Source organism: Rissa tridactyla, chromosome Z (assembly GCF_028500815.1).
Source record: "Rissa tridactyla isolate bRisTri1 chromosome Z, bRisTri1.patW.cur.20221130, whole genome shotgun sequence".
In the NCBI taxonomy this organism is placed as follows: Eukaryota; Metazoa; Chordata; class Aves; order Charadriiformes; family Laridae; genus Rissa; species Rissa tridactyla.
In genome coordinates, this window is record NC_071497.1 from 32,354,266 (window position 1) to 32,642,623 (window position 288,358).

A 288,358-nucleotide genomic window follows, 5' to 3' on the forward strand; every position below is an offset into this window, starting at 1 on the left:
TTGCTGAAGTACTAATTCCTTTTGACAGAATCCCTGTAAGTCAACTGCAAACAATTACCTCTGGAACTTCCCAAAAGACAGACTTCAACCACGGCAAATTTTATATACATACAGGAAGGGACAGAGAAGGTGACTGTTACTTGTATAATATTACCAGTTTCAGGGATGCACAATGGCTACTGGAGACAGGCCTTCACAAGGCCATTTTCACGTCCAGATACCCATAGTCAAGAAGAGACTTGTTCTGAAAATGTGCTAGAGGAGGTTGTTCCAAAGACCTAACACTTGTCCTCTAGAACATCTCTGATCTCTGGCTATGCTTCAGCTAGTTCTGATAGCGCAGATTTCTATCCTCCCTCAAATTCAGTGAAAGAAACAGAGCTTTTGCATGCATATGTGGTTGGAGACAAGTGGACCATATTTTAGCTAGCAAGGCAGGTATATGAAAGATAAATCGTAGTTCATAAGCAACTTAAATTATATGCAATTTACGTGCAATTTAAATTATACATAAGTCTCCGTTCTAATGCAAACCTCTTCCTTGGAAGTAACAGTTAAACAGACATGTAAATCAACTACCAGATCTGCATTACTGTTGATGGCTTTCACCTTGCCTATTTTGCACTGATGTAACAAAGAAATGCAAGAGGTCAAATGCAAGACTTTTGTTTCTTGACACAGGACCTCCATGCTGTTTGGGCATCATATTTTCCTAGGTTTGGAAAAGGAAATGAAAATCTGACAGCTTCTGGACTAGGTCATCAGCCAATATGAAATAGCACAGCTCCTTCAAAAGCAAATACTGTTTCTTTATTTTTGGAAAAGAAATAAAAATCAGTCCCTACTTTTACCAAAAGAAATGGTAGCTTCTTTGACTCTTTCAGATGGGTCAAGAAGCAGATTTTAATTGCGTAAACATGAGCCTGAACATGCTGTAGACTCTATGTACCTGTTTCCTTTCAAACCAGGGCAGCAGTATTTACACAATTAGACAATTGGTTACATTGGACTAGTTATCTATCTTTGTAGTTACTGATTTTCTGTTAAACTTTTAGTCCCTGAATTGCTTGACATGTGTGGTATTCCTGCCATCTCTGTCATTACTGTCTAGACTGCCTGCGTTTCAAATTCGGTATTCATGCAAAATGCTACAATAGCTTTCACCAGCAGATGTCTCTCAGGCTGTGCAGAACTGCAGTCTGAAAGCATGTGTGGTAAGACAGTGAGGAAACTGAACAGCTACAAACCCTGTTATAATTCCAGGATGTGACATATGGAAATTTTAATGAATGTGCTTCAGCAGCACAACTGCTGCATATAAAAAGTACTGGGGCAAAGCCTAGTTCAATGCGTCTTATGCTCTGCACTAAGTCTTGAATCCCTCTCACTGTTCCTTTGCTGGTTCCTTTGCTACATGAACAGCCACGCATACTCCATGATTGCTTGTGGCCAGACAAGTTAAAAAGTTGAACTGAGTCCTCTGATCCTGTTTTCAGGGCTGACAGGGGTACCTCAATGTTGCTCAGAGAGCAATGCTCTATCAATACTACGTAGGCCAGAGAAGGCTGGAAATGGCTGGACTATACAGGTATTTCCAGAGCCATGGGAACACTCTAGGAAGACCCCAGATGGTGTCAGGAAACACAGTAATAGGGCAGAACAGATGACAGTCCAGAAACGTTCCAGACTTTGGGAGGGTTCCTATTTTCAAAGCTAAAAGACATCATCAAGGCTGTGTGTGCAGAGAGCATAGCAATGCAGACATAGAATCATAGAATTGTTAGGGTTGGAAGGGACCTTAAAAACCCCCTGCCACGAGCAGGGACATCTCCCACTAGATCAGGTTGCTCAGAGCCCCATCCAGTCTGGCCTTAAAAACTTCCAGGGATGGGGCTTTCACCACCTCTCTGGGCAACCTGTTCCAGTGTCTCACCACCCTCATGGCGAAGAACTTCTTCCTAACATCCAGTCTGAATTGTCCCATCTCTAGTTTTAATCCATTCCCTCTAGTCCTACCATTATCCGGCATCCTAAAAAGTCCCTCACCAGCTTTCTTGTAGGCCCCCTTAAGATACTGGTAGGCCACTATAACGTCTCCCCAGAGCCTTCTTTTCTCCAGACTGAACAACCCCAACTCTCTCAGTCTGTCCTCATAGGAGAGGTGCTCCAGCCTGATCATCCTCATGGCCCTTCTCTGGACACGTTCCAGCACATCCATATCTCTCTTTTAGTAGGGGCTCCAGAATTGGATGCAGTACGCCAGGTGGGGTCTTATGAGAGTAGAGTAGAGGAGGAGAGTCACCTCCCTCGACCTGCTGGCCACGCTTCTCCTGATGCAGCCCAGGATACAATTGGCTTTGTGAGCTGCTAGTGCACACTGACGGCTCATGTTGAGCCTCTCGTCCACCAGAACCCCCAAGTCCTTTTCTTCAGGGCTGCTCTCAAGCCAGTCACTGCCCAGCCTATATCAGTGCTTGGGATTGCCCCGACCCAGATGGAGGACCTTCCACTTGGTCTTGTTGAACTTCCTGAGGTTGGCATGGGTCCACCTCTCCAGGCTGTCAGGGTCCCTCTGGATGGCATCTCTTCCCTCCAGCATGTCAGACACCCCACACAGCTTGGCGTCTTCGGCAAACTTGCTGAGGGTGCACTCTATGCCACTGTCCATGTCGCTGACGAAGATGTTAAACAAGACGGGTCCCAGCAGTGATCCTTGAGGGACTCCACTTGTCACTGGCCTCCACTTGGACATGGACCCATTGACAGCCACTCTTTGGGTGCAGCCTTCAAGCCAGTTCTTTATCCACTGAATTGTCAGTCCATCAATCCCATATTTTACCAGCTTGGGGACCGGGATGTCATGCGGGACAGTGTCAAAGGCTTTGCTCAGGTCCAGGTAAATGACGTCAGTTGCTCTCCCCTTGTCTATTGATGTTGTGACCTTCTCCTAGAAGGCCACCAGGTTTGTCAGGCATGATTTGCGCTTGGTGAAGTCGTGTTGATTGTACCCAATCACCTCTTTCTTATTCTTCTGCCTCAGCAGTGCCTCCAGGAGGATCTGCTCCATAATCTTACCAGGCACGGAGGTGAGACTGAGTGGCCTATAGTTCCCAGGTTCATCCTTCTTTCCCTTTTTGAAAATGGGGATTAAGTTTCCCCTTTTCCAGTCAGTGGGGACTTCACCAGACTGCCATGACTACATCACAAGTAGAAACGCTCTCTCTTCGCTCAGACAACAAACCAAGTTGCAGACTCTTCCTCCTTTTGAGGTATGGGGTGCTAAGAGCACCAGAACCGCAAAAACAAGAATAATGGTCACCTCCCTGAAGGAAGAGAGCGGCTTAGGGGCATACTGCACCACCTCAACCTCAGCCTCTCCCTTGCACAGATCTTACATAGTTCAGAGCACACGTGTACTACCACCTCTGATTCTTCTCAGCAAAATCCATACCTTGGCAATCATAACTTTAGCTTCTGAGGGGAGGGAATGTTTGACTGTGGAGGTGAGCACTGGAAGACTTTTGGAAGATATTTCCAGAATTACTCCCTGGATAACAGTTCCCACATTCTGTCCTAATTAAGGACTACAAGTGTATCTGTGCTAGTGTAATACCTTCTGTGCTGGGTAATTGGCTTGGTCTCTTTCATCAAAACCTTAGCCATGACACACCAGACCTATACACTCCTACTCTATATACTGATCTTCAGGTTCACAGCTGTCTCCACTGACATCAAGATGACCCCTCCCTACTTAAATCAAGCATGTTGTGTGTTTACGGGCTCGTGGCTTTACTTTCACATTCCTTTTGCACCTTTCTCCCACATTTTGCAGGATAACGCTATCGCTTACCACCCAACAACGTTTTATGTTGTTAGAGCTCCTAAGGTGGAACATCTCACAGGCAAAGTCATTTCATTCTTTTAAAAAATAATTACCATATTGTTACATTGTAATATGAATGTCAAGGGAAATCAAGGAAAATAACCATGGGAAGGTGGAAAGAACAGTTTAATTTATCAAACAAGTAAAAATCCACCAGTCATGGTGTGGACAATGGGTTGCCACGGCTCTTAAGCAACAGCTCATCAACTGAAACAGGTTTTACTAGGCAAGCTGCAAGTACAAAACTGAACAGGTTAGTTTAATCTATTTTTGTTAAAGACTGCCTTAGATGATACAGTGGGCAGAGAGAGAGTGTAAAATGAGAATGGTATGTATGTGCTGATGGAAGTAGCATAGCTTTATTACCAGCAGAGAAAATATTAAGAATGTCCATTCCACAGAAAGAGGAAGACTCTCTAAAGGACACACGGGCATCCAGCTTTGGTCCATGCCACTGGGAATTGTGGATGTCATTTCCCACTGTGCCCTTCCCCTCTCCAAATCCCCATGAGTAGCAAGATGTTCACAATAAAGTGGAGCCAGGAATTGCTACAGGAAGGCCTATTCTCCAGCTGGATCCTCAGCACATCCATATGGGCTTGTAAATACATGTTGGAAAAGCCCTAAATAGACCGCTTACAAGACAGAATGCAACCACTCAAAGAAGATTTCATAGCTGAGGAAAGAAAAGCTTTAAAATTTGCCCAAACATGCATGTATAGAAGAGATTGTAATGGCTCCAGAAAACTGTCCTTTCCCTTTCCCAAATTATTTCTAAAAGCAGAGGCACATGCAAACCCAGAACCCAGCACCCCTTTGCACCTGACTGTGAGCCAAGGACACTCAGTCCTTCAGAAAATATCCTCAGTGCTGGATCTCCAGGCCAAGATTATCAAAGCCGCTTTGGAAATTTGCACACCCAAGGGAAATAAAACATTAAATGCTTTCAGCATCTTTCCAAGCGTCCTCTGTTAAGTGTTCAGGCTAAAGCTTTAAATGAGCATAGATGTATCGAGACCTTTCAATGGACTGCCAATGCCTAATTACACAGAGCTGGAAACAGCATTTGTATTTTTTGATCCTACTAGTTGAAACACATCTTAAATGTTTTTGGGGCACATGGGGACAATTTTTTTGCTATGGCAATACCGTCACTGTTGGCGATGGTCATACCAAAGGAAATTTCGACCCAGCCTTTCTCATGGTTTATCTGTAATTCCTTTGGCAAAGAGCTTTGGGAATAAGGACAAAACTATTCACATCAGTCTCTCTAGACAATTGAACAACAGCATTCAGGCTATTCCACAGGTTACATTGGAAGTGCCTGACCCACCCGTTGCATGGTGAACAATCCTGCATTTACTGGCTATATGAAAGAGCATACTTTTGTGTGAAATGGAGCACACTAAGCAGCAAAACTACTGCACACCCACTAAGCAGTCATAATAATATGAGGCAAAATAACACCAGGCAAGTAAAGGAGAGTTTTGTAGCACTCTTCATAGTTCAGATTTGGTAAACGCTGTAAGATAACAAGAGGTAAGGTAGTCTAATTAGATCCAAGAGAACCACGGAGGGTGACCCACAGATTTTTACTGTTATATCCAGGCCGACCTTCATGTTTAGCTAATGCTAGGCACAGCACACTGGCTCCCAGCCCTGACTCCTTTGGGAGATTCTTCCCAGGCTTTAGAGCTGTTCAGATCACACAAGCCACGGTCCTGACAACCATCAAGTAATACCCTTGAGAGGGGCACCACAGACCAAAGAATAAGACTCACCTTCCTTTGCTGCAGATGTTGCCTCTGGTTGCTGCGCTTAGCACTCCACCCATGCCTGTTTCAACACTTTTCCCATATTGCTTTGTCTTTCAAGAGTGTTTATGTTTCCATAACACCAACCACAAGGCACGTATGCAGATGCTTTTCCCACTTGCTTGAGATGCTCTCTTGTCATAAAATGAGAAGTAGAATGGCATAAGTTCCTACAAGTTAAAAAAAAATCAATACTAAGTGATAGGCTTAAACAGGTATTTTTAGCATCAGCTTAACATTTGAAGGGAAAAGGGACAGGACTGCTGTTAGTAAGACTAAACCATTCTCCTCTCCTCTCCTCTCCCATTTTTCCAGCCTGAAAATTTTTGAGGCCTTCCAATGTGAGAATAATGCTTATTTTAATGTAGCTTACATCAGAAACAAAGCCTCTTTTATGACCAGACTAGTGAAATAAAATACTTATCTGTAACCTAAACAGTTAGGGTAAATCATCACTAATATTACCACATGACTGCAACCTGAAAAGGTGAGAATTTTTCTCCCCACTACCCAAGATTTCAAAATAATGTATTATCACAGAAAATTCCCAGCTGCAGTTTGATGGTTCTTTCAAAGATACATTTGAACTGAAAATTAAAAAATAAAAAGGGATATATTTTATGCACAGAGCAGATATTTGCTGAGAATTTTCATTCATCTCAAAGTCTGCTTTCTCAATGAGATGACAGCTACAAAGAAAATTTTCTGCAATACCTAAGGAAATAGATAGAATGCAATTGAGGAAATTACTTTTTCCCCAAAACTATTAATTTTGTTTTACAATTTTCCTATAATGAACTAAACATCAGTTTTCCACTTAAAAAATAATTATTTTAATTAGAACAAAGGGAAAAATAATTTTCCCAAAACAAAATCCAGTTTTTTAAAGAAAAATAACTTTACTTGCTTTCTTTGCTACTCAGTGTGAAAAACAATTTCCGGCAATACAGTTTTCTTGCAGAAAGGTATTTCCTTTCAGTCAAACCCACTTTCAGCTAGAAAAAAAGGTCTCCACAAAACAACCATGCTTAACACTAATACTAATAATTCCTGCGTCTAGAATACCCTTTCGTCTGGGCTCCTGAAAGCATTCTACAAATAATAGACTGAACTGCAAAGAGGCAAAAGAATGATTTGTATTTTACAGGAGAGGAAACACTAACAAAGCAAGGGCCCAGTTTCCAGATGCAAATATAAACATGACTACTGCAATACAGTATCAGCCCAATGGCCTCTCTAGCCCAATAACCATTATTTTGCCTGGTAGGGGAGACACTGTGGTCGCGGAAGGTGGGTTTTCTAGGGTGAAGCCAATCCTTCGCACTCCAGATGTGCTGATCCCTGTAATTTCCCAGGAACCTCAGATGAATAATTTTTGGTAGCAAGAAACTTTCCGCACCTTTCTGTGGATAACAGGGTCTGCCAAGAATAGATGCCTGGAGAAAATCTGAGAATAGGTCAGGCAGGTACTATATAATGTACCCTTAATACTCTTCCGCCGTCTAACAGAACACTGCAAGGCCTGCCTGAGCCAGAACTGGTATCTAATTGCTTTCCATGTCTAGCATTTCTACCTGAGGCAATGAGTTCCACAGCTAAATTATACATTGTGCAACTTAAGTGGTAGCTTTCTTTTCATTCAATCAGGGCCCATCACATAGCAGTTTCACTTGAAGTTGCTGTATTGTGTGAAAATCAGGGCATCAGGTTTGATTTTTATTTTACAGACCTTTGTGATAGCTGGTGTTCTCCTCTCTCTTCTTTAGCAGTCTTCATTTACTGAGTCAGTCACACTCTGTGATGAAGACAACTCATAATTTTTATAAGTTTCATTACTCTTTCCTTTCACCATAAACGAGATCTGGTAGCCACACCAGCCTGATGCCTCTGGAGGAGCAATGAGAAGCTCCATATTGCCCACAATAGAAGTGGTTGAATTCTATGTTGCCTGACATGACTACTTGACTGTGTTTTACTAGGAGTGTCTTGTTCAGTGCACTCATTTATTTTTTTTTTCTGACATTAATGAACTGCTCGAACATAATTCCACTCTCCTCCACATCACTTCAGCCTGGTTCTTAACACCACTGGGTTAAAAAAAAATCAGCACTGTTTAAAGATATCAGAAGCATATCTCATTAATAACTTGAAATGCCTGATCGCATTCTTGTAGTTCATGCTGCAAACATATCCCCAGGGGGCTTACCCAGCTTGACCTTCTTAATCATTGCTTTTCCTTCCAGCATTGATGCTCTAATTTCATAGACATCCATATAGACCAGCTACAGACTCAGAAACATAGCATGTCACCTCTTAGGTCAGCAACAATAAGGCCGTACTAGCGTTAGAACCATATTCCTAGTTCATTTCTGACAGCAGTGTGGGTTTCCTCCCCTTGCTATGGTAATAGCAGACTGTATAGCATTCCCAGGAATTACTCCATTTTGTCCTGAGTCCTTGTGTGCTTGCTTCAGCTTGGCCTGAAGCTCACTAACGCTATGCTCCATTCAGTTTGCATGTGAGGGCAAGAACTTATACATAGCAATGCACAATTTGGAAACTTGTTTCTTGTGTCTATATATAGTGACTTCTCTCAAGAGCAGCACATGGGTTTGCTTTCTGAAATTTCTCTGCTTAAGTATAGGCTTTTAGCACTTAATTTTTGTTGTCTTATGGTAAACTCTCTAGCATTTGGCATCTGCATCTTCTTACTTAAGAGATATTAGCATTGAAACATTTTTTTTACAACCCCTGTGTTTCAGCTTCTTCTAAAATCAATTATGATCCAGTTCCTGCCAAACTTGTATAAAGGTTCAGTCTGAAATAAGCAGAATGTCTAGGTAAAGATAAAGGAATGAAAAAGTCAACACATTTGATTCCTAAGGAACTGTTCTTTCAGCAAGACAGTTCTAAACGAAAGCCAGCTACAAGACATCTGAATTATGCTTTGGAGAGATGGATTCAGAATAATCCAACCTAATCTTTAACTTTTTTAATCCAGAAGGTCCTATATAAAAATAAAGCGTATGTGTACTAGTTACAGAGGAGGATACCCAAATTATCGGAATGCAAATCTTTGGAAGCATGAAATGTTGTTTCAAAACTCGTATTCGGGTTTGGTGATGAGGTCACTCTCTCTCCTTTGCGTATTATCAGACTTTAAAGTCTAAATTGATTTAAAAAAGCCACAAACCCTATAGAAGGTGCTATTGTTGAAGGGGCAATTCACTGCTGATACTTACTCCTTGCATGCTGGTTGTCAGTGCTGTTGGTGGGGCTACACATATGAGCTAAACATATCACATGAGCTACCTCTCCTTTTTTTCAGCTGCTATACTGAATTAAAGGGCCTTAAAAATATATTGGATGATTGGATTGAAGCCAAAGAACACACCCCAACAAACACAAAGGCAGCTGCTCAGAAAGACGTGTCTCTCTCCCATGCTCCATTCTTCCCCTTGGCTCAACTTGAAAATACCAAGCACTAAGCCTCTCTCCTACTTTTTTAACTTTTCATGTGCTAGAAGGGAAACACCAAAGAAAAATAACTTGCTTTATGGGACAACAGCTGCACTTTGGGAGAGTCAGAACCAAGCTTTGGTGCATGATGGCAGGCTGGTAAGGTAAGACAGCAAATTTTTCATACATTTGAACTACAGAAGTCACTCCTGTGAGAGACAAGTTGCCATGAAACTGTCCTCTCTTCAAGAAAAAAATCATTTCTCCACCTTGGATTTTTCTGACATTATGCTATGGTAACAGAAGAACCAATATAAATTCATGTCTTCAACTTCCTCAGCATAATCTTTTTGTTAAGTGCCTTAGAGGTATACTCAAATTCCACTGACAGCCACTCAAAAATACTTCCTTATAATTCCATTAATACCCCAGGACCATAAATGGATGCAATTTTCAGAAAACAGAATGTCTGACAAAGAGCTTTGGATCAAAAAATCTTTTACTGTTTTTATTTCAAATTTGGCCCAAAAAAAAAAGTCCAACCAAAAAAAAAAAGGTCTGCTTTACCAGAACAGATCAGTCAAAAGGATTTCTTCCCAATCTCACACGGAGAAGTTTATCAGAGATATAGAACGATCGGCATGAAAGCTAGGAAGTAATTGTTCATTTAAGGCATGCGGGACAGACTGTATTAAAGTCTATAGAATTCAAGCTTAACCCTATGCAACTGGTTATCTTTTTTGTACTATGGAAAAATAGTTGCCAGAACACTTGCATGTAACTATTCAGTGTTGAGTTCTTTTGAAGACCCATCCTTCAGAAGCTTGTGAGATCTTTAAATATGAAGGTTTGCTTTCATGGTGCTTACCACGGGATTTCTTTCAGCATAACTTATGTTCTATCACACAGTGTCCTGGTTTGATGTAAAAGAGAATCAACGTTCTTTTCAGTAATTTTACCTTTCAGTTAAGCCTCTTCTAACTCTTTGCAATTAATGGCGTATTTTTCCACTTCCAGAGCAATAAGACCTGATGTTTATAGTTAATACCAAGGAATGGTATGCAGAGAAGTTCTTGTTTATACTTACTGCTGTAACAACCAAGGTCAGCTAACTCTGTCATATGCCCTGCTGGAGGATCAGAAGCAGAACTGCGTTAACAGGGTATTCCATCCCATCTGCACCGTGCTCAGCATAAAAGCTGAGGGATCAAAGGGTTAGTCTCTTTCTTCAATGGCTAGTGTCCAAGGAGGACCCTGTCCTTTGATCCTGATCTGTTGTGCATTCCTGACTCCAGATCCAGAATCCAGTTCCCATCTGTCACCAAGTCCAGTCTGGGACTTTCCCAGGGCCTGCTGGTGACGTGATCATCATCCTGGGAGCTTGATACTGGTTTTGTATATATTGTATATATTTCATTATTTTCTTATTAATATTATATTTTATTTTTATTATTTATATTTCATTAAAGTAGTTCAGTTTCTTTTCAACTCATAAGTCTCTCTCTATCTCATTTTTCTTTCCTCTCCTCTGAAGGGAGATGTGTCTCTTCTCTGAAGGGGAGAGAAGTAAAAGAGAGCATCTGTCATTGGTTTTGGTAGTCAGCCCAGCCCAAAACACAACACACAGCAATACACGTTTTTAGTATGATCTGTATTTCTCTTAAGGTGTTCAGTCAAGAAAAACAACTTTTTTTTTTTTTTAATACTGTAGTTTTTAAGTCCAAAAGGAATACAAAACCATATATTTTCTTTCAAATTGTAAACTTGTTAAAGAATTAGTCTATCTTCACATTTATTTGGGCTAAAAGCAGCCATTTATCAGCCAGCATTTCACAGTTGCGCAACATAGTTCCATACCACAATCCAATGCCTTATGTTTCTTATGATCTAGTATACACAATTGCACCTTTTAAAAAAAACACCCAGAAGTTTTAAAAACTGTGGACATACAACTTTTGCTGTTGTTGCTGAATAACTAGTTGATTATTAACTAGTTAGTCAGTTGGCAGCTTCAAGTTCATCCATACACCCATGACACCAAGTTACAAAAAACTGAGAGAGCCTGCAGATGAATACTCCAACCATATATAACTGGACATTTCAGTGTAAAATGTCAGGAACATAACTGCTATTTTTTTTGTACAAAGAGTTGGGTGTTCTTTTTTTTTTTTTTTAGTTGTTCTGTGTTGAAGAAAATACTCATTTTAGCTTTCAAGGTTTTATTTGCTATAAAGTTGGATTCCAAACTGAGGAGCTCAATGCTTTTGGTCACTACCCTGGAAATGTGACTAGGCAGGCACAAGAAATTTCTTGGGTACTTTTTTCTTTTTGTTTTCTCTGAGCACAGCACTGGTGACAGTTTTTCTAAATTTAGATATGAACCTGGAACCAGAACCTTGTCTTTTCAAATCAGATCTCCCTCCACGTTCTCCTTGGCATCCCTGCACAAAAATTAACCTACCTCCTTGTGCTGAAGAATACTCTTTGGAAGACAAATCACCTAATTCTGTAAAAATAGTTTAATTTATTCTAGGAATTGGCACATCAATGAAAGATTCCTCTGAGGATTCTATTCTTATGAAATGTAATGTCAAAAGTTCTGAAGTGTATGCCACTTACAACTGCTTCACATCACGTGCAAAAAAGATGCAATGAGCAGGAAGCAGCAGATTTCAGCAAGCACTAATAAATAGTTTCAGTGCTTCTGATGTTAATAGTTCTTCCCCAGTAGCACCAGAGGTAATTGCTACAAACTAGTGCTGGTATTTATTAATGGAGGCATAACAGGGCTAAACTCATTAAAAACAAGGTAAATGTACTGTCTAGTATTCTTTTTTAAAAGAAAGTTAAGCTTTGAAGAGAAAAAAAAAAAGTGTATGCTTGGATAGTCCCAGTCAAACTGAAAGATACCACAAACCACATGTAAATTACCTATGTAACATGAAAAAAGCTATATATCGAATGCTTGCAAATAAAGTGTTGAAGCCAACAACAAAAATATTGAAGTGTTCCTACATGCTAACTGTAAAGATTTTTAAAAGTGCCAGTAATTCACTATTATTTTAAAAAATAGAAAAATATCAAAAACATTTACCTTAGTAAATGAAGAAAATCTATACCAGTGCACTGTGAATTACTGAACAGTAATTCAGTGTTTTTTCTAGTTAAAGGCATTAGTTCAGTACATTTTCATGGTTTTACAGTGCAATGGGATTAAGCCTTACTCAATGATGACTTTCTTACTTGGGACATGCTACTGTGAACACCTGGCAGTGCAAGTCCATGCTATCCCAATGAAACATAAGAATTGAGGGGAAAGAAGAAAAAAAAAAAAAAAAAAAAGAAAAAGAGAGAGGTGGAACAAGTGGTATACCAGGAAAAAAAAAACAAAGCTGATTGTCACATTTTGAAACTATCTTTTTAGCACGTAAGCATTTATTCATAAATACGAAATTTAGTAAACTTATAACCACTATAAAAATCTGTAGTTTTTAACTTACAAATCCAACACGTGCATATAGACATCTGAAGAGTAGCTTATAAAACACATTCTGAAGGCAAACAACACAGCAGTATACAACCTTACTCTCTCCTCATACACATTTTTCAAACAAATTTCTCAGCCAGCCTAATCTGAAATACAAACATCTTAAACAGTTATGACCATCAAGGATTTTAAGTCACTTATTCTGTTTTCTTTGCCTGTCTTTTCTTAACACTATCACGGTGCTGTTCAGAAGAAGACCGGTCACAGACTGAAGAGCCATTGGAAGAGGTGGTACCTTCACCCTTCACTTTGGATGGTGTCTTTTGCAAGCCAAAGAACATATGGCCTAATGCAGCCTCAATAGGAGCAAATGGAGAAGCTGCGGATCTTGTTAACATCATTGTTACCTATGGAGAACAAGAATCAAGTTACAAGAAGAGTTTTCATGACTTCACAACTACTGAAAACAAAGTTCACAGCTGAATTGATGTATGGCATTTCTAACCTTCTACACAAGCATGAGGCCATGCCACCAAGAACAGAAACATGTTCATTTTAGCTTGAATTGATCAAAGAATGTTTTTCTTTCTGACCTACACTCTTCACACTGCTATACACAAACAATAAGCACAAAAAACTTTCTATGTAAGTTTACTAAAATCATCCTATGAGTAAACCGCATTTAATGTCATACAACTAAGGTGATGAGCAACACTTATTTTGTTTTTTACCTTGTTCAAACTGAAAAACTGTAAACAGAGCAGCTACTTCCATTTAACCTGAAAGAATGCCATGTGTAAGCACCTAAATATATATGCACATACAGACCTTAGGTAGAATTCCAGACAGCTATACTCATTCAATAAAGCTGAGATTGGCAACACAGATATAGGTGGAAATTCCTCAGAATACATTACTTGGAATCAGGATAGAAAAAGCTGGTTTGTAGACCCAGGTACTGGACAAGTTTATATTGCAACAGTTTCTACAGTTTTCAGAGACGTGAAAGGTTTCTAAAACAAGACAGTACTACAGGACTATGCCAGACCCACAACTGTTGTTTCATTAGTTAAGTGGACACTCAAGCTTCGATTGTCAGGATGATCATCAGTTTCAGAACTTATTCACTTCAGTGCAACCTAAGAGCCAGCTTCTGAAAACAGCTGTAATTTCTCACTTCCAGAATAACATTCCTTTCCTTCTCCATGCCCAACATCCCCAGTTCAACAATGCCTTTATTGGTTTAGGTGGAGAACTGTGAGCATCAGCTTTAAGTCTTGGCTCCCTAAAGCAACTTCTCTGGAATTAAACTTGTCAGCTACTTCACACTACTGGCAACCACCACTTTAAGACATTCTCCAATCTGTTGAACAGCAGCTCTGAAGCTCTTAAAATTGCCAGACTTCTGCTAACACAGTGACTACGCTTTCTTATTAGCTAATAATCCTGAAGACAGGCATCATCCTGGAAATGAACAAGACTGGAGGGATTAAAGGATTCAACAGAGAAGTAGTATCTATTTTATTATAAAAGCAGTTACAGCTACTTCAAAATGGTTTTGACACACTTTCACTTCCCACCTGAACATTCATGTTGCCAACACTCGAAGCTAGATGAGAACCTAGCTGGCTTGTTTTGCACACTCACAGATGACTGCACAGGTACAAGGAAGGTATTAAGTAGCTAGCAAAAGGCAGAGCACAGGAGAGTTTCTTCCTACAAACATAAGTTTTGTCTGAGATTATGGACATACAAGCCTGACATATCAACTGCTGGGTGCCAAAATTCCTCATTTTTTATTTTTATTTCCATATATCGAACAGTATCAGTAACAGAATAGGTCTTCTGTTCTGCTCATGGATAGAAAACAGGTTTAAGACTTCAATTAGAGCTGGCCTTCCTATCCAGAAGCACACGTTCAAACTTGTTGTAGAATATTTGAGGGCATATTTTTTGCTCTGAAATAATGAAATAAAATATTTTCTGTTATTCAGTTGCTTGTAACACCTTCACATTCTTACCTTGGAGACCACAAGAAAGATGGTGTATAAAAACACAAGGTTGTGTCTTGCTATTGGCAAGTATTGGCTGTGTTGCAGGGTGAAAAGAACTGCTCCTATCAAAGTTACCTTCACAGGGCTGGAAATCAAACAAACAACGTTAACTTCTCTTCTCTACTCCATAGTGAAAGCTGCAATGGCCTGCAAAGCAATAAATGTTCTTAGCATGCAAAAGAATTATTTTGTAATAGAACTAATGAAAACTTGTGCTAACAGGTACAACATCCAAAATCTAGCTATTATTAAACTAACATTTTCACTTTATATAGTATTACTATATTTTCTGTCTGTAGTATGAATAAGTATCCAGTTTAGCACTATTTTACACACCCAGCAAACCCATGTGTAACAAATCCTTCTCAAATCAACACCTCTATTCAGACTCTATACACCAGCTTGCTTCCCTTCTTCCTCTCCCAATATATCTTACTGAAGAGTTTAATCGCAAAGCTTGCACTGCTCAGAATGCACTTAAGAATAGGTTCCTCTCCTATCCGCCAGGTGGCAATTACTCCAAGGAGTTGCTTAAGATGTTGAAGAACAACTCAGTCCAAGTCTCAGTCCACTGTGACACTCCACCAGTTCTAGGGTTGTAGTCAGTTTATACTTGATTTGAGCCAGACCTGTATGGCCAGGTTTTTCCAACATAGCTGTGTTGACTTTGGCATGCAAAGACTTACATCTTCTAGCTATCTTCATTGCGGTGGTAAATCCCTCACTAGGTATGCAGTCAGAAAACAAGAGAACTTTGGTCAGTTATCTCAAGTCATCTGAAAAGACAGCACTAATATACCAGCAGAAAAATTCTCTGCATTTTTTAATCTGCATCTGCATGTGACATACAGATGACATTCCTGTTATCACAGAGCATCTAGCGTAGACAAATTCTTCACTGTCTTTTCAGTTACTCCAAGATTTACTGCATCAACTTCCTACTTAGGAAGTCCAAAAAACAACTCTGTATACATGCATCTCATCCACTTGCAGAATGTTTTATCCGTTTATCTTTGTAACCTACTTCATATTTTTAAATTTTATATATTAAACAGAATTTTAAAAATACTTTTTATTTTGAGCCACATCCACTGTGGAAAAGGAGAATATATGCAAGCGCTGCCACAGTCAGTAAGCAGTGCTCTAGTGTTGCACCTGTAAGTACAGTGTTATTTGGGTTTACCATGCTATTATTGACAGTGGCATCTTCCTTCTGTAAATTTGCTTTCAAGACTGCAGCCACTTGGGCACTGACTGAGGGAAGGAAATTCTAAATACCTGGAAAAAGCCAACAACTAACGTAAGCCATAAAAAGTTGAAATATTTCCAAAGAGAAGGATACAAATTTCTCTTCTGTTATTCTCTCTGCTGCTAAGTGTGGCTGCAGAAAAGCAAAGCAACTTTAAAAATAAATAAATATTATTTCTAAAGATTTGAGAGTAACATGGGAAAGACCAAACAGATTTTAGGAAATTACCACAGTGAGCTTATCTTGACTTACAACAATAGCTTATGACTTTCTAGCCTGTCTTAATTCTCCTTTTACTGTACAGACTAAACTGGGAGCCATGTAGTATTCCCATTCTCTGCTTCTGCAAGAGAAGTAACATTTCCTATCTTGCAGTAGATTTTTGCTATATTGAATAACTGATTTGCACCTTCTCAAACAATTGGTATCTATGGAGGAAAGCAGTACTCGCAGAGAAAGAACGATGGACAACACTCAAAGGAAGCCATCTTAGTGATGCTCAGAACACACACCAAAATGCAGACTTCACTTGGATGCTTCTGGTACCACTGTCCTTTCATTTTGGATAGACGACCATGTTCCTGTAAGACAAATTGACTAAACACTGCTTTCCAGGAACTTCCTGCTGACTCAATGCTGCATTCTGCCAAATAATTTTTGATTACTTGTCTTCCCATTTGGTGTTCTTGTGCTGTGAACCTAAAATGATTAAAACTAATCTTCCACAAGATACACACCAAAGCATTAATTACCAACATTATTTTTTTTAAAATCTGAACCACTAACAGTGAGTGTCAACACAAGGAGTTAGCAAAACAACAGTTAATATGTTGCAGTCTTTTTTTTAAAAAACAAACAAACAAACAAAGAAAACTTACTAGGACATCTTCAATAGCTCATTGGTTTCAGGTTTCCACACTCCTCTCACCAGCTGCTCAAAGTTGGAAATTAGGCCACCACCAGCTCCTGAAATTGCAGAGATTTATGATAAGCCCCCACTGACTGCTACCACCACTGCACAACCTATTATTGCTCCCAGCAAAACTCATTACACCAGGTGCCAAATGTGGCACCCAAAGCTCAGACTTAAAGAGATTAATCCATTTTTTTTATATGTGCACGACTCGAGCAACTGGCATGAAACCTCTGAGGTTTAGTTACTTAGCAAGAACCTCAGGTTCACCTTTATGTGATAGCATCGGAACTGATTCACTCATCACCACAAACAAATGCCTGAATTGCCGAAGTAAATCTCCAGAGAGGCTTATATCATTCCTTCCTTCATGTTGTCATGTAAGTACAGTGTCTCTCTAAAGTACAAGGAGCCTCTGCGAGAAAAGGTGGATATATATTTTTGCATTAAAAGAAGGCAAGACACTGTTATACACTCTGGCCAATGAGATTAATTGGTATCATAACCTGGGAAGTGAATACATTAGACCATCACATTAACACGTGTTGTTTCCCAAGGGAGAACAGAATCAACTGATAGAAACAAGAGCTGCACTAATACTTTCTGAAGTGGTTCTAAATTTGTGACTACAGATACAGTTCCTAGGAAGGTGGCTTCCAGAGTCATACTCCAAAGAACAGGCAGGCGAGAAGGTTCATTCCTGTCTTTAAAATCATAGAATCATAGGGTTGGAAGGGACCTCTGGAGATCATCTAGTCCAACCCCCCTGCCAGAGCAGGGTCACCTAGAGCAGGTTGCACAGGAACGCATCCAGGCGGGTTTTGAATGTCTCCGGAGACGGAGATTCCACCACCTCTCTGGGCAGCCTGTTCCAGTGCTCTGCCACTCTCAAAGTAAAGAAGTTCCTCTTCATGTTTAGGTGGAACTTCCTATGCTCAAGTTTGTGCCCATTACCTCTTGGTAATCAGCTAATGATTGCAACCCAAAATGCTAACAAAACAAGTTCTCTTCTTCAGCCACATGCAAGGAAAACAGCTCTGAGGAAATATGCTGTTGGGAAGTTTAGTAATAGCACTGAAGCTACACGGGATATCTATTTCTTTATTGCCATCAACTGCCCATTCTACGAGTACTCTCAAGACCTTCTGAAGGGGTATGATGAACTTCCCTCAAAGTCACTCAATGTCACCTTTAATCCACATAGAAAAACTACTGCACAGGCTTTTCCCTTGAGGGGATAACAGACTGTATTAGGACTATCATATCCAGCACAGCAAGTAATAGTACTACAGTTGTGCTGAAGGGTTAGCCATTTAAATACCACTCCAAAACATCACAATCTATCAGAACAAGATGTTATGCCTGTTACCTCTGGCCCAGCCCACAGCTACCATGACAAGCCAGGCATCTTTGAAGTGACTGTCTGCATGTGCAACGCCAGCCGTTATCTTCCAAGTCCGAGTCACTTCTTTCATTCCTGCGACCAGAAGCCGAAGAGGCAGAAAGGCAAAGCACCGGTAGAATATGTCTTGTGGGCAGTAAAACACAAGATACCTGAATATCATGAGAAGACCCATTAGCACCAGTCAAAAGTTTTTACTAAGGAATTCACTTTCTAATAACCTTTAAAGATATTTTTGGTATATGACTAGCAAGATATGATATACTACAGATAACTCACTGTCTTACATGGTAGATATATTGGAATAAATCTGAAATGCTTTGGGTTGTGCTTGAGCTCTTGCACCTAGATCATCAAACTTTATTTGTCATTGTTCTTACTGTCTCATTGTCCCAGGGAAGAATCCACTGACGTACATGAAAAACAGCTTTAAATTTTACCAACTTTTCTACAGCTTACATATCATGTTTTTATAATTCAAATTATTAAATTAGTGTCTGACTGATTTTCTGTGGTTTTGGTTCTTGTGGGTTATTTTTTGATTGGTTGATGTTTTTTTGGTTTTGGGGTTTTTTTTATACCATTACAACAGGGTGCTAAGTTACTTGCTGACACCACGCTTTCATACTGATAGGTACGTGGAATTACGTAACTTCAGCAAGAATGCCTTCACTAGTTAGTGTCATGCCAGATGAAATGCACAGCTATATTCAAACACATTTCACATCTTAGTAACCACCAATTCTAGCTTTTCCAGCTTGGCAATTACAAGCACGCTTCTTTTTTCAAAGTGTTGAAAGCACAGTACTCAAAATTTAACATCTTTTATCAACTTGTTTTTAAAAGAAAGTAAAGTTAAAAATGGCTAACAATGAAATCCCATACTGACATTAAATTTTAAAAGATTAGATTATGTGGTGTTGTATTGTATTTCTTCAATCCTAAACAAAATTCAGTTCTTACAGAGAAATTCACGGTCTCAAAAAAATAATATTCAAGATTAAGTATCTAGATTATTTCAGCACAGGAGTAAGAGAGTAACGATTAAATAAAAAACAGAGAAAGCCTTTAAAATAGGAGAAGGGCATTTTTTCATTTTATTAAAAGAAAAAAAAAAAAAGATACTTGCCTGTTGGTTTAGGCTTCTGAGCTCAATCCTGTCTACCAAGGATTTCTAAAGGCTCTATCCTTCTCCTGTTTACTCAGGCTGCAAGGCAGAGACCTCTCGCATCTATTTTACTTCATTAGAACTACTAGTAGGCAACACAACTAGGAAGAGTCACGCTTCGTGGTTAGAGATTAGAAATCAGGACAGCACTCACTGGGGTTTTTTTGGTTTCATCGTGTGTCCCTGTCCCCCCTGCCTCCCCTGAAAAAAAAGCCTATCCTCTAAAGCAGAATGTCAGGAAGCTTCCTCCACAAAAAGGCAAAGTTTAGCTGAAGTCCTGTCGTAGTTATACATTTGCTTTTGATGCAGTGGATATAGTACCTTGCCGCTGCAAACTTCTAAAGCTTCTTCTCTTCAAGACCTCCCAGAATGGAGCATGCAATAACCTATTTCTCACATACAAGGAAGTTATTGGAATTCACGTTAATAGCTAAGTACTGGTCCAGTGTTCAGTTTTAGCTCTACTTATATTCCTTCCATTTTCTCCTGTTGCAAATTTCATTGCCTTTGTATGCAACCAAGCTTCAGTTTATATGAATTCAAAGATGTATACAAAGCATGTATTTCACTGGCTACTGCAAATAGCCATTTAAGCTATGTACTCAACAGACAACGCTACCCAGAATTAATTTACAATTGCAGAATGTGGGTTTAGGACACCGAGGAACTGGATTGGACCTTGCATTGCGACCCGTCACGGCATTTTTGCCTGTAATTCCTGCTAGCAGCACTTGCTAACAGTAGATGTCGCTGCCCTACAGACTATTTACGAGCATTTCTCAAGCATAGCACAACCCCTATTGTTTTCCAGTTTTATGCATGGCTTGGGGAATTTCGTTTCACGTGATTTGAGACCGAGAATTAAAGTCATTGTACTCATGAAGAGAGACCTTTGTAAAACTAGAAGCTTAAAAGGTTTCATAACATTCACAGTTCCTCATTAAAACCTGATTTTATTTGTGCACAGCAAATCGTATTTGACCACGTTAAGTTCAACAGAAAGCATGTCCTGTTTACATGTACTCTTAAGTCTCGTAATTTGTTAAAACAAGCAGTCATGTTGCCCGCATCAGACTAATATGAACCATAAGCAGATTCTATAAGCTTTGTTAGTACTGCACTATTTATCACACATTATTCATTTCACTGATTTGCCTAAATGAAATCTTTCTGCAACTTACATTGCAACATGAAGACCACAAGACTAATATATAGATACACACAGATAGATACTTACTTTCATTTTAATGAATTTGCATTTATAAAACCTAATGGGCTACAAGGAACAGATGCTAAAGGATTTCAAGCAGGTAACACTCTTCTAAGAGAGAAATTGAGATTTTTAAATTCAAAACCCCACTGCTCCTCACAAATTTTTTAAACTTTGAGGGTGTCTTCAAAGATCACTTTCTGTAACAAATGAACTCTACTGGAAGGTCACATTTATATGAAAATAACGCCACCGGGTTTTTTTGAATTCCAAAACGGGCCAAATTGCTGCCTTGTTCACATACCCAACATCCCATTCAGCTCTCTACTGTCTTTCACTACAACACCCATCCATTTGGGAAAGCACAAAATAGAGAAAAAAAATTATGTCAGGAAGCAAAAACTAGAGGACACAAAAGAAGATCCGTGTCCTAGATCCCCAATTACAGAAAGGTTAAAATCTCTTACATCAGTCAGGTTCTGGTCTTCAAGAGCACTGCTGAAAAGCTGGACTACTTTTATGACTTCCATATGTCCAGAAAAGCAGTAATTGAAGTCCACTTTATCCCAAAATACTATTTTCAGCTGTTTGACCAGGAATAGACTAGTGACTGAGAATCATCATATAACAAAAGTTGCTCTTACAAGTATTTTATTCCTATAGAAAAGGATCATTTTTTTTTTACTATTTTGACTATTTGCTATAAAAAACTATTTTCCTGCAGTGACTTGCGGGCTGAAGAGACAGCATCCAAATCCATAACATTTTTAAATTAAGTTTCTGATTTACACGGAAGTTTGATGATATAATCTCAGTTTACAAAAAAAAGTATAGCTTCCTCAGAACCAATACTATTCACCTAACTCAGCTGTGGCTACTTACCAGACTGAAGATGCCAGTAGAATATTTGTGCCCTTTGCCAGAAATGCTATGGGTGGTTCTGCAAGCATCAACGAAGACAAAACCGAACCACCAAAGCAATAAAGCATAGCACTAAACCAGCAGGCAATTGGACTTCGGACTGACACTTCCACAGCTCCTGAAACAAATTGAAAAGATGCATAAATAGAAATAAACATTTGAGAAGCGCATCATGTTTTACCAGTCACTGATTTTCAAGTCATGCAGTCCCACATTGTTCCTTTAAGTATCCTGCAGAAATTTTTAGGCTTTCATAGGAAAAGTCTTCAGAAATCCAAACTTCAGAGTACCTTGAATGAGGCATATGCTATCTAAATAAAAGTGAAAGACTGACGTCGTGTTCTCTGAATATCTTTTGTGGGTTGGTTTAGTGTAACGAAAAAGCTTTCAGAGCATGTCTGAGAATTGTCATTGTTAATAATCTGGCATAGATATACAGTTGCTTTCAAATTTGTATTAAAAATACACAAGTAACTTCGTTGACCTAGACAGGAATGGTATTGGTAACTTTTGGTGGGTTATTCTACAAATTCCATTTCTGCTTTTGAGCATTCATGAATTCAAGGTCATTCTTTTTGTTTTTCCTCCCAACGCGCTGCTAACTGTGTTTGCTGACCAAAATTAAAGCAGTATCCAGAACAATTATTAAATAGTTTCACCTGCAATCCTTAATAGAGAAAAAAGGTTACCTGAATCCATAACAAATATAAGCTTCCCTTCTTATTAAAAGGTTCACAGTTTGATTTATTTTGTTATCTTTAAAATGAACTATCCCTTTTAAATTGCAATTGAACTATGCCAAAAGACTATTCCATATCAAAAGATTATATTGGAGGTAATGGGAAGCCTTAACCAGTTTCACGGAAAGATGACATTTTATCAAAGCCAGAAATATCCTCAAGTAGTTGTTTTACCTATTTCCTTCCACTTCAAAAGTCCAATGTTGACAAAGTTTCCCCTTTACACAGGTGCAGAGCTCTGTCTGCCTTAACTAGTTTAACTTTCCATAGTCCAAAGGCTGAAGTTCACAAAAGCAAAGATGAAACCTAGCGTCTACCCCAAAATGAAATTCGGCATGTTCACAATTCAGAGGAGAAGCTTTTGGTGTTTCAGGCACTTCTGTGGGAAAAGAAGCTTCTTACTGAAGATGAGAAGCTCAAATGTATCAAAAAGAATATAGCACTCTCAATATAATTTACTTTATACAACAGTATTAACAACATTGTTCCAGTTTTAGTGTTGGTACAGCTATCACATATCCCAGCACTATCTACATTCCCATGTAACAGCCAATTTATAAAAATGAGCACTCCTAAGTATTACAGAATGTCGGAATATAAAATAAAATACATTTTTTAACTATTGCATAACTTATTTTCCATACTGCAATAGCTGGTGTTCCAAGTCTGTTATGCTCTACTTTGTTATTGCATATTAACAATTCTCCAAAGTAACTATCAATTAATGTTCATGTGCATAAAATTAACAGTAGAAAAATCCTAAAACCTGATAATATTACTTAAGAGCAAAAGTAAAAATATAAACTGGGCCATTACATCGAGATCCCATGTTTTCACCAATATATTTGAAAAGGGTAAGACACTTGCAGAATATTAATGGTTTGTGCTTACTACATTGAGGTTTCCTCATTAAAAAAGTTATCTAAAAATGCTGACAACCATTGCATTCAGAAAAAAAATGCAAAATCGTAGTAAGTAGACACTCACTGGTCCAAAAGAATTATAGAAGCTTCCTTCCCACATATCATTGTTCTCTTGTTTGATTGCATAACCTCATTAAAAGTACTACCATATACCTACCTTAGCATTAAAGGACTGAATTCCTTTTCTTGCAACAAGATAATATCCTACCCCCGCATTTGGCAGCAGTCTCTCTGTTGAGTAACTCCACTAAATGCTGCTGTGGCATTATAGCACAAAGTGACCGTATAGAGAAAAAACATCCCAAACTTTACAGGACAACGAGAAAACCCAGCTAATGAAGGTAGCCAGTGTAAGTCACAAATCACACTGGAACTGGGGAGTACTGCTTAACAGATCAGCTGTTGCATTATGCACAAACTTTAACTCCTGGACAGATCTAATACAGAATGTAATCTGCACAGTAATCTGGTTTTGGAGTGAGACCAGCAACCAGATCACGACAGGAGGTCCCACATCCAAGAACTGTCAGCCTCGAGACCAGGTTTGAAAAAAAAAAAAAACCAAACCAAAATCTTACATCATCAGGTAGGTGTGCACCAACCCCTCTTTCATTAGCTTGAAGCTTCTCATGAATACTGAACTACCTCCTCCCTCCCCACAAAATGCAGCATGACTGAGAGCTGGCTAGCTGAAACTCAGCTGCTTCTTCACTTCAGCAAGTGTTCAGTCAGATTAATAACATAATGAAAGGAAACTATTCCAGGTGCTGTTTTTCATGCACACAGACATTGACTGCAGTCAATGAAACACGGCTAGTAATGACCAGTTTTAAGGAAAAAAATGGAAGATTCTCATGTATCAGGTTTGAAAAGGCTTAAATTGATTTCTGTTGTACATTTGAAGCAATGTTGTACATTGCTTCTAGTTCTACTTGCCTTCTCTCCTTTGTGAAAATATTTTCATGAATTTTCACTTCCTATACTAAAGGCCAGATAAAAAAAACCAAACACTTTTAAACATAAAATGTAATGAAATGTTGGAGTTGTTTTAAAATTATTTTGGTATCTGTTCTCTTTTCAAATCCATTCCCCTGCCTTTCAGCGATCACCGCTTCTCCATTCTTCCCTTCCTCCACAGCTAACAAGAAGTAGATTCCAGTTTTGAGGACACATATAGGAATCACTATTATTATTACCAGATAAACCTCTGTAAGCAAGCTGCAAAACAAAGCATTTAAATTTCTTCATTAAGCGACTAGGACTTCAGGATTTTTAATTTGGGCAACATTAGAATTTTCTTGGCTCAAATACCAGTAATTAACAATTCATACCCACTTTCCAACAAGGAATATACCCAACATAGAAGATAATGAGGTAAAAATTGCTGATATTAATTTAAAGCACATCTTGGCCTTGCTACCTAAATTACAAATGGGACATAACCTTTCAGAAAACAAACTCAATTTTAAGTGGGTCACATGTTTTCAAACAAGTGGTCGTTTATATTTGTCCTCTGATGCATCCTGTAAAACTAATGAGGCACCATACAACCATGCAGAATATGATCTGCCAAAAGGCCACCAGTCCTGCAGATGGTATATTCTAGAAAGTAAAGATAAGGTTTCAAAATGCACTGTTGTTGAATACAGTTTTAAATGTTGTTTCTAGACAACAGTAATAAAAAACCTCGCCAGCAAACTATTTCTGTCAGTTTGATAAGATCTGCTTTAACCTTTCCAGCATGTTCCAAATGGAAACATCAGGAACACATACCCCACACACCTCTAAAGAGCAAACCAGAAGGACTTGTAGAAGTTTTTCTAGCACCTCTATTCAACTATATATGCAATGAATTCAGCTAAAGGATTTAAAGAGTCAGATTTAATTTAGTAAAACTATATCAAAAAACTTAGTTCTCTTCAAATCATCAGAATCATGTCACAGAAAACTTGCAAGAAGTAAACCAGCACAGTCATCCAAATATGACGCATTCTCAGTCCTCAACAACTTTTGCTGTCCCTGCATCCCAGGAAAAGAAAATTGCCAGTTCTACAACTGACTAGAGTTAAAAATGAGCAATCCTTAAGCAACCCCAAACACATTAACCAAGAAGTCTGAGTTTAACACATATGGAAAGCAACACATTGGTTGTCACTGCTGTAGTTCATCAGCAGTCACAAGAGCGCAAGAAAATCTAGTTAGAAGGACTGGAAAGTCCCAGCTGGTGTGCGCCCATCCATGATGCAAATACCCACACTGAATCTTATTTTAAGCAGTGCAGCAGGGTGGTATTTTCATGAGACAGTAACCTGGGATAAAACAAATGTGTCTCCTACCTGACCACAAACTTCCTGTATCATCAGCCAGCTGAGGTTACCCAGTTATTTCCCTGTGATATGTCACTACGGCTTAAGTTTCCAGAAAGAATACATAGTAATGCCTGCAGAATATTAATCGATGAGAATATATCTATCCTGAGTAGTTAATAATAACTGCTATTTCAGCTATGATTTAATATTCAGTTCAAACTGCTTGCAAGCAAGCAACAGCCTAGCATGCCTATAGCCTGAACTCCAGTTATTAATTCAAAGCATCAGAGGATATTCGAGTTCTGAATTTTCCATCTATTACGCCAAGAGGAAAAAAATTACCAGTGCAGATCTGACCAGACTTCTGACAGCACTACCGTTGTCCAGCAGTGCTTTCTCACTAAAGCTACGTTAATGCTAGCAAAGCAGAGAGATTCCTTTCATCCTGGTGTTTAAATCTGCGTCCATTCCAGAAAAAGTTCAAACGTAGTGCATGACAGTGTCAGATACCTTTAGGCAGAAAGTCCCTTTTTGAATGGAACAGTGCCACAAATCTGCACTCAGAAACAATTTTAGCAGTAGTAGAAAAATTTGGAGAAGACACTAGCATAGGTAAGCATTTTATATCAGTCTTCACAGTTTGCTTAGTGCACTTACTCAGCAGAAGTAAAAATTCACCTTGACACCTTTAGGAAGGGACTAAGGAACAGCTCTCACTAAACAAACAGTGCAGAGCCTTAAAAATCTGAAGCAAGCAGAAACTCCTAAATCTGCACTATAATCCCAAAGGCCAGTTTAGTTTCCTACACAGTTATCAGGTGTGATGCACAGTTACTCTTAATGTCCAAAGTTAGTCCACAAGTAGCTATTGTAAATATTAAAACAAGGCTAGTCTCTACATTTGTGACAACTGAAAACTAAGCTTGGGGTTAACAGCCATAGTGTAAAACATTTTCTAGACAACAGCATGTAGAGATTGAAGTGTCATCACGCACACAAAATCCAAAATCCTGTTACCAGGAGTGAAAAGTTTCCCTGATTTAATTTTACTATCTACGGGTACAACATGAAAAGTCACTAACTCACACACAACCTGCCCATTAGATTCCCAAGCTATGTTTCTTACCAGCCAGAATTACCGTAAGAGCTTCCTGCGTAACCAGGGCATGTGAAGGATATAAACTCCTGAGTTGAGCAGCTCTTCTCTAGCACTTCTCAGATCTAACACCTGACAGCAAGTCCTTGGCCTATGATCTGCACTCCTTCTCCACATAAAGTCATAGAATGGTTTGGGTTGGAAGGGACCTTTAAAGACCAAGTCCAACCATAAACTTAACTTTGGGGTGGGGGGAAGAGGTGTCAGCCCTTTTATTCTTTGCACTTTTAAAATCTTAAAATTGCAGAAAGGTTTTCAACAAAACTCCCGGCTGATTTCACCAGTGCCTGTAGTTCTGAGAAGGCAAGAAAAGTTTGTCTGGGCGCTTCCTATGTGGTTTCTGCAGCCAAACAGACATTATTTATTGCCAGACGGCCCAATGAAGGCTGCAGATGATCTTATTTGCACACTTAGGGACTAGCAAAGACCATGTGGGTTTTGATGGAAGCGGAGCAGGTGGCAGGGGCAGAGCCGGGGGAGGCGCAGGGCTGCCAGCGGAGCCCCCAGCTGCACCTGTGCCACGCTTCGGTGTAAAACCTCAAACTTCTGCCTTACAGGGCTGCTGCTTTTCAGAGGCCTGGAGCAGCGCAGACAAACCTATCGCTGCCCCAAAGCACACACCAACCACCTGAGACTTTGTAGGAGTATGCACGGGAACAGAGGTTCGGCCACTCGTCGTCATTAAAAACGAATAAAATCCAAAAGTAGCGTGGAAGGGGGGGAACCCCAACAACTCTCTAACGTTTTGCAAGCTGAGCAGACCTCGACACAAAAGACCCCCAGGTGCTCTAACACCTTAGCCCGGGCGGGACACTTGCAGCTCCCGCTGAGACCCAGCGGCAAAGCCCAGGCGAACCCCCGCCGGCACCCCGGCTCCCCTCAGGCACCCCGGCTCCCCTCAGGCACCCCCGCCATCTTGCGCGGCGGCCACCCTTGCCCATCCGAGGCTAGGGCGACCGGCGGCAGGGGGCTGCCCGGCCCCCGCCTCAGGCTTGGCCCGGCTGGGGGACGCGGCGGAGGGCCGGGGAAACACGGAGAGGGGAAAAAAAGAGCGGGCTCCGCCCCGCCCCGCTAACCGTCCCTGCGGCCGCTCACCCCGCTGCTCCTTCAGCGCCATGACGGAGGCCACATAGTGCGCCAGGTCGAAGAAGGGGAACATGGGCAGCCGCGAGAAGAGCACCGGCACCTGCCACAGCTCCATGGCCGGGCGGACGGCGGCGGGACGGAGAACCGATAAACGGCTGCCCAGCGGGCGGGTGTCGGCAGTTTGTCCCCTGCCGGCCGCCGTCAGCGGCGGGGCGGGGCGGGGCGGGGCGGGGCGGCCGGCTCCCTGCAGGCGGTGCCGGCACCCTGTAGCCGGTCTCCCCCGCGGCCGTGGCGCGCTGTCCGGCCGGACCCTCCTCAGGTCCTGAGGGGTGTTCCCGCTGCCGTACCTGCTCGGGGGCGGTTCTGGGTAACGCCGGGCAGGAGCGGGTTGTGCTTGCGGACCGGCAGGAGCGGGGGTCGGTGCCCTCCCGGCGGGCCAGGCCCGGTCCCGGCGAGGTGTTTCCCTGAGGGCATAGAATCATAGAATTGTTAGGGTTGGAAGTGACCTCAAAGATCATCTAGTTCCAAACCCCCTGCTATGGGCAAGGACATCTCCCAGTAGATCAGGTTGCTCAGAGCCCCATCCAGCCTGGCCTTAAAAACTTCCAGGATTCGGGCTTCCACCACCTCTCTGGGCAACCTGTTCCAGTGTCTCACCACCCTCATGGTGAAGAAGCATCTCCCTTCTCCGTGCCTCACCAGTCGTTCCCTTCCCCTCCGAGGTCGCATTTTGCCTGTCGGGACATTTACCATCTCTAGCGGGTCTTTTGTTGGCCTTTTTATAAGAAAAAGCACCCAGCTATTCCTGGTTCCTGGTAAGCTTGAGGTTGGTTGTGGCCCCCAGAGCCTTTTCTACATTTGTGCTTATTCCCTGTGATACCTGCCTGCAGCTGGCTGTTCTTACACACAGGTCAGTGCACTTAACCAGGTATAGGTGTGAGACCTTTTTCCCTTTTTTTTTCTTTTTTTTTTTTTCCTCTCCTGCAGAACATTTTTTCAGTTCATCAAGAGTTTTTAGGATTACAGTCCTATCCTCCAGCATGTGGTCTTTCCCAGGTTGATGTCATCTCTTCATCACCTGCCTAATAATTGCTGGGGGTCTTCATGTACACTATGTCCCAGACAGACCTCAGCAGGAACCCATTTAATACACCTTTACATCCAATTTTTTTAGCAAAGGCCATTGTTAGCTGTTTTGTCTTCTTAAAGTAGATCTCTAACCAGTTTTCCATCAATCCTACAGTATTTTCAACAAAGCTAGCTTGATCATGAGCCTCACAAGTGAAATGTTATCAAAGACGTACTAACTCCAAGATACACAACATCTGCATCTTCTTTGTCCACCAGACTGGCTAACTTGCGATAGAAGGAAATTACATTGATGTGACACTGGTCTTGATCGATTTATGTTAGAGGTTGTTGGTCTACCAACTTTTTCAGCATACTTTTTTTTTTTCCCTGCTGGGTGTGGAAGTTAAGTTTACTGGTTTGTGATTCTTCAGCTGTTTTTCCTAGTGAAGAAACGCACCATTTTTACCTTACCATTCAATTTCCACAAGCTGGTGAAGAGAACTGTTAGTGGCTCTAAGATCTGCACACTGTGTGGTGAAGTTAAGCTAAGCAATCTGAAACGACACAATTTCTTCAGATGCTCTTAAACTTGGTTTTTGCCTACTAAGTTCAGGAAATAGCTGGAATAACTGTAGGATAATTTTTTGAAAAAGGTTGATGCAGGGAAAGATAGCAAACACCTGGGCTTTTCACAGAATAACTTTCCCTCGCCGTGAATAATGAGCCATTCTTTTCATTGATTGTACTCTTTATGAGTAGCATATTCACAGAATAAGTTCTCCTTTTTCTCAATACCTCTTCCTTTCTGCTTGTCCAGTGACTCATTTTCTCTCTCATGATTCTGCCTGGTTTCTATTTTCTGGACATATCCATCCTGCATTTCATCTACATGATTTAGCCAAAGTATCTCTTACTAGTCTTATTATCAACATTTCTAATTCTTATTTCCTCTTGTGCTTATGTGCAACATGAAAACCACATGTTGTTTTCTTAGAGCAGAATATCACTTTGCCACAATTGATAGGTGGTATGACATAATAAATTAGTAAATTGCATTATCTGGCAGAAATCAGTATCATTCTATTTCCCACTGAACAGCAATATGTGTCTATGCAGCTGCAACAACAGAGGAGTTACTGACAGGGCTTTATGCCATGTAGGGATCCTCTACCCACAAATTTAGAAATACTAGACTACTCCTTGCAGTACTGTTTTATTCCCACTGAGTGGCATCATGTTCATTGCTAGAAAGTAAAAACTATTCAGACTATCTATCTTGCGTGTGATCATAGGAGAGGGAGAGAAATAAAAATGGCAAATGACCACAACAAATCTATAGTGACACGAAAGAGAACCTTAATTTGGGCCAGCAATGTGTCATGCCTGATGGCACTGTCTGCAGCGCAGCTACCGCTGTGCCTACAGCTCATGTAGATATACCCAAATTCTCTAAAGTGCCAGCAATGGTACCACTACCGGTGCTATCAGGTAGCAGATTGGCAATAGCTACCTGAATCTCTAGTCACGTCCTCAAATATGTACAATATCCTCTTTCAGGGAGTCTTCACCTGAAGCATTGCTTTCCAAAGCAGAGCTAGCTAGTGTGAAGGTGGATCTCCACAAGCCACTGTTGCAGCAATTAAGTGGGAAATGTGTGTTAATCAACACAGCTAAACTAGAGAGAGGTTTTGGTGGGTTTTCTACCTCCAGCACCAGTGGGAAATAAGAACAGCAGTTACTCTAAGTTTGGTGATAACCAAGGAGAGATTAGTGAGATTTCTGTGCATTCAGGGTAGCGCCTTGGCAGAGCATAGGACAGAGGAACCCACCAAAGAGAAATCAGACCAAGGAACACAGTCTGTGGAATAAAAGTACAGTAACAAATAAGAAAACTTAAAATTGGTCATTGATTTTCCAGCTGCCCTGGATATTTCAGAAACAATTTAAAGATAACAGAGGATAAGCACCTCTGAAATAATCCTGTTCATCCTTGGACCAAATATGCTGATGCTGAGAGAACTGTGGCAGTGTGAAAAGATAGTATTATTGTGTAAGCTAGATATGTTTTTATGTGTCTGTGTTACACAATTTTTTGTATTTTACTGATTTTGAACAGGAGGAACAGATACACCTTCATTTCTTGTGGGTAGGCTAATAAAAATAGCTGAGCACGCTAAGCATATAGGAAATTTTAAAATGAGGTGTTTAGTATTCTGCACTGTTGCAAGACTGTAAAGCTCAACGTGAAAATAAAGCAGAAGCCTGAACTGACTCTCTTGCCCAAGGAATGTTGGCATGACCTTAAACACACTCTAGACACCTGCTGATTAGCTATTCAGCTTCCACATGTGCCACAGTACTTTTCAGCAGGGTTAGTTGTCCTTTCCCAGAGGACACTGATAAATCAATGCCAACATTTTCTGTATTTGCTTCAGAAAACATTCCAGCTGTTCACGAAATTGCCACAGTTTTACTTGTGAGACATCTGTGAAAGCTGGGGATGTTACATGCCTGTCAGCTACTCCTGATGGCTGCCTTGCTGCATGTCATAATTGATCCTGGATAGAGAGGTGGTCTTGGTCCATTCCAGGCAAAGCTGAAATCCCTACATAACACTCATCAGTAACAAAGAGAGAAGTAACAAAGAGAGGTGGTTTCAAAGTGAGTGTGTGTCCACATCTTTAATGTCTACAGAGCATGACATCAGTAACCCATTGCTCCCTAGATCTTAGGGACGGAAGCTGTAGATAACGTGAACTGGAGCTGTCATATCTGATTAATTTCTTGTGTCCATTTTTTATGGCAGTTATGCTAATTTGGTATTTGAAGAGAAGGTCTGTGTACCTAGGATGCAAGCACGGCTGGTGAAGTTGCTGCTAAATGTGGGATATGTTTATTTAGTGTTTTATTTCGTAATGTCTGGGATTCTACAGACTTTGACCTGGAATTCAAAAATGGTGCGTTAGGAAAAAAACAACAAGGAGGACTTTCTTTAGTCATTAGTATGCCTCAAAACTCGTATGTCTGTAACCTACTTCCCAAAATGAGGAAATTAGAAATATTCCTATTTTATGTATTATTAGATTAATTTATCTCTCTTAGAAGATCTCTCAAACTCAAGTCTATGTATCAGAATCAAGTCAGGTTAAAGTAGTTATCTTTGCCACATATGAAAATGGACATTCCCATTGTCTGCACTCATCCTGCTGTGTTTGTGATTTGTAGTCATCAGCCACACTGCTATCTATCTTCTTCCAATTCAGTTCCAGCCCTGCTCCATAGTTTTCTGCCCCATTCTTATTTCCTCCCCATTTTCAACAGTCTTTTATCCCCCTCAAGCTGCTTAGTTCGATCTTCTAGTACACTTTCCTCTTTTTCCTCTCTAACACCATATATTCACCAACCTTGCCTATTTCTTGTCACTCCTCCCAGTTATTATCACATTCCCAGTTTGCCTGATTTTCTTGCTTTCTCCATGCCATCCTCAGCATTTAGTCATGGCTCAGTACACCTCTCAGTCTCCTGTCTCTCTCTGAGAATCTGCCTGTTTGTCTCATCTTTGTCACCTTACTCTCGTGGATGCTTTCAATGAACACTCATGTAATCAGGCCTCACCTTTACCACTGCGTACCTTCCAACTTTGTGCTTCACTATTGTTACCCTCCTTCTTTTCCACGCTCTTCCTCCAGCAGGCCGCCTTCTTCTGTCTCCTTTAAGTTTTTTCTATGAACTTGTTTGCTAAAGTGACAATTTGAAAAAATTAGCTGAGAAAATAAATCACAGGAAGATCACACAGCCATTTATCGCCTAACACAATTTTTTTTGTGTGTATTTTCCTTATCTGATAGTTGATACCAGTCTAGATTGCAAGGTGGAGAAATGGAAGTTTTTTTTAAACTGAGCAGTAGCATTGTTTAGACTTACATCGCCTCAGATCAGATTAGATTCTCACAAATATTTAAGAATCCATTTAACATTTCTTTTCTCCTACAGCCTTTAAAGCAGCAGCACTCTGTTGATTCCTAGGTGAAGCCTGATACTGGGGACTGGAGCAACTTCTAGCCAGTGCTGCTGGCTCGATCCAGGAGGTCTCTAGCATATACCCTTGGGTTATGTCCACACAATTAGGCAAAGCATGTGATTCAGGCTCTTGAGTTACATACTCCATGTATTTTACCTCTTTATTACAGCAGTAAACTCAGTTATGAATCAGGGCATTAGAGGTATCCCATACAAAAGTTATCTTGGCTGAAGGGATGTAGCTCTTCTAGAAAAGGGCTAGAAATGAGTGCCCAGTACTTTTCATCTCTGCTTAGGTTTCGGTTTTGGGCCAAGCCTCTTTTTAGCACATCTTGTTCCTTAACAAGATGAACTTATTGAACTTACTGAACTTCTAGAGTGGGCTTGAACTCATACTTGCCTTCCTTATCTCCCTATTGCACCGTTAGATGTATCACTAGATGCTTAGTGCACAGGGCTGAAGCAGGTTCCACCACTCTTTTGATGCATTCAAGATTCAAAGATGTCTTTCCTTACAGTCATGACTCGCCTTCAGCAGGTACATGGGCTGAGGCAATGGCACGCAGGACTACTGCAGTGTTACTCTCCCATAATGTTCCCTGCTTGAACTTTTAGCCTTTGTATTGACTTATGGTTCAGCACTGACAAGCGCTGAGCAGCCTCTTTCTCCTCTCATTATATACATGATTCCTGAGAACATCTGCTTAATATCCTTCATTGTCTTTCATCTTTACACGACTGTCATTGTAGTTAATTGACCAGTCCCACTCTGTACTCCAGAATATGAGAGTCTGTTCTCAATCTGAAAGTTGTGGTCCTATTTCACAGAATTGTATCACAGAATTGTAGGGGTTAGAAGGGACCTTGGGAGATCATCTAGTCCAACCCCCCCTGCCAAAGCAGGTTCATCTAGAGCAGGTTACAGAGGACTGCATCCAGGCAGGTTTTGAATATCTCCAGAGAAGGGGACTCCACAGCCTCTCTGGGCAGCCTGTTCCAGTGCTCTGCCACCCTCAAGTAAAGAAGTTTTTCCTCATCTTGAGATGGAATTTCCTGTGTTTCAGATTGTGCCCATTGCCTCTTTTCCTGTCACCGGCACCACTGAGAAGAATCTGACCTCATCCTCTTGACACCAGCCCTTTAGATATTTATAAGCATTGACAAGATCCCCTCTCAGTCTTCTCCAGGCTAAACAGACCCAGGTCTCTCAGCGTTTCCTCATAACAGAGATGCTCCATTCCCTTGATCATTTCCACCAACTTCACTTTTTTTTTCTGGAAAAATTCATGCCGTTAATAATCACTGCTAGCTCGTTTTAAGGTTATTGCCAATAACAATTTGCAATACATTTCTTATATATTCCTGTTAACATAACTGTTATTGCACTAGTATTATACGTTGCAATATTATTTAGGAGTTTCAAATGAGGTCAAAGCCTGTTGCATTAAACTCCCTATATATATATGCAGCAAAAGAAATATCCTTGCTTAGTACAACTCACTATCTTTATAAACAAAACGTTAGGAAAAGCAGTGGTCTGGGCAAGGTCATCCCTCAAGTCAGGAGAAAGCCAAGGTGGCAAAGCAGGTCCTTCTCTGGATTATGCCACATACTTTGTTTATCTCTGTTGTCAAGTCCTCGCCAGTCTGATCTCACTCAAGATGGGCGGTAGAAGGGAATAAAAGGATACAGTAAAACTTCATACAGTACAAGTCACCATGCCTCAGACTACTCTTGTGCAGTAAGCCATGCTGCATGCAGTGCCTTTTTTTTGTGTTAGATCCGTCATTAGGGCAAAAGCCCAGCTCTGTAAAGTTCACTAGTTGAACTTTTATTTTAGGTGTTCCAATACCTTCAAGAATCTGGCCTTGAAGGAGCATAGGATCTGGTATTACTGATTGTCTCAGCTTTCAAGCGATTTGTTTAATCAGATGTATTTATGTGTAATACAGCACAGCTCATAAAAATGCTGTTTGGTTTGGCTCACATCTGATAAGCTTCCCTGCTTCCCAGGGAAAAGGAAAAAAGCAAAGGATGTTTCTGCGCATATTATGAACATAGAGGCCCCAATCAGCGTGTGATAATTTCAAAAAGCATAGTCTTTATATTTGAATTTAACCTGTTAATCTTACGTTTCCGATATTTTTTCTGCTCCTTTGCTTAGTCGCTCCACTGACAGTGTTGTTTAGAGCTAGTTTTGTTAAATACAGATATATACACTGTAATGCACTACACATTCAGCAAGTGAGATCTCAGATATAAAAGAACAATGCCAGCAAGATACTACATATTTTCTACCCTATCAAATAGACTACATGTAATCCCCTCTCTGAAATATAATGCAAATGCAGCTGGACCTGAGACGACAGCTTTAAGACAGTCATTTTTCCTCCATTTGCTTTCATAAAATGGTGTCCCGAAAAAATTCTGCTGAGGACTGCAGGACTGAATAGTCTGCTCTGCATGAGAAAGGGGAGCTGCCCTATTTAAGGTGGAGTGCAGAGCAAATGTCTTTCTTCCATCTCCCCTTTTTCCTCTCAATAGCGCATGGTTTATCTTCAGCAAAGGCAGGAATTGTCTCTTAGAAACCAACCTTCTGAATTTCCACCTGAGAGGAGCTCAGAACAAAAAACAGACATTAAGGAAATAGTTAATATTTGCCCATATGCCCTTTGGCTTGTAAAGAACGTTCACCAGAGTTTGACAGCAAGTTCAGGCCCATTTCTTGCTGGAAGTGTTGCAATGCCCCCTTCCCTCTCTTGTCACCTCTGCAGGCATATACATATAGATAGATACTGCTTTCATTATGTGTGGAAACAAGGTGCCTCCTTCCAACAACTTCCAGTTTGGAAGACAAAATATACTTCTGGTTTTTGGCAAGTATACTCAGCAGAGGCAGTGGTAGAGTTGTGCTTGCTCACACCATCCTGGGAAACAACTCAGAGCAACACTCTGTCTTGATCCTGCACAAATGACAGTACCCTGAGGAGTAATCATGGTCCTCCAAGCAGGTCAAGGGAGGTGGTCCTTCCCCTCTCTTCAGCACTGGTGAGGCCACATCTGGAGTGCTGTGTCCAGTTCTGGGCTTCCCAGTACAAGAAAGACATAGACTTACTGGAGCGAGTCCAGTGGAGGACCACAAGGATGATTGAGGGACTGGAACATCTTTCATAGGAAGAGAGACTGTTCAGCCTGGAGAAGAGATGGCTGAAGGGAAGCTGCTCAATGTGTACCAATATGTGCTGGGAGGGAACGACGTACAGGGAGTCAGACTTTTCCCAGTGGTGCCTGCTGAGAGGACAAATGGTCATAAATTAAAGAACAGGAAAATCCATCTGAACACAATAAAAAACTTTTTAATACGTGGGTGGGCAAACACAAGAATGGTTTTCCCAGGGAGTTTGTGCACTCTCCATCTGTGGAGATACTCAAAATATGACTGGACACGATCCTGGGCTGCCACCTCTAGGTGACACAGCTTGAGCAGGGGTTTTAAACCAGATGATCCCAGGAGATTCCTGCCAACATGAACAATTCTGCGGTTGCTGAAACTCTACCATAGGGTTGCTTTAATCTTGAAAACTATTTTTTCCATACCCTTTATGTTTCCTCTCAGGACAATTCCAGCTGTAGCAGAGGCAATGTTGGTAACACCAGGTTGGGGTCACTGTCAGCTCCTACAGAGAGGGAGTCCATATTTAGAGTTGTGAGTGTGTGCCTGCAAAGCCACTGCCCATTATTCAATAAATTTCAAGTGCAGTGTCAGTCTAGTTGGACAGAAGAGGTTGTATGTGCTCAGAAGCCGTCTAGTGCCATAGCTACCACCCGATGAACAATTTGTGGACCATACTTCAACTACTAGATTCTGGGAAGGATTAGTTAAGGAGAAAGAAAAGCAACGTTCAACAGGAAACAGACTTCTCATTGTGCCCCTTCATTGTATATTCTCTGTGCTCCCTTTTCTGCTCAGTAGCACAGGCTAGTTTGGGACACTCTAAATTGTCAAGAGCAGCAAGGGGTTACCCGGAGTGTGCTTTGTTTGGCAATACAGACGGCTTTTTTTGTTAACTGACTTGAACCCATTGTCTGTGCTCCCCCTTCCCATACCCTCTCTCCTGTACTCACCACCCTCATCCCCAGCCCAGCTCACCCTCCGCAGATCCCGTTACAGTCTTTGGGTTCATGAAGTACAAATTAGCATAATCAGATTAGCTGCATGGGGTTGTTCAGCATGGAGCTGAAAAGGAAGAAAAAGAAAAAGTGGTTCACAAAGAGAAGCCCTGAGGAGGGCAGAAGGGGGTGGTATTGCTGTTGTGCTGTGGTGCTGAAAACTTGCACCTGCACAGCAAGCAGATCCTCTTCTCACTAAGGACTCTTAGATGGTATTAAAGCATAGAAATTAATTGGGGGGAGGGTAAGGAGGCAGAGAAAGGAAGACAGGAGGGCTGGGATGGAGGGGAGGGGATAGAAGGGAAGAGGAGAGGAAAGGAGGGGAGAGGAAGACAGGGGAGGGAAGGGGAGGGGGAGAGGAGAGATTCTATTAATTGAATTGTCTGGACTGGGAATGTATGGTTTGGTGACAGTGGAAAACATTGTTTGATTCCTATTCATCATGGTAATGTGGCCTATCAAAATAAGAGTGTTAGAGTCTCTGCAGGAGATTCATAAGGAACATGGTAAGGAAAAAGCAAACTGTCCATGGAGGGGGCTGGGGGGGAGGGTGTTCTTGGGCATTTTCTGTGGTGGGCTTGCGTAGCTAACACTAGTAAACAATCTGATTGATTGCCTTAGTGCCCGCCCTAATTTTCTCCTCTCTGCCCTCACTGGGAGAAGAACCCTTCCAGAAGACTCAAGACTCAAATCCATAGCCACAGATTTTAAAAGCAGCTGGGGGCTTTATATGCTTTTGTATTCAGAAACACGAGATGAAATGACTTGAAAGCTTTTAAAAAAATTTTCGGATACCTTCCAAGGCTGCTCCCACAGCACCAGGTCTTCCAGCTCAATTCCTTGACCAGTCACCCTTGTCTTTCTGAGGTATCTTAAAAGCATGCATGGACAGACATTGCAAGAAAAGCACTCCAAAAAGTAGTCATGACAACCCTAAAATCTTTTAAGTTGAGCCCTCAAGATCAAGAGTCTTACTGACAGCCTTAACCCTAGACTTTTTCAGTACTTCACAGAGTCAGGATAAAAACAAACATAAATGTCAGGGTAAGTCCAGCTTTAAGGCAATATTTATGACAAGCCCCTAGCTGACTCAAAACCTGCAGTTTTTGAGAAGAAATACTGCGTTTGCTTCCATTTACCTTAAAAGCACATGGCAGAGAACTGCTGGAAGTATTTAACTGATGAAGTTGTGATAAAAAGAAAAGAAACCTTTTTACTATTATTTTAACAGCATTTTCATTTATTTGACTTCAGAAATAAGCAATTCACCAACATATTGTTAAGGGAAATATAAAATGTATTTAGATAATCAAAACCATGTGATCAATGTTTGTCTTGTTGGTTCAGAAGCATATACTCTTGAGAAATGTTTGAAATTAATAGGAGTCACTATATCAGGGCTTTCAGAATTACCTAATTGGCAGTTTGACTTACTTGTTAGATGTAACATAAACAAGGTTTTGTTGTTCTGTTTTCTGTAGATCATATAATGCAGATGATATGTAGAGAAGTAATATAGAAGCAGTCCTCTCTCCTAGAAGAAGAGTAGTGTCCATCCAGGTATCTCAGACGTGGAATAACCATCCTGCATGCTTTCTCCCACTTTCACTGACATTTTGTCCTATTTTTGTTTTTGTCATTTTTCTTTTTCCTCAGTCTCACTCATTTGGATTTTAAAGGCAAAATTTGTGGGTTTCCCCCTTTGCATGTGACCTTAAGTGAACTTCAACGTGGACTTCAAGGAGATGATAAGGGGAATATAGATAGATAGATAGATATACAGGCAGGCAGGCAGACGTATAGATATATATATACGTGTTCTAATCTGTTCAGCTATTCAGTTCAAAATTGACAGGTAAAATTGTTCTGCTGAAGTTACCTGCCATGAATTTCTCTCCTCTCTTCCAAATCTGAGAGCTGGGGAACACTCACTGGCATTCCACATGTCTATGCAGAAATGTGGCCTTTGAGACTGGGCTGTCCTGTGCCAAACACAGTGGCTGCGCATGTTCACCAGACGGCAGCTGGCTGCTCTTCTGCGCCTGAAAACTTAGGGAAAATGTTTGCAGCATGGCTCAGGAGGACGAGCCAGAGAGGGCAGCTCCCTTCAGCATTGAGTTATTTTAGTTCCCATTCAAATGGTGGGAAAGTTTCCCACCCAAGCGGGCTGTGCCAGAGCTGATTGCTTTTGGCAAGTCCAACCTGCCAGGCTCACTCGCTCTGTCAGGGAATCTCAACTGGCAAACAACTTTTTGCCATTCAGCCCAATAGAGATGACTGTAGAGCCTCTTAACAGGGCCAGATACTTCCTTCTGAAAAAACCTTTTAACCCACAGGCAGTAAAACACTTCAGGTCACAGTCCGCTGGCCTGAGCATCTGTGGTTAGCAAGGTCTAATAACCTCCACTCAAAATGCTTTTAGGCATTGTAGTTTCCTCTTGAGAGTCTTCAGGTCTTTCCAGTGAGTGTAAAGCCTTTTAAAGCTTGAATTTAATACTGCGTAGTCCTGAACTGGGGGAAGCTACAGGTTATGTTTTGGTTGGTTGTACATCTACATATCAGAACACAGTAATTCTGATGTAATTTGAGGGAGATTTAATACTGGCTGTCTTAGCCTTTCTAAGGCTCCAGGACTGAGCACTGCTGTCTGCCAGGGTTTGCCAAATACAGTCACCAGGAGAAAAATAAATGCTAAATGTTGTCTACATCAAGGGCTGGAGGCAGAACACCTTCCTGAAGTCTTGCTGGCTCTGGGTCGTCATCCTTTAGCTTTCCATTGAGGTTCTAGGCTACCTAAGAAAGAAAGGTGCAGAGTAAGGGATTTCAAAGAAAGTGAGGGATCTTCCGCAGGTCTGAGGTATTCGTTGTTGTTCACAGTGCCCCTGGCCAGCTGTAATGGTGGGTGTATGGGGAACCTCTCCTGCCCTGTACGTGTGAATACCTCTCTGCATTGCTTACCAGCATAACAGTCCAATGCGGGCCATGCTGAGATCCACAGGAGTCTCTACTGACTTCTTCCCACCCTTCGTCCTGAGCTGCCCCTGTGCTATTTTGTGGCATTGATGCTCAGCAGTGGCGATGTACCCACAGAAAGGATGGTTGCTCTTTGACTCTCTTTTTGGCTCTCAGTGCCTGGGGGGGTCCCTTTTCCAAAAGGTGCTCCCAAACAGGGGCTTATCACAGGGTCCTCGGTTGGGCACTGTTGGGTTTGCAGTCTGTGGAAGAGAAATAGACCGTGAAGGGATGGGATGTGCATTGGTTTGCATGTATGGGAAGGGGATAGGGGGAGAATACAATGGCATGAGACGTAACGCTGTTTCTCACAGAAGAGAACTGGACCAACCCAGAGTACAATGAAAATGCTATCCATAGCTTACTGACAGAACAAAAATGAAAATTCAACCAGATACATATATCGACCAGATAGAGAGCAATCTCTGCCTCCTGCAACCCAAATACTTGTTTGAGCTGTTTCCTCCACCCCACCTTCTCCCTCTGATTCTCTCAGCACCTGCTGTATTAAAAATACAATTACACCCCTGAAAAGCGATGGATTTAGACTCTGTCACTTTGTCGATGACCTTTAGATTTAAGACTGGCTCCCAAGTGACCCCTGCCCCACAGGTCAGTAGTTAAGTCGCCCATTCTCTCCACCTCCTTTCATCACCCAGCCTTCAAAGAACAAAAGTCAGATCTGCCTTGCTCACACTACTTTAGCCATGGTCACTGCATATCATTCCCTAGCAGCAAAGAAATTTGTGGGAGCCAGTTAGATACTGGAAGATAAATTACTAAACAATTCATGAATCGTATGCCTCTGAAACACAGTGGTCCTGCAGCCTCCGCTTCTTGCTCAGACCAAGATGCTAGGATGAGTCTTGGTGTCCTAAAACAACTTTTGTTTTGTTATTTAATTTGGCTGACTCAGGAATCGTGTAAGTCTCCCTCTGCTATGCGCATCGTACCCTCCTCCCTGATTTAGATGCAGTACAACTAGCAAGGCTGCGGAGTACATGCCTCACCACAAAGTTTTCCTCGGCATGGGCAACACTCCAGAAAAAGAGGCACCATGCAGATGTAGATTTTCACTATGCAATGTCCAGTGCTAGGCACAGTGTGGTCACATTGGCCAGGATTTGAATCCACTGAATGCCAGGCCAAAACCCCGATTGCAGACCTGCCTTTCCTCTAACCACAGCCTGGCCATCACTAGGATTCATGCACAAGACTACAGCATTCTGGTAAGACACAGTTGCAACATATTTCTTTCGTTACCCAGCCCAAATATGCAACTTCAATCACACTCCATAGCCATAAGGGAGATACTGAGAAAATGGACATCATGAAGCTGTCTGCACAGCAGGCTTGTTCCTGGTGATGTGTGGGCTACTTTTAAGGACAGTGTACATTGCACCTCTCCTGGCATAGGTTCTATTAGGTTCCACGATAGCTGAAGAGTGGCGCTTCTCTGCTAGCACGCAGCCTTTGATGAAAGTAATTTTCATTTGACCTGAAATGTGGATCTTTATTCTTCCATTGATCATGATGCAAATTCCAAATAAAGGAATGTCTCACTGGAATTTCTGTTTCACAAAGGCAGAACCCTCTGTGCAGGTTAGGCAGTACCATGGGTTGGAAGGAGCCATGAATCTTTTAGCTTTGCATCATGCCTTTTTGTATCAGGAGATACCAAAGATGCTTCTAGAAGATACCACCTTATCTGGTCTTCCTTGTGATATTGACAGCCATACCCACACACAAAAAAAAAAAAAAAATTAAAAAAGGAAAAAACTCCAGCACTGATATTTACAACTAGAAAACTCAGTAAGGGCCTTAAGACTAGGGACATTCTTGTCATTTATACTAAGGTTTTGCTACTGCTGCAACATATGTGAGACATTTTCAGCCAGCTCTAAATGACTTGGTATGTCTCCATGCCACAGGTCCCATTTTCTCACAGCACAGCACCATGTTAACAAGCCTATACCATGCCCACTTCCAGAGGAGGCGTTGCCACATGATCCTGAGCACACTAATTTGACATTACCTGCTGTAAGCAGAGGGTCCTTTCTAACGTGGCATTGCCTTGCTTAGTATAGTTACATATTTTGCTGATTTCATTACTTTTGTGTATAATCTCTTGAGACAATACCTTTCTCAGGCACATATTGTGCAGAAATCCCTCTCTTGGTTTCTCACCGAGCAGCCTCAGAGCTGTGAGACGTCCAGTTGAGCACGAAACTGAAATTGGCCCTATGTCCCAGTGTTTTCCCATCTTTGCCTCGCAACTTCTGCATCTATCATCCTAGTGCTTCCTGTCCCTCTCCCAGCCTCGTATTCAACTGGGGATTAGGGTGTTCCCAACAGGTGTTCGCCAGAAAGAGCAGCTTTACATCCTAAGCTCCCCTCAACTTTGGAGGAGTTTTTATATCCGAACCTCAACTCCGGTTCGAACGTGTAGGTTTTGCCTATCTGAACATCCCCAGATTACAACAGACACAAGTCAGAGTCCAAATTAATTCTTTAGGGTGATTTCTGCTTTTTAAAATGGAGTTGGTTAAAATCTTTCGAACTGTGAATATTTGGAAGACAAACACAACAGTGTTGCACAATGAAATTTTATTTATCTGTCTTTTTCAACAGCTGGTCAAAATCTTCTCAGCGTGTAGCTTGGAAAACAATTCAACCAAAAAGTGTAAGAAATCATAATAAAGAAAAAATTCCTGTCATTCTTCATCATCTGATAGCGTTGTTTCTTACATCAAGAATCTTGCGTAAGTGCTGAACAGTAGAACAATTCTCTACTGGAAATTACATTGTGATGGTTTTAGTATCCTCTACCAAGTGGTATGCAAATGTAAAATGAAATTTTAGAGAAGTTTAAAAAGACAAAGATTAGTTTCTTAAATAATTTATTTGGAATATATTGGATGTTAAATAACATCACATAGCACAAAATGTGGTCAGTTATACCATATTTGCCCATGATCATACAGATTAGAAATACACAAAACACAAAGAAAAAACCTGACGAGAAAGAAGTATCTTTGGTACATAGATCTAGTCAAATACATGCTGAACGTGAGAGTAAGGAGCTCCTAAATGGAAAGGAGAATAAAAAAAGAGCTAATATGAACCAAAGCAATAACAAAAAGGGAAGCTTTTTATAGTAGAAACTATAACAAGCATGTTACACTACAGAATTGCCAGGTTTTCTTTCCTCTTTCCTGGGCAATAACTATGCTCACAAGATGTTTTGGCTTGCCTTGGTGACGTGCGTTTCGTAGAATAACGAGTGGCTGATAGACCAAATAGCACAGCCACACCTCGCCCTTAAGTGCTCTTATTTACTTGCACTAATTTATCCTTCTGTAACTCCCAGCAAGTCAACAGAAAGCTAGGAGGAGGACTTGGCTCATTACCTTTGAGGCACTGTGCGGAAGAGGCTGTGACTCCGTTCAGTAACATTAAAGTGGGCAGAGGCGGGGAGAAAGCAGTACCAATTTCACAGACCATGCAAAAAGACTCTTAGTGCGTTTCCACTCAGCTGCTCTCCAGTGCAGTACTCAGCCCTGATGGCTCAGAAATGCAGGGATAAGCAAAATGAAGATTAACAGTGTTCAGAAACAAAATGAAATCACCATGAAGCCTTACAGCTTTCTCCCCCCCCGCTTTCTCTTTTGGTCAAAAGCTGTCCACTGGCACCCGTGTACCCTACAGCACCAGCCCTGGGTGGGGTGAACTGTGTTCTTGTCAGACCTTGGTCTTTGTTAACGCCCAGGACAGCCCAGTACATGCTTAGCAGGAGCAAGCCCTGGATTTTTGGTGCAGCTGGTTGTTAGTGAGGCTTTAAAAGGCAGCACAGCTTTGGGGACCAAATCTCCTTGTGCAGAAGGGCTGCACATATTACATGCACAAACCCTATATCTGCTTCCTGAAAGTAGCTCATTGTCTCTTGAATACACAGAAACAGCCTAGGGACGTGCCTTGGCACATGGGAGCTCCATTTCTTCACCAGTAGTGAATAGTTTTCTTTTCTAAGCTTCTAAATGAAGTGTACCTTGGTCCACATGGAAATCAAAAGGACCGGTGTCAGGGGGAGGAGGATCTGACCAGGAAGCAGTTTTACTTAAACCCAGTGTCATTTTTTCTCTTTCTCTAGGCAGCTTTATAACTTGCATGAGCAGTCCCGACCTTTGCTGACACAGGTTACAGCTCAGTCATGAAATTAAATTGACTTGTGGGCAGCAACCCACAATGGTCATTTTCATGAAACTTCTTGTCATCCTGCTTATCATCTAAACACCTACAGCACGGTGGCTGGCGTTCCCTAGAGGGAACTGACGCACTGAATCCAGTGGAAGACATTTACACCAATTTCTTTGTCCTTCCTCCATCAGCCTATTGGGGATGGCGTCCAGATGGAGGTCCCTCACCTACAGCAGGCAAAAGCAGGGGGTTTAGAGTTAATTGGGTTCATAGGCAGCATGCCCCTAGTCTTGTCCACAGTATTGGTACCCGGCCTGGGGCAGACATCAACCCAACTTCATGCAGCCCAGAGTCACAGCACCAGGGTCTTGCAGGTGACAGCAAGGATGTGTGCGGCCTGATAGTGTCTCCCACAGCAGGGTGTTAGGGCTGGTTCAGGAACTTGATGCCCGAGACCTGCAGCATGCAGCCCTGTGCCAAAGGGGCAGCTCAGAGCACCAGTGGTGCCTGCCTAGCACAAGCTCCAGCTGCTTCTGCACCCCGGCACAGAAAGGGGCAGTGCTCACTGACGTTTCCATGAAGGTTTTCACAGTGCATCCCTGAGGCCTTTCTTCTGGGACTTCCCTCCCAAAACAGGACCTCCCCCATTGCTACAGCTGTCGAACAAAGATGCTTAGCCAACAACTTGTTTGATGGGCTTTTAAGGCAGCTGGAGTGTAGCTGACCGGCTTCCTTCACATGCACACTGTCCCTGCTGTGGAGGAGGTTTACTCTGACTATTGAACACACTGATACTCATCTTTGACTACGTCTTCTTTTATTTTAAATTGTCCTTTTTACTTTAACCTAATGTTTAATTTTGTTTAATAACGTTTTCCTCTGTCTCTAGGGATCCCTCTAATCTGATGGAGGAAGATGTAGCCAGGTTCAAGGGCTAGGACTTCTGTTTTCAAAGAAAAAGAATCAAGCTGGAAATAAGATTCACAGGCTCAAGAGTGAGTGCAATTAGCCCCTAGAAACACTGGTGGACAACTGTGGCAAATATCACGTCTCTCAAAATCTTTCACTACCAAGGCCAGATGTCTGTCTTTGACAAATTTTGTAGTGGAGTCATCATTCTTGAGCTCAGTAGTGTTTCCTCCAAATAGCATGGGAGAACAATCTCTTTCCCTGCCAGAAACACTGGATGAATTTCTATGGCCTGATTTATGGAGGAGATCAGAGCAGAAGGCCCTTCTGGCTTGGACTCTGCTGTGACAGCAGTGAGTCCTTCCAAGTTCCCAGAGGCTGCGAGTTCTGTCTGGTCTTACAGGTTGTTGGCTGACCAAGGATTTCCTTTCCTATTAAATAAAAATCTGTACCAAATAAACCAGTAATAAATATAAATAAATAATCGCAGTACACAGAGGAGCAACCCACAGATTCTGCAAAAAGAGGGTGACTATCAGACTAAAAACAAGACTGCATGTCTCTGTCTGCTAGGGGGATGATGTCTCAGACCAGCACTCTACTATATTGCTGCTCATGCCAGGAGAGGAGACACCACAGTTTTCAATCAAAGTCAGCTCCTCTATACTTTGCAAGTGTGGGGCTTGCTGTAAGAACCCCAGGATGCTGCCCCGTGCTGCCACTGCTGTCTGCTGCAGGCCTGGCTCTCCCAGGACCTTGACTAGGAAGTTGATGTATCTCATAGCTAACCGGAGTGTCTCATTCTTGCTCAGTTTTTTGTCTGGCGGGTGGGTGGGAATGAGCTTCCTCAGCTTGGCAAAGGCACTGTTGACATTTTGCTGCCTCCATCGCTCCCTGGTGTTGGTGAAGATCTTTCTTGTCATTCTCAAGGTGCTGCAAAGCAAAGGAGATGGGAGTGAATGCTAGATACCCCTGGCTTTCACACAGGCTGCTGCTCTGGGGGCACCATAACTTCTGGGCCAGCTGCAAGCACATAGTGATGGTGCTAGGCATTTCTAATTTTTGCCACCTGTGGCTGATGCCCTTGTCCTGTGTGTTCTGCATGGATTCACCCCAATCTCTAAAGTCATGGCCCCATTCGCAGCCACGATCATAAGCATTGCACCTGCAACCAGATGCCACAGTTCAGTAAGCACTTCACAAAGGAGTAAATTCATTTCCTCACACAACCCTTTGGTGCTGCTAAGAGCCCAGCCTGTCCAAGCTTCTGAGAGTTCCCATGCAGCAGAATTCCCAAAAGCTAATGCATTAGTGTCCCGCCAGGCTGCATGAAGGACACCTGGGCACTTTTTGCAGTGGAAGGCAGGCAGAGAGGCAGGCCCAGGGCAGAACACGTCCATGCTTTCACACCCCTAGTTCACACCTTCTTGGGGGCTACTCCCCCAAGCTTCGTGACTCGTGGCTGGAGCTAAGCCAGGTGGACCTTCATCGTGGGCCTTCAGTGAGCCACTACAGGCGCACATGTCTACGGTTATTTCAGGAGGCTTCTCCAGGGAAGCAACCATCTGGTTCCCTGCCCAGCCCACACTGACTGCTCACTGCTGGTGGCAGAGAGTCTTCAGTCTGTTCCATTCAGGCTTCTGCTTTAGCCTCTGAGAGCTGCCAAGACTAAGCCACAAGTGCCATGAGTGCAGGCTGCAGAGGGAAAGTGTGATTCCTACAAAACGTGCAGGCATCCCAGCCAAAACATCCACGTAGGTGTTCCCTGCCTCACAGGGCAGCAAAGGGAACACAGTGCCCAGAGCAGACCTGGCAACAGAAGAGCACTGTGCAAGGGGCACAGGGTAATTTTAAATCCGATTTACTGGAAAGGTAATCAAAAGCTGTTGGGGTTGCCCTAACCCTGCTCCCACCGCCATTGGAGAGGGTCTTCCCTTCCCTCCCACAGCCCTGCAGGAGACACTAATTTCTCCATTTCTGAAGCTGCTTTTTGTGCCAATGGCACACAGACAGTTGGAGCAGGGAAAAACTATCTGCAGCCAAGAGACTAAAGGACAAATGTTTCCACTTACCCTCCCATGCATGTGAAAACCTCGGCTTTTTACATTCATTGGCAAACCCAACGCTACAGCAGTCCCACAGGGGACTGGGGAGCAGGGGGTGATAGCACCCTTCACCCTCAGAAAGGGGAAAGTTTGGGGTGACAGCCCAGTTGTGATCCCATCTCTGTATGAAGCAGCCTCATACCATGCAAGACACCCAGGGTTCACCAAACTATGTGGTAACAGTGCGGGTGAATAAAGAAATCCCGCTGTGAGTTGGAGGTTAATTGGGGTGCCCTGGCAATGAGACAAGACGTGCATAGCAGACAGGGAAGTTCCCTCCCAGCTCCTTCAAGCCCCAGTCCAGCAGTGACTACAAGTCATGAGGGAAACACAGTTACAGGCTCATAAATTATGTCAGAGCCGTGTTTGGAGACCTCGGTCAGAGATGCAGCTAATAAAGATGCACCCATGTGTACTATATATGGCTACCTTCATGCCGCCTGTACCTCCCGGGCTCCTCTCGGTCATAGCCTTTACAGAGCTAACACATTTCTATTTTGGTAGAAGCCTGAAATTACTGTCAGGCCCAGTTGTCTACTCTGCCTTCAAGGGACGAGAAAGTTGTCTCATCAAAATGTCCTTGTTTCATGGGAGTCTAATTTAAAAAACAAACTCTCATATTTTGAGGGGCTGAGGGGTTTTCGTATTTTTTGTAGACTTACATTGAGTCACATTTCTTGATCTGAAAGGGGACTGTAGCACTCTTTTTTTATTATTCTCCTACCATTACTTTTGCATTGTGCTATGGGAACAAATCTACTTGGCACTTTGCACCTACCTGAAACAGCTAGCATGTACCTTTTTGGCAAGAACTCCAGAACTTCGCCACATCAGTGATATGGATTTTAAACATTGTCTTCCCGTGCTCCTCTATACTGCGGCACATTCACTCCCCAAAGGCAAAACTTTTGCCTTTACAGTTTTATTCTTCCAAGCAGCTGCTTGGATCCATGTGAAGTTCAGAGTACCACCTGCTTCTGTCTTTCTCCCTTCTGTTTTTGGTGTTTGGTCTTTTTTGGGGGGTTTTATTTTGTTGTTGTTGGGGGTTTTTTTGAGACAAATTTATCCATGTACAAAGGCAGTTGTTTTTTGTAATGTAGGGAAAGCTATTTGAGCTTCCTCGTTTCTTCTAATGGGCCGGGGTGGATTGTATTTTGCCAGGCCTCTCAGTCTGCACTGTAATTCTGGCAAGCGGGTCTGGGTTTGCCATGTGCCTGCTTACACCTCAGCTACAAATACCAACAGAGGATCTGCTCTTCCTCTTCCCCCTGCTGCAGACAGCCCCCAGCAAAGGAAAGCAGGTTAGCATCCAGCCCTGGCGCTGTGAACATGTCAGCTCGTCCTGTTAGCAGTATTATTAGTGGAAAAATAACCCCAGCCCACTCCTTCATGCTATGCTTTCTTTGTCTGTCTTCTCTTGCCTTTGGAAAGGACAACACTACGTTTGTGGTCACAAGCCTTGTCAGCAAACAGATGCCTTTGTGAGATCAGCTCCTGCTTTACACTTCAAAAACGTGTGTTTGCATTTCTGACATTTATTCAAGATCAGCAAATAACAGCTCCTCCCCTCCCCCAGCGCCTCCTCCTGCACTGACAGCTCTACTGGGATCTTCATTTCAGGTGTTATCCACCTCCGTACATCTCTCCACCTTAAATTCCTCTCTCCTTTCTCCCATTACTGTTGCGGTTTTCCAGTTGTTGTGCTCAGAGTTTCGGCTAGAAACGTGAGAGAAAAACAAGCCTGGTCCAATCCTGCATTAACTGTAATATTTCAGCACAGATTCTTTTCTCATATCATCACCTACACATCCCTCTCGTTCTCTGTAACCACAGCACCTTCCAGTTAAAATGCAGTGAGTTTGCTGACAAGGGATCTGATTTCCATTAGTTTTGTCTCATTCCCTTCCTCCTGTTCCCTCCTTCTGCCCAACCCTCCCCACCAAGCTTGGCTTTCAATATGCTATTACTTGCAGCTTCAGGTCTTAGCTAATGTTGCACATCTGATCAATGTATTCTCTATCTTTCTGTGGTGTACTGTATAAAATATGTATTGTGTGTGGCGTATATCCCACTGGTCCATTTTAAATCTGTGCAGAAACCACCCATTTGTACATATCACGGTCAGATAAATTGCATTAACCTGCAAGGCTGGATTTTGTGCATTCTGGTCATCTCCCGTAACCACATGTTAACAGCGCCACATTTAGCTGACGATAAAGAAACCCAGGAAGACATCAGCTTAAATTCAAGAGGATTAATTCTGCTCTCAGGAATGTAAATCTGGAAAGTTACACCATTTCCACTGGAGGAATTACTCTGAAGGGCAAAATGTCGTCACTGAGGACAGGATTTAACTCAGATCAAGAAGACAAATCCAGCAGCGGTGGGTAAGCACAGTTTCATGAGCTAAGATCCACATCTGCAGTGTGTAAAGAGAATTGTGCAAAGAAATAACCCCAGCCCAGCAGTGAATCTGCTCCAACAGCCAGGAAGAGAGAAAACAGAACCCTGTCACCCACCAAACGGATAACTGAAGCTCTTTCCACACGCACACCCCTGCCTACCCGTTTGAAAAATACAAAAATGGGAGGGGGGGAAAATACTGTCTGTGGTTAGTGCAGCCGCAAGTGTCACCAGACAAAAGGCTAAACAATGGGAAAGATGAAGATCTCTCCCTGGGTAGTAGCAGTTCTCACTGCCTCTCTATGCAAAAGCCATTCCGGCAGCAGCAGAGCAGCTCAGGCACAAAGCACCGTCTCTGCTAGGACATCCCTGGCAAATGGCCCCTGAGCCAGCGGTTAATGTCTGAGGGCTGGCAGGGGACTCGCCGGGAGCCCAGCACTCAGTCATAATTAGCAGGCTGCTATTAAATAAAGATCTTGGATGAGAAAGTTCCTCCCTCAAGTTATACCTTTGACCTCGGTGAAGCTAAATCCGTGTTAAAACTGGCCACTGGAGACCTACTCCTGCAAATCTTAATCAGACAGCAGATGCCTGCTGCCAGCAAGAATTGGCGTGCTTCTAGTAAACCTGCAGTGCCACGCTGTTACTCCACCGGGGAAACCCAGTGCCTGCTAAAATTGGTTATTTAACACAGTGCATTGGATTCTGTGAAGTCCCCTCAGCCCTTAAGTAAATGGCAACAGAAGAGCAGATGGTGCCTGTTCCCTGTACCAGGCAGGTGCTTGTGAGCCTGATCTACCACAGGGAGCAAAGATTCCCCAGCTATCACTCCTCACTGCCACGCTTTGTTCACTTCGCATCAGTGCGATCTGGCGAAGAGGAGAAAGAGGAAGCTCATTGTTTCCCTCTTCAGTTCCATGTGAGCCTCGGAGCGTGGGACTCAGCTCCATGCAGAGGGGAAGACTGAGCACGGATGTCACAAGACATTACACTGCCCATCCATAACGTGTGACCTTTTTCCCCCACCCCCCACCCCCTAGGAGGAATAAGCTCAAACTCTTTGCAGCTGAACCATGCTCTGTTTGCTGCACGGTTATTCGGACTGCCATGACTTCCCTTGGACTGGGAGGGGAAGGAAGAGGAGAGGGGTCAATGCTTGTAAGAGCATTGCTTAGTGCAGGGGGGTTGGACTAGGTGACCTTTAAAGGTCTCTTCCAACCCAACACATTCTATGATTCTATGATCACATCTGGGTGCAGGCCCTTCCCTCCCAGCTTTCCTCAGACCCCTGTCTCCATCGCCGCCTCCCTGTATCTCGGCACTATGCCCCCACGCAAGTGTGTCCCACCTGGAATCCCACAGGTATGCTGGTGGACAAGGACACGAGGAGGGAGCGCAGTGCAGTGAGATGAACGCTGGGCTGGCAATCAGGGAGTTGAGCTTCTGTCCTCATATCTGCTTCTGTCTTCATATCCTTTGCCTCAGGAAAATTCCTCTTTCTTTTTTTTTTTTTTGCTGCACCTCTGTGTCCTTCCTGCCTGTAATTTTTTTGTCTCAGCTGCAAGGTTTGTGGAAAGGAAAGCATTTTTGGGTGTGGGTGTGGGTGTTTTAGAGTATCCACCAGCACATGGTGGCCCAGCCTTGCGCAGCATTGGTGGGTGCTGCGTTCGTGTAATGACAGAGGAGAGCCTCTCCCAGCCCTCGCAGGACAATTCCTAACACCTGCAGGGAAACTTCATTTTATTTCAAATAAGATGTGGGAAGAGCAGCTACTTCAGGAGTAAGCATGGGCTCCCTTCACGGCCTCGTGCCTCTGTTGGGAGTGGTACCTAACAACCATACCACGGTACAAAGCGCAGCGGAGCAGCAAAAGCGCTATAAAAAATCAGTCAGCGCCGACAGAGTGATTTACCTTTTTTAGAGTCTGTAAATCTGGGACAAAACACACGCAGTGAAATCTCTGGTTCTGGGAGCCCTCCTGTCTTAAGGGCAGCGTTTACAGCTACACTGTGCTCTCGTTGAGCCTTAAAAAAAAAAGGAAATTGCTGCAGTCTTCAAAAGCAACTGTGTAAAGATCTCAAGCTCAAGTCAACCTTCACATTTGGGGATACTAGTATACACATGACCACGTTTTTCAAAAGGCAAGTTTTCCACCTGAACCAGTGTTGCCCCTGCGTTGCCTAGCTTTGTAATCCGGTTGCCCTCCTAGAGGGGGCAGATCCAGAGCGAGGGACAGAGGTTGCTGCTTTCTGAGAAATCAGCCTAGCCTGCAGACTTCATAACCTGGGCACCCTGGCGTCACGTCCCCTAAGGCTGCCTCAGGAAAGGTAGGTCTGTAAAGCAACAGGCTGCCACCCAGCAGGCATTTGGGAGTGCACAAAATGTGGAGCTAAGGACTCACCATAGCGATCAAGAGGTTTACTCAAGGAAGCCCTGCACATGGGAGTGGTTTTGGTGTGGTTTTTTTTTTTTTTTTCCGTGGCTCCCCTCTTGTCAATGTTTTTAATGTTCCTTTGCAGTAAAGTTGAATTATCCACGGGTCTGTGCAAAACAAAGAACCTGCTCATGGGCTGCGACAGATTTTGCTAAATGGAGGTCTGGTGTATCGGCATGGACATGACAGCTTGCAAAGCTGAGAAAGGAGCACTCTGCCAGGAGGTTTAGCTTTGGTTCACTAAACTTGCACTTGCGCTATTTTCTGTACAAGATCTGAGAGTCTTTCTTGGAATTGTGCTTCTCTGTCCTCGTGGTCCCATTTCCAGTAAGGCCCTCTTGTGTCAAAGTCTGAACTACAGTTCCAGTGGGTTTTCTTTAAAAACAGCCTCTGCCCAATTACCTTCCTGAATATTACATACAGACACTATCCCTGTACTTCAGGGTTGACACGGAGAAGAAAAGCAGCTTGGCGGTCTTCTGGAAGCTCTTCAGGGACTCTTTTTACCAGACTTAGCGTGCAAAACCCTGTTCTACACAGATATTTTCTCCCACCTCATAAGAGCACATATTCCCGCATGCCTCTCTCTGCACCTGCCACTACGAGGCAGTAAGGTAACTGTTAATAGCAAAAACGTGTCCATTTGCTTTAATTTCCTTGCCTTGCCTGCATGTGTAGGAAAGTCCACATCCTCCTGACTGAAGATCTGTTGTGTAAAGAATGGGGGGGGGTCAGATGCTGCACGTCCCACAACTCAGCAAAGACTTGTTGTTAGGAGCAAAGGGAAAAGCCAGTGCTGTAAGGGACATTTGCATCAGATCTTGTATTATTTTTGGATACGACCCCCAGATAGTATTTGCTTTTGCATTTTATCCAGGCGAGCCCTCTGATAGCAAATCTCTCTGACTTCAGCAAAAGCAAGACTGAAAGTTTGACAGCATCCTGATAGTGGCATGCAGTGCCCTCTCTTCCTACCAAAAACAAGGTAAAACCAGTCTACCAACCACCATGGCATCACCCCAGGAATTAACTGGGGTGTGCTTAAGACTAGAGGTCACCGCAAGCACTGAGAAATGTAACCACCACAGCAAGTCATGACTTCCGAAAGTGCGATACAAACCACCGCAAGACAAGGACCGCAATCCTGTTTTTCCTTAGATGTCATCCCAGTGGCGCTATGCCTGATAGAAAGATGAGCACGGAGATCACCCCTGCCTCAACCGCTGCATTTAGTCCCCATGCCTCCCACCTGGCATGCTGATCCTCTGAACACTTAGTTCCTTGGATCAGCTGCTCATATCACAACTACTTTAATGATTTATGTAAGTAAATGTAGTTTGTAAGTTATGTAAGCAGCAGTAAAACCAAGATGCATTTATTTTAGCTGTTTTTTGGGAAATGATATAGAAACTCGTGGTGGAAAAAGGTTCTAAAAATTAGGTATCGTCCTACACTGTTATATGGAAATCAGGAAAGATAGAGAGAGCTACTTCAGAAAAATGCTTGGTTTATTGTTTATTAACTTTCTCAGGCAAATACAGCTTTATGCAATAGGGTAGCCCTGGAAATACAAACATCTTCTAGATTGGCAGTTTCCAAAATTTTTTTCAAATCTAAGAATTATGACTATTTACTGGCAGAACTGAAATTAATAAAATTGCTAAGCGTTTTCTCCTAAGTCAACTATTGAACTGAGCAAAATTCAAATGCCTATGTATTTTACATATGCATCAGCTGTAAGACAGACGACCAATAAAACAGTAGTGATATATTTAAATATGTGAGGACTGGAATTTAAAACTGTTTCTTTACATCTTTACCTGTTGACACAGTCATAGGATTTCCACAGTCCTATGCATAAGCATTCGGTAAAGTCTAATGAATGCATGATTATCTGTGCTTTTGCAAATAATTTGTTTTAAATATCAAACACCATTGGAGAATTCTGTTCAGTTTTAGTTCTAAACTCAGAAAGTCTGAGATGCTCTGTGTAATCATTTTGCATTGGTGCAATAACTCTGATTTACAGCACTTTGCAGTGGCATAAATGAGTTTGCTTAATGTGTAATTGTACAGTTATGAAGTAAGAAAATCTAGGAATAGCAGGAACAGTGATTTTAAAATCACCTTAGTTTGCTTCTCATCTAAGCATCAACATTTCTTTCAAAAGTAGTATAGCCAATTAATGATTTCTCCTGACATGAGGTCTTATTTACCGAGTCCCTGTGGATACCAAGAGTTTGAAAAGTCCAGGCACAAAAATTGAAAAATAGGGCAACACGGTTCCTTTGCTTGATTAAACGCAGCCACCTGCAAGTGGCCGTTTCTGTAAGTGTTCTGCTTGTCAGATCAGATGCCTTACTCAACTTTTTGGTGAGAAGGTTCAGAGGTGCTATGATAAGAAATAAAAGTGCAGTGGGTGGCAAAAGGCTGTTGCAGAAATTCCTTGCTTTAAGAGTGTTCCCTGCTCTGAGAGGAAACTTTGGCATTCCTAAGAAAGTTGCAAGATAAACCCAAAAGAGGAGAGGCAACGACGTAGAAGAGGCCGTTGTCACTTACTTTTCTGGTCACAGGTGCTTGTGGCTTTTGAAAGCCGGTCAGCGGGTGGACGGACAGGAGAATCGGATGCTTTCTATTTTTCTGTCCCGACTGCCCTCGCAGAGCCTGGCTGCAGAGCTTGCTCTCGCTGGAGTCAGCCCCGCGCCCGTCCTGGCTGCCTCATTTATAGAGTAGCAGGTCCTTTGTCTGACGCGTGTCACCACTAGTCCCAGCAATCCAGGGAGCTTGTTTTGCATCTCCCAGGAGATTCTCTCTATCCTGCCTTTTCTCTTCTCACCACTCGCCCTCTGCCCTTTTCTGTGGCTGGTACAGGGCGGTAGCTGAGACCGTGTCTTAGGGGGAATCCGGCTAGGTCCAGTGCACTTTGCCGGAAAGGATGGAAACTGCTTGTGGCAAGAATTTAATTTTTCTCTTTTTTTTCTTTTCTTTCTTCTTTTTGGAGGGATATTTTTTTAAATTTATTTAGTCAGCCCTGAGCTTGTAAATGTTTCCAGAGAGAGAGAGATGCAGTGCTCATTCAAAAGCCGCCTTTAAGACAACTCAGTACTGACGCACAGGCTGGTGTATTTATTGTATTCCTCAGCAGTACATTCCCTTTCTGCTCTGACAGTAAGTGCGGTGAGGCTGTGGGGCTGAACACGTGCAGGCAAATTGATCCTGCACTACCTCTTTTTGGGGAAAGCCCTCTGTCATTTAGCACCTTCTTCAGCCTGGAGGAGAGCTACAGCTGCTGCGGTCTCAGGGCTGCCCCAAGCCCTGCCCTGGCCCTCTGCCTGAGTCCGCCTGACAACAGGAGGCTGCAGGTGTGAATTCACACACCTACCAGCTTGCCCTTCACTTCAGGGTCCACTCAGTGCACTAAAGGTAGGTTTAATTCATGCTTTTACAGCAAAGATGAGCCAACTCCATACCCCTGTGGCTAGGACACAGGGTCAGTGAAAGAGAGACTTCTTTCTCTGCTGATGGGGTGGCCCCAAAACTTCCTCTTAGCTCAGGGACAACTGGCAAGCAAGCTCACATCTGACTGCAAAAAACAAAAATTGAGGACTAACACCATCTCCATCACTGGAGCACATGCTTCTGTGTCCACGACAGAGACTGGTCTGTCCAGCCTCACCCTCCCCCTGAGCAGCAGCTCTCTTCATAGGAAAATAGTCACAAAATTGCCCCGGGCAGACGCCAACAAGGGTGTAACCTTGTTACAAACATACAAAGCCTTTGGGACCCATACAACCTCGTCTGCGCCTGCATCCACTTCTCCATTGGGTGCTGGGAGTTTGCTTTGGGTGGAAACCAGAATAACCAGGGAGAAAAGGAGCAAGGCACCTACTCATGCACTGGGAGTGACAAGGTACTAAATGGGAACAGGGGATGGGGAAGGAGGAGCCCCAGCTAATCACCTCACTATGGGCACGGGGTAGGAGAACTTCTGCATCCAGGGTAGGGCAGCTTTGAGCACAACTCTACGGCTTTCCTCTGCCAAGCCCCAAGAAAGCTCAGCTCTTACCCAGACCACCTCACCCGAAACAGCAAGCTGGCTAGGTAGGGCTCACCTACCGGGTTTTTAAAAGCACTGCAAATGTTTCAGTTAGCAGGATTGACCCCATAAATATCATCATCAACCCAGCGGTGGAATGATGCAGTTGCTCTCTGGGGAGAAGGAGCCCCAGGTCCCCGCCGGGGCAAGTCATTCCCCGCAGAGCTCGACTGGAGGTTCAGGCCTTTCACACGGTAAATTAACAGCGGCACTACAGCCTGAAAGCTGTGTCAACCGCTTCATTTAGCACAAGTGTTATGTTAACTAAAGGCCCTATTCCGGAGGGGCCTTTGGCCTCACAGAAGCCTAATTTCCATGTAATTTACATTGGAAAGTTGCAGAGTGCCCCTCCTCTCTGTTACTTCCTCCAACCCATTATTTACCCTCAATCTGCCCTGAGAAGCTCTAGCCAGCACAGCGGGAAGGGGGCATGCCGGTCCAGAAAGGGGAGGGAGCTGGAACTCTTTATCCCTGACTGCTTGGATACAGCCTAGGGCTTTCAAAACCTGGCCAGACGAAGCACCATAAAATATACAGCCAGGAAAGTGTCTGTCCTTGCAGGGAGAAGGGCTGGATGGGCTGCTATTCTGTCTCATGCACATATCCATGCAAGAGAGCTGGATCCTGCTCCTGTTGCTGTCAGATACAGCTTTTTCCCGTGCCCTCTCCAGAGACAGGCTCATGGCGAGAAATCTGCCTTACTGCAGAAACATGAGAAGAAACAGGGACATCCTAGCCCCCTAGCCTCCCACGTACTTCGGAAAAGCCACCAGCACATCTCTTTAGTGTTTCAGGCACACCCCAAGGCCTCCTCATCTCCCTCTGTTGTTCAAGGGAATCGCTTGTCCTGAACACCTCTGTGGCAGCCCAGCTGAGGCTGTGCAACCTGCAGCACCCAGCAGCACCACACCTTCCCCTCACTCCCCTGCTTCCCACCATCCCCCAGCACCCTGCAGCCCCACCTTCTTTCCTCCTCTGAGAAGCCACCACAGCAAAGCTCTGAGTCTGCTGAAAGCACAGCGACAATTTCTCCTGCCCTGTTGGGACACGTGGCCACCCATTGTCAGGCCCTGGAGGGACATCCTGGGTGCTGAGCCAGCACTGGTGTCAAGTCATTGGGAATGCTGTTGAGATAGCACGGGCGTGCTTACTTTTACACCAACTTTAACGGTCTTTTCCATACCCTGTCAGATTGCTTTGAAGGAGTTGTCCATGAGGGTCTGCTTCACTGCCTCTTTATTAAGCTGCCCATTAAACTGTGATTACTTGGCATCGATGAACCGCAGTGGTCTCATCCAGCTTCCTCCCATACTCGGCAGTGACATAGCAGCAGGGGGAATACGTTATCAATATATCCCTGCAGTCCTGGGATTACTTTTCCCTAGAACAATCCATAATTGCCAGGATAGTGTAGGTCAGCCAGCGGCAAGAGGGGACCAAGAGCGGTGAAAACAATATTGCACCCTGGGCATGCTTTTCCTCACAAAAATTTCTGCTGGGATCCATCCTGACAGTTTCCTTGGAGTCTGGGGCAGTTCCTTACCTGCAACAGGTCTGGTTTATTATCAGTTCATGAAAAGTCAAGGGGAAGCAATATATTTCTTGAAGTTGCACTCAAGAACTCAAGAACCCTCCAGACTGCAGTTGACGTTGCACATGTAATGGCCACATTTTCCCTCCTCAGATAACTTCTCTCAGAATGTAGAGTCCCAGTGCCTTTACAGCACCAAAGAGGGGAGGAAGATGGGGAAACTGCGTGTGCAAACAGGGTGACTAAGGGTGTAGAGCCGTTGTGCCTGCAGATGCAGAAACCACCGTTTTGTTGCAGCAGTGCTGGCGGGCCCTCGCTGCGGTGCAGACCCTCTCTGCCAGCAGGTATACATTCGTCCCAGCAGAGAGACATTCCTCAGCACGTTTGATGAAACGAAAGCAGAGAAAAGAAAATGTAGCCTCAGCCCTCTCATGAGTAAGAACTGAGGCTGAAGGTAGGATGGGTACGCACCTCCTCCCGAGGACGCTGTCTTTCCGCTTTTCCGCTGTCATGCCCAGTGGGACAAGAGGCAGGGCTGAACTCACATTTAGTGCACCCGCTTTCTGAGGAGCCACACTCTGGTCAGCTCGTCAGCTTGCCCCAGCACCACAGATACCAGGAGCAGACCTGGATGAAGGAGCAGACTGCTTGCGTTGTCACTCGTTCGTGCAACAGCATTTACATGTGTGGCTCGGCAAAGTGGAAGGTGTTAGAGTTGGCCACCTTGAAGAAGTCAAGAACATGTGGGTGGCTGCAAAGTGTGAACATCCTCAAAACCAGGTTTCTCATGTTCCTTATTGAAATTTGGCATGCCAGTATTTAAATTGCAGCCCCTAAAACATCCTAGGCTACTAACCCTAGTTATTCCTCTTCCTAAAAGGAAGAAAAAGCTGATTCTGCCCTATGTGATGGTGCAGTATGCAAGCAGGAGCAAAAGGCTTTATCCTGCTGCTACACATCTTCCAAGGCCGACAGAAGACCCTCCAAGAAATAGTAATGGTCAGATGGAAAAAAATATCATTTGTGTTTCAACACTGGGACAGACCTCAAACCCTGTCTTTCTCCGGCAAATCTCTGAGAGCAGATGAGCAGGAAATCAAAGAGAATCCTGCCTAAACATGGGGAGAGGCTTCAGAAGATGGGCCTGGGTTCAAATTATTTTCCCCCTTCGTGGGATGACCGCCTTCAGTCTGATGAAAGCAGCACACAGAAAGTGATGGACACAAAAAGGACGACAAGAGAGCACAAGCACACAGCCACGTTATTGATGTGAGTTCAGAGCCATGCACTACAGATGGGAACAATAAGAAGCAATTATACACATCTGGGCTCCTGCCCTTTAAAATCAAAATTTAGATCAATAGATTTTGAATATAGCGAGCTGGAGGAGGCTTCTTGGGGTTCAGAACAGCAGCTGCATGCAGACTGCTGAAATATTAAACTTCCATCATCTGAAGCTTTTTGTAACGTATTGAATCTCTTATTAATGTTAACAAAACACTCACATCAGGGGGTGCTTTGAATTCTGGCCACACTTTTCAGCTTAATTCCAGAAGCCAAAAATCCTCTCCTTTTAAATGCTGAAACTTGCTGATAGCCTTGAAGAAAATGTTTAGCCACAGAAGAAAGAGACAACCTAATGTTTCTCTAAACCTTACACTGGAAGCAAGAGGCAAGAGGCAAGCAGCTTGTTTTCCCTTTGACACAGACATACGTAGACATTAAAAGTTCTTTGGAAATCACCTAAAATAGAGAAAAACAAGGCAGTCGTCTCAGAGGATCAGCAGCTGCCGTTTTCACCGGCGGGCACTGCTGAGCTCAGCCAGGCTGCATGCAGCAATAAGGCCACCACATGATCACCACTCAAAGCAGGGATTCAAAGAAACGTGGAGTTGAATGTAAGGAAACCTTCCTGGCTGGATTATAAACGCTGAAGTGTCTTTGCCGTAGATACGTCCATTTCCCACCTGACCACGAGCACCGTTCTTGCACAGCTGGCATCCCATCCTCTTGTGTAACAGCACAGGGAAGCAGCTCCGTTAACACCAATAAAGTCTTTCATGTACACATCAGCATGTTTTCACCCTAGCTGTGTCACCTGAGCCCATGAAACCAAGACATGCCCTGTGATTATCTTGACCCATCAAACCAGCAGGGTCCGATCTTTGTATGTGCGATATTCTTAGTAGCCCTTCGTAGCCAGCTTTGCCTACCCACTGCGAACAAGATGTAAGGATCAGGATGCGTGTTCAGCAGCGCGGAGAAGGACTGGGGAACAAATTTCTCCTGCTCATCTGTGAGCACCAAAAGCCCAGTGAAAAACCCTGCATGGGGTGGAACACCTCGTCTCCAGTGTGTTGCATCCGCCATGGGAGAGGCAGCCTCATCTTTGTCACAAACAAAAGGAATTGCTTTCAGACAGGAGCATTATACAGCAAATGTGGGTCAGCTCAGCTTTCTTGGAGGCTTTTAGTGGCTGCACAAGGAATAAATAAGCTCTTGATCCTCTGTTTTAGTTGTAACTGACCTCTCTTGCCTTCCTCAGCTTTCTACTCCAGTTAGTAAAAAAAAAACCCTACCAATCCTACCTGGATGAAAATGTGACAGCCTCAGGGACCAAGTAAGTGCCATAAGCCACATTTTGAGTACTGGTGAAACTTGAGTAAGATGCTGTTCTGATTGCCCGGGCTCCTGATAAGTGTTTCAGGAAGACATAATCCTATGTGAAGCCCAGAGCCAGAGGATGTGATTACCTTGCATGCAGTAAAGCACAAGTGCGGGTTGTAGGTGATACAGTGCCTGCATGTCCAGGCTTTGCAGACACAGGTTCCATGGCCATTTTTGATAATCTGTCCCTTCATTCAGTTTGGTAGCTGTGTTCAGTGACTAAGTCCGGACTGCTGACAGCATGTCCCCCACAAACCCTGTTTGAGGTGCTGCCCTTTGCAACACTACAAACTAGCAAACGCATAACACATCATGAATGCAAAAGACAGGGCAGGAAGTCACTGTGTTCCAAGGAGGTCAGGGATGCTCCTTCCGTGCACCAAAAGTAACATCCCGGGGCAAAGAGCTGGTCTCCAGGAATGCACCGGCATTGCCCACCTCAACCTGGCACTGAGACACTGACGATACACTCCTGACCTTCGATTTGCTGGTGTCTCCCGCTGCTCTGCCCAGCAGGAACCCCCGTCTGCACAGAAACAAAGCCCTGCTCCGCCGCTCCTCCTCCTGGCACCCTCTGCCCACCCCTTTCAGCAGCGCTGCCTTTTTGCAGTTTAAATGTTTCTTTTTAGAGTGCCTTTTATTTCCAGCTTGGAGAGCAGGGGGACGAGAGATGGGATAGGGATGCTGAAGTAGGAATTTACATAATCTGATTAACGGAGGATTATCCAATGGCTGCTGAACAGCCTTAGTGTGCTTGAGCTAAAAATCTTACTATTCATTGCTCTCACCACCCTGCAGGACGGCTGCACCTGCAGCACCAGCTAATTCTCTCCTGGGGACTTCAAGGAAGGAGAAAAGCGGTGGCATATTTTTATTATTATCTAGGGGAGGGTTGAGGAGCTGCAGCTTCTTGTGTGCAAGTCCCTAATTGATCTGTCTGCATTAGTCTTCAGGAAGCTGAAATGAAAGCTGAGCCAGTTGGCATTATCAGGAACAGCCATCACCTCTGAAAAGGACCAGCTTGTGTGGCTCATCCCCGTTTCCCTGTGAGTAGTTCAGTGGGGCCCATCCAGACCCGCCGCAGAAAGGAGCTGGGCAGAAGGGTCCTGCACATGCGAGAACAAAATACACGGTTTCCCCAGTGCTCACCTGGGAGCAAACCAGACTCGACCCTTGCTCTAACATCACCAGAGAGCTTCTCAGGCAGTAGCCCACACCTCTCCCCGCCAGGAACAATGCGGTGACATGGGGACGAGGGCTTCCAAAGCATCACACCCAACATGTTATCTTTTTATTGCCCACGAGCTGCCACAGGGTCCAGTTATCCAGGGACTTGGCAGAGGTCACAGCTGTGGGAAGGGCAACAGGACCCCCCAGACAACCCAGCTGTACGCTCAGGAGAGAAGGAATAAGCCTGCAGACCTGCTCTCCCGCAAGCACAGTCCAAGGACTCCCATAGAGGAGAGCAGCTCACTCCTGTAGCAACTCAGCAGGCAGGCTGAAAAAATACTGAAGAGAAGAGGAAGCGCATGCCATAACTCCTTGGACACAATACAAAACTCAGCAGCACATAAGGGCAACGACTAAGGCTGAGTCAAGCTCTCCCAGACGGAGATGGTGAGATGGATGAAGTTCAGGTCCTGGCAAGACGAGTTCAGCTCCTGGTTTCAACAGAACCGGTCTGCACCCCAAGCGTCCACCCGTGGTGAAGGGGTGAAATTGCAAGCTGAGAATCGTGTTAACTGTAGAATGGAAAGAACTGGGGACAGAGGTCTCCAGATGAGGAGAAATAGCAGTTAGGATGAGCTGGACCCTCCCCCACACATTCACATGAAAGCCAAGGGAAAGAGGAAGAATTTGGACATTTTTCCATTGTACAGAGGGACGTCTGTAAGGCCAGGCAACCGTAAAAGTTTATTGAGCTTTCCAAGGAAACAAAAACTGGACTTTCTAGAAGGAAAGAGACACAAATAAATTTAATACTCCAATAGTAATGCTGCAGTATAATCACTGAGGACTAATTGTGAGTCTTTGTTTCCAGGAGCACACTCCATCCTCACAGCTAGGTCTGGAGATGCGGGTGTTGCTTTACGTATTCACTGATGCCTGCTGTATTTGTCTGGGAACCTCTGAAGACCTGCGTGACAGCTGCCATTCACAGACACCACCTAAACAGATTTGCGGTGCCATGTGTCCTTCTTTCTCCTACCAACAGCAGCGTGAGTGAATAATGCTACACAGTGGTCTAGTTAGGGAGATCGCAAAGCGTCATGAAGTCATCCTGCCTGCTTGTTTCTCCAATTCCTCCTCCTCTTCTGAAGCAAGAAGGGGAAACCACTTCTGACTTTTGGGTGAAAAGCACCAGGACAAAAGCTGGGAAGCACCTGCCAGACAAGACTTTGTGTGTGCCAGCTGCACGTGCATCCTCATCTCCACCGAGCGGATTCTTTCGAGGAGCTGCAGCACTGAGGGCTGCCCTTTCGCTGCATGTTGCACAGAGACCAGGGATCAAACCCTAGTGCTACCTGGAAACAGCTGCTGGCTGATGTGATTTGGCTTGCATAATGTGCAGCAATTGCAGCTGTGGGATGTAGCATGTCGTGCAATGTTGTGTCCAGTACGCCATACGCTAGCAATATCTCCATGCTCTGTGGTAGACGTATTGACAAGATATTTCCATGCTTTGATATAATTCATATTCCTGGATTTACCAGTTAATTAATATCAATACAAGGGGACAAACAGCATCCTGGGGTAAAAAAGCACTCTTGCTTTGAGGAAGTTCATCTCTATTGCTAAACTCATTGTAGATGCTGGCATCTGCCCAGATGCCAAGAGGAATGAGGAACTGACAGCGTTTCTCCATGCCGTGTGCTGTTGCAAACCTGCTTCCTACAGAGCCTTATTTCTCTGTACAGCGGTAGCCTAATGATGTCCCCTTGCACCAGATGCTGAGTCTAGACCCTTGCCTCTTGAGCAGAAACATTCAAAATGGATAGAGGCAAAACAGAGGTGAGGGAACTTGCACATGTTGGTGCATAAAATTCAGGCCTCTTCTTCACTAGGTCTTGTCACTTCAGTACAGGCCTGTTTTGTATTTTGGAATAAGAGGGCAAGGACCTAGTACATCCAGCATCTCACGGTGTCCCAGGAAGGGAGAACTTCACAGATCACAGACACACAGAGACAACAGCAACACCTGTTTTCTCCATCGTCTGTTCCCAGGGATGGACTTTTATATATATTCTCCAGAGCTCAGCAGCCAGAACAATAAACCTTCCTCACAGCTGCTATTACTTTTTTTCCATGCCTCTGTCCCCAGAAAAGGCAGCAGAGCTGTTTAGCTGCCATCCGTTCCCCAGGTACACAAAGTTGACCCATGGGAGGTGTAGAAAATACATATACAGCATGAACAGAATGAAGAAAAAACCTTCTCCTGAGCAGCAAACACGTTTCTCACCATAAATCTTCAACCTACGAATAGCAGCAGCTTCTCCCCAGCACGCAGCGGGCAAAGCTACGGAGCAAAAAGCACACGGAGGAAACATATTCAAATGTTAGGGTCCGGGTCCACTGGCAAATGCTAGAGGAAGGGATGCATCTGTGCATGTGAGGAGATCGCTCTAGCGCTAAAAGTCAGCTTAAACATAGACTTCTTCTCAGAAAGGTGCAACAAACCAGGGACTTCTTCCTTTTTTTCCTTTTCCATCCCTGCCCCCGTGCCCCTCCCGGCCGACTCAGGCTCCCTGCACAGCTGAACAACTGTTCCAAAACACAGGACAGCTCAGCTCTGAAGCCCTGCGTTATTTATGAGTTTGGAAATCAGAGCCTTTCGGTTCACTGCCAGTAAATGGCAATGATTGGAGGGAGGGAGGGGTAGGCTTGTGTGCAGCTCTTCATTCTCTATTCATTGTGAAAAGGGGATCACTCCAGCTAACTGGCCCATGGAGATAAGGATTTCAGACAATCTGCATTAGCCTGATAAGCCAGGTTTGCATTGCATAAAGATTATTTGTTAAGAACCTCAGTAAAATAAAATACAGTCAGAAGGCTTATCAGCACAGCCCATTTCCACTCACACCCCTCTGCCCGCCCCGCTGACATTTTTTTTCCCCTATAAATAAAGCTCCCTGCTTGTGTCCCAGCTCTCTGGGATGGAGCATAGACCCAGGATGAGACGGAGTGGGGGGAGGGCTGGGTGGGACAAGGAAGAATAGCCTGAAACCTGCCAGCTGCGACTGGTCACTGCTAGAGCCGTGGTCCCGACCCACACCACGTGGGAGGGCAGCAGTGCCCACCTGGTGGGTGGTTTGGATTTGCCCCTTCTGGTGTAAACCAGAGCAGCTGGGCTGGCATCAGCAGCCTTCCCTCTTTTTACCAGCTAACGATCAGATCGGGAAGGAGGAGTTTATACCTTTTTCCCCTCTACTTCATGTTTCCCCCTTCCTTCAAATATAAGAAAAATGGCCCCTAACAAGCAAAGTACTGGGGACTCCCAAACCCCTGACAGTCTTCTCTCTTCTCTCCATAAACGGGCCTTAATCAGGCATTTTGCTGTTAATTAGCGTTGCTGAATAATGGAAAACTATTAGAACAGCCCCCTGTGCTCCCCTTTTCCCCTTTTTCTTCTCAGCACCTTCAGCATTATCTGGGAATGTACCAGCCCCAGGACTGTTGTGTTTGGACGGTGCCACCACCAGGTAGATGCCCATCTGCCCAGACCCTGGGCATTATTCAGGTATCACACAATGGTTCAGATTAAGTCCCTCTCCACTCCACCCTGGATCGCGAGTCACACAAATACAAACTATTAACAACACAAGCTCTTCCACCTTATGACAGCCAGCGCACTTACGAACTCACTTAACACGTGTAATCTGTTGTTTCCAACTGCCATCGCTGCGTACATTTTTATGAGGGTTTGTCGGCAGAAAGACCTTAGCAAGAAAAAGTACTCTGGCAGGGATTAGCATTTCTACCTTTGTACTTGCTAACATAGTGGAGTAACGCACCAATTAGTACTACGAGTAGGGACAACCCTGTCTTACTCACACCTTTAGTTTAAGGATGCCAACCCTCTGCTTGAGCACCAGTGACCACACACAAATGTTGCCTTAGTCCCGTGTCAAACACAGGTTCCTCCATATCAGGTCCATATGTAGGTGAAATCTGGGCTTGTGTGGCCCCTGGGCCAAAGCCTTGTATCTCTTCAGTGGAAGTTCTGCTGAAACCCCTTATTTCAAGAAGTGAAATGGGAGATGTGGAAATCTGGTCACCACTCTGGACCACAATCAAAAGCATCCAGCTCCTGGTTTCAACCAGCTCTGTGTCAGTCCGCCAGATAAGATATTAGTAAAAAAGTGATACTGGGCAGGGCTTGGAAGATGGGGCAGTGAAAACAAGAACAGGTCATGCTATTTCTGGGCTCTTCCTTGGCGTGCTTGCAGGAGATATTGTGGACCATTGCTCCTAGGTCAGAACAGTTTTACTGTACAACAGGGAAAGGCAGGTCTGAGGAGGGCGGAGGGGCAGCAGATTGATTGGCTGACTTGATTAGCTGCTTGTAATGAAGTGGCCATAAAAGAACCAGTAATGAAGATGCTAATGATGGTCTTTGCACATTGTCCCTGAGCAACAGTTTGATCTCATCAGGAAAAAGCAGGTACTTTTCCTGAACAAACAATGCATGCATTGCAGAGGCATTGTTAACCCAGAGAAGTTGCTACAGCAAGCAGCCACAGGATGCTGAAGGCATCAGCAGTGCAGGAAAGTCATCGCGGATGGCTACAGGCAGCATGTGCCAAGGTCTCTGCTGGAGGTGGGGGCCAAGCTCCTTCACTGGTGGTGTTCCTGTGTTCCCAGGTATGTTGCATGTCGTTATTAGGCTCACAGAACAAAATGCCTACACCCAAGAACACTACAAAGTCACCTAAAACTCCCAGCCAAAAGCCTTATTAACATCCTTTTCCCTGCCTGTCCTAGGAATATGAGTCACAGAAATTCTTTCCAAGTGCAGGGTGGGAAGCCATGTCCTTTGGCCGCAGAGGGGTAGAGGACACATTACACTGCTGCAGAAGAAGTCAGCCCCTGGAGCTGAGAAAGCATGAAGCAATAAAATTGCCTCCTTTTCTTCCAAATAATGCACCAGAACCCAATGCATCCCCTTACCTCGGGGGATACGGGAGTATGATCTGTACTGGTGCAAGTCCTCCTTGGTGGACCAGAATGGGAGTTCAGATTGCAGGTGTGTGCTTGGTTTACTCCCTTCTCCTGCTAAAGTGCGGAATGTGCTTCCAGTGCTAAAGCTCTGGAATAAATGCCTGCGTGCCAGTATAACTGCAGTCATAACGGGTGTGCTTGGGAATACCGTCACTTATTTCAAGCAGTGTCTTTTCACACATAGACAAGACCTTGGGATCTCTGTGTGTTTCCTCTATGAATATGGCTGGAAAGGAACACGTAAAAATAAGTTTGGGAGGCATCCATGTGTACAGATAAACAGTTCCCCCAGGGTATAAGGCACCATATGTCTGGTCAGTCACAGAGGGCCCCCTCCCCCATGCCACAAATGTATCTTGGCTTCCCAAAATAAAATAATTAATTAAAAACCCCCAGGCTCTGGCCTGGCTCCTGTCTTTACCGGCTGTCACCTATTTAATCTTGTCTCCCGTTCTGTGTTTGTTCAGAAATCCCTCTCTTTCAGTGCAGCTGGAAAGGTTGTTACTAACAGGCAACCAAGCCTGAATGCTGACAATATGAGATGATTACAAGCGCCCAACGAGCAAACACGCAGACTTTTCAACAGAAGATGCTCCTGCTGCCCCAGCGGGCTTCTGAGATACGGCTCCGGACAGCGGCAGCGATAAACAAGGGCTAGTGTCAACTCAAGAGGGGAGGCCACAGAGTTCAACAGTAGCTCTGTGTGGAAGCTGCTGTACTCAAGAGTTTTGACTTTTCTGACAGGAGGCGACTGGGTAAAAGATGCAATAATTAGTTGCTTTATGTCAAGGAGGGCCACTCGGTTTATCTTGGTTTTGAAGTGGTAGGAACAGAAATGGCCGAGCTGGTAAATAGCGAAGAGACTGAAGCATCACAATCATTCAAAGGGTGTAATTTTGGTGCTCCAGGTTATCAGTCCACTCTTGAGGACTCATACACAACAAAGCATCACAAAGCAACACAACAAAGTCATCATAAAACTTCCTTGAACTGGTTTTGGTACAGAACGACAACCCATGGCACATGCCCTGCCACATGGGAGCCCCTGCTGGAATTTCAAGTTTGCACATGACACCAAACGGGGAGGACTGAGTGATTCATGCTGCCATCCAGAGGGACCTCAGCAGGCTGGAGAAATGGGCTGACCGGAACCTCATGAAATGCAACAAGGGAGGGACAACCCCAGGCACCAGCACATGCTGGGGACTGCCCAGATGGAAAGCACCACGGCAGAAAAGGACCTGGGAGTCCTGATGGACACCAGACACAGGTCCCGTGAGAAAAATCCCTGAGAGCTCCCTGTAACCCCCCACGGGAGGAAGCAGCAGAGCCCAGAGGGCAGTATGGCACTGCCGACATAAGTCCTTTTCTTGCAAGTTTGCAGTGTATCCTTTCTGTCCAGCATCCCAGCTTTTGTACATAGAGCCTGGAGCTACATGCTCTCCAGCCTGGAGAGCAACATGTTTTCTGTCCCTTCCCAGTGCTTACCAATTCACCCCAAAACTGGGCAGAATCTGCTCTTCCCAAGGCATGACAATTAGTTTACAGGCTGCTGCCGTAACCACCGCCCCAGCAGCCTGCTCAAGTTTTCCCCAACGCAACACAGCTCTTCTTCACTGCACTTTAAACATTATTTGCAACAAGGCTTCAGCTTTCCATGAAACCCCCAGCTTTTCTTCTTGCTCCAAACAGACCAATTTCTTAGTCTGTCTTCAAAGGTCTTTCAGCAAATGCCCCTTCCTAGACACTTTACAGGCAGGTTCATTAATGCAAGACAGTGGGCAGCAAGTTCAGGAATAACTGATTTTTCCCAGTTGCTCCCTGCCAGCTCGCACTGACAGCTTCCCTGTGAAAGACGGCAGTATTGCAGAAAAAGGCACCTGTAGGCTGAGCATGGCAACTAGAGGCTGCTGGTGGGCTCAGGGCCACTGAGTTCAAGGAGTCTAGGGCCTAGTCCTCAGGACAGTGATGTAGTGGCAGACAGCATCCTGGAAATGGATATAGTCAAGGCTAAGGGACCCGTGCATTAGATAAAAGGGTGCATTAGATGCAGAAGAGCACAGATTGTTCACGGGGATCCCAGCTGCATCTGCTGCCTCTTCCCTCCAGCTGCTGGAGCAAATCTTTCACGCACAGATGAAGACTATGTAAAGCCACATGTAAAGCCATGGCCAACACTTGAGATCCACATTATTAACTTCAGAGTGCCCCGATACCCATTTCAAGCCTCTGTCCTCCAAAATGTTCTGTGCTTGTTGGGCTTTTTAATCAATGCCAGCTAAGACTCAAGTCCGATTATAAAACTTCTCTCACTTCGCTGTGCCCGTCAACACAAAAGGTGGCCCAAGGAACACACAGCAAACAGCACTAATCCTATGACAGTCAAGTAGTCCTCCAGGAACCAGCTATTTTAAGTTCATTTTGTACAGATCTATACAGTAAAAGCACATATACAGCATTTCTGTCAGCTTTATTTCTTACTGGAAGAAGGAAAAATTTGGTAACAGTTAGAAAACGAAAAATCCAAAACAAAATGTGAGCTTAGAGAGCATCCCATTAGATTTCATTTCACCTTACCCAGCTGCAAGATGGCAATGTCTTACTCTGTAAAGCCATCCTCAGTGGTCCATTTTCTTCATAGCTGTGTATTTCCTTCATACTTGGCAGCCCAGCAAGCCAAATTTTCATTCATGCCGAATCCTGTTTCACTCTGGCAGCACTCCAAGGGATCTTCAATACCAAGCACCACTTAAGTATGCTGTCCTCCTCTAGTACCTTAGCTTAGTGTTAAGGCCAACAGAATGTTTATGTCAGCCGTGCTTTCTTCTCTACCTGTAAGGCTCAGTCTACTTTCAGTCTGCCCGCCAGGTCTGGCAGTGACTTCTACAGACTCTGCCAAAAGTCATTCCTGTCAGCCATATTCCAGCTGTGAATTTTTTAAACGAGATCCATCACCATGGGAAGATTTGCTCCAGGACCCAAGCTCTTGGCTGTCAGGAAGACACTGCTCCCAGAGAAATCCCTTCCCTTCCCTTCTCTTACGTTCAAGATCACTCCAAGAACCTTGGGTGGAGTCTGGTACCGCATTCATAGAACCACATCATCATAGAATCACAAAATCATAGAATGGGTGTGGGTTGGAAGGCACCTTTAAAGACAATCTAGTTCAACCCTGCTGTCATGGGCAGGGATCTTTTTCACTAGACCAGGTTGCTTAAAACCCCATCCAATCTGACAAACACTTCCAGGGATGGGGCATCCATAACATCTCTGGACAACTCATTCCAGTTTCTCACCACTTGCATAGTAAAGATTTTCTTCCTTGTATCTAATCTGAATCTACTCTCTCCTAGATTAAATACAGACCCTCAGTCTGTATTGCTGTTGGGGATTGCCCCCACTCTGGTGCAGAACTTTGCACTTGGCCTCGTGAACCCACATGAGGTTCACTTTGGCCCACTTCTCAAACCTGTCAAGGTCCCTGTGGATGGCATGCGTTTCCTCAAGCGAGCAGCTGTCCCACTCAGCTGAAGGTCCACTCAATCCCACTGTCAATGTCCTTAATTAGGATATAGTCCCAATACAGACCTCTGAGGGACAGCGTTTGTTACTGATTTCTATTTGGACATTGAGCTGTTGACTGCAGCTTTCTGGATGTGTCCATCCATCCAGCCAATTCATTATTCTTCTCACAGTCCACCTGTCAAACCTACAGCTCTCCAATTCTTCAAAGCCCCTTGCAAACCAAATCATTCTAGGGTTCTATGATTCTACGATTTATTGGGGGGGTTAATTTTCTTTAACCTTCCTTTTCTGACCAAAGCCTCATGGGGGATTTCATCAATGCATACAAGTACATGAAGGGAGGGTGCAAACAGGAAGGAGCAAGGTTCTTTCCATTGGTGCCCACTGACAGGACAAGAGGCAACAAGCAAAAACTGAAACACAGGAGGTTCCTCCTGAACATCAGGAAACACTTTTTCATTGCAAGCATGACCAGGCACTGGCACAGGTTGCCCAAAGAGGCTGTGGAGTCTCCATCCCTGGAAATATTCAAAAGCCATCTGGAAATGGTCCTGGGCAACCAGCTGTATGTGGCCCTGCTGGAGCAAGGAGGTTGGACCAGACAACCTCCAGAGGTACCATCGAACCTATACCACTCTGTGATTCTGGAATTTTGTCTCAAATTAGACATCCATACCTACCTCTAACCTTTTACCCTAATGATACCTAGCGAACATGGACTTCCTGAAATAAGCACTTCTAATCACTCTTAGGACAGCAAACTAAACTTCTGAGAATAGCATCTGCTAACACTATCCATAGCTCATGAGATAAAGATGTTCCACTACGTCTCTCAGCAGGCTTAATTGTGCAGGTCAGATGCTGTTTAGATGCCACAAAAACAAAACAATGCACACGGAAGTAAGAAAATGAAGAAATCAAAAGAAAAAAAAGAATTAAGAAAATAATTTCCTAAACCCAGTCAGGCCCTCTTCCAGGTAACGTCAAGAATACATGCAATCACATTGTTTCTTCCAGACATTTACTGACCAACCATATTCTTGAAGGCCTCCAAGGGCAGAGATACTATGCCCTTCCTGAAACTATTACCCTCTCCTTAAATTCCAGAAACTTTCCCCACAGTCCATAGAATCATAATGTGTTGGGTTAGAAGGGACCTTTAAAGGTCACCTAGTCCAACTCCCCTGCAGGAAGCAGGGACATCTTCAACTCGATCAGGTTGCTCAGAGCCTCATCAAGCCTGGCCTTGAATGTCTCCAGGGATGGGGCCTCCACCCCTTCTCTGGGCAACCTGTTCCAGTGTCTCACCACCCTCATTGTAAAGAACTTCTTCCTAATGTCTAACCTAAACCTACCCTGCTCTAGTTTAAAACCATTGCCCCTCCTCCTATCGCTAGAAGTCCAGTCCAATCTTCCTTGCTGGAATTTAAGCTGCTTCTTGCTTGCATTATTAACCAAGTGGACAGGATGGAGAACCTGCCACATCCTGCTCAACCTAAACAACGCCTGTTCTTTCAACATTTCCTTGTAGGTGGTTTCCTATAACCTACTATTTTCCTCTTGACGCTCCCCAACTGGCCCACCACTGTAACAGGTGAGTGCCTGCACTGATCCCTACACATCAACTGAAATGCTGAACATAGTAACAAAAGTTTAATTTCAATCCTCCTGCAGATACCAGCGCTCTTTCTACATCCCACCTGATTTCCTTTGGTCACAACATCATCCTATGTTACTACGTATTCAGCTTGTTATCAGCCATAGCTCTAAACTGCTCTCTGTTTCACAACTAACCTGAGCATCTTTGCACAGCATGGTCCAGGCATATTACTGCCCTGAGTGATACCAATATGCCCCTGCAGTCTGAAATACGGGTACATTGTACCAACTAACATTCAAGCTAATTACTGTGGTGACAAAAGAAGTTATTCAGAAGTTTTAGGGCCAGCAGAGGAACTTTATGAGCACGCAGTACGATCTTCAAAGCACTAGGCGTGACATTTCACCTAGTAAATTCTGGATAAAACATCAGACTTCTCTTTTAAGCTGCAGGAAAGATTTATTTCAGGAAAACAGGCACAAACACAACAATGTTCATTTCCCTCCTTTAAGAACAAAACTTTCATTGTGCCTTCCTTTTTTCAAGGGGAAAGTTCTCACCCACACCCCTTACTTACAGCAGCGGAGTGGATTTGATGAGACTCATTCAGCTCATAACTCATGTGCTCTGCTGCAGTCTCCATCAATAGGACATTTATGAATAAAACTACCCTCAGTGGACAAGTCATCATTAGGCAATCTAATGCTATTAAGCAAGTTCATCAGCTGATGTAAATCGGCTGCTGGTGCCCATTTATCAAAACAGAGGATGTAGATCATTAAATACAAGTGCTAGGTAGTCTTTTATGTGCCAGCATGCAGTTTCCCGAGTTCATGCATTTTGTTCTGCAATACATAGTGTGATAGAATTACACAAAGAGAAAAAATCCAAGCCTAAACAGTGAGGTAGCTGCCCCTGAATTTCTTGAACTGCTGTGCAAACTCAGAGAATTCTGCCAATGGGCAATAAAGGACAGAACTCAGTTCCTGAAAGTCATTGAACTGTGACAAGCCAGTCCTTGGAAAGAAGGAAGGTATCCATACCATTAAACAGATGCTACTCGTTTAACATCTCATTCACCTGTGCAAAACAAAAAATTCCAACTGACAGTACAAAGCTGAAACTGTTTCTCTCTTGCGTTGACAGACTTTAAGACTTATGAAGAGGGGAGAGAATTCTAAAGGATGCAAACTGCTTAACACTGGGAGCCAGCACCTCCAAGACTGTTTCAAGGGAGCAGGCACAACAAAATCAGCTACTACTTTTTCATTTGGACAGCAGAGAAAGACTCAACCATACTTTCAGGACTCTCTCCTACCTGTATCATTGCAGTTTTGTCTACCTTCCATTTCTGACTTTAAAAGAAGAGTGAGGTGGAATACAGGCCCTTCTTCTATCAGAAGATTCTTTACGGAGAGATCAAAAGCGTCTCCCTCGGATGCTCACTGCTCTGCACGGCCAAGCATCATCTGTTCTGTGCAGGAATTACAAGATTGTTCTACAGGCTGTTTGGCTCAGACCTATCCTCTGGAAGAGCTGCACTGCGCTCCTGTTGTAAATGAGCACGTTTTTCAAGTGTTCAAGATGCTGCAGTTTCCAATCATTTCCACAGTGGGGTGGCAATTCACCACCACTCCCAGTATGAGCTCTCGTACCTGATTCTAGAAATACAACCTTTCTTAAGCTCATACACAAATGCTGATTCCAATTTTCATTTTGTAAAAGCAGAAAGTTATTGAACAGAATCATGAAAATAGGAACTCCCTCCAGCTGGAAGACAGGATTAACTACAGTCAATCCTTAACTACAGTCAGTGTTGGCTGACATTTGTCTGATGTGTTCTCAGAGACCCCCGAAGTCAGAGGCTTCACACATTTCCAGAGGTAAAACACTCCAGTACTCTGTGCAGCTGATCTCAAATTGTGTTCCTCCCATTTACTTCTATTTCCTACCAACCGTGGAAAGGGAGCACATATATCCCTTCCTTTTTGTAACCACTTTTTACAGCTTTTGAAAATGGCTCTTTGTGGTCCCTTCTCTTCAGCCAACCCCATTTCTTCAATCTTTCCTTGCAGTTACTCCAGAGCTTTCAACATCCTGCTACCCTTTTAGCTCGTGGGCATTCCTTGAATAGGCTCTGCTATCTTTAACAGTTACATATATGTAACTTGCTTTGTTTGCTTTATAAAGTCAAGGCACTTCACATATTGTTGCTTAACACCTTAAATGCGTGCCATTAAGAGAATTTAGGAATTCTCTAAGTTGCCCTCCTCCCTTTCAAATTGAAGGTAGGTAGTAAGATAGGAAGGTAACACAGAACTAAAAGTAAGCTTCCATTTCAGATGAGGCAATTCAGGAGAAGATAACAGGAAACAAATGCATAAACCTGGGTGTTTCCATGGGGAATGGTCATGCTTCAGCCCCACGGCAAGCCTTCAAAAAGCACCAATTCTGCGATGTTTACACCACTCCTTGGGACACAATCCTACAAGCAGGAAATCTGTGGTGAGGGCACTGCACAAAGTATGACTGGAAACATGTGTTTGCGCAATTGCATGATCCTTTTTTCTACATATGGGCTCCTGCGTTATTCCAAGTATCTTTGTTGTGTCCAAGTATCTTTATTAAAAACTAAAAGCTCAAGCAGACAGTCAATAAGCAGTGTAAGAAACAGTTTAAAATTTTTCTCTGTGCGTTTTGTCACAGTAATGCAATGCAATGAAATGTGTTAAATGCTGCCCAAGATGACAAAACAAAGGATGAAACAACATCTTGAGTTGCAAATTAGAGACTCCTTTTAATCGGTGTTAAATATACATTTGTATCTTCTGAAGAGAAAACATTTTAACCTGAAGAATAACTTACAGGTATAATCAACTATTGAAAACATCCTCCCCTTCAGCGACATGCGTTTTTTTCCATTAGTCTTTCCATCTACAAATACAAAGTCAAAAATTTGACAGGATTATAGTTTTCTGATAGTATCTTTTCATTCACTCAAACATCTATCACATTTAAAGTTCACAACAACAGAATTCTGAACACAAAAGACACAAGGACATTGGCTTTTTTCATTTTAAGGAAAAAATACAAAAAATTCTACCTGAGAAATTATCCCTTATGACGTAACGTTTACTTTATGGAGTAAATGGCATTAGCAGGATTTTACATCTCTCTCTTCTTAATTAAGCAAAGCTAACAAAGTTACTATACCAGTTGAAAAGCCAGCATGACGATTGCCAGAAGCTGAATAATTTACTCCAGTGCTTCGGTGGCAGGAGACCACTGGAACCGAGAGGACTGGCAGGAAGAAGCATGCAGCACACTCCAGGACAAAAAGAGCAGGGAAGCCCCAGACTGCACCTGGAATGATACAGTAGTAAAACGGCTGCACAGCAGTAGCTACTTCATCTCTCCAGAACTGTACCCATTTGAATACACAGCTGAAAACTGCAGATCCACAGAACGCCAAACACAGACTCAACCTACCTCTACCCAGAGAAAGATGGCAAAGCCATGACCCGTAGACAGCCCTTCTGCTTTAGCAAGGGAAGAATGGATACAGGTTTGTTGCCAGTAAGGACGAGCTCCGTTCAGTACCTTGACACTGGCTCACAAGAACTCCTGGGTCTGTACCGTATATTATAGTCATAACTCACTATAGCAGCTCTACTGTCCTTGTCTGCCCTGCACAGCAGGACTGGAACAAATTTGGACACACATGCTGATATGAAAGCTATTATCCTTCTCCGAAGTACCAAAGAAGAAAGCTTACCTCACCGACCAAAAAGCACAATCCAAAGTCCAATGTTACACTAACACTTCACTTGCAATTATGCTACTGCAAATTCAATGGAAAAATTGGTATTTGTACACACTTCTGCTGACACTTAGAGAAGAGAGCTGCAATTGTCTGAGATGTCTGTTCTGTGAGCCCATGTTAAATGGAAAACTATCAATAACCCCATTTCTATCTACCTGTAAAAAAACAGGGATAGCTATAATTTTCTAAAATCTGGTCAAAACATGGAGAACATGCTAATTGGGACATCAAAACCCAGATTCTTTATTTTTTATGGGAAAGACATCCCCATGGCATACACCTTCATATTCTTACAAGAGGAAAAAAAAGAAGCAGAAAAAAGCAGATAACATTCCCTGTCATAACTGCATGCAGTGGTTAGCTCACAAAAAATGGAAGTGTTATTGGAAGGAGTGTGATGTGCATAGTTTCTCCTTCCATTCATTTAGTATTACACCGTTACCCTGTGTCTCCTACATGTAAAGCAGGTGGGTCACACGGGTTCTGTGTGACAGAAACATTCCACTGCCAAGAGCAACCTGTTGCATATTGTACAGATATATCGGTCTCAAATCAAGCATATTTGAGGTACCCATGACTCTGGTGTTTAACAGCTGAATATTCACAGACTCTCCTCTGAAAAAAGAGGAACTTCTCTATGGGATTCTCCCACCCTATCCCTCTCTTAAGCTTGAGAAGTGAACAGTCCCAAGATTTTGATGATCCCAGGAAAGTCTAAGCCACCTGGCCACTGTTCACATTTAAACAGTCAACTGCCCATAAGTTTACTGCAACATTTCTTCCCTATTCTCTTTGTGCAGCTTTTCTTTCGGATTCTGTTCTCTTCAGTTGTCTTTAACCTTTTCCTTTAACAACCTGGAAAATGCACGAAGGTGAAAAAAAAATACCTGTTAAGGAAAAAAAAAGTAAATGTCTCCTTAGGAAACAGATGAGAAGTTACAAAAGGAACGGATCTTGATGCCTTCAGGAAACAGGAAGTTACAAACCAACAGTTTCAAAGATGGCAGGCATGCTCTATTAGCAGTCAGGTGGTCAGTAGATTTGAATGACATCATCCCACTCATCGACGGGCCAGACACCGTTGTACTGCACATTGGACGGTGAGCTTTTCCAGTCCCATGTCTTCACAGGAACCTTCCAGTCCGGGCCATAGTTGGCTTCAACATACTGAAGGGTTTCACAGGGCACGTGTACCTTGAGTTCTACAAATTCAGTCCAACACAGAGTGAACTTTGGAAAGAGATACCTGTGTCATAACAAAAGAACACGGTCACTGGCAGAAGACTGAAATACACCTCTAAATAAGTTCATGGAGAGAGCAAACAACTGCAGCAAGTGGCCATGCTACATTTATAATTGTTTTTTTTCTTATTTTGTAATTTTCTATCCGCGAAATATTATTAACATACAGGCCAGGGGTGCTATTATCAACAGTAATTGGTTAACATTTGCCACATGTTCTTAGGAAAGAGCATTTCTAATTCTTTTGCTGTTTATTCCCATATTGGGAAAAATTCTACCTATATTCTTCCCAATATGGGTAGAATTTCCATATTCTACCACCTATAGGAAATCACTTAGTCCCTGTCTCAACTTTTCCACTTAGAAACTGGATTTAATAGTTACCTCATTTAGAAGGGTGTCAAGAGGATGATAAACTTTATTTTTTGGGGGAGATTTTGATAAAAGCAGCATTGAGTATTTTATTATGAGTCAGGCCTTTTTTAAAAACACGTTTTTACCTTTCTTCAATCTTAACAAACAAAGCATGCAATTTCCCTTCAGTAGTCATGTTTAAACATGGTGCCAGACTTGGAGAAGCTACAAAAAATTAAGATGCAGCTGCCACCCTGTACTTTCTGAAACCTTCTTGGCCCATTCAGACTTTAAAAATAATTTATTCTACCAAACTGACCTTCTTCTTTACCTGTTGCTTTCTGCAGAAGGTCAAACATAAGCCCTACCTATAAGTATGCTTACAGCAGCAAAGTTTACAGGTAAATTTCACAGTTTGGTCAGAATGACATCCTACAGAAGCACAGTGTCAAAGTCCATGTGTTAAATAAGTAAATACCAAAGCATATGTACTACTCCTGCAGAGGATCATTCCCACTTCTGAAGCTGTGAATTCTTCCACAGCAAAAAAGTGATCTTGAATTTCCTTTTCGCAGCTTAAAATGAAACCATAAGCATTAAACCTTTTGAAAAGGAAGGTTAAAAGATTTGTACGTTTGCATGAATTAGAAACCCCACATGTTCCTCTAAGCATAAAGGTAATTTTATTTCTAAGCACCGAGCAAACAGTTTCAGAAAATAAAACCTTGCTTTTATGCCTTAAATGGAGGGAGAGAAAAAAAGTGATCAATCACTTTTGAATATATATCCGGAGACTACTCATTAGCTCTAAACTAAAATAAAAACCCAAAAAACCCCACATCAAGCAAGGGGAAAAACAAGGTAAACAAACTTTATTAGTGGATCTATAACCATCAAACAGCTATTTAGCTGTTATTAACCCAGGAAATTGTTCATCCATCAGAATTGCAGTGGGCGTGCATACAGAAAAGCTATCAGCAACCCACTGAAATAATATATCCTCCAGCGAGTGAACTCTAAGTAATAATTCTAAGGAGAACAAACAGGTAATTTAAATAAACTAATCCACAAATTAAAAAGTCAGTTGGAAATTTCACTGAAGTAATTGTTTAACTATTATTAAAACCAAATGTTTACATTCACTGATGAAAGATGTAGCTTTCAGTGATGCTTCACAGTACTGGAATCCTTGTTCATCATTTGCTCATTCCAAGTGGCTGGAATAAGGCTACGTACTCTTGCACATATACACTGCTCACCATTTTTTCTTACAATTTCAGTCTCATCAGTCTCTGTACTGGAAAGATTCTATGCTTACACAAATTCCTCTATCTTAAGAGCCTATTTGAAGATTAAAGCATACAGTATAGATTTGATTCCCAGATTCAGTTTTTGTAAATACTTGTTCTCTCCTGAAGAACGCAACTGTCCAGCACTAATTTTGTAAACAAACAGGAAGTCTCAACTGCCATAACTCCAAGCCAAGATAAGGAGGACGTACATGCTTGCTCGTGTCTGCAGTGTTGAGGAAGTATTTGTGTACATGAAAACGCAAACCATACAGCCATACTTGTAAGGTTTACAACAGAGACTAAATATAACTAATGAAAAATATTTTAGAGACTGAGAAATACTTTCATTCCTCATACTTTTATTTATCAAGATATATAGAAAGTATGCCAATGCAAATATTTAGCTTTCTGAAGAAAATGTCTTTTACCTTTCATTTTTAAAACATAAATACCTTACAGTAGAACTCTCACCCTATCTGTGATGATCTAGTAGCAACCAGTATCTCTTCTGATACCACATAAACAGCTGATGAGTTTCCTTTAAAATTGTTAAAGCGGATTTAGGATTCAGCATGATTAAACAATCCCTTGTCTTTTGACTGACCACCTCACTTTACCTTCCCCCAAAATTTTGAAAGGGACGAAGACTAAGCAAAGCTGAGGGTCATTCTGGTGTTGCAGGCATTTAGATCAAGCATGCTAAATCATCACTTCTCACAGCTACAAAGCTGTGATATTTTCTCTCTTTCTGAGAAGGTATTTGGAATAATACATGTCTGGAATTATTTGGCTAAACATTCTGAACAGCCATCTTCTGTCAGGGCTCGAGGCCTTTGTAATGGTAAACAAGCAGTTTTCTTGCTCCTTTTCGGTATGGATTAATTACAGTAAGATATGCCTTAGAAACACCAGTTCAGAATGACAGGCTTCCTTACACTACTATGTTTAAGCAAATTAGTTCTTATTGAACTAAAAAGCCATGTTTGTAAACTTTGAAAAAAATTACCACCAAAAATAAGTACTAGGCTACAAGGAAAGGAAAAGTGTTTTATGAAAGCTGGAGTTCCGAAAGAGCTGTAATATCCTAGGGTACAGGAGGTGGACCATAGCACGCCTACTTTCTATTAGCACATAGCACATCTACCTCCTATTCTCATGCATGGCACCAGTCAAATCAAAGTCATATACTTTAATCTATTTCTAAGTGTGCCTTTTGACTCTAGTCATCAAAGTAACTTCCCCGATCTTTGTTTATCATTTCAAAAGAAAGATAACTAAGACAAGGACTCAGACATTATCACCATTTGGATGGCAGTGTTCACTGAGCTCCCATTAGCTAAAGATAAGCAAATACTGTTCAGGCAAAATATGAAAGATAATAAATCCTGTCGAAGTCAACAAGGTTTTCAACTAGTTTGCAACTGTCTCTTTCTGAGCTAAAGTGCGTGATGGAAAGAAACAAATCTAATGATCAAAACCTATATTCAGTTTGCTGAGTAGATGAGGGAGCTGTTGTACTTATTTGCTGATTTAATACTGAAACGTATGAAATGTGGGATCTTATTTAAAATTCCATTTTCAAACATGAACAACAAGGTCTGCAGTAGTCATCTGCATTGCTGTCAAAACATTACAGTCAATAAAGTTTCCAAAGTTACCACCAAATCCAAAACTTTGTTTACTTTGCAAGGACAGTTCAGGCTTTCTGCCATAACGCTCCATCATCAAGATGGATACCTAAGGATTCACCTTTTCCTGTGAGATTAGTTTGTGCTACAAACATAGTTTTACAGATTTCTTTCTCATCTTAGCTGTTTATTTAACTCAGAGCTTGTCACAGTCCAGATAAGATCTGCTTGATATGTGACATGCCAGCATTGCTTTGAGTTTCACAAGAGAATCGACATTTTACAAGTCCAGCATCCCTCTAGTAAGGCATAGTGCTGTTCTCTTTCTACTTACCTGGTCTCAAAGTGCAAAATCCCCACTGTTTCTCCTCTGATAACTGATCCACAAAGAGCACAGACTTTGCTAGGCAACAACACACAACATGCCAACACCATACACTAACTTGTTTAATTTCTTTCCTACTAGAGGTACGAATCCAGTTCATACTTAAATTTCTTGCCCGATTTGGCCTGAGTTCCACCATTCCATATGTGGTCATCCTCTTCATAGAAGAAAAAAATATCAAGTTTTATATCACCTTCTCCCTGGAAAGAGAGTTCCAAGCTGTCTTCTACCTGCAAGACAAAAATACACACTGTATATACTCATAAAAATACAAAGCTACTTATATCAGCAGGTTTGATCAGGTAGGCAGGGTGACTCCTCTGCCTGAAGGAAATACACTAACTCCGCAATTTCTTTTTTTTTTTTCATGCCTTGAGAACATTGGAAATTTTCTGCACCTCAGTGGGACTACCTTGTCTTTCCTCCCTCTAGCCCCAAAGGCTTCAGCACTATCCCTTTGTCCTCTGGCACAAGCAAAACAATCTCAGTGAATAAATACGTGATTAGTAGGCAACTTCACTCAACGTATTTCCTCTATGATAAAACACTCAATAGCATCAATAATAATGTATCACTTGTACTGTGTCTCAACCTTCATATTCCTGTAACTTTGTTTCTCTCTACCATTCTGCAGCCTACACTCTGAAAAAGCTAAATAAAGATCCACATAAACTAATAATGAACAAGACCGGTGCCCCCTTAAGCCATCCTTCCTTTCTGCTAGTTTTACATACAGGGCTACAGATAACCTCAGAGCTACCACCAATCCTCCCATACGATGAGGCCCATCCACTCTCAAAAACTAGGTTCTACCTTGACTCTTAAATTTCCCTAGCACCACCAACACAGATTAGACCCCTTTAAAACTTATTAAAAACTTCTTCTGTGGTGGAATTCAGATTCTCCAAACAGGGCTGAAGCTAGTAAGAAGGGTATTTTCTCACACGCTGTCCAACAGAACACACAAAAAGCATCAAGATTATATGTTTAGGTAAAACCCTAATACTAAATGGCTGCTGAAGAGACTTCAGATACCCACGTGTACATAAGTGATCTGCAGCTGTACTCAAATTTACAAATCTACATAAAGACACATGAAGCAAACTGTTCATTATATATGTACCTTGCCAAATTTGTGCTTCAGTGGTAACCCTGCTTTCTGAAAGGCTGGAATGATATCTGCTTTGTAGTCCCTTATGAAGACTCCCAAATCCACATCTTTGCTGTGAGGAATGACATTGCACTGTCTATACCAGCCTGAGGAGAAAAAAAAGAGGAAAAAAAAAGGAAAAAACCAAACTATTTAATTCAGGAACGTGAGAAATATATCAACAGAACAAAAGCAACATAAAAATGAACTGCCATAAGGTCACCCGGCAGAGATCTTTGAATGAGGCTATAAACAAGACTTCTGCCTTTCTCTAGTATGAAAGGAACCACGTGGAAGAAAACAAATGTTACTCACTTATAGCCAGCTCTTTTCTCCAGAAAGCCAAGAATGAGAGAGAAAACACTATCTCTTTCAAAGATAAAATATCTTCAGTTTTGTAATCTAAATGTCTTTAAAAAAAAAAAAATTCTTTATCTGGGCCCAAATCTAATCAGCAATGAACAGGCACAAGGCTAGAGCTCCGCTTTTAATTTGAGACTATTACTTTAAATAATATCTGAGATGTTAATCATCTTTCAATCACCACTGCAAAACAGTAAGCCAAGAAATGGGACATCCTTTTATCTGTTTCATTAAAGCAGCTTTTAGTAACTGTTCATTCTGAAAATTATATACCCTAGGACTAAACAAATACAAGTCAAATATGCACACACATGAGCGCTCACTACCTATTCCAGTAATAAAAGAATCTTCACCAGTGATAAGGTACTACTACTTCCATCTTCAGCAGAATTGAAAACTTCCAGTACCTACTCCACTATACTGATATTTTATTAAAAGGATGCATTTTAAAATAAATAAATAAATAAATGTAAACTATATTTTAAAAGTCAGTGATAAGCACCAAATTGCATGGGAAGAAAAACCAGGTGAGAGTCTACCCATCACTGTGTTGTCCAACTAGCATTTAAGTAAATTCCAACTCACACAATTTAAAGAACTGCTGATTACTCTCTAAGCAGTGATCAACCCAACACAGATAATTGCTAACAACATTAAATGCTTCACTGGAAATTTGCTCAGCATCTCCAAGGCTCAAGTTTCTAAGAAAAAGCATTTTGTCAGGTGCAAACACATCTATTTCAATACAGCTTATGCCATGTATTACTTTCCAACCTGGTACATTTAACCTCAGCTGACATCACAAGCAACAGAGGATGAAATGTTTAAAATTTCAGACGAGTTTAAAAATGAAACATAACACAAATGTTTTACCAAGGCATGTTCCACTGCTCAGCCAGAACTTTACTCCTAAGTTATTCAGTGTCAGGGCAGCCAGATGGAGCAAGGATTTTGCTTTTTTTCTGAACTCTACTGCATCAAGAGAGGCATCATCAGGATAGAGCTGGAAGGCAAAGGAAGACTATGCAACTTATTGTCAGGGAACAAACTTGTCTCTTCATTTTTCAGTGTCCCAAGACAAAAATCCCTTTAAAAATTTACTTAACTAATATCCGGGCAGTATCTGTTTTCACATACACAGCCCAGTTTGAGAACATGCACTGGAATGACAAGTTAAAATTTAAACTCTAAAACATCAATCTTCGGTTTTTTCAAACTAGTAGAATGTAAAGTCACAGTAAAATAGAACAAGAATATATGTATTAGACGCTGATTATCAGCACTTGGGAACACCACAGATGAACTCTAGTTCTGCCCAGGCTGAAGTCGATACTCAGAGTCCTGGGGGAGAACAGGCACGGAATCAGTTACTTCCAGCACAGTAGTTTATTTGGCGCCACCAAGTGTTACAAGCGGATGTTGGCAACTTCTGCCATAGAGCAGAAACAACGTGAACAGAAAATCATGCCTGTCTTCCAGTTACAACTGTGGCAAGATTCTCTGTTAATGCAAAGCCAAAAGCAACAACTCAGCCTGGGCAAACGTTACTAAATCAAATACAGGAACAATGTACCACTCACCACTCAGCTTCATGACTGATTTCAGTAAGAGCTCTTGGGCAACAGTTGAAATGAACACTTACTTTTCAAAACAGATGCCTGCTGCTTGCTTATTTCAATATTAAAGCTCCAGAAAAATTCAATATACCTTCTGAGGTACATTTGCTCTGCCTGAGGCAATTACTGCCTGGAGGTTTTACAGCTGCAGTGCAGCATGCTTACAATTTCTGTCCTCTACAGGGGCAGTGACAACACACAGGTGCCCTTGCGTTCAGTAACCCTCCTGCTACACATATGGGGAACTACAGCCTGCTAGACTAGACAAAGATGGTCTTCCCTTCCCTCCCCATACTGCAGCAGAAAGTGTTCTACTATCTGCTAAATCAGGTAGCAATACTCTAAAAATACTGTTCTAAGTAGTGGTGAAAACATTAGTTTACATGGTCAAAAAGCAACGAAATAAGTCGTTACAGCAGGAATATACCATTTCAAACAAACTGAACTAGGAATATGGAACTGCAGTGCACAGTTCAAAAGAATATAAAATGAAGTATTACTCAGAACTTTGGGAATTTCCATAAGGAAAATTTTCTTAGTCTTATTTACATGAAATCTATTTAATCATGAGAACTGTGGACGTGTTGGTCACTTCTTCTCTTTGAAGTTTTGGAAAGTGGAAAAAAATGCACTCACAAGTGAAAAAGACAGACCATGACTTTCAGTTAAAGTTTTAGTTTTATTACCATTTACTAAACTCTGTAGATTGACTCTCGGGGGCTGTATTTAGCTTTATGTATGTGAACAGTCCCATCTAGGTAAAAAGCAGTGAACCGTTTGTAAGCTTGGGTCAATCAGTGAAAAAATACATTATATCTCAGAGACGTTACCACTAACCTGAAAGAAAGCCCGAGCTTCTCTGTACCTACATTCAAGAAATCTAGAGTGTGACATCTCCTCTAGGAAATTGGACGGATTTTTTGGAATTTGGACTTTTAAGTCATCAATGGAAACAAGCAGAAGTTCTGGCCTGTAAGGAAAGAAATATGGGTTAATGTATCCATTCAATTCATTTACAAATCACAAGCCATTTTTTCTACTAGCTCAGGTTAAAAATCTTAATGCATGCTACTGGCAGTGATTCCTCTGTCCAAATACACACAAAACCAATTACAAAAGAGGAGCAACAAGAGCTTCAACAATTTCTCCATACACTTCAAAATTTTGTTTAAAAAGAAATTCTACGCTTATAAGCCCACAGTTAGTTTGTCAGATCACTGATTCTTTACTAACTCACGGCTCGCACTGAATTTGTCCAGAGTTTTGTTCAGCGCGTTTGAAAACGCAGGCTATTTATTTAGTTGTCTAAGTATACACACTTAAGAACCAAATTTTACCCTGTACCTTGAGGCTATTTGGATTTAAAAACTCTTTAGTCTTCACAATGAATGAAATGTGCTATTTAACAGAGTCAACTTCAGATGTTTAGGCACATAACTGGTACAGACTCCATATTTTAAAAAGAAGAAAGAATGGTGTCATTTTTAAAGGAAAAGTTAAACAGATTTATTTGGACCTGTTTGGCTGGTTTTCTCTAATCTATGGCGTATACACATACCCTATAGGAACACTGTTCACAAAGCCTAGTGGTATGTGCTTGTCTTTGAAAATAGTGACAAGATTTGCCATGATCTGTATTTCCTGAAACACTGCTATTGAAAGCATTGTAAGAAAAGGCAGACATTTACATTAACTTTACCAATGTACCGCAAAGTTTAAGACTAGGGACAAATAACACCACCAATTCAAATGTTTATGAAAGAAAGGAGTCCACTCAGCACGTTAAGGGAACGAGTTAGATGCAATGCACGTGTCTTTGGGGTACAAATGTCACCTCTCTTTATTCATGTTCTTTAACATTGATTGTTTGGACTGTTACTGAATGTTTCTGTTGCTTCCCCTTTTCATTTAATGTTCCGTAACTGGATTCAACTTTTGGATACATATTGTTATAGCAAGAACACCAAGTATCTATCAGCTAGTACTAAATCTCTTGACACTTCTACTTTACCCCTGTGTTGATAGTACAGATGCCTATCAACAGATTTCAAACTTTTAAGTATATTAACGGTAAACTACTGACTCCAGCAGAAGATCCTCTGGACATGACTTCTTTGACTTCTCTCATCGTTCTGCCTGCTTCAACTTGGCTACACAGCAACTTCCTCTTAAATTCTTAATTTATAAATGGTGGGAAGCTCTTGTTTCCAGGTAAACAGAATTGGGTTTACCGTCATACTGTAATTTACCTGCATTTTGAGGGCTGAACCATACATGAGCTAAATTTTACCACCTGACTTTAGCAAAGAGAGTAATTTCATACACAGGAAAAAGGAGTTATTTTGGAAATGTCATTATGGCTTTTTCCCTCCTCTGTTTTGAACTCACTTTTCATATGCCCCAGGGTAGCGACCGAAGTGGAGTTTCCGGAAAGGCACAAACTTCCTGTCCATATGTTGCTTGAGTCTCAGGGGGCCATGCCAGAGATAATTACCGCTCCTCTCATAGAAGACCACCAGGTGAATAGCATGAGATGCCAGTTTAAATATGTAGTGCAAGGGAATTTCAATCCCAGACAGGTCATTCATCCCGTCCAAGCGGGGGTCCTTGTTTATAATCTTTAGCCATTGGAACCCCATTTTCTCAGCAGTTCTAAAAAGGCCCATCTAAAAATGAGGGGTGGTGGGAAGGAAGGGAAAGAGAGAGAAGCTAAAGATTAGAAAAACCAAAATTGAATGCTAAATGCTTATTATTAACTGTCATTATTGCCCATTTTCATTTCATAATCAGACCTAAGCATAAACTACTCAAAAAATTCCAAGACCTTAAAGATCGGCAACCACAAGCAATTCCAACCACTACATTTCCTTGTCTTAAATTTTGTCCCTCAAACTATTCAGTAAAACAACAAATAAATGTTGTAAGCCATGCTTGGGCTAGGTTTGCTCCTTGACATAGCACCCTTCTCTGCATCCTCAAACTGTTCTCTAAAGTTATTCTTGTGCTGAACTTGGCATTTTTAAGTCCTTCAATAATGATACCACTAATACAGGAACAATTACTCCAAAATCTTCTTTTATGATGTACACAAATACTTGTTTAAATCTCACCAAACACCGAACATTGCATTAAGTAACAAGCTTTCATGTTTCCATAGAAAAAGGCAATGAAATTCTGGGTGATAAAAAACCAACTCATTAGCATCTGAAGACCCTTTAAATGAACCCCCCATTAACCCCTGTTTTACACAGGCATATCGGCTTCTCCTTTGGATGCTACAGATATTATCAATGAGCCACAAAGAATGGGGAGATGGATTTATATTAGTGTGCTGCCACACAACCTTATTCTCAGTTACTTTAATTCCTTTACAGCTATGGGTAAAACAACCGCCTGATCAGATCCAGAGTGCCATCACTCTTCACTTGAGTGGTCACAGACTATTTTAACGTCTCCTGCTTTTTCTTAAAAAAAAAAAAAGAAAGCTGTTTGTCATTGGTGTAAATGGTGTTGAGTACAAGGATGTACTAAAAGAAACGTAAACCAGCAGACTATGATAGTCTTTCCAGCCTTGTCACATCAATACCTGCTTTTTGGCCTTGGTAGATCCCCAAACTCGAGATTTATTACAGCTATACCTACATTACAGTCTTACAGTTTTCATTCTTTCTTTCTAACAGACCACCTTCTTTTATCTTTTTGGTGTGGTGTCTTACTACAAGCAGACAGCTTCTAAAAACTTTTAGTTATCTATAAATGACTCTTAATGTACCCAGGCTAGTGCCTGGATACCTTTTATTTTTTTTTAAAAAAGTCTCCTCTGCCAATACCTTTACAAGATTTCCACACAGTAAATTCAGAGGCCTTAATACAAACATGAAAGCATTATGTCACAAAATCATAGAACAGTTGAATGCACTGTACTGAACTGAAGAAAAGATACTTACTTCATGTCTCCATGTTTTGTCCAGGAGTGCAAACGTAGTGAAGTCCCTTGGAGCACAAAAGTACTTGCATTCTGGACTAGGGCCATCAGGAGAACTTTTGATCTGTTCAATGTCTTTATCAACCAGTCCCAGAATCAAAGGATCGATCAAGTACACCGGTATATTGTGACTGGCTATTAAGCCTAGGAACTTCCTAACCACGTGCTGTTTGACAGAGGATAAAATTAGAAGTTAGAAACACCATCTTTAAGCATACAAATGTTAATACATTAAAACTCTTTGACAGAAGGAAAAAAAAACAACAGCCCACTGACAGAAGGAAATCTTATCTCCCAATACATTTTCTGAGTGTACACTTTACTTCCATGAACAACTGTAGAAATGGAAATTTCTTCTTTCAGAAGAACAGGCTGCTCTCAGGCTTTCCAGGTCTCTAAGACTAGAGTAAAAACCTTTCAGCTTCAATTAGAACTTTCTACAAGTTAAAGCAGTCTAGCTCTAGGGTGTTAGACTTGAGAATGGACTCCAGGCTAAACTCTAGATTCTTTGCAGCTCTAGATTGAGTTGGAAAGCACTTGAATAAACCAGAGATTATAGGGTGAGATGTGATGCACAGGTTGGTGCTGAGGGAGCTGGTGTCATTCTGAGGCTGCTCTGCAACAGCTTGAAAAGTGATAGTGGCCAGGAGCTGTTCCTCAGGTCTGAGAAAAGGCAAATCTCATGCCATCTTCAAATAGGAGGACCAGGGAACTCTAGTCACCTCAATCTCAGTCCCTAGGAAGCTTCTGGAGCAAAAACCCCTGGGAAGTCACATCCAAGCACACGAAGGACAATGATGTGATTGGGAAACCCAGCCAAAGGCAAACTGCACCTAACCACACCGATTGCATCTGAAGAAATCTGTAGGCAAACTGAGAGCAATGGACACTGTTCATGCTCGACTTTAGCAAGGCTTTTGACACACTCCCAAACAGTATCCCCGAATCTCAGGCATGACGCCCACTGTATATGAAGGGTGATTCATTGAGAAGGTAGAAGCAAGTCCTACCCAGTCTTTGGATACTAGTGTACCAGGGCACTCAACCATAGCAACACTGCATAAGGGGTGAAAAGCTGTAGCAAGAAGGTCCCATGCCTGATGAGAGGATTTATTAGCTTGACTCTGGAGAATTTTAATCGAGTACTTTTAAATGTCCGTGGCACACAGAAGATTTACAGCAATCACAGCCACCCTGCTATTCAAAATGTAGCTCTTGTATTTAACCATAACAGTTAAGTTTCATGACTTAAAGTACCATTCTAACCAGAAAAAAATACTTGCCTAGAACAGCACTGTCAGGCTTTATGTCTGTTACATCTGAAAGTTTCTAGAAGATGTGTAATAAGGGAAAACAACAGCCTACGACCCAAGCTACCTGCTCAGTAAGCTGACTCTGGCTTTCTAACTGAAGCTTAAACCTTCCTCCTGTCCAGCTGCTGAGTCAGTTCAGTCAGACTCCACAGGTCAACCTCCAATTCTGGCATGGGGCTTTGGCTTCAGAGAGATGTAAAAACGTGAAGACAGAATGTGGATCAACAAACAGAATTTAGGCAGCAGCATTACATGTTCTGTACAGGCAGAAGCAAGGCTACCCTCTACAATAATTTCAGCTATATGGAGCTGAAAGGTAAGCGATGTGCTAGTATAATTTCTGTGACTAAAACTAGCAGATCGGAGTGCAACAGGTCCCGTGCAGGACCATGGAGCATTACGCTTTGTTACTAATGATCTTGTAAGATCAAGTTAAAACATAATGAGAACTCTGTCCACAGACTGGGAGGTTGGAAGCCCACTGTGACCATGTCAACCTAACGCCTAGTAGGTAGTTCCAAGGGTTGCCACCTCCAAGAATAGTGAGACATTCCTGGTGCAAGCAAGCAGTCCACAAAACAGCTGGTTTGGATTATTCCCAAGAACAGCTCTTAATCAGAGCACCTTTCCTCTTGCTCAGCAGAAACAAGGAATTTAAATGGATATTTTGCTAACTAGCAACGTATCATATTGCATCCAAAGCGAAAGGCAGCCAGCTCCCAGCGCATCGTACTCTTTAACCATCTGTGCTGTCTTTCCACTGGGAGATCTGTTAACAAAAGACTTCTGTAAAAGTGTTTCCAAACAAATGCTAACTCAAATACCATAACTGAGCTTCTGATTCCCTGAGGCCAACGTGATGTTTTGGTTGCACTCAATCCTGCCAACCTCAAGTAAGACACAACAAAAAAATATCCTATTTCAAGTACCTAATAGCACTCCTAACACTGCTCCTGAACACTGAAAATACAGCAACCGGTGAGTGCTGAAATGCAACAGCTTCCTTCTTGTGAAGAACTTTATAACCCAGCATAAGCACGTAACACAACACTGAGCAGCAGGTTAAACAAATAGAGTAAGCAAAAGAGTATTCTGTGACTTAAGAGCTGCAGCCAATTCTTTTACCATGCTACCAACTACCAAACAAGCTGCATGCCAAATAAGCCGATCCTTTAAATACTCAGTCTGAAAGAACGCAAAAGCCTGGATCAAAACTTGTAAATCAGAAAGAACATGTTTTGCTTCTTAAAACATCAACAACACTACTATGGACTGCACAGGCAAAGGCTGCTCAGCTGCTAAGCTGTAACTGTTTCTCAACTTCATTTTAAACTGATGTTTTGAAACACTTCATAACTTTGCTCAGTGAAGGAGTCCTTCATACTACAAAATCCCCAGTGAAGAGGAAAGAGAACTGGACCCCGAGTTTGCAATTCCATGTGAGTTCTCTGAGACTTGCAGAAGAACTGTATGAACCAATGACACCGTACATACCCATCTAGTGCTGTCTTGGCCTGACTGGCTTCCTCTGACTTTGGAAAAAACTGCTCCATTCTATCAAAACCAAAGAAGGGGAGGGGGAAGGAGAAAGAAAAGAAAAAAAGTAAGTTTCAGTCAAATCCCTGCTTAGGATTTCTAAACTAGACATTCAGGGGCATTTATCCACTTAGCACTTTTATAATTATGGCTGTGGTTATGTCTCTGGTCACTTAAATACAGTATTGAATGTGAAATCATAACCAACTGGTCTGGCTTAGTGTATTTGGAAGGACAACACAAGCCTTTGAGACTTCCAGACACACAGGGATAGTGTGATCGGGCCTCAGGTTTCTAAGTCAATATGCCAGTAAGCGTAAAACGGGAAGGTGACACACACTGTTAGGCAAATAAATACCACTGGGGGAAAGACAGCAGGACTATGCCTCAGTCTTTCCAAACGTAATCCTAGAGAATTAAATTTGAAAGAAAGTATATTCATGTGATAGAGCCCAGGCAGTTAGTGGCTCAGCTTTTAGCTTTTTAAAAGTATGAAAAATTTCTCATTCAGTCTTGCTCTTTACAGTAAAAACTATAACAAACAGGACTAAGGTAGCACTAAATTGCCTGCACTTATTAAGAATGTCCTCATCAAAAGAAAACAAACTCAGGAAATATGATACCTATGTAGTTCTTCTGTAAAAATAAAATTAGTTCCTTTTTGAACCTGCATTGCAACTGTAAACTATGAAACCACAAAAAAAAAAAATATTTTATTTATAGTAACATTTACCTCTTTTCTGTTCAGAAAATCACACTCAGCTAAACACAGGTGGTATAAAAGCAGAATTTAATTGATAACATCTAGAAAATTAGGAACACTGAATCACAAAGCACTAAGACAACTGCAGAAAAAGCTGGGTTTTCTTTTAAAAACATCACTGTTGAAAAACCTACAACCCATAAATGCTGCCTTCCTTGTTTCTTCAGAAACGCCTTAAGGTAGTGCTCAGTTTAACTTCACTTTCAATAAAAGTCACTTAACAACAAGAGCAGGAAGGCTTGTAAAGATTAGAAGCCTTGGTGGCCCAAACCTGCGCCTAAGAACCCCGAAGAGCATCCCGTTTTCAAATGAATGGGATGCCTCCGGCGGACATAATGACTTGTGTACCAGGCCGACAACTGACACCTGGATGTACCCCCGCCACCAGAAGCTTGCTCGGGCTACCTAGTCGCTTCGTGTCAACGCTACAGGAATTGCTAGCCATGCGGGGGAAGTCTGAGGGTGGCATTACTGCTGCCAAAGGGCTCTGAAGAGAGCAGGCACTATACGGGGTTATTCCACAGCAGCAGGCCCGTGCGGGACGGCTCTCTCTTACCTTCTGTGACAGGTAGAACTTGTAATAGTACAACTGGAAGAGGAGGAAAACCAGGCTGGTCAGAGAGAGGAGCGCCAGCACCACGTTCTTATTGATTTTCTGCATTAGTCTTCGGGGCGCTCTCGATCACCGCCTGGAACCCGCGGGGCCTCGCTCATCTTCTCCGCTTTCCCGGCTCCTCCCTGCGGGCCGGCCGAGGAACGCGGGGCGCGGCGCAGGCCGCACCGCCGGCTGCAGGCCCGAGTCGGCCGCCGCGGCGGCCCACGGCAGCCCTGCGACAGGGGAGGCTGCTGCGGGGCCCTCGGGGACCGTCAGCCGCACCGTACCGCTTCGCCCGGCCCTCCCCTCCGCTCCCAGCCGGCGGGACAGCGCGCCGTGCTCCGCAAGCTCCGCCGGTCCGGCCGCCCTCACCCGCCGCGAAGCACCGCCCGCCGCCCTGCGCGCATGCGCGGCGCGGGCCGGGGCCCACCAGCAACAGTGGGTGCCCCGGCCTCCCCCCCCGACCCCCCCCCCCCCGCCCAAGACCAAAGGAGGAAAACTCAGGCACGTCAGGTTTGAAATGTCTGTATTAATACAAAAAGTTGGCATCACACACACCGGTCACAGACATCAGAGTAGCCCGCGGGCTCGGTGGCGCTGACAGACACCTGAGGGAGGGGCAGGCAGCCGGGCCAGGCCCGCAGGGAAACCACGGCCTGGCTTCCCCCCCTCAGACCGTTCCCGTTCAAGTGAGGCTGGGAGGTGGAGGGGGCCGGGGAGCAAATCGGAATAAAGATTAGTTAGTTCCAGTTAGTTCCCTCAGTCTTACTATGAAAGAGCAGTAACGTGGGAGGGTGCAAGGAGGCGGGGAAGAAACAGGATTGGTACATCAGCCTCTGCTTTTTCTACTTGGAGGATGGCTAAAGAAATAAACCTGCCACCCTCTGCCATCCGTATTTGGTATTTGGAGAAGCACCTATCACCTGGATGTCTTTAAATCACTCTTTCTGAAATAAACATCCCCTTACTGCAGTTCATACAGCTTTCCACAGGAACAGTGAAAGCTACAGTTTCGTAATGTATTCAGAACTCAAGGAAAACCTTCATCTCCTCACAAGTTATTCTGAAGTTACTTTAGCAGACTACCAGTAATCAGTATTAAAAAAATAATAAATTAAAAAAACCCTCATTTTGGTCATACAGAAGAAAGTTCCTGTCTAGCCACCGAACACCATCATCTTCAGTTGTCACCAGGTGTATTATTATATTTAACACTACAGAGGGAAACGACAGACCTTCAAAAGGTCTAATCCAATGCCAAAGAACCACCCCTCCAATCCCTGAAGCGGATTCCCCCTAGGAAAAAGTAACTTCACAGGCTGCAGGCATCCCTCTCCAGCTGCAGGTACAAGCAGTGTGCACCAACTGCCACAAAGTATCACCAATATATTGGTACTGGACAGAAGACACTAGCTCAGAAAAAAAAAAGTGTCTAAAAAAAAAATCTAAAGTGCTTAAGGCAATTCTTCATATCCCCATTTACTAAGAACAACTGGACTAGTGTTAGCAGCAAAAATTTGACATCTGTGCAAACTATTATATAACAAATTCATCCTTTAAGGGTAAAAAGTCACATGTTAAGTTCATCTAGGACATCAGTTAAAATAAAACTTGCAAGTCACAAGTCACAGTATGAAACAGTTCAAGCTTTCTCCTAACTAAATGTTAAAGAAAAATTACATTTTTACATTGTGCATATCAAATTTACCTTGTAGGTTGCACAACATCTTGCCAAAAAACTTCATAATTTAAATGCTTTTACGTAGGGCTGGCGATGACTCATGGTTCTTTCTCACTACACATTAACTTACTGTAAACATTCCCTTTTTTTCCAAAAAAGGGAAATTTAAATAGGAACTGTAGCTGAACACCCCAAGATTAAGCCGATGATTGGGCAGCGTAACCAGGTAGTAGTCTATTTTGATGTCTGTTTACCACAGTCCTTCAATAGAACAAGTCTCAAAACACAAAGCATCCATCTTAACCCTTCTCTCTCTGAACAGCACCAGGGCCCAAACATGCAAGTATCACTCCCTCACGTACCACTGAATTCGTAGCAGCTGAGCCCCTAGAACTCCCAGTCAGGTGTTCATTGCAGTAAAAAGGGAAGAAACAAGGAAGAAATATTTAAGATTACTACACAGACTATTTGGATAGTAACAACATCTGTAGATAATGTGTGAAAGTTTCAGACACGGTTCATTTAAGAACCATGTCACCTTCCAGTAGCTTTGCTTCAAGACCCTGAACAGCAGATTGGCAGAGGAAGGTACATTTAAGCTGGGAATTGTTTTGGACTTTCCTCTGCAAAAGACATTACAGCTAACTTTGATCACAATGCAAATATTCAGAGATGCTCAAGTTCCAGACATGAAATGAACATTAGAGGGCTCAACCGTCCTGCCAACTTCATGATTTCTCAAGAGAAACAAAACTTTCTAGAGCAGGTAAACTTAAATGTTGTTCTTAAGTTTTCCACTGAACATCACAACCAATTTATTATGAGTTGTTTCAAGGAATTTCCTCCTCTTGAGAAATCTTGATTGACAAAAAGGACCCACTGATACTAACAAGATTTAACATGATTAGATGGTTATGTTTTTACAGACTAGAAGATACACAGAAAAAAAAAAAAAGTACTTGGGTGCTGTAGGAAAGGAGTCAATTCATTATGGACCCTATCAGCATGAATTTGAAACAGTTTTCAGACGATACTAAGAAAAAAAACTTCAGTTAGGAAACTGTTGATTCAAGTGTGTATCTCAAAATTTTTTCAAGGCTCCTGGACTTGTTTAGAAGGAAGAAAGCACATTTAAACAGTCTATAATACACAAGTAACTCTCATTGAAGAGTTGAGATTTTCCATGAAGAATATGACATGACTTTTTCTTAGCTCCTCCACTATTATGAATCATTTAACTATGATTACTAAGCTTCCAACTAGGAGTTGATATAATAGAACATCCAGGCTCAACATTTCACTTGATTCATGAAAGAAATGTATAACCACAGATCAGTAAGTAGATCATATGTTAGCTAGCAAAGCATTTGCTCACTTTCCACTTTTTCCTTGCCCTTAAAAAAGGGGAAGGCATTAAGTCGGAAGTTATAAAGACATCCTCTAGAACACGGTCCTCTGAAAGCCAGTCTCATAGGCACATATACATGGCATATGGTACAAGCTTGCACATTAAGAGTGGGAAGCTACATATATAAGCTCCATTTCTGCTGGATAAAGAAATCTTGCAATTTTTGGACTTCTCTGGTTATCCAGAAAGTTCCATGAATCCTCACTAGGCAGTCAAAATGGGTAGCAAAAGTGTGTGCCTGGCCTCAGAGGGTACTACCCTATCACCAGGAATCACGGAATCACGGAATCTTCAGAGTTGGAAGGGACCTCTAGAGATCATCTAGTCCAACTCCCCTGCTAGAGCAGGGTTGCCTAAAGCACATCCCTCAGGGCTGCATCCAGGCGGGTCTTGAAAATCTCCAGAGAAGGGGACTCCACAACCTCCCTGGGCAGCCTGTTCCAGTGCTCTGTCACCCTCACTGTAAAGAAGTTTTTCCGTGTATTTGAACGGAACTTCCTATGTTCTAGCTTGTGCCCATTGCCCCTTGTCCTGTCGCTGGGAACCATTGAAAAGAGCCTGGCTCCGTCCTCCTTAAACCCACCCTTTAGGTACTTGTAAACATTAATCAGGTCCCCCCTCAACCTTCTCTTCTCCAGGCTAAAGAGTCCCAGCTCTTTCAGCCTTTCCTCATAAGGGAGGTGCTCCAGTCCCACAATCATCTTGGTTGCCCTTCGCTGGACTCGCTCCAGTAGTTCCCTGTCCCTCTTGAACTGGGGAGCCCAGAACTGGACACAGTACTCCAGTTGTGGCCTCACCAGTGCAGAGTAGAGGGGGAGAATGACCTCCCTCGACCTACTGGCCACAGTCTTCCCTATGCAGCCCAGGATGCCATTGGCCTTCTTGGCGACAAGGGCACACTGCTGGCTCATGGATAATTTGCTGTCTACCAGGACCCCCAGGTCCTTCTCCTCAGAGCTGCTTCCCAGCATGTCCGCCCCTAACCTATACTGGTGTTTGGCATTCTTCCTTCCCAGGTGCAGGACCCTACACTTGCTTTTGTTGAACCTCATTAGGTTCTTCTCTGCCCAGCTCTCCAGCCTGTCCAGGTCACGCTGGATGGCAGCACGGCCCTCCGGAGTGTCGGCCACCCCTCCCAGCTTGGTATCATCAGCAAACTTGCTGAGGATACACTCTGTCCCCTCATCTAGGTCATTAATGAATATATTGAACAAAATTGGTCCAAGTATTGACCCCTGAGGGACACCACTCGTTACAGGCCTCCAACTGGACTCTGTGCCGCTGATCACAACCCTCTGGGTTGTGTCACTCAGCCAGCTCTCGATCCACCTCACTGTCACCTCGTCTAGCCCATACTTCCTCAGCTTCCTAATGAGGATGTTATGGGAGACAGTGTCAAAAGCCTTGCTAAGGTCAAGGTAGATGACATCTACGGCTCTCCCCTCATCCAGCCAACCCATTATAACATCATAGAAAGCTATCAGATTGGTCAGGCATGATTTGCCCTTGGTAAATCCATGCTGACCACTTCCAATAACTTCCTGTTCCTCTATGTGTTTGGAGACGACATCCAGAATGAGTCGCTCCATTACCTTCCCAGGGACAGAGCTGAGACTAACAGGCCTGTAGTTCCCTGGGTCCTCCTTCTTGCCTTTTTTGAAGATTGGAGTGATGTCAGCCTTCCTCCAGTCCTCAGGCACCTCTCCTGTTCCCCATGACCTTGCAAAGACAATGGAGAGTGGTCTAGCGATAACATCTGCCAGCTCTCTCAGCACTCGCGGGTGCATCCCGTCAGGGCCCATGGACTTATGAATGTCCAGCTTGGCCAAGTGGTCTCTGACCCAGTCCTCCTCAACTAAGGGAAAATCTTCCTCTCTCCAGACCTTCCCCCTTGCCTCCAGGGTATGGGATGTGTGAGGGACGGCTTTATCAGTGAAGACCAGTGCTGCTTCCGCTCAAAGCCAGCTTTGATATTGACACAGCTGTTTGAGAAGTCTTAGCCAGTCTTGAAGCTGGCTTGAGAAAAAGCTGAAAGATGTTTTAGCAATAGCCCTACCTCCCCATCTTCTCCAGGGAGACAGATTTAAACTGAAGCTCTCACACCTTTGCTCCCAGCCTCAGCTGCACTGCAGCTTTGCTACTGGCAGACAAGATTTCATTTGTCATTCACATCTGATGAACAATGTTAACTATTGATTATCAGAATCCAATCAGAATAATGCCACAAAACTGGAAAGGCAAGAGATGACCCAAAATTAAGAGCTGCTGAGACAGCAGTACTATGCTGTAGTTTTTAAAAAGCTCTGGACGTCTGGTTCTAAACCTCTTACCTGAAATACTTCCTAGCTCAATGGCTGGCTATCAGAATGCATCTTCACTGAGGACTTAAGAATGTTTTTAAATGCCTTTAAATTTTTATATTTTCTGTAACTTGTGATAAATAGGAGCCAAACTTTAAGTATATGATAGTTAAACATGTTAGTCGTGGAAAATAGAAGGATTTATTTCTTCATATCAGGCCTACAACTTCTTACAGTATTCTTATAATATTCTTTTGAAATCATACTGACATGATATTTTGCCAGGCTAGGCTAACAAATCAATACTCTTTTGAAACACGTTTGACATCACAGGTTCTAATGGGAAGCCCAGTAATAATAAAATATACTGTCAAGTAAGTCATGTTAGGAGAGCTAAGAAAGTGGTATCTGTTATATTCTTCATAGAAAAATAATATTCATAACAGAATTAATACTAAAATCCATAACAAAACGCTTTAATACAGTGATAGAAAAGTCCATAGTTACAGTTCTTGATTTCTCTGCTTCTTTTTCAAATAGGCAACAGTTTAGTTTTCTGTCTGGATTCACAGTAGGTTCCTAACACTTTAGCCCCAAACCTTTGCACTGTCAGTACCCAGGCCTTAAACAGCAGTAGGTGGCAAACCCAGTTTAATCCAATGCTCACAAGCTTCTGTGAGTAGCAGCTACAGAAAAAAAAAACATTCAGTAACAGAAGTGTTTGACAGACATTACTAGGCAGTATTGTTCAGGCTGCCTGTTGAGCCACTCAATACATTTTCACCTTTCTGGAGCGTTTTCACAGCACTTGGGACCTGCAATCCAGTACTCACTGTAAGCCCACCACACCAGATCTATGGGAGAAACAAAAACAATTAATATTCTGAACATTATGAAGCATCTACATCTCTCTTCTCCCATCCCACAATGGAACTAACATAAAACTTATCCTGCAGCTGCATTTGTCTTCTATCTTGCTCTCTAGTCATAGCACTCTAAAACTTTCTAATCACACAGAAGCTAATTTTTAAGACCATAAAGTAGGAGTTGCTTCACATACTATGCTTTATAAGTTTATACCCAAATCTAAGATCTAATACTAACAGACTTGCTCCTAATAGCAAAACTTCAAGACCAATGTGCTAGTAGTAAGTACTTGAAATTACAATGAAAAGCACTATTCTCACTATGCTCCAGTGTCTGAAAGCAGCACTTAGTTTTAACATGACATAGCAGAACTACGTCAATGTAAACGTAGTATGAAAAATTAAGTTTTGAGAAGCTCCAGGGGCACAGGTGCCAATGACCTCTAGTCTACAACTGAGTTACATGAAAGAATGTATCTCCATGTTTATGAATAAATTTGAGAGCTGTATTTAAGTAGCTTGCAATTTTTATTTTAACTGCTCAGACAAACCCAAGTAGCGTCTGTAAAGACTGCTATCACCAAGCACCAGGAGCTGTGTGAAATGCAGACTAACAGGCTGAATCATGGTAAGCAAGTGTTTTCTTGGATGCCTTAGGAACTGAATTAATGAGTCAGCCTCAGCAACGCTATACGTGTCCCAACAGTTCTGCAGCTATTCTGTTCCCCATATGTTGAAAGGGATCAGTACAGCAACTTGTTAGTCACCTCGAAATAAATAGCTAATCAAGACTCCTATTGTCAGTACATCTAGCCAACAGCAGAAATTGTGAAAGGAATTCTGCCCGATTCAGTTGTTCGGAGATGCTAGATGTAAGGCTGCCTGGGAAAGTTACTACTTTTCCATTCCTCCTCCACACCTAAATAACTTTATTAATTGGCCTATTCACACTTTAAAATTACCATGCTATGTTTTCTATGGGCTGAATTACAAGAGGCTAGACATCAGTGCCTGGACAGTTGAGCTGTTAGTATGAACTAGCCTCCTCCAGATTCCTAAGATTTCCCAGACCTATGCACTGCTCCCAAAGTATGCTGCACTTGGTAGCATCTTATAACACAGCTAAGGCCTCCAAATTTCCTTAAACCAATTACTTACATTACTAAAGGAAAATCAATATACAGTAACTAATCCTTCTCCTGTGCATTTTTCACAAGATACGAGTTTTTAGAATCGCATGAAGTTTTCATTGACTAGCTTAGAGCAAAAAAAAAGTTACCAGTGAAGGGGTAACCAGTGAAGTGACTGTCAAGAAAATCCCACTGGGCTTTTAAGGAATTGAAAGATAGAGTCTTAAATCTCAGAGGGAAGCATCTGGTGTTCTGTCTCATGACACTTGCTCTCATGGCTCACAGCATCTTGGGCTCCCATCTGCATCAGTTCAGGGCAATTATTGTAGCAGGCTCATCTGCTACTGCAATGTGCTGTTAATTTACCCTACAAAAATTTAATGACTTTTATTTACGTAGCTGAGACATCCAGGTACAGAGTTCTCCTATTAGAGTGCTATCATAAGCACCACATGAAATCAAAAAGAAAGCAAATAAGCATTTATAAAAATTATTAGTTAGTCAAAACCAGTCCTCCCAGTTTCCTCCTTAATAAAACAAGTCTTCAATAGACTGAATTCAGTGCTAGAAACTGAACAAAATTTATAGATACTGACCATAAAGCCTGGTAATAACGGTTGAGTAAACTTTGTTCTGAAGGTGTATAACAGCTCCTTTGAGTTTGCATTATAAAATGTGAGCTGACCTACAAGAGGCAGAAAACAAGATAAGATACATGTTTAAATGCTACTGCTATGTAACTTTTTGTAAAATTGATTCTTTTCCAGGGAAAAGAATCCAGTGTTTCCAGAACACACTTAATACAGTCCACATGACTGAAAAATTCTCAGTTAGTAGCTCTGTCACACAAATGAACCCCAGTCATTTGGCATTACAAGAGCACTATTACACAAACAGCTCTGGGTCTCATTTTTCTAAGAGACTATATCAATCTGGAAGTAATGTACTACTTTAGCCTTGTACTGCTTCAACGTGATGCAGATAGCTAACGAAGTTTTTAGCTAAATCTCATAAAACTGCCATTTACCTCCATCGAAGTCGCAGTATACTCCTATTCTGTCTGGAACAGTTATATCTAGAGTTTTGGTTTTATTATTATGTTTTGCTGAAATTGTGGTTTGCAGCCAGTTGTTGATATGGATGCACCAGCTTGAATTAGTCTTTCCCAGCTGGTCAAATTTCCCCAGGTTTCTATATGTCACTCCCACGCTGTAGGATTTGCAGTCCTTCTGGGCTCTCACCTCCCAGTAATGCTGTCCACTTTCAACAGCAGAGTCTCCTACCAAAAAAACCAAACATTTAGTTGCTATAATTAAGCGTATCTTACAATGTTGATTCCTCATAGGGAGCAGTGATGTCTTCCCTGTTTCATTTTAAGGTGAGGCCTTAGAAATACAAAAATCTGAACTATAATGAACAAAAAAATTAATGTACAAGAAAATAGAATAAAAATATAAAATAGAATAAGATGGTTTTTACTTAGACTTATTGAAACAAGATACATTTGACATCAATTCACATTTAATAGCAGTGAATGTCAGTCACTAAGAGCTTTGTTACAAAGAGCTTCCACAGACTTAAAGCCACTTGCTGAGACACAAAATCCTGGTGTTATATAGGCAAAGCTACCTCTGTGCAGAACAGCATCAAGTACACAGCCTTGAGCAATTGCCAAGTTTTTCCTCAAACTCTTATTTTCCACAGCATTACACCTCTAACAAAAGTAAAAAAGCTCACCTTACCTAACACAGTATATGATTCACCAGTAAAACGATCTCTGCTGCCCCTCACTGAGGATCTTGTGTTAACAGGTGTCCTCTTTGGAGATGGTCCACCACTTCTAATAGATGAACTGTTCAAGATTTGGATGCAATTAGAAATGCACACTCAAGCAAGTTTTCACGAGACAATGAGGGTTCAATAAACATACATAAGCTACTGAAACAACACATTAGTTCAGCCACTTAACACCTCGAACAGTATGCATGCACAAGAACTAAAGGAGATGACAGCCAGAAAAAATACAAAACATTGTAACAAACAAGTTCAGAGGCAGCTGAGAAAAGAAACAGGAGGGGATAAAAAAGCAGATGTATGGCACGTGGTTTGAATGAAAGCCTGTATAAAACACTGTATTGCCTGTACTATGCAGAACCTCAGAAAAGTCATGTTTCTGGTTTTCTGCATAGGATTTCTAATAAGCCTTGTAGATGAGCTAAAAGAATCAGATAAGTACGAAGACACTGCTGATATTGAATGCCAAAATGCTTAACTTTCACTGGTATTTAAATATCAGTAAGAGGAAAATAACACCACTTGTGTTAAAGATAATGTTTTCAGCACATGTATGGCTTGTATAAGTAATGACTGAAATCCCAGGAAAAATGTCTAACCCAATGAAGAATGAAAGGAAAGAAATGTGATAATTTTACTTCAAAATGCACACGCTGAAGATGCTGCAAAACCCAAGAGTGTCAAATCTAATACCCAATTTATATTAAAAAAAGAGGAAGTGAAACTTCCAGAGTTTAATGCATCACAACTCCCATCAAAAAAACCAACCCCAAAACAAAAACAAACGCAAAAAGTGTATTGAAGGGTGTGGGATTTTATTTGATTCTATTAACTCTATCGAAGACTAGAGAAAAGAAAATTGTGTCACAACACACTGTTCTGAGAAGCACACTGCAACCCCTCTAGAGTCATAAAATTTAAGAGTCTAATCTCAATCAAGAAAGGCTTAGATTTTCTAGTCATACTTTTGAAAAGCATTCTCAGGAAGCAGTTGCAAAATAAACGAAGACACTTCGCTCTGGAGAATATTCTAATGAGTAATCAATTGCGTAAAACAATAATTTTAACCTACTGAGATTTTAAATTATTTATTTTGCCTCGGTTATGCCCTCAAAAATAATTCCTATCAACATGACTATTAAACAAAATGAAGGCTACTTGCAAATTACAGTGAGTATTAAAACTCAGTAGCCAGGGAATCAGGTCTGGTTATTATTTTAAAAGCAATCAGTAGCAAAGAATGTTAACTTCTCAGAAATAGCTATGCAGTTTACAGTTTAATTTCATTGACAAAAGTTTACAAAGTACAAAATAAGTCTCTGAAACACATGTGAGAATTCATTTAATTCTCGTCCTCTCTAGTCTATCATACATTAGCCTCAGAAGAGTTACCACATACAAAAGAAAGTTTTCTCTCCAACTTTTCCTTCAACTACAATTTGGTAAAGGTAATTGCTACTTAAATGCCCACTGGTACAGTGAAGTTCAGCTTGTTTCCTTTCTGATTGATTCTTCACTGATTTCAAGTTTTCTGCAACTGTTCTCAAATACCATTTCATAAAGGATTAGAAAGTATTCCTTCTGATCGATATATTCATTAAAATAAAGTTACATGTGAATCAAAAGCTGAGTGGTATTAAGCTGTCATACATAAGTATGTTAGAATTTCTGGTTCATCTTCATCACTAAGTTTGTTTTATTCCAGTTACAGAAGTCTACAAGAAATCACTGATGAAAAGGCTGTATACATTAGCACCACCATTTATCATACAAATTTTACAGTGCTTATCAGAAGACAGTTAAGCTTCTAAATTGCTTGCAAGAGTTATATGGAGGGGGTAAGTGTATACTGTGCAGGTGCACCACATCAAATGCTTTTGAATTTTGTTAACACGGAGCAAGCTGTAGTTTACTTACCAAGGAAAAAGGTAACAAGCGATAGCATGAAAAAAAGGCAAAGCCAATAATTAAAGCAAAGTTTCAGGAGGAACTACCAGTCTTTGTAGATTCCATCCTGCTTCAACTGCATCAGAGATCATTCACTCACACTTTCAACAAAAGCTGCTGAAATCCTTCAATCAGGTTCAGTATAAATGAGTTATGCAGAAAGCAACGTGGCCATTTACAGAATCACCATAAGAAAAATGCAGGCGCTTTGCTAGTATTTTCTCAGAGTTAGGAAGACATTAAGACGTCCTCAATATCATATATTTCATTCAAGTAAATGGCCACTGCATGTGCTTTGTCCACTCAAAATCTAACAGCCTTTAACAGTTCAGACAATGACATTAAATATTTGGCATAAAAGTCTGAAAAAACAGCTAGATTCCCCTCCCCCCAAGTGCTTAAGTGCTCCTTCCAATAGGGAAAGGCAGGAAATTTTATAGCAGAAAGTCAGTTTAGTGCCCATTTTCCAATACAGCACCGTCTTCATTAGCTAGTATAGTAACTGATGCATTTCTTCTACCACATAGTCTCATCTTATGGTGAGGATTATTGCCTACAGCACTGCAGTTAGTCTCAGTTTTCTTAACCACTTCAGCAAATAAAACATATTCCAAGCAATGTGTGTTCTCTTTTGGAGAAGAAAGGCCGAGGAGGGATAACAGTAGTTATCCATGGAGGGACATCATAAGTTACCCAGAGGCTTTCTTCTAGCCTAAAAGATATTACAGGTCATTCAGCATTTTATTGCCACTGTATCTTTCCAACCCTTGAAAGCTGCACTTCTAATGTTTAAAACAATTATACTGCAACTTTTTACACCAACTATGAAGCTAGCTTCAACTTTTCCCTCTAATGCAGGGAACATTGCAGATAAATCTTAGCAGGGAAAAAAGCCTCCTGCAGGAATCAAAGCTCATCTAAGTCTCCTGCTAGAAAAGGTCAGCCTGACACGCAAAGTTGAACATGTGACCATGTCCTTCTACCAAAGCAAAGGCCAGAACGAGGGAAGTTCTTTATGGATGACTACAAAAAGACCAAGGTATAAGACTCCCAGAGTTTGTTGAGCAAGTAGCAGTATATCCAAGATAGTTTTAAAACTTAGCTTAGCAGAAATTTATAAGCCTTGTGTAGTAGAACTATCAACTCATCAAGAGCTTGTTTCACTGACACAAACTTAACTTTACTGCTGACCTCAAGCCAAAGGTATATCCACCTGATGGATGAATACAGAGGAATAAAACCTACGAGAAATTAGGAACCTGGGCATTTGTTTTGGTCCCACAATTTCTAAACCAGTGAAAGAGAGCAAGAAGGAATAATTTCTTAAACAGGAGTTTTATTAAGAAAAATAATGAAAAAAATGTACACTAAAAATATGATTGTACGAGGAATAGGAGACTACTTTAGCTGCCTTTACATATCAAAAAAGAGGCGCTGTCGTTTGAACAATTCGGTCTGCAAGTAGAATCGCCATGAAGCTTCTTACATATGGTATCAGACTAAACTTCATCCTCTTTGAAAGTGTAAAAATATTTATTTATTTTCCTCAGATACCTAGTAAAAGCTATAGCACAAGTTTAGAGGCAAAAAGGTTTTCAGAGTCAAAAATAAGAACTAAAAAAATACTTTAACGTTCTCAGAAAGGAAATCTTTACTGCATTTGTAAAAAAATTTAGTGTGCCATCATGTGCCAGAAGGTTAATAAGCATCAATATATCTGTAAATAACAGGGATCTTTGTATCAACACTAGAATACGTAATTCTCATCCAGCTATTGGAAGTCATGTCTCCCACACACTATGACACACCCTTTCAGGAAGACTGTTTTCTAGCCACTGGAAAAATATATACATAATCTCTGAATCCAAATTAAACTTCAAAATATTTTTTTAAAGCATGTGTACTTTTACTGATAAAGGCTATTAGATTTATTTCTCTCTACATCAAGCAAAGGAAAGCAGCATAAGGCTCCCAACAAAACTAGGTGCTAAAACCTAGGAATAAAAGGTATATTACCACCTTCTATTGCTCTTCAGCAAAGGATTCTGGCCACTGTCGACAGAAATAAGTCATCATTAAAGAACTGTTCTATTATTACAGTAAATTATCCCCATTTCTAAGATGCCATTAAAACTTACTCTACCATGCTTCTGGTAGTATATGCCTACAGGGAAGGTATTTATTCATAAATTATCTCAGGCAGTGCTCTTTATTCTGAAAAGCACACACTGAAAGTCAATTAATTGTCTTTGAGTAAGAAGTAGCCAGTCTTGTGGACAAGGCAAGAGCGATGGACACTTTTCACACCTTGACTTCAGCAAAGCTTTTGACCCATTCCCACACAGTATCCCTAAACTGAGATGAGATGTAGACTGGGCAGTGGGCCATAGCTGTGTACAGAACCAGTTGAACATCAGGCTCACAGCTATGGATATGTATTCTCCAGACGAGAGAAACCCATACAAAAGAACAGGCTGGGGGACAACTGAGGGAAGAGCAATGCTGCAGAAAAGCAGCTGGGATTCTTGGTGGACAACAGGAGTTGACAACAGTGGACACCACACTGTGCTGTGCCCTTGTGACAGAGGTGGCCAACCACATCCTAGGCTGTATCAGTAAGACAGCAACCAGGAGGCAAAGGCAAGCAACTGTTCCTCTCTATTTGGCATTTGTCAGATGAGCCTGAAGTCCTGTTTCCAGGTCTGGGCTCTTCGGGACTATACACTGACATACTAGAACAAGTCCAGTGGATGGCCAACAACACAATTAAGGGACTGGAGCACAGTAAGACAACTGGGTTTGCTCAGCCTCAGGAAGACTTTAATTTATGTCTTTAATGACATAACAGAATGGTACAGAGAAGATCAAGCCAGGTTTTTCTCAGAGGGGTGCACACTGATAGCAAAGAGGCACCTGGTACTCATTGCACCACCAGAAATTCCAGTCAGGTATCAAGATATTTCTCCCCCTCCCATGAAGGTGGCCTGAAACAGAGGCCCAGCAAGTGAACACATTCTTCATCCTTAGACATATTCAAGGCTTACTCAGAGTAGACTTATATAGTGATGTTCTTCCAACTGTATTTCTTCAGTGATCTGAATCACTGAATGATTTGAGTTGGAAGGGACCTTAAAGATTATCTAGTGCCAACCCCCCTGCCAACTAGACCAGGTTACCCAAAGCTCCATCCAACCTCCCCCTCTGCCCTCGTCCCTTAATTGCCAGATGAGACATCCCAGACAACATAAACATTTACAAAACAGACCTCTTACCCGCTTTTATTTTCCTTCCCTTTTACTTTTTCTTGGCCTTTGCCTCCAGTAGGATCCCATTCAACATAGGTATCTTCAACTTTCAAGTTGAGATGAGATGAAGTACTGTCCAAACTGAACACAAATGCTGGTCAAGACAAAATGCAAAATAGTGAAATGGTATAATGTTCTCCCAAGAGTGGCTATTCATAGAAAATTATAGAAGCAGTAGTAAAATTGTAGCAGAACACTTTTTAACTTAATAGAAACATCAGCTTTTTAGTCTGATGCTTGTAATCAAGGTAAGGATCCCTTTAAATGAAGCCCAACTGTCTACCCTCAGTGCACAGGTTACAAAGTAAGTTTTCTCATACTTACAGTGCTGCAGCATCAGCAATTAAATTCAGCTAGTGATTTCTGCTAGTTAGAGACTACTCCTTAGATTCTTACAGTCATGAATGATTTAAAAAGGAATGCTTATTTTCCATGCTTTGCAGCACTGATTCTCCAACAAGGTGTTTATGATTAATAAGGACTGCAAAATTGGAGAATAGTAAATTGACAGGATAGCACACACAGGCAGAGTTGAACTCTGAAGTCAACTGCAGATACAACACCACAGAGGATACACGCTACTAGAAGAGACTTGGTATTTGTTGCAGCCAAGTCCTTCATCCAAGAAAACAAAACTAATACAACGTGCCAAGTTCCTTAAAGAGGTTCATTTACAGACTATTCTGTAAGTGTCCTAATACCATCTGATATTAGTCTGATTCTAGAAGAAAGTATACTTGACATTTTAAGAGTTTATAGCTCAATAGCATACAAGCATAAAAGATAGTAAGATAAGCATGCGGATGAGGATACTGAGTTTTTATAGGCTGATTAATAAGAAAGTGAACTAAATGTTCACATAGAAATAACAAAAATGAATATGGGAAACATGATAACTGCCCAAACAATCAAAATCAGAATTATTTTCCTCATACTGGAGTGAGGAATGTAAGTGACTATTAAATGGATACTATGTATTTGACAATGACTGTGGCTTAAGAGTACTAAAACGACGTCAGGAAAGTTACCAGAATGAAATTGCATATAGCTTTGTTTTTATGAAGTAACATTCACAGGTAAGAAAATTTATATTTCTATTATCCAGTTCATATCGGTCATTTGCCCTTCACACTACAGACTTGTCTGTAATTAAAGCTACAGGATCATTATCTCCACTATACTAGTTAAGATTTGTGTTCTGTGAAAAGACATCCCTTCCAATAAATTTTTCTTCTAGTTTATGTACAAAACTATGTTAGGAAGCCACCATCCTCAGATCAACTGATTTCTAACACAACGATTTAAGTCCAGAGGAGGGCCATGAGGATGATGAGAGGGCTGGAGCACCTCTCCTGTGAAGACAGGCTGAGAGAGTTGGGGTTGTGCAGCCTGGAGCAGAGAAGGCTCCGGGGAGACCTCGCAGCAGCGTTCTAGTATCTGAAGGGGACCTACAGGAAAGCTGGGCAGGGGCTGTTTGCAAGGGCATGTGGCGATAGGAGGAGGGGCAATGGTTTTAAACTAGAGCAGGGTAGGTTTAGATTAGACATTAGGAAGAAGTTCTTTACAATGAGGGCCGTGAGACACTGGAACAGGATGCCCAAAGAAGGGGTGGAGGCCCCATCCCTGGAGACATTCAAGGCCAGGCTTGATGAGGCTCTGAGCAACCTGATCAAGTTGAAGATGTCCCTGCTTCCTGCAGGGGGATTGGACTAGATGACCTTTAAAGGTCCCTTCCAACCCAACACATTCTACGATTCTAATAACTTTAGCAATTTAGAGCTCCCTTTTTATTTTGAATATTGATAGTGATTAGAACCTACAGCTACAAAGTAAAAAAAATACTTTTCAGCACCTTCTATTTACAGAAAGCTATTACTTGTCACATGCTAAGTACCAATGACCAGCCAACTGCGCCAACTGTTTACATGCCCTAAGAGTCCTAGCAATGCTCAGCCACAACGTTCATCTTATTTCACTGTATGTTGGCATGATGCAGCAGCACATAATACCGTCAATCCACAGTTCAAAACAACCAATGTCAAGCTCTACTGGAGAAAGTTACATCACTACCTCATTTTTTGTGTCTGAATGCTAAAAGGCCAGCTTTGTGCCAATAAGCTTCTTAATCCTTTACAGAAATGGTTGTTTTCCTTTTCACTTAGCGCACACGTTTCAGCAGTGCTCATGAAGAAACAGACTTAACATACAAGTTCATTTATGAAGCCAGAACACACAGTTTTCACTACATCCAAGGTTAGAGTCCTTCAAATTTTACCTTTGGTTTCCAGAGTCACAGGATCGGAGTATTCCCCAGCCACAGCTTTGTTGCAAGCTTGTACTCTAAGGTTCATGTATTTTGTATCAAATTTTAGACCTAAAAAGTGAATGTTCAGAAACTTGAGTTGACATTAGTTACTGACAATTTTTACAAGACTATATTCCATGTAGCGCTCTTCCTTTTATCTCAATCTGGCAAGAAAAGCTTAAATCAGCGTAAACTTCATTTAAGAAATGATTTTTTATAAAACCTCAAGGTCAAATTAAAAAGGCAGAGCCATTATCATATAAAGCACCCAAGGCTAATGTGAAACAATGGAAGCTTCGTTGCATTCCTGAAGTTTTCCTGCATACAGGAAAATGGGTATTTCACAAAAAACTTCCAAGCGTAAAGAGTTGTATCAATATTCTTGGTTTGAGCATAAATAAAACAACCTTTACCTGATAATGTATATTCAGTGGCTTTGATGTAGTCTATCAGTTCCCAAGGCTGTTCATCTTTTACTCGAGGAAGCCCAAAATTGGTTTTCCTATACTCTAGTACAAAATGATCAATTCTGCCATCATCTTCAGGCATTCTCCATGATACTGTTATGCAGTTATCTGCAACCAGACATGCTGCTAGATCTATCTCTGGAGCTTTAGGGACTGCAGAAAGACAAACATACAGATCAGTTTAAAGAGAATGGACTGAATATTAATTTGTTCTCTATGGATTTATAGAGTTCAGAAGTTGCCCTTGGCCTTGTAACAGTCATTCTTTTTTGAGGATCTATTCCATTAGCAAGGCACAATAGGAGACTAGGCATATTACTTTGACTTAACATGCATTTTACAAAACAAGAAATATGCATTATCTCTGAAGCAAACATTTGCATCGCATTTTCCTGTTTTGTCAGTAAGTTGGGCTGATTTCCTTCTGAAAGCAATGAGAAGGGCATGTTAGAGTGGAGTGGACTTACAATTATAACCCTACATTCAGAGGAACGCTACACAAGAACATTAAACAGCAAACTTTTACTTACGAGTTTTTGGAAGGTAAGTACAGCTGCAGCCCTCAAGCAATATCACTTAAGTTTATGTCCACCACTACAGACAACTATCAGCGTAATAGTTTCCACTAGCCAGTCGGCAGTTACCTAGTTTTCTTTCCTTTTCATCCTTTGTCTCTTGAAAGAAGGGGAAAGAAGTCCTAAGATTCACTGAAGAAAATACTGACATTTTGTTTCAAGACCAAAGTAGTCTATTTCTATGAAATCAAAGAACACTTAAGTCACTGGAAAATATTTTTCAAAAGAAGGCATTTACACACTCTTCATAGTGTCCAAAGTACATTAAAGGAAGACTTTTGCTGGAGGAAGTGAAAAAGATGTTTTATTGTTTGCATGTTTTGTAGGAAGGATCTGGAAGAGCTCTTCATTTGTTTCAGCATTCACAAAAGCTTGAAATAGATAGAAGTGGCCTGCAAGTCAATATATCAATCAGGAACATCAAAAAACATACAATACTGATGCATCTGTGGAATTGACAGACCCGCAGATTTTGTTTGTCAAAAATCATACCTTCTCACAACACTCAAACCCTTAACTGTGTTGTTTGGTAACGTGACCAAGTCCTAAGTACACACAGGTTGCCTTTATGCAGTTAAAACAACTATTTCTTGAACAGATTGTTAGCCATGATTCCCCTCCACAATGACTGATGACAATAAGCACCACATTAATTATGGCTGAGGCACATTTAGAGATGTGCAATTTTACCATCTAGATACAAACACCTCCTAGCTATAGCTAGCTAGAAGCAGTAGGCCTAGTTTGCTTTATGCACACTACTTCACACCTTCCCTTCATGATCTCATCAAATATTTCAACCTAGCACTACTGAAATGCAGCCTTTTATGTAAGCCAAGCAGGAATTACACTGAATCTGGTGGTATAGGTTTAAAATGCTTAGGAACAAATAAGCAGCACAGAAGAGACTGAGAGCAAAAGTATTCAAGTCTGTACTAGTTTTGGTTGGGACAGAGTTACATTTCTTCATAGAGGCTTGTGCAGTGCTAAACTTTGGATTTGCGATGAAAACAGTTCCAATAACACTGGGGTTTTAGTTATTGCTCAACAGCATCAAGCACTTTCCTGCTTCTCACGCTGCCCCATCAGCGAGTAGGCTATGGGTGCACAAGAAGTTGGGAGGGGCAGCTGACGCCAGCTGACGAAGGGATATCCCATAGCATATGGCATAGTGGTCATCAATAAAAGCTGGGGGAAGAAAGAGAGAGGAACCTTCAAAGTGATGGCATTTTGACTTCCCAAGTAACCACTACTCATGATGGAGCCCTGCTTTCCTGGAAGTGGATAAACATCTGCCTGCCAATGGAAAGTAGCAAATAAATTAACTTACAGCACACAGCTTTTGCTTTACCTATTAAAGTGTCTTTACCTCAAGCCACAAGTTTTTTCAGTTTTACTCTTCTGATTCTCTTCCCACCCCACCACAACAGGGGGGAGTGAGCAAGCAGCTGTGTGGTGCCTAGCTGCCTGCCAGGGTTAAACCACAACAAATTCTCAAGAGTTAACCACATGCATTTGCCATCAAATTTCAAAAGTCATGCAACAATAATTTGAGAATAGTATCAGTAAGATCCCTTCTTAGGCAAAAGAAAAATTAAGATGAGGCAAGTATTTCAGAATATACCTGTAAATCCCTTCTTAGACAAAATTAAGAGGAAGACAAGTATTTCAGAACATATACCTCCAAGTTTAGCTACCTGTCCCAATTATTTTTGGCATGGTATAAGATACCAGATAGAGTGTCTTCCATGTGTTTGGAGTGACCAAGTCTTCAGCATAATTCTGGCAAGCAGCATTCAAATTGTTTATATTACCACAACACCAAACCTGTTTTCAAGTTCCCATGCTAGAACATTAGTATTTCTTGATATATAAAGGTCAATCAATGCTCAGTACAATTTTGCCTGCAACAGTTTGAGCTATCAGGATTTGGTGTCAAGTGTAATTTTATAGCTTGACACTAGAGTAGAGGAAAGTAAAACTGATATCCAGACAGTTAATTTTTCCTGTTTACAAATCAAAGCCCCAAACAATTTAAATTCCCGTGTATTTGATAACGAAGACACACATATAAGAAGGGTCATACTAAATACTATCTTCATTTAGATACAAAACCTTGTTCACACTTGCTGTTAGATCTTTAAGATCCCATTCCTGTTAAACAGGTACACTATGATTAGCTTACCTACCTCGTTCCCTTATCTATGAAATACACAGCAATGACTGCTACCCAGAATCTAAGACTAAAAGGTGAATTCCCACCTAGACACTGCTAGCTGACCACTAGAAATAATGTTGGTAATTTACTACACCTGCTAAGACATACTGCATCTGCAGCATACAAGATAAATGGGCAGAAATGTAAACCGACGCTGCCAAGTCCTTAATGGATTTGGATTAGTGACCTAGAGAAGAAACAATTTCCATCCCTGCCAGCACTATTCTTGTCAATACATTCTTGGTACCAGTCAAGGGCAAAGTGGTTTAAATATGAAAGCAGTAAGAATAAAGAGACATGAAAGATATATACCGGAATACTGCAACTAAGTTTACTTTCAAACAGGAACAAATAGATGCATCAATACACATTTTATATTATGGTAATATCATTGCCTTAGTAGACTGCTCTCTTGCATTTCAGACCATATCACCAGTCTTGTAAGTGACATATTAGCTTACAGTTCCATGCATAACACTACTGCAGAGGACTAGGGCTTCGGAGTGTCACCGAGGATCAAGTTAGCAGGTACAGTCTTGAGAAACACAAGACAAGTTCAAGAAGTACAGAGGAACTGACAACTCAAGAAAAAACATGGTCTCGAAGACTCATTCTCACTTCTGAGATCAATGTTATTTTCTGAAATGCTGTATTATGTAGAAATTAACACAATAAAATCAGAAAACCTTTTTACCCTCAAGGTATTCAGCTTAAAATACAATGAATAAGAACAACTTTAGATACTCTGAAAAAACTGCGCATTAGGGTGCAAGAGGTGTGGTTTTGTTTTGTTTGTTTTAAATATAGAACGTTATTAATGTAGTAACAAATTAAACTCACTGCATACAATTTTTACCTGGCAAAAAATTTACAGCCTGGAGAATGCGCCTTTCCAGAGCGAAGTCCACCATCAAATGAGTCATACTATCACTGACCGTTGGTTTCAGAGAGATGCGGAACGCTGAAGCCATTGTGACTCTAAAGTCAAGAAAGCAGCATTAGCAAAAATGTATTTTGCATTGTTTCAGTCCTATAGCCATTTTCCAAAACAGCAATCAGATAACCTGTGTCATTAATGTCAAGCTGTTAGCCAAAATAGTGATCAAAGACCAGAACGCTTTTCTAACAGATAACTGTTTACCATGTAGCACAGACTCCAAAATAGCAAGTTTTGCTAATGTGACTGTCTCAAAGACAAAATGGTGCGAGGTCTCAGTTGTTCCATATTACTAGGCAAAGAAATACTAAAAGTGACTAGAAGCTTAAAACTTCTTTTACTTGTCAAAAAGCTTGGATAAGAGACAAAACAAAACTCGCACAACACAAAATCAGGAAGTATGAAGTATCTAAAGCACTGCAGAATCAGCATCATATATGTTTTATATACTTAGAAATTTGAAACATAAACCTTTAGTTTAAAAAGGTCCAAAGACTTTTCTGCTTGACAAGATTGACTCATCACCTCCAAAATGCATTTTCACATGCTAAATAGAAGGCATTTATAAATAGTGAACAGGCTGAATACCCCAATTTCCTATCTACCTCTGATCGTATCCGGGGCTGAAGAAGCATTTAAGTTGGAACATGCAAGTTCAGTCTTACAGGACTAAAGCACAGCTCCCATTTCCACTTCTGAAATCTTAGCTCAGTCCTTATTCTGAATACTCCTAAGGCACTGCTGTACTCCATCAACTAGACCACAAAAAAAAGGAGGACAAGTCTCTTGCATCGTTCTGTAACTCTGAAGACATCACACCACGCAGCAGAATTTGAACAACATTAATTCAGATAGCACACAGGTCCTAACTTCTGCTTTAAAAAGAGATTCTTAATTGGGAAGTTGTATACACACTACAAAAGCAAGTCAACTGCAAAAAGTTGTATCTAATTTACACCCACAGATCTGTGTCAGCTCTAGAACACCTAATAGTTCACAGGAAGTGATACACATTAAGTATTCCTCTAGCATGTAAGAGAGATTGTGTGCTAACTAAGTGTACATTAAAGAATGGCAAAAACCAAAAAGTTCAGGTAGTGAAGAAGGGGGAAGAAATATGAAACGGAGTATAACGCTCAAGCGTTACAATTATGGGATATAAGACAATTATGTCACTGAACATCACAAGAGAGTCAGGTTAATTCATTTCCTAAGACAGAGTTGCCCTTCTGAAATTCATTATGGGCTGCCTAGCAGATGCCACTGCTCAGCCAGGCAGGTAAGTCTCTCCTTAAGGAAGAATAATTCTCTGATTAGCAGTAAGAGAATACTCAGTAGTCAGCTTCAGACAGCTTTTTAACTTCTGTTTAGGCACCAATCTTAGTGAGATCTCTCAGAGAGAGAACCAGCCACATTTGCTTCAAAAGGATTAGATCACACAGCATTTCAAGAAACTAGAAGACTAAGAGAATGCTTATTACAGATAAAAAGTATTAATATTCCTATCACTGCCACTATCCCTCTGATTTGTTAAGGACACTAAAACTTCACCCTTGGAAAAGCAAAGATTAATTACTTTTAAATTAATTAATTTTTTAAAATTAATACATTTAATTAATTATTAATTAATTTATGAGAAATTAATTAATTACTCATTTTACACAAAACTTCAGAGAATTTAGACAATCAGACCCTTCCTGGAAAACCCATAAATTGAAACCCAACGTACTTGCTCTATAAGAGCAATATATGGTGGAAACACCCTGTGAGCTGTCTTTTACTGTGATGTGCATAATATCTTCAGTTTTCTGAACCAGGTCAGACTCTCAGAACATAGTTATCCTTCTTCCAAGTAAAGAAAAATAACCTTAGCATTTATTTTGAAACCTTAACATTTTGCTTTCTAAACAATAATTTGAAGACACAGTTCAAAGAAGAGCTACAAGAAATAGCAGTTTCACTGACATCAGTCAGAGTGATGTCACCAGGAATATTTCAACACCTACAAGACTTTTTACATTCAAAAGGAAAAGCAGCTAGCAAAAGTCTGTAAGTACTTTAAAAAAAAAAACCACACCAAAATTTTCTCATAAATTAAAGGGACCAAGTCAGCTTGAAACATTATTAAATTTCAGCCATCTGGCATTAATAATAAATCAACAGTTTATTAGTAATAATAATTAATTATATACTTACATATACTTAAAGAAATAATAACAATAGCTGTTGCAGAGGTCCACTTCCCTGCATTAAAAACACCTTTCTCTTATATTAAGTCATGGAAGGCCAACAGCCATCAAGGAAGCATAGAAGTTCTTAGCTCTCTCTCAGAAGTTGCGATGTCAGAACAAACACTTAGGAAAGAGTCAATTAATTTAATTTAAGCTGACTATGACCCTTTCAAAATAAATGCATTTTCAAGGATAAGATTAATTCAAAGACATAAGAGCAGTAGACTTTTTACTGTACCTCTCTTTGATCTGTCTGGCAGCCTTGAGGCATGTCAAGGAGAAAAGAGAGAAAGTAGGTTAATAGTATTGGTTAGAACTGCAATAAGGTATCACCTGTGAAAAACTGATCAACACCTCCACCAAACTAATTCCAAATTACTCAGCTTCCTGGGCATGACTTTTTCTCTTCCCAAGTCAGTAAAATTTAACTACCATGGTATTTTCTGTGAAACTATAGCTTGTTAGTGGCACATAACCATACCTGACCTGTTTGGCTATACATCATATGATGTATACTCTGACAAACAAGGAAAAAAAAAAATAGGACTTGCTTCAACTTTTCCTCTGAAAGTTATTATACTATCACAATACTCCCTACAAGGCTCTCTCCATATGTCACTATTCGAAACCATAGAATACAGTTCTTTCCAGCATTTAAATAATACCACTGAAGCAGATGCAGAAGTGGTGATGGCATATTTCAAAGATAAACATTAACTGCAATTTGGAAAGGCAAAATCCCCGTCCTTCACCAAGAAGAACTGCAAATTGTTGAAGCAGTGATGGCTGAGTTAAGCCTGCTGAATTCATGCCTGGAGTTAACCTTGCTACTTGATCTAGTTGCCATTCAGCTGAACTACTTTCGCTTCCGAAGAGGGGATAAAAAACATCAGGTAGTTTCTCAGTTTAAAGTTAAACAAAAGTGGAGGACTTCCAAATTTTTCACTAAATACAAAGCACGCTCAATGAAAAAATAACAAAAGTCAGTTGTACATAAAACCAATTTTATATTCCCAAAGTGGGAAGCAGAAAAAACCCAGAAGTGTTTAGAAATAAATTAGTTTACGAGGTAGCTTTGTTTTACCTCAAACCAAAGTTATTCTAAGAACTACTGACTGATTTTCCTACATGACAGCTGTAGACAGAACCAAAAGCATTCTTCATAACCTCTATACCTTATAGAGCATGTGGTAGCCAGGATTCAATGAACAGTCTTCTGCAAGACAGTCCTGGCTTAACCCCTTTGAATTCAGTTTGTTTCCAGGCTACTGGCAAAGAAGGGTATCAGCCCATCTCAGATGAACTGCCCAGTAGTGTCAAACCACATCCTGTCTAATCACTGAACCCTCCTGTATGCTAGCATTCATGTTCTTTTGACTTCCAGGTAAGCCAATTCAGCAAATAAAGCCACCAGAAACCTAACATAGAAAAAAATAAAAAAAATAATCATAGTTTAGTCTTACAATAGTTTCTCATGAACTGATTTCCTAGAGGATCCGAACAAAATTTGTGCTGATAAAAAAGTCAAGGATGGAGCTGCTGTTTCAGGAACACTTGGTATTCCTACCAGAAGAGCAATAGATTTAGCTAGCTAATAGCCAAGGCAACACTATCTTAAAATGCCATATCCAAAGGCACATTTACAAGTGCAAGCTAGTGTAATACAAGTTTCAAATCCTAGATATTAGAGTTGACTAAATTAGATTTCTGTATCTTAAGCCTCAGAATCCAAATTTAAAGAGATTTTCCCCCCAAACACTCAAATAACTTTCCTTAGTGCATTTGATTGAAAAAAGCATTAGAGACATCTGAAAAGAAACAACTTACAACAAATTCAAAGTTACATTCTGCACTCTGCTTAAGAGCTAACTTAAATCTTTACACATTGCTATGACAAGACAGAAAAAACAATTCCAACTGAAGTGCTAAGAAAAATACTCAGTTTAGGAATTGTCACTCTTCAAGGCAAATAAATCAAAGCTGACACTCAGGAAGCGTGACAGCACACAAACATGTTGCCAAAAGGTATAACTGACACAGTAAGACAGCTTTCCTGTCCACTCTTTTAGAATAATTTGTGTCCTTGTTCCTGCTAAAACACAGAAGGCAAAAGTAATTGGGTCTTGAATTTGTCATGGCTGACCCCACTACTAACACAAGGATTATAATAGCAAGCCTAGTATACCACATAAGTGTATATGTAGAACTGTTTTATTAATTTGTAAGTAGATTCTTTCAGTTAGATACATGTTGCCTTATTTACAAGTCTGCTGTTGTAAAGTACATGTTATTTGTATTGGAATCACCACGCGAGGCCCAAATCAGGCTCCTGCCTGCACAATATACAAATGCATTAGAAGGTTTTGGGGGAGTACAGGAACCATTGCCCTGAATTCAGTTTCATAAGATCCTTCAGGACAAGTGTAGAGTTCATAGTGGCAAATTAAAGATTTACAGCTTGCATGAGGTTCTGCAAAACAAAGATCTTATCAAACACTGACGGCTGCAGCTTGAGTACACAAACTCTCTGCAAGTGTCACGTAACAGCACTGGGCAACTGACAAAGTCACTTGCCACTGCTTTGACTGCTTGCCATCAAACATTTTGTAAGTCTTGGTTCAGTTTCATAGAGATTTATTTCACCCTCACTTTCTGGGTTCGCTTACCTAACATCAGTGCAGGTTGGCTTAACACTGACAGTTGTCCAGGAGAAGGTATTCCTTTCCGTCCCCCCTCACTCTAAATAAGAAAAACCTTATTTTATTAGAGATTGCATAAAAACCCAAGACTATAGTGCTTGACTTGGCCTCCTCAACAGAACATTAACTGTACTTTCATAGGCCTCTCTACTCTTACTCTCAGTGCTCCTGGTAAGTTTGCAGGATCCACTACAGTACTGCAAAAGATATTTCAAATTGAGACAAATACCAACGTCTGCCTTATGCATATCTGTTCCAAGTTTTCTACCTTCAAGAATTCCACAGGGTCCTTTATGTCCAATGACTGCGCAGCAAGTTCCAGCAGCTCTTCAGAACTCTCTAGGGCATTACTACACTGGCTAAGCTGATCCTGAAGCAAAAACAAAGAGTAAGAATTTGATGCATTCACATTTAAAAAGTGGTTTACGAACTACCAGTACTAGAACTACATGGCTTTGCTATGCATTTGTAACAACTTATTACCTTACCCAATCAAGGCTATTACTTCTGACACATTGTGTGAACTAGAACTTCACTGTGCTTGAAAAGCACACAGTGACACATGGCATATCCTATAAATCCAAAGGGGAAACAGTTGGATAGATGGTGAAGTCTGATTTAAAAGCCAGATTTAATTTGAAGGCCTGTTTCTCTCAACATCAGGATTTCAGAAGCAAAGAAATGCTTACATCTGCATGCACTACAATTTCTATTTACAGAACTGCACTTCACCAATGAACTGATATCGTTTAATGTAGCATTAGCCTTGAAAAAGGCAGTTATTTTATCTCCAACCAGCTCTAGAATTGTCACAAGACAATCCTGAAAGTCAGTACTGCTGTACAACAAATGGGAATAGTAGAGGAAGGGGAACAGAGGAAGAAAGGCAGAAGAGCCATTTCTTTCATGATTATCTAAAACGATACCTAAACTACCATTGCCAGTACACAAAACAGCCCACAGAGAACACCTGGTATTACATATACGGGTATATGCCTAAACAGATTAGTTTTGAATCCACTGCAGGATCCTAAACGTACCACAGGTTAAACAAGAGGTGCACTTTAAACCTTCCAACAGCTTTTGCATCACCACTGAATCTACAGCTGTTTTTCTCTTCATGTGGTATTTACTGTAATATCTCAGAACAACTCAAACAGAAAGTAATTATTTTTCTTTAAAACACTTCAGAAAAGACAGCTTGGTCTAAAGAAGTCACTGTCTCAGAAGCAACCAACACTTGCATCAACTTTGAGAACAGACTGGTCTGAAGCACTTCAGAAGTGTAACTGGTTTTGTCAAGTGTGGTGAGTTGACCTGGGCCAGCTGTTCCTCAGATTTACTGTGCAAGGATAAAATAGCAGTAAGGAAACAGTCCAACAGCTAGAAGTTTGTATGCAGTTTCCAGATAACTTCTGAACCATGCCATTAACACAAGTTGTCATTCATCTAATACAGCTGCTCTCCTCTTTGGAGGATATCCAATGCTGACAAATTCAGATATACCATGATAGTGCCAAAATGTCCCAGGAAAACACCTCAAAAGAGAGAAGTTAATGCCAGAGGCATTTTCAAACAGCTCTGCAGAAGTGACACAGTAACTGGATGCTTCCATTAGCATCTTACGGAGATGCATCTGCATTTGGGAGTTAAAAATAAATACTTTAGTGTCATTAAAATACACTGCCCCAAAATGAAGCAATGTATTTTCAAAGCAAAGGTTTAAGGAGAATTTCTAATTTTCAGCCTTAACTTCCAAGGAAATTATTTGGGAGGGATCAGCCTAAATACTAAATCCTCACCCTCTTCCACCATTATGTAGCCCCAGTATTTTAAGTTACAGCTCATTCTCAACAAGAGCATTTAGTCAACTCAGAAGACTAAATATAGCACAAGCACTTTAAGAGGACATAAATTAAGCAAGTCCATTCCTTTCAACTGGATGTTTAGACCTCACTGAAGTTCCTTGGTTTCCTCATACAAAGTTTCAGTTCCAGCCAAAGATAATGGCTTGCATTAATACATTCAATGCAACAGTTTTCATCTGTTAGTTTGGTTTGGTAGATTGACTGTTGGGAAACGCCTTCTTGGACTGCCTGTTACAGAGGAAGCTTGGTCTGTCATCAAGTAAAGAGAATGTTCTTTGGGCCTGTAGTTAGAGAGGAGCCTCAGCTGAAAGACAAGTAGGGCACTTAGCAACTATGTCAGTGATCTGTAACATTCCACTTGTCTTCATCCCCTTCAGACTAAGTAGCAGATCAGCTGTTCGACACAGATATCGAGCAGCAATTCTTGGTACAGCTGTAACACACTGACAAGCTTTCTGAAGAACTTCGTTCAACCACACCTGAGCTTGATCAAATTAGCTTATCTATCAGAAAATTAACAGACAGTACCAGAATTAACAGAAAATGTCAACAGTCAAACTGCCAGATGAGTAACTATCAAAACAGTTTTCAGTTCCAGAATCATTTTTTGCAAGATCAACTTTAGTTGATCAACTCCACTAGAAGGTAGAATAATTGATACATGCCACAGCTGAATTTCTCCTGTGAGCTGTTCATTGAGAAGCACTTATTTTTTAAGCATTTAAGTCCTAAGTGTCCATGGATGTAGGTAGACCTCTGTCTGTTGAGAAACTTCAGAAGAACTTAAAACAGACATATGGAGAGAAATAAGTCCACTCTTCCATCTCCAATTTTAAGTGCTTAACTCAAATTGTGCACTCAGAAGTTCTGGAGTGTTTTACACCCAGAGTAAAAAACAGACCTTGTAAGAAAGCCTGTGGAAGTTGTTTCAGGAATTTAAACTGACTAGACACAAGAAGATGAAGTTTTTCAGAAACAAACACCTTCCTTATTGCTTTTCATAAGCAAAAAGAGCTAGGCAGAAGAGTGCTGCAACTAAGATCATTTAAAGAAAAAAGACAGAGAAACAGCTTCTGCTTAAAAGATTTAACTGTGCTTTGACCCCATGCAACCAGACTTTCTGAAAACTAGAGCCGACCTGCTACACACTACTGGAAAAACATAGACTTATACATGTTTCAGAAAGCTATGTTTTTGTTTCTGTTCTCTGAGACTCACTGGAAACATTCTCCTGCATGAAATTATACAACTACAAGCTGGTGAAGTTCATATAGCAGGTTTAGTAGCAGGCACCAGTGTAACCTGTTCCCAGACAATTCCCATATGTATTCCAGTGTGCATATACAATTTGCTTGATGTTAACAAATGGAAGATGGCTAGGTCTGTCAATAGGAGATCAGCCTCCGTGCTTCGGATACCTGACGTGATTCTCAACTAAGTTCAAGTCTGAACAAATCACTGAGGCATGTCTACAGGTTCAGATGCTTATATTCCAAAGAAACCAATTTCAGTCCACAAGCTGTTCATTAGTTTGAAGGAAGCAAACATATCTAAGTCCTGCTCCGACGCAGCAAATCCCCACCTGTAAGCTCTACAAGTACTACTACATCCTTTCTACATAACAACGTTGAGAACATAAATATGCTAGACACCATTAACTACCCTAGAAGAAGGTTCCAGAGAAGTACTTATAACAAAGAAAACATCTACCTTACACTTACTGCATTTCTTGCAACACTACCAAAATCACTCAGTTGAGATTTAAAATAGCAGTTTAAAAATGCTTTGACCCAGCTGTAAAAATTTACAGATTTAGTTATATAGTTACCTGCAGAGCTTGAACTTTACGGGCCTCTTCTTGCTGAATAGTGCTGGCCATACTCCCCTTCATCTCATCCAGTATAGAATACAGACCATCAAATTCTTCATCCAACTCACTGATTGCATTAGAAGAGTTTACCTAAGAAGAGAATTAAAACTGCTGCAATTTGTACTGGAAACAATGCAGACTAGTCTTTTAGACTGAAAGTCACATTGTTTGCCCAAAAGAGCTTTGCTATGACCACTGAATACCTTGTCACTGCTCCTCATCTTATCAAAAGTGATGGACACCTCTTAAGCAGACTTTACATTAAAACACCGAAGACTGAAATCCATGAAAATTCCGTAATACTCAAACTTGCACAGAACCAACATAATTGTTAACTTTGTTCCATGCCAAAAGGCCTTGAGTTCTCTCTCACAATTATATATTTATTGTCAGATGTTTGTAAGGAGGTAGTTATCCAGCTCCATATAAAACAGCTTAATTTGATACTAAAAACTGCACTCAAGAAGACAGCTTAAAGATCTGCCGGATAATTTTTATTTCTGCAGGTAAATTTGCTGAGCTTTAACATGAAAAAAAGAGCTTAGCGTTCATTGATAGGCTAAAGAAACCTAAACCTCATCCTAGTGTAGATGCTCTAAAAATTAGGTCCAACTATTAACTTAAGCCCAACAAATAGCAACTACTAAAAAAGAGAAAGAGCAAATAATTTTATCTCCAGTATCAGAATGGTCTCATTTTTAACTCTGCCAAGCAGACTAGAAGTCTAGAAAAGACACACTACTTCCAGTTAACAGGAGTTTGAGATCTTGCATCACAATTCAGATTCTCTTCCACACAAACCCCACAATAATTTTTTTTTTTTCATGAAAAGCAAAACCACCATACCTTTCAACTAGAGACAGACTTAAAAAATAAAATGTTTTTCTACCTGGTTCCAACATGAAGATATATTTAAAATTTGACTCTTTCATCCCATCCCTTACACGCTACCCAAACAGTTTGAAATTGACAAAACTGAAAAGTTGCTCCCCTCTCAGCTACAATCTATGAGACTTAATATATATACCTGAACATTTTTTATTGTATGGTTCAGCATGTCAATGAAGTTGTGAATTTCACCATTTTTGTTCGCTAGATTAGAGACAATCCTTTGCAGAGCCTCCTAGAATTACAAAAACAAGTGAGTTAAGTTGTAAAAGAATCTTGTAATTTTTTTTAACCATGACCATTTCAACATACATGGAAATTCATCATATACATTTCAGTTCTGGTGAATTCAATTTCTATTCTGATGAGATCAGGAAATAAATTTTCTTAGAAAAGAGAAAGATTATCAAAGGTCTAAGAAGCATTCCACCAAACTAAAGATCTCCAGCTGTTAGTCTAAGAGAAATCAAGAATCTGTTTTATGATACACCACTCTTTCACATGTTTTGCTACCCATGTTTGTGCAACTCCCAAGTCCTCTAAACCAGACTACCTACTGGCACCACACTCCGCCATATACAGCTTCTCCAGATGAGAAAGCTAGTGCAAAAACAACCGAACAGTGAACCAATAAAGGAAAAAAAAAAAAGCTGGTAAAAGTTAACCCAGAAGAAAAATAGCATTTTCTATTGTCAAAAGAAGCTAGTGTTAAATAATTAAACTGACAGTTTATCATATACACAGAAAAAAAACCTGTAACAGTGATTTGTAAACTTATTCTACAAGTGGTAAAATATTTTGGCAAATAAACTATATATTCGAATTAAAAGTTACCTCAAAGAATAAAGCTTACCAATAGCTGAAAAAGAGAATCAAGGTTATTTCTCTGGTGTACTACTCCAGCTATTAAAAAGGATTAGATTCAGCTTACAAAACACATACTAAGAGGGCAAAACTGTTAAGCACAACAAAATGATTTTTAAATTAAATAAGACTACCAAGTTTAGTTTTGTTGAGTAGTCAAATGCATATTCTAAGAATTTGACAAAAACACATCAACAGTTAGTACTTAAAATTGAGTCGCATAATTAAAGCACAGAGCACATCAGCATATTTAAGTAAAAATAAAGGACAAGGTGAGGAGGTAACTAAGAATTTTCTGTTATGTAATTCAGGCTGGTTAATAATAAGTTTTAGAAACAAATCTGAATCTAAAATGCTAGATTTGGCTTTTTTTAAAAAGTAGAACATTCTTAATCAGTTGGACTCAAGAGTTTCACGTTGTTCAGCTTAATATTATTGACAACAGTGAGGAAATCAAGGCATGGAGAGCTAATAAGCACAACTTAAGAACAGCCTGACCACCAAAAAGACATTGCAATTTCTTAATTTACTACTTATATCACATTTGTTTGCCAAAAAGCAATAAAAATATTTTGTCTTTTCAGAACATCCACAGTGAACTTCAACACTATGTCCTGCTTAAGGAATCTCTCCACTAGACCTAAGCCACAGAATGGTTTGGGTTGGAAGGGACCTTAAAGATCAGCTAGTTCCAACGCCCTGCCATGGCCAGGGACACCTCCCACTAGACCAGGCTGCTCAAAGCCTCATCCAGGCTGGTCATGAACACTGCCAGGGATGGGGCATCCACAACCTCCCTGGGCAACCTCTTCCAGTGTCTCACTACTCTCACAGGAAAGAGCTTCTTCCTAACAGCCAATCTAAACCCACCCTCTTTCAGTTTGAAACCATCACCCCTTGTCCTATCATTACACTCCCTGATAAAGAGTCCCTCCCCATTTCTCCTGTAGGCCCCCTTTAGGTACTGGAAGGCTGCTATAAGGTCTCTCTGGCGCCTCCTCTTCTCCAGGCTGAACAACCCCAACTCTCTCAACCTGTCCTCATAGCATAGGTGCTCCAGCCCTCTGATCATCTTCGTGGCCCTCCTCTGGACCCACTACAACAGGTCCATGTCCTTCTTATGTTGGGGGCCCCAGAGTGGATGCAATACCTGTTTCTTCTGACCCATTCCTGAACAGTTTTCAATGAATCTACAATGATGTTGCAGTATTGGTAGTCCAACCCATTGCCTGTTTGCACAGCGTCATGCTCATAAAGTTAAACCACTAGCAGAGGAAAATGAAATTTTACTGCTTTTACCACAGGCATTGTTATGCTGTTATATGAAGATAAAAAGGACCAGCTAGTAGTGACTGAAATTAGGACTCTGAAGAAAAGAAACAAGACCAGATCAGTTTCTTTCAGAAGCAGAGTACAGCAACTCTTGATCACTTCATTACAGAATATTTTCATTGTCTGGTTAAAACTGAACATGCTTAAAGACACATTAGAACGTCAAATGAAACGCCACTGTCCAACCAGCTGCTTCGGCATTCACTACTGACCAGAGGCAATTGTTTTTGCATGTCAGAAACATTAAGCCTTAGATCCTATAAACACAACTGTCAATTTGGATGAACAAGAAAACTCCCAATCCTCTTTCAGATAGGATATTAGGGCTTACTCGGTTGCACCACACGGAAAAAAAAAAATTAGTCTTCTTGCACATAGTACTGAACAATGTTTTTGGTTTTCATAGCTACACACTGATTAAAGGAAGAGATCTACATCTGAGGAATGCTTAGAAAGCCTTTACGCAGCCAAATACATGGCTGCAACTGGAAGATAACTGTCAAAGAAGGTTTTCCACTACATCTAAAGTTAAAGTCAACTGAACAAACAAGGATCAATATGGCTTTTTTTAAGTAAGCTACCAGTTTCTCCAAACAGAAACTCCACCACGTTTGGTCAAACTCGAATAAGTACAGACACCTTGTACAAGTGCAGTTGCAAGAGGCCTAAAAATACTGACCATCAGTAGACAGAATTTTTCTTAAACACCAATGCATAAACCACCAGAACAGAAAGTCAGCTTTTAGGAATCCCTAACATATAATATTTTCCATTGTAATTTTCTAATCCCTACTATGTAATAAATAGATTTTCTTCCAAACATGTCAAGACACAAGTAAAATTCAAAACAATGCACTGTTGTCATTTTTACCTTTTAATGGGAATTTCTGAATAGTCATTACAATTACGTGTAACAGAAAGGGCATCAGAAAAATTACCAACATAAGCAGCAGTTGAGGCTTATATTCTAAGTTACTTTATAAAAGAATTACAATGGCACCAAGCTCAGCAAATCTTCTTGGTATTTCTACACTGAAGGAAATTTAAATCTATTGCCCACAGACAAATGTTGCATTTCATAGAATGGTATTACAAACAATTTTCTTTTAGTTTTCTCTCTCAGAACAGAGTTTCTGAAGAAACATTGGGCCTAGGACAAAATCCTGTGTCATACTAACCTTCATGTGCAGATCAAATTTCAAACAAGAGGACATACTTACTTAGCCTCCATTAATTTAATCTTCTGCACTTTGAAGTCCACATGTTGAAGTTGCCAGTTTGAAGGTGTACTTAAGACAATACAGGTGACAACAGCAAATTAACAGACAAAGTATTGTAAAATATGGTATCAACTGCAATTTTACCACTTTATTCAGAACCTCTGAGCAGCACCAAAATTCAAAAATGATCAGTGACACCACTCAGGAACATCCACCTAGAGCACCCACAACAGCTGCAGCCCTTATTTACTCCTTCTCCAAGAGACTAATCTCACATAAAGCAGGCAAAGGCACACAGACTCAAATTCACGTAGTATCTACCAGGGGCACACTTTCTTGGCATTTCACATCTTACCTTCCAAAACACAGATGAGTACAAAATGGCAGTGCACAAGGACTTAATTAAAATAGCAAACATCTGTGATCTCTAAGTTTCAAGCCATCAGCAGTGCTAGTTATCCAGACCCTACTCATAAACTACCTTCCAAGGTAAGGAAAGCACAGCCTTCACAGAGACTAACAGAAGTCCTTTTGGAATGCCAGACTGAAAGCCAAAAGGCTGAGTCAGAACTTTCTGCAGAGAGTATCATTTTCAGAAAGCCCGGCCCTTGGCCAGGCACATCTCTGCTCCTCAGCCATGTGCCCCGGGGGGCAAACAGCAAGTAAGGGAAGGAGGGAATTATAGAGCAACAGCCATAGGAAAAATAACCCACGAAATCCTTTTATTAATTAGTTCCCTTCAACACAGGATTACATCAACGAGAAACAGAAGGGCCTATGTACGCACCATAATTACTTATGACAGGAATACACAACGTAGAAGAGCTCCACACCAGAACCGTACTTCATTAAGATGCACCAACCGCGGCGGTAAGTGCGGCCCCCGAGGCAGGCAGGAGGGGAGAAGCCCCCCTCGCTGGGCGCCCCTCCGCTCCCGAGCCTCTCCGCAGAAGCAGCCCCCCACCACCCTCCACAGCCGCCCGGGGGGAGCAGGGCCTCCCTCAGCGGGCGGATAACGTCTAACCGCCTGAGCCGCCGCCCATCTCCTCAGGCAGTCCGGCCGAGCTGGGGTAAAGCCGGGCTACCCGGGGGTAACGCCCCAGCGGCATTCGCCGGCCGCAGTCGCCGGCCACAGCCCCGGCGCCCGAGCCCAGCGGCACAGCGAGTTGAGGGAGGGCAGCCCACCCCCTCCATCCACCCCCGCCCAGCCCAGGCCGGCGCGGCCGCCCGCCAGCGCCCCGCGGGGAGGCCGGCTGCCGCCGCCGAGCACTCACTCTGTGCGGATCCATGATGAGGAGGGAGCGGCGCCAGCACCGCCGGCAGCGCCCGGCCCCGCGTAAACACGGCCACGGACCCCGCCGCCCCCCGGGCAGACCACCCCCCCGCCCCGCCCCGCCCCGCCCCGGCCCGGCCCGGCCCGGCCCGGAGCGGCGCGGCGCACGCGCGCCGGGCTGCGTCTGCGCGCATGCGCGCTGCTCTCCGCCCCATACCCTCCCTCCCCTTCATTTCCCCCTCGCGCACGCCGGCGGCACGTGCGCCTCGCCTCGCCGCCCCTCCCGGGAGAGGCCTGTGGGCATGCGCTAGTCGGAGCCGGCAGCCGAAGGCGGGGACAGGCTGCGAGCGGGCTGCGCTGGTTGCAGCGCGTTCGAGCCCCGGCACCGGGAGATGGAGCGCCCACGCCGCGGGTGTCAGGCAGCAGGAGAGAGCCGGGTCTCCCCACGCCGAGGCCTGGGGGAGGCAGGCGGGCAGGCACCCCAAAACTCTGGGTGGCGCCCGTGGGAAGTCTCCAGGCCGGCGCAGCCCCCCCGTGCTTGCCTCCCACTGTGGGTCGCGGGGCAGCGGTCCCGCCACAGGCAACAGAGCCCCCACCCCAGCCGCCATCTGTGATGGCAGCAGCGCCACAGCGGCAATAGTGTACCTTCAGTTGTGCTGTGTCGTGTTATCATGCTGTATCGGCTGTACGTATACTAGGTTAGATGTCCCGTCAGGCAGCTTTGCTTTACCTCAGAGCTCACTAATCCCATTTAAAAAAAAAAGGATCGTTTCACTGCAGTATTGGAAAGAAATAGTAATTTCACCTTACAGAAATACAGCCATAAAACAGCCGTGGGGCTGAAGCGTAGCCTTACGGTTTTATAGCTGCTTTGAGTGCTGCGCTGATACTAAAAAGCAATGCTTTCCACATTGGGTGCACAGCAGCAGGAGCCCACTGCTAGCGTGGAAGTTTATCACAGTTGGGACATTTTGCCACCTACCAGTGAAGGTATCTCTTTAAATGCATTTATGCCCCTGCGAGCCCTGTCTCACCATGGTTTTAACTTCTCCGTGGGCAGTGCCATACGAACGCAGGGCAGGAGGAACCGCAGAAGCACAAGGTGGTGTTGACCTGCCAAGAGGCGTAGCTCCAAGTCTTCCCTGCTCCGTCCAGAGGTCTCCTGCGGCTCCGTTACCAGGCACGGGCTGAGCCTTGGCTGAGGTTTGAACATTTGTTGTAGTTATTAGAGGTACCTGATATCTTATGTGTTCCGATTACCGCCCACAGCCTGTGCTAGTAGTTTCCACTTGAAACCTTTGAAAGAACAGGAAGAAAAATCATGTCTGGTTGCACCACAGCTCAGTCTGATAAGAGGCAAGGAGTCTTACACCCGCAGGAACAACACTACTGGGACCAGCACGTACCCCTTGGCTACCCACAGCAGAGGGTCTGGCCCTGCCTTGCACAGCTGCTGATTTTGCTGGTCCTGAATAGAAAACTCCAACTACCTTTCGCTTGAGGAGAGCACATAAATCTCTTGGAATGGTTTCGGACCATTTGGAGCTCAGGGCATGGCTGCTGCTACAGAAGTTGGCAGCCTGCAGCTGCTGGGGGACGTGGCTGGTGGTGGCAAATGGGAAAGCATTAGGACCGAATGATAACTGGGACTGCTCCATTGCAACCCACCTGGACATCCTCCCTTCATATGCATCCTTTCTGTTTCATCCCAGACGGGCAACAAGGGGTTTCAAAGTTGGGGAGTGGTTTCATCCTCTTAGTGATGACATCCATTCAGAACAGGACTTACCTATAGTATCTTCCTGAGGGTTAAAAACATGCTAAATCTTTTCAAGAAGACAGCTATTGCTCTTAAAATGAACTTAGTGCCTGCATAACTAAACACAACTTCTCAGGGAGACTGCAGACTTACCCTGTACGTAACTCCGTGAATCAAGGATCAAAAGGCATCGATGCTGTTTCCCCCAAACAGTTTAGCAACAAAATAGTAAAACTCAAAAGGATTTTTGATGTTTTGGCCTGGGAGAGAATTTGTCAGCTAGGTCAGAAGTAGTGCCTGTGGTCAGACACCCGGGGTGCCAGTAACGGGGCACACATGCCTCAGGAAGGGGCACATTTGACTCTGAAACCTTTTGCAGTGTGTTGGGGTGGGTGGTTAAATTCATGTCTGAAGTTGCTGGCCCACTTCTTAATTCCAGTTCTGGATTATGTGGAAAGATTCAACCACACATCTTCCTGTATGATTTCTCATTTCAAAACTGCAAATGCAAGGGAAGAGTCACCATCCAGAAATAATTCCACGGTTTTATGGGTTTCTTCAGCACTCTTGTGAACATAAATTGAGCAACAAAATATCTACTAAGAAGATTTTCTCTAGAGTTGTTCATGTTCATTTTTCATCCATGATGGGAGATTTTTAAAAAAGGAAGGACTGGTGAGAAGAAATATTCCAGATTATTAGAATAGGCCCTAAAGGAACCTGTAATGACATATTACTGCTTTATACACTGGGAAATAAGAGAACAAGGCAGGATCATGTGCAGATCCTTGGCAGCCTTTGAACCTGGGTCCTGGACAAAACCCCTGTTAGGTGGGGTGCCTGACAAGCAGATGGTCACTAAGCTAACATATGACCAGAAACACTGCTGGCAGGATACTAGAGAGGATAGAGAGTATCTTCTAAGTTAAGGCTCTTAGCTTATTTTAGGCCAAAAAGAGATGCCACAGGAAGAAGACTGAAAGGAAACAATGGCAAGAATTTGGAGGAGGAAGAAATACTTCAGCTCCCTAAAACAAGAATGGACCAGCTTGGGCAGTCAATACAGAATTGATACAATAAAAATACAACTAGAGGCTGGATTTAATCTGTCTCTACACAGGATGGTAAATTAGACACATCTATTTATCAAATTTGTCTTTAAAACAGAGATTAGAAATTTAAGGAAGGACTTTTCCCCAGAGGAAATGTCTTCTGGCACCAAACATGCTGTTTCCTTACAGTATAACACCTGAAGCATAATAGCCTTAGCTGGCCACCTCCTAGGAGCTCTTGCTATCTTGAAACTCATGAGAATTACAATATTAATATTCTTTTCTTCCAGCTCCAAGTATAAGATTATGCCCTTTTTGTATTTTCTTCAAACAATAGTCGGATGGCAGTACTTATATTTATTTACAGTGCCAGATACATCTATGTATCATGTGAGGAGGAGGCAGCAGGTTGCATTTCTGTATCGTAGAAGGCTTGGAAGTGGTTAAAACTGATACTAAAACTCTGTCTGAGAAACCAAGCTAGCAAAATAACAAGGTAGGAAGACAGCTGTTGATGGCCTTTAAAACACAGTATATTTGCTTTGTGCTGGCTTTGAGGAGGGCTGGACCCTGTGATGACTGCTACAGACATGAGAGTTGCTTATGTGCATTTCAGTGTGGCTCTGGCATCAACTAACCCCTCTCCTTGCGCCGCTCAAAGTCACCATGACCTGTTGTTTTGAAAAGGCCTTCTTTTCGTGTCTTAAAACAAGGCAGCTCACTCCCACCATTGACCTGGAGCCCTTTTGTTCTTTTGAGCGTAGGTGCAAGGGCATGTACCAAAGCAAGGGGCGAGTGCCAGAAAAATGCCCCAACAGGCTCCTCATTGATGCAGACTTTTCTTGCTGCATCAGTTTTTTCCTTTTTTTTTCTTTTTTTTTTGAGCAGGAGGTCAGAAACCACCAGCACCATCAGAGAGGAAGATTGGTGGAGCAGCAGAGAAGCCTGGATGCCTCGGTGTATGGGACCGAGTCTGCCCCAATAATCTAAGAGCACTAAAGGCTTCCCTGGCTTTCCTCCCAGCAAGCTCCCTGAAAACAGCAGGGCTGGGGAGGAGGGTTTTCATGGGTCGTGCCCAGAGCTTCCTGGGAGTCACTGTGGATGGGCTGAGATCGCGGCAATGCTGCTCCTTCAGTGCTTGATTATTACATCGATACCTTGATGAATACCAAAGCTTCGGAAGTCAGTCTGGTGATGGCTGATTATGTTAAATGTAATTACCGCAGTGTTTCCGTCTTGACTCAAGAAAATAAGATTTGTGCAATTTCCTTCTGAATGTCTTTTTTTTTTTTTTTTGAAACAAATTAAATATTAGCTGCAGTTAAAGAACAGAGAAATTTTGATTAAAATGCCCCCTGCTAGTCCCAAACTGGTAGAGGTGCGCCTGTCTCAGAGTGTTCTGCTTCATATCAAGAATGGAGGACAGCGGGCAGAGGGAAACAGGCTTTCTTTGAATCAGTTAGTCACTGCACTGAAGGAAACACAGTGAGGTTTTATTTAAGCGCATGCAGAGAAGGCTGTGGCTATCAAATCTCCTTTATTGTTTCAACAGGCTCTGCAACCACAGAATTAAAATGTGCACACAAACGTTGCTTTGAGAGAAGAAGTGTGCGTTATATATGTAGAGTGTAGTAGGGCTTTAATTTTTGATGAATTGTCTTAGTAGTTGTGGGAAAGTAGCAGAAAATCGGCGAGGACGATTGTAAACACGCTCAAGTGACTTGCTCCTGCCTTGTCAGAAAACACATATATCACACTAATTGTTCTTTAGTCTTGTGTGCTCCACAAGTAGAATACATGTGCTTAGATAACATAGGCCTGCTATGGAGTCAGAGGCACCTTATCGAACATGCTTGAGATGCCTGCCCTGCTGTCAGAGATCAAAACACAGTGGAAAACTATGCCTCCTGTCATCCCTAATATACAGGTGAGAACAGCCAGTTCGAACTCTCTGTCTTGCTAACATGGACCCTCCCGTTATCAAGGACTCTCTCGCTGTGCCTGTGTCCCCCACTTGCATGCCTCTGCCCGGGGGGTGCTTCAGAGATCCCCCAGTCCGCGAGGTATTGAGATTTAAATTTGTTCTTTGCCTTTCATCTGTGGTTTTGTGGTTGTTCCCATGTCCTGCCTTTGTCAGCTCACACAGCAGTCTTCCAATTAGAAAGGGAAGAGAGTAAAATGTGTTCTGAGACTTGAACAGTTGATTTTCCTCCCCTGGAATGCACATTAAAATCTACTGCATTGCTGGTTTTATACATACTAAGGCATTCTTTAAAAAAAAAATAAAACAAAACAACAACCTAGAATTGAAAACAAACAAACAAAAGAGAAGTGAGACTTGCATTGCTCTTCACTAATGATACTTTCATACCAGCGTAAATAAGGTGTCAAATGAGGTTTTGAAGCTTTTTAAATAATGTTTTCCTCATTTAAAGCACTGTAAGTCAGTAGTGAATCTGCCTTTAAAGGCATTGAATTGCGAGGAGGGAGGAGAGGAGTTTGGTGTGTGATTGGTGTAAAAACCATCATCACCACTTGGTACACAATAAATCAGGATAGGCAGGATGAAATCTTTTTCACCAGAGCTCCAACTTGACATCATCACTGTTACAGAAAAGCTTGGAGCCTGAATCCATTAAGGACACATCCTGCACCAGGTAGCAGAGTGCCTCCCTCTCCCTTGCTCCGTGCAGCCTGGAGTTCAAGCCTTGGATATTTCTGAGGAGGAGGGAAAATAAGAAAAAAAGAAGAAATGTGGCATGGAGCATCTCCTTGATCAGGCACAGCACTTGAATATGGAGGTTTTGCTGTTTGCCTGTGTAGAAACCTGACTTCTCTGAGCACAGTTTGCTGCGAAGGCAATGGATGTACAACAGGCTTCCCAGCAGCTGGTCCTGTAGGTCAGGGAGGGGAGTATTGCCGGCCTGCCATTGAACCACAGCCTCTTCCAGAAGACCTAAACATCCTGCCCCATGCAGATTAATTTTGTAGGTTTGGTGAAAGGGTCTGTACACACTCCAGGTGCTCCACATGTTATCTGCACGTGCCCCCAAACCTGCTTTAAAAAATTCCTGAAGACACAAGAGAAAATCATACCTACGCTAATGACTTAGACACCTTGTGTTCTTCTCCAGAGTTCCTTTTACTGTTAAGTTCCACATTTATTTTCTCTCACACTTCTTATTCCCATATCCATAGTTTCATACTCTCAATATTGCTACTGTGTGTGACCCTCCCACATATACCACATACCACTGTGCACCCGTATTTTAAGGTATCTTCTCCGTCCATCACTGTCAGAGCATATTTCCCTTGGGGCAGGGTCCTAAGCCCCTTGGCTCCCAGCCCATGCCGTGGTGCCAGAAGTATCACAGAGACGCTTGCAGCTGTGCCTTGGGTCACATTCTTGTTCAGATTGGTAGGGACATAGTAAAAACTGTATGTGGTTGCAGAGGAAACTGAAGAGAGATGAGTTGTGCACATTTTGGGTACACTTAAGCCTACAGAAAATACCCCTCCAGTGCCACAGATTGTGACAGAGCTCACGATAACTGGGACTGAAAGAAAATAGCTATCCTCCGTCCCAGGAAACTGGGCTTACATTAAAATACATGAGCTGTGGGAGTAATAAAAAGGAGCATCCAAGCTGAGTAAAACCAGACCATTGCCCAGTGCTGGTACCAGCTTGTTGGTAGCACATCAGTGCCTTAGCACAGCACCAAGCTTGTGCCATCTCTGGGAGCCAGCGCTGCTGTGAGTTTTGTTCTCCTGCTACCGACTCACTCTGTTGGGTGAGGTAAGTTTCAAAAGCACCCAGCTCATTTGAGTTTGGCCTTCAATTTCACTTAACTACTGTGGATTTCTGTCTTCCATCCCTGTCCCCCCTCCCCCAGAGAGAGAGAACTCTTCAGGATACAGGATGTATCTATATAGGGAGGACATACCCACATACACTACTCAAATAAAGCAGAGCCAAGGGAGTTCATGAGAGCTGCTGGAAAGAAACGAAAGACCCATTACGTGAAAACGAAGTATATTGCTCAGGAGTCACCCATCCATGAAGACGAGGGCTGAGTTCTTCAAATCACATCATTTTGTCAGTTCCTGAAGTTGCTCCTCTCATGCCGAAACGCCTGTTGGAATAAGCGTTGACCCATGTTGAAAAGCGGTGAATAAGTACATTTTCTTAGCCACCGCCTACGAAGGCTTGGTCCAGAGCCGCACAGTCCAGAAGTCACTTCACGTTTTAAAACCAGATTTTGAGAAGCCCTGCAGCCAGCCAGACAGGCAGAGGAGATAAACTGGGGAAGAGCAGAGGCAGCAGCAGGAGAAACAGCAGAGAAAGGCAGCTTTTCCACATGGCATGAAAGCAAGCACACCTGGGAAAAAGGGCCTGCTGCTGCCTGTGTTGCCAGTAGAGAGTGAGGGAGAGGAGGTAAGAGGAGATGAGGAAATAAGAGCTCTGACCTCCAGGGAGGGATGTGCTGGCATACTCCAGTGGAGAGACAAGTTGAAGTTTGGAAGAGAGAGAGCATAATTAATAAGGTTTTCAAGGCTGGCTGCACTTTGCTGGGCTGTACGGTCGGCTGCACTCATCTGGTCATTAAAAGTTCAGGAATACTTCTTTTCCAACATGCCGCCTGGACTTCCCCTCTTCTAATAAGATGTTCCCAAAGCAAATTGTGGGCAAAGGCTTTTGCCCCCGTGGCAGACTGCCACTAGTGCTGGGGCACCGCTGCCCTCAGGCAGCCAGTGAGTGCCAGTGGATGGTGGGGCGCACCATGGAGGAGGCAAGGCTCCCTAAAGCTGCTTCATAGCGAGGATTAGCCACTGTCCTCTTAATGGGCTCAAGACCTCCTAATCCTGTTTTTTGTGCTGCAGACTGGTTTGCCCTCCTCACCTAGGGCAGGCACAGGCCCTGTGTGCACTGTTGTCCACCGCAAGGAGCTTGCGGAGGACTAAAGGTGTGGCTATATGAAGCCCTTGCCCTCTGGTAGGAAAGTCGCCTGGGCTAGGTGACAGGCGGGTGGCTGCAAACGCCCAGCTGATGGCACTGTGTCTTCATCAGTCTGTCTGGCCGGAGGAGAGCAGGGGGTTACCTGCCCGTGATCTGTGTCTAGCAGGAATGCTGTAGCTCCTCTAGCAGGAACGCTGTAGCTCCAAACGTGGTGCATGGCCTGTCGTGTTTACCCTCTAGTTTGCTGAACAGGGTGGTGGGTCTGAAGGCTTTGCACAGGAGGAAGCTCTTGCACACACAGAGGCGGTAGCCTGGGCACAATGGAGCTGGAGGCTGTGGCGCGGAGGGCAATCCTGGCTCTCCTCTTGGGAGCTGCAGACCGTCTGAAAGCCAGAGCCAGACAGCCCCACACCTTCCTCCCAAGGACAGCCACCTCCAGCTCCACCCCAACATCACCAGCACCCTCCTGCAAAGGAAGAGATGCACCCAGTCCTCAGTTCACAACCTGTGGCCAAGCAGATGCATTTCCCCTCCCCGTGGTGCCTACCCGCTCTCTGGGGCAGGGTGAGCCATGATGCAACCAGTCAGAGACATCCCATGCCCTTCATGGCCTGCCGGCTCCCTCCACAGAGTGGCATGGCCACCCAGGTCAGCAAAGCTCCACAGTGAAGCTCCACAACATGCTCCTGTAGAAGGGTGCAGCTGTTGCCAGAGACCTGCAATGGAAAGCAGGCTGTTGTGGTCCTCGAGAAAATGTCTGTGCGTTGTGCATGCCTTTCTTCACAGAAACAGCTGCCTGCTGGTAATGCAATTTGGATGTGTCTGGCTTGAAGGCCCTGCCGTTTGCTGGCCAGCTGGCCAAATGGGTAGCTTGCTGGTCACTGACAGGCATTTATAGTTTATAATGTTTTTTTACTGGATCCTCCTGGGGCCATGTCCTCTTCTGAAGTGTCTGCAGTTTTGCTCAGGCAAATAGAGTTTACCGACGTTGTTGGGGACACGTGAAGAACTTCGTAAAAGATTTGAAGATCAAAGACAAGGCAGAGAGATGGGGGATTTGAATTTGCAAGCACTTTTGCTGGCAAGCGGCATTATCCCAGGGCTTGCACTGCATCTCCACAGGCACTCCCAGAGCTGGGTATCAGCAGCACCCATCGCTGCACTCCCTGTTCCCTCCTGTGTCCCAGGCTCCCTCAGTCTCCACAGCCCTCACCCACCAGGGGATGCCAGGGGTCTGTGCAGAAGAGGACACCATGAGCCTGCTGCAGGGACACACCTGACATTAGAAGAGCTTGCATGTGTGTTGGTCTGTGTGCCTGGGACCATGGGGGTCTGCCAGCCACCAGCTGCGATCTCTTGGAGGAGAGGTGGGTTACAACATGTGGCACCATGCTCTGCTAATGTCACTAGCTGGAGGAAGTTTTAATTTAAAAATTAAAAATTTTAAAAATGCCAGGTTCTGAAAACACTAGTCACTTAAGGGTGCTCTCGGGTGTCAGTTGAACAGTGCAGTGAAATCCTGCAGAAATCAATATGAGTCTCTCCGCGTTACCTGAACTGGAGCCGGTGTGGAGTGCCTGACTTACTCCTGGCTTCTCAAAGGGAGCACTTGAAATAAATTACAGTATTTAGCTTATAACTGGACCTAAGGCAAAACACACTTTAAAACAAAGCTTTAGGGTTGTTTAGATCTGAGTCCAGGCTCTATTTCTGAATAAAACGTAAACAGATTACCGCTTGCATTTATGGTTGTGTTGCCATGTGCCGAGTGCTGTGCTAATGAGGGACCCTGCACCTAGCACTTTCCCTTAAATGCTACTTGAAGAATGAAGTTGAAAACCACCACGCGTAAGGCCTTTGGGTCCTTGTTCAAACCATTTCAGGGCGAGATGTTTAAAAGCACTTGAACGTGCATTTCTGTTCTCCACTCTGCTTGTACTGCAATTAAGAGGAGGCAGAGTCAAGTGCAGTTGAAATTCTACCACTAATATTTTGTATTGGAGTGGGTCCCCTGGTTTACCAAGCGCTACACAATGACCGACCTGCACAGAGACAGGAATTGTAGCGCGGACGTCCAAGGATGTAGCGACACATCCCTGTTCTGTGTTGCCAGCATTTAGCTACAAAGCAAGGAGATTAAAGCTTAAAATAGTAGCAGAACTGCATGGTCATCAACTGATCTCGTAAAAGGCAGGGCAGAGATTTGAAGCTGTTGTCCGTCTGCCTACCTTCACTGAAGTTACCGGGGCAAGCCAGAGTTGCAGAATGGCGACAGCTTCCATTTTCTTTCCCTGAGGGATGCTGAAACTCTGAGACAGACAAATTTGATACCTAGCTTGCCAAACGACAGAGATAGCAAGGGAAAGACGAGAAACGTTGCAGGAGCAAGAGTGGGGGTGAGCAGCCATGGCAGTGGGACACCTCAGATGTGAGCTGGAAGAGCTGAGAGGTGTCGTGGAGGGAAGGTCTGTGTGGAGGAGAGGTGGGGATGACACATGGTGTTCAAGGCTGGGGCCAAGGGCTCGATCTGGGAAAAGCACAGAGGACAGCAGAGAACAAGAGGGAGGCACGATGCCCGGGTGAGAGTGTGGGGGAAGCAAAGCAGCGTAAGGCAGATGGGGAGAAGGAAAGTGGCTGAGCATACGGACAGCAGGAGCACAGACTGAGTTTTACCTGTGGCATGAAGATCTCCTGTCTGTCCAAAGAAAAGAAAAAAATAGGGCTGCAGCAATTGAGGTGAGGTAAAAGAGGTGATTCAGGGGGTGTGAACCTCAAGGACAAGAAGACAATTATAAAAGGGTTGAAAGTTACATTTCTGCACCTCTGTGGAGGCAGTGTTGCATTTGTTTGTGCACCCCCTTAGCAGAGCAGCAATGAATGATGGATCTGACCCCTTAAGTTCCCATATCTTGCAGGGAAGTGTGGCTGCACAGCAAAAGAAGATTGGCAGCAACAAAAAAAAACAAAACCCACAGTACGGTTGGGCATGATGAGCCATAACTCTCCTTAAGAACAAGAAACTGGCGAGCGTGAAACGGGTGTTCTGACGCTGTCCTACATTTACCGTAACTGCAGCACAAAGGGGGCGGATCACCTTCACCCCGAAGGGTAATTTCCTGCTGCCTCCTGGAGAGCAATAACCTCTGGCGCATCGCCTTGGGTGGCACTCTGATAAGCTAGCTGGAGGAGGCAAGGACGGGAGCCAGGGGTGGAGGTCAGGTACCGGGACAACGCCAGTGCCTTGTGCACCATCTCCTGACTCTGGGCTGGGCCAGTGGAGAGGCCAGCTTCTTATCTGTCCACGCGCCTCGCGCCGCTCATAGGCCGGCCACCGCCGGCACAGAAGTCACGCCAGGCGCTTGGACCGCAGGCTGCGGGTCAACCCCGCCTCGGAGGAGGGGGAGGGAGGTGGGACACACACCGGTAACCGCCAGAAGGTCATCGAGCTGGCAACAGCCAAGAGGGTAGCAAACCCCACAGCAGCGCTGGCACAGCCCAGAGCCCACCCTGGGGGCAGGCTCAGGAGGCAAGAGGGGGCACCGAGATAAGGGGTGGCAGGAAAGGGCCCTTTGAAGCCAGGCCGGACGGCTGCAGGACCTCAGCCCAGCTCACAACAGGGCGGTCCCCAAATGGGAGCTGCTCCGGGAGCTGCTCCAGGAGCTGCCTTTGAAGACTGGAGACTTCCTTGCCGCCGGATTATTTTTGTGGTGAAAGATTCCATGCCAGGGGCTCTCAGGAGGCGAGCTGCCCTTTGCTGGCTTGTTAGAGGCCAAGAATAGATACAAAAACGGAGCAGTTTGCTCTTACAGGAGAAACTAGAGGAGAAATAAAGAATTGCGGTTTCCTTTCAGAGTGCTGCACTCCATCAGGACAGTGAAAGCACCGCTGCTGGGGGGCTTCCAAGCCCAGGGAGCACCGTGCATCCATGCGCGCTGTGGGAAGCGGTTGCATATTGCCAGGGCATTAAATCAGATTCCCTAATGAGCTCTGAGCTGCTAGCGAGATCCGGCAACCCCAGCAACCTCCATTTTCTGGGAGCTCACTGAAATGGCCTGCAGTGAAGCCAGCACGGCCGGTGTGGTTTCCTGACCCTCATGCCCGGGGGAAAAAGCAGGCCTGTGCCGCCCCGGAGGAGTAAAGAGGGCTCAGTGCCCACCGAGTTGAACCAGACGGGGTTATTTACGGAGGACATTGCCAAGCCGAGCGTGCGGCTGGGCGGCCGCGGCCCCTCACTCCCAGCTGTGGCCCGTGAGGGGGAGCTGTGGGCAGCCAAACACCCGGGGCAGGGAGCGTGGTGTGCAATGACCACCCTCTCGTCCCGCGCTGTGCCCGGGGGAAGGGGAGGGCACAGAAAATTCGCTGGTCAGCACGGGCCCGGGCACAGCCTTTGGCAGGAAAAACCTCCTCCCGCTGGCAGCCCGCCATGAAAATCACTCGCTGGCTTCTCTGTAACGCCATTTAATTGAACACAGGAGGAGTTTCAGGGGATGTGCATTTCCTGCGATGCTATTTTGGTGTCAAAATTACTCTATCAGCAGCAAAATGGGGTTATGATGAAGCACCGATCTTATTAGCTAATTGTGCTTGCTCGTCTATGGTTGTTTATGTCATGGCCAAATTACAATGGTTGGCTGATGGGCTCTGGAGCCAGAATGCTTTTAATTCCCGCTGGATTTCATTATTGTGACTGCAAAGGAAGGAACAGAATAGCAGATGAAGCTGTTACTGTTTGGGCTCATGATCCTGCCTATGCCTTGTACTGAGCTGTGCCCTCAGGCTCGGCAAGTTGGCAGGACTCATCTGGAAGAGCAAAACCGCAACTTTTCTATTTGTCTCAGCTTTTTTAATACCAAAAAAAAATAAAAAAATTAACCCCTTGGCTCAGGAGCAGCTGCTCTTTTTTTCTAAAGAGTAGCCTAGTTCAGTGTGAAGTGCTTATCATGTATAACAGTTTCTACTGGGTAAACTGCACTAGCACACCACAGGTGTATCTTCATATAGACATGCTCAGCACCACTTGCCTGCTGTGTTACTGCTACCACAGCGAGATGCTGTGTGTTCTGGCCTGCAGTGGTGCATTGTTTCTTACCAGACCTTCTTCACAGGCTTTTCTCCCACAAGGACAGCTTTGCCTCCATGCAAAAGTAAGACACTCAAGGGAGGGTTTCTCCAGAAGCCCTTCTGCTGCAAATCCAATGATCCTCAGACTACAGGGACTCATCTGTCTTCATAGAGTTTTCCCAGATGCCTCCATGCAAATACTTAATTCTAGCCAAAGATGACCTAATTCTTTTTAATTGCCAGCAGCAGCGGTTGTATTCACCCAGGGTAGCTGTAATTGATAGAGGGAGCACAAATACGCACCCTGCAGAGAAACGCACTGCTGCCATCTCTCCAGTAAGTGAGCCAGGGGTAATGCTCTTGGATCCCCTCTGAGCTTTCCTGCAGCCCACTCCTGAGGAGGGTCTCCGTACTTTGGCATCTTATTTACTGCTTACTGCCTTTTCCATATTTATTGTCCTTTTCCCTACTTACTGCCATTCTAACCTGATCCTTCCAGAAGTGAAACATCAGCAAGAGCTCAGCAGGGGAGGACGTAGCTACAAGGTGCAAATGCAAGGTGCTCTGCAGCCTGGACACTGTGCAAGGCTTTGCCACTGCTGGCACTTAACTATCCCTCTTGACTTCCCGCCTCTGGCTCGGCAGGTCACCAGTCTGCTCCCTCCTTCCCACTTTCTTCACCATGTCACGGGTGGGGCCCTTGTGGAGCCCAAGCAGTTTGTGACCACATACCAAATGTTCACCTTGCTTTGAACAACAGTTTCCTCACCCCCATGTCTCAGAAACTTGATGGGCAAATTTTACTTGTCTTGTTATGTGCTATTCTTAAAGGAAATCCAAATGATTACGGGAAGGTTGGGGGCCCTGGCCTAAGAATACAATGATGTGGACATAAATGTCAGGTTTGTGTATAGTTCTCCTACATCCTTTATTCAAGCTTTGCTTTCTTATTATTTCTTTCTGAAGCTTAAAAGCTTTTCAAGCTGTGCATCTTCTGGGAAATTCAGACCTGCACACTTGTGTGCTAGGTTTTTTGGGGAGCAAATTCTTTTTTGATAAAGCTCTCAAGCTTCCTCTTCATCATAGGCAGCATGAACCTCAGATGCTCTTCTGGCGGGCTGGTCTCCTGTGGGGATGCAACATATGCCCTTCTGAGGTTTCTTGTTCTCATGTTATCTCACGATGAATGGATGCAGCACCAGAGATCTTTCAAAAGCAAGCTGTGGAGCTTCTCACCTGGAGGCAGCAGGACTTCTGTGCTTCAGGCTTTATGAAACAGGCAGCAAACTCATGCTTTGAAATCCCTTTACCTCCTCTAGCAATGTTCCAGTATTAGGTATTCAGGTCAAGTTTTGCTGTTGTCATTAGGGGTAGTGTAATTTGGGGAAGTTTGGAAGGGACCCAGCGGTGCCTTCCAACATGTGAATTTTCCTTCTTTCAGGCTCTTCCAGTGGTGTTCCTGGCCTGGGATTTGAGACATCTCGTTTCAGTCAGTTCTGTCACAGAGTGACTGGTGCGTGGTTCGCTTTCAGTTATCAGAGGCTTAAAAAACAAAGACCCTGGGTTCAAGATATTCTTCTGAGCCCTTCCCCTCCTCCCTCCCTGGGGTTGACATTGTTACTGTTCTTCCCGCTCCATCCTTCTGTTGAAGAGAAGTCAGGGCAATGAAGCCCAACACAGAAAAACAGGGGATATTGAATAACAGCCTGTGCCAGGAAAGCTTTCACTGAAACCAGAAATGTCGGAAACAAATCAGAAGACGACCTGTACTGAAAGGAAGTCAGGATGACTTCATGCATCTAACAAGCTACCAAGGCCCACTAAAGGACTGGAAGGGGTTTGCTAGTGGAGGATTGAGATATTTAAGCATCAGAAGAGGGATGAGTCTCGGCTGTCCGTATCTGTATCATTTCCCTGATCTGTCACAACCTGCTGGTCACCCTCCTGCAGGCTGCAGATCCCCAGAATTCCCTCTTCAGGAGCATGCTCAAGCGTTGCATTTACTGAATTATTTTTTTTTGCCACGGTTTGTATTTTTGTATTCCGCCGGGACTTAATATTTAAAGCTAGAATACAGCTAAGAGCTGTCAGAAAAGTAATTAAAATCAAGGGACATCTTATCAGTGTTTCTGGGACTGTGGCAGACTCTCACTCTTTTTTTTTTTTGGTTGGGCAGGGCACAGGGTTCAGGCCTGTGATTTCTTCTTCAAAGCACTGCAGTGTGAAATACCTGCTTGCCCATTTATTTGTCTCCCACTCCATTACTGTCAGCTGAGGCGGCTAGATAAAACAACTCGGTAGCTTGTGTCATAGGCTTTATTCCCAGCTTTGACTGCTCTCGCGAGGGTCTCAGAAAATCTGCCCTGGCGCTGGATTTTCTTCCGCTTTATTTTTAGTGTACCCAAGGTAAACAAGGACTGAGCAGTAGCTGTCAGAAAAACAGCTTTTTTAGGTGCTCTGTGTGCGGGAATGCAAGCTCCATGCATTTCACACATTAATAATTTAAATAGTAATTAGAAATTCTAAATAATCTCTCCCTGGGCACTAGCTAATCTTCATTAAACATCTAAATACCAGCGACTGAAAGTGGGTCAGCTCCTCAGTGGCCCCGGGTGGGAGGAAGGAGCCATGCCAGACTTCAGGAGGGCAGGATCTGGCCCTGCTGGCTCTGAGCGGGCTTGCTGCGTGCTGAGGGCTGCGTGCCCAGGTCCCCATCCCCTGCGTGAGGCAGGAGGCAGGGACCGGTGCTTGTCCTGCAAGCAAGGAGACTGGTCCTTCAGCTGTGGTGGGGGAGCAGGGATCCGAAGCTAGCCTCCAGAGGCACTGCTCACTGCCTGCAGCATCGGGGCAGCGGGGACCGCTGTGTGGCCGAAGGACAAATCCTGCTTTTTCAGCTCCAAGTCGTTCCTGTCTTTGCCTCTGTCTCCACTCCTCTCTCCTCTCCTTTGCAGCTCCAGGTCCCTGCTCTCCTGTCCGCTAATAGCTTCCTGGGTTTTCTTGCCCGCTCCCCTCCAGTGCCCTCAGGTTCTCCCCTTCCACTTAAAGTCCCATGTCCTGTTCTGTTCTCCCTGCATATCCTTCCCTCACCTAGCCCTCCCTGACTCACCTTCAGCCCCTTCCTTTTTTTAATATTTTCCCTGGAAGCCACAAAACCCTTAGAGCTGGGGGCATCATCGTTGCTCTCCCCAAGACAGTGCTTCAGCCCCTTATCGCTGGGGAGGTTCAGGAGAGCCAAAGAGCTCCTGTTCTGCAGTTCTGTCACAGGCAAAACCCAGTGGAAACCAGAGGGTGTTTTCATAAGCTGTATGTGACGTGCCTCCTGCCCCTTACACCTCTACTGATGAAGAGGGGCATCTCTGGAGTCTCTTTTGCTCCATGCTACTAAAGCTACCTAGGCAAGCAGCTTCACCCTTAATAAACCATGAAAAAGACATTTGGAGCCATGGGGACGCGCTTTCAGAGGAACTGCAGAACACCGAGACAGGCAGCAAAACACTTGGGACGCCAGCACGGGACCCTGCCTGTGGGCAGAGGTTCTGTCTGATGGGCTGGCTGGTCCTTTTCATCCTGACTATATTTAGTGATTTGACACACTGGCTTCAGTCTCGGGTTCAGAAGGGGCAGTGGTTCCCAGATAAAGTAAACCATCTTATACAAATGCAGTGCTGAAGCAAGCAAAAAAGACATTGTTCAGCTTGGCTTATTAGTACCTTAAAAAATTGTCAGTAAAGAAAGCAGGGAGAGGAAAAGGGAAGGAATCTTTGAGATTGAACTTGCCTCTGCTAGTACAATTATACAGATGCTGTTATCATTGCTTCTATTCACCATCCATCTTCAGCTATCCAGGCTTTTTAGAACATCTCTGCCGAACAGGGATCCTGCTTTGGGGACGAGGAGCATGAACAGGACCTTGCAGAGCAAGGAGGTGGCCGCACAGGAGGTGCTGCATTGGGATGTGCAGGTTGCATAGCTCTCATAATACATAACGAGATTTCCTTCATCCCTCCCTACTCTGCATTTCCCCTAAGCTGTCTGTATAAGGGACCACCTTTGTTCTAAAAACCCCATTCACCCCAACCAGCTCAACAAAGCACTCACATCACACCACTCCTCTTGGCACCAGGACAGCAAGAGAGCCAAGAACGCATGCCCTGCACTGCTGCAGCTCCTCTGCTGAAGGGCAGTCACAGAGTGAAGCAAAGCTTGAGCAAGGATCTGGATGGACTCTGCATGCTTTCAGGGCCGTGAGACAGTATTCCTAAGAGAAAAAGCAGGGCTTAGCACCCCATAGGGAAGACAAAGAAACATCCTTCTTACTTAAAAAGAAAAACTTTATTTCGATACATTAAAAAATCTATACATTTCTTAGACTAAAATACAGTTTTGCATCAGTATTCTGGCACAATGTCAGTTTACACAGAAAATCTAAGATTAGATCAGCACTGTTAATGTCCCTTCTCTTCCTGCATTCACAGCTTGCAGTATAAAACATTTCAAGTTCTCAAGACAACAATAAACAGTGTCACATTTACTTTTCCCATTCCCAAAGGAGGTGGCATTCCACTGGAAAAAGGAGCACTTTTTAGTTGATCTTGATTCAATGTAGATCACTAAACCAGTTCAGGGGTTTGACTGCCCCGTTAGAAGTATGAGTGAAAGAGGATGAAAAATTTGTTACCAGATGAAGCTCTGATGGACTATGACAATGCAAGTACTGTCAAGCCTTTAAAATCCGTTCAGAAGATTTTCCTTTTTCCTTAGGGTAGTTGCTATAATCAGCAACACAATCCACCATATAGAAATGAATAATTCCTTTCTATAGGTATATAGGATTCCACCTTCTTTCTTGCTCTGAAGAGCTCCAGAGCAAAATAAAAGCAGGGCACAGGGGATGTTGCTGTGAGATGTCTGTGAATGGGAATGTTAAATTTGTTTAACGACTGTAAAGATCCTGCAGAATATTTTCTACCTGTGAAACCCTGCTCTCCATGGCTCCACCTAACCTCTGGCAGCTGCTTTCTGGCCCACATTAGAAACAAAACCACCTTTCTGTTTTCTCCTGCCTCACTCCCCCAGGAGACACTACCCCACTGACAGTAGCACTGTTTTTCTAACGAGAGATATCCTCCCTTTCCAGTTTGAGCAGAGAGCAAGACCCAACCAATACTAACGCTGGAGCAGATGCAGTATTTATTTGAGAGTTAAAAGTCATGAGTTTCGTGGGAACTCCAAGTCAGCGCCCAACTTCTGATGGGTTTCAGGAGTAACCAGTTTCCTAATCTCACAAAACCTTTCCGATATACTCCCTAGCTGCCCCTATTTCACTCAAGCCGGAGGGGAGCGGTGGTGCACTTGAGGAACTGGCAGCCAGCTATGCTGCCAGCATCTTCCATCACATATTTAGAGACACCAGAGCTGTCTTTAAAGTTACTGAAAAATTTGGCTAGTTCTGCTAAAGTCAGCTGGTACTTTTGCTCTGAAGTCTTGCAACTTTGGTTCTAAGGAGAGTGCCATGTTTCTATAGATGTTTCTACATTTCTACAAATGCTTAAAACACCAAATTCTGCTCATCATATTCACACATCACTTGACCACTTCAGTGAGCACGGGAGTCGATTCTGATGGTGTTTGCTGGTTTTCTGCTAGTTCTGTTTTAACTGATCTCTGTCACATGAATGCCAGGTAGTTTAGCCTCCAAATGAGTATTTTTAGATGAATTCATGCTACCTATTTTCCCTAGAAATATTTTCATAATCCTAATGTCTCTGAAGAGCTTTGGCTTGATTGCATCAGCTTGCAAAACACTGCAAGACACATCACAGCTCCATCCCAGACCAGAAATTCTGCCTTTTATACATGACCCACATCACAAGAGACAAGTTTCATCTCTTCTCTCATCTCTCTAAATATAAAAGAAAAAAAATACCTTGAGAACAGTATTTGCTACAGAACACAAGAAATACGAATTTACTAGTCTCCACAGTCTCTTGTTATGTGATGAAATAACAGCAGAGATGAAATAGGTGAAAGAGCATTTAAAAATGAAGTATAATTTAGAGTAAACTTCCATCATCCCAGCAAACAAGCTGAGTGCAAGGAATGCTTCGAGTAAGTCTGTTGGGTTTTGTTTTGGGAAACACGAAGGTTTTTTTCCACAAAGATGAAATAGGATTTCTGTGGTGATGTGACACACAAACTGTTCAAGAAACAACGGACTTGTGATGTTTAGATTTAGTAAACAGTATCTGCACAGGCAAAGCCATGATTTAAAAAACAGGAATGCTCTTAGGTATCTACTTTTAAATCTCAAGAGCGTTTCTTAAAATGACAGTGCCATGTTCAATACAGCATGTAATATGCACTCATAACCAAATGTTCACTGGATGGTGCTGATGACTATATGTCTGCTACATGCATATAATTCTGACTCTATAACATACATTCATAGAATACATCATAACCACTCAGAGCAAACCACTAAAGTGCATGCCCTGAGGGCACATTAAGTATGTTGTCTCCAACACTGGCTGCTCAATTGCCAGAACACTGATACAGAAAGGGCTCATTTCTGCTTTATATCCCCATTTTGTGCTGAAAGAGTAAGAGCTAGCATCCCCTGCTCCCTCCATGAAAGGGAGCACTGTGGAGCAGGCTAATGGCCCGCTGCTGAAAAAGCCCTTTCAGAAAGAAGTAACCACCCTGAGAAGGTGCTGTACAGAAACGCAGGGAGCGAGTCTTGGATTAACTCTTGGGTAGGCGGACCTGTGTCCTGGGTTAGGCTGGGATGGAGTTAATTTTCTTCACAGCAGCCCGTATGGTGCCGTTTTTTAGATCTGTGACCGAAACAGTGTTGATAACACAACAGTGTTTTACCTGTTGCTGAGCAGTGCTTGTACAGGGTCAAGGCCTTCTCTGCTTCTCACTCTGCCACCCCAGCAGCGTAGGCAGGGGTTGGGCAAGAGGGTGGGAGGGCACACAGCCAGGACAGCTGACCTGAACAGACTGAAGAAATATTTCATACCATATAACATCATGCTTCGCAATAAAATTGGAAGGCGGGGGGGAGGAAGGAAGTTGAAGTTTTCCAAAGCGGCCACTGTGCAGAGACTGGCTGGGCATTGGCCTGCTGGTGGGAGGTGGTGAGTGATTGCCTTTGCATCACTTGGGTTTCTTTTCCTTTTTTTTTTTTTCCCCCCCTTTACTTAACAAACTAATGCGTCTTCATCTTGACACATGAGTTTTCTTGCCTTTGCCTTTCAAATGCTTTCTCCCATCCCGCTGCTGGGGAAAGTGAGCAAGCAACAGAGTAGGGGCTTACCTGCTAGCCAGGGTCAACCCTGACCACAACTTCAAACTGGGTCTTGCACTTAAGTTCTCCCTTCCAGGACATGCTTTCCTAATGCAGAAAGTCCTTGGGTTACCGTGCCAAGCTAAGGCCACAGGTAAAACCCAGTCCTGGTTTTGGCGGCTGGCAGTGTGAACACAAGCTACTGGAAGGCTGAAGATGCAATTCTAAACTTGCCATACCACATATTTACTCTAGCTGTGGAGCAGCACTGAAACTGTAGAAATGATGGGCTACACTCCTAACCACAGCAAGCACAGTGATGGAGTGGTATCACACGAAAAAACCCACCTCAGAACTTCAGCTCAGCACCTACTCACCCTCCCATTCAGTCCAGGTGATATCCTGATTCATTGCCTCGGGAAAGTGAGAAGGCATGTGCTAAGATCGGTGGGACAAAGGGGAGCTAACACTCTGCCACTTGGCACTCCTTTGCTGAAAGAGCAATACAAAAATGAGAGCTAAAAGAACCAAAAAAATTCCCTAGGGCTGGAAGAAGCCAAAAAGACAACGCACTGCTGCTCAGCTTCCAAACAGAACAGAGAGTAAAATGATGTGGAAAAAATTTAAACAATCTGAAGTATGGCATGCTTTTTTTTCCTTTGAAACCTAGCTGATCAAAGGCTATGATGCAGACCATCTGCAGAAACCAAATGCTGGGAACCAGTAATCCCACTGGCTTGGTTTTTAAACCCCATGTGTCCAACCTGAATCTCCACTCCTCAGGAGCACTGCTTGGTTCAGTGGACTTTCCATGAGGATGATTTCTCTATCCCAGCTGTCTCACCTGCTCCTCCTGCAGTGTTATTCCCAGTGCAGCATCACTCTAGTTAGTCTAGACTGCTTCCCACAAAGCAGTCCATATACTGGCTTTAATAACCATCTGGCAAAAAATAAAAAAAAAATTAATCCATCACAACTGGCAGACCCCAGCACCTCTACTACCAACTGGGGATTTACATGTCAAGTGTTCTCTTACTCTACTATCCCCACTAGGGAAGAAAAGCAGAGCCTAAATTTGTCCTGAAAAGTTCGTCTCTTCAGATGTTAGTCTTCTGCTTATCTCCTTGCACAAGACAGGGCTGGAAGAGGGCAGCTTGTAGTCTGATTGCAAATGAACTTCAAAGGACATTCAAAATGGCCACTGGAAAGCCTGCAGGTGGATGGAATGCCTCTTTGGCATGACTGAAAAAGCTTTGCATGCCAGATATACACTCAAGAATGGTGCACACAATTTTATTAAGAACTTTATAATGATAGAGATTTGTCACTTAAACATTACAGCTACCCATAGAAAAGTGTTGCCTGTATCTTTTAAACACCATGTAAATAAAACAAATTTCTTTTTAAAACAGGATAAAATGCTATAAAAATGGTGCACAGTCAAGTCATACAAAAATACAAAATTTGTTTCTAACTGCAGTCCTAGTTGCAATTGCAGAGAAAAGCCCCCACCCAGGACTTCCAGTGAGCAGAGAACACAAACTTGTGGAACTGGTCATGGCAGAAATTTGTTGTCAAAGTGTGGAGAATCCACGTCTTCAATCAAAGCACCTTCAGTAATTTCCAGACAAGATGGAAATTAATTTCTCTGGAAGCAACTGTGTACGTGGTAAGTCTCTCAGCCTTGGAACCCAGTTTCTAGCATTCATCTGAGCCAGTTTTTACATTTCTGTTGCTAAACCCCACTGATCTACACAAATATTGGTGTTCAGCGCTACTGCTGTCTTAGCCACTGGTACATCAGGAATGCCTCCTCTCCACAAACGCAAGGCTGCCCCAGTAGTTCTTCTAGATAGTCTAACTTGCACTAGGAGGCCTCGCCAGCGCTCCATTTGGGATCCCTAGGTTGAAGCTCTAGTGCAGTTAGCACTTACACCAATGTGTAACTTACAGCTTCCATAGAGAGCCCCCCTGATGTCAGTGGAGCTACTGATATGGTTCCCTTAAATGAGCGTCTAAGTGCTTGCAGGATTGGGTAGTCCTGTCTCCCTGCCTCCCCAGCAGCTATAATTTCTAAATGTATTTTTACTTTCACACGTTTCATACAGTTTGGGTTCTGTGATATGAAAAGAGTAAATCCTTTTAATTTGCTTTCGAAAGAAAACTAAACAAATTCAAGTTATCAAATTACTTCTAGAAGGAAAAGTGAAGTATTTCACTATTGCCAAAAGGTAAGGGCACTGGTTAGCTACATGATACTACTTTATTTATTTATTTATTTTTAAGACTTTTGTCAGCAATTTAAAAGCCCGATCCTCTGAAAGGAAGCACAGAGAACTGCTTACTTATTAAACCTTGATAACACGAGTTGTGCATGTCTTTACCTAGACATACCTCTCCGCTCGATCGCAAAGCTTCTGTAGAAGGACTTTTCTCTTTCAAAAGATTTTCTTGAATGGAGTGATCGAACAATTGAGGCATTACTTATTTGTACAGAGCTTGTATTTAGTGCAATAAGTTTAAAAATTCTGCTCTGAAATATTAACTTTACATTAACAAAAATAGTTTTCTTAAAAAAATTGTAACAAAAGGAGTTTATAGCATAGACATATCATGAATTCTTAGCAAATACACTTTTAAGCATTTACGATTACAATATACTGAAGAATTGAGTATTAGTATTCATATCTGGTGAACCTCCAGACTGAAAAGAAATGTAAATATCTAACAATAAAAACGTACGTTTCTTGTTGTTATTTGATAACTTTAGATAACTATCCTGGCAGTTACACTTCCAAAGAAATGTTTCTCTGCCCTTTCCTGTTTTAGCCACCCGCTACAGTACATACAAATATGGATGAAACAACAAGCAAGGAATGGTCCCTTCCACCTCCCAAAGCTCTCCAGCATTAAATAAAATTAAGCATACAGTACTTTTTTTTGTACGCCAGTACAGTTCATTTCTCTTCCCACCCTCAGCATCGTTACATCTAGTCATGAATTAATCATGAGTATGGCTAAGACTGAGCTTTAACAATCTGTTATTTCAATTGTTCACATGGAGCCTTCAAAGAAGCACTGCTGAAGTGTGAAGGAGGCTGCTGAACTCAAGGGGAGGATTGTGGGCAATGGGTAAGAGGGGTAAAACAGGAAGTTAATTGCATATAAAAATTATTTGTCCCCATTTTCTAGTTTCTGTTTAATAGGAGATGCAAGGGCTCCCACACACCTGAATACCTGAGGAGTTGGTTATTGTGATATCTGATACTGATAAACAAAACGGTGCCCCACCAGGGCTGTAAAGTAAAATGGCTGCTTATAAACCCATTCAAACTGAATGAACTCTCACTGAAACCACCTTTTGAAAAACTAAATTTGAAAAACTAAATTTGAAACTTTTCTTGATTTGAAGGTTTTCCTCACATGTAACTGTCCTGAATTTAATGCAAATTTAAACACACTAAGCAAGTAAAACTCTCAGCAGACTAGCAGTGTCATGGGAAATCTGTCTCTAAACCCAGTCATCATTTCAGATTATCTTTACAATGATACCTCCTCCAGATTTAAAATATCAAGCAGATAAGAATCAACTTTTCCATGACCACAATGAATAATTTAAAAAATGGAACAATGATAAAGCTGCTTGTAAAAGCCACCCGTATGAAAAGAGTACATGTTTCACAAAAATAATTGTTAAAAAAAGTATTAAATCCCTGTTCCTTTTCTCTGATTTTGGCTGTTTATTTATATATATATATATATGTATGTATATATGTATATATATACTGTTTTGGAATGTCAATGGGTTCCAATATGGCTGGCTAGTTTCAAGATGAACTTGCTCCAGAGGCCTAGAAAACAAAGTCATACAGCACAGTCTTAGACAAATGCCAAAAGACAAGGAGAAACTGAGTCAAAGGGGTCGCTGGAAACCATAAAGAAAGAAGTGTGAAAAGGTGTTGGGCTTTCTTCTTGTGCCTTGATACAAGAACAGGTGGTCCTAAATGTTTCCTCATCTCTGCTATTAATACCTATTTAAATTACAACGGCACTTAGGGCATTTCACTTTTAGAACCAATTATCATGTCTAAGAAATATCCACATTTCAAGGCAACTGAAACAAAACAGTAAAGTGTCTATTTTTTAAAAAAGAAGGAAAAAATAAAGCAAAATTAATTTAATTTTCAAATACCCGATTTTGGGACTACAGGTGCCACTAGTACAGAATAGACTTATGAATGATCCTATTCCAGATGTAACTGAAGCCTTTATGAATGTTTTGGGGGAAGATACCAGAAATTTCACAGAGGGAACTGCTGTGTCCTGTACTTGTCAAGAAGTGAGACCCTAATATTTCAGAACCTATTCAACTGGAGCTGAACGCCCCAAAACAAAAGACCACTTGAGAAAACAAGGCCCAGTCAGTTCCAAACAAGACTATCACATGAGCAGCAGAACTGGGAGTAATTCAGCAGGTGACACTCAGGCTGAGCCCCAGGTGCTCAGCATCTTCTGCAGCAGTCCTAGGAGGACTTTCAGACAGTTCTAGGCTCAAGTGCCTAGAGTCCAGTTGCTAAAAGAACAAGACCACCCTTGACTTGCAAGTACTTGGTTTGCCCTTTTACGAGGGGGAATGAATAAAGGTTTTAACATCCAAGCTGCAGGCAGTCAAGTACAAAAGCCTGAGTAGCGGTCTGTGCTAGCACTGATGAGAGCATAATTGGAAAACCACTTAACGTAAAACAGTTGTTTGAATTAGAAAGTAACATAATGCATTTTTGGACTGAGATTTCTTGTGCGTGTGACTATAGGGTTTGCAAACCCAATTCTCAATCATTTTAAGCACAGCTTTACATTTACAGTGTTTAGACCACTCTGAAAACCCCAACAGTAGTGTCTATTTGAACAGCTAGAATTACTCCCAGAAGAAAACAGTAAATGAGCATAGAATTAGTTTTTTAGATGTGTAAACATAGAAGCATTTAGGCATAAGCAAATCTAGAAACCAGTATGCTATAATGAAATAGCAAAACACTCAAGCTACACATCTATCCATTCTACAGCACGAACCCATTCCAGCTAGGTCAAAAAGTGCTCATGCAACATGGCTTCACATACATCATTAAATAAAAAAAAAAATTCTACTGTTAGCATACACTCATTTAGGTTCCATTAGGTTAAAAAATTGTCCTCACGGTAAGGAACTGCGTCAGGCCCCAGATACTCTTAAGAACTTTCAAAAATGCAAAAATATGTATTTCACAAAGTCATATCGCACGATGACAAGTCATACCTTGCCCAGCCTGGGTCTCCATCATACGCTCTCAGTTCTCCACCTTCCAAACTCATCCTCCTATCTGTTATCTGTACCATGTATAGCTGTTCCTTATTCCAGGCTACTCAGACATGCAATGCCTTCCTAACTGGCACACCATAAGTAAAACAGGCTGCAGAAGCATAAATGATGCATTGTTCACTGTCTGTATATCTGACAGTGTGAGATGGAAAGAGCACACAAGAGACAAGCAACATAAGTAGTTGGCAATAAAAACAAACAACTGGGAGAAATGTCATTTGAGCAGGTTGAAAGGAATCACTGTATTCAATTCTTTGGCACTATATAAAATAATTTGTTGAGAGCTTTAAATGCCTGGTCCTACTTTGCAACAATGGATGCGCTCAGTAGTGTTCTTCAGGCTTTTACCGTGAATGTAAGATGAACAAAAATTGTCCAGTTCAGGACTGAAAAGAGAATTTAAGTCAGAATAGCCCAATGAATTCCAATGTCATCTTACTTTGGGAGTACTCAGCAGCTGGGGCTGTCTGCGTATATCACATGGCATGCATACTCATCCTAATGAAATGATACTGCATTTTTTTCATATGACACAGTTCCTTTCATCTTACTTTTACAGGAGATGGTCTCAGCTGTGACAAAAACTCTGCCATCCAGGTGATAGGCAAGCTCACAAACAGAAAAAGCAGAACATCTTGAGTGATACAGAGAACAAAAACTTCTCCTGAAGAAGTGCAGTCAGTAAAGACAAAGAGGGAGAAGAAGTAAAAGTGAAACTCTTGGAGGATCGCCACCTCCTCATCTGCACCTACCATTGGTTTTAGCTCTCTGCCCTCAGCTCCACCTCCCCGGCCAGCTTCTTTCATAGATTTCCTACTATTCTCCACAAATTCCTAAAAAACAGTAACAAAGTGAAAAGTGCTTTCTTAGAGTAGACCCCAAACAATGAATTTCAATACAAAGCTTTAAGATGTAACTGCTCAAAATGTCAACACAACTTGGTCCTCCCACTGGTCTGGGTCAGACTCATCCACAAAGCACCAAAAAAGCCTGCCAAATAGCCTCATTTGGGTCTCCCTCATTTAATTCTGGAAGTCAGACAGGTATTTGCCTTGTGTGTTGTTACAACTTTCACATTTACCACACAATGCTCTCCTTTACAGGGAAGGAAGGTAGGAGGATGGCTGTCAAAAAAACCCCAGAGATCCTAGTTGTTAACTCCTATCCCGTGTACTGTGTGTAACGTTAGAACTCCATCCAACAGAGGCACTTGGAGATAATTACTTGCGAGGTCTTGTTGATTCCCCTAAATTCTCTCAATTCAAATTCTTAAATTTTCCACTGGATCAGAATCACCTACTCACAAAGATTAGCAAAGGTGCTAATTCAATTTTATGTAATTTTTTCTCTTGAAGGCAAGCATCCTGTAGTAAATTTCAGTAAACTTCAGCTGCTAGTGTTTTCTGATATTGACTGTTCACTGAAGAAACCACAATGCTTTTATGATTCATCTCTGCTGTCTTCTGAGACAGCATGCTGCATTTTACTCTTATTCTGTCCTAAAAAGCAACTCATCAGCTACTGTTTTATTTATTATATACTCTAGATTCCATAGAATTTTACGAAGAATTTAGCATTAAAATCTTGACATGTTTTTCCAACAAGTAATCAGGAAAAAAAATTATGCTAAGAAATTATGAGAGTCTTCCCCTAGCCAACCGTGGGGGTACATTTTACAGGGACATCTCCTACACTTAAAAACATTATCAAGAAAATTACCTACTCAACAACAAACTGAATGGCTTGAGGAGCAGAATTTTTACATCTTGGTCTCTAGCTATAGTGAACAGGGAATGAGATGGGACAAATAAGAACTGAATTATGTAAAGGGCCTTGATCTAGACTCCAGGACAGAACGTAATTTCTGTTGTTTCTGTGCATGACAGGCTGAGAAGCAAATTCTGGTTCCTGTCTATCTGAAGGAAGAGAGTGACCACACTGGAGTTTTTCTACGTGTGGGGTAAAATACTCCGATATTTTTTCTCTTCCATGGCCCAGGAGAGGTCCTTCTTAGGAAAGTACAAAAACCAAGCCTTTACCCCTTGTTTTGCTTCTTTCCACCCTGCGAGAGTATCATTTACAAGACACGATATCCAAAGGTATGATTCTGCAAGACAACTGGTCACCTCACAGCCAGCATACAGAAGCCAATACCAATTCCCTGCCTCAAGGGAGGGCAGAAGCATTACTTATCTGATGCTCATCAGATCACACTGTTTGCTGATCAAGCCACGAACAAGACAGTAAGGTAACGCAGGTAAAAAAAATTACAGTATTAAGCTCAGCTAGTGAGTTGAGTCCACTCTCAAAATACCCATCTTATGAAACCATATCCTTAGCCTTAGAGACCAAGGGGAAACTTACCATGAGAACTTTATCCATGTAGAATTCCTTCCCAGGGCTCCCATCATTGTATTTTGTATCGATGGCAAAACATAAGAAAAGGACATCAACAACCATTTCATAAATGGAAAGGAAGCAGTGAGCAACCAGGAATGCAAAGAGGCAGACAATGATGAGTGGCAGCACCCAGATGGTGTAATCTCGTTGGTAATTCAGCAACATAATCCCGGCCAAACCTGTACTGCAGACAATCAGAACCTGAGGGAGAAAACAGAAGACAACTCTCAGGGCAGAAGCCTTTTAATTTTTTTGTTTTGTTTCATTTTTTAACCTATGTGCTCCTTGCTCTGCCAGGGCTAGAACTAGGAGCTACAGATGCTAGTGGTAATCACATCTTTAACTCCTGGATTCCCCACATCCCTGAGTGTAAATGACATAAGGAAAGGGAGGAGGGAAGGCAGGTCTTGAGGGGATGGTACGCTTTTCATTTTGCTGGCGGAAACAACTTCAAAGCTTGTCTTATCTCTGTCCCCTCTCCATACAGGAAAAGTAGATGAGTATTCATGTAAGGCGTTTCCTGTAACACTGTCCACAGAACTACACTATGTGTGAGGCCCTAAAGATGTTTCACTGGGTACCAGTTTGGTCTTTGGGAATAACAAGTGGACTAAAATAATTTTTGTGGCCACTCAACATTTTAAACATTTCCGAATCTATTATTAGGAACTGTGGCTAAACATGAAATTGTAAAATAGGTCAGCTTTACACTATTATGAAAATACCAGGTTGCACTGATAGAGGAGACAGGATGGCAGCCCAGCAGTGTTTCAGCTGATAATATTTTTTTCATACGCTGCACTGTTCATTTCAACATTTCTGTCACCTGTGCATTTCTCTAATAATTTGAAAAACATCTTTTTAGGGAAATGTTTCCTAACACCTTTCAGACACCTCCATAAAGCCTATTATGTAATTTCATAGTCTCCTAAGCACCTATATCTTCATTATGTGTTTATTTCTTCTTACATCTTATTGACTTAATTTACTAGACTGAAAGTCCAGCCCGCTGTACTCTGACTTAATAAAAGTACAGGAATGTAATAAGCTGTCAGTTCCTCATAGCAGGCTCCTATACTACCTTCCAGTACAATTTTGTCATAAATGGTGAGCAATAATGTGCCAATTTTCAACATAAACCTGGAGAGCCCTTATTAAAAATAATTTAGAGCAAATGCTTCCTTTCCCTAAAATTCTAGGTTTTAACCACAAAAACAATCAAAAAGCCAGAACTTCCAATAATCACTTTTCTCTTTACTCCCTAAAAATAAATTCATGCAATAGGTGTCCTTATCTTCAGCTACTCCTTTCTGATCATTTTTACTTAAGTGGGTCATCTGTTTATCTTTGCTATCCTGGACAGTCCCTAGATGTAGCTAGATGTAATAAACTGCATTATAAGAAACAGGAATTTGAAGGCATTTTGTATCTGGGGTGCAAGCCATTGCTAGCAAAAGCTTGTTACTACATAGGTCAGTAACAACTGTATACAGCAGACATACCTTTCCTAGAAACAGCATAAAATCCCCAACTGTGTTTATGGCAGCCACTCGCAAAGCGTTTTCCACTAGAATAACAAAGGCATCCTTTGCTGAGGTGCAGAAGTTGGTGCTGTTGATAGCTGTGGCTGTATATGCGTTCTGGGAAAAGGAGGTTGAAAATTTACTCATGGAATGATTAGATATTCAGATGGAGGGGGGGAAGAACAGGGAGAAGATGCGGGTTCTGAATAAGTCACAGAAGTCATATGATGTTAATGAACAAAGATTCCCTTGAGAGTTGTTGAATCAAGCAGTGTGCACCAGCTGACAAAAGACTATATGAGGTAGAGAATCACTATTCTTCTCCTCCCTTGCTCATCATTTATGCACTAACAAGTTTATTCCAAAAAACTAATTAAACAGAATTTGCAATTTCTCTGCAGGAGGAGGTGAGCAGCGGCATAACTACAGCAATTAAGTAGTTAGATAAAATATTCTGCAAATACAACGGAGTTTGAGAGTCATACAAGTCCACCATGATAATTTCTAGATACATCACTAGACTGCATTTAAAGTGAGCCATGATAATTTTCAAGGATTATACTGGTGGGTTTTTTTAAATGCTGCCTTCTGCTTTTGTTTCTGTATTTTCACAAGCAAAAACATGAACAACAGTGAAAGGGATACTAGAGAGATACGTAGAGAGGTACTTAACAGAGGTGGAACCATGGGCCAATAAAATCTCTTTTACAAACAGGTCTGACCAGCCAGTGTGTCGCAACTTACAACTCTTTTTCCACTTTGTAGATGATGATGACAATTTGATGTTATGTACAGTTTTTCAATTGTGTGAACCTTAAATATTACACTTAGAAGAGCTTCACCTTTTCACAACAAACATATTTTGAAACTCAGATGTAGTTTGATAGAGTGGACATACAGAGGAACACCTCCAACAACCACATTCTCATAAAGTTGAGATACCATGTTCAGAAAGATGAACACCAGCTATTTTTCACCTTTACAAGGTAAACAAAGACTAATGTAGTGATTTGTAGTGTAATTTCAGTAATGGAGAAAAGACCAAAGTACCTTCATTGAAGTTCAGTTCCAAAGTATGATACCTTATGCGTCAGCCTCAGAGTGCATTCTGGGAACCACATATATTATCAGCCCTTACATAAAACTTGAATATTGAAAAATCTTACCTGATTTAAGTAGGTCAGGCACTTTTCTAGACACCAAAGGCAGCAGATGCAGGCTTTGAGCATACAGCGAGCACAAGCATTTTCCTAGGAAAGCACAGAATGTAGGAAAACAAAGGTAAAGATTAAAACCAACGGATTTAAGAAAACAATATTCCTTTGTATTTCAGTAACTGATACTTAGCTTGGTAACTTAAGCAGTCCCTCTCAGTCCCATGGTCCTTTAAAGACTAAATATTCCAAAACAAGACTTCTAGCCCCCACACAGATTAAATTAAATTAGCTGTAAACACATCAGGCATTGGGTTTCAGTAAGAGAATGGAATCTATTTCTCTTACTTTTCCTTTGAGTTGTGTATGAATATACATAAGAATCATTCGTGGTATCTTCACTAGTGTGATAATGAAAGACCCCTTTGCCACTGTTCCTAGGTGGTAACAAACAAGGCGATTAACAGATGCCAGAATAGGAGTAAATGGCAGATTCCTTTTCTCCCTGTTGAAAAGAAAAAAATAATAAAGTAGAATGATCAATATGTATTTAGTATCATCTAGAAGTACTACAAATTCTTAATGAACTAATGTGCAAAAGGAACGTATTATCCTTTTACTAGCTTTCAGTGTGTGTTTTTCACTCCACACTGACAGTCTGTGCAAGTCACAGTTTTGGCTCTAACGCTGTAACAGGAAAAGGATAAGGAATCAGTATGTCTTAAGGGTAGTCTCACCAGCAGTTGGCTGCATTACTGCTATCACCAACTGGAAGTTTCTACAAAACTAGATTTGATGGTGTGCAATTCAAAACCTTCCAAAAGAAGCGACAAACAAAGCTAACATTTTTTCAGTCGGACTGTGATAAACTTGCTTTCCCATCTCTTGTGGAGGTCTTTGTGGAGACTTTGGAGAGGATATCACTATCATTATTTATTAGGTAAATTCTTTTCTCAGATGTTTTGCATTTCTGATTTAGCTATTATATCCTCAAGGAACCCAATATTAAGCCTTAAAACAAGCTATTTTATTGCAACATAGCTAGAATATTTTTAAACTATGAGATGAATACTCAATTTCACAGTTTTGAAGCAATTCCCTCAAAGTTTTTATTTCCATTTCCTACCAATGAAGCCATTTCTATTTCTCTCTCAAGGAATAGCTTTATTCAACATTTAAAGAATGGCTCTTCTTCTTTATTAGAGTTATAATACTAAGCATATTAAAGGAACAAGTGCTAACATTCCAAACATAAAATATCTCCTCAGCTTGGGAGGAAGTTATTTTCATGTGACTTGCATTCAAAAGGATAAAAAAAGTAGAGTCTTCATTCCATGAAACTAACATCTGTGTAACTTAATCCTGAGATGTCAACGATTAAAATAGGTTTACCCTGTATTTTCTTACGATTAACCTTTAGAGCTCAGGTGGGGGAAGCCAAATTCTATTCCATTTTGGGCACAACCACATAAAAGGCCTGAGCCTTACACCCAAGCAACCCAATAACTTCCTCCTTTTGAGGTAAATGCAACAGAGGGCAGAGGCTGTAATGCAGAACACCTTGAGGTCTGTTATCGCCCAAGTTGAAAGGAATCCAGCTGGCTAAGGTGAATGAAGAGTGAATATATATAAAACATTTCTCCACAGATAGTTTCACCTCATTTGCTTTGGAAAGCTGCTAATATGCAAAATAATGGGTAAGTCCAAATTAATTCACTTTCCTTTCTTACTAAGTCGCTTTTCAGACTAGAATTGTACCTTAAAATGCAGAAAAGAAGAACAGTAGGGAGACATAGATACTTACTAACTGGGGTACAGTTAAAAGAAAAATCATTCACCCTCAGGTGATAGAAAATACATCAAGTTACAGATGAAGCATACACATTGCTAAGTGATCTATTTACATGCAAAGATACCCTCTCTCCTCTGCATTTTCCTAGTTCGTTACTCAACCTAGTTTAATTATTCACAAGATTACATCCCTGTAACATCTTGTAATAACTTCACAGATGTATTTCGCTGGTATATTGGAGGACTTCATCATTAATAAAGTAACAGAATTTCTGTCAGCATAGTAAATTAATTCCCTGCCTTTGATATTGCTTTAAAGACTAGGGCAGATAAGGAGTCCAATATAATTCAGATAACAGTCTCAATTAAAAAGACAAACCAATTAAACATTTGTGATCTGAATCATGCACTTGAAAAATTTCTGCATGCATTATTTAAAAACTGATTTTTAAAAAAACCAGACTCTTAAAAGCACATGGCAGGAACAGAGTGCGGCTTCTGGATATCATTCGAAATTTTTATATAGAATAGCCCTCACATGAAAGGCTAAAATCACATACTAAAACCCAATGGCTGAACTACATGTGTATTTAGGATACTTCTTGGGGATAGCATCACTCCAACATCTTGGTTTTCCTTTCCTAAGTAAACCAACATTGCTAAGTATCTTGTCGACGTCCTCTGCTCATTCTGCTCTTTACCCAAAGGAGTTGTATTTATATTGTTTGGAATAGACTTTGAGAATATCTGAAGTAAAATTACTCATCTAGTTCTTGAACAATGATGTGGTGGGTTTGGGGTTTGTTGGTTTGGGGTTTTTTTTTGGGGGGGGTATGGAGGGGTGGGGTGGGGTGTGTGAAAAAATTTATTATCAACTACTAGATCTAGGACGACATGTAGAGAAGCTTCATTAAACTATACTTTTATAAAACAGGTATTAGTGTACTTGCTTCTTTTCCTTATCAAAAATACTGCCATAGTTCCATTCTACATACCAAAAATGTAATGCTTCAGACCACTGAAGTACCATTTATTCTCATGAAATACTAACAAAGCACCTGATACCATTTTTTTAATTAAAAACCTGGGTCCTAAATTCTTGTGCTTGAAGGTTGGTAAAACCATTGCTTAATAATTAGTATTGCCGTCTTGAATAGCTAGCAGATACACGCGGAACAGCCAGCATAAAGCATGCCCTGATACACAACTTCGTACACAAATTAAATATGGAACCTTAACGCACACATATCACCTTGTATTTGAACATGATCTGTTCAGGATCTGTGTGCAAAGGATGACTCTAATAACATCTTAAGTAATCGTGTGTAAGAAAGATTAATGAAGCACTGTTAGTAAGTTGAACGGGACTGATTTGTAGTTAAAATAATAATCAAATGCTTTCAATATTTTTTTATCTCTACTGAGCTTATCAGCATTAATTATTATTAGCATTATAGATGATCTTCCAGGTGCACTCTGCTTTATAAACAGTCATCCGCATCTGTACAATGCGCACAGGTTACAAGGCAAACAAGACTTCAAGTCCAAAATATCAAGAACACCACCTACAATCGGCAAAACAGATTATTTTAGGACTTGACGTGATTTAAAGAGTCAATACAATTCAACTGCTCTCCAACTTTTAGGACGGAAGCAAGTATTCTCCTCAAAAGCTGTGTCCCTTATTACTTCTGTTAATTCCATTTCTAGGCTGCTCAAAGCAGAGCTGTTAAAGCTGTCCTTACCTTGTAAAATAGTATGTCACAACAGCCCCTGCTACCGTCATCTGCTGACAGGCTAGGATAAACTCGCTGATCCAGATCAGTCCCACTACGTGGTACCACCACATGTATTTCAAGGGGCCTGCCATCCGAAATTCAACAAATCCTTCTTCATTCGGGACAGGACTACCTAGAAATAAATGAAGGTAAAAAAGGAAATGGTGCTTAAATCAAGTCAGAAAGATGGAAGCACACAGTCTACAGCAGAACTCCTCTAGCTTCTACTAACACTACTACATGTCCTGTTTAGGAAGATTGTTCATAAGGAAGATACAGCTTTTGAGACAATCAGTACAATGGCATTTGAAAAAAGCACTAAAGAAATATTCTGAGTGCACTCAAAATCCTGCAACACTTCTTTTATTTTATAGCCACATGCTGAAAATTTCCCAAACTAACCACCAGCAAGTAGCAAAAATTCTGATAATTAAACATAATTAGAAGCCTGACTCAGTCATTCTTAATTTCAGCCTGCTGCTCTGTTGGTATTATTCGTAGAATCAGCATCAATATTAAACTTCATAGCTCCTTACATCTGGATGTCAACATTAAAAACCACTTTTTTCTTCCTTATGGTAAGCCTTTGTACATGTACTTGTCAGTTTTTGTCGTTTTACAGTTATTTGTCGTTTTAAAGTTATTTACAGACATAAGGAAGAGCTTTAGAGTTTCTAACCATGATTTCATACATTCAGAAATCCATTGACTCTGTGTCTCATCTGAATAGCAGTATCACGGGTTGAGACTGACAGTACATGTCAGAACCCCCCTAGGATAACCTCTTTTCCAGTGTGTCAACCCACATGGAGATGGTTCATCTTATACAACAGTTATGTGAACGTCTGATGAGATTCAGAAAAATACTGAAAATGACATCACGTGTATAAAATATTTACCTTGAAAACCACCCTTCAGACTTAGCATTGATAGCACCTTCTCCACCTTCTTAGCTACACTTTTATGCTTACATAAAAAAAAAAATCAGTATTTTCTTGTGAATAAATTGAACTATTGAAATAATTTTGGTTTTAGTGAACAAGCTCTTCATAAGCGTAGGCTTCTTCTCATACACAGATAACGTAGACTTTTATTGAAAAGATCTGTCCCTCTTTGCACAAAGATTTTGTTTATCCGATATCAGTTAAGATAGTGAGTGCATATGAAGTTAAACGCATAAATTAGTCTTTGCAGAATCAAGGCCAATGAAAGAGTTCTGTCAGAAAAATAAAACATCAGTCTAAATTCTGATACAAATCCAGTCTCTGTGCAGTGGTCTTAACTCGCAGTGAAGCATGTGACTGAGACTTAACTCACTTTCAGAGGTGAACGCTTTCTGCACATAGCGCATCATGCCACACAAACTAAAAATTCAACAGTGATGAGAACTAGAACAGGTGAATTCTATTACCTCCATCCCTTGCTAAGAATTCAGGCTATGAAATAAAAAATATTTATCTTGTATTATTGTGAAATAGCCCTGTGATCTGAAACACTGCTACTTTTCAATCAGTAGTAAAACAATAAATTTCAAAATTCTAAGGTTTTAATAATGAATGATTGTCTCTATTGTCTACAACTTACTGCAAAATAACACAGACATCTCCTATTTCAAAAAGCAGTTGCTAGGATTCTCTGCTGAGGTAACTAAGATTTGAACCTATAGGATCAACTAATTCTAGAAGCACTTGTCAGACCCTGAACACAAAGCTCTCCTTCTACGCACTTCACAGCAGGCAGAAATCGAGAGCACGCTGGCTGCTCTCAGAATCTGATGTATAAACAGCAGAAAAATCCCCCTAATAATCCTGGAAAATGCTGAAGTAATATTGGACACCTAAATTATGAACAACTGAACGCTACTTTGAGTATATTTACATTTTGGGAGACGGTAGATGTGTGGAACGGCCCTTTCATTACTATGTCTGCATCTGTGCAAGTGCTGGCTGTACAATAGTTTGTGAGATTAGCTGTAAGATTGGCTGGTTTTGACCTGTTTATGTAAAATTAGAGGTAATTATTGGAAAATTTGCTATAGCAGCCTTACTAATGGAGTCTTGTAGTTTCCAACATGCCAACTTGCATCAAATCAAAAGGCCTGCCTAAGGCACAAAATAACATACTGGGAATGCAGACTCAAATGCACAACAACTTTCTTGAAACAAGTGTTTTGAAGTCACTGAAGCAGACAACAGAAGCATAGCACGTGGGGTTTTGCTGCAGAGGTTCCCACATGCTTTTTAACCAATGCTGCCTGAAATCATATAAAAATGAAGCGGAATTTATTTAAAATAAGCCTGATAGCTGCTTACCTGTAGTACCAAGGAAAAGCAGGACTGTGATCCAGTATGTCCAGAAGAGGATAAGCACAAAGAATGTCCAAAATGGCTGGAAGACTAGCAGCGGCAAGTGAATGAAGACCTTGCCGGCCACGTGGAACAAGGCAATGGTGAGAGCTACTCGTTTGCGCATAATTAACATTATCAAGAACAAGATAACCTAGAGGAAGAAGTTTCCAAATGACATTTTAGAGAATGGAAAAATAAGCAAGCTATCGTCTTGCACAGCTAGGATATTCAAACACAGCAAATTAACACATGCTCTATTTAGAAGATCACAAGATCAAAACGAAAAAACCTCTATTAGCTGCTTCTAGTAACAAATTATTTTACAAATTATACTTTTGTGGAATTCCAGTATCATAATTATGTATTTGGAATCATCACCAGCCTCAGGCTTATGAAATTAGACCAGATTCTATCCTCAATTATGTTTCACAAACCAGTGAAATCAGCCAGATTTAACAAAGAATACAATTTAACAGCTACACTTGGGCATGGTGTCGTGAACTTGGCATTTAAGTTAGTCAAACATTGTCAATTTTTAGTAGTAAAGTCAGTAACTGAAACAAACAGCAAGGCCTGAAGAAGATAAATTGGTTCAGTAATAATTTTTAGTATTTTTTTTTCCACAATGATCCTTCTGTAGATGGAAAAATTTGGGGAACAACCAATTTTGGAAGCAGAAATAGTCTAAGGGCCTTCAAATAAACTGAAATTATGAAGTATCTCTGAAACAGGAACCTAAGAAAAATCTCGTAAGTGAAACTGGATTGGGAGTCCAATATTGTACCAATTCATGGAAGTCCCTGTGGACATTTTACAGTACAGGGAAGTAGCTGCAGGGTCAGGAACTCTCTTCTGACTGAAAAATAGGTATTACAGAACAACGCATAGAAGTAAAAATAAAAAAAAACTCAAAACACTGCAACAGAACTTGCAGTAGAAATAAACTCTTCCAAAATGTGTGCAATATAGAACTTTCACCTGAATAAAAAAATTGAGACAACCAGGAAGACAGAACAAGAAAATAATACAATCATTAGCAAAACATACCGTGAAGACTGTAGCTGAAATAGCATAGATCAGAAGAGCCTGAAGATTGTCTTTGGCTATTTGAGTCTCAACAGCACTGGCAGATATTCGTTGTTTAGCATACAGCCACCACAGGACTCCTGTACCACCTACGTTTTAGAGAGAAAAAAAAAAGGCTGAGAGATGCTCCTATGTGACACAGCTGTACTACCTAGTACCAAAGAAACTAAAGAGTTTCTTCTTTTAAGTCTAGTCTGGTACAGAAGGCTCAAAGGCACTGACGGCTAAACCAACAGAAATTTCTGAGGACAGAGAAGTGTACTCTTCTCAAGTGGATTTTCACAGTCTCACCCCACTATGACAACTTAAGAGCTGTGCAGCTCTTCGACTTCGTGTTTTAGGGTGAAATGCATGAGAGGACTAGTTCATGGGGAACCCTAACAACAAAGATCACAGCTCCCATTAGACAGGCAATACAGTAACAAAAAGAATAAAGAGTTATATGGTAGAATGGATAGATATGTGTGTATAATATGTTAGGGAGAAAGAATTTAGGAGGGGGAACAGACAGGGACCTTTGGATTACGATGCAAAATAACAAGAGGAACAAAAGAAGGAGCCTGCAATTTCTGGGAAGACTAACCAACATAAGAAGGAACAGCCCTGATACTGAAAACAGCACCTCAGGCTAATGACATACAGCTACACCTGCATCAGAAAATGTCTTTCGGGCACTGGAAAAAACATCATTGAAAGGCTCAGGAGACCAATATACTCTGAAGTACTTTCTTCTAACGCCTGTTACAAAACCCTAGCCTTAAGGCCAGAATTTTGTTCTCATACTCTATCTACCTTTCCAAAGTAGAACTTCATTTAAATACAAGACTCCAGCCCCTCAGGGAGGGTTTTGAGTATCTCCTTTGAGTATACTTCTCTGTTCTGTTGTTATTTCTGAATCATCTGCACAAGTCACAAGTCTTGGCTGAAGGTACTTTCAGGTCTAAAATGGAGGATGCTCTTTTGGTGTACCCTGAACAACGAATTCTGAATAAGCAGTATGTCTCACAAACGACATGTTCATGTAATGGATAGGACTTTTTTAGAGCATTATAACAGATGGCAGTAAGTCATTCAACTCTCCCACTCAACATAGTTGCTCAGTTTCTTAAGGGAATATAAATGAAAAAAAAAAAAACCAAATTCCCTTTACTGTGGTCAGAGATCTTGTGAACAGTAAGCAGAAAAAACAAGTGATCCTGAAAAGACGTAGATGGACTGCTGATTTTTTTTTCCATCCCTTGCAGTCATGCATTGCAAGAACCTCATGCATTGCTAGTACCTCCTAATTTAATTATCTATTCTTCTTCCTCCCCTACAGTCATCTGCCCATATATTTTGGTTTTGGTCCCGAGTATCAGTAATAGAAAACTTTACTTTTACAAACATAAAAGTTAATGTGATAAAGCAAGGCTATCTTTATGCAAGCGAAATAATTTTGCATGAGACAATCTTTGGCCATTCCCAAGATGGCATGGCTGGTTGCATTTCATACACGACCTAGGTCATGCAGGACATGTCACATGGAAATACAAGGATTTGATTAGAAATGCCAGAAAAGCACCTTGGCCTCGTCTCCTCAAGAACAGATCTTAGATAAACCTACAGAGCTACTCAGAGGACTGAAGGCATCAATGAACCTGTCAGGGTTGTATGGATGTATCTACACCCTAAGGGTCCCCTGAGGCTGCATAAACAATAGCTGCCCTTTGATTCCTGCATGCTTGTTCACATGTTTGGAAAGCAGGTTAAGAAAGCAGGAAACGTTTAGGGCTGTGCTACAAGTGCTGTGAGGAATATCCCATATTGCCTATGTGGGGTCTAGTGAGACAGGCTGAGAGGAAGCTGGCTAGCCAACCAGGGAGTGCATCAGATCTCTAAGGAGCAACGTAATCGCTGTGAGAGGACTGCAATTGCAAAGGTGGCATTTTTGACAATTGTCTTGCAAGAGACTCAAAGGAAAGCTGAAGGGAAATGCATGGTCCAAGATCTGTGCAGGATGTGGCTGACCTGAGGCCATGGAGCACAAATATTAGAACTGGACAGTCAGAAGCTGGGAGACAAGCAAGACTTACCGAGTGATCCCAGAATGACAAGAATTGTTAAAATCCAGACAAGTACTCTTGAAATGTACCTGATTATAACCATCAAAATCATGGACAACACTGCAAAAGAAGACAAATAAAATATGTAGAGCAATTATTTCAAGTAGAAATAGCCTTTCTAATTTTCCCACAGCACTTAAGCTAACTGCCTTCTAACAGAAATTTTAGACAGATTTATTTTCTGAGGCTTAGAAATTCACTGCACAGATAGTTAAGGTAATTAGGCGCCTCTACGCCTTCTGCTTTGATACTGTTGATTAAAACAAAGACAGCATAAATACATTTACATGGTACATTAAATACAAGACATAATGCATACATACAGACAGAGATGCATTTAGACAATGACAAAACAGACAGCAAGACATGATAGTAGTCCTAGTCTGGTAACAAAAGCACACCTCCTGAACAGCAGAGCAGAATTTGCACTCAAATACACTTGTCAAACAAGTGCAGATAATGTGACACCTGTGTATTCCAAAATGTCATGCCAGTAAAAAGTAAAAAAAAATTTCTACTTTATTTTCAGTATTCAAAATTAGTTCTTTATGAAGCTTTGTTCATATGGTTCCACTGCCATTCAGGAACTGGGTGTTAAAAAACCCTCTACAATCTCAGCCAACTAAGATTTAGTGTGTGTAAGCGCATGCACGTATTTTTACATATACTTCTTTGTGTACAGCAAATTACAGGAAAACCACTGGAACCTGGCTTTCTGAATCACACAGTCTTACCCATTGTTTAAAAATAAATAAATTCTGTTTAACTTTGGAGGTATGAAAAATATTTTTAATTAACTTTATGTAAAACTCTGTACTAATTTCTGACTCTAACCCAAAAGTAGCACTGCTAATTAGCCACTAGCTTTCAGATTCAGAGCAGTCTTTCTACCACTACAATGAAATACTGCAGCTGTCAAGACTGAGGAACAAACAGCTTTCCAGTTATAGCTGAGAAGATACTCAATGGTCCTTCGTGTTTTGTGCTTTTTTTTTTATGGTATCTAACATTCTCCTTTTCTTTTTTTTTAAATTACAAAGGCAGACTGAAGACAAAGGAATTCTTTATCTTGTATAACTGCACAGTGTTTCTTTCTAAACTACACACTGCTCATATACATGCATAGTATCTGGAGCTTCCCATTTTAGGATTTCAGATTTTATACTTGGAAAAAGTAAAATAAATTCATTATTAAAGTAATTTATGTGGGTGAGTAGCATTCTATCTTAATTCACAAGAATTCACTGAAAAAGCACTTCAGTCTAGTGCAATGTGTCACTCTGTAGGCCACAGGAATCTCACAACTGTGGAAACAGTTCAGCACCTCTACGCTGCTGGGAATTTCCAGCTCTTCAGACAAGGCTAACTTTTTCAAAGGCCTGAAGTTTTTAACTTTAGGCTAAGGGGAAGAACAGGATAACACACAATACAACAAAAGGGCACCTAACTCTCTTGCTTTCCCTCTGAAAGTTCTCATATCCCTGCACAAATATGTTAAATGAAGCAAACTAAACCCCCTACATTTTAGAGGAGTGTGCTATTGTGCACTTCTCACCCAGCCCTTTTTACTTGGAAAGGGTTTATTTGGACTTGGGTTAGCAGAAGTTGAATATTAGGAAAGGGAAAGGTGAAGATTATAATAAATTTGAGGATAATGGGGACGCTCTGTTAACTACACCAAAACTCATGTGGGCTAATCAACTGCCACACATCCTCTGTATCTCATAATCTGTGGAAGAGGAGGAAAAAAAAACAGGAATACGTATGTATATTGCTTCTGAATAAGTTATTCAGCTGTCAAATAACATTTAAAAAAAGCATTCTGAACCATTTTCTAAGGGCTCATTGCTATCATACATTTTTTTGCTCATATTGTGGTTAGAGGGTGTTAACAATCTCCTAATGCAGTACTAAGAAATAGCTAGTAATGAGAAAAACAATTACCTAGTGATAACAAGCAAAGTCCCATTATAATCTCTTTGCTGGTCATAACTCCACTAATCAGCCTGTGTAAGACACTACTGTCACTGACAAAGGTGATCAGGGCCTCTGCAAACTTGGCATAGCAGGAAATGTTCACAGGAGCACAGCGATGGAAGAATGGAATAGGTGCACTGGTGACACAAGAAAAAAAAAATCAGAAAAAAAAATTACTCCTACTTAATATAAATGCCACATCAACACACAAATGAAAGGTGAATAGATGCAACCACTCCACCCTCATAACATCATAACCAGAAACCATGTGTTGAATGCACAAGTGCTGCTGGAATGAGGATGATCGTAATGGGAAGTGATGCAGTTCTTACAAGTAACTCTGTGAGGCTGGAATGCACAGTCCAATAGGAAATTATTACCTTCCCCCGCCCTCCCTTTAAACAGCAAGGCTCAGAAAATACACGTTCCTATTTCCACTGAAACGTCTCTTATTCAAGTGTCAGGTGGTGAACCAGCAGCTGAAACAATGCCTTTCACTCGTGTTAGAATGGAATACTGGCCCACATTTGCAGCAAATGACATCCCAGCATGACAATACTCTTCTTGCAAGCATACATGTTACGCTAAAAGACATCAGCACTTAAAACTGCTGCAACGCAAAACCAATGTATTTGCTCCTAGTCCGTCCCCCTACTAAGCTTGCTCTCATATTGAAGATTGCAATCACAGTGTTTACTTTCATGAACTTTCTTAAAATTATACGCTACATTCTTTGCAAAATATGCAATGATGTCTCTATTGTTTCATTATTCCCAAACTGTTTTGGAAGCATCCTCCCCCAAAATACTGATGCCATACATTAAACTTTTCCGAATGCTCAGCAGAACCTGTTATCAAGTCCATCAGAAGAAGATGCAAGAGAGCAGAAACTTCACTTTAAAGTGGGTAATTTTGTTTTCCAAACGTTTCCCATTCAGTACCTGCCTTTCTTGCTCATAAACTATGTCAGACCTCAAAGTGGCCTATTACATCTTTTGATCGGTCTTCCCAATTACATCTCAGACACACGTTCCATGAATTACATGTTCCTTCCTATAACTGATGCAATGAAAGAAATGTCTTTGTTATTAAGTCAGTCTTTTCTTCTAGCCTCTTCAATTTGTTTCACCCTCCCCGATCTTCCTTACTTAAAAAGATTTCAGTGGACTGTAGCAGCAATGCACATAATCTTTTGCAGTTTCCCCATTTCAGTAATGACCTACAAACCAGCAATTTTCTGTTCTCAATAACTATTTGTTAAGCCCAAGCATTTCCAAAATTCTGTCATTTTAAACACATAGGGAGTAAACCAGCTGCCTCAGGCATATCCTTTCTATGCATTGTTTTTTTGTGAAAAAAAGACGAGATGCTGAAAACCATTAGTGTGTAATTATTCTCTACAGAATTCAGGAGAAATTATGATCACCTGCCACATCTAGGTAATTAATAGATGCTAGGTTTTTGTTTGAAGTGACTGACCATTGTAAATTACATGGTTTTAAACTTACTGTGCTGAGTAGGTAAATGCATTTAGAGATGCTCATATTGATGGTCTACTTTTAGGTAGTGATGAAGACAACAGTTATGCATAGCAAAGTAATTGTGAATTAGTCACAGTTATTAAAAACCACACTAAAACCATAATGATGGCTGCCCTATTTAAAAGCCAGCCCATGTATCTCCCAGCCTCTTTCAACATAGCCTATTTTGGAATATGCAGCATACTGCGGTTCATTATGTGCAGTAATACTGGGAAATACTGAAATCTGAGAGGTTTACTTAATTGTTAACTGCCACAACTTTGCAGGAAGCCTAGAGCATTTTGAAGTTGTCAATATAAATAATAAAAAATGCAAAATCTGAGTTGGGAATAGGCAAAAGACTGTCATTCCTGCATCCAAATATGAAAAATACCCATTATGAGAAGGGAAGCTAATGGGATTAAAATACTCTTTCAAAATACATCCCAACAGAGGAAAAAATGCTTTTTGCATACCTGAGTTTATATTACCCATCTAACGTCCCTTAAGCTATAGCAATTTCACTACACATTTTAAGTTAGCTATTTTTGTGTGCAATAATTAATTTCTAACTTTGTGGTAATTAATTAAAAAAAAAAAAAAAAAGGTTAGTGGTTCTTACAAGCTTTCTTGAGTAAATAGGACTCCTGAGAATCTACCTGTTGAGATATGCCACTAATTCAGTGGTTCTGACTGAATGAGTGGGTGAGGTAAGGTATTTTGTCTAATAAAAAAAATAATACAGTAATAGATCTATTCTCAGTACCCTGTGCTATTTTATATGGCCTTTTGGTTATAACTTGATATGTTACATACCAAAATGGAATTACACGTTTCTGAGAATACCATGATATTTAATCATGAACAAGAGCAGATGATGTTAGAAGTTGTGTTTTCAAAGCAATATTCAAATGAAGAGACCCATCTGATGAACATGTTCAAGTACTAGATTTCAGAGGAGAGCTTCTTCCTCTCACTACTACGCCGGGGCATATATAGCAACCGGTGTGTGGGGAGCCTGGTTGGAGTGCCACTGCTTCCTGCTCCTTATAACGTCTAGAGAGCAGCCCCTTGGCACAGGTCAGCACAACTGTTTGATAAACGCCGCAGGGAAAAGCTGGATAGGTTTTCCTCTAGGGCCCCCTGTTTCAAAACTACACAGCAAAGTCATGCTCTACTGAGGCTGAGATGTGCTATGCACAGTTTCTGGAAGACACACGTTTTGCTGGCTGCATTGCTAGATTGCTCTGCTGTGTCAAAGTTGGACATAGTGCCTTGAAGCTGGAGGATCAGAGTCCATTAAGAGGTGGAGCCGCAACTAAGGGCATGAAGAAGCCTAGTCCTCAAACAGAAAACATCAAGGGACAGTCCTCACAACATATGCTGTCTCCATCCCATGGACCTAATGGTTCATACCTCTGACAGATCAAATCTGAAAACAGAAGTGTTAGGTAAGCTCTCCCTGAATGCCTCAGCCTACACTGTGTTGGGTTTTCATTTGTTTGTCTCCACAGGATTCCATTTACCCTCCAAATTACACTAATTTACTCAAATAATTTAACTATAAAAGTCTGAAAAACATAGTGGTTTACAGATACAATATTGGCCTTTTTTGCTTTAGGACATTAAGTTCAGACTTTTCAATCTCAGAAAATATTCAATCATATTGAGCATTTTATTCATATCAAATAAAAAAGGGGAAATACTCCACCTACACAATAGCTTTTCAAAAATAACTTGAGGTAGTTTTTGTGAGGAATTTACATAGTGTCATTACAGCTCTGACACACTGTTCTTATCCTCCTGTTTTCTTATTAAGCTATATTCATTCAGACTGAATGACATGGGAACACACAGTGAGAAAAGTCAATATAATTCTGGCAAAAATTAAGACTGACAAGCCTTTTCAGTATGCAAGCTGGCACTGAAGTTTTCATTTGTTTTTGTATTACAGCTATAACAGCTGGTTAGCTTCATGGAATATTAATCTGCTGTGGGGAAAAGTAAAAAAAAAAGTTAATATTCCAGCTGCTACTTATTGTCACTACAACATAAAAAAAAATTATTCACTGGATAGGCTACCATGCTGACAAGAGAGACTTAAAATCCAGGTTTTCAGAACTGACACAATTGTAACTTTTAAAAAAACCATAACAGAAAACTATGCGTAGGGCAAGACTGCAGTTACAACCCACTACTGAATATGTTTGAGAAGCTAAATTTTGAGAAAACACAACATGATTCTTCTTGAGTGGAATTACTGGCAGAAGGGTGTGCACACAGTAATGCCACAGTTCCAGCCAGCATAGCTAGCAGAGTTTCTGGAGCTACAAACTTTCCTTTCCTACTTCACGAAAAGCAGTCTAGTAAAATATTTTAAACAATAAAATTCAAATTGATCTGTTTATAAAATATAGCCCTCCTTTTGGTACTTGACCATCCTCATATTGGTCATTTGGGGACCGAAAGAATAAAAAATGAAGCAATTTACTAAATCTGACTGCCTGAGGTCAGGTGTAAGAAGTGAACACCGCAGACAGCTGTGTGTGAATATATCCTTTTTCCTCCCAAAGATCCAAAGTGCTCCATAATTGCCTCTGATCGGCACTGCTGACAGGCAACTGGCTATAGGGTGAAAGGCAGTAAAACAGGTAATACTCAGCACAGCATCAGTTACATGAGACAAGAGAACTTGAAGATACCAGTTCAGTATTGTCAGTAACACATGCGTGAATAGTTTGCGTTTTTCTTTTAAGAGTTGCTTTCAAAATGTCTTTTAAAAACAGTGGCAATAATACACTAAAACATCCACCTGTAAGACAGAATAAATTTGTGCTGCATATTTTCTACAGAACTGTCATGAACAAAACAATCTCTGCTCCCTCCACCCCCAATCAAACAAGATGTTAATATTACCTCTCTGGAACAGGATATTTAGGACATAACTTGGCGGCCCTTGGGTCTGTAGTGTATTCTGATGGCTGTAGTTCATAGCTACACAGACTGGATCCTGTTGAGAGGAAAAGAAAAAGACTGATGGGGAAAAAATAAAAAACAAATATTCCTATTATTTCCAAATGGTACTAAAATTGATATAGGTCCTGATTCTGCAGCTCCTCATGTTATTACTACAAAGTTATGCTACAGTTCCTCCTGTAATGGAACAGTGAATCAAGCCCAACGCAGGCTTCACTGTAACAGAATGACACTCTTCATCTAACTTTGAGTCTTCCAACATTTGTGTATTTAATTCGAAAAGGCTAATTCACAATGCAGTGTAAAAGACAAGGACAAAAAGCACTTTGAAGTGACCCTCCCCTGCTACTCCACCATGCTTTTTCTTGATCATTTTTAGTGCATGAATATTGCATAAGACAACATTCATTATAGAAAGAAACCATTCAAGCGGGTTTTTCAGGGATTGTTTTGGTGTTTTCAAAATACAACACAAGCTCTGACCACATTAGATGTCCAAAGCTTTTAACAAAGCTGAACTCTCTCTATAAACAAATTGGTACAGCACAATAAAGATCAAGTTGCCTACAACCAAATTCAAATATAATTTAAGCTTTCCTTAGTACCTGACACTTGCCTAATGGAAGTACATTACCCAGACAGATCTCTTCCCATTTGTCTACAATCAAGATACTGAATATCTGAGCCAATGCTTCTAGGAATATAGCAACTGCCAAATCAGATTGGAGCAGTGGTCTCTCAGAAACCGGAAGAAGAGGTAAGGAAGCCTCCAACAGTATAAGCTGCCTACGCAAAGATGAGTTCCTTCCCAAGTTTGTTTGCTAACAGATTGCTTACTCCCCAGTGCAAGGGCTCTGGATACCTAGCCTTTAGTGTTGTTTTTTTCTACATAATAAACTAAGGACATACTGATCATCCCTAAAATATTCAGTTCTTTCCATTATGAAAGTCTCCTCTTCATAAATACTTTGTAGCAGAGAGTTCTACAAACTGGATCTGGACAATACATACACACTTTTACCCGAATTAAACCAAGACTTCTGACAGACAGCCTTATCTTGCTCTGCATGACACCAAACAGAAGTATTATTTGTAGAAATTGTAGAATATTACTGGCAGACATCTTGTTTACCATTGCCACATTGCTACCTCTATGAAGGGACATCTTCTATTTACAGACTGGAAGAGAAGACAGAGAGCAGCTGAGCCGGCTATCCCATGCAGTCTCTGGAACACTACTTAAATACCACTTTACAAATTAGTTTTCTTGGGGCAGGTCAAAAATACTAAATACACCATTGAAGACAGTTAGATTTCCTGCAAAGAGAAGGTATCTGGTAAAATATCTGAACTCCATTTGCAATTATAATGTTTATATGAATCCCTATGCCTCTGCTTGCTGATGTGGTAAACGTGGCATCAGATAAACAGACAACAAACAAAACTACCTACCTTACATCACAGTTGTAAATGTAATATCTAAAAATAATCATTATTCTTTTTGGACAAAAAGGCTCTATACTGCTGCAAATTTTTTTAATCTATTCTTGTAGATGTGAAAACTTTGCGATCAAGTGTGTTTATAAACAATTCCAGAATTTGATGGAGGGGCAGCAGTAGAGAGAGTCACATGTTTATCTTAAAAACAGAAGGAAAAAGAAGATTGCATTTACATTTATTTTATTTTGAATACAGGCCAAAAGCTAAGTTATAAAGATGTCTAGAAAAAGAAGTCTTATAGAAAGAAGTGAGGGGGCTGTGTAAGAACAACTGTATACACATTCATGATACAGAATGTTCGGTGCCAGCTTGGTAATTTTGCCATTCAACACTAACAAGTGTTGAACAGTTTAAGTATCTTATGCAGAGGCCTCCATACCTAAAAAATTCTGAGGCACACAGCTGATCTGTGGATGCCCATGCCTGCCTCCTCGTGACTTGTAGCAGTTCATGCAGAAGTGAAAAAGGGCAGGATTTGCTATGGTCAGGGAAGGAGGATCTAGGTTCTTTGCACAAACATGCATCTGAAGACCTTCTGTTTGTACCACAAATGTTAAGCCAAGCAAAATCGAATGCCAGGTCCTGATCTGCAACACAGGTCACAAGCCATTCAAGTAGGACTTGTAGATCAGGGTAACCCAATAAACCCCTGGCTGTAAAGCAAACTGGAGGCACCTTGACAAAGGCATGTTTCCTCCTGTCATCCAATGGAGCAGTGGACAACTCTGGCTGCTACTATCACCTCTTGCCTATGAACCACTCTTTGGATCTCCTCCCTTCAGCTGTCCACCTCATGTAGCATGCTTCTTTAGACTCACAGCCAAGCAGAAAAATATTTTTGTGGAGCTTGTCAGACAAGGGACCTAAACAAACTACTAGTCCAATAGCTGAAATAACGCCCATGAGATTTATTTGTTCTTTTTTCCTGTATAATTAGGCAGAATAAATTTTTACTATTCCCATAAATATTTATTTCTTTGTATTTTGAAAACTTTCTGACTTCTCTAGTACCACATTGTTTGAGGAGTGTTCTACCTCAAACAAACTGATTTCTTAACAAGAGTCCCTGTGCATCAACAAATAAAAGTTTGAATTTTGTGTGAAAGTGGGAGGAATGGACTGCTTTGAGAAACCTTCAACCCCATACTAGTTATTCTGGGTTAGTAGAGACTGTCTTAGCACATCCAGTCATATTGTTGCTGTTTGAGTTTGCAAGGCCTGCAAAAGCTTAAAGAAGAATGAGAATCATCTACTTTGCTGAGATAATTAGTTTACCAAAGACACTACTATTACTGCTAAATTATTATCACTCGCAAATGTTTCCAAAACATTATGGGTAAAATTCAGAGAACAAACTAAAAAATCATTAAAGCAATACATCCTTTTCTTCCTACAGCAGTGCACGTATTTCTTCTGGAGAAATCATTAGGCAAACAACATCAAACTGTCCTACAGGGACTGGATTTGAGATCCCAACATGTTGTAACCTTAAAGAAAAATGCTACTAAACTATGCACACCAACAGTTGCCAGGCTACTGGAAAGCACACAGAGTTTACTGGTCCCACAGAGCTGTATTTGGTGCTTTCACCTACAAAGTGATATTCTGGAGACACAACACAGCTCCTGTTCCATGGTTTCTTTTCCATGAATAGAGTTGCTCCAACCATTAGAATATTTTGGGGCCGTGACTGGAGCAAAGTATCGTAAAAGACAAACTTCCCTACGAACATTAACCAAGCCATAGAAGCGAAAGCCACCACTTCCTTTAAAAAGCCTTCTTTCTGTTTTGGCTAGTCTGAAATTAGTAAGGAGCTGAACAGCCATTACCTCTGGCATTCTTAGGAACAACGACAATTAGCGCAAATTATGCAAAGGTGCTGTAGAAAGCCAGGAAAGATGGGGGAATTAAACAGTTATTTCAAAGATTCTTCCCAACTGAGAAGACAAATTATTAAAGGTCTTGTGCGCTCAGAGGACACAGTATGGAACTTCCCACAGTAAAAGGGAAGTTCCATACTAAGCTGAGGTAGTCAGATAAAACTAGTTTTAGCGACCAGAGCTCCAGTACAGCTTTCCTTCCTGTATTTGCTGTGCCGTAAACAAACACGCAAAACCTCTAGCTACATCAGCATCACTATCTACATAAAAGTTTACAACTTGAGAAATGGTACAACCTCTAAAGTTATCTCAGCTTCTGAAGCTATATCCTAAGAGTACCCGCCCACAGAAGAAACCGCTGACATTAATACTGCCTAAATGATAGTGATGGAAAGTACACCAGGGGCTCTGGATCCCATTCAGAGCTGCTCAGCAGTGCCTATCCATCTCTGAACAGTGTTAGCAGAAACTAAAACAAGGACTTCCAGATCTAAAAACACGGACTCATATTCAGAGTCAAGGATTTAAGCAGAAAAACACAGAACTATATAGAAATACTTGGGATAGGTTCAGCACCAGGAGCAGCACAGTCACCTTAGAAGTATTTTCTGCTGAAGTCAGACACAGCTCCAAGCAGCTCCACATTCCCCTTTTCACATGCACGTTGCAAAGCAAGTCTGAGACACTAGGAACCACGTGTTTGGTAAGGTAATTTATATGGTCTTCCATGTATGGTCTCCTGTTCTGACTCTCACTGACATTATGCATGTATTGTGCACATATGTGACATAACTGACTTCTAAAAGATCACACGGTGAAGCAGAGATTGTAGTTAAAAACCTCAACATCTTACTCCATTTTAAGCATTCTCGCTCTTTCTCAAGCAACTCTCTATTAGTCTATCAGTAACGCAAGCCTCTAACACAGGAATCAAACTCCAGGTGACCACAGATACAGAAATGTGCAAAAATGTTAGCAGGAGTGAGACTGTTTAAATCACAACTATTAGCCTCTGTACTTTCAGCCCAGTGCTAAGTCCTCTTGGGTTCCGCATGTTTTACGAGCAAGTGTCACCAATTAAAACATAGCTAATGTTGTGAACACATGACTCACAGATGATTATGCTTGACCAACCCACACAATACAAGCTATGAGGTATTGACAGGGGTGGAGTTGACAAGGCTCCCAGACTCTCACAAGCATGAAATTCTTAACACTTCTCTACGTTCCTTACTCCAGAGCTTGACTCAAATCTACCTGTCAAACTCTATCAACTCTAAGCTGTTAATCTGAACAACACTGCCAGTCCAAAGCTTCACACAATAAGACAACTTGTTACAGTACCAATAATTGCCTATTATCTTACCGTATTATGGACTAGCAACGTGGCATAGAAAAGTAGAAGCTTAAGACGCTGGCTCATGTATCTGCAGGGAATTTTGCTGCAAGTTCCACAGCCAAAAGCCACAGAAGAGGTAGGATGCCAAGTGCTACTTTTGCAGAAGGTAGTAAGTTCCTATCCATTGCTGACTTCTGCCAGTAAGAGAAGATAATGTTGCATGACCTCAGAAAAAGCTTGCCTACGGGAAGTAATAAGACCCTCTCTACACTAACTCCTGCCAAATGGAAAAAGGCTCAGGCCATCATGAAAGAAAATACACCGATGCTGACTAGACTTTCTTCATTCTTTCTCTGCTAGGCCTGACAATGGTAGTTGCACCCTGCCTACAGCTACGAGAAATAATTCTGCTGAGAACACAAGCACTAAGAATACATAAAGTTTAGGCTTGCATAAGTTTCCTAGTTGCTTACAGGTTTTTAGAACAAAAATACTGCCTAAGCAGACAAGTTCACATTTGATGCTTCATTTAGGAACGAAGTAGCATTGATCTGTGCACAGATTAGCACTAGAGGTGGAAATGCACAAAAAACCCAAGAACTCTGCTTCTTGGCCATTGATTTGAATATGGTCTGAAGTAGCACTTAATGTGGAAGCACCAGAAGACAGCACAGACACACCTAAACATTGCAGCTACCCCTTTTGCAAATGGTGCAGGAATAGAGGCAGAAGGTCAAACATGGATGGAACTGCGCCTTAACACCTAAACCTGATTTCTGGGACCTAGTGGAGTACAGAAAAATAGTCATGCCTTGAGATGACCAAGATGGCATAGGACAGACGAATTTGTAGTCAGGACTTTTCAGATTAATGTGACAGATTCGTTCTCAGCAAAGAAAGCAAGCTTCATTCTCTAGATCTACCCACTGATGCCTTCCAGAAGCACAGAGAGTGTTTTAGAGGAAGGAAAGCAAGGGTTGTCTATATCTAAACTTCAAGTTGTTGCAGAGAGTTGTTCTTCTTTACCAGAATGAGAATTAGAGGGCAGGAGAAATTACAACATGCTTTTACGAACAAATATAGGATTCAAGTGAAAATAAGTATCCTGCAGTGCATGAAAGAATGTTTTGAGAAAAATCCAACACAAGTAGCAAACCTGCTACTTAGATCTTCAAATGTCTCCAGAATTTAAGCTCATAAAGAGAACTACTAAGATAGCTAAGTGCAGTTACTGCTCTAACTGTACATAAAAATAAAAAAATAAATAAATCTTAGAATCAGAACTCATTATAGATGCATTTTCAGTTGGAGTTAAAAAGCCCAGACTTTCCTCTTCTCTATCCCCCCAATTCTTATCAACAGTACAGAAAGCTGAAAACAATTATTAATTTACTCATTCTGCCATCCATATTTCTTCCAGTGCTAAATAAAATCAGCTATTCTGGAATGAAATTAAAAATCCATCTAGTCCAGTAGCAGATGTTTCCCCTACTGCATCTTTAGCTCTCCATCACTTATAGCTCAAGAATATCCTTGAGTACTAACCTATTAAATATTCACACACTATTATTCTAACAGTTTACCCTTTGGTATCTAAAATACCCTCATGCCAATAAGTTTCATGAATTAACTGTAACTTGCGTGGAAAAAAATGTGTCCCTTTTTATGCCTAGTGATTTCTTTTCTGACCTCTAGTTTCATATTACTCAAGTTATGAGATCAAGGAATATAAAGTCTTTAACCTTCTCTAAGCTATTCCCGCTTATAAAGACCTTATTCTTCCTGATTGATAGTTTCTGATTTCCAGGCAAAAGAGTCATTGGTCTTTTCTTCTGATCATCCTTGTTTGCCTTCTCACTATGTGTACACATAATATGAAAAACAGTTAAGAAAACACTTTGCCAAGGAAGGACCAGAACAGCCTTTATCACGCCAACATGGCTTGAGTTGACACAAAATACAGTGCTTATTTTTTTCTCTTCACAATTGATAAACATTACACTTTCACACCGTGCTGTGCCTTCACCTAATCCTCTCACTATCCTCAGCAGCTTCACAATCACTTTGCCAACTAGCAATAACTGTTTTAAAATAAAAAGCTAAATGCACAACAATAGGGTTTTTTCCCCCACCCCTTCATTCTGCAGACATTCCTTTGCATTTGACATTTTGTTCCACTGTAACCAATATCAGATTTTTTTCATGTATTTCTAAATAATTCAGTAGCTGCAGCAAGATTTATTACCTCACCGTTCCTCCCCCTTTCCAAATGGTTTATTAATGTAATCAATAACACAATATTACTGGAGGACTCCACGTGCAGTCGCTTTCTGTTGTGAAAATGACTTCTTTCTGACTAGAGCGTTTGTTTCCAACACAAGACAACCCTGACAGGCAGTTCTGGTAACAAGGCAGACTAGCAGTGGATGGCTCTGTATCTCAGAAAGAGTCACACTGTAGTTTTATTCCAGCCATTCAAAAAATGACACTCACAGAAGAAACATGTCCAGGTTCCCAAAGACCTAGTGGTGCAGAATCTCTTTAACCATAATATGCCTATAACTAATACGGTACACCAGGGTTCAGGAAAACCACGAGCAAAGGATTAAGCTTTAACCAGCACGCTTCCACTGAAAACAAAGTCGAGGGGGGAGAGGAACACACAATACTGCAGCAGAAGAGAAACCTCAGAAGCTGGCAGCAACTGATATAACAAGTATTTATTTCTAAGGCAAGCACCAACAGTATACTGCAAAGATGTACTTTGATTACTACATATGAAGATGCCATTTTCTTCAGACAAAGGAAAAATCCTTTTAGTTTCCCCTACGGTTCCTTCCCATAGCTCAGAGAGGTGACCTGCTCTGACTTAGCCAGCTTGATTGCCTTTATTGATTTCTTTCAGGTCAGTCTCCGTCGCAGACTTAATGTATCTTTACCTCCGGCTCTAAGTCCACCCAGACCTCAACTAGCCTGGCCTAGCTACAGAATTCTGACAACCAAGATGCCTACCAACGTGTTGTAAAATAGAAATTTAATTTTTGGTTCCTAAATCTGCATGCACTCATTTAGACAACAGATATTTAGAATATTAGGAATACAGGAATATTACTTTCCACAATGACCAGTCAGCACAGCTATCACTGAACTAAACGTGAAAGAAATTGTGGCCACCTATTTAGTGTTTCTTTTTAATAATGACATTTCATTATTTATTTGGCACAGTCATTTATGAATGATATTTTCAAGGATATTTCAAAATACTTTGGCAAGACCTTGAAAAGAGCACTGCACTATTTCCTGGACATTATGTTTTGAAGCAACCATCAGCTTTCTGAAAAAAAAAAACAAAAACAAACAAAAAAACCACCAGCTTTCAGTCACACTATTCAAAATACATCCTTTTTATCAGCCAAGACCAACAAAAACAATGAATCCCAAGTACTCCCTGTCTAAGGTGTTCTGCTGGGTGAGAAAATCCTGGGGACACTAGCAGCAGCCAGTTCACAATATACAACATTCTCAGTTGTGTCCAACCCATAGCTCTACAAACACAAGTATCAGCATGGCTGTGCGAGAACAGCATTAGAAACTGTTCTCAGCCAGCACTGCATGTTTCTGCATCACCTCCAGGAGTTGCTCCAGAGCATTCCCATGCTTTACAACTTGCACCTTTGTACAGACTGAAGATCTGAGCAGTCAATTGCCCAGCTTTTTCCTTCCTTTTCTTCTCTTGTAGAAGGTGCCAACCAGTTCCCAGTGTTCTGGGTGTCAGTCATTCTGAACAGATTAAAGGCACGCACTTTCTTGTTTCCTAAGATCAGACAGGCTTTGCATGGGGCAGACCTCTCCTTGTCTTAGATGGAAAGATACTGCAAATGCAAGACCTGACTGGGGCAGGGGGGAGCATGTGGGGTGAGGCTGGGAGTGGAGTTACTGTCCTGAAATGGTGCAGCATTATTCATCAAATCAGCTCCTTTTCCCAAATTACAGCAGAATAGCAAGTGCGTCATTACTGATTCAGGAAGCCAAAAGGCTGCTTTGTTATGAAATGATCTTCAAGCCTCAAGCAAGCATTTTCCCTGCCCCAAATGCTTATTTATAATCTTGCTTACAGAAAAATACAAGCTGTACTGCACAATAAGTATGAGCTCTGCCATAATTGCTCTGAACCTTACGGGTTGGCAGTTCTGTCATTTTGTGTGCAGGTAATCAAGTGCTTGTCCCACTTTGGGGAAGATACCATAAATGCTAAGCTAGCTGGAAGACTATACCTGGTATTGATAAAATCATTAATAATATAAGGATGTTGTAGTTTGTTTTATTATGTTACATCTTTTGACAAAGACATTTAGATAAAAAAAAACTTAATTTGAACTTACCATACCACCTCTTGAGAGGCTGAGGCACAACAGATGATTTCTTTGGGATGGGAGGGTGCTTAAACAGTAATTCATGAAAGAATCCCAAGGTGCATGGACAAGTAAGGTGATTTCAGGGATGGCATGCAAGACAGCTAGTAATGGCTAACTTTTTGAATGCACATGCAACAACCTACACAGAGCCTATCTCCAGCACAAATGCTATTATCAGATTGCAAGAAGGGTTAAAGCTTTCACAAAAGGTCAGTAGAGCAAAATTAAGTGTTGCCTGCATTCTCTACCCATATATTTGAAATATTAAGGTGGTTTTCTTGTTGAGCAAGCCTAGAAAATTCAGCATTGAAACTAAACACGTACATCTTGCCCTCCTTCTTCAGAACTTGACAGCTGAACTCTAAATTCTAACTAGGTATCATCACAAACATAGAAATTGCAATTAAGCTCTGAGCAGTCATGTTCAAAGTCCTCAGATTTCCTTATTATCCTTTTTACAGTGGCGTATAATCACTTGAAACAGACTGCCAAACATAATCCTAGTATTAATTAATTTAAACCGACTATCATAGTTACAAAGTGGCTCTCAGAAAAATTATTCTGTTTACTGAGGAGTATAGTTTTGGTATTAATTCACTGTTATTTGTCTATAGTAAGACTGAATCATGCTTTAAGTTTTACTATACCTATGCAATATTTAAGGTGATCAATACTTAAGCTGTTCATTTGCTGCAAACCATCGCTTTTTGGAACCTGCACAGGTTTAGTGAACATTTAAACAGAAACATAACCATGATGATGACAATATTTCTCAGAACTGCGCGATTCCAGTCGTGCACAGTTTTCATCTACAAAAGGAAAGGTCAGTTTAGTACCCGTTTTTGACAAGCCCAATATCATATAATGAAAATTAGGACTTGAACTCATTAATGAGTCTGTTCTGCTGTAATACTAGGTTTCATACTTTTCGCCAAGGTTCCTGTAAACTGAAATATTAATTTAAAAAAACCCCTGAAAGATATATTTTAAAACCTAAAACAGTGAGGGAAATAAAAATAGAATGGAGAATCATGAGGACAAGGCATAGCTTGTTGTAGGAAGTGTGGTTTTTGGTGTACTTTAAAAGATGGGTTATGCTGAACATATTTCAGGCACAGATAATAACAGACTTGACTTATAAACATAGAAACAATATTTGTGGTAAAACAAGGCATGGCTGCATTGCATTATTTCAAGAGGTACTTAGGAAACTCCACTACTGATGACCTTGACTTCACAACAACAAATAACTGGCCTGTATTAGTTAAGAAAAACTCAGTATGCTTGGTTAAAGGGTTAACCCTAAAGAGTAAAACCGTATTATGAGACTGGCTCGCTTCATTGTGGGCTTGTAGTTGAGAGCAGAGCACAGATTGCAGGGGAAAGCTCCCATCCTCAGACCAGCCGCTGCACCGTGCTGGCACAGCTGCTTGTGCAGCTCCATGCATGGTGTAACACCACAGGATAGTTCAGCTCCCTCCTTCAGACACCCAGACGTTGCAGGAATAGTGCAGTGGAAGAACTAAGGGTCCTAACAGCACCCTAGGGCCACATCAGTTCACTCTGCTTTCAGACAAGAAGTACTCACATAACCTGTACCAGACTAGAAATCAACATTTCATTTCCTTTGAGGAAAAGTAATCTGCTTTGAACTTGGTCACCCAGACTGACTCATCATTGGCCAAGTATCTTGCAAAGAAATCTTACTGCAGCATTTCAAACGATTAAGTGGGAAAGTTTAGGACAAAACGTTCCCACTTGAATAGCTGGAAAACCCTGAAATTTGGACAAATTGTTTTAACTTCACTTTCTTTGGGAAGGTCCAAATGTTCGTTACCTCTGGTGCATTTTATTCCATACAGTGTCAAAACATGGACTGAGCAAATAATACCAGTATTATTAGTACATTGAAAAAGTACTGCCCTTGGGGGGGTGGGGTACAACATTTCATTTGTTAATACAGTTAGTTTCCTGCATATTTTTTTAAAAAAGAAAAGTGTAAGAAAACAAAACCCCCAGGAATTGCACTGTTGCACTGAATGAAAGCAGCAATATTTTCACATCCACAGCCGTACTCCACATTGCAAGCACAGTTCGATAGCAGCATTGCTCTCACTAGCCCCACATACATGAGGACATTCAACAGCATTATTGTTTAGCAGCAACGTCAGAACGTTTCCAGAGGAGCTGAGAACGTACTCTACAGTTAGACATTCCTTCAAATTCTCATTACTCTTTGTACTCCTGATTTAACAATGACCTTTCAAAACTGACCAAGACATGACAGAAGCATATTAATAAGATTTAGTAAAGTTTTAGCTTAATAAAAATATCACATTATTTCTATCGATATTTCTTAACACATATGCCGTTTTTAGTTCAGCTAATGCACAAGTCTCCTATGAAAATATCTAGTACATGAACAGAAACAGACATGCTTTTTGCATACCATTAGTTTCTGCAAATTTCTGAATATCAGCCAGAGTTTTTAGTTCTTTCCTGGGGCAAGCTGATACACACAAAGCAAGGGACTTGATCCTCTGATGTACTAGATCAATGTTGCATGGATCCAAGAAGAACACATACCTAGGAAAGAAAAAAGGTAAATTACTTCTATTATAGTTTAAAATTACACTGAACAAAAAGTTGTGAGTTGGACTTGATGATCCTTATGGGTCCCTTCTGACTTGAGATATTCTATGACTTTCATTTCAAACTAAAGGATTCAGCCAAAATTAACCTTCCGTTTACCCAGAAACACAAGAAATTTGATATTATCATAATTGTGTGGGTCAAAAGAATTCAGGTACTCATATGCACGGTAAAATAAATGTTTTTTTATATACTGCTGGATCACACAGAAAGGATGTTTAACTCAACCAGATTCAAGTCCATTCAAATGGTACTGTTCATACAAATAGCAGAACTTCAACCTTGCCTCTTCACAGATACAGGTCTAAACATTCACAATGAAAGCTGCACTCTGACCTTAAACTTCACTTCAAGATTTACAACTTTTTCCAAAAAGACCCAACAAATCCCATAAGGTTATACTTACGCTACAAGAAGGACAAAGTCCATGGCTATTTTAATGAATACACATAATACTAGTAATTAAGTGTTTTGGTTAAGATTGATCTTACCAAAACAGGTCCATATGAATGAGCAGATTACTGTACTATTTATTTTGAAATAAAAAATTGTTCAGCTATTTCAAGTGCAAGTACCTAATGTTCAAGTGCAGTATTTTAAAGAGATTCTATATGCTAACTTTCCATGATGAGTCATTAGCATTTAAAAACCCAATTTGTGAAGTATGTATTATAGCTTTGCAGCCAACATCTTCTCCTGGCTATACACATTTCATCACAAATGTTAACCATATAATATTGTCCATTCATGCTATAACAGAGATGCAGAATGTTTTTCTATTCTGAAGTTAAACAAGTCTTTCAAATTCCTACAATTCTGGTGATATGATAAGCATTCAAATACTCTCTTCATATTATCTAACATCATCATAGAAAAACAACACCAAACTGCCTTATAACATGCCATTTCTATTTTTGTAAACCTCATGATAGGAATTCTTTTTGTTATCAAAATCCCTTCTGCTCCAGAAAGCATTTAGGTGCCACCTGAATGCTTTTAGTCTACACACCAATTGCTGACTAACTTTCCCCCGTACAAAGACAGTTTTACTATCCAGTCTCAGTATAGAAGAATTATTACTACTTTGTAGTTTTTTAGTCCTTCAAGGCCTCCTGTCCTACTTCCTGCAAGTCATAGAATCATAGAACCATAGGGTTGGAAGGGACCTCTGGAGATCATCTAGTCCAACCCCCTGCCAGAACAGGGTCACCTAGAACAGGTTGCACAGGAACGCGCCCAGGCGGGTTTTGAATATCTCCAGAGACAGAGACTCCACCACCTCTCTGGGCAGCCTGTTCCAGGGCTCTGCCACCCTCAAAGTAAAGAAGTTCCTCCTCATGTTTAGGTGGAACTTCCTATGCTCAAGTTTGTGCCCATTACCTCTTGTCCTGTCGCTGAGCACCCCTGAAAAGATCCTGGCCACATCCTCCCGACACCCACCCTTTAAGTATTTATAAGTATTGACAAGATCCCCCCTCAGCCATCTTTTTTCCAGACTGAAGAGACCCAAATCCCCCAGTCTTTCTTCATAAGAGAGGTGTTCCAGTCCCCTCATCATCTTGGTAGTTCTTTGCTGCACCTTCTCCAGTAGTTCCTTGTCCTTCTTGAACCAGGGAGCCCAGAACTGGACACAGTACTCCAGGTGCGGCCTGGAGTCCATGTCATCTGTATCAACTGTAATGTGGCAATAGACTCCTTGCATTCTTTAAACATTCCCTTTCTTTGTCCACACCTCTAAGAAAATCATCCAGCACTATTGCTGTTTTTTTTACTTAAGACATACTACACACCTCAGGACTCCACAGATCATGAAAGTCTAAGAAGCACATGCAAACATGAAAACTTCTGTCCCCCACACACAGTGGACATGTGCAGGGTGTGCACGTGTAACTCACCAGCATACTACAAGCTGTACCAGCTGGTGCGTGGGAGGCTCTGGGTCCAGGCAGTGGTGTCAAGTGGGTGGAAGGTCTGTGCTGGGAAGACCTGTGGGATGAGTATGTTCATGCTTGCCAGCAAGCACCAGCTGATGAGTAGAGGGGACCCATGGCAGGGCTAAGGGGGCCTGGGATTCGGGCAGGGGTGGTGGGTGGGCAGAGGCGCTGTGCTGGTACTTAGCACATCCTCAAACGTGCATGTGCCTGTGAACCTGTGAGTGTCATGTGCGTGCCTGCACAGCGACCTTCTGTCTCTGCCAGCCCATGAGGAGGTGGGGACATGGCTGTCTGGGCTTGTGTTTTATGTGTGTCCTGCATGCGGGCACTGTTGAAGGCCAGTCCATGTAACCCGCCATGTCAATGTCCTGTGTGTGTCTGTCCATCCACGTCCCTCGGCGTGGGCAGAGACCCTGGGTCCTGGCGTGGACCAGGCTCGAAGCCAATGGCCGGGCAAGAGGTTCCTCCAAACATCCCTTAACACATATAACTACAGAAGCCCAAGGAAACCACATCAGGAACATCGGCATTAACAAGCTAGAATCCAGCCCACTCCTTTAGTCATTCTAAGTCAAGGACCAAGCTATAATTTTAATGGACAGAAGAAATTAGAGTATTTTGTAAAATAAATACAACAAGTTTTAACTCAAGCCTGGAAATTTAGAGACACAATGCAACTCTATTGCCATATGCAGTTTTGACAGAAGTGTGCTGTGTTGGCATACCCTTAAACAGACACATGTAACTCAAACACAGCATTGCACGGTTCAGAGACAGTTCTGACAGCAATGAGGCAGCTGCAAAGCAAACTCCAAGCTATCAAATCTGTGCCTTCAATCCATAGTCTAGGAAGACAGAAGTAAGATTATTTTTTGTTTAATTTCTAGGAGCTAAAACAAGAATCAAGATGGTAGGCAACAGTATTACAGGGGAAAAGGTATTTTGGTTTTTGTTTTCAAAGCTACGATTTATTGAAAGTAAGTTATTTTACTGCAGAAAATTCCATACTGTGTCACCACAACAGGTTTTGTTTCTCACTAAAAGAATGTACTTAGATGCTTTCTGCTGCAATTTCAGTTATTCAGAATCAACAATAGACTAATTTGTTCATAAGAAAGTAACTTAGATCAGCAATACAAAGACAAAGTAATCATAGTAAACAAAGTAATCATATTGTTAGAGATGCTTCAACGCTGCAGATGAAAATGTGTTTGCTACTGGAAATTCAGTATAACAGATTTACAACCTAGGAAACATCTTTAGTCATCTTTATAAAGTATCAGTCCTGCCAAGAAGGACTTCGGGTAGTGGTGGACGAAAAGCTTAACATGAGCTGACAATGTGCGCTTGCAGCCCGGAAGGCCAACAGCATCCTGGGCTGCATCAAAAGAAGTGTGGCCAGCAGATCGAGGGAGGTGATTCTCCCCCTCTACCCTTCTCTGGTGAGACCCCACCTGGAGTACTGTGTCCAGCTCTGGAGCCCCCAACACAAGAAGGCCATGGACCTGTTGTAGTGGGTCCAGAGGATGGCCACAAAGATGATCAGAGGGCTGGAGCACCTCTGCTGTGAAGACAGGCTGAGAGAGTTGGGGTTGTTCAGCCTGGAGAAGAGAAGGCTCCAGAGAGACCTTGTAGCGGCCTTCCAGTACTGATAGGGGGCTTATAAAAAATATGTAGACATCCTTTCTACAAGGGCCTGTAGTGACAGGACAAGGGGTAATGGTTTTGAACTAAAAGGGCGTAGATTCAGACTAGATATAAGCAGAAAGTCTTTCCTGTGAGGGTGGTGAGACACTGGAACAGGTTGCCCAGGGAGGCTGTGGATGCCCCATCACCGGAAGTGTTCAAGGCCAGGCTGGATGGGGCTTTGAGCAGCCTGGTCTAGTGAAAGATGTTGGGGTTGGACTAGATCATCTTCAAGGGTCTCTTGAAACCCAAACCCATTCTATGCTTCTGAGATGCTTCTGTGACTCTTTGATCTTAGCAGTCCACTTTTCTGAAAATATCAAAATTTGTTAAAAGAAACTCTGAAATATGGAATGATGAAAAAGTTCCTTCAGTAAAAATAACTGCATGTAATTTTTCATATGTCTACCTTCTGTGGCCATAATAAAAATTGGAAATTTTAAGCTCATTTTTAATTTTAAGCTTATTCCTATACATAAATCAACTCTTTTGTTAGTTTCCTTTAACTTTTCAAGAGCCACAGTGTCTGAAAATAAGGTCAGTAGCAAGTTGTCCATCCTGAGGCATGTAATTCAAAATGAACTTCATCTTTTCAAAATGCATCATAATTTTTTTTTATGGATCTATAGGATAACCTTCCTTATGCTTATACCATTTTGAGCTTTTATTTCCATGTGTCTCTATTTTCACTTCTGAAAGAAAAATCCACATTTCTAGGCAAGTAATTCAAAATATAATTTCAAAATGACAGGAGGTTAAAAAAAACGCATCAACAATTTTGGCTTCTAACTGGTAGCTTACTAGAAAAATGTCCTATTACCTATATAGGCCCATGAGAAATACAGCAGTCTCCTCTTCCTTTGCAAAACCAGGAAGACCAAGTATCATTTCATATACTACACCTTGATTCTGGACGCGCGGTGGCAGACCATTTGAACAAGTATATCTTACCTTCAAGTATTTCGTACACTCTCACATTTGCCAGTGTCATTGATTTTCTGTCAGCCCTCAATGCATCTCTTTATAGGCAAATGTTCTGTTTCACAGAACAACCGTTTGCTGTGATCTACAAGCATCTTATCACAATAACGGAGAAGTGAAGTAAGTGATGACATGCATTCTAAACAAATTATGGGTAGGGCATATACAGTTTCACTCAACCAAATTCTTCATATGCACGCCGCAAACTTTCCCTGGGTTTTCCCAAAACCTAAAACCCAAGCATCTTCCTGAGTCAAAGGTATTTATAAGGTGGAATGCCACCCTAACTCTTCCCTGTAGCACCACATACATATCTTCTTATACTTGAGTAAACAGTACGAACTGAATTCAGTCCAAGCAGCAAAGTATTGGTGATAAAAAAAAAAAATCAGACTGAACTAGCATTTCAGGGACTTATATTTGGCTGCCATAGTCATCATTTATCTGCAATTAAAAGATCATTTTTTTAATCCACTTATAACTGCCAAAACTTGAAAAGGAAGGACCATATTTGATAGGTTTAATTAGAGTTCAGTGCCAAGACTAGACTATAATCTCATGTCTGACTTTACAGCCTATTAAAGCTATACTGTGTCTTATTTGTAAAAATAAAAAGATGCCTGATTCACTCCTTGTTGATGAGACCAGGCTGTAAAATCTACCTTTCCAACACTACACCTCACTGGTTTCAGCATAACTGATGCACACAGACCAAATCATACCCTGTGAGGACTCTGCTCTTCACCTTTACCACTTAGATTTCCATATCCGCACAGACCACATCCATTTCACCTCCTCATTACAGTGTCTACGGGTTGCTGTCATTTACATGGAAGAAAATGTTATTTTTACAGATGATTTAGCTTTTCTGCCTTGGACTGGGAAATGAAGACAGAATTACCCTGCAAGCAGAATGAAATGAGAATAACTTCATGTTTCCAGAACCATATTTGTGGAGCTTAAAGCCCTTTCTTTCTCTACACAAACTGAAATGTACAGGCAGTAAGAAGAGTTTATTTTTACAGTCTGTCTGAAAAGTACTCCTATAAAATAGCATGAAGTACTCCTATGAACTGCACCTCAGACACTGCAGAAACTCCATCTGCTAGAGACAGATGCAAAGCAGATAGTTTCTTCTGAAAAACTGCCAAACAAATTTAAAAAGCCAGAGGGTGTGAGAGTGGGAAGGATCACTTCCTTATATAAGAACTGGCCTCTTCCAAAGCTGGGTACCCTGGACTGTACTTCACTGTGAACAGTTGTAGGATAATCTGCCTTCGTAGAAGGTTTTTGCTCCGTCTCAACCAACTAGAGATCATGATATCCCATATGACTTCATCCATTCATTTGTTTAGCTCATGGCTCAAGTCAGAATACCTGTATTAGAAAAAACATAATCCTATTGAACCTTATTAAAACTTTGACAAGCAACAGGCTCTGTCTATCAACTGTGTTAAAAATAGTCTCTATTTTTATTTGCTGTCTTTCAATCTTGCCTTTATGAAAGGAAATCACTTAGCAGTGGTAGATGTTTCTCCTAATGATGACGCAATTTCTGTCACATGTAGAAGACCATTACACTATTAATTGTTACATTTTAATAAAGTGTCTGAGTTTTTTTGCCTTCATACAAACTCAGATCCATTTCTTTCTAAAGGTGAGCAAGTATAAAATTATAATTTTAAATATTGTATTTTCTCTCGCAACACTAAAAGACAATTTTGTATTTGAATACACACAATTTTAGAAAGTGCTAAAATATTTATATAAAAAACTAGGAGAATTATGCTGCGTAAGTTTTAAGCCCTTCAACTCTCCTGGGAGCTGTAATTAGATTAAGAAATTATTCTTTTGACAGAAGAAAAAGACAGGCTATTTTATTTAAGTCAAATTCTTCTGATAATGCACCAGTTACCTAGCCATGTTAAATCTTAAATCAGATATTTAGAAATCTTTACCATAGCAACTCAAAATAAGCAGATCTTAGGAAAGCATCCTTCCAAAATAATTCACGCAAATTATGGATTTCCTGTTTTAGTTTGAAAGTAAACTGTGAAGTAAAAAACTATCATGGTCAGAAATTACAGACTTTTTAGTTCTTTGAAGCAATCAATGGTGCAAGGATCATCTTTTCTATTAATTAATATCACTGTTCTAAGGTTAGACTAAGTACTTTACTTTCTAAACTCACCCAAGTTGTACAGATGCACTCTGAGCATTGACTGGCAGACAGACCTAAACAGATGTTCACAGGTTTTCAATCCTTCAGTCCAGAATTCTTGTTATTCGTTTCCAGTACCACTACTGCAATGTGATTTTTTTTCCTGCATGACAGGAAATACCTGTGCTGGTTCTGACCTGTGAGTATGTGTTTTCACATGACACTGCTTAGTGAGAGCAGTGTGATGCTTAAAGGTTTTGTGCATTTTCTCTGCAAGCCACTTCTATATATTCTGCTTACAGTTTAAATTTCAAAGTCTCATGTTAATATGTTGCATACATCATATCTCCCCCTAAACTCAGTAGCAGAAACTGAGCATATAACAACAAAAGCAAACCATTTCCACATAGATATCAAAAGCTGGCTCCCAAATCTGAGAATACTTGTCATACCTGAAATTCTAACAAGATTCTTCAATGGCCTGACACAATCTCCTACGCGAAGTGGATGCTAAGAAAGGGAAATTCCTCAATGACTTAGCTGGTACTCATGTTGCACATCTGGTAACATATACTCTCCAAGTACTGTTGCTGGTTGTTACAAAAGGTTGTTGTTATACAGAAGAGTAAAGAACAAGTTAAGAGTGAGTTAGCAAATCCCTTTTCCCATTTTATTGAAAACCACTCTCAAAAGATGAAAGGTTTTGCCTTTCCTGGTTTACAGAATGAAGCATTTGAATCACATACTCACTTCTTGTGTGTGAGGTCCAGACCACTGTTGATTATTCCCTCCACCTTGACATTTTTCTGTCCACAAATATTGCCATAACTGTCATATCCTGAGAGCAGTCTTGCAGCTGCTCCTGTAGCTATTGAAAAGCCACAGATAAAACCCTGGAGGAGAAAAATACTCACAGTTTAGTAACACTCTGTTTGGCAGCTGGTAAAAGTCAGTTTAATTCATTTGTTTCTAAGCAGAGTTTTGTGGGGTTGTTTTAATTTTTTCAGACTGAGGAAGGAGAGACAAGGACCCTCCACAGAGAACCATTGTGCAATTATAAAATTAAGTGCAAGACAAAAAGAGGCTTCAGACATCCGACATTGCATATTACACAAGCAGTGTTAAGAATATTGTAGGTGGGGTTTTTGAGTGTCATACTGTCAGCAAGTTGTGGGTGAAGCCAAAGGGAGGCCAAAGACAGGCAGTAAAGGAGAGCTACAAGCAGAGCTGGAGTTGTCAGGGGTTAGTATGCATCTTAGAAGATTCCAGACAGCCCAGATTTTCTTGCTTTAAGATTTTATTTTCTTCCTTCAAATTATGTGCTTTCAAAGATAAGCTAGAATGAAGAGGCCTAGCTGACATTTTTAAGGAAATCCTCTAAAGCAAGTGACCAGGTCAAGATCGCTATGGCTCCAGATGCTGGTTCAAACGTGGGTAAGGAACAAATACAGAGCACGAGAATACAAAATGGCTCAGAGTAATGCAGAAAATATCCAACATCAGGCAGGTCTTGCTGTGAACTTTCAGAGATACTTCACTAGCAAAGCCAAGATCAAGGTGGTGATGGTATGAATAGGCGACTGGCCCAAAAGAATCATTAGCTCTCCAGCAACACCACTGACAGGGAGAAGTCACCCATCAGCTCACTCAGCTACCATCAATGAACTGCTCTTACAGATGAGGCAAGCTAAGATTTGAGAAGGGGAAGCAGAGTAAACAGCTGAGACAAATGCGTGGTGCAACAGATGGCAGTGACAGATGAGATGATAACAGGTAACGAATTCAGCATGAACAGCTAAAATGTGGGTGGTTTCAAAGGACCAAAGATACAGGAGATTGACCTTCTCTGACAGGCTATCACTGCAGAGAAATTCGAGACAGCAAGCTGGTCATTATCTTTCTCTGCACAATGCACTAATGCACTTATAGACTTAATACTTAAAGTGAAAAACAAGGACAAAGTGAGCAAAAGGCTATCACAAGCAATAATTAAAGCTAATTTCAGCACTCACTTTCCATTTCTCGCATCCCTTAATATTCTGTAAAGGACACGCTAGCATGCGTTTTACATACAATAGTACTCAGGTTCTTGGCTGGTTCAATAATTTTTTCCCTACACATGGGTAAGGGAAATCATATAATTTCTCCCCCATCTAATCTAATTTAATTTACAACAGTGCAGGGATGCCCTCCTGACCCATCATGGTACTTCAAGTGAAGTCCCCTAGAACAGTAAGTAACAGAGTATTTGACCCAACAGGATAATTGCTCTGTATATTATACTGCTTAGATAGAAAAATCTGTGACACTAACCCCACAGCAGACTAACTTATAATTGGGGGAACAGGTAGGCATAGACTGAGTAACTAGGGAACATCAAAAAAGGCAGGAAAAAATAACCACAAAAAAAGACCTGCTTGTTTCAGGAAGTACTGTGCTTTTTAAGATTTTAAGATATTCACATGTTACAGTAAGAATGTAATTTGTATGTTTTAGACAAAAAATTTTCGTCTTTGCATTTGAAGTGCAGCCAGTGACAAACACTTCAGGGAAAGAAAAAGAAATTTTTCAATGGAATAATTCCAAAGACCAGAGACCAAGGAACAGTAGAAAAGAAAGCTAACAGAACAGAACTCCCAAACTCCAAGTGCTACTGCTTGCAACACAGCAGTACAAGACAGTGACAGACATTCTCTGTTTAGAAAGAACATCATACATAAATCCACAAAACAACACAAGATGAAAAGAAGCATATTGCTAGTTTTCACTCATCTGCAGGTCTTGGAAGTTTGTTTGTTTCTTAATATAAAGTGCACAGTGTTGTGAGGTTGTCTTGAGCAAGGTGATGCTTTCATCAAGCAGGACAAACCTGGGGTAACTTGAAGAGAAAGATCTTACCATTAGTAATATGGTTGTTAATAGTTGGTGCTTCTACTAAGCATCCAAGAAGAAAACAGTCAACTGTTTCATATTGAGAATCTTTGTTTCTCAGCAAAATGTTGACTGTGATTCACAGAACTGTTTACTAGACTCAACGCTATAATTTCTGGGACTTCCACAGTCCCACAAGGAACATGAATCTAGCGATACCTCACCATGATGAAAATCACTCACAAATGAAACCAGAGCTTCAGGGAAAGAGGAGCTGGAGCAAGAACTGGGACAAACAAGGAATTATTGATCCCTACCAAAGGCCTTTGATGTGTACATACTAGCCATTTCTGTTCCACAGCTGAGAGATCACATACCAGTATACCCAGGATACCCAGTGATTAAGTGAATGAAGAGTTGTAAAACTTTTTTCTAATAAATGCGAACTCTTCAACAATATAACATTCACAGAATCCTTTGAGTTTTACTCACCATTCCTATGCAGAAGAGGATGAATAAGAGCAGCCATGGTACATCTGTGCAGCTGTGGTCCTCCAGAGGCTTCCACTCTCGCTTGGAGCTCTTGTGTGAGAAGAGAGAGATGAGGTTAAACAATACTTATTTAACTGTCTCCTCCTTATAATAGAAAAAGGCAGAAAACTATTCTCCAGGGCATTAACATACAGCAAGAATTATCTTTAAACTCTCATATAGCTAAAGGAACTTGGTCAAAAAACTTAAAGAGTAAGGTTCATGAAAGACACTTCATAAGTGCTACCACTGGAAGCTAGATCAACAGTTTATCTAGGAATTTACACTTATTCATCCACGAAACAAGGTATTATTTTTCTGTTAACAGAAAAGAGAAGATAATGGCACAGAATCAACAGTATCTGCTATTGCCGTCTTCCACAGCTACCTTCCAGTAATCTGCTTTCCAAGAAGGATAAAAGGTTAAACTTTTCAAAAGCTCCTAAATTTTAAAACACCATTGGCAAGTTTAACAAATACAGTGGAGGTAGAAAGGAGGTGATAAATTGCTGTTACAGGAACAGTTCTCTACCTGCCAAGAGGCAGCTGAGCTTAACATTTCAGCAAAATAATTCCTAGTCAGTATCGCCCAGGTGCCAGAGAGGAAAACCTAGTACTTAGAGGCTGAAACACTCAATGATGGAGGCTCTATGGCAAAGTATAAAGAGGCAGTTGTAAGTAATTCAAATAGTCTGCTGCTCATAAGGTAAAATTTCTCAAGTGTGTATACACTGCTAAGATAATTGAAGTCTGTTAAAAACAGCCATTTTGCTTAAAAAGTATTTTGCTAGATGGCAAAGAATGATTTTAAGAAAAGAATGAACATTGGCTGTAAGCACAAAACTAACCACCCTATCAGAATTTGGTTATTATAACAAAAATATTGAATATAGCTATTTCTAAAAATACACAGTTGCACAGACAAGTTTTTTCAATTAGTTCCCAAGTAGTAACTGTTCACATATGCCTACTAAGACCCAAAAAATGCACACACTGTTTTCATACTTGAGAAAGAAAAGGAGACTGATACAGGGAGAGTACGGAACAGCTCTCTTCAAAGACAAAGCAGAAGGGGTAAACTATTCAAATTTTTAATTTCTTTTTCCTTTCAAGACTTTGAGGCATCTTCTGTTGACAAGGTAGCAAATATCAGTACTGAATTAAAACAGAATGGTTAGGAAAGTGTCAACAGCTTTTGTCTCCAGCATGTATTTCTGCAGACTTTTATCAAAAAAGCTACAGCATGTAACTCATGTGATACTAGAAAGGTAGTTTTTTGGTATTAGTGACATCGTTTTTTGCTAATTCACATGCAAAAAGGAACCTTTACAAATAATAGCATTAGAAAACTACAAAATGTACCTAATATAAATGAAATCCTGCATGTACCTTGCTTCAAAAAGCAGTCTTCTAAGTAGTCTATCTTTGCATTACGGAATCCTGTGCTATTTTTGCAATCTTGTATTAAGGAAGTTCCACTTGAAGATGTTACATTTATATTGTTAATTCAAACCGTGCAAATTCACTCTGAGTTCTGAAAAGTCAAACTTCTTTTTATTTTACTCAATAATCAGTAGTGAGTGGTGCTAAAAGGTCACATTATACACTCTACTACACTCATTCAACAAACCTGTTTGCTGATTCTGGCAGTTCACAGTTAAAACTAACATACTATTCAAACTTAACATTTACAACAAGATTGTAAGATTTATATTGTTATAATAAGCATAACTCATAAAATATGTAAAGCTTCACGCTTCCTATTCCTAAATTCACTCCAAGAACTCTTGACTCTGTAGATATTTACTTTCATTTACAAATAGCAGAGATAAATTTCAGCTATAGCTGCACCTTAAGAGTAAGCTGCCCTTGACTAAAGAGGCGGCAGTAAGATACACCATGTGGTATGGTTTCTTTGTTTTGTTGGGATTTTTATCCTCTCTGTACCATCTGCAAATAAAATCTTTTAATAGGATTTTTAAAAGCCACTGGACAGCCTCTGTAACAGCTCCGGCAAAGATTTAGGTTGTCTGACTAGTCACAGTTCCTGTAAGTAATCCATTTTATTTACTAAGTGGACTGCAATTTATATGTCAAAAAGAAACCTGAGATGCCATGGTGTAACGCATAGAGGAATTCATTCTGTGTCCACAGTCTTTACTTTGCTCCAAAACATAATAAAAAATTTAAAAATAAAAAATAAAAGAGGAGGGTATTTTAAACAAAAGGTACCCTTGGAGGCAATTCAAAAGGCACTAGGTACTTACCAAACCTCAATTTAACCACTCAGGATACTAACACGTTATGAAATTATACATCTGTAGAACAACACCCTTCTCTAGAAGGCTGTCCAATCTTTCTTCTCTCCAGATCTTGGTACAACCCAAGATAGCTGCCAGTATCTATCTGCTATTTTCTTCTCAGTTGCTCCCTTGCACTCACAACTCCCAGTGTATCTTCTTCCATAGCTTCACAGCCCTTCATCCTCATCTTTGATATTGGTGTTCATACATCTCTAGTGACCACTCCCCACCCAACCCTTAGATGTTTACTGAGACCTTGATACTCACGCTTGGGCAACACAAATTGCTAATCTATGGTCAACATAAGGTGTAACAAATGTTGTTTGTTCTGCAGTCTGGAAACTATACTTTGTTTCTATTGTAACTAAAATACCCTAAAATTTTAGCACACGTGCTTTGCCTGCAGTCCTAGATCAGCACTTCTACTGATTTCAGCTTTTCCTCCAGACAGATTAAGAGCCTTCAATATTTGCTGATGCAAGAAAGCTAGATAAGCTAGAGGAAAAATAAAAATATTGGAAACAACTTGATTTATTTTAAGTTTTTTCGTAAAACAGGGCTTTTATGCTATGCCACCTATGGATATTCTTGCCATTAACAAAGCATAGGATTACCTGTGAAGCATTATGAGAGCATAGAGAATTAGGACCTCTATCAGTTAGAGTGGAAAGCAGGCAAAAAAACCCTGCGTCTCCAAGAAAAACGTGCAGGTTGGGAACACATCTCCTGCCTGTTACAGCTATTCTGTGCTGATATAAAAGTTAAGAGTTCTGGGTCCTGCACTTGGGTCACAACAACCCCATGCAGAACTACAGGCTTGGGGAGGAGTGGCTGTAGAGCTGCCTGGCAGAAAAGGATCTGAGGGGCATTGGTTGACTGCTGGCTGAATATGAGCCAGCAGGGTGCCCAGGTGGCCAAGAAGGCCAACAGCATCCTGGCCTGTATCAGGAACAGTGTGGTGAGTAGGACTAGGGAAGTGATCATCCCCCTGTACTCGGCACTGGTGAGGCCCCACCTCGAGTACTGTGTCCAGTTTTGGGCTCCTCACTACAGGAAAGAGATTGCGATTCTGGAGCGAGTCCAGAGAAGGGCAACGAAGCTGGTGAAGGCTCTTGAGTACAGGCCTTAAGAGGAGCAGCTGAGGGAACTGGGGTTGTTTAGCCCGGAGAAAAGGAAGCTGAGGGGAGACCTTATCACCCTCTACAACTACCTGAAAGGAGGCTGTAGAGAGGTGGAGGTCAGTTTCTCCTCCCAAGTAACAAGCAATAGGACAAGAAAAACTGGCCTCAAGTTGCACCAGGGGAGGTTTAGATTAGATATTAAGAAAAAATTTTTACACTGAAAGGGTTATCAAGCATTGGAACAGGCTGCCCAGGGAAGTGGTGAAATCACCATCCGTGGAAATACTTAAAAGATGGGTAGACGTGGTGCTTAGCAACATGGTCTAATGATGTTTTTTGTCAGACTTAGGTTGATGGTTGGACTTGATCTGAAAGGTCCCTTCTAACCTAGCCAATTCTATGATTCTAAGAATTATTTACTCAAGAACCCGAATGTGTGTGTTCAGAAGTCTACATCTGTCTATTTCCAAAAAACTTGTCAAACTCAATGCTTCTCAAAAAAAATCAGAACTGCTGAGTGCAGCACAAATTTTCAATTGGGTCTTAATTCCACACCTACAGAGTTGGACGTCTAGAGTTAGGCTTTTTCTTGCAGAAGCAAAGTGTGAGGAATGCCAGCACATTAGCTGTTGGTTTTTGTAGTTGAATTCAGAGCTAGGTGGTCTCAAGAAAGTAAGCACTTGTATGCAAATACAAAATAAAAAGGGACTATTTTCTTGGTATTCATTGCATCCAGTCACCTCAAAACAAACACAGAACCCCACCGTCCAGATTTCTTTCTCCCTGCCACTTCCAAAATGTACCTTTGCAGCACCATGTAGCAGGTCTGAATTTACATGTCTCCTGCATACTGTAATATACTTTACAGATATGTAAAGCCAATGGCTTACCACTTTCACTGCTAACTGTAACAGCTGTACTGGATGCTACCATACTCGCCGTCCCCAGCCAGAGTGCAACAAACACATAAGCAGACAAAAAAGTAAAAATATGGCCCGTCAGCAGAAAACTACAGATGCAAGGAATTACAGAGAATTTTTTTAAACACAGAATGTCTTAGGCAATGTACAATTCCGGAGTGATGTGACAAGAAGCCAAGTAAAGGACATCTGCAGTATTATATATATGGATAATCAAGTTGTGGGTAAGTAGTAAAGATGTGAACAAGATCAGGATAAAGATGGAATTTGCCATCAACAGAGGATGTTGCAGCACCATGAAAAAGGCACCAGAAAGAAATCCTGAAGTCTTGTGGTGATCAGATCATGTACTTCAGGAAGACAAAAATGAAGCTGCTGCTGAGACAGATGGGCTGAATTAAGGACAACCCAGTGAATAACTGGCCTGAGTAACATCCACTGGATGAAAAGGAGATGCAGTGAGAGGTTATACTCCAAGCTTTACTTTGGCTAGTGAGTTTAAACTAGCAACTGAAGAGTATAGGACCATCCCGATTTGCATATGAACACACGGGTTGTAAGAATACAGACATAAACAGAACAACAAATACAGCCCTCACATTTCTCAGCCCAAAACAAGTCTTAAAAGAGACCCAGCATTGGAGGATGTCCCATCAAAACGCCATAGGAAGATTTACTAGTCATGAGGAAGAGCATCTTCCAGACTACTAATCTAACTCCAGGACTACCACACACAGTGTTAACAAAGCTAAGAGGAGTCAAAATTTTAAGGCAAGGTCCACAGCCAGCAAAGCCAAACTGAGTTAAAACTTCATGAGATACCAGTTACATGAACTACGCTGTTCTGGCTCAAGAGAAGGCTTCCAAGTGCAGCTGCTCCAAACTCCTGGAAGGTCCACAGGCAGGACAAATTGTTCATTACCCCTACTTGTAAGTAACACTAGATGAAACCTTACATGCAGATGAAACACAGTAATCCAATATTCTTCTACTTCAGCATTTGGTTTAAATCAGTTACACTTCAACTCAAAAATAAGAGAAAATCAGACAGAAAAGTTGAAATAGTTTTTATACAGAGATCCACACAAATAATTTTGACATTTCCTCTTAAAAAGCAATAAATTCTTTTGTTTTAGTTTCCTTTTTCTTTCAACCTGGTTCTAACACAAGATGCTGCTGCAGAACATCCAGTTTCCCATTTGCAGGCATTAAGAATAAGCTTTCATAATTTCCATGCTTAGAACTGTCCACTTTTTTTTCTATTGAATACTGAATACAAGACACAGCATTTTGATTTATCAATCTAAACAATCAGGCGTAGTTTTACAAAGTTTTTTCAGATCCTAGCATCCTCAGGCACTTTAACATTTGGCCCCCTCCCCCCTTAACAGTTCATACCATACTTTAAGGATGTGACTTTTCAGACAACTTACACTTTCTGACACTTCTGTCACTTCAGCTGGTGGGCTACTGTACTGCCACACATGGACCTAGTGCACGGGAACTTCCCCACTGGCTTCAGCATTTACATTCATTAATTATTTAACCTTTCCTTAAAGATTGGATAAGTTCACAAAATAAATCCATCCACTGCTTTCCCCTCATGGACATACACTGAAATTTTTTACCTCTTCTGACCCTTAGTCTCCCTTCTATATTATATCCACCTTCCAAGTTTTTAATATCTCAATCACCACAGCAACTGCATGCCCCTTATGAAGATTTCCTCCCTATGAGCAGTTACAAAATTTAAGAAAATTTAAGATGCATCTTCCTTCCACAAAACTGTTGCATTAGGCTGTCAATTATGAACACTGGTCTGCATGAATATCTGAACTCCAGCTTGTTCCTCTAAATGGTGTCTATAACCATTCTTTTCAGTGGGACATATGTTTAATTTGTTTTTTAAGCACAAAACCCAGCTAAAAAAAAAAATCAATAGTTCTAGAAGCCATGGAACTAGTTAAGATTGATTTCCTTTGGACTTTCTGCACAGTACAATCAGATCCTCTGATACTTAACAAAGGGAAAGTTCTGATCACAGTTCTTTGTCCAATGGAAACAATTCCTTATCTTTTCTTTTTTTTTTTTCCCCCCTTCTCATTTAGGTTCTCTGACATTTGAGAATAAGTCAGCTTTTGTTATGGCCCCTTTCTCTGCAGAAACAGTTTGACTCAATCTTTCATTAAACTCATAGGAAGGCAATAGCTTTGCATCAACTATCACTGCTGAATTAGCTATCACTGCCAAGTTAGCTCAAGTCAGATCAATGATATTTGGGGGAGAATGAGTAGTTTCCTGAAGGAATAAGATGTGTGTAACCTGCATAAAAGATTTATTTTTTTTAAAACATAAGTTACCAGTAGTTTAAATTAGTACAAAAAGATTGCATAAATGAATTTTTCAAATAGCTTTTTTTTTTTTTTTTTGCTCTGCTAAGAGTCACTATAGAAAAACTTGGAATATCCATTGTAATCATTTGTAATCAGTTTCAATAATGAAGGTATAGAGAAATTTGGTATACAAGTATTTCAGGGTGTTGCTTTTTTAAATGAAATGATAGATTTACTGTACTTTTAAAATTCATCAGGGATATTATTACTGATGTGGCAGTTTAAGATCATTTGTTATAAAACCTCATCCTAAGAACCACATTCATCTAACTACAACTCCTTTACATTCTCTGCTCTTTTATCACCTCGATGTAACACCTGGATCCAGAGTATATGCAACTGTAGCTCATTGCAGGAGAGTAAATAGAAATGACTGCTGTTCGTATGAGTAAATCAAGGAGCTAAATTACTCTGTAGCTATCTATCTACACAGGAGATAAAAGAGCCACAGTGTATGCATAGCATTAATGAACAGCGTTCAGAGGCAAAAAAGGATACTCATCCTGACCGGGTTCTTTAGGGGGAAGCTGCCATTGCGTCCTGCAGACTATAGCTTTCCGAGAAGGAAGGCTGGTTCTGATAACGTACCAGAGATTCAACTGACTGTATGATTAGCATTTAGTTCATTCCAATGGCACCATGAGTACACAATACATTTTACACCTACAATGCAAGTTCAATGCTTCAGAATTGGTGGGTTGATTGCAACACTGTGCACACCACAAAATGATATGTAAGGCATGGTCTGCTCCTGAGTTCTCTTTGGGAAACAGGCAATCCAGGTTAAAGAGGTTGCTACCGAGAAGTCACCCAGGCCAGAAGCTGTTCTGTTGAACTCAAAACTCCAGCTTCACATGCTACTGATACCTCCCTACACTGCCAAAAAGCCAGTTCTTGAACCATTTGTCAGCATTTCCTAACGACCGTTTAAGGAGCTGATTCTTTACTCGCTTCATGTATTTTTACAAGCTAAAGAACAGCCCCAATCACATGCTGGCCTTCACTATGAAGCATGGCACCTTTACTAGTTTACCAAAATGCTTCTACTACAAGAATGTAATTCTCCAGTTTACCAAAGAGAATGGCATTTTTCTGCCCAAGACATGGCACACCTTTTTACACTATTCAGCTGTTTAAAAGAAGAACTAGCAGCAACTGTATGTTGTCCTAATGAAAATTCTTCCACCTCTGAACAGGTCCTAATTCAAGCGCATAAAGAGGAATAGGAGATGAGTCCTGACCCTGAGCATTAATAGTTTAGGATATTTCCAGATCACTCAAACCTGGAGCCTAAAATCAAGAATCAACTTCCCCATTCCATATGCAGCTGCAGCCATTTTGACATAAAATGAATTAACCAGCCACTTCTCTCCTTTCATTATGAATGTTAAACTGCAGTGAGTAAGATGACTAGCACAGTGCATTAGCACTACATTTTGCCCACAAAGTGGTTAAAACATACATGATACCAATTACAGGTATAGACTGCGTGTGTCTCACTATAAACATGAGTCAGTAATTATTTCATGAAAAACAGAGCATTTGTCTGCATACACAACCAACTTAGTAGATAATTACTGATCTGAGTGTAAAACATGAGAACATTAAAAAAAAAAAGTAACAACTCGGGTATACTAGCTCTCTATATAAAATCTTCAAGTGAAGAATGCACTCTGTTGAAGTGCCCAAAGTCTTCAAGTGTTAAAACTATCTTCAATTCATGACTTCATCAACTACCTAACAATTTCTTTAAAGAAAACCCTTAGTTTATTGCACCTTGAAGCCTAGGAACACTGTGAGAAGCTGCCCTAGTTAAAATGCTCACAAGTATCTACAGACTTCCTGAGCATGACCTATAGATGTTCACATAGAACACCAAGCAGCAGCTTGCTGCAGTTTACCACAAATTCAGGTGATTCTCTCAAGTTCACAATAAACCTCATCTATTATACAGCAAGTTATTGGTATGCCTCCATTACTGGAGGAGGAACATGCACCAACAAACTCATACTTTTACTGTATACCAGTTCCCTGAAACAATGAACCATGCTGTATCAATATCTCCATAAACATACCAAAAAAATTCTTAGTGTAGACCTCTGGGGAAGAACGGTATTGCTCCTACTGTGAAGAGCCTGCTGAATATAGCACTCTCCTGGGAGGCAGAGGCTTGAATTCCCCAAGACTTACAAAACTGAAGCTAGATCTCCCACTTATAGGGGCAAGTGAGCTGTCACCATAATACTATTACAGCTACTAGTGGCAGTTGTCTCTAAAAACAATGGAAAACCATACACGCTATTTCCCATAAGTGCCCTCCAGGATGACACCATCCTCTGGATAACAAGACAGATGCCTCTGGGCCATTCCAAAAGGGATTGCATTACAGAACATGCAAATCACGGCGGTGTTAAATGTCCGTTTTTGTGGAATTTCTGCTTCAATTTAATTCCAAAATGTTTTATTTTTCAATTTTCTGCAAAGCAGACGTTAGTCATGCTTTTGGATGTTACTCAGAGCCACGTGCCAGTACTTCACATATAAGCACCCATGTCCTCATTTGCCTAATTACTTCACATCACCAATTGTTCTCTAAGGCCTTGTCCACTGAAAAGATGCATCTGCTCTTTATTAGTATGAAACTTAGGGTTCCTGTTAGGAGGTGTTTTCTGGAGGTGTAATACTGCTTTAAAGTCATCCATCAAAAGGTAATGAATTTATACTTTGCTTCCCTTCAGAGACTAAGCATACCACCAATTCAATGTGTCCACACCTCCTACTTCACTAGTGTTCTAATACTCCCCAAACAGTATTTATGAGTTTTCAACATAATGTAAACAAAATTGAGAGCATGTAAGACAGGACTTACAACATTATTGATGGTGTAATATAAAGATACTTACCCTGAAAACTCATACTGGAAGACTTCACTTACGAATCTGACATATGCTGTGTTGTATATCATCTTCCACTCATCTTTTCAGTCAACTCATATTAAACATTGCTTCTAAAACTACTTTATTACATGGTTCCACCTCAGTCTACAACTTAAATATTTATCTTGAAACATAACACAGCTGATTAAATAAAGAGCTAACATGATCAGCACACCCGCTGAGATTTTAAAGTTTAGAAAGAAGGCCATCTGCAGACAAAAGCCCACTTTTTAAACACCTAAATTATTTAGTTCTTGTTTCTTTTCTTCATCACATGTTGTTCAGTACTTATTTAAAAGCAGCAATAAGTAAGGACACTTTACAAATATCACAGTAATATTTTTCAGGGGATTAGAGCATCCATTTCAAAGCTTGTTTGGTACTTCGATGGTTTTTAATCATTAATAAAAAGCAGTCATGCAAAAAAAAAACCAACCCAAAATCAAAAAAAACCCAAACAGTTCACCTTTGAAGATATTTTGCACCTACCAAGTTACTTCATCACATTGAATTTTCTACTTGTACATCAACCTGTTTAACTTGTACATTAACCTGATTCTCAGATTTTATTACTATGAGACTGCAAGTCCCAAAATACAAAATATTTTCAAACTTTGGACTAGTAAAACATTGTCCAACTACTACACACAGTTTTCTTCCAAACGTGTTAGCTTTATCACAACATGACATTAGTAGAAGAAAAAAATAACACAGCAGAACTCCCCTGTTAACGGTCAACACAGAAGATGAAGGACATTCCACAGAAAACACTGCCCCTGTTCTCTGCACCGTCTGTCTGTGATGAGCAATTTCCCCTAAAAGAATTTTTTCACCCTTCTAAAGTGTCTAAAGCCAGAATTCAAGACAAAAACATCACCGCTGTTTAAAAGCTTGTGACCTGTACAAGTACTGCTGTGAAAAATGACGATGTTGCCACTTACTAGACATTCATAGCAGTTTGCTAAGTGTGCTTTAAAATTGCATACTACATTCAAACGGGTGTGTCAATTGAAAATCATAAAATCATTTACAGTCCTTGCAGAAGAGCTTCCTACCTTTCAAAGGCGAAGGCCTACTTGGAGGAGGATTCTGTGAGGTTAGAGGCTTGTATTTGCATATGTCAACACATCCAAGGTCCTTGTGGCACTACACTGAACACTATCAGCTAACTGTTGCATACGTTGGCCATGTGCATCCTTCCATATCACTGCATATGAAACCCAAATTCCCCAAATTTTCCAAAGTGTTGGAAATTGAGAAGCCAATAGCCATATTCAGTTACATTTAAAGGATGACATCAGCACAATAAAAGCTCCTCAGAGCCCTTTTTTCCCTCATTTCCTCCAATGACGATCAGAAAAACTTTAAGCTTACTTTTTTTTTTTGGAGGGGGGGGTGGGGGAGGAAGCTTACATAGCTTCTTAAATACAAAATTCTGATTTACAGGTCCAAAATTCTGGAATAACAAGAAAGAAACCTACTCAGGATTACAGTAAGAGGGCAGTGCTTGAGGACATTGAAGGCGTATTAGGTTAATAGGAACCAACACTAAGAAGGCTCTATCTGATTTAAAGAAAGGGTGGGAGGAGAATGGAAAGGGAAATAATGTGTCAAGTCCTTAGCTTATTACATAAGCATACTTCCTTATAAGTAGGCAATTATTCTGCAGTTTTTCATAGCAAACTAGGGAGAGTCTGACAACGCATTCCCAGGACATGGCTATCATGACCTTGAACAACATACTTTAATGGGTTTCCTGTTTTGTTTCTATGAATCTGAATACAGCATTCAGAGGTCTCTTCCTCAGTCAAATAATGTACCTGGAGAGCAGCAAGAATGGTTTCAATTTAAAAACAAACACACCAAACAACAAAAGATGATGGAACAGCTTATTCTGGGCGTCATCTCAAGGCATGTGGAGGAAAAGAAAGCTATCAGAAGTACTCAACATGGATTCACCAAGGGGAAATCATGTCTGACTAATCTGATAGCCTTCTATGATGGCATGACTGGATGGATAGATGAGGGGAGGGTGGTAGCTGTGGTCTACCTTGACTTCAGCAAGGTGTTCGACATGGTCTCCCACAGCATCCTCATAGGGAAGCTTAGGAAGTGTGGGTTAGATGAATGGACAGTAAGGTGGATAGATAACTGGTTGAAAGACAGAGCTCAGAGGGTAGTGATTAGGGGCACAGAGTCTACTTGGAGGTCAGTGACGAGTGGTGTTCCCCAGGGCTCAGTACTGGGTCCAGTCCTCTTCAGTGTATTCATCAACGACCTGGACGAGGGGATAGAGTGCACCCTCAGCAAGTTTGCTGATGGCACAAAGCTGGTTGGGATGCCTGACACACCGGAAGGTTGTGCCGCCATCCAGAGAGACCTGGACAGGTTGGAGATTTGGGCAGAGGGGAACCTTATGAAATTCAACAAGGGCAAGTGTAGGGTGCTGCACCTGGGGAGGAATAACCCCATGCACCAGTACAGGTTGGGGCTGACCTGCTGGAGAGCAGCTCAGTGGAAAGAGACCTGGGAGTCCCGGTGGACAACAGGATGACCATGAGGCAGCAATGTGCCCTCGTGGCCAAGAAGGCCAATGGCATCCTGGGGTGCATCAAGAAGAGTGTGGCCAGCAGGTCGAGGGAGGTCATCCTCCCCCTCTACTCTGCCCTGGTGAGGCCACATCTGGAGTACCGTGTCCAGTTCGGGGCTCCCCGGTTCAAGAAGGACAGGGAACTGCTGGAGGGGGTGCAGCAAAGAACTACCAAGATGATGAGGGGACTGGAACACCTATCTTATGAGGAAAGGCTGAGGGATTTGGGTCTCTTCAGTCTGGAAAAAAGACGGCTGAGGGGGGACCTTATCAACACTTATAAATACTTCAAGGGTGGGTGTCAGGAGGATGGGGCCAGGCTCTTTTCAGGGGTGCCCAGAGACAGGAGAAGAGGTAATGGGCACAAACTTGAGCATAGGAAGTTCCACCTAAACGTGAGGAGGAACTTCTTTACTTTGAGGGAGGCAGAGCCCTGGAACAGGCTGCCCAGAGAGGTGGTGGAGTCTCCAACTCTGGAGACATTCAAAACCCACCTGGACGTGTTCCTGTGCAACCTGTTTTAGGTGGCCCTGCTCTGGCAGGGGGGTTGGACTAGATGATCTCCAGAGGTCCCTTCCAACCTTATGATTCTATGATTCTAGGAAATGAAACAGGCCAGAGTTCATTTCTGCTGTAAACAGCTCCTTAAGTACATTATATTTATTAAGAAAGGGTATCAGACACAAGTCACCATGTTCTGCTTGCCGTGACTCTCCAGCATACTTTAGCACTACTAGTGGTTAAAATAGCGACAGCTAGAAACTGGCATGTGAAATGCAGTATGGAATCTCAACTTTCCTATGCATTGCACACTGGCTGTTGAAATCATATTAAAGCAGAGAAAATTAACTTTAGGACTGTAAAGCTGAACTTCAAAATGAAGTTGGCTCTTCTCTCTTCTTAAATATGCATACAGATTTTCTCGAGGCTGTTGTCATGCAATTGTACACTTTTATTACACATTAGATATTTGCTTACCTAGAAGATTAAAAAAAAAGAGGGGGCCTAGAGACAGGAGGACAACCAATAAAATTGAATTTATTTACTTCATAAATCTGTGAAACTTTAAAGTGTCCGCAAGACCTAAAAGAACCCTATTATATATTCACCAACATAGACTTGGTTTCTAAAATTTATACACAAAAAAGCTCTCAGTACAGTTTCACCAAATAAAAGTAAAAATTAGCAATCAGTTTTGTCAGCAGGCAGAAATCACCTGCTAACACTCTGCATGACTGTCTTTTAGAAGCAAAGCATAAGACTTACACAATTTTCCAACAGCTCCTTCAAGCAAGAAAGATTCAAATGCCAAATGACAAAGACACAGTTTCTGTTAGGTTAGTTTGCAAGTTTTGATTTTCATAAAATAAACCACCAAGGTAAGTTCAAAGGAACAAAAATTATAGTCAGCACAACAGAGAAAAAGGCATGCACAGTTAGTGCCTTTAGAGTAAATAGCATAAAGACAGTTGACATCTTCACTATGTAACAAAAAAGTGGTCAGTTGAATAATACTGACTATACCCTTACAATTACTAACCTAAAAGTCTGATGGCTGACAGCATTCTAGATGCCAATTAGGTTACAGTAACATTAGCTTTGGATTTAGCATTCACTATTAACAATGAAAGTTAATCAATCTTTTCCAAAACTGTTCTCACTTTACAGAAAATTTGTCTTGTAAGGGTATGTCCCATGCTTGTTCTTAATCCAAACTATAATTTCTTGAAGTGCTACAAAAATAAATAAATAAATAAATAAATCTTTGAGTTACTTGACAAAGTAAAGAAAATAATGTGTGCCATTTGAAACTTTTAAGATGCGACAAAACTGAAAGACAGTCTGAACTTCAGAGGAAGCTAGTCCTCACTGGAAAAAACTCAATGAATTTGAGAAAGTACTTACAAGTAGCTACATAATTGAAATACTTTCTAGGTTAAGATCAAAAGGAATTATTTGTACAGGTTGTGCAGTTGCTTGTGACAGCATTTGTAAACAGAGACCTGTGAGGCTTCACATGAACTGAATAGAGCTCACAGACCAGAAACACAGAAAAGTAGTCAACACTTCTTGAGAAATCTCACTCGTTAGCACTGTTCTTGGATCCTGCTTACGCCCTTCATACTGTATCTACTCGACAGAGACTAGAACAGAAGCTTCAGCTACTGTCAATGTGTTGAAAAGGAAATCTAGCTTTCTAGTGCCTGAAAGTAGAATTCACAAGGCATTCTATTTCTGCCGCCCATCAGTGCTATTAGTCGGCTGGTATTCTTCCGTGATACTACCCATGCCCACAATCAAATGGATTTGGTTTGATGTCCACTATATTCACATATTTGACTGCAAGAATCTCTGACAACTGAAGAAATGGCTGAAATACAATTAATGATACGTATTGTCCACACTAGCTCAGAAGAGACATTTCATCAAACTATGACATTTTTTTAAAAGTTAGGAACTCCAGGTTTATTCTGTGTTGTTTTGACAACAGGTGCTTATTGGAAAGTTAATGGATAATCTGTCTTCATCTCGTCTTATAATGGGAACTTCTTTTAATCTTTTAAAAACCAAGGCCACCACTAAAACCACCAAGAATAACACATGCTTTGTTTATCCCAGTCATGCCTCCAATTTCCAGCAAGATTTCGATGTCCTCTCACACGTATCTTTGATTAAGCCAGTAGCACACAAAGCTGTGCCACTGCCATTCTGCCAATGACAGAATAAACAAACACACACAGTATTTCCCAGACCCAACACAAACACTAAGACCTCAATACCTTGTCCTGTTTCCTGTAACATCATGTTAAAGTAAATGCCTTTTAACTACAATCAGCCACTTCAACTGCAGAAGAGCAGGAAGGGAGAATGGATTCTCTATCACAACTACCCCAAGTGAAAGCAGTTTAAGATCCACTTCTACCCACGGATTGTTCCCTTTCATGAACTATGAACTTCTGTCCCCCCAGATATAACAATGCAAACTTTGTGGAGCTGTGCTATAAACCAGATTGGTGGAGCAATCTGAGCTACCCTATGAAGTAAGTTTGCTTGCTCAAAAAAAACCCACACCAAAAAACACAAAAACCTGTATGGATTACTTAAATCAAACAGACTCTACAGCACAGCCTAATAGTTATGGTGACATGGGAGCTATGAACTCCAACAGTATCTCCTGGAAATCCAGTTTTACAATGGACTAATAACTGTGAGACAGCAGAATATACCACTGATGAAGGAGAAGAATGAAAAGAAAGGGAAGAGAGTATTGCTGCTCAACTGCAAAATCCATTTTTCTTCTTTAATGAAACTAAAGATCTGGAAGAAATTTGATTATTGTATCAACTTGGAGCTTCAGCACCATTTGCTCGAAAGATCTCAACATTTCGGAAGAGAAGATCACTTCCAAAACAGCACAAGAAAATTATCTGTATCAAAAAAGAGCAAAAACTTCAAGCTGTGTTGCACAGCAGATCCATGATGAAAGAGATGCAACCAGACAGAAGCGCCCATCTTGAGAAGCTCATGATAAAACTATGGCAAGGGAAGACAGTGGGCTGAAACCACGTGAAGGTACTGACAACCAGCAGCACTGCAAGACAGTAGATATGCAGGGTTGGTTTGGGTTTTTTTCCTCATATCCTTTATGAGGTTTTCACCTTGCCTGATGAGATGTCACCACACTTTGTCCAAACATCTACAGTTCAAAGAAGTGTTAGGCGGATCTGGTTATGATAATTAATGAAGAGGACATTGACTGCTCTAAGACAACTGTAAAATCTAGCTTACGTTTTACAAGGCTTGCCCAACAAGTTCAAGATGGTGACAGTCAAGAGACAGCAAGCACAAAAAAAAAAAATACCGCAAAGTCCACCTAAGTAAGTACAGAACAGCATAATCACCTAAACAAACAAAGAGGATGACTCGGTTGTAACACTGAAAAGGAACAACAGGTAAACAAGAACTCTGGTTGTTACAATAAAGAACAAGCGCAGATCACAGAAGATACCACACCAGGGGAAGTGAAAGAACTTCATGTGAGCATAGAATAAGACTGAATTAAAAAAAAAAAACCAACAAACAAAGCTGGAAAGAAGTATTCCAGATTAAAGCACCTCAACAGGCAAAACAGCAGTGGAACAACAGGAAAGAATGAGCACACCTGGAAGAAAGCCTGGTATGGCTGTATTAAATTTACCTTAACATTACTCACAGCAGTTCAAGTTGAAAAATTTAGTAGAACGGGAGGTAAGTTAATAAAAGGGGGGGAAAAATGTGGAACTACAAGCACAGACAGCAGTAGAGAAGAAGAAATAATAATCGGAGAGTAGAAGGCAGTGAAGAATAACAAGAGGACAGTATTACAGAAGCCCAGAGAGAATAAGACATCAAGCTGTAGAGGATTACAGTCAGTATTGAAAGCAGCAGAGGTCAAGGAGGGTAAGAAAGGAGGGGAATCCTTCCAACTTGGCCAGAAGGAGCCTGTAGAGATCTTAATGAAGGCAATTTCAGCAGAGCACAGAAACTGGACTGGAAGGAATTTAGTACAAAGAAATAGGAGAGAATGTACGACAACAAGTGTAAATTTTTCTGTTCCAGGAATTTGGAAAAGAAGGTAAGCAGACTAGAGTTGACTGTCAGTCTTAAGGATGGAGAACAGTAACTCAGAAAAAAATCAGGAAGGGCTTAAGATGGCAGCAAGAGGTAAAAAACAGAAATATGGAGTTGAAGCAGAAAAATTGAATGAATGGGGCTTTGGGGTCAGGCTAAGCAGTTAAAGGCAGAAAAAACAGAGAGCAAACACAAGAATCCATCACTGTAAGCAGCAGGCAGGAGTGCTGAGGAAAGGTAAACATGCCAATTCTAATCAGTTTTTCTCTGGAAACCTTTAGATTCTGCAGCGTAAGAGATACAGGAAAAAGCCTAAGGCAGAGCTCTATACAGCCTGCAAAGCAAAAGGATCTGGGAAATGCATTGGGGGGTGGGGTGGGGGGAGCGAGGTAATTGAGTATGAAATAAGAGTTAGGAAGAAAACGTCAAAGAAATCTGCCTGGTTCAACAACCAGTCAGAGGTAGGTGCATTATCCTAAATGAGATGAGGAGGTGGCAGTCATGAGAAAGGGACTTGGAGATGCAGTAATCAGATAAGATGGCTGGCAAAATCAAAACAGAAGTAATCACTTCTCCCAGAAACAGAAATGACGATTAGCAGATGAAGATCAAATAGGCTAGAGAGCTGAAGAATAAACTTGATGAGAAATCAACTTGAAAAACAAAGTCATACGGAATGAGGGTGAGGAGTCATGATAAGAGGACAGACTGTATGTCAAATACTAAGATGAAGCTACACACAGGGAGAAACAAGAAATGAGGCAACATGAAGGAATGTCTGAGGGACTCCCGCTCAGGAAAGCTTAAGAGGAAATAACAGAGGGGGGAGTATAAAGACAATGGTAGATGAGGAATACAAATTTATTGTTAATGATAAAAGAGAGGATAAGACAGACATGAGGCATTAATGTAATGCTGTATTGTTGGCAGCAAGGTTTCTGCAATCGATATACCAGACAAAACTGTTGCTGATAAAATATTCAGCAAGTACCCTTTGATTTGGATTTCCTGAGAAGACGCACAATTGCTCATGGCTAAGGAATTAAGTAAACAACCATTTTTTATACTTCAGTTACATGTATGGGATACAAAGCTCAATTATTGTACCACATCTTGGTACACATAAGGAAAGCAAATGAAATGTTCAGTAGCGTACTATTAGCATCACACGCCCTGACAGTGGGACACAAAATTTCACTGAAAATCAAAATCAGTTAGTTGAAACATATGAACAAGCCAGATATTTAAACCATCTGATACTCTATTTCTTCTGCTTTTGGTCTCATGTTACCCACAAAGAAGCCTGCATTTAAGAAAAGAACATAACAGTAAAGAAAAGAACGTTAACAGCGAACAGCGATTCAAATTCATAAAGAAGAGCTAGAAAGGGCCTATTAAACACTTAAGCAATTTGGATAGGAAGCACGGAAAATAAGGTTGGAAAAGACTTCAAAACACCAACTTCACTCTCAGTGCTCCAAGTCTCTATCAGCTTTCCTTAAGTCACTCCTGACAGATGTTTATCTAACATGTTTTTTAGCAAACCTCAAACAATACAGGCTCCACAACCTCCTCTGGCAGTCTACTGCAGTGACCGAACAATTTAAAAATCTTCCACTAACATTTGGCATATATTTCCCTCTCTGAAATTCAAACCATTTCTTCATGCACCATAAAGCTGATTGTCTTCCTCTTTGCAGCAAAATTTGCTGTACGGAAAGGATGTTCCCTATTGCAACTGGACAGCTCTCTGCAGTGTTTTGCATTGGAAGGACAGAGCCCTTATTAAAAAAAAAAAAAAATTCTGCCTGAACGGATAAGCTACAAAAACTCATCTCTGTGATGAGTCATCTGGGACAGCAGAGACGGACTTTCCCACATAAGCAGTCTGCTGGAAGCTGGATTCAGCCACCGCAAGTGACACAGCCAAAGGAAACTAACATTTACAAGCAGGCAAGGCACAGCCATAGCATTAGTCATGACCACTCGTCCTACAGCCGTCAGAAAGGAGCCAAGCGAAAAACAGCATAACTGTGGTCGTGTTGTTCAAAGGGAAAGTTAAAATGGGAAGCAGAGCCGTAAACTGGAGCGCTGGGTGGAGCTCCCGATTGTGCCTTGCTTGGCAGCACCACTCTGGGGGAAAAAAAAGGAGTCAGTAAGGGCAAAGCAGAGCGGGGGGGGAGGGGCAAGGAAGAAAAACCGAGCTACGAATAAGAGATGTGCATGGGGCCAGTCACACACAGGAAACAGGATGCAGGGAGGCACCTGAACCCTGGGCCGTGGAATAGGGAAGGGGCTGGGATCAGGACCGTGTCTCTTTCCAGAGGCAGTGGACCTGAGGGAGGCCTTAGACAAGTTTCCTCACACGAGATGGCTCCTCTCCCCGGGGTGGGGCACCACGGACCCCACGGAAAAGCGGCAGGGAAGGGGAGGCAGTGCAGAGCTATTTAGGGGGGGGACGCATCGAGGCACTGAAGAGGGTAGGAGGGAGTGCAGAGCCATAGGACAGGGGTGCAAGGTAGTATGAGGATGGCAGGGCAGAGCTGGAGGCATGCAGCATGACCCCCCACGAGTCCCCATGCAGCCGTGGCAGGGGACTGGAGCAGGGTAAGGCAAAGATTACAAAGTGATAGCGGGGTTGGAGGAATAAGGGGCAAGATGATGCTCATCCACACAGAACAGTGTGCAGAGCAGTGCAGAGGTAGAATTCCACAGAAGGGTGGGAGCAGGGCTATGGGGGTGAAGAAGAGGGTGCACAGCCGTAAGGGGGAAAAACAGAGCTATAGCAGGGAGCAAAACAACGCAGTTATGTGCATCAAGGCTAGAGGTGTGCTTGGGGGGTGGGAGGGGGGTGAAAAGGGGTTCATAGCCATGAAGAAACAGGACTATGGGAGGGGAGAGCAGAGCAACGCGCTGACAGCCATGGGAGTGCAGAGCTGCTGGTGGGGCGACAGGGAGGGAGGGAAAGCAAGGTGTTCACAGTCATGGGAAATTCTGTTTATGGGGGATGCCAGTGCGTGTTCAGCCACGGGAGAGTGGGGCTACAGGTGTAGCGAGGGGAGGCACAGCCATAGGGGAGTGAGGCTACGGTGGCGGGAGGGAGCAAAGTGGTGCGCAGCCATGGGAGAGCTGGGCTATGAGGCGCTAAAGGGGACGCACAGCCACCGGAGAGCGCGGCTTGGGGCGGGGGGGTGGTAACCGGGTGCAGAGCCATGCGACAGCCTGGGGGGCAGAGCTGGGGAGGGGTCCCACAGCCACGGGGGCCAGTGGGCGCGCAGGCGGAGGGACGGGGCCCGGCAGGGGAGGCAGGAGGGCCAGGGGGGAGCCGAGGAGGGAGAAGAGGGACAGCAGGGCCCGGCGGCGGGCGCGGGCCGCTCACCTGCGCGGCGGAGCTGCAGCAGCCCATGGCGTCCGCGGGTCCCTGCCCTGACGCTGCCCGCTAGGCGCCAGGCAGGCGCTGGGCATCCACCCGCCGCGACGGCCCGCCCCGGGGCGGCGGCGAGGCGGAGCGGAGGACCGCCGGGGAACCGCCGGGCCCGATCAGGCGAGCGCGGCTGCAGCACCAGCCCCACCGCGGCGCCCCCTCATCCTCCCCCCGCGGCGGCGGCGGCCGCGGCTGAGGGGAAGGGGCGGGGCCTGCGGCGGGCGGGGCCGGCGGGGCGGGGCCAGGGTGCTGCAGCGAGGGGGGTACCTGCCTGCGCGGGTGGCTCCGCCCCCGCTTCCGCCCGGCGCGCCGCTTCCGCTGGCGTCAATGGCTTTTGCCCGGTCGCCAAGGCGACGGCAGGGCTGGTGGCGGGCGGCAGGCTCGGCCCTCGGGCCCTGGCTGTCGCCGTTCCGGGGCTGGACATGGTCAGACGATCCTCCCTCTTTTTTCCCCCGGGAAAGAGGGAGCGCTGCCCCGTGCGGGGGCAGCATGGGGGGGCAGCTGCGTTGGGAATCCGTGCTCTGGGCAGGGTGGCTTCCAAGTGGCGGGTGCTCCCTGAGAGGGAGAAGGGACCTGCTTGCGTAGGCCTGTAGTACGTGTTCTTGCAGGCACGAGAGGGGCTTGAGTTGCCTCTGCTTGATGGGGTGAGATGCTTGAGAAATCCAGTCTGGCAGGCCTGTGTCTTGTACTCCCTTCAGCGTGGCTTATCCCACTCTCCAGACCAGCTCTTACCATTGGCACAACGTGGGGAGCACCCAGTCATCTGAAATGGTAGCCTTGAGTGATTGCAAAAGATGTGAGTGTATCCCCTGGAGTCACAGTTGATTGCCATGTTTTCGCAGCTGATGTTGGCAAGCTTTGTAGCCTTCCCAGAGGTGCAGATGCAGGTGTTATTCTTTTGAGGTGTATGCCTCAGTAACTGAAAAGAGATGATTTTGTGAACTACATCAGGATGACATTTGCTGCATAGTTAGCTGATCAGAAGTTCAGTCTCTGAACAGTACGCTGGACCATGTTCCTAAGCCATGCAGGCAGCAACAGATGCCTCACAGCTTCTGAACCAGTGAAGTAAATACATGGCTGCATCTTGTAGTTGTTAATGGCAGAAAAGACGCCAGCTTTTCTCAGAGTGAAAGAAACTCACAGTCCCTCTTAGCATAAACTTACCGTCCCAGCAGTTTTATTTGGACATGGCCTAAACATATTAAGTGATACTCTAAGTGAAATTATTTTTTGCTGAATCTTAACTCTCAAGCAAGTTTAATTCAATCAATGTAATAGAATATCCATGATTGGAAATAACACTGCAGTGACTTCAGTTTAAAATGATCCTTTGACAGGCAGAATGAGGCAAAGGAGGCCTTGTGACTAGGGAAGGAGTCTTGTTAGGCTTCCAAAATAGAACAAAAACTGGCATGTGGGTGAATTGTGAATCATACTTTCTTTTTTTTTTTAGCTCTTCTCAGTTTATCAGCAAGTAAAATCACTTCTCAAAATTTCCATATTTTCTAATACCTGGTTAAAATACCTTTTTACCACTTATATGTACATTGCCCTTTTTACTCATTGTTCCACCCCATTCTGTCTTATTCAAAGGTGTGACCATCAAAGAACTGTTTTGCAGGAACACGCTCCAGGAGGTATGTTTCTTTTGTGATAGACACAAGAATGGATAACAAGAAATCTGTAGTCAATTCTTGTGTAACTTTGGACATGCCCCTTCAGTTCCTCTGTTCCTGTTTTGCCATTTATAAAATTGCCTTTTGTCCCCGTGTTTGTCTTTTTCATTTGCTTGGGTAACAAGAGCATGATGTCTTTACCGGAGATGTTATTTAGTCAGTCTGTTAAATAGACCAAATTAATTTTTTTTCAATAGTTCTTATGTTTCATTTAGGACCTCAAAGTGTTGTCATGGTAATTAAATACTGTCTCCTACTTTTTGCATGTAGACTAAACACGTTCAGCACTGTTATCAGCAGATAGCGATGGATTAAAGCACAGTCTCTGCCCCCCACCCCCCAGATTTGTGGACTCTTCAAAATAAAAAAAGGGCATTCTAGCCAATATTCAAAAGCTTTGTGCAGCTGCGTAGGGGGAATGGTAGCTTTACAGTGATTCAAAAATGCCAGTCCTTCATTGTCTGGGAGAGCCTTAATGGAAAAGCTTGTAAAGACATACCGGCTGTAGCATAGGTAACAGGTTTATTGTAAGTATGTGACAACTGTTGAAAGAAATTGGACAAATCTGAGTGTTAGAAATAGTCACCAGAGTAATTGTCCTTATCTCTGCTCCTGGCCCAAGGAAATTAGTTGCATTTTTGACAGGGATGCGGTAATAGCAGCAGGGGTAGATGTCTGACTTTCATTAATTTAACAGTGCTTTGTTTGGCCAGTCACACAAAGGAGAGGAAAAGTTAAAAGGTTCTTGCTTATTCATGATTTCACTTGCTTTTATATTTATTCAGATTAGGTGTTGGGGAAGAAACTGGAAGGGATTGAAATGGGAATTGCTGAATCTTAATTCAGTAATACAGAAGTTGAACTTTAAGCATACGCCTAAGTGCATTTTTTGAACTGTGCTTTATGGATTTCTTTCTGAAGCTGATTGTAATCTGCTATAAGGCATGGTTACATCACAAGCTGCTAAAGTGCAAATCAGACTGCCCAGATTTAATGTTAATAAGAATCTACGTTTTTTTTCTGTAACAGATTTGTGTCTGCCCTTCTCCTCTCAGCCAAGAAAGATGAGCTTTATCTATATTTTCATTTCATTGCTAGACTCCGAATGACAAGTTAGAGTTTCTGAAGTATCATCTGATACTGAGAAAGGGAGACAGCAACAGAGAGAAGGCCCTAAAGTGACAAAAATGCCTTTAGTACTTGGGTTGAGTAAATTGTAGGTTGTATCCAGAATGCTTCCCCTCTGGGAATTATGGGGAGGAGAAAATGAAGATAAGGAAACATTCCAGAAAAAATTGTGTGGTACTATTTATATTTCTTAGTAGGTCTAGGATCCTAACCTTAGGCACACGTATTTAAACACCTAAGGATTTTCCAAGGTACAAAACAATCTATAGCTTCCGTGCCATATTAAAGAGAGAAATACCTTTATAATAGCAGCAGATAAAATTCAGACCATTTGGATATGTTCTGAAGTATGGATTTTGGGATGGAGTTTTCAAACAAGCTCAGTACTGCGCTAACTGCTCAATCAAGAGGTAGTCCAAACCTGGCCTTGCTGTTAATGAAAGGGAAAAGTTGCGTCATGCAGACTAAAAATTGGGTATTGTGCTAGCAACACATTGTTACAGTCCTTGTGTTCACCTCCCTCTTCTAATACACAAACTCCGATTATTATCATTCTGCTGACTTCTTCCACCTACCAATAAATCCGCACCTATGAATGCTTGGCAACCACTCGGCGTTTTAAAAAAATCCTATGCTGTGTGTTTAGCCTCAGTATTCCTGTTTTGTTGGTTTGTTTGGTTGGTTGGGTTTTTTAAATCTATTTAAATACAGAATCACACCTATTCCCTCCATAATGTGCCCAGTGACCAAAAGAATTGTTAGCTTTCGTATTTGTGAAAAGGTTCACATGAGGTTCACACAGGCCCACCTCTCAAGCTTGCCATCCAGAAGGACCTGGACAGGCTTGAGAGGTGAGCCTGTGCAAACCACATGGAGTTCAACCAGACTAAGTGCAAGGTCCTGCACCTGGCTCATGGCAATCCCAGGCACAAATACAGATTGGGTGGAGTATGGCTTCAGAGCAGCCCTGAGGAGAAGGACCAGGGTGCTGGTAGACAAGAAGCTCAGCATGAGCTGGCAATGCATACTTGCAGCCCAGAAAGCCAACAGTGTCCTGGGCTGCATCAAAAGAAGCGTGGCCAGCAGGTCGAGGGAGGTGATTCTCCCTCTCTGCACTGGTGAGACCCCACCTGGAGTACTGCGTCCAGCGTCTGGAGTCCTCAACACAAGAAGGACATGGACTTGTTGGAATGGGTCCAGAGGAGGGCCACGAAGATGATCAGAAGGCTGGAGCGCCTATGCTATGAGGACAGGCTGAGAGAGTTGGGGTTGTTCAGCCTGGAAAAGAGAAGGCTCCAGGGAGACCTTATAGCGGCCTTCCAGTACCTAAAGGGGGCCTACAGGAAGGATGGGGAGGGACTTTTTATCAGGGAGTGTAATGACAGGACAAGGGGTGATGGTTTCAAACTGAAAGAGGGCAGATTCAGGTTGGCTATTAGGAAGAAATTCTTTCCTGTGAGGGTGGTGAGACACTGGAACAGGTTGCCCAGGGAGGTTGTGGATGCCCCATCCCTGGAAGTGTTCAAGGCCAGGCTGGATGGGGCTTTGAGCAGCCTGGTCTAGTGGGAGGTGTCCCTGCCCATGGGCAGGGGGGTTGGAACTAGATGATCTTTAAGGTCCGAACTGAACCATTCTGTGATTCTGTGATTTCAGCAGAATACTAACAAAAGTACAATGCCAGAAGGCATTCCAGCAAACACATGGTGAATAGTTTGTCAGCCTGTCTCTATAAGCAATGTGGAGATAAAGCCCACTGACACACTCAGAGCCCCATGGCCTCACTATCTTGCATATCTCAGAAGCCACCTGAAACTGGTCATCTTCCTGAAAAGTTCAACCATGCCATTGCACTTGTTTATTGCTGAGGAACTACAGCATGGGTGCTTGTGTCAAGTCACACAGGACACCAACTACAAAGCAGAGAACAGAACTGTATCTTCAAACTCCAGCTTGTACCCCAAACATCCTGTCAGTAATGAATTTTACTCAGTCATGGCAAAAGCATTCACATAATCCTCCTTTGCAATTAGAATGGCAGGATTCTTACAGACTTTTTCATCTCTGACTAAGAAAAGTTGCATATTGCTCAGTAAGTCTGAGCTCTCACAAGTTAAAGCTAAGATTTTCTTCTTGCTGTCTGTCTGACCACAGAGGAGCAAGTCAATTCAGTGAACTTACTGGGAAAGTCAGAAAACCTGCTGTGATTCTACTTTGTGCTGCAGCCCCATAAATTGGTCATGATGGTTCGGTTTCAATTTGAGAACTGGAGACTCCAAGGAAAGAGAAAGCAGTAGAGAGCTTTCTGAATGAATCAGGAAGGTGAAATTTTCTTTCCCCACTTCTGAATCAAGATTTTAGTCCATTGTACTCAGAGATGTAAGTTTTTGGTGAGAGGACAGAGCTATATGGTGGAGATCTGGTCCATTGGTGGCTATCAATAATGTTCAAGACCCATTAGAAGAATAATATTTAAGTGTGTTGGCAAAATGGCTTTCTAAACATGTGCTTTCTCCCTACAGTAGTCCATTCACACCACAATGAAAATAAAATAGATATCCTTTCTATATTAAAACATGTTGCTTTGCACTATCTCGAACCTGCTGGACTTCGTTCTGATGTTGGACACCTGTGCATGAAGAACTGTTTGAGTAGATCATTTCAGACAAGTGAAACATCTGTCACACATTTACATTGTTATCAGCCTGAGTCAGAATCATGGTAGCAATTTGCATCTGTAATGTTCCATATCCAGTATCGGACCCCCTGAGAAATCCACTCTTCAGAAAACATCCTTAAAAATAGCTGGGACAGTGCCGTTGCGTGTGGGGGGTGGGGTACCCAACTGATGTCATGTTAACAACCAGGAAAATGTAATTTGTTCCAGCTTTGTAAGAAAGTTTTGTGTTGCTCAAAGGAGGCACAGAAAGCCAAGTGCAGTCCTTCCTGTAGAGACAGTATCATCATAATACATGATTAGCCATTATGATCTCCTGTCATTTCACTCAAGAAGAATTACGGCTCTCACATGGAGGATATAAGACTACAGATGGAGCACTGCCTGCTACAAATCTCTTGTAAGGCTGCTGCAGTAAATCTCTTGGAGAAAAGTCATTGCCTGGAAAAAACTATGCTAAAGAGACCTGCCATTTGTTTTCTTAGGGAAGAGGGGCTGTGGAGGGATGCATTGTTCATTCTTCGCTCCTTAATGTCATGCAAGGAAGCATTCCTCAAGATTCAGCTTTTTTCTCAGCATAAGACTAGAAAGGAGACACGGCAATATTCAATGTGTTGTGTGGCTCTGGCTTTCTGTATAGTGTTTTGTATGAGAGAGAAGGAGTAGAGACATCACTCTGCAGAGGCTGACTCAGACTGTGATGAATTTTATAGCTTAGTTATAGTAATGGCCAAATAGAGGTTGCTGGATTGGCACAGGTCTGGACTACTGGTTGTGGAGAACATCTACAACGGGCTCAGAATTGCTATTCAACTCAGGTGCAGGCTTAAGACCAAACAGTGCTTTATCATTGACACAAACCATCGTTCATATACTGAATGTAGCTGAATAGACGCTGATGAAGCTCAAAATACTGACAAGTATCCTGTGCGTGAGTCTTTGAAAGTACTCTTGAAACTTTGAGGCTGAGTTATATCAGCAAGGTGGGTAGAGAGATGGGACTGTCATAGGTCTCAGCATAATTCAGCTCCATACTGCAACTGGCAGTATACATACAGCCACAAGAGCTAACATAACGTAAAGCTAACAGGAAAAGATACAAGGGGCTTCATACTGAGTTTCACTGGGCATTTTCCTTCTAGGGTGGGTTTTAAAGGTCCCAGTCTGTCCTGGTTTCAACCAGGAAAGAGTTAATTTTCTTTCTAGTGATTGCTGTGAAAGCAATGTAAAAAATGCATATTGTTTAAGTCGTTGCTAAGTGATGTTTATACTCTTCAAGGACTCTTTTCAGCTTCCCATAGAATCTGAGAAGGAGCCTAGACAGAACAATGGAACGGCCAATGGAATATTCTGTACCGTCATGCTCAGTATATAAATGGGGTATGGCTGGGAGGTGGGAATCTGTGATCACTGCTTGGGAAGGTACCAGTTCACCAGGTGGTGAGAGTGACTTGTGTCATCATCATTATTATTATCCTTTTCTGTTATTGTTTCTATTAAACTGTCTTTATCTCAACCCGCAAGGTTTTTTTCTTTCCCTTTCCCCTCCTTTTCTCACTTTTCTCCCTGCCCTTCTGTGGGGAAACAGCAGAACTGTGCGAGTGGCTGTGTAGTCCTAGCTGCTGGCTGGGGTTAAACCATGACTCAGCCTCGCTCCTTGGTTTTCTTTGCATCACTCATGTTCACCTTTAAAATGAGGGTATTAAAAAATTGAAAAGCAATTTCTTTTTATACAATGCCCACTACTCCAATTACAAAAATAAGTACCTATATATATATATAAATAGGCATCAAGATACATTTGAAATTGAGGATCTCAATTTGCATGTTTCCTACATATGTACACATGCTTAACTTTAAACTCATAATTAAGTGCTTTGCTTAGTGAAAGCCTGTAAGTAATCATAAGAATGTTTGAAAATCTAATGTTAAGTTAATTTTTCTGGCTTGCAGAGAAGATGGAGACTTTTTGTGCATCCATCAGCTCCTGTTAATCTTGACTTTCTTTTTGAAAAACTCACATTGCTAATTTAAGAAAATAATTTAAACTTTGCAAGTGGTATACCTTGTGTGACCTAGCTGGTCTAGTTGGACGATTTCCATCCTTCCTGGTGCTGGACAGCTGGATGGTACTGTGAACAATATACGTGCTCCAGTAGATACAGGTTGCCTCTGCTTAGCAGTATCAGATACCAGGCTGCCTGTGTCCCTTGGCTTGTGATGGCTGATGCCGCCTCTTACTAACAGCTGTGGGGTTTAAGGCCACAAAGAACTCGGGTGCAGAAAAAAATCATAGAACCATAGGGTTGGAAGGGACCTCTGGAGATCATCTAGTCCAACCCCCCTGCCAGAGCAGGGTCACCTAAAACAGGTTGCACAGGAACACGTCCAGGTGGGTTTTGAATGTCTCCAGAGTTGGAGACTCCACCACCTCTCTGGGCAGCCTGTTCCAGGGCTCTGCCTCCCTCAAAGTAAAGAAGTTCCTCCTCACGTTTAGGTGGAACTTCCTATGCTCAAGTTTGTGCCCATTACCTCTTCTCCTGTCACTGGGCACCCCTGAAAAGAGCCTGGCCCCATCCTCCTGACACCCACCCTTGAAGTATTTATAAGTGTTGATAAGGTCCCCCCTCAGCCGTCTTTTTTCCAGACTGAAGAGACCCAAGTCCCTCAGCCTTTCCTCATAAGAGAGGTGTTCCAGTCACCTCATCATCTTTGTAGCCCTTTGCTGCACCCTCTCCAGCAGTTCCCTGTCCTTCTTGAACCGGGGAGCCCCGAACTGGACATGGTACTCCAGATGTGGCCTCACCAGGGCAGAGTAGAGGGGGAGGATGACCTCCCTCGACCTGCTGGCCACACTCTTCTCGATGCACCCCAGAATGCCTGTGGTATAAACACCAAAAAGAAAATATTTGTTGACGTTATTCTTGAGAACAGCAAGTCCTATTAACTTCTACAAGCATTTTTTCTTGTCAGCACTTTGTCTTTGATTGCCAGGTCTTTGATTACCTGGAAGCTATGTCTCGCCTGCAGAATTTGCAGGGATTTTTCATTCAAACTCAGAAGTATTTTATAGGAACGCAATCAGTCAATGGTTTTTTTAGGTTTGTTTTGTTTTGTTCTGGCTACATCTGTTTCATTTGGCAAAGTATTCCCCTAAATACTGGAATAATATCCACCAAGTAAATTGTTTTATAATCTGTAGAAAGCCAGGATTTGTCTGTGGGAATTTTTTAACTGCCTTTCCCATAACTATTAACTTAGCAGTACTCCAGAATGTTCTGGTTGCTCTTTGCTTCTTCCTGACACCATTCAAACTCCAGCCTCTAGTCACCTGCACCAGTTTTTCCTGCTATTAATGCTCCTGTTGACAATTGTTTTAAGTTCTTAGGTAGGAGAATACTTCCAAACTAAAAGCATAAACAGTTTGCCTGTAGATAATAGGCTGACATGCCAAACATGTTGTTGCTTCACATCACTGTTGAGCAGATGATGCTGGGAAATAGCTCTTTTGCTGTGACATCATCACCCTTGTGGCAGAGAAGCAGAAGTGTTTAACTTCTGTTGCAGGATTAATGAGAAAGTGATTAATGAGACAGAACTGAGATACTGGGGTAAGGGGACCCCAGCAGCAGACTAAGAACATGGGAGAAGGTGGGATGAGTGCTAGTAGTTAACTGAAGAGGGTTTCTTTATTCCTCCTGTCACCGCCTCTGTTACCTTGCTGCTTAGATTCCAGAAACCTGACCAAGGCAGCTAGATAGGTATTGGCCATAGAGACTCTGACAGACCCTGGGTACCAACAGTGCAGCTTTATCAGTTTTCATGGCACGCTGGAAAAACGCCAGGTCAGGATGCAGTGGATGCTCTTGCATCTGTTTCTGGTAGGAGCTGGGGGAGAGTGAAAAGTGTGTCACTTTGAAATTCCAAAGATTTGGTGAGGCACTTTTCAAGATAGAAGATGGAAAACATTCAAATGTGGAAGAAATGGATTTTCTTAACAGTCCTGTGGGAATGTTGTGTACTTTAGAGAGGTGGAGTCTATCCACCAAGTCTGTCCAAGGTGGATGCTTATAACAGCTCATTACTGCCAGAAAGCTTCTTGCAACCTTTACAAGTACGTGAGGGAACCTCTCCCTTCTTGCTTCAGATCTTCGTTATGTAGGGCCCAGAGAACACCCACCTCCTAGGAGTTTAGTTGGCTGAGTTAAGTTTAGCTGTCTGAGCCCAAGGTCACCTCCTTCACTAGTAAGAACTGTTGTGGAGAAGGCCAGAGGCGAGGGCCTGCCCCTCCTCTCCCCTGGGAGCTGCTCTTACGCTCAGGTTCTGCTGCTGTTCCATATCACAGCCGTGGAAGCAGATGTGTCAGGCCCAGTCCTCACCTTGACCCAGACCCACTGGCTGGGCTGCCTGGCTTGACATCAGACTGCCTTGTTTCTGGTCTCTCTGACCCCCGTCGCTCTCTCTGGCCCTGATCCTGACCTGGATTTGCTCTGCATCCTGGCTCCTTGTGGGTGAGCTCCCAGTTACAAGCTTACCTCCCTTGTGGAGCAGCTGCCCCTGTCACTGCTTCCTGATGCACTGTGCATTTGAGACAGCTTGAGGGTATGGCAAGTCTCTGTTTGCAAAGTAGGAGCAATGAATGAATGAAAACAGCGAAAGGCAGGAATATTTGTGAATAGAGGGAGAAAACACAGGTTCTCTGACCCTCAGACAGCTTATGTTAGACATTGGACTTTACACAATAAAACCTCCTTATCAGTGGTAGAAAAGTGACTATTCCTCAAAACCAGACTTCAGTTGCTATTTGTTCTGCAATATGAAAAAAAAAGGAATTGACTCCACATTTTTTCTGTTAAAAAATAAAAGAGCTACTTTTTTATTTGATCAGCTAATTGCTAAGTTATTGCAGATGCTGTTGGAACTATTGTGCTGCTGTTCACTCATTTTCCAAGTGAAGGCCTCACTACTTGAAGAGTTGGTTATGTTTGGGTTAATGACCAAGGGCAGACTCTAGTATAGATCATACATTGTTCTTCAGGTATCAAAATTCTTTTCTGACAGATTTAGGGCAAGATTTGTGCAGTACCACAAGAAGTTTCTGTTTCAAAGAACTTGAGGTTTTCAATGAAAAACTGCCTAGTCAAAATATTTCTTAAAACAGTAAGAGAACTCAATTGGAATAAAAATGATGGTAAGGTAAAAGTCTCAAGGACCTGGCCTCCTTTTCAGCTTTTATTCCATCACGTTTGCTAAACAGCTAAACCTCAGGGGCTCTCCTAGAATAAATGTCATCCTACTGCAGAGCTTTTCTCTGATCAGAGCCACCAATTCTGCAATATCTCCAAAGCACGCGTTCTGCAGCTTACCACCCAGCTTGGTGGCTGGGTGCAGGAAGAGGAGACTTCTTCCATCCCTCTAATGGATGGATATGCCTTCTTCAATGGGGGAGACTAACCTATGAGAGAATTAGGATAGCTGACCTGGCTGCATTTGGTCCTTCTTCAGAACAATTCTTCTGTGGTAGTGGATTTCCCATGGAGTATTTCCCTGTGACATTTCTACATCTTCTCAGGCTCAGAGGAATAGATAACCTCTGCCTCAGATACTGAAGTTGTAGGAAGGATCACATTTGTTTTATAGTGCAGATTCATTCTGTTGTGAGGAGGTTTTGTTCTGTGAGTCATCATGGAAGTCATTAAGCAGGTGTCAAACAGTGTGCCTGATACTCTGCTTAAGGAGAGGCAGATGAGCTACCCTCACTCTAAGTAGAGACGATATTGGCTCCCCCTGTTCTTGTGTTCTCTTTTACCTGGGTCTGGCTGAATACCTCTTGCAGCAGCTGTTCCTCCCTGTGAGTTTCTAGGTGGGCATGAAGTATCAGTTGTTAGCACTTGTTTGTTAGGGTAATAGTTGTTTTGTATTGTCGCCTTTTCAGTGATACTTTATGCAGAGCTATGGCATCTACAAAGGAGTGTTTTGTCCCGTTTCTATCAGAAATAAAAAGGAATTCTGGGAGGAAAGAATTTGTTAGCTCCATGCCTGTGTCCATCTGTTCTAGTGTGCCTCACTGCTCTGGAGTAGGAAAGTTGTACCCAGTCGCCAGTTGTTGCCTAGTGGCTCTTCTGACATGTGAGGAACTACAAATACTTTAGCTGTGGTACTGATGCACAGTGAATGCCAAGCTGATTGTCTGTATACAAGACTGCATGCTTTCTGGATGCATCTGCTTTGGGTCACTGTTATTTAAAATTAACAGCGACCACCACCACCACTATACACACACATGCAAGACCTAGTATTAGCTCTGAAAATCAGAGGTTAACAGCACCTCAGGGTGAAGAATCAAAATCATGAGTCATCTGCAGTATAGATCCAGGAATATCCATTCAGGCTAACTGTGGAATTTTTGATCCTTCAATTGGACATGTAGGACAGTATGGTTCAAAAAACCAAAGCTGTGTATTCATATCAGGAAACAGGAGAGACATATAGTAGGACATCTTACCTAAGTTGAACCTTTGAGATGGACTACTTCAGAGATCTCTACACCCTGCTCCACTGTGCCCCTAAGAAATAGCTGCTGTCTTCAGTACTGTGTGCACCATTCAGTTCCTTAGAAGATAAATTCAAAGTATTTCCTGGATCTCCTCTGGTGTCCGTGTTAACTTTCCACTTTTCCCCCACCATTGTTTTCTGAATCCAGTTTGTTACTAAAACAAACACTGCCTTAATGATTCTACTTTCAAAGAGTAGCCTAGAATTTCCTATTCCCCAAACAGAACAGGACAGGCTGAGAAACCAGATGGAGCTGGAGGATAAAATATGTATACTGTGGAACAAGAATCTGGCATCCTTCTCTCTCCTACTAGAATCTTGCTATGTTTAGTTGTGCTAATGACATGGTTTAACCACCAAGAATGTCGCATTTCTATTTTGTGTGACAGTGTGGAGAAGAGAAAGAAAGAAGAAAAGGTGGTTTTCTGTTGATTTACATATATTTTACACTATTGCTGTGGTAATCCTGTGTGCGTTGGATTCCAAGTGGTAAATATATGCTGTACAAAGGGTGGGAACAGCTTCCAAAGGTTTTCCAAATAGTTGCATGATAGAAACTCTGTCACTCATCAGAGAGACTGAATACTTTTTGGTTTATTTCCTTTTTTTTCCAGGTCACAGTTGAAAAAACTCTGCTTAAATGCTATCACTTCAACCAGGAAAATGCCTAAAGCTAAGTGTATACTGACGTACAATAGAAATGCCTTCCTGAATAACTACCTTTGTTTTCCTAGGACAACACTAAATAGCTGTATCAGATATGGGGTTCTGAAGACACTGTATCAGACTATCCGCTCACCTTATTTAGTTCCACAGATTCTGATAAAATTTTCTGTGTTACAGACGTACAAGAAAGAAGAAACCAGCTGACTGAAACCAAAGCCCCATAGCCAGCTTTACCTCCAGTAGCTTTTTTAATAGCAGTCTTACTAAGGATGTGAACTAGATGCACAGCTACCTAGGGACAAAGGATTTTCAAGTTGTTAGAGCAAGGAAGATGGGGATGGATTCTATTTGCAGTTCCAGCCCTGCCAAGTTTTTAATGATTAATTGCAGACTTTATTAATTAGTAATACAGGCCTGTAAGCAGCTCAGATTTTTTCATCTTTAGCCGTTCAACTGTAGTTTTCTATCTATGTGCATCCCTTTTACAAAATCTTGGAGAGTGTTTTGCTGTAGGTCGGCACTGAGAAATACAGCAGGTAGCAGTGAGTTTACATGTGTCTAGCCTAGGAATGCTTCCAAGGCAGATGTGTAGAAGCTAGCTGGTTTAACTCACATGATTTTGCTTTAAAAACACATTTCTAAACACCATGCTACTTGCCAGGCACTGCAGCCTTTCCACCCTAAATGCTTTATCTCCTCCTAGAACCTGTGCACATGGTACAGGACAATGAAAATAAGGTCACAAGATCCTGGGCAGAGAAGAACACACACATTTCTACTGGATGCAGATGATGTCCTTTTCTTGTACGGCTCAGCTGAGAGGGTTCCATCTGACACTTCGGAAATTGCATGGAATCACTTTATGGCCAGGATGCTTCTGAGACGGAGAGTGCTGATTGATTGCTGGCAGTTCATCTGGAGAACAGAGCTGTGAAGCTTCACTCTGAGCGGGTGCTTTAAGAGTTCCCTTTGTGAATTATGAAGGAAGGCCCTACTGCACTACCACCCACACGCTGGAGATTTGGTGCCCAAGTCAGTTGTAGCTGCTTGAGCCAGTCCTCCCTCGGCCCGTTCATGCACCGTAGGTTAGTTTCCCTTGGTCACTAGGTGGCAGAATTGGCGTTATTAAACCATGCAGGATTTTTTTTTTTCAATGCTTACAAACTACTTCAGCTCTGTCCTTGTAAACGAATTGCCAAGTCCTGATAGAGGGAGCTATGTGAAAGGAACAAACAGGACTCCCTCTCAAGGATATGATCTGTCCTGCAGCTGATGGATCACTTCTATTACGCTGGGTTAAAGACATGGGCAAATTTGACAGGTTCTCCTGTTAATGCCTTCTTTTGGGCTTTGGGTTGCTGGTCTTTTGTCAACAGAGGCTCAGCCCTGATTCCAGGGAACTTTTTTATTTGTTGACCAATATTTGCACTTTTCATCAAGAGGAATCTGTCTCTGAGACACATCCTGTAGTGCTTTTGGCTAACACTCCAGAAATCTAAGCTCACACTACATCACAAGGGATCACAGGGGATATATTTTTTGAGCTAAACTGAAGCACTTGGAAAATTCAGGTTTGAAGAGCTTTTTTAATTTAACCTCTTTCTGCCAAAGTGTTTTAGGTTGGTTTGAATCTTCAGGCCACGCAATATAGGGAGAACATTTAAATAATGTTTTTATTCCAAGCACCTTTCTGATAAATGACGGACATCCAGGAAACATGTATAACAGGAACGTGATTTTACAGAGAGATTTTAAACTTACAAAATCTAGATACAGTGCAGAAAAGGTAAACATGATACATGAAGCAGCTCCAGATCAAATCAGCTTCTAGTTTGATTAATTAATTTTGAAGTTGCCATATCTTCTGTGCTTGGCCGTAGCAAGTATTGGTCAAAAGGAGCAGCAAATGGGGAGAACAAGATCTCCCAGTCTGGAATAAGACTGCTGTTTCCTTTCCTGGTACATCTGGAAATAAGATGGCTGAAGGACAGGGTAAAGAACTGATCTGCACTAGGGCTGTCATGCAGCATAAAGAAAAAAACACTCTTGCCACCTTCCTTAATCTGTAATTGGCATATTTTGCTGTCCTGTACACTTTGGAGAGAGAGACTCTTCCATAATTCTTGCAATAGAACAAGGTAGGGGTGTGTGCGGAGGGGCAGGAGTACAGCTTGCCCATTCATTTAAGTTTCTGGCTGTCCACAAGGAAGCATAGTTTTTCGGTATATAGATCAATGAAGAATGCCTGTCTCCCCTTGTATTTCATTCCAAATAAGCAGCCATCAAGCTAGTAGCTGCATTTGAGGAGAGCTTGCTAATACAAGAATTCCTTTCAAGTGCTCACAGAGGTTGAGTGAAATGTCAAGATTCTGAAGCAAAATCTTGGACCCTGAGAGGAATTCAACTGCAATAAAAAGTTACAGTATTAACTAGCTCCAGTTTTGCATTTCACAGGCTTCATAATCTTCTGAACCATGTTGCCAGATCTCAGTGTCTTCAGACTTGAAATACGATTCCAACTCTGTGCCTTGACCCCACTGAGAATTATTCTGCATGCACAATTCAATGCTTTTAACCTTCATCATCTGTATACCCCCTGGCTAAGGGTATTGAAGGCTCTGAAGGAAATTGTTTTGCTGTGGTGATTCAAGTAATTTTATATTTTTTTCCTGCTTCCCTTGGGTCTTTGTACTCAAATGTGTCATTACCATTCTTCTCTAGTGAGTTTTTTTCTCATTTTTCTTACCAAAAAGAAAGGGGGTTTATTATATGTGAAAGTGGAATCTTTGACATATACTGAGAAAAGTCAGAAGAAAAGCTCAACATTGTTTCTCCTTCAAATTCAAAACATGCATAGCAAAAGATGAAATCCAAACTGTAATCACATCAGACATCAGTTCTGCTTGCCTTCCACAGCCAGGAACTTGGGACTTGCATTGTGTCCCAACAGTCAGATTTCTACATGTTCTGATCAAAGACCCAAAGGCAAAGCTCCTGTTTTAGTATTCCTGGCCATCACTGCTGGTTATTGGTGGTAGGGAGCGAGGGAGTCGTACAGAAAGAAAACCTGAGACTAAGGAAAACCTCACAGCCTCATAATAAGTTTGCATTTCTCTTCATCGAGACAGGCAAGAATCTTTGTGCTTCAAGTCATACAGTGATTGTGCCGGTAGTTAGGAATCAGGAATAGCATTTGAAACCCTATACATTTGAAATGGAAGCAAGGTTTATTTTTGACTCTGACATATATGGAAGACAAGTTGATATATGCGGAAGACAAGCTGCTTGGCTGAAATACTGGAGGATCCAATTTTTCCGTTTCTGCTGTCTGTGGGAATAAGTGCCTTTTGTAAGTATTGTTGCTTAACATGAGAAAATATTTTAAGTCTCATTTCACTATTCAAATGCTATTATACTTTATTTTCAAGAGGATGGAAGGGTCTCTTACAACACTGCGGTCAATGTATTTGCACAATTTGCAAAAAGATTACTTACCCTTATTCAGAATTTGCAGTGAGATGGCCATCTTGCCATTTGTACATTCAAAGACCTGATTTGCCACACAGCTGCAGTAGCTGCATATCTAATTTAGGGTAAAAGAGTAAGCTCGCAGCCCTGGGATTCTTCCTTTTTTTTCAGTGTCCAGCCTTAGAAGTCAGACCTGTTTGGTGTTGAAAGAAGACAGCAGCCATTTCTTTATGCATACCACAATTCTGCACTACAATGAAGACAAAAAGTATTTTTAGCATCCAGCATTTTGGATGTCAGCAGAAATGTTGTAAACTGATATATTAAAAATAGTTTTCCAATGACAAAGTTTTATATCCCAATATTTTGTCTGTTCTTGCAAGGCAGGAGGTTTTCCAGTGTAGGATATAGTGATACAAGACTTGGTTTGTTTGATTGCTGGGTTTTTGAAGACAATAGGATGCTTCAGAACTTTTGATGACTTTTCAGAGATTATTATTGCCAAAACTCAGTGCCCACAGGTTTCTGGCTTTTTTTTGTTTGTTTGTTTTGTTTTGTTTTTCTCTCCACAGGTGGTGATTTATCTAATATATAATTAAACAACTTTAGGAGAAAGGCTTCCCACTATACCTTCTTGCAGGCCTGTCTGGCATCTTAGTAGGAGAACTCAATCTCCTACTTGGTGGATGTAAAGATCCGGCCTAGCAAAGCACTTTACCCAGGTAGCTGACTTCAACCGTGTTCTCAAATGGTTGGCTGAATGATGATGAACTTTAAGCACATGCTGGTGCTACGAGGACCAGCTGTGAGGCCTCAGCTCTCAGCTGAGGCTTCTGGGCCCAGTGGATGTTTTTGAGTTGGAACATGCCATCAAACAGAAAATTTCAGAATGCATAAGTAGAGTTGATACCACTCGGGACAAATGGAATTAGCATTGCAATATCAGTGAAAGAGACAACTCAAGGCTGCCTTCCCTAAGGAGGGAATTTTTCTCTGGAAGGACACTATTGCAGATAGTGTCTTTGTCAGCCCTCGTGCTTCCTGCTAGTTGACATTATTTTATCTGAAAATAACACTGCTTAACATGACAGGACTGGAAGATGCGCAGTTCAGTAAGAGCAGATTTACTGCATTGTGAGCATCCAGTTGCCAGGCATATTAGTGTAGCTCTCACAGACATAACTGATGTCCAGTCAGCAAAATAACATTGCCTTTCCCCTCCTTCCTGTATTTTGCAATGCTTTTGCAAGTCAGCACATAGAAACCATTTGCATGTGTTCAGTTAAGTGGAGCAGTGCTGGATGGGCAAGGAGCTGGCATGCAGTTCGTGATAAAGAGAATCTTCTCCTCCCCTCCAAGCAGTCTCTTTATCTGCAGTGGTGGCATTGCTGAGTTACTGACCAAAGCAGGTAAATAGATGACAGTGTGCTAAAGAAAGGAGACATGTCTACAAGCCATTCTGGCACAATGAAGCAGCACTCCGTACCCCTGTATTGAATACACCAATATATGCAATTGGGTGTTTTAAACCAGTGACTGGCCTGCCCTTTCACAAAGAGGGACCACAGCATGTTTCTCCTCCTTGCCCTATTCTATAAGACCATGACAAGAGACGTACTTGCTCAGACCCTAGGTCTCTTTCTCCAATGTAAAACACAGTGTTTAGGGAGAAGTTTAAGAACAGAGAAAGGATGCAGTAACATCTTTAAATACTCCTCCCAATTCTACTGAGAGGACTTGATGCAGCCACTGGGATTTTTCTCGTACAGATTCTTTAACCATTCGGTGATTCTTGAGTTATTTCTGCATGCTGGGTAGAGCCAGCTTGCAGGTTTTGCCTCACGCAAGCAGAGAGGAGCAAATGCAGAGGTTAGGTCAACAGTGTTTCAAGGAAAGCAAGGGGGCTGTTGCTGTTGTGACTCAAAACCTCCCTGAATTGGGATGTGGTCCCTGTGGGTACTGAGAAAGGACGTTCTGGAGTGAATACCTGTGCTTTGAATGCAAAAGTGCTTCTGGGCCTAATGGGAGAAAAGGAAAACACCTAAAAACTTAAAATCACAAGGCAGATGAATTAGAACCAACATTTTAAAAGTGTCATGATACTTGAGTAGAGTTCATTTTTGAATATTTGGAATTGGAAATACTCAATATTTGTGAAGGCTTCCCATTATGTGATAAATACCGTAAAAACACCTACATAGAATATAATGGAGAAACAGTAACCTCTTTGCCTTTAACGTTGCAACCCACTTCCATTTGCAAGCTCTACCTTTTTGTCTTGAAGTATAACTTGGTGTCGAAGTTTTTATATATGAAGGCAAATGTGAATATGTTCAAGAAGCCTGAAGAATATTCAAACAGTAAAAGCTGGGCAGATGTAAAAGAAAGGTCATATTCAAAAGGCAAATCAACCTTTCAGGGATAAGTTCGGTGAATTTTACCATTTATACATCCATATGCTTGAATTATTTTAGGATACCAGATTACATACGATACATAAAAAATGTGCCAAATTGTTCAATAACACACTATGGCAGAGAAATGGGTTCTCAGTACACAACAGACTCTCCTTGTCTTTACTTTTGAAGTGGGGAGAGAGTCACTCTGGAAGTGAGCTAGCTCCACTGATGTCAGTAGGTAAGCATGTAGAGAGCTTGCAGACTATTTCTAGGCCAAATTCTTGTGTTTCACAGTATATGTAGCATTTACGTCTTCAAGAAATGGCCGGAGGTATTGAGGGCAGACTGAGTGAAGAAGGGGAGCACCAAAGACACCTCGTCTTTACATTATTTCCTTCTGCAGGGGCTGCTGTGGGCACAGTGTGCTCTTCTGAGAGTGTCTCTGCTGCTGTGCAGAGCAGGAGCGTGGGCTTGTGGTACTCCCGTAGGCTATGACCACACGTCACTGAGACGGAGGCTTGGGGGAAACTCCTTTCCTCCCTCCTTTCACTTGCCAGCCAATTGTGCACGTCTTTCTGTATTCAGCTAATACAGCTTCTGTGTCAGTGACAGCATTTGTGACAGCTCCCAGCTCTAAAGTAGTTTTGGGAAGATTCCAAGAGATGGAAAGTGTTCCCCATCTTTTTGGTTACCCGCTGGCTGCAAGCCTAAGAGTCTTGCAACTTCTCAGAACGCTACTTACAATCTATCAGCACGTGACTGGCCTTTCTCTGCGTCAAGGAACGCAGCTAGCACAACACTGCATTTAGTTTCTGATTTGGGGAGTTCGTTTTGTGGATCAGGATGTAGGGATCATTTGCACAGAATGATCAAACTGAAATTGCCTAAGCTGACCCAATTATAACAGATTCCATTGTGTTTTCACTCAGTTTATTAGATGCAATTATTTCTGTCAGGCTGCGTCAGAGATTATTTCATCAGTGAAAGCTGAGGACTGGGTATATGATTCTTTTTTCAGGCGACACACTGGCTTTTCATGTAATGGTATTCGGACTGGAGATGGTCTGTTACCGGATTTTCTGTCTTGTGATAAATCTGATTTTAACCACTCAACAATCCGTGAAGAAGACAATACTGCATAGTGGCTGTGAGGAAGAGTGGGAATTCAGAAATGTGCTGCTCCTCTCTCCATTCCCAGGCATTTCTTCTCCTTGATTTTGACTGTTCACTCTCCAGTAAAGGAAATGTTTTTACGTAATGCTTGGCACTGAGGGGCTCAAACAAGGTCTCCAGATGCAGCTGCAGCAGAAGGATACAAATTTCAGCAGATCTGACTTTGAGATTTTTTGCATACTTTAATCTCTTGTTTCCATGGTTTAAAGTTGACAGCTAACGTTAAACGCAGTGGGTCAGGTTTGACTTTGTTATTATTACACGGATTTCAAAAAGTCATCAATCGATTTGACTTATTGAAGAGGTGACGCCATGGAGTTAGGAGAAATCTTCACATTTAACTGTTTTCTTACCAGTGACATATGTGGTATTTCAGTTCATGGTAAATGTCTTCTCTTTCTCTGAACAACTCTCCTTGAGAGCTTTGCACAATATTTTGTACTGTTTGTTTAAGATGAAAAAGCATTGTTTCCCGGAGTTATTATTTATTATTAAATAATCTGGTCTTATTTCCCTTGGTTTTGTAGCCTCTTCTGTCCTCGTGCACCCAAAATCGTTTGTCCAGTGAGGACAAAGATCTTATCGGCTCACCTCCCTGTCACTGAAATGCTACTTGCACAATATTCACCTGAGATTAAATCTGTGTCATTTTAGAATGATTTGCTCAGTACCAAATAATGCCTTCAGCTGTATAATTGTATCTCTAATCAAATCAAGGACTTCCCTAACAGATGGCTCGATATACAGTCTTTGTTGTTTGGTGGTAAACCAAGAAGCCAAAAAAAATACTAAGAAGCAGAAGCTATTTTGCAATAGTCGATGGAGAGCTCCAGTGAGAGCAAAATAGCAATGTCTCAGTTAGATTGTTGTGATGAGTGTTCTGTGACCCACTCTTTACTTTTTTGGAAGATGGTATTTTTATAGTGAGGCTATTCTAGCTAGCTGTCAGCATATTGTAATAATGCAAAAGTGATCTGTTGCCCATAACAGTTGACTGATGAGGATTCAGTGGGCTCGTATACAATGAATACCTTGAAGTATTATGAGAAAGCCCTTTAAATTGTGGATGACTTCCACACTCATTAACATGTTTTCAATATGTTTACTGACCTTTTGCAAAGTGTTTTGCAGTCCCTGGATGAACAAGATCCCCAAAGTGCCAATAGCGCTTTTTTTATTAGCGTGAGCATGAAAACAAATGAAGTAGAACCTTGAGTGCCAGATGACAGTGCCACCCAGGACCTCGATAGACCAGTATGTGAGCTCCACCCCTGTTGGCAGGCTTTTGTAATCTGAACAGCACGAGTAACTACTCCTCCTGCTTTGAAGCAGTGTGAAACTTCAAAGAACATCAAAGCTCTAGGGAGACCAATGCCAAGTATCATAATATTTATTTTCCCCCATCTTGAATGAGTTCAGGCATCAGTACCATGACAATAATGCTAGACACGTCCCCTGCCCTGCTTAAGATTCATGATTCAAAGTTCTTGATGAAGAAAAGAATGTAACAAAGATCTGAACGTGACAGCCTACTTTTAACTTTATTGTCTCTGAGTGTTCTGGCTTATTGTTCTTTTCCTAGTCCGCTTTGCTGGCATTTAGGCCAAGACTGAGTGTTCACTTTATTGAAACAGAAGCATACCCTGCTCGCTGTGCAGTGTCAAAAACAATGAGACGAGAAGTCTAGTAAAGCATTTATAACCTTGTACTGAAAAGTCTGACATGCAATTGGCAGTGGAGAGCTGAAGGAGGAAACGAGTAGGAAGATGTAAAGAGCTAGTTGTAACACTGCAAAGAGCAAAGTGTAAACCATTCCCAGGGAGACAGTAGAGAGACCTTGGCCTTGGCTTTGGATTGCGATGCTAAAACTAAAATCAGGCTTACTTTTGAGTGTGTAATTCTGGCTTTTCATCTGGAACAGACAGGTAGAAAATTAGTTACTTAGGTCCCATGATATCAAGGGATGGAGTATGAGCAACAGCTAAATTTGACTGGCCAACATCAGATGAGCAGACTAAAGAAAACAGGAGTTGCTTCAGAGCTGTTGATCAACTCTGTGGATTCAGACAGCAGGAAGAGAAGTAGTACCACAAAAAGAAATGAAGTTGGTTTTGGTTTGTTGTTTTTTTTTTTGCCTTGAGTCATGCATGGCTACTTTACTATCCTTGGTCATAAACCTCTGCATAGATTAATTTGGCATAACACAGCTTAAGGCCTCCTGAGCCCTGCCCAGTGCCTTCATGAAAGTGAAGAAATAAGGCATATGACTCTTCTGTAGAGTTTGCACTAGACAACAGGAATCTGGGAACAGAATGCAGCACTAAGATTTGTACAAGAGATGGATTAGAGCATCCGTCTAGACATTTCATTTACTAAAAGCATCCACCTTCAGTTGCTTTCCCGGTCTTTTACAAAGTGATGTATGCCTGTTATTGACCAATCACTCTATGGAGATACTTACTGGTTGGATATTTAGTAGGAGAGCAGCATTTCTTTCAGATGGCCAAAGGGGCCCTGTCCATGTATGGGATGGCTGTTTCCACATTTCCTTTTTTTACCTATTTCTACTATTCTACCATAGTCTTTGGCTGCTCTAAGTATTGTCATTATGAATTCAGTAGGAATATATACAAGGTGTATCCTTAATAATGGTGAATCTCATTGTACCTTATGCAGCTCAAACATTTGTATGTAACAGCACCATACTGTAATCTCTTCTACAGCCTGAAAATGCCAGTTATTACATCTTATCATTTATGCCCAGTCTTGGTGGTAGACATAAAATTCTACTTCAGAACTAACTTTGACAAGCAGTTGTAAGCTTCTGCTAGTGCCAAATATGCCCACTTGCCCACTGAGTCAACATGCTCTTGCAATATATAACTTCTTTTGCAGTCTTCTGAGGTGCAATCCAGACTTTGAAGTTGGCTTCTCTGAATCCCACTTTCTCTTCACCGCTTAATGGTAGCAGAGTTCAGAAAGAAGGCTTTGGCTTTCCAGCTATAGACTCAAATGGAAAACAGGCAAAGCAGAAGGTCACTTTCAAATGAACCAAGCAACATACATTTTATTAGCAGCACTTGTCAGTTTATCATGCAAATACATGCCTGCCACTGAAGGCCTCGCAATTTGTCCAGTATTGTTTGGCAGTCCCAGTTCAGGCAGTGTGAGTGCTCAGCTGAGCTCTGCATCCTCCCTCCCATGTGCACGTCTATGAGATTTTGCCAGGCCGACTTGTCAGTAGTCAGTCCCATGCTACTGTGTGCATAGTATGTGTCAGTGCTTTTCTCTTATCTCAACACATCAGAGATGAACGTGAATGTGAACTTGTTTTCTTCATGTCCAACAATTTGAGATGTCATTAAATATTCAGCTGGAGCAAATAATTGAGTACATGAACTACTCTGAAGTTTTGGAATAAAGTCTTTGAGAAGCACCCTCCCAGAGTAGGAATTAGTAGGAATGGGGCAAATCCAGACAAGCTATATGGCAAAAGAGTAAGCAGCTTTGGGCTTCAGTCTCTGTGTTTTGATTTTTAGCTGTAATTTTGATTTTGCTGTCTTTGCCTGTTTCACATTCCAGTCATTCTTCCAGGAAAGTTTAGATGCAGAATAAAGTGACACCAATAAGAATGCTATGCGTGATAAGTGCAGAATGAGTGATGAGATCTTTTTTGGCCATTAGAGAGGGAGATTACTTACTAGTCTATGTCGCTGTGTCCGAGTTGTGTGATCTTCTGCTCTGATACTGTGAGCATGGCTTGAGAGTGGAGCGACTTATACCAGCTTCCCAGAAACATACAAGGAAATGAGACAGGATCAGCGAAGGTATGAAAGTGCTGTGAATTATTTTAATGCTTATAAATGTCTGTGTTCCAAGAAAATTCTCAATTTCCAGAACCCATTCTTACCTGCCAAGGAGTGGCATGGACACACATGTTGAAGTATGAGAAATGCTAACATGCTGAGGTAACAAAAAGAAGCAGATGGCATCTAGGCTACTAGATTGAAGATTTTGTCAGCCATTTCTCAAGGAAATTCTGGTCTTGGCTGAGCGAAAGCCATTGGGAAGTGCCATTTTATGCTTTTGCAGGTGGGGTCCTCTAGCCTCTAGAATAAAGTTCACAGGCAGAACGGTGTTTTCTGTGTGCTCTGCAGAGCCATTTCTACTGATTACAATCACCTGCAGCATTGCTTCAGCTTTGAATCGAGGCTTTTTGGTTTGCTACAGCTGAGGTCAGAAGCTGACAGTGTCTGGGGAAATTAAAATTCATCGAGAGTAAGCTGAGAGACGCTTGTGAAGATGTGCAGAATGTGGAGGGTGCTCAGAATAAACAATCCAGACCCTAAATTCACGTGAATGGAACAAGAGAAGACATCCTCTTGTAAAGTACTGGCAAACTCTCAGTCTGCAGCTCATAACCCTGCTTTATGCTGAGGTTTCGGAAAGCAAAGAGAGTAAATACCAAGCTTACTCTGCTCTATGGATGCATTTTTGAAGCATAAGATGAAGTTACTAATTTCTGTTAAGGTATGTTGCTTTACCCATTTAAGTGAAATGACAATTGAATACACTGAAGTCACTATTATAAGAAATGGGGTTTATGTGAAGATGTGTAATGATCTCAGAGCTGCTTGCCATTTATAAGAAGAATTGGGAGCACGGTTCTTTGCTGTCCCTCCGGTATCCCTTCAAATTCCCATTCATGCAGTTTTATGCCAGTTCATCTAGAGCTCCAGGGAACTCTTTAAGACATAAGCCTAAGTCAGACACCAGGTTTTTAAGAGAGGATCATTTTTTCCTGCCCCTACTTTAATTTTTGGTCTTTATAGGATCTCAGTAGGCCTCATACATTACTAGGAGGAACTTCAGCAAAGTGTACACATTCGGCTTTTTCTGTAACTGTCTCACAGCAGCAATGAGGTTATTTTTTAATTAGAATCCTAAAGATTTAGCATTTATGTCACAGGTTTTTTTCTTTCTTTCCACTGAACAGCTTATCTTGCATATATCCATTTTCTGTTTTCTATGTCACTGTCAGTTTCTATCTTAAAATTCACACGTTGCTGGGTGCTTCCAGGAACACTATGCATGCGTCTCAGTGGCAAATCTTTCACCTGTAGAAATTGTCTTGGTTCCTTTGATCCCTATTCAGCAAGGCATTTATGCATATGCTTCACTTTAGGCACATAAATAATCTTTTCACTTCAGCTGGATTATCCATGTACTTGAAACCAGATTTCAAATTTGCTCAAACTCTAGTTTTCTGAATAGGAACCTCAGAATGTCAAGCAGTGCAACACAGTCAGTTATTCACATCCCAGATGAGGCATAAGGGATGTATGAGACTCTAGAGCCTTAAGACCTAGATTTAGGACTAGTCTGCTGTTGTTCAAACCCTATTTTTTTCACTAATTCCACAGCTTGCTTCTTTTTTTTTAATCTCTTTCTCTTTGTAGACACTACTATGGTATTTGAGAGTTTCACAATTTTGTAAAGCGTGATCTGAAAAAGATTTCTTTCTCATTATGCCTGAGGACGTGAGGGTCCCCAGAAGCTGTGTTTAGAGGAGTCGTGTGCTGTGTAGACATCTTGGTCTTTCAGAGAATGTCCCAGGTAGCGGGAGCAGACCCCTGGAGTGTTCTGCAGCTGCTCTGCCTGTTCCCCATGCTGGCTGTGGCACTGTCCTATGTGTTGCTGAAGCCTTCCTCAGTCAGAGAGAGGTCATCTCTCTGACAATATGAAGATCAAAACTCTCATCTTATTTTGACCCGGAGCCAGGGAAAAGAGCAAAGCCCAGAGCTGGTCTGTTCTTAGCTATCTGTGTCGCATGAGCAGATGGGCTGCCGCATAGTAAACCAGCTGTGACTGTTTTAAGGGGCAGCTGTTCTGTACTTAGGCATAACGGCTGATGCTATTTAGCGGTCCAAAGTGCTGTGTGAATGTAGCTCGGCCTGGCTCTGACTGGATGGGTGTTGCTTCTTTCCCGTCATCAGGAAATGGCCATTTCAGTGAGGAAATAAGAAAAACGGTACATCTGTCAGCCTTTCAACAAAAGGGGGGAGCACCTCATAGGAGCACCTTGCAATAGTTAGGAAGGGGTAGGATTCAGCTACGTCAGTACCAGCTTTACTGCGTGACTTTGGCAAATCACTCGCTTCTTGATATTTGATAGATAAACTGATAAATTGAGCACAGTCTCAGGCCACTGCTTCAGTGGGACAACCAGACTGCACAGTGCTTGGATAATACAAAGCATATAGCCCCTTAGGAAGTAGATAGTGGATGGTGAATTTATACAAAGTGCTTCCTCATGCAGGCTGCCTTAGTCTTCCCCAACGTGAGCCATCTGCTCTTTCAGGTCAGTTGAACTTTGAGAGATCCAAGCGGTAGATTTATTTGCACAGGATGCAACACTGATGGGAGGAGGCTTTTGTCGGCATATTAACTTAACCAGCGCTTTCATAATCTGCCACCGTAACTTCATATACTGTGTGTCATCAACAGGATGAGGGGAGTTTGAGGAATTAGATCCTCAATGTGGGAATTGCCCTCATTCTTCACAAAATATCTACTGTGGTATTCTGGACTGCTTGTTTGTTAGCTAATTTATTTTTTTTATATAGCTGTCTTAAAAGGATTCAGTGTTTCTAGCGGCCACTGTTGGTGAGAATTTGCTGAGTGAGTTACGTGCTTCTGAAAGAAAGACAGCTGCAAGAATACGTAGATAGCTGCTGGTTAATCTTTGATGATGTGATGGCTGCTGTGAGGGATTAAGTGAGGAATTTCCTCTAGGTCTTTACAGCCTGCACTACACAGACAGTCTCCACACTACAGGGTTGTGAAGGACTCACGTCCTCCCCTGGTCCTTGGCTTATACTAGGGAAATTTGCTACTTTACCGTAGCTGAGTAGCAGCTAAATTGATTTACACAGCTATCCTCAGCAGAACTACTAGCCTGGTAGATCAACAGTCCCAGTCTTGTCTGTTTCAGTTTCCACTGTGTAGGTTTGGCTCCATGCAAAGACCTGTTAACAGCAGAGTGTAGGATGCACTATAAACTCACTCCCTAGCATGCATTAGGTCTTCTGTTTGTGCCTAAAGTTTTCCGAACTTGAAAACCTCACTGGAAATTCAGGTGAAGCCATCGTATGACTGTGTGCTTTGGACGTCTGCTTTCTCACCCCGATGAGGTCCATCTTTGTGTAGTCCAGAAAAAGTAATAGTAACTACTTGAAATGAGGCATGACACAAAACAATATTACTGGCTATTCCTAATTATTCCCAGTGTTTGTAATGTGGTCGTTCCTGCAGATCTAGATAAGCGTTTTGTTGTGATTGGTATTGTAGAGACTAATAATAGAAAAAGATTGCCATCTCAAAGATCCTACAGTGGACAGGCAAGAATTATTACTTCCCATTGCAAAGGCAGAGAGAGATTTGGTGACTTCCCAAGATAACAGAGGAAACTGGTGGCAGAGTACGGGACTCAAGGCTTTCAGCCTGTGGGAACACCCAAATCCTAGTCAGACCTTGAACTTAAAAAAGCCCTGAGCCTCTGAGGCTCAGCTTCTGATACTTACAGCAAGGACTGCAATAAGCAGGGCAGCTGGGATAGCGTTTGTCTCTCCCGATCCCGTGCTGTGACCTGACATTGTTGTGTTCTCTTGGAGCCATAGACATTAAAATTCATCACCTCCAGAAAACAGGAAATTAACGTGAAAAAAAAGAGGTTGCTTAATTTGTGTGTTTATTCATTACAGTCTATTGCAGAAACAGATACTGCAAGACAAGGTGGAAATATGTAGGTCATTCAAAATGTGTTCTTCCCTGGTATGGAGGAGGTTGGTTTTTGTTTTTCCTGCAGTTAGAAGATAGGGTAAAGACTGACACTGAGAGAGACTGGAAGCGACAGGTGATGAAAGAAAAAGAGAATGAAAGTGACTATTGTAACAAAGCCTTTGAATTAACAGCAGATGAAAAGAAACCTGAACTAATTCAAAGCTAAAATATATGGGTGATGTTTGTCTGTGGTAAGGCAAAAGATACAGTGCTAAGCAATTAAAGCTGAGCATCAATTCTGCAGGCTGGAACTACTCATTCATTTTGGAAAACAGTGTGCTAATGACAGACACACAGAAAGTATCCCAGATCAAGGCCGCTGCATAAGCAGTTTGACTTCTGTAATATTGCAAGCTTCATCTGTGACAAAATTAATTCACTTCTTTCCACGAGTCCAGTCCACACTACTTGACAATGCTTCTTGGAGAACTAGGCCCAAATTTGCCCTCGGCAATCAAAGGCTAACAAGTATTAGTACTAGCTAGGAAGCGAGCCAGAAAGAATCAGAGCAATGTAACTTCCTACACCTGTCTTAACAACATAATTGCAACCTATCTAGATATAATAAAAACATGGAACTTTTATTAAATCAGACTTGCCAACAGAGGGTCAAAACCCCAAACCTGAGCATGTTTCTACTTTTCTGCCACTGTGACGTTTCAGTTTTCAGCAGACTAATAGCTGCTCCAGTGGAGACACGTTGCAGCTGTGTACTGTCTCCTGGTCCCGGGCTTGCCGGGTCTTCTGCTTATACCTTGTCCTGTCCTTCATACCTGGGCGAACAGGGCATAAAATGCTTCCATTCCAGTTTCAGAGCATACCAAACATATTTGCCACCTCTTGAAGTGTTTGAGAATAATCAGGAAAAGTAGGAGGCAATGCAGAATAAAAATTTTCGAGCAGAATTTTTAATGGTAATTTTTTCTCAGTTCAGCAAAGTTGGAAACATTTAACCGATGTTACTGGGAGGAAGATATGATTGGGGGGGGGGGTATGGATGATTTAAGAACCTTTCATTTAATTTTTTGACATTTCAAATATTGTTTAACATGTCATGCTGCAGTGTGTAATGCGTCAGACGACAGAGATTAAACAAAGCACTTCAACCTAGTCAGATTTAGGTAATTCCAGAAAGGATTTTTTTCAGATTTTTTTTATACAGAATATTTTGATATAGTCTATCAATACTGTTGCTATTTGGGAAGGTAAGAATTCTGAAATATCAGAATTTTCTGTGCATGGCACTGCATTTCTGCATTTTGACTCTTTTTATGGTGTAGAATTTGGTATGCTGAGTCTTAGGTGAGGATACCACAAACACTACTAGACTAGTGCTAAAAAAAACCAAAACCTGTTCCATGAGCAGTTTGACTTGTGGGATATTGAAGCTGCCCTCCCCTTCCCAGCCCCCAATTCTGGTATTTTCCCTCCTATCTCTGCTTTCTGTTTCCTGCCTGACCCTCTCTTGTGCTGGCATAAATGTCTTAAATAGCTCAGAGATCTGCGTTGAGTAAAAGTTAAGGGAGAAAAGGTATGAAAGTCATATATACATACACACACATATTTCAAGAGATCATTAACTGAATTATAAACACCATGTGAAAGATGGCCTGTCTTATTTTGCCTCTTTTTCTAAATGAACTCAGATTTCTAGAGAGCATAAAACTTGATTTGAGGCCATCTAAGCTACAGCAATCATCTTGTGTAAAGCAGAAGGAAAACTAATATGAAGTAAAAGCTAATAACTGTATCAATATAGCATTTTGTGGCTGAAGTAATAATAACTTTGCTATTACTCCTTGCTGCGTAGGACACTGTGTAGGTCTTACAGGGCAAAGAAAGTGGTAAAACTATAATTTTGTATTTTTCATTTCTAATTTACCCTTTCCACGTTTTGGTGTTATGTAGTGTTTTGTGAGAACTGTTAAGTTACTACTGGTACTAGTTGCCCTAGCATCTTAGGGCCACATGTGGCCGAAGTACCACTGTGGTCAGAGTCATACAGATAGAGGACAAAGCAAAAGTTACTGCCCTGAAGACCTCTATGGGTGTCTGCCAAAACTGAGATTATGTCTCCTTTATATAAACTCGAACCAATCCTTTGAAGTTATTGACGCTGTGCAGATTTATACCACTTGAGGATTTGCCTCCTATTTTTGTAGATACAGCAGGATGTTGTAGCCTCCAGAAACGTCTGAAGACAGCCTGTTCTCTTGCTAAGCTGCAGCTCCTCTGTAGCTTCAGCTGTCATCTGCAAGCTTGCTAGGCAACTCCGTTGCTGGGTGCTGCATCTTCCCAACGTGCTGCTCTTCACACGCTGAGATGAAGGAGTGAGATTGTCGTTTTCACTCCCAAAGACAGAAAAGTTTAACTTTTTCTTCTTATCACCCTGCAGGTACATCAGCATTGCACTGGTACAGTTTTCCAGCTGCTGCTCCTTGGGTTGTTATTGCTCTCTCTTGGGCAAGTGGCATTGTTTGGCTATCGAAAGGTAAGTGGGCTGCCTGAATGGGTGTGGGTGGGAGGGTGGGAACTGCTAGTGCCTGGGATGCGCTGGTTCTGTTTCCTGCCTGCCAGGATAGACCCTTTTCAGACAGACACACTTGTATTTCAAGCTTTAATACCTGAATACTGCCACCTTTATGCCCTTAGATGGTCAAGTCATCCGTGTGCGACAGCGAGTCCTGCGATGATGCCAAGCCTCCCCCACCGGCCTTGTTGTAGGTCCTGTCCATATTGTACTTGTGGGCTGAACTTTAGGTTGCCTTCAAGCTCACACTTAGTGATTGTCCTCAGCTTGATTTCCAGTGGCTACTTAGCCCTTCTGCAGGCTTTGGAGTCCAGCAAAGGAAGTCTCCCGTGTGCCGCCCCAGCTCCCAGCTCTTCAATCACCTGTCCTCTCTTGTGCTCATATAAAGCCCAGCCCTGTAGAGGGGCTGGTCTCCAGCAAGCTCTGCTCAAGAAGCCCAACACAGAAAGTTGCATGGTGAGAGTCAGGTGGGGAGAAATGGACAGATAGATCATACGGCTTGGGCAAGGGAAAGGAAATCTGTAGTGTAGTTCTGTGTCAAAGGGGTGATTTGAAAGGCTGATGACCTTTTCTTCTTGGTGCCATTTTGAAACAAATCATCCCGTCAGAGTGGAGGAAGAATACCAGCCCTGAGTTAGGCCTGGGAGCTTTTAACTTTTGCGTAATTGTGAAGGAAAATACAAAAGCAGTTTGTGGCTTTAGGTCAGTAGGTATTGTGACAAGTTTTGCTAGTCCCCCAAAACTCAATTTTAAAAAGTAAAATATTTTAAGAATACCACAAGCTTTGAATTAAGAACCATGCAGAAAATGCCTCCTCAAAGAAGGTTTTAATTATGTTTTAATCTACTTTTAGAGAAAGTATTTTTTTGCAGATGGCAGATCTTGTGTCATTGCATCAGTAGGTGGACTACCATGCCGGAGGATGACGTACTTTTCAGTTTAACTTTGCTAGTTTAGTAAGTTACTTAGCAAAAGCAGTTTAGAGAGACAATATTTGGCGATGACAGAAATTATTCCCTAATGGGAAGAGGACTGTACTGTGTCAGCCTGCAAGCTCCATTCACCTAATTGCCTTGTAGGCAGTGGGGTGGGCATCCCTGAAGCAGGTCAGATGGGGAATAGCTTATATAAACACAAAACCAGTGAAGAGAAGTAAAGTAGAATTTAGTAAAGAATAACCAACACTGCTCTATTATACTCTGTCAGTAACATCTGAAGGTAAAAAATTCTCTACTTTGGTTACCAGATGCCAGGAAAATAATATGAAAGGCCTGAATTATTGCTAAGTCTTGATAAACCAGTTGGCAACAGGAGGAGTAAAATAAGCATCTTTTGGCGCCTGAAACATTGTTATTTTTCAAATAATAAATTGTATGGGATCCTTGCTAGGCCTGAAAGCTGGTCAGGGGCACACTAGCATCACAAGCAAGAGATGGACAAGCTGAACAGAGGTATGCCAAGGCTGCATGGCTGTAGATTCTGAGTTATCAGGCACACACGGGTACATCCGCTAGAACAAAGTTCCCTTCTATGCAGATACTGCTATGCCATATCAGGCCCCTTCACAGAGCAATCTATAGCTGTTTTAAATTGATACAAGCCTTAGAACTTTCTTTTAAGTCAGAGTTTGTACAGACAGAAGGCTGAACTGTGCTGCTCTGCGTTCTGTCCTATAGCTATAAACTGCTTCCGCCTGACCTGAATCTGCAAAGTAGACTGTGTGTTTATTCCGTGACAATTCCTACACCAGGTGTGGAAGGGAGGGGGAAATTGGGATATTTGGTTTCACCTTTGTTGGAGATAAGGGACATGCCCTTTTCTTATTTTGTGTTTAAGTGTGTGTGTTTATGCTTTCATAAAAATATCTATTCCATACAATTTAGCTTTCTATTTGGTGAAATGGAAATTCTATGTTCATGTGGGCTGAGGGAAGGGAGATGAAGACCATGTTAACAGCAGGGCCATTAAGGAGGACAACAGCTAAAATGGTGTCACTTCTTTAAGATGACACAGGAGTCTGCTGCCTCGCTTGCGCAACTTCTCTTGTTAATGGTCAGTGACGAAAATGCATATGGAGGTCCATACACACAAGAGTCAACAGGATGTTACCTCCTTTTTCAGAGCGTAATGCCTGACGGTTGTAGCTTTTACTTTGAAATATTTGCAACTCTGTGCCAGTTTGTCAATGTACGGTCTTTTGGGAGATTTTGTTAAGCCCTTGTTATCATGTTTCATGAATGTAAGCACCAACCATCAGCTGTACTAAAAATGCATTTTTATCTGTTCCTGCCTTTGTACAGTCAGTGGTGACTCCTGTTATGACAACTGAGAAAAGAGCAGTGTGTTTAAAGCGTATATATCTGTCATGACTTCAGGTAGCTTTAGCATGAACTTTGCTTTTGCCTTTTTATTCTTGATATAAACAGATGTATTTTTTACTTCTCTCACTAGGCAAGTTTCCCATGTATCTCAAGGCTCTATAACTGTTTTATATTTTTTTAGTGTTGGAGAGACCGAGTTTATAGGAGATGGCACAGTTTTGTCACTTATAGCAACATTTGAAGTGACATTTTTTCCAAGTAAGCATTTTCTCTAAGCATTTTTATTTCCTTTCAATTCTGGCTTCCTCAAAAACCCCCAACATTTCACATCCTAAATCTAATCACAGTGGAAGAGGAATACTTGAGGTAAAGCCAGTACTGTAAACATGGAATTAATTTATGATTTACTTTTATTGATTGTACAATAACTAAGCATTTGTTTGATTAGTTGTAAAATAATGGGAAAACAGTTGATAACACTTTATCAAATGGTTTCAAATGATATCAAATGCTCCTAAAGTGCTTTAAGATTTACACTATTATAAACGGTTAAAGCTCAAGCCTAAAGTGAGTTAGAATTAAAGCTAATTGGTTTGATCTAAAGATCTTTTTTAAAAAACAAATGATGGCTGCTTCTCTTTTTTTATACACAGATGAGGTTTTCTGAACCTGGACTCTGCTTGAAACAGAATTATTTTAGGAGTTTGAGCAGAAACAGTTTGGTGCATGAGTAGACTAAAGTGTCTCAACAGGAGACACTGGAAACCTGAAATCTGGCATGGAGATAATCCATTGTCCTAATGGAAAAAATCCATCTTTGTTTAGCCAGATCATACAGGTTTGAATTGCGTGCCTTGACAATTGCTTGACTATGTGTGTATTAACTGAGACATCATTAGGAAAGCTGTATCTCCAGCAGATGGATTGGATATTAAACTGATAAATGAGGAAGGGCTACACCAGGAGCACTAGGGTAACAGTAAACGTAGTTCATCTTCATCATTTGCTATGCAGAGAATTTGTGCATAGGTACTATAGGATTGAAGACTGTTGCAATTGCACGGCGCTGGCATGAGGCAGAAGAGCTAAGAGTTGGTATGCACCTTGAGACAACTGCAGTTTTAAGCTCCTCCCTTTGGCATCCTACTGTTCCACTAGTAAATCTGAGCAATTCCATATCAGCATTGTTTAGTCAACTTTGATGGTGCTATGCTGATTTACATCTGTGAAAGATTTACCTAACAGCCTCATTAAAAATCAATATGATATGAATCATGTTGTGTCGTGCTTCTATTTAACTCTTGTGCCTTATCTGCCCTGGCATAGGATATTGAATCATAGAATATCTCAAGTGGGAGGGGACCCATAAGGATCGTTGAGTCCAACTCCCTGCTCCTCGCAGGACTACCTAAAACTAAACCATATGACTAAGAGTGTCGTCCAGACACTCTTTGAAATTTGACGGGCTTGTTGACCGCTTCCCTGGGGAGCCTGTGCCAGTGACTGACCACCCTCTCAGTGAAGAACCTTTTCCTAATGTCCAATCTGAACTTCCCCTGACTCAGCTTCATTCCATTTCCTGTTTGCACCTAGTTTGAGGGGCCAACATAAATCCTTTTAATCTGTGACAGTCTTTACTTAGTTTGACTTAGAAATTAATAAAACTCAGCCATGATTATGCAAGACAGTCAAGCATGTGTCTTAACTTGGAAGCATGAGAGTGATCCTGTTGAAGTGAGAGTTTAGAATGTAAGTAAGTACCTGCCTAGACAGGGGACGTAATTAAAGATCTAGAGCGATAGCATGGAATGACTTTTGGCTTGGTGACTGATACCAGAATTGCATCAGATTGCAAGTTCAGCATGACATAGAATGTAAATACGGACTACCATATGCCTGGGATAGCTCTTATTTTAAACCTGAGCATGATCCTTCCACTCTTTCCTTCCATTCCGCAGACAAGTAAGAGCTGTTTAATGTCTCATTCAATCTCACTAAGCAGTGGCAGAAGTAGATTGCCTGTGCTCCTTCTAGCATTGTACAAACTTTTTGTCAGAACTGTTTCTCCTTGTAATGACTTTTCCACCTTTGGCTTGTGCCGAAGAAGGAAAAATTAATAATGATTATTTGATCAAACAGCAGGAATGTGGCAAAATGAATTTGAGCTGTGTTATGAGGACAATGGATTTGCCACCTGATCTAAATGAATGCTGAATGTAAATAAAACTTAATATTCAGAGTTCACCCTATTTTAGAGCAGCAGAGGCACATCATTAAAAAAATTTCTGACATGTCAGTGAGCAATGAATTACCATGCAATACAGCACTGTAAAGACATAACAAGCAACTCCCTGCTGGTGTATAATGTGCCAGCACATGGAAGATGATACATAGAATGAGACAAGGAATAGCTCCTTAGGGAATAAGACATTTCAGGCCTAATCCTGAGGTAGTGTAAGAGGCATATATCTCCACTGAATGAACCGGAGCTCAACTGATTTACAGCAGTCTGGGTGCCAGCTTTTTCTCATTAGTGAACAGAGGTGATGTTCTCTCTCTCACAACTTTTTCCTCTCCAGCTTAATCAAATTACTTCAGCCGCTAATGTTAAGGTTTCTCCATTGCTAGCCATCTGCTGCTGAGTCTCATCTTTCCACTTAGACTGGTGGTCTACCCTTTTGCTCCCCAGTCTTCTGTGCTGAAACTTGACAGGCCATTCTTTCCTTTAATTGGGAATGTATCTTGACAGTGCTTTCCAGCTGGTGGTCCTCAACAACTTGTCAGGGGACTACAGGAAATCACTACCTGTTCAGAAGGCTTAAATTTGCCATACAGGGATCTGTACTTCCACTGGAAAAACAGGGAGTCTGCAAACTGATAAAGGTTTAATGTCAGAGTCGTAGCTGTTGACTTTCGCAACTTGAATAAGATGAGAGGAATGCATGGCAGGAAGGCAGGAAACAAGCATAATTTGAAACAGGAGATGTCCAGATTGGTATAAGGAGAAACTCTACCACCATGAGGACAGCCAGGCAGCAGAGCAGGTTGCTCAGAAAGGCTGTGCCTTTCTCCTGAAAAAACCTCCTTGGAGGTTTTCAGACTGTGACTGGACAAATTACTGAGCAACCTGGTCTGATCTCAGGGCTGACCCACCTTTGAGCAGGACCGGAGACCTCCCATGATCCCTTCCAACTTAGATTATCCCATGATTCTTGCGTGGATTGCACATGGGAACTTTCTGGGCTATTCAGAACTGTCTATTGCGAATCCTGAGACCTTAATGGATCTTTTTAGGTTACAGGAATATTTGGTCAAGATCCAGGAACAAAACTATACCATATCAAAAAATAAAGTGAACATTTTACGGCTTGTGACGGTCATAATAACTGACCAGGCCACGCATGATGCCAATGAAAAAAACATAGTTAAGGAATTCCTTTTAGGCCTTTAACATTTTGGTGACATTTCTGCATGCAAAAGCACAGTTAAATATGCAGCTGTATACTTAGATCTACATATATCTGCATACACATTATATTAATTTTTTTTTTTACAAGAATCACACTAGTACAAGCTTTTCAGCTGCTTGCTGTATTGGCTGCTCTAACTTCAACAGTAGATCTAGCTGAACCATTTCTTACTGTAATTGTATTTATGGTATATTGTCTAACTGCTAGCAGCACTGGACTTGAATCTGAATTACCCTGTTAGTGCTTGCTGCCCCTTATTGTGCCCAGATTTCATATTTGACCAAAGAAGATACAGAGGGTATTTCATGTAGATTGAATAATGGCAATTAACACAAATAGAAATCACTGATTTAACATGGCCCAACATGCCCTGGGAGTTACGGTAATTAGCTGCAAGTAAGAGCTAAGTTAATAGGTACAATTTTCAGTAGATGTGCTTTATTTAACAGGACCCCCTCATTGCCTGTGCTTGCATGTACAGTTATCGCTTAGCTGCTGTGTTTACTACCAATGCATGTTTGCAAAATCATAATTAAATGCAGAACATATGCTATTGTTGAGTATGTGGCCTCCCTGGGAAGGCGTTTATCAATGGGTGTTTTTGTCCCGTGTTCCTGGGGTTATTCTAGTGCAATGGAAGACACCCAGATCAACAACTGTTTGCAAAATTGTGGCTCTGAGCAGTGCCAGCCCCCAAGGGAATTTCTGAACCTGCCTGTTCAGTCCATGACAAGTGAGTAGCGGCAGGCAGAAGGGTTACTAGAGTTCACCAAAGGCCCACAGAAAGTATGGATTACTCAACTCTCACAGAGCGTTTGCTGCCAAATGAAGAGGAGAACGTTGTAGGATAAATAGCTGTTATCTGCATTTAGAATATGCCTTCCAAGTGAGATGGAAGGTGTTCTGCCTTACGGGATTATCTGGCTGTTCATCCAGTCACGTGAAACAGCCATCCTCTGGTTGTTATAAAACATGGGCTGTCAACATAGGGGCCACAGGATGGTTTCATAAGGTCACAGGCACCATTTCTATGGCTCTACAGAAGAACGCAGAGGTCTTACTCAAAACCTTTTTTTATTTAGATTCACACATTATTTAGGTTCACTGATACAAAGGTTGTTCTAAAGAAATTAAAGGCTTCTGATTGCAACCAAATTCAGTTTGCAAGGCTGTACACAGAATTTCTGTTGCTCTCTACTCTGAAACTTTCTTTTTCATTTGTGGTAAGAATAATCACAGAGACTGAGATTCTGACATGGTTTCTCTGCTTTTCTTGAGCCTATCCTAATACAAGCAATGTATGATGGGTGTTCCTGGGGATAAACAATGCTAAATCCAATGTGATGCAAAGTAACAGTTTACCAAAGTTGATGTCAAATATTTGACTTTTGGCTCAGATGTTCAGTTAGTGTACACTTGGATAGCTTCTTCGGTCCTTCATGGTTTCATTACTAATTTTTGTGGGGGTGGATCTGGAAGAGAAGATAATGCTGAAACTATGGCATCCACAAGAGCATCACCATGACTCACCCACCAGTCTTTATCGGTAGTTATTACATATTTGTTGCTTTACAACATACCTTCCTTGGCATTTACTTTCATTCTCCGTGTCACCCTGTGCTATACCTGCTTTGCTAATTTTTTGTAAGTCTTTCTTTGGGAAGAGCTCAGGAGAAAGTAAGAATTTAGAAGTTGTCTGAATTTAACTTCTCAGTTGGATGGAAAATACAAATCCCACAGGCGAGGTTTTGGGATAATTCATCGCAGCATTACTTTCTTCAGTGAACTTTTCTTAGTCTGAGGCAGGAATGGCACAAAACTTCTTTGCCCCTTTTCTGGAATTTACCACCTCAGTAACCAAAGCTCAGCAGATTTCACTGCTTCCTGTTTTACCCGGCCACCACATGTCCTCTCAGAGGCCACACCATGCAACCCAGCAAACTCTGTTGCTTTCCATCAAGCAAAGAATACTTCCTTATCCTTCTACTTCCCCTTCCTAATGCCTTCCACATGTAACCCCCTGCCACAACACTGGTACAATTCTTGCTTCCTACGTGGTACTGTTGCAGCTAAAGAAAGCCCTATTTACTCCCTATTACTCCAGCATGTTTGTACTGCTCTGTTGACCTTTAAAGGCAGATTAACTCAAGAGTGATCTGGGACAGTTTCCCCAGCCGTTGTTATATATTCTGATTTGCTTTCTGGGTTGACCCTACTTTGAGGAGAAGGTTGGACTCAAGAGCTCCTAAGGTCCCTTCCAACCTGAATTATTCTGTTATTCTGTGATTAAGTGATGCTGACTGAAAGATGTCATCCAACTTCAACAGATAATCTTCCTTTTGTGCTCATTCTATAGTGGAATACAATCACTAATATAAGTAAAAGAAGAGAGAGATGGCAGGCATGGAATTCAGTTTGGATGTTGTGATGTGGGGTTTTTTGATGTGGAGTATTCGGTGTTTTCGATGCTATTATGTCTACTGAGGAAAAACATTTCTTGGCAAAGTATTTAGTGCTTCCTGACAGTTCCAATTCTGGTAGCACTTGAGATTAGCAGGTTGACAGGCTCTTATTGCCTTTGAAGCTTTGCATTTGCCTAGGGAGAATATGTCTTTTTTCCCCACCCTTTGCTGATGGTGTAATCACAGGGAGCTGAAGTGTATTTTATCTCATGACACAGCTAGTTGTTATTTTTAGCCACTAAATCATTTATTTGGAGTTATATTCCCCCTTAATTATAGGCATTAATGACACAGTTAGCATTTTTTAAAAGACAGAGTAAGATCTGGAGGATAATTAAGGGTGCTGGTGAGGCTTTTACATGAATTCACTGATGTCCTCTACACGTGCCTATAATGCCTTGACTCACGTTGCTTACATTAGACATGGAAACTTAGGACCAATTTTACGCAAATGATTAACTATAAAATCAAGAAAAAGTTTCTTCAAAGCTATACTTCTTTTGATTATACTTATTTAAGATTAAAGTAACACAATGACCAAATCAAACTCACACCAGCAGGTTAACACCAGCGCTGGCTTGGAATAAAAATTCTCTCCACCGTTAAACTATGCTGTGAATACAGCATATCAATCTGTATAAATCCCAGGAAGGAATTCAAGGAAGAGTCCAGTGACTCTAAAATCTTGACTGCAGTATTTTACCAAAGGCAGTTAATTCAGAGGGTCAAATAAGGAAACCAAAATAAAATTTGTGTCTGAACTGAGACAATAGAGTGGGTGCAAAGCCTCCTTGTAAGCTATCTGGTCTCATACACACTAGTTCTCTCTGTAATTCAGGCAATCACTGATGCTCTGGCAAAATGAAGTTTGGCAGCTCTTGGCTGGCAGTTTATAGCTGAATGTTTTTTACTTTTTTAGGTTGCTCAAACAGAGAATAGAGAAGATGCTTTATTGAGTACCTGCATGAGGCTGTTTAGGACTGTAGAGCTTCTTTTGTAGAGCTTCTTCTCCTTGCAGACTTTTTATACTGCTTAGATGTGCATAGGACAAGCTATATTTTTATACTTATTCTACCTCCATTGAGAAGTAAAAAACCTAAAGAGGTTGTGGAGGAGATCATGTTCAATATCCTCCATGGCAGCACTTTGGCCCAGATATCACGAGGCATTTTCAGTTTGGCAGTGTCAGCTTCACCACGCGGAATAAAGCCTCCACTCCCTGCTTGGTCTGAATCTAAAAAGTATAAAAGTCAGCATTCTGAGGAAGCTCTCTCCTTCTCCTCCAGCTTCCTCGTGACTGCATCTTGCCTGACATGTTACTGCCTTGTGGAAAGCTCATCCACAAACTGGCAAAAGTGAGCAACTAGAAAGATCCAGCTGCTTGGCACTCAACTTTCGAAATGCAAAAGCAGTGTAAAATCTTATGGGCAGATAGCACAATTCTCTTAAAGAAGCAGCTCTGCACTTGAGGGAATCAGGAGCATTGCTCAGTATTAGTTCTTGTTGCAAGCTCCCTTTTGGCTTTCCTCAGGTGTTACAAGAGGCAAGCAAATTTGTTTGCCGATGCTGCAGATTCCTGTTTCTGAGGTAGTAAGTCTGAGGGTCTGGAAATGCCAGCCACTCAAGCCCTTACCCTTGATCTTCACTGCCTCTGCTTTGCATACCTGTTCCATAACCTTTAGTGATGCTCCAGACCTCCGGCGCAGCAGGCTGGCCCATCACAAGCTATTTTCGACTGTGCAGAGTCAGCATTTGCACACCAAATGAATGCACGCCCTCCTCTCCTTTGTCACTGTGGATTTGTAAGTACTAAATAAGTCTGCTTTTTGAGAGAGCAGTGTGAACATCCTATGGGCAGATGGCACTATTCTCCTTGCCAACAAGACTATTCTATAAACTTTATATTTAGGGACTGAGACCACAAGTCAATCAGCCCATGTTTAGAGTTTCATCCCAGTAGAAAGAAGCAGATGGATAGTCAGTGCTTTAGTATTAGCTGGGATTTCTTAGAAAATCAGACTTAAAATATGGAAAATTTATTTAAGGCCTGCATTATCCTGCACATTTTTTTTTCTCTCATACCATGCTGCAGAGCTGTAGGATGGCAAAAACACCACAGAAATAGAAGGATTAAAATATTCAGCATGTGTTGACTCACAAATCACAACTACTTTTTCTCATTAATTTTCTCATAATAATCAGAAAAACAGGTTGTACCGTTTATCCCCAGCACTTTAGACAGGGATTGAGGTCAGCGGGAAACACTTGCCTCAAAGGGATAATATCCTCCAGAAAGAGTATGAGCTGGTGGTACCGTCGCTTTACTGGCATTGGGTCACATCTATGGACCATTGTAAAGATGCAGACAAGTAGGGTTCCTCTTTTCTGGCTGCCTCAGATGATCTGCACAGAGACAAGGGATGCAATGACGGGGAAAGGCCCATCCAAAGGATCCTCTTGCAGACTGTGCAGAGAAATACAACCATCTTGGACAATTCTGCTGTGGTAGTCTATGGGGCTTGGGTTTCCTTTCAGACACAGAAAGTTTGAAAAATATTTGCTTAACTTGTTTTTATCTGTATTTATATATTTTCAATATTGCGTTGGGAAGAGATTTGTTTTAAAAATCTAACTTACTAACCATTGGCTCATCAGGCTGAGAATTCAGAGGTGGTATTTCTGTATTCCTCTCCAGTTTGTGATTCAAATAGGGAAAAGCAGATCAAAACTAGAACAGACACCTCCTGAGTACCGTTGCTAAATGTAAAATGAAATTCAGATCATAACAACATGGAGAGTGAAAGATATTGTCAGGTTTTGCATTTGTAAGGTATTAAAGTGCTAACAAATCAGAAAATCTCTAGCAAAGACTGCATGTTGACTACCTGGATGGAGAAACTACCCTCTAGATCAGGACAGATCTAGATCTTTTCAAAAACTTCTGGAAGTAATTGACAGCCAGTACAGCTCTGGCAGGAACCTAAAAGTCAGTGGTACCCTGAGAAATTCTGTTAGATGGGGATGGGAATGGGAATGAGAGTGGGAATAGCAAGGCTGGACTTCAGTGTCTGTTAACTATCTCCTGAAATGTTCGTCAGAGATTCTGGAGTCATGTTAATGTTGTCCGGATAACATTTTATCGTAGCCCTTTCATTTCCCAGACTCCATGCAAGGGGCACAGCACAGCCCTTGTTATGTTCATGTAAATCTCAAACACTTGAAAAATGCTCAGGAAACAAAAGATTGAAAAGTGCTGAAATCCAAGGCATTCCAGTGACTTTTGCTCCTGAGATGTTTAGGTCTTTTTATTCTTGTGAGTAGAAATGTGAACAAGGATGGGTTAACTGCTTGTGCCTGGATACATTGAATTGAGGTGTTTTTTGGAATAGACATAAAAATATGAACATATGATGCTGCCCCCTTTGGATCCTATATCTTGAATCATGAGAACTAGTTTCAGAAGTAGCAGAATTCATAAACCCTGGTGCGTTTGGACGTGTGACTTATAGCCTTATAGTTGCTTGATTTTTTAACAGTTGTATGAAAGCTACTTTGTCAACACGCTCCTTATTAGACACCAGTAAACTGACTGCAGAGTGAGTTTTTCTGGTCAGTTAAGTTTGGCTCTGGCTAGAGCTTTCCAGTGGTTGGGGAACAGGCAGCATCTCTGTCCCATGTGCAGCCTTTGCTGTTTATCAGTGTTTAGTGCAGCCTTTCCCTTAGTGAGCATGCTGATAAGAGTCACTCTGACACCCATCAACGTATTTTCCTAAAATGTGAAGGAATGCTGTATCTTTGTGATTGCTGTCTCTGTCAAATTTGACTGTAATTGGACTATGGGTTCAGAAGTTATTAATAAAAACACACACATCTGTAGCACATGACTGGTAAAACTCGTTTTCCCACAGGACGTGACCAGGATACGTGGACTACCAGACGAGCAAACAGGGTTTTCTACTCTGAAGTGGCATGCTTTCCATTTGGGCACGCTTCCAACTTCAGCCCAGGACTTCATTGTCTTCCTAGGGCTCCACATCCATGCCTTGATCTGCCCCGGTAAACTGCCCAAAAACCCTGCACCTGAGTTGCTGTTAAAACTCACTCGTCCTTTCCCCACCACTTTGCTTACCTGCTTGTCCACACTCTCGTTGGTCACAACTTTGCTGCTACTTCTAGAAGGAAAATTCTTGGGAGTCCTTGGTGTCTGTGGGTATATAAGAGATCTCCAAAGAGAACAGGCACAGCACTCAGTCTGCAGGCAGCCTCCTCACCCAAGCTGACATTATACCCATGCAGCAGATATGCTGTCAAAGGTATCGGGCAAGAAGGTACAGAAAGGGAAGGGCATTTTGAACGCATTTGGTTGTAATAGACTCCAGGTAAATTTTAAGGGGAAATTATCTCTTTAGCCCACATATGAACGAATATTTACACCCTCAAAATGTGGTTATATCCTTCGTTCATTTCCTCGTTCAGGTGGAATAGGTGATGCAGCTGGGAGAGGGCATATGTTGAGAAAAGATCTAGTGGCCTCTTTTACAGGTAGATGCCAGGAACTTCTCATGAATGTTTATACAACTCACCATTCCTGTCTCCTGCTCCTCATAAACATGGATAATAATAGGTGTAGCACATATCTCATTTGGATTCCTATGGAGAGCAATTAAAATGTTGAAGATGTAAATGTTTAACATTGTTTATAGTCCAGCTGGAAACAGGAGATGCCAGAAATTACATAAACTCTCTAGGTATGAATAAGCTCCATGTAAGCATCTGCTTCTCTTCTTGGTTAATTGTTTGGCAGTACCTTGCTTAATAAGGCTCTGATTCTGAATGGGAATCAATGGGGGCTGTCTGATTATAAATGACTTTAAAAGATAGTCTGAACTGTTGGCATTTGTAATGTATCCATAGGCAGGGCTGTAGTTCACCCTCTCCTTGGCACTGTCCTCATAGTATGGAAACAGGGAGAAGGATTCTTTCCCTGGACATTACATTTATTATTTCCTTATAGTATCCTCTCAGGAAAAATAAATATAATCCAGACAAAGTACACATTTTCTGTCAAGGGAGAACATCAAAAGGCAGCAGCAAAACGAGCATTTTGCTGCAGTCCTCACACCAAGGGAAAAGATAAGCTGATTTTTGTCTGCTGATGGAGCATTGTCATAGGTAGAGGCATTATAAAGAAATGGGATACAAAAACTGCAGGAACTGGTGAGTGTTTGCCAGGACTGGATGACATTTGCCTGGGAGTTCCTAAGGAACCAAGGAATAAAACAGCTGTGCTGGTGGCAAAAATTATGCTCTTTATCGTTCAGAACAGCTGCTTGGCTGTAGAGTCACTCCCGTCATGCTACTCTAAGAAAAACTGTTAGAAGGAAATATTCTGAAGCAAATCTTTAGAGGTGGAATTACATAGCATTGTGATGTGAACAGTATAATAGGGGTTGAAATAGTCTTGTCTTTATAAATCGCACTTCTGAAGTAAATTTCTTAGGAAGACTAGTGGACCAGATCCTTGGCTGCTAGGTTCCCAACCAATATAGAACAGCAGAGCCCCCTGACTTCAGTGGTGTAAAGCCAAGCTCCATAGGCTGAAGGGGGAATGAAACAAACCTTTCATGATAAAGAACTGGAGTTTTCTAAACAGCTTTTTTGAAGTACCTTGTTAGAAGCTATTAAGAAAGGCTGAAATCCACAGGCTGAGAAAGCTTTGAGAAGGATTAAAAATTGGTTACTGGTTAGAAAATAAAAGTCCCTTTCTCATTAAAGCAGCAAAACCTGCTGAGAACACAGAATTACTTTAGATAACCAAGACTAGGGGAGAGAGCAGGAGAGCTCTAGAAAGGCTAGGTAACAATATTGTATAATATTACTTCCCTTTCCCATCTTTCCCCTTCCTACTGCTGACTGCACACTCCTGCAGTTTCCCCTTGTGCCAGCACAGGCAGACACATTAGCTTTTATGAACTGACTTGGCTCATTACAAAAAGAGAAAACAAGTCCAGCAGCTAAACCCCAAATATAAATGGAGTGGACAAGCTCTGACTAAAGCTAGAAGGAAAGTGACCACAAGCAGCAGTAAAGGGAACCTATACATTACCTCTGGCTGCAAGCAGAAAGGATGGTTCTCAAAAGAAATCGGAGGACATCTTACGTTCGTGCAAGGTGAGACCAGAGTTATATGGAGCATTTTCTTCAAGACTCATATCTGCAGATATAAATTATTCCACAAGCTACGTGGCTGAGATCTGCCAACTTGTAACACGTAGGTTAAACTGTGGATGAACACCAAGGGTGGAATCCTGTCTTCACTGCCAATGGGCCTACTCCCCTCTCCTTTGCTTTGAAAGAGCCGGGATTTCCCTGGTTTGTATGTTCGAACTGCTTCAGAACTGCAGTTTCTTAGGTGCTTGTGGCTTGCAGTACTAGCAATAATCAGAATACACCCGCAGCTATCAGCCCCAGCCAGGCGGTAGCCCTATGTCACCATGGTAAGCAGGAACCATCACAGGTACGCAGCTCTAACCACACAACTCCCAGATCTCATGCCCAGCTGGGGTAAATCATACTTTTATTTTAAACAAAGCTTTTATAACATACACCTCCTGCAAGTTTGCACAGAGCCGTCAACACTGATTTTTTAATACAAATTATTGAACGGCAGATGGATGTTTACGTTCAGAGCAATGCTGGCCCAGACCTGCTCGTTAATCAGCAGGCCGGCAAGAAACAAATATTGCTGCTGGTGGTTTTATTTGCCGGAAGGGAATTTTGCAAGCACTGACACAGTAACAGACAGTGCTAAGTCATCCTCCACAGACAACACTGATAAAACCAGCAAGTGGCACAGGATGAAAGCTCCAGCCATTCCTAGGCACTGAAAGATTAGCCCAGTAGACAACAGGGAAGTAGAACATCTTCCTCTGTATTGCCAGCTTTTATTGTGGCTCATGCCCTGAGTCATCCTGTTTAGAACAAAATAACTGACAGACAAAAGAGATGCCTTCTTGCTGGTGTTGTTCCACCCTTTCAGTATCCCAAGCCCTTTCATTATAATGAGCATGTTGTTTAAAATCTCAGTTCTCTTACTTTAATTAAGTACTTTCTGACAGTAGGAAGCAAACTCATTGGGGTATATTTCACCACACACAGAATTTTTTGTATTTTCCTGGAAAATTAGGAGTTGACAACGTTACTAAAGCTGATCAAAAGAAAATGGACTTAATGACTGACTAGAAATTATTTGAGTTAAAAAAAACCCACAGTGATAGTTTGTTTCTTTTCTCTTTCTTAGCTTTACGATTCCGTGTTCCTCATGCATAGAGAATAATAAGCAAAACTCTAGTGTCCAGGACCTGAAGCTGAAAAAATTAACAGAAGTAGTCTGATTTCCAGATGCTAAATATGTACATTTTCCAAGGAAGCCAGTGGCAGCTACATGTGATCAGCAAGCTATGGAAACCTGTCCTACATTCAGAGTTTTAAAGGACTTCATATTCATATTGTATTTATGTCCTTAAACACACAAATCAAATATGTTCATGCAACCTTCACTGTCTTTGAACACAGTATCTGGGTCAGTAGCATCTAAATGTAATGATGCATCTGGCTGAAGCCCTTCTCCCTTCCTGCTCCTCCCCTCCAATAAAACATTGTCCAAACTGCTGAGCTAGGAACATGAGCAATTTGCGTGAAAATGTTTGCTGTTTGAAATGTCTTACACTTAAAAATTAGGACAATAATAAAAAAAGAAGCAGGCACCTAAAGCCTTTTAAAGGTTTTAAAAATTTGATCAGTCATCTCATGTAATAGGTTATGTACAAGAAAGAGAGAGAAGGCATGGCAGCTGGATTTGCTCACCCTTTGTTTCCAGCATTATGTAAATTCAGTGTGAACAGTATCAGCCACATCCTGGATTAAACACGAGTCTTGCGTACAGCAGATTGGACTAATCTTTTTTTCCAATGTTTGCATAGCCCAAGGACAGGTGAGTATCCCTGCAATTGTAGGAAGTGTTTCCCATCGAAAGACAGATTGTTGAAGGTATCAAAGTGAATTACTGAGCTTTTAGGTATTCCTTCCCTGCTTTAATTGTTTTAGCTTTTGGGGGCTTTTTTAAAAGAGTTTAGCTCTTACAGAGTATCGCCTATAGAGGCTTCATTGTAAATGCATGGATTCAACACCAGGGATGACTAAGGCAGCACCCACTTCAAAGTGCAGTCATAATTTGAGTCTCCCCAATTTAGCTGAAGAGATGACAGCCATCTTCTGTCGGGACAGGGCAGGGGGAGAGGAAGTGTTCATAGCAAAAGGCTGTAGGTGAAGGTCCGTAGCTGCCAACACTCCTTATGACAACACTCTCTCAATAATCTTCATGTGTTACTCATAACATAGGTCATGAAGGCAGATCATTGTGTTGGTGAGTTGTTTTGAAAACAAGAACAACCAGCTTTAGTCCAGTTTTGGAACATTTTCAGCAAAATCGGTGATGACTTTATTTGTAAACGTGTGTCTAGCACCAGGTCCACATTTGCCTGGGATTATCATAGCGTTAGCCATTCTCCGTATGAATATTTGTGTGTTCTTACGTCACACGTGATGGTCATGCTGCATCACCACTGAGTACCGATGTCAATTTGTTTAGATTTCATTAGATGAATTAATGGAAGTCCATCATGGGCTAATAAACACAAAGGTGAGGATACAGTTTCTCCCTAAACCTCAAACCACTGAAAGATGACAGTATATCAGCGACAGTATATGACTGAAAGTATACGACTCTCCTATTCTTGTATTTTTTTTTCCCAAATGCTTGTCTTTGGCTACTGTCTGAGACAAGATACGGGATCAATGGACATTTGGTCTGATATATGTCATGTTTTAGCTGTACCCAGAAGTTAGTATATGACAGAGTCAGATAGTTGTTGACATCTCACATATCTTGTAGTGGTGCAGTTTTCATTATAGCTTCTTTAGACAACATCTTTGAATGCATTATGCTCTTTTGGCACCTTTCTTGTTCTTCTGCCCTTTACAAAAAAGTTGCAGAGATGGAAGATCTAGACCACTTCCTTGTTGTAGCTCAGTAACTATTCTAGGCAAAAGAAAATAATGCTCTGTTTATCACGTTATTTGTCAGCTTGTTTTAATATCTAGCATTTTTTTACTGATTGTCCTTTGAAAGAGACAGAAGTTCAGGCTTCTCTTTCAGCATCTATCTCATGGTGTTACACTTACACTGTGCTAGGGATATTTGTGGCCAAGTAACACTCTGAACTGAAGCTCTCATATATTACTGGCAAAAGTAATTACAATCACCAAGTAGAAAATGGGAAACAATTCCAAATCTCAGTCGAGTTCAAGGATATGTTTTGGTTAGAAAAACAACGGGAAATGTTGTAACTTGTACTTTGCATTTCAGCATTATTTTGATAACTTATCAACATGTCTTTGGATTTGCATTGAACCACAATGATTGTTTCCCCAGCTTTTGGTGTGATCGTCAAATAAAAAGTTCACTATTTGTTTTCCCTGACTTAGGAGAGACACATTCAATTCCTATCTCTGCCAGTACTTTTCAGTGTGACCTCAAACACTTCCTTCCATATTCAAGCCTCTTTTTATAAAATTAAGACAACGTTTACAGTCTCTTTCGTAAAATGCTTTGAGATACATGGGCTTTGAGATACATGGATGAAGAACACTGTAGCGGATCTAGATTATATGTTGTCATCAAAGGGAAAATAGGATTCATGTGACTGGTAATCACAGTTTTCACTCTTTTTTTCTGTAGGTATTTCCAACTGTTCTGATGGAGAAGGCCTTAGAGCCTATGAATCAAATATAAGTGAAAATCTCAGAAACCAAAAATACTGCTAAAGTGCATACTAATAGCTACAGTGTTGCTGGGTGTATCTCTGCTGTTATTGTTAATCAGTACTTAATTAATAATCCTTTAAAAAAGTAAAAATAGATCACAGAGAGATTGCAATTACATTTTTTTCTTGGTGCTTTGATGCAAATTGGTTTGATCTAGAGAAAATAATATGTTCTTCTTTTCCAGGGAACCACACCCCATCCTCCCACCTTGCAGAAAAGTTATCAGAGACTTGATAAGGAACTTGTATACAGCCCGGGCCTTTAGTTCAAACTAGACCTGACACACTCTTTCACCTTCATGTAAATATGTTTTTTTTGGACACTGTTTATAATGACTAAACTCCACTCCAAGGCCAACTTATTCTCCTTAATGCTACCGCTGTAGTCCACAAATCCCCAAAGAAGACCCAGTTCCTCCTGTAGGACCTGAAGTAGATTGGTAGGAATTATTCATGTGGTGTATGCTGTCAGTAATACAGACCTGGGCAGGTTTCAAACTCTTCCATGATGCCAATGAGGATTTTCTGGTTCGGTTTTTTTTTTTTTTCTGTTTTATAATTATTATTTTTTTAAACTTAAAGAGACTCTGCCATCCCTGAGCTTCAGGTCACTGGAGACAGAGAAGTTATGCCAGGGAAATAACGCTATATGCTTGCGCTCTATTTATATTCTTCCTTAGATGTCTGCTGCTGCCGTCTGGACACTGAGGGAGACAGAGCTCTGATCTGACCAGTGCGACCATCCTTATGTTCTTCTGTTAACACACAGACTTGGAGACCTTCAGAGTTCTGATCTGAAAATTATGGCACAATGGCAAATCACCAGGTACATTTTACTTACTTGTCGCTGGAATAAACCATCTTCTGACCAGACCAATACACTAGGTCATTCCACACTGAGCTACAGCTAACAGGACTAGGAGAATATATACATAAAAACCTTCACAGTAGCAGCTGTGGTCTGCGTCTCAGCATTTACCCCCCTGATAAGCATGGAAATACCACACCAAGAGAAAAGTTACTAACAAGAAATGCCCTTCAGTCTTGCTGCTTTCATTTTGTTGGAGCAAACAGGCCTCAGTGTGAAACTAGAGACCATGTTCCCTTTCTCTTTCCCTGCATAGCATTGTGGTGAGAACTAATATTGTCTTATCCAGGACACAGTTCAAGTGCTCTGAGACTTTCACTTCCTCCTCAGGCAGATGCTAGAGCACAATACATGGCTTGGTCTTCCACTGACTTTATTAGAAAAGCATTTGAGGTCACTGCTCAAGTTCAGTACTAAGATAAGCTTGATGAACTGTCAAGTCAGTTGATAATGGGAAGAGTTCTTAGCTGTATACCCTGACTAACTGCATCCAACTCCTGGCCTTCAGCTCAAGTGATGTAGAGTTATGTCTGCAGTTGCTGGGGTCTCTAGACCAAGGTGGTCACATATACACTGCATAAACACTTGGGGTAGGGGATGCCTTATGGCAGTGGGGCAGATACTGTTTGCTGCAGTGGTCAGCATTTTTCCAGCCTTGCAGCATAATATTTTTAGCATGGAACTGAAATGGTATGTTGCACGCCCTAGGCTGCAGTATGAGAGCATGCAGAGGTGTTTTGAGAGTGCAAAATCCTCTGGGATATTACTAAAAGATTATATATGGCAGACCTGATGCTGTCTTATCTAGGCTGCCTTTTGACCAGAGTGAGCTATCTCTAAAATTACACTTAGGTCTTATATAATTAGTCTGCTATCTTAGGGGTTAAAAAAAAAACGAAAACAAAAAAACCCACACTCAAATCAGAGCCAAACAAAAAACCCCACCAAAACAAAACAAAACCCCAGAGGATTACATAAACTAACATTTATTTAATCGAGACATCAGGAAACCAGGACAAGAAGTGGACCCAGGAGCTGAGTAATTCAGTGTAGATGTGTACCATCAGAGAGTTATTCCAGATATTTTCATTGAAAGAGGAAGGAAGGGGACAGTTATTGGATAAACAGACTTTCCCGGGGATGATTTATAGATAGAAAACCATTGCAATCACTCACATTAATTAAGGTTGAAAGCAAGGTAACCCAGCCTCCTGGCAACTGGAGACGCATAATAGTCTTCACATGGCTGAGAACCAGAAGCAACACACCACACACCTTGGACGATCAAAGGTTTTCCCAGGGTTGTTCCCAGGCAGGAGGTAATACTGATTGATCACAAGCATCTGATTATGCCATTGTAAATGGAGTTAGGATGGGTTAGTTTATGGGCCTCAAGGCAATCCAAGACACACTGAGAAACGTCTTGGCTCATTTCATATTGGGGAAGGGGGGGGGGGCTGGATTACCCAGCACCCCCCGCCTGTACAAAATATTACTATCTGTGGCACAACAGCTACACCTAGAATGCACAATTTGTTCAAGGACGTAGGTTGGTCACCCCTTGCTTAAAGCCTTTGTGAGTTGAGAAGACCAAAGACCCCCTTTTTATCACATAATCAAAGTAAAATTAACTCAACTTTTAAAATGGCATGTATAGAAATGATTAAACTTACAGGTTTTACCAAAATGACCCTCTCAAGAGAGGCTCATCCCTGTGAAGAGTTTGAGGCAGAATGAAAACTTGAATTTAACTGTAAGACAGTAAGAAGACGTATAGTATGTCTTGGGAGAGGGTGTTAGTGTTTCGTTTAGTAAACACCGTTATCTCATGGATCTCTTGTATAATCCTTTATCTTTGACAGGTAGACACAAACTGAATATTAAGTTGATCTTACTGATCCCAGTAAAATGAACAAATCAGGGGATTAAAGATAATTGTGTGTTTCTATCGTTATGCGATTGTCTCTTAACAGAGCTGGTCAAATAATTAGTGGCAAACTGCAGTGACAAAAAATAATTATCAAACTCAAAAATTCCTGTCAGAATGTATCATCTCCAGTACTGTATTTAGTTATTAAAAATCTATGATTATTTGTGGATAAATTATTTATTATCTCCAGCCAATATTACTTTTATAAAGCTGTGAGTTTACTACTTGCTATAGGTGTATTCATTACCAGTTTTTAATTTAGAGATATTAAGGCGGTTTGAATATGCAGTACTTCTAAAACTGAAAAAGTGGAATAGTTCATACGCAGAATTAAATGCAAAAAATGAGGCAGTGTTTGTATTGATCTATGTCAAACAGAAGACAGCTGCTAGACTTTGGCATACGTTCGGGCTATATGTTTGCTTTTAGAGACACACCAAAATCTCCTTAGATAATAAATTAAAGATTGAAACTCATTATGGGAATATTAATGACTAACAGCCAAAAAGCAAAGCTTAAAAGATTGTTCCTAACTAAGCTTTGTTTCTATTTGTAACATGTTTTCCTCATATGCATCCATTTTGTAGATCAAAAGAACCACCTCAGAACTTCACATAATACTACAAATAGTGATTCATCTAGAAACATTAATACTAAACCACATATGTGGAAGACGCTGAATTTTGTGACAATTGTAATTTTTTTAGTTTGCTCTTTTTCCTAGAGAAACTGTAAAAATCTCATGAACTCAGACTGTTGCTTCAGACATTCTCCAGCGCAGTATGCCAAAGTGCCCACGTGTTGAGTGTGTACAGATTTAAGGTTTGGTGTTGAGTATGTGCCAATCCTTTTTCAGCTGTAAGCATTGAATCCTGCACCAAAATTGCTGTGGACCCCTCCTGGTGTTTATGGTGTCAGTATGGATTTCTAGCCATTTTATCTAAAAATATTCAATCACTCAGTAGTTATCCCTCATTATCACTTGAGGCTTTCTATGCCTGGGCAACCAACACGAAATCTCTTGCAAGTCCCTGGTTTTCAGAGGCTGGAGCAGCTGTCACACCTCTCTGCAGAATTCTGCGTGGCTTCAGAGCTCTGGGTGTTAGTCTAATACACGTCCGACACACGGCACTTCTGCAGATGACCTGGGTCCGGGGCTTGGGACTTACCGCAAGTGTCCTCTTTGCTTTGGGGATAGGGCCGGAATGACTCTTGCAGAGAGGTCTTCAAACTCTTCCTTTCATGGGGGCTGTACCTTCTTTAAAATGTTATCAGTGCTGGCAGATAACTTTCCCATGTTAAAAACTTGCTTTTATTTTCCAGAGGTGACTGGGAATGCTTCTCCCAGCGCATTCGGAATGGACAGAGTGGTCTCGTCAGGAAGCCTCACCTCACAGCTGAGGTAGCCTCGTAATGCAGTAGTGCCATTGCTGGTAACACGCTGCAGGTTTTGTATGGAGTTTGCAAGGCCTCGGGACTGAAGCTTGTCAGGCTTGCTTTGCTGGAAATTTTCTTGACCTGACTGGAGTTCTATTTGTACTTTACTTAGCTGTAATGGCAATTTTCTAATGACCATGTGGCTATGTCTGTTGGTTTTGGTGTTTTTTAGTTTTGCTTGTTATTTTTTGGTACAGCCATAGTTTCAGTAGCAGTAGCAGTAACAAACAGTTGTTCTGTGCAAAGCAAGGTATAACCTTAACATAGTGATGTAGCACAGAGGAATAACAGGCCTGGTATGATAGCAGAGGCCTTGAGAAGGGAGGACACAAGATGCATGTGGTGGGGTACGGGCACGGAATAAGAGCTGGGACACAGGCTGGTTCTGAAGGTTGCTGGTGAGCTGGGACCGGGAGCTGGGCAAAGCTCTTTGCAGGAGTAGAAAAGCGAAAAAAGTGCAAGTATTCCACATACATAAAACAAGTAATCAGTAAACTCAGATGCAATACGGACCTGCAGACCAGTGAAGAAGGAGCAAGGTGTGAAAGCATAGTAGAAAACACGTATGTGAAAAAAAAAAAGGACAGTAGGAAGGAGAAATCACCATCATGTACTTTCCGGCAAAGGAATTTTGATGCTGATGATTTACTCTACTCTTTCCCCTCCAACTAAGCAGAAACCATCAACATTAGGACCCAGAGGAGCAGTACAGAGTGAGTGTAACACCAGGAAAAAGGATAGAAAATAAACCCGGTGTGTTTAACATTTTAAACTACATTATTATGGAGGCTTTTCTCTTTACAGCAACATTCTTCTTTTTTTTTTTTTTTTTTAACAATGAGATCTGGACTGCTAATAATTTATGATTAGACTATTAAGATTTCATTTATACTGTTCATAAATCCTTATCTTTACATATAAGGTGTATTTACTTTTTTCATGTAAGATTTTGGGCATAGCATGGTTTAAGCATGGCTGCTTAACAGAATTTACCGCATCCTGGCTGGAGTTACCTGTTGGTGACCTCAACTATGTGGCAAGGATAAGCCATGTGGTCTGCCTGTACACAGAACTCCAGAACAAACTTCTTAATTACAGGAACAAGGTCTTTAGTCTGTTGACGGCTGACAAATACAGCTTTGAATTGCTTGGTGTGACAACAGAGGAGGTAGTTTTACATTGGTTCAAAATGATAGCAATGTATTCCCTCATGTGACTCCGCCTGATTTCCACTATAGCTTTTTTCCTATAAAGCATTAAGCGGGAAGACTTTCTGTGATGCATGAAGTACAAATCAGGGCGTAAATACGTATCTGTATGCTTGTCTTGGACACTGGCTCTACTTACCTGAGTTTTGTTCGTTCTCCATTTAGACGGCAGTAAATTCAGAATTCTGTTTTCCGGGTCCTACATATTTGCGCATGAGTTTTTGACGCATCACACAGGGAATTAGTGCTTTGATTTCCATTAAAATTAATGGTTGTTTTGTGGCTAAAGCACTGCATGAGAAATTAAAAAAAAAAAATTAAGTAAGTCTGTCATCCTAAACATCCCGTCGTTGTTTTTTTTCATGAAATGTATTTATACACAGCTAGAAGAGACTGAGGATCACTGCCTCTTTAATGGGTTACTAGTAATAGAGAGAGGCTTTTAATACTTGTGGTCTACCTTAATGGCATCTGTTTCTATGGAACATCTAAAAGAGCTGATACTTCTGCTATTTCCAGTCTAGCTGATCAAAAACAATAATAAAACCATTTCTACAGAACGCGGGAAATAACTGTCTGTACAATTATATATATTCCTGTAGGACCTAGAGGCCCATCAGATCAAGCCCTCACTGTGCTCACTGCTGTATAGAGTAGTAAGATAGCCCAGGTCCTGCCTAGAGGGCATGAGTTGGACTGCAAAGATATGTGTGAGGAAAGATAAGTGATATCCATGGAGCCCTCAGGTTCTCAAGACATGCAGTTCTGTGCTCTATGTATTCACTTACCTTAAAGAGCCCCCACATTCCTAAATCTTTTATCCTAAAATACCAGAGCTGAATGAATAGCCGAGGCAAAGGAGAATTCCAGGAATATATCTTCGAAGTCTAAGGAAAACCCATTTTCAACACATTCACAGGCTTTTCTTCATCACTTCCCAGAAGCGTTCTCACAGCTGGCTTTTCATAGCATCAGTACTTGCAAAATCTATGATTCACTTACTTCCCACAATGAAAAATTAAAAGCTTGATCATACAAGTAGTCCCAACTGTTCTCACAGAATATTAGTGGGCCTGCTTACTCCCGGCAGACACTGATGAACTTACTTCGATGCTCTCTATGTGTGCATGATCAGGACTCTGTTATAATACCATAAACACAAATCTGTGCTAGCCAAAATCACGTTTTGGACTCAGATATAAAATATGAGACACATGTTCTTGTCGCTTAGTTACAGAATTTCTCCAATAGAGAAGAAAGCATGTGACTCCAGCAAACAAGAAACTATAAATTGAATATTTGTCAAATTAATCCTCGGCACTAATGCCACCCGTACCCCAAGTATTTAGGAGATTGTGAATAAAAACGTGAAATGTGAAAATGAGTTCTGAGGGTTAATGTCAGAAAATGTGCAGAAGCTGACTTCACGAGCCTGTTATTTATTGCAGAAGCAACACTGATAGACTGCAAAAAAGTATCATGAGTTGTTCTGTAGTGCTCTCTCTGGTTGATACCAAAAACTGTGGCTTCAGGGGAAACACATAAATGGAAGAGGGAGAATGACTGAAACTTAAATGAAGTGAAGAGCAAAATGATAATAAAGATAAAACTTCATTAAAAGCCTATGGTGCTACTTTCCCTTGGAAATAAAAGCTTCTTAGATGATCCCAATGGGACGTAACATTCAAACCTATTGAAGCAGAATCTGTTCCAAGACTAAACTTGACCGCACCCACACATGTCCTCGGTGTATGATTAATGAGCCATGATAGACATACATCAGGTCAGTGATGCTGATGGAGATTTTCTTAACAGAACTCCCTGAATAATGGTATGCCTGTGGTAAGTGCTGCAGAAAGGATTACATTTAGCTGAATGCAGCTGGTCATGAAGAGTGATAGGAATTTGCTTTAGGGGATTGACTCATTTATTCAGGAGAAGGAAATGATCATAATCTATTTTTTTTATTTAGTATCCACAGACATTCCAGGACCTACCTGTGTGTAGGGCAAACCTATTTATATGCTTGAGACTTGTGAAATAAGCCAAGCACATGATGGGGCAGAAGGGAAGAAAAACACTAATTCATGGGAACTTGTTGCTCATGGGAACTCTGGAGTTTATTGTTAAGTGGCTCTTTTTCTGCCCACCTTCATATGCACCCAGAGGCCCTGGCCCTGTTTTGGCATGCTCCTGTGGTGGCAGCTGTGAAGGATTATGTTGGAGAAAGGAAAGTTATGGTGTACGCAGAATGGATATATGTGAAATAACAGAAAAGTATTAAGGGGCCACAGCAGGGACCAAATCTTCTCCATTATATTTTCTAGCATTTTTTTTTTGCGTTTTTGTTTGGAATTGAGACCAATTACTCGTCTCAGCGTCAGGGCAGCATAAGAGGTGTTCGCACCATTTGGCCTTTTCTAGCCTCCCGATTCCCCACCACTGATTCATTTGCTCATTTAATTTTAAAAACCAGCAGCAATGGCCAGATGCATCAATGCAATTCCAGTAACAAGGCAAAGGACACAGGGGAATCCATTGTAGCTGTGTTGCAACAACGTGCCATCACTGCACACACCCTTCATTGACAGGCAAAGCTTTAAGGCTCTTCACCTTCCACCTTTCACCCACTTTGTGAAGGCACTGGGGGAAGCATGCAGCTGTTTGGACAGCTGGATGTTGTCTTTGCAGCTTGATGAAGTTTGATGGCACCATTCAAAGCAAGGAGGTTTGGAACCCTGAAGGAGACTGGCTGAGGTGAAGGCAAGGATATAGGCTAAGTGACTGTGGGATGCCACGTATGAGTCTAGCAAGTATAACCAGTCTCATCCTCTTCTGGAGACAGTGTGCCTTGGCCGTATGGATTCAGCTCCTCTTTCCACTGAGTTCAGAGTCTTAGAACTAAAGTTTAGCCTCAACCTCAACACATTTAAGGGATGATGCCTGTGACTGTGGCATTCCTGAACTTCTTGGAGAAAACAGCTTTTAGTTTCTAAAGGAGCATCAGGCAGCTGACTGCAGGGGGGTGCCCTCAGTCTTTGGAGTCACTCTGCCCAGCAAAGCCACGGAGCCTTCTCCAAACAAGTCTTTCCACAAATCCTGTTTAGATTTCAAAAGGCTGTCATCTTTGTTCGTTTGGAAAATCGCATGGTAAGAAAAACCTCCAGTGGAAACAGCTGTTACCTGACTGCATTGGGGTTGCTATTAGAAAATGTCATCAGTAAATTTAGGGCTAAAATCTTGCCTGAGGTGAGATCAGGTGAACAGTGAGATTTAAAAGCCGCTCTGTTTCCACACTGCCTGGTGTGTTGCTACTGCAAAGCAGCCACTTCAAAAGCCCCAGGCTACTAAACTAGTTTTGGATGTCACTGTAGAGGAGAACCTTTAAGACTCTGACAACCTTTAGAGACAGATGAAAACCTATGAGAGGCTGTGTCAGAAAGGTCCCATTGGTACACCCACTGCCCAAATCCTTGAATGGTCCCAGCACAATTTGCTGAAAGCACTCTCAAGATGGACACTGTGAGATGATCCTGCCAACACTCTAGAGAGAACTACAGGAACGCACTCTCCAGAGTACCTCCACAGCCAGTCTGGAGAACCATGTGTGCCTCTGGGTGAAAGCGCAGAGTGCTCAGGAGGCTGCAGAGGACGATAAGCTCTTAGTGAGAGTATCCATAACACTGCAATAGCTTTTAAAATTTGGCCTTTCCACCCCTGGAAAATTCCTTATATTTGCACCTAACAACTAGGTCTTAGTTCCAAAATGATGCCAGCGTGTTTCAGAACCCACCTGCCCCTTGCCCCCACTAGCATATATTACCTTGCAAACCAGATGCCTTTTTTGGTCGTCTAATGCTGAAAACAGAATTTTGCATTTCCCTATTTCTGTGACTCAAGGCACGAAGACCTGGTTCTGCCGTGTGGCCTCTTCCAGCGCTTGTAATAATGAGAGAGTTCTCTGTCGGGGTTACTTCAGTTCAGAGTCATTACCCAAACGCAGCGTGCTGCTTTATCACCCAGCAAAATGCAGCCATTTCTAGGTTGAAATGAAGGAAGTGTTTTAACAGCAGAGCACAGAGGATACCCGAGAATAAAAAATACCTGAATTTAAAACGAGAAATAGCCTGAGTGTGTGAGGGTAGTGCGTGCCTGGCGCAACAGTCTGCCAGCAGTGGCTACAGACAGAACCAATAGTAGCTCAACGGTAATTTATGTAAAAGCAGCTAGCATTTGGGGGTTTTGCTAAGGAAGGATCAGGAAAGGCTAAGCCGGTTCAATGAGAACAAGCACTCTTGGTGCAAGTGAGAGCTCCCAGTCTTCTGGGAAGACTTGGAAAGATCAGAGATGTAAAACGTGAGGAGCAGCTCCAGCGGAGCAGAGACTTGCATGTTAGATAGATGAGGAGAAGCGTGAAAGTACAGCTGCTTCTAACACAGCAGGCATATGAAGGTCAGGGAACTGGTGAATTCTCAGTGTGCGGTGATCCTTAATATAGCACATTTTGTGACTACCTGACAGGATCTTCTGGTGAGAGCTGAAGATAATCTAACAGAGCAGCTGTAATTATGGTACAAATACTTCAGGGAAAAGGTAGAGACTTGCTTCCTTGTTTCCTGCGTAATGCTAAAGTGAGCAGACATCTGGGAAAAGCAAATTCAGGGCAACAGAGACATTTTTCTTACCATGTCCACTGCCATCCACTTTAGTTTGGTCACTTGCATTCCAGTCTCCTCCCTATCAAGTACCATCATAGCAGGTGGGTGTCCATGCAGATACAGGACTGGGAACATTGTACATTTGAAAAAATAAAGCAGATGCCTCCAAGAGATATGTAGTCAATGGGTGTCATAAGCCCTTTCTACACTGAAATCGCTTGTGACAGGATGATTGTCTCAGCAAATATGGACCGTGGGCAGGCTGAAGAAAATGAAGTGCAGGTACTTACCAGACTCCACCTATTTATATCAGTCAGACTCCATCTACTCCTAACAAAACAAGAAGGCGGCAGTTTTGCAGCTCTCCAGAATGGAACTCTCTCTCTGTCTTCTTTTGTCAGCCGTTCACTCGGGCTGTGTGTTAAATCTGAAAACTAATGATGGTGAGTCCACTCTGCTGAGCTGACTGGGGTGTGGTTTTGGAATCTGGTTCACATTTTTTGAAACCACAAAAGACAAGGAATCTATGTAAGTTCTGGGATATGGCAGATGACCACAAAGGAAAGGTGTTGCCCTGCTGAGCCACTGCAAACTTGTCATGAGTTTGGAGATACAGCTCCCTAAATAAAAGGGAAACTGGGTGAGAAAGCAGCAGTAGAGGGAGGCAGTTAATAGCTTCCCTGAGGTAAGAGCGATGCTCAATTTCATCTGGTAGGTTAAGGGGAGAAATGTTTGAAGGTGGACGCTACTATAGCAGTATTGTTATATATACAAGCGTGGTGTGACATTATAGCCCCTTCCTTATGTTTGCTATATGTGCAAGAGATACTGATCTGCAAGAACTTAACCGAAGCACATGTAGCAGATGCGTGACTCACCCCATTTTTGCTACAGAATTAGTTCTGTGCCTGTCTTGTGTCAGCCTGTTCTGTGAAACCACTTCCTTAATTTACTTTGTCTGGATGTCACGGCTTAATCACTTGGTGTTGAAACCAATCTGGGGTTACAGTAAGTCATTCACCTTATGTTTGAAAGCAGGCTGTGTGCAGCGAGTAAATTAGAGGCAAATTTTCAGCCTAGCATCCATATGACTTCATCAAGAATAATGTGCTGTGTTGCGGAATACATTTACATTATGTAGGACAGATTTCTTTAACAGCTCAGCACTAAAAATCTCCAGAGAAATGAAACCGCCAGCCTTCCCATGCAGCTCAATCCTCACCAAGCAGTAGGCAGCTGCACAGTTGGAGGGGTATGAAAAGAGCGGCACCCTCTCTCCTCCTCTTCCCCTCTCTTCTCACCATGCCCTGAGCAGAGCTCAGCAGGTGATGAGGATCTAGGCCTTCAGCCTCGCACTTTTAAGCTGCCAGGTAAGAACTGAGGCCTGAATTTCACATACATTAGGTATTCTCTTGCACACTTCACTTAACCTTGCTTTCTCATGCTATTCCAAATATTCTCCCGTGACCGCCTAGTTGAGTTGTCAAGGTAAAGGACAGGCATGGGGGTGTAGATCATTCTTCTATTCCAGGGGCCTCCCAAGTGCCAAAACTTGGAAAGAGGCCTTCGTGCAAATAAAATCCTGCGGTGTGACAGACTTGCACGCAGCATGAAAGAGCAGGTTGGGAGAGGAAGAAAAGCTCTTGGGGGTACTCCGGCAGTCTGTGACCCTCTGTGCCTGGGAGGCCTCATTAGCTGGATGCTACAAAAGGCCGCTTGCTGCTGGCAGAAGTTGGCTGTTGGGAGGGAAGAGGCAAGAAGGGCTGTTTCCTGAGCAGTGAGAGAGCAGTGGAAGACTTCTTGGGTTCTGAGGCTCCAATGCACATCTTTGGACTGAAGGCATTGGGAGCCTGTAAAGAATCACAGAATCACAGAATGGTTTAGGTTGGAAGGGACCATAAACATCACCTAGTTCCAACCCCCTGCCATGGGCAAGGACACCTCCCACTAGACCAGGCTGCTCAAAGCCCCATCCAGCCTGGCCTCGAACACTTCCAGGGATGGGGCATCCACAACCTCCCTGGGCAACCTGTTCCAGTGCCTCACCACCCTCATAGGAAAGAATTTCTTCCTAATAACCAACCTAAACCCACCCTCTTTCAGTCTGAAACCGTCACCCCTTGACTTATCATTACACTCCCTGATAAAGAGTCCCTCCCCATCTCTCCTGTAGGCCCCCTTCAGGTACTGGAAGGCCGCTATAAGGTCTCCCTGGAGCCTTCTCTTCTCCAGGGTGAACAACCCCAACTCTCTCAACCTGTCCTCATAGCACAGGTGCTCCAGCCCTCTGATCATCAAGCATGAGGCAAGGCTAGGACCTGCTGAAGGCAACTGAACTACAGATTAGATGCGTCAAATGGAGCATATGATCTTTGCCTGTATGGCCAGAAAGCAGGAAGAACTAGTGGCCTCTGAGGCAAATGGTCTTGCAACAACTGTGGGTAGCCCAGGACACGACTTTTAAGCACATAAAATAACGCTCAGTGAATCCAGTGTTTTCAACTGTTTATCTTCAGATACCAAAGTGATCAGGCTTCAAGTCTGACTTTCCAATCAAGACTCCTCTCCTAAAGGAGGGAGCCACTGAAGCTCCAAACCACTGCAAATTATCCCGTGGCTCTCAACTTTGGTCCTGTTTGAAAAGGCCTCACATTAGCCGACCTGTCTGAAAACAAGGGCGTTTAGGTTCTTTAAGGTGGATCTGAGACTGGGTGGGCTAGCTAAGGGTGTGTGCAGAACACTGGACACAGACATACCAGCTTCTCTTCCTAGGACGCACTCCCATGCTCACCGTTCTCTTCCCTGAGCCTATGGGGTTTCTCCAGCCTGACACAGGGACTAGCCAGCATGGATTGTTTTCCTCTGTTTTCCCAGAAATGTGCTAAGGGGGAGTTGAGGGTAAGAATGAGCTTGGAGAGGAACGAAACAAACGCCCATTCTCCGGTTTCTGCCTCAGCTTTTGGCCCGCGTGAAGCAAAGCCAAACATAATTTCAACCACTTAATTCTCACCAGTGTTTTCTCACCAGGAGAGCACTGAGTAGGTCTGGCCTCTGCCACTACAAAGAATACGCAACAGGACAGCTAGTTTTTGAAGGAGTTGGGTGGCTGAGGGCAGATATTGCCCTCTTGTCCTGTTGCAGACACAAAGAGCAGGCAGAAAGAAGGGCAATGTGTAACCCTTGAAACAGAGGTTGTTTCTCCAAGTATCTTGCTTGCATATCACAGCCTCTCATGGCAGCGAAGAAGATGCGTGCCAACTGCGTTTGGTCCCTGTCTGAATACTTGTGGAAAGCTCTAACAGTGCAAGAAGTCATAGCAGGAAGAAATGTGTCAGAAGGCAAAAGCAGCAGCACAACGCTTGGGTAGCTGCAGTGAGGCATGATCCATCTTGAACTGATGGAAACAAAGCTCTGCTTAAACTAAATTTACTTGATGGAGGGTGCGATTGTAACGGGAGAGGCCATGCCAGGCTTTTGCTATGTAACAGGGATAACAGGTCCTAAATGGTAAAGCTGAGGTGCTATTTTACTGGTATTCAACTGGTAAACTTCAGTTCCTAATACCTGAGATTTTCAGCAGTGACTTGGATCAGATCAACTTCTCTTTTACTGACTTTGGTGAAAGTTTAACCATGGATTCAGGAAGCAAAGCATGGTGAACATTTGGAGAAGTGGCCGCCCAACTTCTGTCCAAACCCAACACCAAACCAGGGCCCTGAAACAAAATGCTAAAATGCCTGTCATGTACCACTTTGGACTGAATTTAGCATCAGCTGCTCCAGTGTCAAGAAAATAGACTATAAACACTTTATTTTCGAATTGTCCTGCGAGGCATCCAGCATTTCTGAGACTGTTGTAAAACAGAAATGGTATGCTTTTAGGAATCCTATTGTCCAACCGCCTGGACAAACATGAAGGGTTTTGAAATAATGCATTTTTCCCTGCACACTTTGAAGGTTCATACCAAACTTATCTTTCCTTCTCCGTGGAAATATACTTGCAGTCTCTCTACTGTCCTCTGGGGCAACTGTGTTCTGTTTCAGCATGTTCAAGTTGTGGGAAAGCAGTGTGTTCCGTGAGGTTAAATACGTTTATCTTCCTTAGGACTGGGCCACGCAGCCCACCTGAAGCTGGAACAATTGTTTCTGGGGGAAGGCATCTGCAGAGGCGACCAGGAGGTCTGAGGAAAAGAAAAGCCAAGTGTGCAGCGAGTTTTCATTAAAGAAGAAACACGGTGATGTCAGCCTCAGGGAAATGAATGTAGACAGTCTCTCTACACCTAAAACAGGAAATGGAAGAAATTCACACAGATGTAATTGAAACGTAGATTTATAAGTCTACTGTGTTGAGCAGTGGCACCACGTTTTCTCCATGTTGTTACTGCCATCACACCTCCTGCAGTGTAAGACAGACAGATAAAAACTGGTGGTGTCCTCAGATTCAGTCAAGTGTGTGTTTTGAGACGAAATCTGCCTGGCGATCTCTTACACCTTCACTTTACAGAAGGCGGAAGTGGTGACATAGGACAAACCCACTGAGGTTTTCACTCACACAGCTTCAGGCACAGCTGTACAGCACCTGAAGAGCTCCTGGCACTGCAATTTTGTTTGTTTGTAATAATTGCTATCCCCTATCTCTGGATGTACGGAAAGCTTGAAAAATACTAAACACCAGTGCTCTTTGTGCTCTCTAAACTGTAGTACAGTTTGACGCTTGCAAAGCTGCAATAAATTATTCACAGTTTATAGGAATTAAATTCCAGAGGAGGGAGAGGAGATGAACACAGATTGTGAGATGCTGCAAGCCTCCCCCGATAAAAGCATCAGCGCCGAGCCACTCTTGACATCAACCACCCTCCTCCTCCTCCTCCTCCTCCTGTTTTACGAAACAAAGGCCCCCCTACAACGCTGCGGGAAGGCAAGAACCAAAAAAAAAAAAAAAAAAAGCTGGAGATTTCTCGGCTTCCCCGTGGGATTCCAAGTTTCCTGGAGCAGCTGTTTACAGAACAGGCAGCTTTAATCCCTCCTCTGCTGCAGTGGCACGACAGCCACCCTGGCCACCGTGCTCCCTGGGCCTGGGGAGGTCTTCTGTCCCGTGACCACTGTCTGCCAGGAAGCTGCTTAGGGCTGCGACCTCCAGCACCCAAGATGCTGGTTATAGAGATATATTTTTTTGTGATTTATATATATATATATAAAATATATATAAATTACGTATCTATAAAATCAACTACATGTATATGAGAGTCGATGACTCTTTTCCACAGGCCGCGAACAGGCCACGCGTACATCAGACCCTGCCTGGGTTGCCGGCAGCGCCAGCGTCAACTACCCAAACCCCTTAAATGAGCTCATGAACAGATAAAAAGGCAAGTAAAGTCCGAAGTGAAGCCATTTGTCCTCTGGCCTCTGTCACCCAGGGAAGGCGAAGGACCTGTTGCAATGCCAATATATCTGTTGGAAGTGACTAAATACCCTCTTGCCGCTAGGAATAAAAGGTCTACAAAAATTAAGTCACAAAGGAGGGGAGGAGGAGGAGGCGGCGGCGTGTGCCAGCCCCGGCGCCTGGCCACCGGCAAGGCTGGGTCCCGGGGTTTTTTTTATGTCGATGATGGCAGCGACACACGCAATTTCAGCGTGATCGATGCCTGGGAGGCGTGCGGCGACGCTTCCCGCTTCCCCAGCGCGCGTACCCACCGCGGTTTGTTTTTTTTTAAGGGTAGAAAACCCGTAAAAAGTACAATAGACGTGTCAGGGGAGAGGCTTTCACGACCCTCCGATGCGGGGGGAGGTGGGGGTGGGCAGGACGGGCGAAGGGGGGGGGAGGGGAAGCGCTTCCCGCGCACGCGCAGGGCGCCGCCGCGCTTCCCGAGGGCGCTGACACCGAGTTACCTTTCACCTACTTCGCTGCGCCGCGTCCCGGCCGGGTAACTCTCGGTCAAGCGGCGGCGCTCAGCGCGCCTGCGCGGTCCTGTCCGTCCCGTTCCACCCCACCCCCCCCCCCGCGCCCGAGCCCCGCGCTCCGCCGGTCTTTGGAGCACGGACCACCCGCCTCCCTTCCCCCCCCGCTCCACCTCGAAGCTCGGCCCTTCCCCGGGGCGGGGGACCCCCGTGCGACGGGCAGGTGTCGGTGTCGCTTGCCGCGGCCCGCAGGCTGCCGGCCGGCAGCAGAAGGGGGGTTCGCGCCCTGTATCTGTCGGTCCGTCTCCCCGTCCCCTCCCGCCACCGGTTATTTTGCAGCCGAAAGGTTAGGGCGCCGGCCGCCGACACCCCCGCGGTGGCTCATCCCCCCGGGAAGAGCATGTTTTCGCCGCCGTGCGTCGGGGTTACTGCCGGTCATTGCCCGCCTCCCTCCCTCCCTCCCTCCCCGCGCGGGGGGGGGTGGGGGTGGTGTCGGTGCCTTTCCATCCTTTCCACGCTGCTCCTAGTTTTCCCTCAAGCGCTGCCGGCGACATGCCAAGGCGAGGCCCGTGCTGCTCCGCAATTAGCTCGCAAAGCGATTTTCAGCGGTGTCCCCCCCACCAGGGATGGGCTGCGTGAATGAGCCTTCTGTTGCGCGCCAGAGCTTAACACCGACACTGTGTGGATTTTTAGCATGAAAGGATTACTTTTAGCGAGAATTTTGATCTTGGATCAAGCGTAAACGGCTCAAAGGAGACTTACGAAACCCCTTGAGACCAGCACCAAAACCATTCTTTCCGAGCTGGCAGCACGTGATGGAAGACGGGGGGGGGGAGGGAGGAAAAAAAGTTAATTTTCTGCAGTTTTTTTGTAGGAGCAAATCGAAGCGCTCGCTCTGGAAGAGCTGGGTACCTCTACAGTGTCAAAAACACAGTGGTGAGGCAAATGCATATCAGTTTTTAAAAGTTAAAAAAAAAGGGCAAAAATAAGTACGTTGTAGATGTGTTTATTGAGACCAGACATGAGGAATCCTGCAGCTGGGCTGAATTCTGCACTTGGAGGGACTAAATACGTACTTTTCGTAGGTACAATTTTCCCCGTCTTAATTTGGGGAATCTCTTCTGTTTATTCCATAAATTTGCCCCGTGGTCATTAACCAGGAAAATCAGGTGAAGAGTTTGTCCCTCTGTGCGTAGGTACAGCACGGCTGTTCCTGCCTTTCAAGGACATGGCTGTAAACGATTATGGGGGTGACCCTAACTGGCCTGTCAGCTGAAGACTTGGATTAGCCTTGGGCTTTTTTAGCCCAGTTTCAGGAATGTTTGTGGATCTTCCTGACGCTGCAATCACTTTTTTAAGCGTCTTAACAGCAGGACGGGCTCTCGAAGCACAACCCAGCAGTCGTCCCTTGGTCTAGAGGAGACCGAAATTGAAGGAAATTTAATGCTGCAAGAATTTGTAACACGATACACGTTCCCATTTTCTGTATACCACTGCATAAAAGCAACTCAAGTACAGTTTAACTGTCACTAAATAGCTGCAAAAGAGACGAACGATTTTTTTTAGTTGTTCTTTTCACGAACTACGGATTACTCCTATTTAGGTACTTAAGCTGTAGCATACGCTCACGAAAACTACACAGTATTGCACGCACAGCAATGTAAAATTAAGCAGTAAAGAATTTCGGAAGAATGTTTCATCACTCTTAAAAGCAGCTTCGAGATTTGCTATAGAGTTAAATGCTTCCATTGTTTTCCCCCTCCCCCTTGTGTTTTTTTTGATGTTTTTCACCGGAATCCCACCCGTTCTCCCCTTGCAGGCTTTCTTTTCTCCGTTTCTAAAGCACTGATTGATTTCTCTCTCTTTTAGTACTGTATTGTTACCAGGTTACTGAGTAAAGTTGTTTACTGGTCACCCCTGTGCTGTACAAAGGCACAAATAAATTGGGGAGGGGGAATTTTTAGATTTGCTACGGTAAATGGGGGGTGGGGGGAACGGTGTGGTAGGAAACCAACCACTTTGTCACTTTTACAGCCTTTGACGTTATTCTCCCTCCACCCCGTTGTATGGCCCACATCTGTTGATGTAGATTTTCCACCTGCATTTGTTATCTTTCGTTTCAGGGATATTTAAGGGCAACTGCACAATCGCTGTTTACTGAATTGTCAGGGGGCCTATTCTGCATACCAGTGAATCTTCTCACTTCCTCATGAATACAAAGTTTACCGAAGCTTTTTCTAGTGGGATAATGAGAATATCCTGTTTATATTTATTCACATAATTTTATCGTCTCCTGGATTTTGTAGTGGTTGTGGACTTGGATACATACCACTGAAGAAACAGTTTTTATACTTCAAAGATAAAAGCAGTGTCAGCATGCTTGGGAGGGCAGAATTATGAGATAAAATGGGCATAGATAAAACGATCTTTTTAAGGGTAGCATATCAGACCTAGTATTGCAGTGCTTCAGAAAGGCCCCGCCTTACATGGATTGTCCTCTGGATCTGTTTTTGTAAGTGCGTGCACTTCTCTGTGCTTTCTTTCCCCTTTTCCTCGTAATCTGTCTTCAGTCTACAAGGCCTTTGCCCCTCCGTGTGTGACTCCAGTGGCGGCTCAGAGTTGCAGCCAGAAATCTCAGACTGCAGCAGCGGAAAAGGTGGTGCTTCAGGCAAAAGAGCATCTCTCTCCTCGTCTGTCTCACTGTGACTGTGTTTGAAAAGCAGATAGGCACACACACGGTGTTTTTCGAGCAGCATTCCTGCCCTGCTGTGTTTTAAGATGGTTGGTTTAAGTATTTTTAAGGTGGTTAATCTGGACAGTTTAAACTGTAAAAGAGCTGTTCTTGAAAAGGGTATTTTTTACCCAAGGGTAGAAAGCTCGTGCGTCTGCAGTGTTTGTAACAAGACTGGGCACGTCTCCCCAACTTGGAAACTAAGCTCGTTGAGCTGGAATTCTATTGTAAACGGGATTGTCTTTAAAAATAGCACAGACTTCCAATTCAGTTTCCTTGGAAGTGTAACTGGAGCCTTGTTTAATGGAATATTCATTATCTGGCCTACAAAGGGAAGAACTGCAATTATACCTCATGTTAGGACACCTTCAAAAGTCCTGCATGGTAAAGACAGCAGTTAGGATCTTTAAGTGTTCGTTTTCTGCTTGTCTTACAGAATTAGGAATTTAGAATTAGAAACTAGAATGACACTCTCATCTCAAATGGGGGAGTTTTTTGGTGAATTTTTTTCCCTCATTAGCAGGAATATCGTTAGCCTCCTTAGGCCTAGGTTAAGATTTCAGTCATGTAACTGTGATTTCATAAATAGATTTCTAAAATGATTTAATGAAATCATATGCGTGATAAATGAGGCCAGGTGTGTAACTAAAGGGACTTAATTTTGTATAAGATGTTCACAGTCTGCAAATACAGTGATACAGGTATGTGAAAAATGTTTATGTGCTGCAACAACTGTCTTCATAGTTGGTGTTTACAGAGTACCCGATTACTGGCTGGGCATTACTACAGTACAAACAATAAAATGTTGGAATTCTCATGTAATAAATCATTATGATAAGTGCTTTTGCATCAGGCTGAAGGTAAAATAGTAAGGCAAAATATGAAGAGTGCAAAGTCTTCAAAGTGCAAACGAGGATAAGTGGAAGTTAATTGTTACACCGTAAGCTTTCCTGTCCAAGAAAAACTGCGTTCTTGATTTTTTTTTGTTTTCAAATGGATGTCCAGCATAGATGTAAAGTAAGTGGTGCTTATTTCTTTGTATCTGTGGGACATCTGGATATTCTTCTCAACTGAGCTCCCTTTAAATTTTCACATTTTAAATTTTAAATTTCCCTTTAAATTGCTCAGACTGTCACACAGTGAACACACAGGTGCTGCAGGCTGACACACTGACAAGCATTCATCCACTTGCATTTGATTGCAAGAGTGGACTTTTCAAACAATCTCTTTTGGTTGTGCCCAGCTGCTGTTGGGGGTTTGTCAGTGCAGGGATTGGCACTGCACAGGTCTGGAATAGCGGTGAACTGAAAAAGCTTTGCTCTGAAAATATTCTACCTTTTTGATAATTGTTCTACTAATGCTGTGCAGCTTTCCTTTTTCATGCCAAAATGGTAACACATACTGATGAGCACAATGAACAAGCTGAATTCTCTGGCACTAGCTGTTCCTTACAGCTTACAGATCTACACTGTGTCTAAACAGCCTTGTGCTCTGAACAAAAGCCTTCCTATTGCAGAAGTAACTCCCTTTGACTTCAAGAACTGTGCTGAACTCAATAATCTCTTCCTGTTCTATGGCGGAGGAACTGAGAGATTTAATATTGAAAGAAAACAAAACAAGAAAATATCTGCAGAATGGCAGTTGAAAAACACGTTGTTACTTCAGTATTGAAACAAATGTGGAGACCAGCCCTCTACCTAGGGAAGCAAGCATGTTCATTTTTATTACAGTAAGGGCAGGGTTATTGCTTTACATCATATGCTGCTTATTATATTTTCCCTTCAGAGTCTGTAGCATGCTCTGGACACTATGTAAATAATTCTTTCTGTGTAAAAGAAGTGCTGTTCTCTTTTTATACATACTTACCTGTTAGCAATAACTTAAAGCCTCCGCCTGGGTCTGAGACCTGCCTTTACATCCCCACCTGGTTGAAGAGACTAATTAGTACACAGACAATAAAATGCAGCTATCTAGGAGTTGGAAACACTTGGGTTATGCCCGGGATTTTTCTTTCCTATAAAGATAACATATATAATATATATATAGTGTATATAATAGTCTTGATAATTCTGCTGATTGCCATTAAAAAGTACAAATTGGACATTTTAGTGTTGAACTGAATAAAATTCTAAATCATACGGCTGAATTCCTGCTCTTTGAATTCATACCAGAGCCCGCAATACCATATAGACTGAATCGAGCATTTTCAAGCATTCCCTTTGTTTCCCTGATTTCAGTCACGGTGGCACTGGTCTCAAGTCATCACAGCTCATCATATGTTACCTGGGGCTGTATCAGTTCAGCTGTTCCTAAAGGAAATACTGGATAGGTGAAATAGAGGTAGAATGCCTGTGCCACAGAAACACCATTTGAATTTTTAAGATTTGTGGCTTTAACGTATCTTCCTCCTTTTTCTGTTCAGTTGTCAAGATGAGGGTGGGGGGAATACTCATCGTTGCTGCCTTTACATTATCTCATTATACAGCATATGAATCCTAAGTGCGGTGCTTCATGTAGTCCAGAAGCAAGACATGGGTCTTGTCTAGGAGGACTGTTTTATGTGCTAATGTTAATAACATTAAAAGAAGCATGCAGCGTATACATTTTTCCGGATCTGATTTTAACAATAACGAAGATATGAACCCCACTGCAGATGGGTGCAAGAAATCTGGGTTTGTCTGCTGAACTGCACACACTTGTGATCCTATTTAACCAACAATGTAGAGGTGCTCTAACCATGAGTAGTTTTGGGCATTCTTGACTTATTACCTAAGCAGTTCTCTGAATTGGCCTCTAACATGCTAAGAAGAGTTACAGTAAAGTACACAAGCAGCCTTCCTAATTGTGTCCCCCTCGGGGTCACCTGGAGCTTTGCAGAACGCAAGGCAAAATCCTTTTCCTGAAAACAAACAAACAAAAAAGCAAAAAGGAGGGGTGGGGGGAAGGGTTCTGTGGAGGTCTTTTGGTGCCAGCAAAACTTGTCTCACCTGAACATGCCTGAAGGAGGAAACCAATGCTTTTTCTGTGATTCCTGCTTATAAAGAAGGATATTGACTTCTGGCTGGGGTTATGGGTAAGACTGGTTTCAAAGGTTATCTGTCAGAATGATTCTTCACTGCCAGAAGGTTTTATTTCTGTTTTAATAGTAACCACACACACTTTGAAAGAGAAGTTCTGTCCAGTTTTAGGTCATAGGGGCATCTTGAATTAAATGATGCCCAAACCTTTGGTGGCAGTTATGTTTTGCACTGTCAGCTCGACATTTTTTGTTCCATATGTACACCAAACAAAAGCAATTAACTCGCTTTGCTTTGCATGCCTGTGCCCAGCCTAGGGAGCGTTCAGCTCACTTCTGCTTGGGCACTGTCCGAATAACAACAAAAAAGGCTGTTAAAAATAACTAAAAAAAACACCCAAGAACAGCAGGATCCAAAACATCTTCCACCTTGCGTGGGGTGGTGGAGCTTCTGCTGCGCTTTGAGTACTGTAGTGCACCTGCACATGAAATCCCTGTGAGAGGGGGACGAGGACATCCTGCTCCAAGCTCCAACTGCATCTCCTCCAGCTTCAAAAAGAGTGGTCTTGCCCAAAGCTTAAAAGGGCATATGCAGATTAAGTAAAAGGGATGTGACGCCCTTTCATTTCTTCCTGTAAGTTTTTTTGAAGTTTCTCTTCACATTGTTTTTAAATTGCCTTTGTTTAGCCTTGGCAAAGTGTTTTTTGTCTGGAGGGAGGGTGTAGGGGAGTGAGGGTCTTTGTAAAGGAGAGACCTAAACCTGTCTTCTTTTACACAGATTTGAGGGTTCTGCACTAGGCATGGAGTTCAACCTGTACATGGCTTTCCTGGCAGAAGAAATCAGATGTTGTTCATAGTACGTTGTACCAGACAGTTTCTTCTGTCTTCTTGCATCTAAATGCACATGAAAATCACAGACTCACAGAGGCTCAGCCTGGGACTCTTTTAAGAGTTTGTTCTAGTCACAGTTTAGTGGTGTCAAGGGAGTTCAAGCTGAATCTTTTATTGCTTACAGATCACTGGAAAGGTGGCCCTGTGTGTAATGTATTTTAAGAAATCTGAGTCTGCATACTTTAAAGCTGTTTGTTAGACAATTGTCCTCATGATTCCAAACTTCTACTTTAAAATGTAATTATTGAGTTTTTTATATATATATATATATAAATATATAAAATAGGATTAACATAACTGGAAGTGGCTTTTATCTATCTCGAGTTGACCATCTCTGCAGCTTAGCTAGGAATGGAAATAGACTCTTCACTTGTGATGGGTATGCCATGACCAAACAAGTTATGCCAAAGTTTATGCTAATGTAATATATCCGTGGCCCAGTCTTGTGTGTGTTTCTCTGGGTGAGAACGAAAACTTCTCTGTGACATATACTATTGGAAGAGGGATATTTTCAGACTATGCTGTCATGTCTGGAAATTATCACCTTCCCATTGAGTACAGGTCTTGCTTTGTAGCCTTGTTTCAGGAAGGTTTAACTGCCTGCCTTAGTCAGCATTAAGTCAGAAAGGATGGGACAAGAAGTGGCGAAGAAAGAAGGGTATGTCAAATTGGACAGAGAAGAGAAGACCTGATGGGTAGAACAGCTAAGTTGAAAATAGAGGGAGAAGAGCCAGACCACTAAGAAGAGGTTGGTTGAAAAAGAACTCTTGAGGGGAGTTTTAGGAAAGAGAAGGATGGTTTTCTTCTAGCTTTTTTTGTCACTGGTTGTTACTGCATATTTCAGTGTATTCAGCATATTTGTCTTCACTGGGTCTCACAAGGCTGATCTTGCATTGCCCTGGATAGTCTTCCAGGAGTCATTCCTGGGCCAATATTCACTCAAAGCTTGACCAAAGAGCAGTTTACTTCATGCACACTGAATACGTCCACAGAAGAATAACAGTGCTCAGCTGTAAATTCACTTTTTCCTTACTAAGAAGTAGCTTCCTGGTGTAGACAAGCTCCAAGTCAGTTTGTGTTTAAACTAGCAATATAATGGTCTATGGAGCTGGAGGAATGCCTTTCAGTAATTAGACGTATTTGCAGCATGTCCCAGCAATTCAGCAGTTTGCTGACTTGAAAAATCAAACTCTTCATTTGTATGAGCCAGGCTTTCACTCTGGTCTTCGATGGTGTAATGTAACGGAGGGCATTGGATGCACCCAGGTCATCCTGTCGCAGAGTCCAGCTCCATGGGCTGCTGTCAGCTAGCGAGGGGTGTTTGTACAGGTCTGGGATAGGAAGAAATGAAGGAAGTCTTTTTTTGTAGGGGAGGAGGTAGGAGAAAAGTACAAGGGAGGATGAGGTCTGAACTGACATAGACACTAAATCATGTTAGTTATTCCCTGCAGATAATTCTCTCTGTCCCACATGGAAGCTTGTTGATAATTTGCTTTTGTGCTGCATTTTTCCTCAGGATAAATACGGATTATATGGTTTAGAAACCAGTTTTGTCGAAGAGAGAACAGGTAAAACAGTGTGCTCCAAGTAGATTCTCACCCGTGTATAATTTGCATAGTTGAATTAACACCAACAGATGAGGATTCATCCATTTATTTAAAGCTCATTAAACATGTGAGCAATTAATTAAGCTTGTAAGAATTTGAAAAGCACAAACTTTGCTCTAAGAGACTCTGTTTTAACCATGTCTAATGTTGTCTTGCAGCTTGCCATAGACATGCAGGATTTGGATGTTACTTGTACGTGTCAGAAGGAAGCTTTTCATGTAGATTGGTTTGACAGAAGAGTTTGAAAAGGTTTTTCCTTTAATATGTGCATGAGGCCAACATTCTCTAATGCGGCTCCATATAAATCAGTAGTAGTATTGTAGCTGTTGAAACTGTAATCTCTAACTAGCAGAAAATACTGCCATCTTGATCCATGAATATAGGAAAGGCTGAAATTAAGTTTACCAGCAATTTGCCAACTGGACGTGAACTGATTTTGTAGGAAAGTTAAGGGATGATTTTTGTCCTGTCCATGACTGGGGTTTCTCTGTTATTTTGTGTTTATGGAGATAAGCGCAACTCAGCTTTG

General features: G+C 41.9%; 5 protein-coding genes and 1 long non-coding RNA gene across 19 annotated transcripts; 1 reads left to right on the plus strand and 5 right to left on the minus strand.

Annotated features, from left to right (window-relative positions):
- Nucleotides 1–10,788: 10,788 nt before the first annotated feature.
- Nucleotides 10,789–27,984, minus strand: TMEM38B (transmembrane protein 38B). Its single transcript, XM_054186656.1, has 6 exons — nucleotides 27,784–27,984; nucleotides 21,522–21,678; nucleotides 18,229–18,413; nucleotides 16,825–16,912; nucleotides 14,665–14,782; nucleotides 10,789–13,050 (listed from the first exon to the last, which is right to left on the minus strand). Exons 1-6 carry the CDS (start codon nucleotides 27,887–27,889, stop codon nucleotides 12,841–12,843), a joined length of 864 nt encoding a protein of 287 aa, XP_054042631.1. The 5' UTR covers nucleotides 27,890–27,984; the 3' UTR covers nucleotides 10,789–12,840.
- A 17,738-nt stretch (nucleotides 27,985–45,722) lies between these two features.
- Nucleotides 45,723–51,619, minus strand: TAL2 (TAL bHLH transcription factor 2). The gene is made up of 2 exons (XM_054186590.1): nucleotides 51,574–51,619; nucleotides 45,723–46,086 (listed from the first exon to the last, which is right to left on the minus strand). The coding sequence occupies exon 2, from the start codon at nucleotides 46,074–46,076 to the stop codon at nucleotides 45,723–45,725; it is 354 nt and encodes a 117-aa protein (XP_054042565.1). The 5' UTR covers nucleotides 46,077–46,086; nucleotides 51,574–51,619.
- Nucleotides 51,620–74,334: 22,715 nt separating this feature from the next.
- On the minus strand, nucleotides 74,335–92,162 carry FKTN (fukutin). 10 transcript variants are annotated; one of them, XR_008463828.1, is made up of 10 exons: nucleotides 91,740–92,162; nucleotides 90,379–90,438; nucleotides 87,534–87,737; nucleotides 85,975–86,252; nucleotides 84,424–84,556; nucleotides 82,844–82,973; nucleotides 81,581–81,714; nucleotides 80,560–80,687; nucleotides 76,444–76,802; nucleotides 74,335–75,096 (listed from the first exon to the last, which is right to left on the minus strand). XR_008463828.1 is itself a non-coding variant. In XM_054185736.1 (10 exons), the coding sequence occupies exons 1-9, from the start codon at nucleotides 91,842–91,844 to the stop codon at nucleotides 76,589–76,591; spliced, it is 1,386 nt and encodes a 461-aa protein (XP_054041711.1). In that variant the 5' UTR covers nucleotides 91,845–92,162; the 3' UTR covers nucleotides 74,335–75,096; nucleotides 76,543–76,588. The 10 variants fall into 10 exon arrangements, 6 of the variants coding, with proteins under 6 accessions (XP_054041711.1, XP_054041710.1, XP_054041709.1 ...); XR_008463827.1 differs by having other exon boundaries at nucleotides 74,335–74,667; nucleotides 74,947–76,802; XM_054185736.1 differs by having other exon boundaries at nucleotides 76,543–76,802.
- A 3,931-nt stretch (nucleotides 92,163–96,093) lies between these two features.
- FSD1L (fibronectin type III and SPRY domain containing 1 like) lies at nucleotides 96,094–127,046 on the minus strand. Of its 4 annotated transcripts, none has more exons than XM_054185287.1 (14): nucleotides 126,958–127,046; nucleotides 122,407–122,502; nucleotides 121,338–121,469; nucleotides 117,910–118,011; nucleotides 115,181–115,203; nucleotides 112,631–112,752; nucleotides 108,928–109,134; nucleotides 108,485–108,583; nucleotides 106,177–106,303; nucleotides 104,921–104,956; nucleotides 100,906–101,015; nucleotides 100,191–100,442; nucleotides 99,760–99,848; nucleotides 96,102–98,021 (listed from the first exon to the last, which is right to left on the minus strand). In XM_054185287.1, the coding sequence occupies exons 1-14, from the start codon at nucleotides 126,970–126,972 to the stop codon at nucleotides 97,902–97,904; spliced, it is 1,530 nt and encodes a 509-aa protein (XP_054041262.1). In that variant the 5' UTR covers nucleotides 126,973–127,046; the 3' UTR covers nucleotides 96,102–97,901. The 4 variants fall into 4 exon arrangements, with proteins under 4 accessions (XP_054041266.1, XP_054041262.1, XP_054041263.1 ...); XM_054185288.1 differs by having other exon boundaries at nucleotides 96,107–98,021; nucleotides 104,924–104,956; XM_054185291.1 differs by lacking the exon at nucleotides 117,910–118,011 and having other exon boundaries at nucleotides 96,094–98,021.
- LOC128902374 (uncharacterized) lies at nucleotides 126,285–131,076 on the plus strand. The gene is made up of 3 exons (XR_008463759.1): nucleotides 126,285–126,345; nucleotides 126,432–126,553; nucleotides 130,656–131,076. It is a non-coding gene; the product is annotated as an uncharacterized LOC128902374 (long non-coding RNA).
- A 13,019-nt stretch (nucleotides 131,077–144,095) lies between these two features.
- On the minus strand, nucleotides 144,096–215,514 carry SLC44A1 (solute carrier family 44 member 1). Of its 2 annotated transcripts, XM_054185448.1 has the most exons (16): nucleotides 215,288–215,514; nucleotides 194,996–195,085; nucleotides 192,383–192,525; nucleotides 184,668–184,804; nucleotides 173,025–173,118; nucleotides 168,556–168,725; nucleotides 166,582–166,671; nucleotides 164,471–164,598; nucleotides 163,388–163,574; nucleotides 161,043–161,208; nucleotides 157,855–158,011; nucleotides 157,519–157,602; nucleotides 156,332–156,469; nucleotides 154,794–155,030; nucleotides 153,182–153,262; nucleotides 144,096–150,924 (listed from the first exon to the last, which is right to left on the minus strand). In XM_054185448.1, the coding sequence occupies exons 1-16, from the start codon at nucleotides 215,312–215,314 to the stop codon at nucleotides 150,901–150,903; spliced, it is 1,953 nt and encodes a 650-aa protein (XP_054041423.1). In that variant the 5' UTR covers nucleotides 215,315–215,514; the 3' UTR covers nucleotides 144,096–150,900. The 2 variants fall into 2 exon arrangements, with proteins under 2 accessions (XP_054041423.1, XP_054041422.1); XM_054185447.1 differs by lacking the exon at nucleotides 144,096–150,924 and having other exon boundaries at nucleotides 150,945–153,262.
- Nucleotides 215,515–288,358: the final 72,844 nt, after the last annotated feature.

What these genes read in the sequence shown, in the direction of transcription:
- TAL2 (XM_054186590.1), bottom strand. Translation starts at nt 46,076, where the DNA reads ATGACAAGAAAGATCTTCACCAACACCAGGGAGCGATGGAGGCAGCAA.
- FKTN (XM_054185736.1), bottom strand. Translation starts at nt 91,844, where the DNA reads ATGCAGAAAATCAATAAGAACGTGGTGCTGGCGCTCCTCTCTCTGACC. An exon ending in TACCCTGGGGCATATGAAAA is followed by an intron (nt 84,557 to 85,974) that starts GTGAGTTCAAAA and finishes CTTTCCTTACAG; the next exon opens with GCCAGAACTTCTGCTTGTTT. An exon ending in AAATCGGGCAAGAAATTTAA is followed by an intron (nt 76,803 to 80,559) that starts GTATGAACTGGA and finishes GTTATGACACAG; the next exon opens with GTATCTCTTTCCAAAGTTCA.
- SLC44A1 (XM_054185447.1), bottom strand. Translation starts at nt 215,314, where the DNA reads ATGGGCTGCTGCAGCTCCGCCGCGCAG. An exon ending in GCTGCAGCTCCGCCGCGCAG is followed by an intron (nt 195,086 to 215,287) that starts GTGAGCGGCCCG and finishes TTCTCACACAAG; the next exon opens with AGCTCCAAGCGAGAGTGGAA. An exon ending in GTGACATACTATTTTACAAG is followed by an intron (nt 158,012 to 161,042) that starts GTAAGGACAGCT and finishes TCTTTTCAACAG; the next exon opens with GGAGAAAAGGAATCTGCCAT.
- FSD1L (XM_054185287.1), bottom strand. An exon ending in GTAAAGTTCAAGCTCTGCAG is followed by an intron (nt 118,012 to 121,337) that starts GTAACTATATAA and finishes TTTTTGCTTCAG; the next exon opens with GATCAGCTTAGCCAGTGTAG. An exon ending in ATACTGCGACTTCGATGGAG is followed by an intron (nt 99,849 to 100,190) that starts GTAAATGGCAGT and finishes TGCCTCTTGTAG; the next exon opens with GTCAGCTCACATTTTATAAT.
- TMEM38B (XM_054186656.1), bottom strand. Translation starts at nt 27,889, where the DNA reads ATGGAGCTGTGGCAGGTGCCGGTGCTCTTCTCGCGGCTGCCCATGTTC. An exon ending in AGCTGTGGGCTGGGCCAGAG is followed by an intron (nt 16,913 to 18,228) that starts GTAACAGGCATA and finishes CTGCAATTTCAG; the next exon opens with GAGCTGGTGGTGGCCTAATT. An exon ending in GAGCTATTGAAGATGTCCTA is followed by an intron (nt 14,783 to 16,824) that starts GTAAGTTTTCTT and finishes TTTGATTTCCAG; the next exon opens with CCCTGTGAAGGTAACTTTGA.